The sequence below is a fragment of the Lepisma saccharinum genome, chromosome 13, assembly GCF_977018435.1.
Source record: "Lepisma saccharinum chromosome 13, izLepSacc3.1, whole genome shotgun sequence".
NCBI classification, from domain to species: domain Eukaryota; kingdom Metazoa; phylum Arthropoda; class Insecta; order Zygentoma; family Lepismatidae; genus Lepisma; species Lepisma saccharinum.
In genome coordinates, this window is record NC_139241.1 from 19,816,402 (window position 1) to 20,104,759 (window position 288,358).

The 288,358-nt window shown below is 38.6% G+C and overlaps 2 protein-coding genes across 4 annotated transcripts in view; both read right to left on the bottom strand.

Annotated features, from left to right (window-relative positions):
- Positions 1 to 13,820: 13,820 nt before the first annotated feature.
- Positions 13,821 to 131,744, bottom strand: krz (beta-arrestin protein kurtz). 3 transcript variants are annotated; one of them, XM_083133935.1, is made up of 14 exons: positions 131,577 to 131,744; positions 126,761 to 126,898; positions 122,487 to 122,517; positions 108,679 to 108,739; positions 104,795 to 104,985; positions 74,354 to 74,532; positions 72,342 to 72,477; positions 63,250 to 63,334; positions 56,389 to 56,461; positions 53,530 to 53,562; positions 53,045 to 53,188; positions 41,513 to 41,599; positions 31,572 to 31,715; positions 13,821 to 23,867 (listed from the first exon to the last, which is right to left on the bottom strand). In XM_083133935.1, exons 2-14 carry the CDS (start codon positions 126,793 to 126,795, stop codon positions 23,777 to 23,779), a joined length of 1,290 nt encoding a protein of 429 aa, XP_082990061.1. In that variant the 5' UTR covers positions 126,796 to 126,898; positions 131,577 to 131,744; the 3' UTR covers positions 13,821 to 23,776. The 3 variants fall into 3 exon arrangements, with proteins under 3 accessions (XP_082990061.1, XP_082990062.1, XP_082990064.1); XM_083133936.1 differs by lacking the exon at positions 53,530 to 53,562; XM_083133938.1 differs by lacking the exons at positions 53,045 to 53,188; positions 53,530 to 53,562 and adding an exon at positions 53,260 to 53,403.
- Positions 131,745 to 281,520: 149,776 nt separating this feature from the next.
- PIG-Z (phosphatidylinositol glycan anchor biosynthesis class Z) overlaps positions 281,521 to 288,358 on the bottom strand; it is a 16,064-nt gene continuing 9,226 nt past the window's right edge. The window contains exon 3 of the mRNA XM_083133939.1: positions 281,521 to 284,400. Within this exon, the coding sequence (XP_082990065.1) occupies positions 282,677 to 284,400 (1,724 nt within the window). The 3' untranslated portion in view covers positions 281,521 to 282,676. The remainder of the gene's footprint in view (positions 284,401 to 288,358) is intronic.

The window sequence follows — 288,358 nt, forward strand, 5'->3', positions numbered from 1 at the left end:
CCGGCCTGAATTGTTCTTTGCAAGATCCCTTCATCAATTTCATTATATCATCACTCATCCTCATTTTTGCGATAACCAAATGTGGCAGAAAAGCGAAGTAAAATAAACCAAACCAACAACAAGAATTAGAACGCGCGTTTTCTTGCCCAAATTAATACATCCGTATTTATGACTGTTTAGCTTACCCATTTTTTTATTGGAGGACAAGAGATTAGCATATTTAAATAAAACACTACTAAAACGAGAGCAAGAGAGACCGTGAGCAAATATTTGTTATTTAATCATTATATATTCCATATTTTTAAAAAATCATAAAATTTTTGTCTGCACATAAGACGTTCCAATTGCATAAATAATAAAAGTACATCCCATATTATACATACATATTGTACAATGTATAAAAACTAGTGTAAATACAGAGGACAGAAGTACTGCAGAAAAATTTCCCTTTAGTTCTTTAGAGGATTTACAAAGGAAGCGAAGGGAATTCAATCCCCTATCTGTCCTATAGAAGATAGACTGGAGGACCTGAAAGCACGGGCTTTCAACCATGGGAGCGGGGGCGAGGGGGCAAGGGAGGTAGAGGCAGAAATCTTCCCTTTCCCTTCGAAAACCCGTTTCTACCTGGAACTGTGAGGCGGAGAAAGAGCGAGCTAGGCTGCTGAACGCACCGAGGGACAAGAAGCGCGTGAAAAAAAGTGTTGCATATGAACTGTGGCTTCAACAAAACAATAAATATTGTGATTTGAAAATAATTAGAGATTTGAGATTGATTGATCTATCTCTGCTAGACTAGCTACTCCTCAGTGCACGTCACTGGTTAGTAGTTATTATCCTCATAAATTATGCAAAAAGGTGGTAGAAGTCTGTGCTAAAGCATTTGTTTGGAACAAACGATTTGAAATATTTTTTCAACACCGTCAATTTCACATTAGCTAATAATGGAAATCAAGCACCAAACTGTATTTTTGAATGGCAGAAAATGAATGAGAAATGCATTCCGAAGGTACATGTGTAACTTTCATGTACAACATATGTTTTACACACATGCAACATGGAGCGACATAAAATAAGAAAATACATATGCAACAAACTAACACTAAATTGTATACGTATTCAAAGCTTATTCAATACAAATATACAACAAATACAATTAAAATACATTACATTACAGAAAAGAAGTAGATTGCGAGCGAAGCGAGCAAGAAATTTTTCAGATCCTATTGAAAACAATATTGATTTAATAGGTCGCAAATAATTTCACTGGATGCCATGGCATTCTCTCTTTTACAACTTTTATTTTAGATCATTTGGTGTCCATGGCCAACTCCCGCCACCCCTAGCTACAGCTCTGAACTTCTCAAAAACGAGAAAAGCAGATAATGCGAGCGAAGCAAGCAAGAAAATTTTACAAAATGTATTTTTATTTACATAAAATTTGAAATCGAAGGGGGTAATTACTCCTCTGTGCCCCCCCCCCTTGCAAGTGCCCTTGGCCGTCAATGTTTGTCCCCTCTTGCCCCCTAGAACTGACTTCCTTCAAAGGTTGGGGGGGGGCAATGACCCCCTGCCCCCTGTGGTTGCGTCACTGTATAATGCAGACATATTTAAGCAAAATATGTTTACTTTAGATACTTTAGGCTCACTGCCATTGTTTGTCAACCTTATTCTGCACAGTTTGTCTGCTCGACTAACATTGTATTAATGTGAATACCATGCCCCTCCCCCTCCATCCCCTCTATAGGCATAAGAGGTGGTGTTCAATTCCAACCCTATCGCCGCGATCACCCACAGGTAGGTAGAAAAACTATACATAATAATCAGAATTCAAAATCAATAACAAGTCAATCAAATGATACGATCCCCCCCAATTTTGTGTGAATATATATAGAATTGGTATAAAATTTTGTACCCCCCAAAAATTCCCATGATGCAGGCTCGTCATGAATCCCCCCTGTGGACACCCCTGGAATGATGCCATGCCACTCAGTGATTTATTACCAACCCGGGATGCAACACACTGGCTCACAGAGGCTGAAGCCTAAGGGTTGTGGCAAAGAGTACAAATTATTCTTGTATTTCTCATGTACAACATTTACGTAAAATTTCAAAATACCTTGCTCAGACATTTTTACTCGTTTAATCTGGTCTTCAATAAAAAGCACTTTTCTCTTCTCTTTTCTCCTTACCTTGTAACCCCAATTTAAATCTGTTAACAAGAAAGCACAAACACATTTTTTCCCCAAATCTTGAGAGTAATAATACAAAGATCAGGTTGGACATATTTTTTATTTCGGGACAAAATATGAGTGCATCTGGATTGGTAAAAGAAATCATTATTGTTTGTAAAGCCGAGGCCAATTACAATTTTGCAGCCCATATGTCCAGCATTTATAATGGAGTTAAAACAATGATTACAGAAAAAGCAGAAAACCATGAAGTACGTTCACTATGGAACCCATAATTTAAGCCTAGTTTTGAATGATGGCACATGTGAAATTACTGATGTAGGACAGTTTACCAAACCATAGAAAAATTATACGTTTTTTAGTCTGAGAGTACAAATCCAATGAATCTAAGTTCTGTGTAAAACTGAAAAATATTCCACTTCCAAATAGTGGTAATATCATGTATTTCTGTTCAGTATTGCTGAAAATATGGTCTCACAAAGTATACCAATAATTTGTGCACACCCTGTACATAGGCACAGGTTCAACTTATATAATAATTTAATGTAAGTGTAGCCCAACCAGCCGTAAAAAGTAACTACTTAATTATCTAGGAAGAAACCTGTGTTGCTGGCTGTACAGGAGGGACCCAAATATGTTTCTTGCAGATAGGGCCTTCATTTTGTTATGCCACTGCCATCAATACTGGTCATGTGAAACATCAGATGCATTTGGAAATAGTGATTATATGGGATGATTAATGTTTGGGGGCAAATAGTCTTGGTTGGCAACACTCACTTAACATCGGATTTTCTTAAAGGGCACACATCAAAATCCACACACAACCACCTTGCAGCTTAGACATTCAGCCTAACACCTCCTTCCTTTCGCTGTGGTGAAGAATAGATTAAAGGTTGCAGATTCACAATAAAAGAGGAAGGCATTTCACACCATGAGGTGCAATTAGTTATAACATCTAAAGAAAAGTGGCAACACTGTTTTCAGAAGTGGTTCAGATAGTATTGTAGTTATGTGGAACACAACACAGAACACTTCTTTTAATATTCTTGTACCAAGAAACATTTGTAATGACCCTTGTACATACAATATAAACTAATCCTCAAAAATAAGCTTGGCTACTTAGCCTACTTAGTGCTAAGTGCTACTAAACCACTGAGATTACAATTTTATAATTACATTCACCAGACATTATCGATGTACAGTATGTAACATTCTTATTCGTGCACACGGATTTTCAAAGAAAATGCTTTAATATCTGAAAGGAAATACACTCTTTTGAAATTGTTTCTTTACAATTCAATAACTAATATCATTAGGAACATAAAATCTTACCCAAATTATGTATAACCAATGTCAATAATAAATTAAATGAAACTGAAAGAGAAACATGCCATTTTTTGTACAACTTTTCTATTCGTACACTTAATAATATAAATGAAAAAGTATATTCAGAGCAAATTGACTGACAGTTCTAATACTTTGATGCGTATCCTTTGGCTTTAATTACTGCTTGACACCTGTTCTTCATAGAATTAACCAGTTTCCTAAATGTTTCAGAGCTTATTTTATTCCACTTGGCTTGCACAACAGTTTTCAACTCTTGTTTGGACTTGACGCCTGCTTTATGGACTCGCCTCCTCAAAATTGCCCATAAATGCTCAATGGGATTTAAGTCTGGACTTTGAGCTGGTGTTTGTAGTAGTTTGGGCACATTCCATATTAGCCAATTCATGTTAACTCGCACCTTATGCTTACTGTCATTGTCTTGTTGGAATCCATTTTTTGGGAACTCTGCTTTACATTGTTCTTCAATATGTCCAAATAGACATATGCATCCATGATACCATCAATAAACTGGATGGTACCAACACCTTTGGATGACATACAGACACAAATCATTAATGACCCACCACCGTGTTTAACTGTTGGAACTGTGTTAATGTGATCATTGTCTTTATTTGATTTTCTCCAGAGCCTATTTATCCCATCTATATATTAATCTTGGACTCGTCTGACCATATGACACTATCCCAAAATTCCTGGTCCTTGTGGATGTGCCTTTCGCGAATGAAAGTCTATTCCTGTGATTCACCTTATTTACATACCACCTCATTCGTGGTATTCTGCCATGATATCCATGCTTCCACAGGCACGTCGGACAGTTTGATCGGACTTCATCTTGCCAGCAACATTTTCTACTAACGGCCGTAACTGAGGAACACTTAGTCGGGGGTTTTCTCACACTCTTTTTAAAATAAAGCATTCATCACGTTTATTCAACCGTCTCTCTTTTGGTTTTCTCAGCACATTCTGTGTTGAACCTTCCTCTCTAAATTTGTGTACTATGTATTGAACTGTGGAGCATGATTTATTGACTGTTTGTCCAATTTTTCTTAACGAATAACCTCTAAGGGCCAAATTTATAATAACATCCTTCAGATCGGAACTAAGTTCCTTCACCTTGTCCATTTTGAACATGCTGATAGATAGACGATAGGCCTACAACAATACCTATGCCAGCATTCCACTTGACGGGGAAAACGCCTGCATGTTCAAACTTGTTTCGAAGTTGCAAACTGTACGAAATCGCCCAAATAGCGGTGGCGCTGTATGCGAGGAAGATTGAAACTCTTGCCTGTACGAATAACAATGTTGCATGAAACAGGGTGTTTTTCTCTTTTCAAACAAATTATATGCTGTTTATACACTTTGAACATACATTTTTATTGACATTTGTTGGTGAAACCTTCATTAACATTAATTTCCAGGTACATATGAAAATGGTTATATTTACTAGTAGATATGATATTTTTTCCTCGGAAATTCTGTGTGTACTGTATGTTAAAATATACAGGAAGATGTTATCCATTATTAAGAATATTTTACAGAGAGTGATGGAAAAGAGAATATTTGTATATTTTCAGAATAATGTGTCAGTCAACTGCAAAACTAGACATATTGGGTTGGAATCCTACAAGACAGACAACTGGTTTTTTTTGTTGTTGTTGTTGTTTTTTTTACCTCTCACACATATCATCAATTCATTATGAATTTTTTACACAATGGAACTTCTCTGTAATGGATACTGATAGGGAACATAAAAATATTCAGTATTTGGAAAATTTTTTGATATGCTATGAATTTTCTATTCGTGCTATAAAATGCTTTTGTGTGTTCACATGTTTTATTAATAAAGTCTAACACATGAAATGGCTAAGTAATTTCACTTTATGAACATAAAAGCATGATTTTCTTCTACGTTTAATAAACAAAATTTATTTTGCATGTAACTTTTACATATACTCTTTGAATATACTTACAAGTTTGCAAAACATTTCTTTTGTTGAACAATTTTTGGATAGATCAGATGGTTTGAAACATTGTTTTTTTCTCTCCGTACAAGTGGGAAAAAAACATTCAATAACTAAATTGTCAATTCTTAAGCCAAGCATGTTGGCAAAAGAGATTTAACAGCATGGTTTTCATTCTCGTGCAATTTGAGGATAACATTTTTTGTTCTTTCAAATATAAATAATCCACTTTTCCAACAACAAAACCACATTGTTATGCTTGAAACGAGTGCCTCTTCTAATAGACAAAGATTAATGATTTGAAGGTTCATTTAGTAGTTTCGTTTCTCTGCTATCAAAACACAGATGCAGCAAACTTCACAAGCAGTATGCATTTGAAAGCAAAGGTTGTAACATTAGTTAAAGTGTAATAAATATGTAAAATGATCTAGCTACCACCAACTCATCACAATACTAGGTGGAAATAGATATTCTTCCCATTATTGCAACGATGTTATGTTTGAATTTCAGGAAATACCATGCTTTTTTCTCCCATGTTGCCCATTCTGCAGAAGTTTTAAACTGGCACTGGGGTATTGTTTTCAGTGTTCAGTTATTTCTTTATATCACCATGTATTTCTACAAGGGAATTAAAAACTGTTCATTAGTTCAAGTTGCCTGCTATTCAGAGATGTCTGTTGAGAGACATGTCACTGTATTAAATAACAATAATACAATTAATTTTATATATAGCATTATGATATAATTCCAATCTAGTATTCTTTGCAGATTGCTGCATCTATCATGACCTACATTGTCATTATTATCCAATTTACGAAGCAGGACAATGTTATGTAATTGAAAGTACAACATTTTTTGATTACCACAAAGGACTAAATGTAAAGAAAGGAAGATATAAAAATGTACTTCATAAAATGTACAAATAAATACTGAAGAAAATTACTTGATTTTAATTAATGGGTGTTAAATACTGTCTTTACCATATACCATATATATTCAGCAACAAAAGGAATGGAGATTACATGAAATTGATGGGGAGCTTTCTGACACAAGTGGCACTAGTCACTTGCAAAAATTTAGAAAATTTGTCATGTCTCAAGAACTCCTGTACTCCCTGAAATAAACCAGTGTGAATAAAAATTTCTATAATTCTAAACTACCTTAGGGTGAAGTTGTGTTGATAATAGTTCAATAGTTCATTCCAAAAAAAGAAAAAATGTGATTGGAGAGAGAGAGACACACACACAAACACACATATACAGGATGGTTTACATTGTATCCACCAACTTCAAATGACAAAGGAAGGACTGTGAGTGTCTGTAGTAACTTTATATAGTTATGATATAAAATTATACACATAGCAATTTTACAATATGGACAATACAGACATCAGTGCACCTCGGAAATAATGTGGGAAGACTTTCACGTTTTCCTCAATGACATGCATCATGTCGTCTCGGTTTGCACGGTGAATGCTAGCTTATAGGCTGAAGAGACAAATGTCACTTGCAGCTTCGGTGTGAAATCCCTATGCTGCTTGTTGCCTGCCGCTTGTCACTGCAGTCTGAAAGCTCCCTAAAAGTTACGCCTACCTGGCCATCATGTTTACAAACATAACAATGAATAAGTTATGAATACTTAGTCTAGTTTGTGTAAGTATATTTAGATTATTGGGGGTTATATGTAAAGGCAAAGCGTGGCGTTGCTGGAAGGGCAGGCACAGGCATGTGGAGGAAGGAAGAGGGAGGCCTTTGAATTTGTTTTAGAAGCAATTTTTTTTGTGTATTAAAATTTGCAAAATATAGAAAATAAAATATACCATATTGCATGAATCTTATCGACTGCTGTTCGAAAAATGTTGGGACAGGGATTGAAAAGAAAGACAGCATAGAGATTAACACTGTTGCCTTATAATCAAGGTTTCATTCACTGCGGAGGCATATTGACAGTGGTTCAGACTCCAAGTTAGTCTAGTCTTGATTAGCATGTCTGAGAGAATAAAGTGGACATAAAACAACCTTCTTCAACTAAATGGAGATGCTCCAATCTCGAAAGCTAGAAGCAGGCCCCCGTGGCAGAGTGGTTAGCACATTGTGCTACGATGCCAGGGGTCTCGGGTTCGAATCCTGGCCTGGGCATGGATGTTTGTGAGTGTCCATTCATCAATTTCATCATATCATCACTCATCCCCATCTTCGCAAATTAGCCAAAAGTGGCACAAACGGGGAAGTAAAATAATGCAATAAATCAATCGAAAGCCAGAAAACAGCGGCGATGGGACTCAATACGCTTACCACACAGTGCCCAATGAAAAAGGTGCTTTGGGTTCAAATCTCCACCTGGGAATATATATGTTATTGGTGAATGTCCCTTCATCAATGTCATCACATCATCGTTCATCTTCATCTTTGCAATTATCCAAAAATTACAGAAAATCCAAGTAAAATAAACTAAATCTATCATTCAATTATTTCTTTTTTAACTCTTTCATATACACTGCTCCACAAAACTTAAGGAACACCAAGGGAACAGGGTTCACCCTGTGTACCATTTTGCAATGTTGCTGGTCATTTTCCTTGCATGTTACATCTGTACCTTATTGGTGTTCATAACCCTGATCAAGAGCATCCCAAACATGCTCGATAAGATTGAGGTCCGGTGAGCATGCAGGCCACTTAATACGGGTGATGTCATCTGTTTTCAGGAATTCCGACACAATACGTGCACGGTGCGGGAGAGCATTGTCATCCATAAACAGGAACTCCGGATCAAATGCTCCATGGAAATTGCGAACATATGAATGCAAATGGTTGTTTTTCTCAATTTCGGATGGGGCTGTAGCCTCATCAATCCCTATCTGCGTACGCCAGTGTAGCATGACAAAGCTTAAATAAACTTGGGACGATGATGTGAAAAAGAGATATTTTATTGTAATGTTATTCTCAAGATTTACAATATTCTCTAATACTCTACTTGCTCTCATAATCCCTTGGTGTTCCTTAAGTTTTGTGGAGCAGTGTATGTAATTCTTCTTTAGCATGCAACTTTTTTTTTTTTAATATAATGCAATTTATAAAATGATGCAATCTTTCTCAATACATTTGCATGTGTACTTCACTTCCTTTTATAAGAAGCACATTTTCACTTTTTCAGTTATGTTTAATCATTAAAGAAATGAATCAATACCATCACGGAGTATGGCAATGGATCATATTAGTGGTGACGTCACAGCAGACGACAAACCAGGATTTGAGTCTAACAACGGGCAAACATGTTTTCTTCCTATCCAAATCAATGGGATTTTCCATTGTAAGAGGTAGCTTTAATTATTGTGACAGCAGTTATGAAACAAAATTATGATGCGTATCGACATCAATGTAAAGATGAGATTTCGGAGAATACGTCTATATATAACACATACCTTACAGAGAACAAAGGTAAATAATAACCGGAGTAAGAAAATCATGCATTTTTATACAAATATACAAAACTTGGACATTCCAGTTCCGAAGACAGACAAAGCAGGCCTGAACATGACCCGATCTCAAGTCAGTCACCCTGCCACTATGGATGATGGGAAACCAGCAGCCTCAGGTGATTGAACCGGCGGCACCATTGTTTGCGATTCCGGATCGGATTCCTTTTGCAGCATTCGCGTTACTCAATTTCCTACGCCATTTATTTTTTACATTCTCATCTATAAGGTATATGTTATATGCATATAGACGTATTCTCTGAAATCTCTTTACATTGATGTACGATGGACATCACATTTTTTGTTTCTTCAAGTCCATTAACAAACACAAAAAAGTATGCAACTAATCTAGGACTCACCCCCCCCCCACTAAGTATAACCAGAATCAAGTAACTATTCACTAATAAACTAAACCTATTTTGAGCTCGTGTAACAATAAAAACTCTATCCAAACGAAATCAATATTCCAATATGGATATGCAATTCTACTAAATTAATGTGTAACTTTACTACTGTACACTCTTTTTACATTTCACAAGAGCAATAATCATTTATGCAACTTAAGAAACAGGATGGCCACTCTAGGACTATGATAAAATTCAAGAATAATTCTCGATTTTGGACACGAATTTTTCCAAAAATTCAAGGGTACAAGCAAATGTTTTCTCTACTTCAATCTTGTGTGTTACCGCCTCTCGCACACACGTACACAAATATATTAACAGTATAATGGGTCTGTATAATTCCAATGTATCCAAAAATTCTAATTCAATGGTAATATTTAATTTAAGGGGTAGAGTTGATATTTTCCATTTCACATACTCAGACTCAAAATACATTTACAAACACAAGTTACAAATATTGCAGGATCTACAATAAAATGTTAATTGTATAAAAATTTCAAATTTTTTGTTTTATTACCCACGCAGCTTTTTCTTTTCTTGATAAAAATAAATGCTAAAGAGTGAAAAACTTGTCTCAGGGCATTGATTTAGATTAATAAAAGTTGCAATTCTTCGTACCTATGGGGGAAAATTCACTGAATTTCATGTAAGTAGCCACCCTAATAAAGCTCATCTTTAATTTTACAGTGTTTAAGTTTCAGGCTTGAAGACACTGCAAAACACACAAAATCATCGAGAATCAAAAAAGGAAGTAGACTGCAAAATTGCAAAATGTCATTTTTGGTTTCTAGTCATTACAGGAATGAAAACCTATGTGAAACATGTTTCATCTTTCATTGTCAGCTTGACAAGCTGTCTTTCCTGGCTTGAATCCTCCACACTCATTGTCAGTTTCTGTTTGAATAAGTCAACTGGGAAGTCAGGCATCAAGCTGGCAAGGATCATGTGTAGCGATCTTTGTACAGATCCAGCCACTCAGAATCAAAGCATCGCTTTTAACTCCACAAGATAAAACCTTCCCTGAACTCAAAAATTTTGATGATGTAATCATACTATTGGGTTGGCAACTAAGTTCCCGCAGTTTTTTTTAATTGGAAAAATCTCTATGACATTAAATACGTTTGGCACGAAGGTGTACATCATGCGAAAGAGAATATATTGTTCTACCTAAATTTATGTTTCTTTGTTACTAAGACACATTTTCTTGTTATTTACAGATCATTAAAATGGAATGTCAAGTTGAGAAGAATGAGCATTTTCGACACCTCCTCCTTTTTGCCTTTAATCAAGGTTCTAAGGCCGCAGAAGCTGCTCGCAACATTTGTGCTGTGTATGGAGTGGGTGCTATAGCTGAAAGAACCGCCCGTGATTGGTACGCGAATTTCAAAAAAGGAAATTTTGACCTCAAAGATGCATCTCGTTATGGCCATCCAGTTGAGTTCGATGAAGAGCGATTGAACCACCTGTTGCATGAAAATTCGCGTCAAACAACAAGGGAACTGGCAGAGACAATGGGTTGCTCCCACATTACTGTAGAGAAGCATCTTCACTCGATGGGAAAGGTTCAGAAGTGTGCAACATGAGTGCCTCACAGTTTAAGTGTCACCAACAAAAATCAACGAGCCACAATCTCCGCTGGTTTGCTTGCTCAGCACCGTGCAACCCATGGGCACAAGGAACGATTTCTTCACCGAATCGTTACTGGCGATGAAAAATGGTGCCTTTACATGAATATGAAGCGGCGTAAGGAATGGCTGAGCCCCGGGAAACAAGCGACCCCACGCACGAAACAGGAACTTCATCCGCGTAAAACAATGTTGTGCGTATGGTGGGACTGGGAAGGGATTCTCCATTTCGAATTGCTTGAAAGGAACCAAACGATCAACGCGGAACTCTATGTGCAACAAATGGAACGACTCAACATGGCTATTCAAGAGAAAAGACCAAATCGGCAGCATGGTGTTCTTTTGCTGCACGACAACGCCCACCCTCATATCGCCAATATGACCAAGGACGCCATTCAAGCTCATGGTTGGGAAGTGCTGCCACACCCACCATACTCTCCTGATTTGGCACCAACGGATTTTCACCTCTTTCGATCTCTTTCAAATGCTATGCGGGGAGTTTCGTTCAATACTGATGCTGAATTGAGAGCTTGGTTGGATGACTTTTTCGAGTCTAAACCACGTGATTTCTACCGACGAGGTATTGAAAACCTTGTTGAACTTTGGCAAAACGTTGTAAACAACACAGGAGAATACATTATTGATTAACTACTTGAATCTGTTTATTGAAAACTAACCTTTCAACACCTTCATTAAAAAACGGCGGGAACTTAATTGCCAACCCATTATTTAACCTATACCATACAGGAGTCTCTCCACATGTAAGCCTTTTAGACGGGAACTCTTACAAGTGCAAATTTTCGCATTGGCGCAAGGTACAACAGTTCTCCAAAAGTTACCTGACCGCCCTGAAAGATTTCAAAGTCCATAAATCATTAATTTCGCAACAGCTTTTGAGCACCAGAGAGTACGTCCCTCTACTAGTTGAGAAACACTGTGGTGAAAGATTTGCATTCTTGTTCATAAATCAGAAATTAATTTACCCAACATATTAATAGAGAACAAAATGGAAAACTTCAGTATGAGGAATAATTTAGAGAATATTTGCAATTCGGCATGTTAAAATTGGAAGCAGAGGTTGGAAACATGCACTCTGTAGTGGTCCACCTAGAGGAAATCGCTGTCAAGTTTGAGCACCAAGAGGCATAATTACGAATAGTTTAGGATAAATATTTTTAACAATCAATACTTGCATCAATGCATTTCAAAATATTTGCTACAAGCGATGTTGTAGAGTAGTTTGTAAAATATTCAGGTCAGAGCTCACCCCCCTCCCCTTCAAGGAATTAAGGGTCCCGGGTTCAAATCCAAAACTCCCCAAATTGTATTATTGTTGTTTTGTTTTTATAAGAATGGCATTGATACACTTTGTGTATCAAGTACAGTAAGTTGAATAATTTTGTTTCAGAATGTTTGCAATAATTAATTCAGTGTAGAATTCGACGAATGTTTTCATCTGATCAGAGTTTTTGTTTTTCTCCCAGCACTAAGATATACAATTTAAAGTTGAGATTTATTTCAAAACAATAACTTTCCATTCAATCTGAAAAATCTGTAATTATTTTGAAACTAATGTACACAACATACCCTTCATTATTATTAATGTTATTCACTCTAAGTACGCAATTCCTTTTATAATTTTCTTTAAAAAGCAATAGGAACTGTCATCAATTTGGATCGAAAGCATTCTTTGTGGTCTTTACTTCATACGTAAAAATGTTGTCAGAATCCAACATAAAGTATTTGGTCAAACAAGGAACGTGGACTAAGCTATGCTTCGTATCTGGTTTCTGCACCTATCACGTGGTACCCGATTGTCTACTGCCATTGATACAGCTATCTGGAATTTAAGGTTTACCACCCTTGAAAAGAATCGACAATGTTCTCGTGTATCTGAAAAAATATTTCGTCAAATAACTTTTGCCTTCTGAAAAAGTTTCTGTTATGGTTGGGAATTGATCTTACGACACCTGTCATATAAGTCTATCACAGATGCCACTAGTACTCAACATACAGCTTGAAAATGACAGTCCACTGCATGAAGTTGTGTTATGCTAGATCCCAGGAGTCTATAGAGCAAGCAAAGGAAAGCAAGTCCTCTGTGCAAGTAGTGAATCGAGAGGGCCCAACCAATGAGCACAAGAGAAGGAAAGGGGTTGCATGTAGGGGTAATGTGACTGCAGCTACCAGCAGTTTGCAGCAGTGCATACTGCTTCACTCCATCCACTCTGTTTCTCCAACTACTGCTATGTGCGGTATTGCTCCATAGACTCCTCGGAAAAACCGTAGATAAAATGTTGTGAATTTTCACTGGATACGTTACAAATTTAAAATCCATGATAAGTGGGACTATTCTCTAGGTACTATATACTAGGGATGGGATATAATAATTGGTATGCCATCGGTATCAGCCAATAGAGGCATATCAGTTTATTGGTAAAATTACTGATTTTACTCATCCGATATATCTATAAATATCTTAAAATTTAATGTAATATTGTGCCATTTTGTTAAAATTTTTATGGGTATGAACATATAATCCCTATCACATATGTTTCTTTTATTTAAAGTAAATGTCTAAATATGCAGTTTCTTTTCCATTGGAAACGTTTGGTTTATCTGGTGACATGCATTTGTTAATGAGGTCAGTGAACCATTTGGAATTGTATATATCGGATTGATAGAATATCGGTTATGGGTATCTGTAAATTTTATATCGGTACTTTATTGGTATTGGCCAAAATTTCATATCCAGCCGATCCCTAGTATATACCGTGAAGCACTAACAGTGGTGAGAATAGATGAGAAAACATTCATTGGTGCGATATTTTTATTGGCCACATTTAACATAACTTAAGCAGTACAATGTTTAATACATAAATGCCATTTGACTTGTACTTATGAATGAAAGGCATAGTTTTAATTGCAATTCTTATGCCTTTGTCCATAAATACAAGGCAAAGGAAACATAAATTACATAATAGGACGATACAACAAAGCATGTCATTACTGAATACTTCTCACTAAAAATGTACGCACAGAATAATTTGGCATTATATTATCATCATTTTGAATAATTTTATATAAAATAGTTAATTTAGAAAAAAAGCATGTACATTGTTTGTGCAGCTATATTCTATGTGCTGGAGCAAAATGAATACGTGCAAAATAATATGTAGCATTTCAAAAATCAAAGTTAAAAAAGTAATATAATTACGCAAATGTAACATATCTTGAAATAACATCAGAAGCACTAAAACTTAGATACACAGTTTTACTGAAATCATTACACGATTTGTCTTACTCTGTGGTACTTTTTTAACACATGCATGCAAGCTTCCATTCACATAATTTAAAGTATACACTCGCACACACTTCAAAAATATACATCAACTAGAACAACACATATTGTAGCACATACAGAAAAGGAAGCAAATATGCCAATAGTTTACAAAAATGTACAAGAACCATGTATACAAAAAAGGAACATATGTAAATTAATGTTTTGTGATTGTTTATGAAGCACAGCTAAATTCCATACTTTTGTGCAACCTGAGAATTTGTGCAAAAGAAATTAGTAAATACGTTAATTCTCTGGAACATATAAAGCATATACTGCAAACTCTATACAGCAGTTCAAGTTAAAATGTAAAATGCACAACCTTTCAATCTGGTAATTTGTACACATTAGAAAAACTGCTTACAAAAAGACATTTGGCATCAACAGTCAACAGGGTTAAGTTAAAGATGCTGCAATTTCTTCCTGCATATTTACACGCAATGATTTCGTTTGAGCAATCTCCTGCTAAACCAAAACAACCAGCCTATCACATTTCTGTGGATCCCAAATCCTATTTATTACACTCTTAATAAGTCCACACTCTTCTCTCTAACTTATATCTAAACAACTACCTTTATTTTGTTTGTTTTGGTATTTCGTTGACACCAGGCTAAAGCAGTTTTGTACATCAGAACGCATGCTCAGAAATCTACATGTTTGCTCACAAGCTATTGATACAGCACATATTCGTTTCAAATATGATATTGCTTTTCAGAAGTTACCCTATAATGTTTTTTGTACAATATCCATGCCATCTGCCAACCACAGCCTGCATCTCTTATTAGTTCAAGAGCTTACGCATGACAGCAATTACTGGCAGCTGTCTTCCATGTGTAACAAAATTAAAATTACTCAATTTGCACACAAAATGATATCTCCCATGTATTTTTAAATGGCTTACAGAAAAAAAAAATACTATTAAAAGTAAACACCCAGAACAATTAGGTCACAACAATGTTGCAGATAAATAGAATTAGAAACAGAGAGGAACTCAATTCAGAAACTTGGTCAATTCTACAACAAACTTCTGAGAACTTCTAAGTTTTGTGTACGTGAATTTTCATGTTTCATGTTGCAAATTGGATAGCTTTTTTTCCCTTATTAATTTCGAAGGCTCAGTGCCTTCATTCACTGAGGATACGGCATCTGGAACCAGGCAGGGAGTCTACGAAATTAATTGGGAAACCAATCCACAACACAGAAACACGGAAATTCATGTACACAATATTAAAACTGCATCCATCATGAATTCTAAGTTTTTATTTGTCTATAACCTTTGATGATTTAACGTGGAATCTGAAAGAACTTTAAAATACTCAGCACAGGCATATTTTCGATACTTTTAAAGTAATGCATGTGCTCTTCATGCATTTGTCCCATTCAGCTGTCTAAGTTCAAAAAAAGGCAAAATAAGTCTTTTAATATACATTTTAAAAAAAACTCCAAAAATATGGCTGACTTTTAATATAAAGCTTGCAATCTGTGACAGAAAACTAACTCACATGGCAACAAATTTTGAAATGCAACAGACTGTAATCTATATACCTCCAACCTATGTACAAGGAACTAAAAATAGGCAAAAAATAGAAATATAAAAGAAGGCAGGAATGATGATGGAGAGAGAGAGAAATAGAAGCTGAAATTATGAGATCTGAAAAAAAGAAGAAAAAAACTAGATGGAATGTTAATTTCTAAGACCACAAGTACAATTCATCATATCTTACTTTATGATGAATAGACCTTGGATTTTAGGTTTTTAACCTATTTTTTCATTTGCAGGTAAATAAGAAAAAACAAGTTACGTCAGAGTTTCATTAATAAAGGAAACAACTGATGATGTTTCATAGTGCCTAAAATAACCTATTTTGCTTGTTAGAACCTATTTTAGGTTTATGTGCCTAAATCAAACCTTTTTTTAGGTTTTTATATATATTTTAAGGTTTTACAGGATTTTTATGTCACACGGAGGTATTTGCTCGGTTTGATACAAAAAAAAAATGAATGACTAACACGTTTGAAACACATTTTCTGTCGATTTCCCTTCCTTTATATTCCACACAGCTTTCATTTCCTTTCCTTCTTCGATAAAAAAAACAAACTAAACTGTGAAAAGCGTCAGGGCTTTTATAAATATGTATAAATTCAATGAGAATTGGATTAATAAAAGTTTCAATTTTTCACGTCTATGCAGAAAAATTCACGCAGAGTTCCCGGAGCCAATAATTCACTGAATTCCCAGTGACTAGCCACCCTGGTATTGTGCAGCAAATCATAGATACTTAATTCATTCTTCAGATCAACAAGTAACTTTTGCTAACACAAATATAGGATTACAATAATTTGTGGATAGGTAATTTTGAAAATGGGAAATGAAAATTTGGTTAGAAAATTAATATTTGGTTGTTATATATAACTATTAAAATTTCTTACGGGTCTTTAGAAATTTTGTTTTTGAATATGTACCAAATCAGTATTTTTCAGGAATTTTTAAGCATTTTAAGTTTCTTTTGGAACCTACTTCAGGATTTTTCACACCTAATTTAAGTTTTTTAGAACCTATTTTAGGATTTTTACAACCTATTTTAGGATTTTCAGAACCTATTTTGGGATTTTAGAGCCTATTTTAGGAACCTAAAAGCACACTTTTTAGAACCTAAAAATCCAAGGTCTAATGATGAAACATAAAACATGTGTGTTCACTCTGACACATCTTTCAACTCCTAAATATCACACAGTTTTCCAACAGTTTAGAATGCAAACTGGCACCCTGAACAGTCTTCCTAACATGAATAAAAGTGAACAAGACAAATTTTATATTATTAATCACATTATATAGTGAATATCAAGTATTCTTCAGCACAAGGCATAAAGTAGTATCTTCTGTTCAATAAGTTTTATACTTCATGTTATCTAATCTCGGGTCCTATTAATTTTATCCAGTGTTTTACATATTGCAAAATATGTATTTTATTTGAAAAAGTTACAAAAATAAAAATGAAAAATGTTTAAAATCTTATGCAGAAATATAAAGTCCTTGCCCATACTGTGGCATGAAAAGTTTTCGTATAGTATAGGTTCACCTGGAAATCTACAAATCTCACAATTGAATTTGAAGTAATGTAAAAAGTACAACAGAGTCTGCAATGTGAATTTAAGTAACCTTTTGATACGTTGTAAACCAGTTCTTATCCAAAACTGAACTAAGAACAATTAAGAATGTAATGTAAGACATTATGTAAGATATTCTCTCTTGTAGTTGTGAAAAAATACAAAATATATTATTTAAATATGTTGTGACAACTGCAATATTTTGTCTACAAAATTATAATTACTTCATATAAACTTCTTTAGTAACTTCACCATTGTTGCTGAAGGAAATACAGCCGAAAGAACTTAAAATGCGGGAAAATGTAAAATCAAGGAAAATTTCATTTGCTACATTTCGACCATCAAGATTGAATATACAATGTGGGTTGCACTGTAATTTCACAAATAAATACAGATTAACGGATATGTTATACATATTTTGATGTTTTGTTTTTCTCACTTTTCTGCCTCTTTAGGCTAAGAATATTCATGAAAGGGGACTTACAAAGGTACACAATGACCGGAACTCTGACCTTTCAGTAGCAAAATCACTCAACACATTCACTTACTGAGGTGGCATGTTATACCTATGTAATACTACATATATGTGTGTTTGTGTAAACTTGACCGGTTGGCTACAAATTCACAGTTATAAGCATGGGAAATATCAATCTGAGAGAGCCATGATTTCTTATATAAAACTATAAATCACCAATTGTTATATATAATTACATTTTGCATGTGTGTGGTAAACACAGCCACAGCATCTAGTAGACGGAACATCATCTGTGTCCCAGTATGATTGCATGTTAGCATAGTATTCCCCTCTTAGGGTCGTTGCATGTGTGCATTCTTTGACCACACACATGTCTATCCTTAGTTATCAGATCAATGCCATAACATTTGCCGTAACGAGCCTACTCTGAATGAAGCAAAAATCAATAATTATGAGAATGCAAGGAAAATGGAAGTACACTGAACTTTTTACAACTCAGGTATGTTTGATGCCAGTAGGTTCTTTATAGAAGGTCTTGTTGTGGTAATAGATTTTTCATGCGATTTTCAATTTCAATTTAGAAAAAGCTGAAATTTATGTGATGGATCTATACTGTTGAATGTAGATGAGATACGAGGGGTGTTCAGAAAGTAACTTCTGTTGGGATGTTACAAAAAAGGGATTTACACATATGAGTGATAATCCAAACACCAAAAACCACTTTTCAATATAACCGCCACCATGGGTGCCATCAGAAATTTTTGAAATTGGATGAGTAACCATCCGGAACTCCTCCACTTACTTCTATTTTTACATTTCATAACAATGAAATAATAAAATGCATAGTTACTCTATTTTGATATTAACCTTCATACACTTTGTTCAAGACAAGTGCATGGAAGTTAAGAGGAGATTCCAACCACTGAAACTTACGTTCTGTGATCGCACATAAAATTCTCATTTTTGGAATTCTGAAAACTCATTGAACCATGTACTATTTGGATTAAGTGGTAGAACATAAAATCAAAGTTTTAACTTGGTTTCTGCATTAACACTAAAATTTTTGGAGCTACAACACATGTAAAAGCTCATGAATCAAGTCGAACATGACGGTCTGGAACATTAATCGGGTCACAATATGGTCAGAGCCAATACCACTGGCATCATTAGAATTTATTTACCCAATACTGCCAAAAAAATATCTCGTACTTTGTTCTTTTGTGGGATGTGCAAAAAGAGATTACATGGCACTTTCATGATGTCTAACTGTCCGGGAAATGGTGCAAAATTTGAAGTTTCTATTTTGCACAGTTTTCTGCACATTTTACAATTACGTAACATACATTTGAACATTTTGATGTAATTTTTTAATATTTTAAAACAAACTCTTGGCAAATTGATGCATATAATTGGAGTGGAATACTTGCATGCTAATATAAATCAAAATTTTGAACAACTTTTAATTATGACAATTTTCAAGCATCGATATAAAGGGGTATCAGTAAGAGTGTCTGCATCAGCTTGGGTATTGGTTGAGAGTGGTATCAACTCAGACCTAATATACATAATTGTCAAGAAGCAATTTACAGTGTAAGAACTCTGACCACAATAAATTTGTGACAAATACTTTTATTTTTTCTTTAACAACCTAACAGAACTTACTTTCTGCATAGTCCTCATATATTTAGACACCAAATTTTGGATGTTGCATAATGTGAAAATGAAAAGTGTTATCATGTTAATGTGTAAAATGAAAATGTATTACCTACACAAAAGTTCAGACAATACTGAACTGCACACATGATCAACACCGAGCTAAACCAAGAATACCAAGACAGACAGGACATTCAACACATGTGGAAGAAGAAAAGTTCACAGAATCCTTTTGTGGAAATGTTTTACTTAAGGATTCCTGGGAAGCACAGATGGAAGGGATATGAAATATGCACAATGAGGGTAGGGGATATGGTTAAGTTTCTGCCACCGTGGGACAATCGTTTAAATTTTCACTTAACTTATACAGCAAAGGAATCTTTATCCTGTTTACAGAAGGGATATTGGTGCCCCTGAACACAGCTTACACTAGGAAACATACAGTTTCAAACAGTGCCTACCTTTCTTTGCAAATGAAAAAGAAAAGACCAAAACGCAATATTATTATTATTATGTGCATAATTATAAAAAATGTTCATACTTTTTTTTCATTTTCATATAATCTTGTGTAAAATTTAAACTTAAATCAGCTTAGCACAGAATATTAGGATATTACTTTTGAAGATTACAAGGTTCGTAAATAAAAAAAATTCAAAATACAATGCTTCTACCATGTCTCACGACAGAAATGCTTTCAAGAGCTACCATCACTCCTTCAAGTATTGAGGCATCACCTTACATCCCCCACACCTCCCCAACACTCACAGTTTTTGACAAGGCTGGGAGAGAACTATTTTTTTCTGATCACCAGCCTCTGCTGTAATATGTTCACTTCAATTTGTTTCTATTAGAAATTATGTTTCCTAGCCTAGATCAGAGTCCCACAACTGATAGAAACTTTTCACATGTGTTTGGTCACAACACAAGGCATATTCCTACCATTAATATTCCTTAATATAGCATTATATGCAGTTTAATAAATAAGTGCCTCTAAAGCAGAAAATAAAGAACATTCGAGTGCACAGTAAACATTGAAATCAGATATATATAAAAAAGTTTATAACTTCTAAAAGATGTCTTTCATACAGCTTATGTTAGTACAATATATTATATCAGACGCTCAACTCACTTTACCTACAAAGTGTACACTGAAGCAAATAGCATACCAAAAATCTGTTTATCCTGAAACAAGATTATGTCTTTGGTATTTTTACTTAAACTATCCATCTCATTTCTTTTTCCCCGTTTCCTTATCCAGTATTTTCAACACAATTCCCATGCAACCAGCCAGAAACAGCAAATAAAATATGAGTGAAGCATTATTTCCACAAAGTGAAAGCATAAGTAATGATACTTTCGAAGCAATAAAATATAATTAAAATATACATACAACACTCTTACTACAAAATTATTACTTGGCATCTGATATTTTCCATGTATGGAGACATTCACAGACTACATCAGGAAATGTACGTTCTCCATGAACATGGCACATAAATTAGTATATACACAACGTATTTACAGTCCGCAGATAATATGTATACATACATTGTTGTTAAGTGAAGACTGAAAAGTGTAAATATTTCATTTTGTTCACTATCAAAACAAACTGATATACCTCTTTCCTACAAATGAAGTTTACGTCACAACAGACAACTGCCCTGTCACGGTGTTACATCATGCCTGCATGACAAGGAAACTGCCTGAAATAATTGTCTTTTATTCGGACTCTGCACGTCTCATCTCGAATGTTCCCAACAATAATCAAATCACATGCTCGCCTCTTCTATTTTGGTAGACTATCATTTTTACTAATATTTTTATTACAAAAGAATTACAAAACGCATAGGTGTAGTTGTAGGTACAGTCTTTGTGCATCTTTAGCAATCTCAAATACATTTAGTTACCATCAAAACAGCAACACGTAACTGATCCCATATTACACATCACAGCTTATTTACAGTACGTCCATCCAGAAACTATATTTTCTCTACCTGTTATTTTCATCAGCAGTCTTTCACATTTCACTTTCTTCTCAAATACTTAAAAATAATTTAGAATAAAATATGTTTACAAGTCTTTGTTCAAGACAAGAATTGATTTTTTCAGTTGTGCATCGGTATGCTGCTGGTAATTTTAACTAATACTAATTACATTCTGCAAAATATATACATGTATAACTTTAGAAAACTTACCTCAAAATCCTAAAATACTAAAGTGGGATTGTGATAATCATACAGTAACTTGCAATATTATGAAAACAAACTGTGAGTGATGCATTACGTTTCCTGCAGTCTACCTAATTGATCTGAAATGAATGTTGCACTTCTACAAAAAGAAACTTGCACACATACAAGATGAACAAAATATTTTAAAAAAGGGATGGACCGATATGAAATTTTGCCCGATTCTGATATAAAATCTACCGACACCGATAACTGATCGAACATAAAATTCCAAATGGTTCAATGAACTCTCTATGTTGCCAGATGAACCAAACGTTTGCAAATTTAGACATTTACTTTTTTTTAAAGTATGAAATGAAAATTATATGTTTTTACATTAATAAAATTTGTAACAAAATGGCACAATATTATTCTAAATTATAAGATATTTAAATATATATGGGATTGGTAAAACTATCAGTAATATTACCAATACACCAATATGCCTACATTAGCTGATACCGATAGAAAAGTAAAGAGCTCCCCTGTGCTTTGCACTATGCCATGAAGGCATATAGCGGGTGTGCGGTTAGGGCCCCACACTTTCTTGATCTCGGCCAAGCTGGGGGTGATGTGATCAGCACCATGCCCCTGGCCACCTTTACCCCCAGAGTTTCCTCCAGGTACCCACTTTATACGACCCTGGGTGGGCACAGGAGCCGCTTGAAAAGGTTGAAAAAATCCCAGTTCTCCCCCGGAGGGGATCAAATGGTAGTCAGTCTGACTGAGCTACCGTGGCTTCCTGATACCAATAGAGTACCGATTAATGTGTCGCATTCCTATTTTAAAATCCTTTTACAAACTTATTTTTTGGAGAATATTTGTAACCTACCAAAAACGTCTCAACTTCTTAAACATGCAAGGACTCTACGTAACATCAACATCTATGCCTGTTAAGTTAGAAGACATGAAAAGGGTCGAATTCATTTTGCAAATTCACTGGTACAGTGTACATGACGTGGGAAATATCACTGTTACACACGTAACAAAGTCTGTCTTTTGTTCTCCACTATACAGTTTCAGGTGAAATGCTGTGAAACCAGCATTTAGCCTTGTTTTCATCCTTACATGCGCATGCATATTAATGAGGTATAAGTTTTCTTATTGTAGTGTCATGTACATACGTTTACGAATATTTGGCAAAGTTAACATTACATTATTTAGTTTAGTAATTACACTGAGAACGACTGATCACTTTCACAACCACACTCTTTGACATGTTACATGGTTACATGTTAACACATACACACACTCATTATCTGCTCAACATATCACTAGATTTATAATGACCAGTGTAACCTGTACGTGATATGCTTGCTTAATAATACAGAAGACTTTTACGCCTACAAGTTTTCTTCTCTTGACAAATAGAAACGAATACATCATCGTGTATAACAAAATAATCAAATGACTATCAACATCTAGTTGATAAATAAACTAATGAAGGAAGGTGGAGTGCGTCAAAGCATAAAGAGAAACAGTACAGCAGTCAGATGCCAATGCACCATACATGTTATTCATAAATGAATATCTATAATTAATTAATGAACACTTTCATAGTATTTACCAATTATCCACATTATCATCACAAAGTCACATATGTGTGCACAGTTTTGTAGCAAAATTAATTAATTATCCTCAGGATTACTTTCAACAAATTGATAGAGAATGAAATGCATTTATCTTGGTAAATATTTATGAAAATAAAAATACATATTTATATATCAATTGTTTAAAAAATAAGCGAAGCTCAGTAAATGTACCCTCTTGGTTTTTTGCACCTACATTCATATACTGCTTAAACATATCCACTGTTACAGAAACATGATTGATTATACCTTTTATAGGTGGTGTTTAAAATCAAACTACCTGCGTCTGAAAGGTATAAAAACTGGGCTTTTGTTGATGTAGTTGTTGATATAAATGTGGGGCACAGAATATGCAGTCTAACATTTACCTGCTACGGGACTTTCAAGCATCAGTTTCACCCCCTTTGAGTCTTAAACGAGCAAAATCTTCAAAAATTATGTCATCGTCACCTTCAACAGGAGGCACTCCATCCCTGTGAAGGAGGTAAAATATATTGCATTAGTTGGAAAATAAAAATTAAACAAATTCTATTATCAAACATTAGCAATGTGGAAAACAGAATTTCTACCACACCAATAGAGCATCGATATAAGATAAACGGTAAAGTTCCCTGTGCATATAGCACCATGCCATGAAGGTACATTTAGGGGATGTGGGGGTAGGGCCTCATACATTCTCGATCTCGGTGATTTTGGAGGTGATGTGATCAGCACCATGCTCCAGCCACCTTCACTCCCCAGGATTGCATCAAGGTACCCACTGATGATGATGATCTGGGTGGGTGTACCCCAGAGCTGCTGCTGTCCCCCCCCCCCCCAGGGACAAGGCTAGAAAAAATCCAACCTTGGATCACCCAGACCAAGAATCAAACACAGGTCTCCTGCTTGGCAGTCAGACACCCTACCAACTAGACCACTGTGACTCTAGAGTATCAATATAGATCTAGAATTTACCAATACAGATAACTGGAGTCCAACATTCTGTGCACTAAAAAGTGTTATTGAAAATTCTTATGATATCCTTCACATTAATCCAACTCTCACTGCAAAACAAGGATAGTCCCATCAACTGATCAACTATGGCATTTAAGTCAGAGTTTCCTTAAGTCCACTATGTTCACGAAGAGGTTAATCAGGACTGGACTTTCAGTTAAAAGTTGGGATCCAAACAACTATGTGCCTCCACTAGTATAAAACGCAGGATCCTTTGATTATTAGGCAACGTTTACCACTGTGCCAACAGGGAGTTCAGCATTGAATTTTTAAAAAAGAAAGAAAAAAAAATTAAAAAATCAGCTCAAGTAACATCTGATGAAGTAGCCTGAAATAAAATACACCAACTATACTCTAATTTGGCATACAAGGGTTGCTATCATTTTTTGTTGAAATATTTCCAGACATGCTTTTCATCAATATTTTTCATTTGAACCTTGTGTTTTTCAATTAAATATACAATCTGTTAATTATTATGAGTGTTCACTTTCACAACTTTTTTTTTTTTTTTTTTTTTTTAGCAAATTTCATTCTACACACAAAAATATGTGAAAATTCGAAGAGTAAAATTACGATCTGCATCAAATGTATTGGGTGCTACAATCATGTGCATCTAGCTTTCAGGCTAAAGTAACAGAGGTATTATTTTACCATAACAGATCTCCACAATATAAAAACAACAGAAAAAGTTCATAAACCATACACAATTTTTCATTTTCTGACAGATTTATAATGTTGTAGAAAATGCTGCTTTTATGCTTACATTTAGCAGTACGCAGCATCTGGAGAAATTTTTGTTGTGCATAGGAATTCTGCCACCCATTCCCATACAAGTTTTCTTATCAGCTGCAACCACCCAACCAGACTCTAGACTTGGAATTCTATTTATGTCACTTGAATCGGAGGGCAAGGAATGAGCAATACATCCTTGAACCAAATTGGACTATGCTAAATAATCCTGCTTTTGTTCTTTGCATTGTGTTGGGCAAGTGATCGGAAAATGATATATTTCAAGCTGTCAGACAAGTCACTGGCACCATACTTCCCAGCCTGTCATAAACATTACAAACAAGCTGAAGAAAGGGAGGGAAACGGCCTGCAGGGGGAGGTGGTTTCTCTGTCTTATTACCATAATATTTAAAGATAATACGGTTGTTGAAGACAGAGTTTTGTGCAAAATAAAATTGCAGATAAACGAATTATTGAAAACTGTGACTTATTTTTAGTGTGAATGGTTCTGAAAGAAACCAGCGATCATACTAAATACTGTGTGCATTTTCTTTCTGCAAGCGCTATTTGAAAAAAAAAATATTTCCTTTTGTTGCTATGGGATAAATTGAAGATAAAAGGATATAACTGCTCAACCACTCCATATTTTGAAAAATTTTAAATTATAAATGAACAAAAAGCAACATTTGAAGAAACATCCAACAAGTAAAGGTCCAAGAGGGAAGTGGGGGCAAAGGCCCAAAATTTTTCCGTAATTACACAAAAGTTCTGAATGCCGTAATTTACATTTTTTCTTTTCAAAGTTGTGGCAGGAGCATTACATATCCTCATAGAGCGGTCTTTTGTCATGCTTCCCTCAAATTTTGGTCCATCCAGCATCCATAGGGCCGACGCTAGAAGCGAAATGCTTTAAATACGCAAAATTCCAATCACTTTAATTTCAGTTTTTTTCTTTTCAAAGTTGCGGCAGGAGCATTACATGTCCTCATGGAGTGGTGCTTCTGTCAAAATTTAGTTAACCCTAATTACTGGGAGGCACAATGTGTAAATTTTACCTCTGTTAAAAGTCCTGTCTTTATGAAAGAAAACAAAACCAATTTCCTTCTTTCTACAACAATTAGTTCTTGAGCTGATATTTTTGAACTTGCGGCAAGTTTAAAGAGCGCATGCTTGAAAAGGTGCCGGCTTCAACAGGAATACAGGCACGCAAGGCTCCGTCCACTAAAAGTTTTTAAGTCAACTTTATGCACAGAAGGTTAATCGGGACTGGGCCTATAGTTTAAAGTGGGATCCGAACCACTATGTGCCTCCACTGGGTATCTAACCTAGAATCCCTTGATTACAAGGGAACGTTACCACAACGCCATCGGGGAGGCAAGAAAAATGTATACGTAAGCCCCCTTGAAAATCCTGGGCATGCCACTGGCTCTAGTGTTCAAAAGGATTATTCTTGTGTTATCCGCAAGATAAGAGTTATGGTTTTGTTTATCAGAAGGCAGGACAAGAACGAAAAATTGCATCCTTTACGTTGGATGAGTCACTGCTGTCAGAAGCGATATCAGCAAGGAACTGCTTTGGAGCAGCCAGACATAACACTGGGGCCGGTAGCAGTCTCCCTCCAGACAGACTGGCACCAACGCACAGGTGGCACAATACAAGGTCCTGGGTGTTTTAATGATAAAGCACTTGTTGAAGACAAGAAAAGCTGGACTACAGCCTTCATTTTTCTTTGTTTTTAAGTCAGCAGCGTGCTTATTCCCAAACCAAATTGCAAAAAGAACGGAGGAAGGATTATTGTATTGAAAGGGACACACGAGCAATATTTCCTATGCAGATAGCTGCATTAAGAAGAAGGCTACATCATGGAATTATTGCATAGCCCTGCACAGTAGTTGCAGATTAATTATATCATGTGAGAGTAGATTAGCAAATTTTTTTCACTCGTTCCTAAACCAATATCAGATAACTGGGGTTGGCAAATTCTTCTTACTTCTTTCCCAGCAAGTAAGAAAAAAGGAAATTTTCCAAGCAAGTTCCCCCTGACCCCTCCCCTATACTAGGAAGGATTACGCATGGGCCAAGTTCTCAATTGTCCACGAACGTTTTTGTGGAGAGAGGGAGAACAAAGACACCCGAGTCACACATTTTAGAATGTGTTAAAACCCTAGAGAAAGCAGCATTTAATGACTATCGTTTTGGCAATAGTGAGCTCGTTTCCTGATTGTAAGGCAAGAGTTCAAGGTCGCATGGTGAATGAATGAGACTGATGCAAAAGCAATTAAGAGTGGAGGGAGAGGCAAATTTTGTCATTGGCAGAACTTGGAAAATGTATAAAGTGGGGAAAAAGAATTACGGTAAACATAAGATCAAGATAAACGTCCTAATGTTCAACATGGTTTCTTCCAGAGAATTTTCTGAACTGATTAAGCAGGTAAACCTTGCTTGCACTCCTTCTCGTGATTTTGTGAATTTACAATAACGATTTAGAATAGATCAGTGCAATACAGCAAACTTTGATGCATATGTAGTACACCTTTTCTTTCTTTGTGTACTTAATTTTACCATTTTAATTATCTTTCAATAATATGTTTTTCTCAGTTATACGTTTTCTTCCCTTCTGCCACCATAAAATGTATAAATCAGATTTCACTGTATTAGGAAGCACAATGTACAAATTTCATGTAAAAATGTAAAAAAAAAACTGATTTCATCTTTCTGCGACAATTAGTTCTCAAGCTGTGATTCTTTTTTGTACATCACAACAAGTTTAAAAAGTGGTCGCTTGAAAAGTTTCTGTCCAGAGAGTCCAGATATATACGAGAGTGACTCCAACCACTAAAGGTTAATGTTCTTCTCCAGCTTTCACTCTGCAACAATTAAAGTTAGGTGAAAACAAATGTCACAGTTGTTTTCCTGGTGAAATTCTAGCCCATTTTGATAAGTCGCAAGACCCCCTTCCCATTTAAATTTCTGAAGTTATTTCAAGATGGCGGACATCAAGATGGCTGCCGACCATGCAGGTGACGTCAATGTGGTTCCCCCTTGGCCAGGCAACGATTGATCATTGCCATTTTCACATCCCATGCTGCAGTGGCCTTGTACTGGGGGTGTTAAGTGACTTATTGAGCCACATGGTATATCCCAGCACCACATGGCAGCAATTTCTTGAAAAAATACACAAGATACTTCTGTCTTTTTTGTTCATTAACATGCATAAAAAGGTATCACTAGAGCATGCATATTTAGTTTTTGACAAAAACACGAAATGCGAAATACCGTATTTTGAGTAAAATGTGCAATCTTTTCCAAAATTTTTGCCCCCAAAAACTGTGGTGTGTATTATGCACGGAATAATTCGGACAGCCAACATGAAACTGTACACGGTCATTAAATGATTTTGTGACACTGGCATTGATTTTCTCATGTTTACGGAACATTATCATGTTGGAGTGTGGAGTGTGTAAATGCCATAATGGAAGATATCTTGTGTTACTAACTGCTAGTTTTAGGATCCTGAATGTGTCTCCTACAAATGTTACGTTGGTCATGGTAAAAATATATATTTTGAAGGTTTTTTTTACAAAAAGTAAAGAGGAAATGAGCAAACCATGTATAAAGTTTAAAGGCAATGTCCCACAATTTTTCACATTGTAATGTAATGTTCTGCAACACCAAGAAAAGCAGTGCCATTATGGCAGAATTCGAGAATGTGCCTCTCATTACATGGGATGCGTATCAGTGGTACTTGTTGGACGAAAAATAACAGAAAGTAACTTCGTGAGCACTGCAAAACCATAACGTAATTTTGATCTCGCTTTCTACTATTACAGAATAAATAAGGTGGTTAAAGAGTGAAAGCTTTGAGATGCTACACACAGTGGAGTGAGAGGGCAGAGGTGGTATGGGTTGGTGACATTGTTCAAACAAGAGGATATTCTCCTCTTTGTCCTTTTGGTCAACAAAGCAAAAGATGACTCATTGAATATGAATGATGTCCTTTACTGTTGATCAGCATAGCAACAGCTTCATGACCTACAACTAAGAAACCCATTTCTTGATCCTGGATTGTACTGCGCATTATATACGAGATATAATTGTTTGTCACTTTCCCTGTGAAAAACCAGGGTGCACATTATGCATGCACGTGCATTATACACACATAAATACAGTAGCATACTGTAATGTTCATTTTTCATGTTTTTAAAAGGTGTGAAGTGCATTTTCCTACCCTGTTTTGTCACACAATGATGCAAAATGTGAAATAAACTCTTCAAGAAGAAATTTAGAGTTTATTTACCGATGCAACATTTTCTGAAGTCTCAATTATCCTGTAAGTTATGCAATTGCAGGAAAATTGATTGATTCTGCTGTAAATATTTGAGAAGCTAAAACAAATTTCTTTATACAGGAATAAATTCATTACTCTGATAACTACATAAATGTTCTATTAGAAGGAAAATGTTCCTTTTGTGTAATACATGAACTTTCAAAATCAAATTTAGGGTCCTTTTCACCATTTTAACACCAATTTGCCATTTTTATACCACTTTTGATAGCGAAATGTTCCCAGTTCTTGCACCAAAATCTTGATGTTTTATTCACCATAAATATCACACTAGGTATCACATACTCAAACTACAAAAGAATATATGCATTGTTACTATTGAAACTGTGGAAATTTTTGTGTTTTCTGTATGCTTTAAGTTTAGTAAGCATGTAATATGTGAAGGTAAATGTGTTTGCAGTATTGATGCTCATGTAAATGCAAAGATTTGTGATTGATTTCAATAAAAATACGGGAAGGTAAAAAATCCTAAAAAGGCTAAATCATCACTTTATAAAGCCTAAAATGATGACTATAAAATCATAAAAGTTCGGGCCCTAGTTATGAGTAATTCAGGCAAGTAAGGTCCACAGTGATGATGGACCAGAAATCAAGGATAGTCACATGCCAACAGGTCATTAATGACGATAAAGGAGAGAGAAAACAAGGATGGCCAAGGGATTCTCCATAAAGTTTAGCAAATGAGTCTTGCTCTCAATACCTCAAGAGGAAAGTTGAGGCATAGGAAAAGAAAGTTTCTTTCTTTCTTCAACTTGGTTTGGGAATAAGCACGCTGCTGATTAAAAAAAAAATGAATGGTGTATTCCTGTTTCCCTGTCTTCAACATGTGCATTATAAATAAATCCTTTGACTTCCTCTTCCCTCCTTTCATGCCAGTCTGTCTGGAGGAAGGCTGCTACCAGCACAGTCTTATGTCTGGCTCTTCCAAAGAAGTCCCTTGCCAATATCCACTTCTGACAGCAAGGACTCACCCAATAAGGCAAAAATAGCATTGTTCTGAATCTGCAGTCCTGCAAGGCTGTTTTGCTTTCACAATTATGAAATACAAACATGACATAAAACAAGCAGTTGAAAGACAAGCCACTTTTCATTCTTGTCCTGCCTTCTGAGAAACAAAACTTTTAACTCTTTATCTTGCGGCTAACACAAGAATAATTCTCTTGAACACTCATAGCAATGCAGAAAGGAAATGCACACAATGTTCAATAATTCATTTATCTGTGATTTTGTTTGATTGAAAAAAAGTATTGCAACTTCTGTCTTCAACAACTGTATTATCTTTAAATATGGAAAATAAGACACAACTGAATGTTTCCCCACCTGCCAAGCAGATGTTGAACCCCCTCCCTTTCTTCAGCTTGTTTGTTTTGTCTACGGCAGGCTGGAAAGTGAGCTTGAAAGAGATCAGTTTCCGATCTGCTTCAGGCAGAGGCAACTTGCCCAACACAATGCAAAGGACAAAAGCAGGATTATTTAGCACAGGCCAATCTGGTTCAAGCAAGGGGCAAAAATAGAATTCCAATCAATTTCCAAGTCAAGAGTCTGGTGGCATGGTTATGGCTGATAAAAAAACCTGTAAGGGAACAGGTGGCACATATTATATTCATGGAAATTTTGACCTTAAATCCAAAAGCAGCATTCTTTTGAGCGAGCACAGTTAAAAACACATAACTGAAGTCTTTTCCTTGTTGAACATATAACTCGAAAAATCTTACATCTGAAATATAATAATAGACAACCTTAGGGGAATTGACAGGGTCCGCCAGAAAAACATGTACTAATGAGAAAAATGTACTATCGCGATAATATGTATAACTGCAATTTTACTGTAATTGCTTCTATATACTGAATGTTAAAATGAGCTTAATGTTTAAAAACCACTGTGCTTTTACTATCACAATAATAAATTATTCAATAACTGCTGCAAAATTCGTTTACCTTTACGCAGCTGATGACTAATTCCCTAGCTTGCCAAGGTATCTGAATTGACAAAAACAAGAACACAAAATAAGTTCCATTGCAAATGAAAACAACCGAAGAAGCATTCACAACCAAATGCTCCAAACTAGAGACAGCAGGAAGACTTAAGATGATAAAAATATATACGTACGTATCTAGCTGAATCAGGTTCGTGTCGACAGGAACATCTTGGTTATCCTTGTTTGAGTGTGAGGGACTAGATCGGATTGGTGGGGGAAGCTCTTCTTCTGGTTTCGGGTGCATCAAAACAAATGGCAGTTCTGCTACAAGGTCCCTGAAAGTAAGTATAGAGAATGAAAATGAAGCTCAACAATGTTACATTTTTTATAGCCAGTCTTACTACTACAATTAAATACTATCGCAACTTGTAAGGCAGTGTCAGATTCCCTTCTCAGTATATTACATAATGCAACTGATGAGTGGCCGCAGAGACTTTTATGCGGTCCAAAGGTGGTCATTATGAACAATGGTTTGTCTACAATTTCGTAGAAAGAAAATTCACCGTCTTTTCCAGACCAAGAACCACAATTTTCCACACCAAGTCATTAGGGCAATTTATGTATTTAAACATATTTGTATGAGGGGTCACTCTAAACACCACACTTAGAATCCCACTTGACCAAGTTTTTAGAATGTTCACTTCACATGTAAAAGTAATACGAGACTGAAGAGAAATTGACTGTTGGATAGGGGTATCTGACGTGAGATTTTATGCAATACTTGCCACCGATGGTTAAAAAAAATAAATGAAAAATATAACAATTATAGCATAAATAATACATGATTATAGTAACATTTAGTAATATTTGTAATAACCCTAATATCTAGGAAACAAGGTCAAAAATTGCAACAAGAAAGTGGTAAATTCCAATAGGGACTTATTGCAGTAGATTTGTATTTCAAAATACAGGGTGGTTTTTTACACATGGCACCATTTGTTTTGTGTACAGAAAGTAGAAAATGCAGTATGTAGGTTTGAAATTGGTGTTTTCAGGAAGAAGTGTGTTGGGGAAAGTGGTGAGAATTATATTTGAAAGCACCATTGCACTGTAGCGGCGACCACACTTATCATTCCACAAAACAGGATGCTGCACAAGTTCAGATGAGCCTCGGCCTTGCATCGAAATTTGAGACGAGAACAAGCATACGCGTGTGCACAGGTGAGGGGGAAGGGGGTCACGAGACCTCACACGGCAACAATAGTTCTTCATTATCTTGAGGGAGATGTTTGATCACCGTGTGTTGTCTGATCGTTATCCCCAATTGCACGGGAAGGGGTTTCAATGGCCACCAATGTCACCAGATATGAACCCCTGTGACTATTTTCTTTGGGGTTACCTTAAAGACTGAGTATTTCAGACTAGCCCTACAACAATTCAAGAACTGAAGAATGCCGTAGAAGCAGAAATATTCAATATTTCTGAGAACACATTAGCAGCAGTGGTGCGCAATTTCGTTGTCAGGTTGCGCCATGTCCGTGATAGGCAAGGGGCACACATTGAACATATTGTGGTTTGAACTCCCAAGTCTGTAGAACATTCCACTGAAGTTTGAAAGGTGTACGACACGTGGTTCGTAAATTATGGCTACTTCCAATGGTTCCATGTATAAAAATTCACCCTGTAGTTCAAAACATGACCCCTTTTCCTAGAGTATTTAATACACAATTTCTACGGTTAACTATCGGTAATACTCAGTTCAAACTAAAGCATAGTTTGTCCTCAACAAATTTAAAATTTCTTGCTTGTCCTATTTTTCCTTTTTCAGCAACTATTACAAAAAATTGATTTTTCCAAAAACACATTTCATTTCCATTAATTTCCAGAAAAATTAAATTGCCTGACTTGCCCAGGATTTCCACGTTTTCCAGACTGGTACAGTGGGATGTACAAGTATTGCTTGGCAACTTGTCCATGACTATTTTCGTTAATGTTTCCCTTGCATCCTACGTGTTTTTAAGCAATGGACTCTTACATCCTCAGGTGCAGAGGTTCTCAGCTGCTTGTTTCACGTTTTGTTCCAATTCTTAAATATTTAATTGGTTAAAACGAACAGAAAAAATATTCCCAAGATAACAAATCAAAAAATACTCCCATATGCCCAATGCATTTCACCTTGCCTCCTGGCAGTGTTGAAAAAACTGGTGCGCATAAAAGAGCTAAATTTCACCTTAAATGGAGTTAAAACTGTCTTTCAAGGAGCTAGATTTACGAAGTGCTTCCTAGAGTAATGTTAGTTGTCAAAGGGGTGGGGCGCTATTACCGTTAACTCTCTAAACTGATGACAATTTATTCTTAGTTTTCATCATCTAGATCAGGTGGCATCGCTCATCTCATAGTCATACAAAATCGAAAATAAAGGATTCCCTTATAACATTATTATGCCAATTTCACGTAAACACGGCGCTATAAAGAAAAAGTAGCCGGCGATATAAGAGGGGATGGGGCGACGCAGCAAATATAACAACATCACGTCACATGCAAAATGTATAATCATGGCAAAAGTTGGTCTATGTGGGCCGGAATCAGTGATGGTTTCAGTGAGGGTAGCTACGATTTTTTGATTATGAAATTCCCTGACTTTTCCAGGTTTTCCAGACCAGAAATACATTTTTTCCAGACATGTTTGTCGTCATGATATTTGCTTTTGAACCTCATGTTTTTCAATTAAATATGCAGGCACGTTAATTATTATGAATATGAATATACACAGTTATTAGCTGAAAATTTACCGAGTGATTAATATAATACTATTCAATGAAAAAATAAATAACTATTGTACTTCCCAATTTTCAGTCATTACAATTTAAGTGGTGTAAAAAAATCAATAAAAAAATGTGGCATTTATCAAAGCTTTACAATGTAACCTGTATACAACCTCAATTAGCCTGAGAAACAACAGAAAATTAGGTCAGGTACATTTAGAAAATATGCAATAAGTTTAATGATTATATTTTTTAATTTATTGAAAATAATAGGCTACATATATTATGGAAATTCAGAACTTGAATGGGGCCGGTGACCAACCATACACCTAAAAAAAATATATACGCAGGCCATACTTTGGAATCAAATATCTCCATTATTTGAGTTTTCCACATGCTGGTACCAATTTTATATTACGGAAAACATCGAAATCTGTCTTCTAAAAGGTAACAGTTCCGAATGTTTTATGATTATTTTTTTTCACATTTTCCTAGCAGGAAAACTAATTATCATAGAATTTTGGCAATCATTGTGACACGAAATTTGAACCTTCCTTAAAATCATGAGCACTATTTGGATTCGAAAAAGTTATTTATGTTGAAAAAAAACCTTCAAAATGACCTTAAAATAATCCAAGAGCGCAACAACCCAATATCGGGCCAAGGCTTACCTACCGACTGCAGGCCTCCCTCCCACGCGAGCCACCAAGGGGGCGTGGAGATCTGCAGCCAGACTAGGGGGACGGGTGGTCAGCCCAACCGACCCCCAGCCGTTGTAGTACTTCACGACCGGATTACGCTCACTCACTCGGAGCTCCCCAATTTCCTCACTGGCCCTATACGTAGGCCGAATAAATTCCGACCAGAGCTGGATTGGAACCTACGCCATCCCATAGCAAACGATCTCAAGACGAGAGAAAGCCTAACCCGCTCGGCTACGGAGGAGGACTCAAAATGACCTTACTCAATCATAAACGCTTCCCACGGACAAGGTATTCTCCGGTTGACAAGCTACAGTAAGTATCATAAACTAGTGGGAATGAATGTAGAAATAAATCGGAACCTTAGTAGAGTGCATTCAGGGTCTTTATTTTAATTCTAAGACAACCAAACCTGACATTCCTAACCTAACCACAAAAGCATATATTAACAAAATCTTAAGTAATCGCTAAAACTCTGCAGTATGTGTTAACAAACATACATCAAAATCGAACCATGTAAAAGTTGCATTTGTAGCATGATGAAATCGTAATAAAACAAAAGGAACTTGGGCTCATTTTCACCACTTTTCAGCATAATTTCATTCTACATGCGAACAATACGTAAAATTACTATCGGCATGAAACCAACATTCCTAACCTAACACCGACGTGTGACCAGTGTACGTATATTCGAATATTGACGTCACTGATACTGCATAAAATCACTAATTTCTCGGGTGTAACACATCTCTGCAATGTAAAAACTACGACAACGAGCAAATGAACTAGTTCATCAGGTTGCTTCTGAACGGGTCGCAAACGAAGGACTCAAATTCACAGAACGGGTTCAAGGGGGAACGAAGTAGTGAGTCCCTTTGTTTTTACTCGGCGTCCGCACCCATCCAGTGTGACGTCAACCACAGCCAGTTACGTGAAATTCTGCTCTTCAAGCTTTATTGCAGATCCAACACCAATGAACTGTCCAAACACCAACCTGCTCCGCTTCACGTATCAAAAGAGAATGGGTTCCGAACGGGTGTGTTCTTGAAGAAAGAAAATTTCCTCACTACACACAAAGCTAAAGCAACATTTTTTTCCGCAAGAAATTCTGGGGATGGCTGGTGCGTAGGTGTCGTCTTGAGTAGCTTGTTCTCTAAGGAAAAATCTCACGCCTCTCCAAATTCCGGTCTTGAACAGGTTCACAAGAACGAGTCGCAAAATGAACTGATCCAAGAACCTAGATCCGAGAGTGAATAAATATAGAATTGAAATGCGAAGAAACCATAACTCTGTACGTAACAGACTAGAAGTCATAATGATGAGAGGAACAAGTTTCTGAACTGAATCTTTTGGGGGGACTGGAATCACAAGAACCGAATTCGGAAGTGGAAATGAACCGTTCGTTCATTTTGTAACTGGTTCTCCTGCAACTCCAAAATGCACGTAAATTCCAGAAAATAAGCTAAATTCCCTGACTATTCCCTGACTTTTCCCTGACCAACCAAATTCCCTGACTTTTCCCTGTTTTCCAGGTTTTCCAGTCGCGTAGCAACCCTGGTGAGGCACGGGGTAGGCACCCCACTTCACAGGCAAACAAGTGCATGAAAGAGCCAGATCTGGTTCCAAGAGAGCTAGGTTGGCAACACTGACTCAGAGGGAAAAGCCAGGCGGAGACTGTCTTGCATGCCCTTAACAAGTGAAGTTTGAAGAAGTCCCTGATTTCCCTTTCTTACCATCATATTATTATGAAATATTTCTCTTGTAGTCTATGGTTATCACAAGCATAAAAACACAGGAAAAGTTGGTGAAGATGATCGTCTATTATTTTATAGATCTTAGTCTTCTTGGTATTTCCTCTAGAATTCATATTATTATGGGTCAGATTTTTTAAAAATTGCTATAACTCAAACTACTGTAGCTTTTTGAAAAAACTCTATATGTAAGAATGATTAAAAGGCAACATTTTAAGCAACGTCTGACAATTAAGGGTCCAGGGGGACATGGAGCCAAAGGCCCTATGTTTGAAATTTGCCCAGACCACATGGAAGAATTAATATGACATTTCTTAAAAACTATACAATGTATTTCAGTTCCAGGGTTGCTATGATTATTTGATTATGAAATTCCCCGACATTCTCAGGTTTTCCAGTCCAAAAATCCATAACAGATCTACACAATATAAAAACAACAGAAAAAGTTCATAAACCATACACAATTTTTCATTTTCTGGCGGATTTTTAATGTCGTAGAAAAGACTGCTTTCTTGCTTACATTTATAAGTACACAGCATCTGGAGAATTTTTGTTGCATATAGGAATTCTATAGGAAATGCCAACAAGACTAAGATCTGTAAAATAATAGACGATAACCTCTTCTTCCCCATCCTTTCTGATAATTATGATCATATTGTCAATGTACTTTAGTTATCAATCAGATATCTGGACTGCAAGTTTTACTTTGATATTCTTTCTAATATCTAGTATTATAAAAGTAAAAATTTATTGCAGAAATTCGAATGAACCATAATTTTGCACAAGACTGAGAATCATAAAAATGAATGAAACAAGTTTCTAAACTGAATCTTTCTTTGGAGTGGAATCACATGAACTGAATCCAGAAGTTGTTTGTTCATTTTGCACTTTTTCTCTTGCAGACTCCAAAATGGTTGTAAATTCCAGGCGATCTGCAAAATTCCCTGATATTTTCCTGTTTTCCAAGTTTTCCAGACACATAGCAATCCTGCAGTTCTGTCTCTTTTGTTCATTAGTATACCTCTAAAGGTATTAGATACTCAAATTATAAAACAATATATCCATTTTACTATCATTAACAAGAGCCATTTGACAAAGCCTTTGATTGAAGATAAAGGGATATAACTTCTAAACCACCACCTTCTTTGAACAATTTAAATTCTAAATGTTAGAATGAGTAGAAAGCAACATTTTAAGTAACATCCAACAATTAAGGTTCCAGGGGGAAAGTGGTTCAAAGGTCAAAATTTCAAAATTTTCTGTAATTACGTAACATTTCCGAACACCGTTAATTTCCATTTTTTAAAAAATTGCGACATTGGCATTACATATCCTCATAGTGTGTGGTCTCTTGTCATGCTTCCCTCCAAAATTGGTCTATCCAGTGTCCATAGGGCCAACCCTATAAGCAAAATTTCGTACATTGTTCTATAAGCTGGCAACACTGCCGCTTCATACAATGTTATAATTTTCTTGGCAAGAAGTATCAGTCTGATTTCAATTAAAGTTTGCGTGGTTGTAGGAATGTACCAGGTGATCTGTTTGGGATGTCATAAAAGTAAAGTGTTACAGGAAAACCTCGTTAATACATCCCTACCACGGATGTTTTATACTTGGTCGTAGCTCAGAAAATAAGCTTTGTATGTACTATATAATAATATTGTACGTTTTAAAGAAAGTGTAAAAAATGTTACACAAAATAAGAACACGGAGCTTACATGGACACAAAGATTCCAAGGAGACAGTAACACCATTTATCCTGCCTAGTTATACAACCGGTTATGCCCAAAATGCATGTTGTGGCAAAAAGTCTTTTAAAAAATGGTATTTTCTTTTAATTGTGCAAAGTCGTTGCTCTTCCACGAAATTTTTACAATTTTAGTTCATAAGAAACCCGTTTGCACGGAGACCTACAGAAAGGAAAACAATTTTGTTTATTGCAAGAAGTGAAACTCGGAAGAATCTTGACAGTAGTCACACTGCCGCGAGCAAGAGACAAGAGATAATCGGACAGAATGAATATTGGATTTTATGTGCGTTCACTAGAACACTGTCCGTTACAGGATTAACTGATAGAAGATTCTCTTGGGATAGAACACAACCTTTCCCTGGCAAAAAAAAAACATCGGGGCTGTAAATTTCGTTCTTGTTCGGCTGTCTAAAACACATCGTAAAAAGTCACGTTTCCTTTGCTTCAGTTAACTTCATATCCCCCCTTGCAGGGATCAGTCCAAACTCTTCCTCAACTTGCATTGTAATCCACCCTGAAAAAGGAAACACGCAACTTGCGATCAGTTTGCACCAAATGTGTATCCTAGGGGACATAAACAGTGCCACACTCGATAATCACTCTGGTTTGGATCCCACTTTAAACTGTATATTTAGTCCAGCTTAGTTCATCAGCATAAAATAAACTCAAAACAAGCTTTACGAAACTTGCATATTTTCAGATTAATTGACAATTTATTGTTGGATTCAGGATTATTCTGGAGGTCAAACACTCGCTCTGGATTAGTCATTGAGGAACGGCAAGCAACAGCTTTCAGACGCTATACTAAACACTGGCGCCAGCTGCAGCGTAAACACAATGAGACCAGCTGGAAGATAGAGCAGCAGGTGGCAGAAGGGAAATTATCATTTTAAAGATAACGCAGTTGTAGTTGTCGAAGACCAAACTTTTATCAGCAGTGTGAAGAAGAAAAATGATCCTTCCATTACGTTTTACCATGCAACAGACAATAATACGAGCAATATTTCCTATCCAGACAGCTGCATTCAAACAAGAAAGAGGTACCTGAATTCTGCAATTATCACATTACCATGCACACCAGTGGCGGATAAGGAGCTGTTGTAGAAAGAAGGGGATCACTTTTCTTTTACTTATCCTGTGGTTTTTGTTTGTTTTGAAGAAGGTATTCAGAACTGGTTGCTTTTTTTAGACGCCAAAGGAAAGGAGGGTGTGTGCACGCACAAGCAAGAAAATCGTGGTTGAAACAATTAGCAAAGGACCTTCCCCCCCCCACCCCCCAACTGTTTGCTGATAGAAAAGGGGGAGAAGTCACTCAGCCAACAGAACACTGTTTTGGCAAATTTTATGACCGGCACAGTTGGGAAACGTATGAAGCAGGAAACGGGAGTTGCAACATACGTAAGATCAAAGACAACTTTTGCGGGAAAACTAGATGACAACGCATTAAGCAGGTTGACGATCTTTAGTTGGCCTATGTGGCTTAGATTATCTGTAACTGTTTCCCTTTTCTTATGAAGTTCTACAGGGCACAAAGAACACACTTTTAATGAAAGTGGTTAATGGAAGTTGTCGGCTACCAGGCCAAAAGTTGCTCGCTCACGGAAAACTGCTGAATCTTGAACTCAGAACTAGACAGATGGATTAGACTTCCAGGCACCACGCGTCTTGTATTTTGGAACATTCCTGCGATCTTATCTCGCATTTCTCATCTGGCACTGGTGAATATTACCAAGGTGGCGTATTCAGCGAGGAAAGAGCTTGACCTGCCATGCACGTTGACAAAGAATGTCAATGTCCAGCAGGCATTTTGGTCTGCTTCCCTCAAGCTGTCAGCAGCTCTTAGGACAAGGAAACATGTCAAGGTCAAGTTAAAATAAAATCCAAGCTCTCTCTACATTTGATCTTCTCTTGTCGACTTACGCAGGTGTCTACATCGAATTGAGGAAACCAGTTTTGCCGAAAGGTCTTGTAAACAACTTCGTATTAAAAAGTATCCGTATTTCGATTTATCCGTACTGAAATACATTACAAATCCTATCATATCGGCTGGGGAATGGGAAGAACTTCGGATTAAAGGGTATTTCATATTAACCAATATCGTATTAACGAGGTTTTCCTGTATATACCAGAAACCATTTAAACTTATTGGCTGTTAATGGTACATAAATGTGTAGGAGAGTCACAGTTTTTGTATTCCAGCACATTAGCACTCAACAGGTCTGCCATTGCGGACACGGCACAGTTCATATCACACAGACATGTTGCACCACGTGGCGTGCACTATTTCTGGAGTGATCTGTTGATAAGCTGCTCTAATCTGTAATCGCAGGTCGGCTTCAGTCTGTGTTTTTTGTGCATACACCAATGACTTGACATCCCCCCCCACACACACACACATACACATACAAAAAATCTGGAGGCGTTAAGTCCGGGCTATTTGCAGGCCATGGGCCACACCAGCGATCGTTGAATATCCCATTAAGATGATCCTGCACTATGAGAGCTCAATGTGGAGGAGCACTGTCCTGTTGAAAGATAAAGGTGTCCAGTATCCCCATTTTGCATACCATACGACGCACTGAACACATTGTTGTGGGGTGACCACCAACATGTTTCTCATGCACGCACGCTAGTGCCGCCATGTGGTTGAGGTCTGCACACCTCCGCTCATTCGTTTTATTGATTTGGTCCACTTTATGTACAGTAAGGCTAATCAGAACTGGACCTACAGTTTAAAATGGGATCCGAACCACTTGTGCCTCCACCGGGTATCAAAACCGGAACCCCTTGATTACAAGGCGATGACGCTACCACTGCACCATCGGGGAGGCCTCCGCTCACTAGAAACTTATAACCTTACTGCTTAGAGTACGGCAAACTGTTCAGAGATATGTACATTAACCTTATGTGTATAACACTTTACTTTTATGACATCCCAAACGAATCAACCGGTATTACCACTACATACTACATTTTTCATTCACTTCAGTCAATTGGGGGAGGAGCACAGGGGCCAATTTTGGGGGAAAATTTCAATTCTTTTCTTCTTGTTCTTCCTTTAACACGAGTTATTGTAATAATTGTTATATATTGTTATAGCGTAATAAAAAAAAAAAAACTTTCCACATGCACTTAGTCTATGAATCCATTATTAGGTACACTCACCCTCCTAATGCTCCTAGGCAAAGTTTCACTTTAACTTTGTACTGGACAATGATGCCAAGGTTCTCTCTCTGCGATGGATCAGCAACGCTACAAAGGATAACACACAGTGTAATAAAATCACTACCATTCATTCCCACACACTATTCAATTAATTCATAACATTCATGTGCATTTTAATTAGCTTGTTTAATGTTAGCTTACAAAAGCCTAAGTAGCCTTTGTACAAAGGATTTAAGTAAAGTTATTGCCCTGTGCTCATTATAAAATTACCATCTAGGCACAAGTGTGGAGGGGGATGGACATAAGGCTCCACACATTTACGAACTTGGCCACTCTGGAGGTGACGTGATCAGCACCACAATGGGGCTGTACTACCATGTAACCACTATTAGTGGTCAGAGAACCCCAGAAACAATTTATCATGGCATTAATGAAATAAACATAATTGTAACACCAGATACAAAAAAAGGGTCAATGCAAAAATCTTCCTTTACTGAGAGATGGGACTGATGAGAAAATTTAACAGACAGTGGTACCAATACAGTGGAACCTAGATTTTTTCTTCACCAGTTTTACATTTTCCTGCATTATACATTCAATATTCATGGTCCCAATGGAGCAAAATGCTAGAAAAGTTTCCTCGATTTTAAGTTTCTTCAGCTTGGTCCCCTGAAAAACATAAAATCGAGGTTTCACTGTATTCTGCTATGAAATCAAACTAATGAAGAACATAAATACCAAAAACTACATTAGCATTTTTTAGGGATGGTACTCTATCAGTAACAGCCGATATCGGTAAAATTATCAATTATTTTACAGATCCGATGTATCTATAAAAGTCTTATAATTTAGTGCAAAACTTGGCCATTTTGTAATAATTTTTATGGATAATCTCCATGCCATACTTTTTCAAATAGTAAATGTCTACATATGCAATTTCTCTTGCACTGCAGTCACCTGGAAACAATCATTTATTAAGGATGTCAATGAAGTATTCAGGATCTTCCAAGGCCCATTTGGAATTGTTTATCGGATTGGTAGAATATTATTTATCGGTATTGATAAATGTTATATTGGTACTTTATCAGTATCAGCCAAAATTTCATATTGGACCATCCCTAATATTTTTATTTCCAATGGTAGTCGTTGCATTGTAGATTTATAATATCTATTTAAATTGTCGAACATTGAAAAACTAACTTAGGTGTGTATTTGACAGCAGAAATCCATAAAATTTCGAATGCCTATATCTCCGTTACTATTGAAGATGAAGATGTAGTCAGATTTCGGCAACAGTTTTGCCTTGCAAAATTTTTTACATGAATTAAATTGAATGGTAAGATCTGATAGAGAAAACAAAGAAAATAGAACTTAAGATTAAGTTGTGTTGAACAGCATTAAAAACTGCCCCTTTTACTTTTTGTTAAAGGTTATCAAAGATGATAATTTTACATGCCTGGGTAGTGTGGTTGCTAAAGATGGAAGAAGCCACACAGGATGTATTACAGCACTTTAAAAAAGTAAAGTGTATCCTTGCGGAGCTTTATTCAGTACGGAAAAACAATGTACAAAGAACAAATCTAGGATTTTTCAAAGTAATGTTAAATCTATGCTGTTACACGAGTCTGAAACACAAACAGTAGCAAATATGATCAGCTGTGAACTACAGACATTTATTAATCATTGCGTGAGCAGAATTTCGAACATATATTGGCCAAAGTGATTGAGAACGAAGAACTGTGGAGGAAGAAGTGAAGCATGAAATGCTGGAAACTGAAATGGATGGGGCACAAATTAAGGAAAGGAAATGAAGCTATCAAGAGACAAAGGCATTAGATTGGAACCTGCAGGGGAAAATGAAGAGAGGTGAATGCCTGATCACCCAGAGGCTAGGAAGAGAGAAAGAGCAGGAATGAAGAAGTGTAGAGCAGGAATGAAGTATAGTGCAGAAACGAAGTATGGAGCAGGAACGAAGTAAGAAGCAGGAACGAAGTATGGAGCAGGAACGAAGTATGAAGCAGGAACAAAGTATGGAGCAGGAATGAAGAAGTGTAGAGCAGGAATGAAGAAGTGTAGAGCAGAAACAAAGTATGGAGCAGGAACGAAGTATGGAGCAGGAACGAAGTATGGAGCAGGAACGAAGTATGGAGCAGGAACAAAGTAAAGAGCAGGAACAAAGTAAAGAGCAGGAACAAAGTAAAGAGCAGGAACAAAGTAAAGAGCAGGAATGAAGTGAAGAGCAGGAATGAAGTAAAGAGCAGGAATGAAGTAAAGAGCTGGAATTAAGTATAAAGCAGGAATGAAGTATAGAGCAGGAATGAATTAAAGAGCTGGAATTAAGTATAGAGCAGGAATGAAGTAAAGAGCAGGAATTAAGTATAGAACATGAATGAAGTATAGAGCAGTAATGAAGTAAAGAGCTGGAATTAAGTATAAAGCAGGAATGAAGTATAGAGCGGGAATGAATTAAAGAGCTGGAATTAAGTATAGAGCAGGAATGAAGTAAAGAGCAGGAATTAAGTATAGAGCAGGAATGAAGTAAAGAGCTGGAATTAAGTATAGAGCAGAAATGAATTAAAGAGCTGGAATTAAGTATAGAGCAGGAATGAATTAAAGAGCTGGAATTAAGTATAGAGCAGGAATGAAGTAAAGAGCAGGAATTAAGTATAGAGCAGGAATGAAGTAAAGAACAGGAAAGAAGAGGATAGCTGTTAGCAGGGTCAAATGGCAATGTTTTATGGGTCGTATGTTCCATGGGGGAAAACAATAATTAAGTCAAGGAGTAACCCATCATCTAATTCATTTGTTTTAATTCACAACAAACAAAATATGCAAATTTACAATGCCAAACGTTTCTGGGTGTGCTTATGACCACTGACATATATATATATATAAATATATATTCCAATTTAACACTATTCATAACTTGGTCCACCTTTGTACAAGGACACTTAACTGCATAGACAATAATACACAAGAAAGCATCATTTAGTAAAAGTATCCTCACTTGCTTGAGACATGCAAGTTAATTGTTACACACACATTAAAAGCAATTTCTGAAACAAGCAGAAAATCTGCATTTGCAATAATTAGAGTTGTGGGGAAAAAAAGAAAATGCAGTTATTCTTGAAACACAGATAACATGCATATTATTCATTAATTTTTTTAAAAACAAAGAATGAAACAAAAAATGTAACTAATCTTTCAATTTGTTTGTAGCATACTCAAATTCATGTGTTTTTCAGTTACTGTATCTATGAAATTAAGACTGTGCCTGAAAAGAGTGCATATTAGAAGTTTACACACTGGCAGTTGAGTGGGATTTACACATTCATATATTTAATGCACAATATGATACACCAAGAGCTGGAACTATATAAAAAATGGAAATTCTCTAAGTATGATATATTCAAGGAATAACATGCATATTACACACAGACAAACAACTATATCTTATAATAAAATATAATAAAACTAAGTTGTGCTAATTTGTTGTTTCATAAATTTAAATGTGCTACATTCAAAAATGAAACAAAACCATTTTTATAATCAAATATTAAAATGAATTAATACTGCTGTAGAAATAATCATAACAAGTAGAGGTTATGTACCATACTTAAATATTTTCTTATTTTTCACATCAAGCTCATTTGTGTGGTCCTTTTATATTCAATTATGTTTAAGGTTCTTGAACCCATACACGAATTTATTCAATACATTCACGGCACAAACTGAAACAAATCAGACACGTATTCAACCACAAATAATCTGTCGCATCAAGCCTGGTTGTGAATTACCAATTGGTTGGAAGAAGTGAAATGGATGTCCACTGAAATCTCTATTAAGCACGGACTATACTGAAGATGGAATTTATCCATTTATGAAATTATGAACTCTGTTGGTTGCAAACAACAGTATAAATCACGAACTTCCAAACTGCATCACCACTGCATTTTAGAAAAACAAAAATATGTACTTCAACCTGAGCCAACTGATTTCTTGTAAAGTATTGCCAATAAGCACACACAAAACTCCAAAACTTTAAGACAGATTCCATTTTGTTCATTTATTCTGTGATGCTACAGCACCTGATTTTGTTTTTATTTTGTGCATATAAATCTCCCCACTCCCAATCCCACAGCCCTTGTGCAACTTTGCCTACTAGGTTTGATGCAATAACCTAGATGGCACATAGTAAGGTGAAGCTCCCAAACCTGACAAGAATCGCCAAGACACTTGCAGAATAGGACGTTAAGTGGATCAAAGTTACAATTATGCAGTGCGACTTTTAGCAACTGATTAGGAGGCATGCCTGTAGTGTCCAGAGCCACACAGAGACAAAGACAATTACCAGCGAAGTGTGTGCTTTTAAGAAGGATGTGGTAGGTTTGGCAAACATGTTTCCGAAATGCGGCAAATCTCCAAATACAGAATATGATTGCAGTGGCAGTGGTAGGATATTCACGGCACTTGTACTGTCCTGGATGTGTCAAGTACGGGAACACGACATAACAGAACCATCCCTTCTGTTACTTGATTCATGTCTTGTCAAACCAACAGTAATTTACCTGCCAAAGCTTTTGGAAGCAGGAATCTTAATTTACACACAAAGATCATACCACCTACAGCCACCAAATACTACCAGCTTCTTCATTCTACTTCTTTTACCAATACAAACTGTACACGGGGCGTGAAGGAGTACATACAATATGAGGAACATGCCATCATCTACATGATACAACTCCTCATTTTTCAAGTTGCATTTTTATGTACAACCTATGATGCCTTATGCATGGAAAGCATCAGGATATATGTCTTAAGGACAAGCCATCATCATTCTCTAATGTGCTGGAAATAAATTTTACAGAGTTTGATGTTAACAACATTGTTGACTGTAATGTGAGTGCTGCCTAGGTACAAGAATAGCTATTTCTTGCAGCACTGTCTTCTCAAAACATAACTGTGAAGCAGAATGATGATAGTTTTAGTACTTTATTTAACATTTTTAATTTTCTCAAGAGACATAACAAATGACACGTAGCCTTCTCCTTGTGCACATAATTATGTTTCTACTTTGCTGCAGTTGATCACTGTATATATTTGGTTACATACACTTCACTATTAACTGTCTTTGTTTACATGTGGAGGCAGACATTACAAGCAGGTCAGCTAAATATATTGACCACAATCAAGGGATTCCAAACAGTTGCAAAATGTTTCTTCTTGTTGGGCGGTTTGGAAGCTTCCCTCGTAAATGTCGAAGCCAGTCTCGAACACCAATACATATGTGTCTGTAGCTGTGTAAATGTTGTTAGTAGTTTACTTTTGGAGATACGTATGAGATAAAAATTTGGTGTGAATGTATCTTATAGTTTTCATGTTTTTAACTATCAACGTTGCAATTGATTAATTTTTGACTCACGGTAAATTTAGAACATATTGAAAATCTTCAGAACACCATTTGCGACTTCCTCCTATGCAGTGTAGTGGACATGCTTTTGGTTGACTCAAGGAGATGCAGTGCAAATAACATTTTGTGATTTATTAAATGAAGTTAGAGGGACCTACTTGGACACATCTTTTTTTTTTTACTTCAGAGACTAATCATTAGTTATACAGTGTGTCCCAAAATAGTGTTTACACTCATTGAACATTAATAATAACTGGAACACAATAACAGGAAGAATGATCTTTCTTATTTTGTGTCACATGCCTTCAAATTATATAATGTTCAAAATGACCACACCCTTGACAGCAATAGACTGTCTGCAATGCTGAACACATCAACAAACACCAGACATGGTTTCAACGGGAAGGGAAAAACTGTTAGTCATCTTTAATAGTTTCACTGTTATTAACATTCAAAGAGTGTAAACATTATTTTGGGAGACACTGTTTACGTACTACTAGACACATTGAAGATTTCTTCCTTTGGAATTTTACATACAATAACACTTTAGGAACAAAGACAAACAACTGCTCTGTGATAATTACTATGAATACTTTTATCTGATATAGGTTATGGTACTAAGTACACACTTTACTTGTTAGGGAACACTGTACTAGTAGTCTTGGTATTATCTTCGGAGGATAAGGAAAGGTCATCACATTTTATTCAGCATGGAAATCAGATTCTTATCCCCAAATGCTAATTATGTTGCTATGTTGGTTGGATACATCCATTTCATTTGTTTATCACCCTCAAGTCGTTAACTGGTGAAAGTCTTACATTGTCCAGAGTTGCTGTTGACATTCCAAGATAAAATAGCCACTCCAGGTCCTACTTTTCAGTGTGTCTGCAAGTCTGCATTGTGTGCATTTGTGTATCCTAACTACATGAGCTATTGAAACCACCTCAACCTAAAGTTTATGTTAGATACAGTGTAAAGTTATGCTAAGCGTTCTACACGTCCTGCTGCCAACCACTACCCTGAAATGTTTCTACAGTGCTGCCATCTACATGTCAAAAGAGCAACTAATTTGATTAGAAATAACTAACTTAATTAAGCAATTATCCCTCCGGTACTAAAATATGGGAGACAGTTGGTTGAATGTCCTGAATAGATGTTGAATGTCCCGAATAGATAAACATGTTGGGAATTACAAACTGACTACAAGAGAGGAAGAGAAGAAATTGTGAAATAAGGTAAATTTGATTTTTTTATTCTTGAAAGTTGGCACAATCATCTTTCCTTTCTTAAGATCAGAATTCTTACAGCAAAGTTGTGGTGAAGATTTATGTCTTGGATGAAATCTATTTGCCGATAGATTTAGCACTCAAAGAGTAGGGATGGAATTGATATGCAATTTTATCAGTACAAATATGGTGCCAATATAAATTTTACCAACTTTTATTACTAATATTTTACTGATTCATTGTCTTATATTTTCCATAAAAGCTTCAATTTGCCTCATTTGTCTTACAAGTAGGTAACCGGGATATTTACTGTCAGAATAATCATCACAAAGCCTAGCAAAAGAATCGTTAACCACCTCTTGTAACCTTCATTTATCCTATAGCTTTGGTCACCAAGTGACATCCTAAACCCAGAGGTATATTACCATGGCAACACAACTTGCCCACCCTGTCTGAGGCAAAATCATGCCAATCATTCCCGTAGTTTCCAATTGTATCCAAGGTGGATCATCTGTGGCATTAAATTAATACCAGGTGGTTATAATTAAAGTGACTGTGTTCAGAGTGGTACAGCACGGGCTGTAATGAGAGTAGCAGTCTGAAACTTCGTACATATGCTAATGAAGCAATGCGCTCGCGAATTATGAAAAAAAAAAAATAGTTCCAATTCTCGCCACCAGGGTAAAAAATGGCGCTGTAAGCAGTCAAAACGTGAAATTTTCCGTAACTCTGACGTCGAAGTCTGTGACATTGCCTAACCATTGTGTGAGCTCCCTGGTTGTTGTTGGTGACACTTGTTGCTTTTTTCCTTTAGAGATGTGAATGTTCGCCGAACGTTAGAAGTTTGAATTTTTCCATGTAAAAAGCAATGGCTATTGCAAGGAAAGACCGTGCACTGCTAGTGAAGTTGTTTTACCAGAATGGGAGCAATAGCAACGCTGCACTGCGGAAATATCGCCAACAGAATGGACTGAGAAGAGGGCCCATGTCAATTAATGGGCTGAAGAAGATGATGAAGAAATTCGAGGAAACAGGTGAATTGGGTGTTGCACCAGGGAAGTTGTGGACGAAGTCGCTGTAGCTGACCGTGCAGCACATGCCTCAACTTCTGCAACCAGTGCTGGAGATGTGGCACGTGAATTGTCACTCCCTGGTCAACAGTTCGCAAGGTTTTGCGGTGCATTTTACACTGGCATCCCTACAAGATTCAAACTGTGCACCAATTGAAACTCCAAGATATTCCACAACACCGTGAGTTTGCCCATCGGTTTTTGGCACGCATGGAAGTGGATGACATGTGGCCGGGGAATATTCTGTGGACTGGTGAGGCGCATTTTACTCTGGATGGTGCAGTGAATACTCAGAACTGTCTCATATGGGGTTCCACTCGTCCACATGTTGTGCAGGAACAACCATTGCACTCAGTTTACGTGACTGCACTTTTCCTTTCTATTTTTTAGAAACCGACAAAAGAAAAGTTTGCATGTAAAAGGTTGCATGTGGGTTCACTAGCTCCTTCATTCTTGGTCCGTTTTTCTTTGAGGAGATGACACCTCGAGGGCCTGTTAGGTGTACAGTGACATCTGCACGTTATAGGGACCTCTTTGTGCAACACGTCATTCCAGCTTTGCAAGAACGGAACTGTGAACACACCACCATTTTCATGCAAGATGGGGCAACACCACATGTCACTCACCACGTGAAAGATTTGCTGCGAGAAACCTTGACTAATGACCGCATAGGCAGTTACCAGATGCATGGCCTTCCAGATCCCCCGACCTTAATCCATGTGACTTCTGGCTGTGAGGATATTTAAAAGATCGTGTCTATCAGGGACATGTCTGGTCTCTGCCTGATCTGAAGGCTAGCATACAACGACATGTCGCTCAGATTTCACCAGACATGCTGTGAGCAACCGTCGACCATGCCGTGTAATGAATGCAGCATGTTGCTGAATTGGGAGGCCATATTGAACAGTTCTTGTAACCATAGTTCCTAATAAACATGCCAGAACCATTGTTCTCATGTGTTTGATCTTTCCTGCCTTTTTCCTGTAACTATACCACGTTTTGACGGCTTACAGCGCCATTTTTTACCCTGGTGGCGAGAATTGAAACGAATTTTTTTGTGCATAATTCGCGAGCGCATTGCTTCATTAGCATATCTACGAAGTTTCAGACTGCTACTCTCATTACAGCCCGTGCTGTACCACTCTGAACACAGTCACTTTAATTATAACCACCTGGTATATGGTGAATCAAGATAAAATTTTTGAACATGCGGTAATGTACGTATGTGAGAGTGCTGCAAAGAACGTTTATCGCTCGAGCAGCAAATAGTTCCCATGGGCAACAATAGATGGCACACAAATTAATAGTTCTTCCGCTCGAGCGAAAAACGACTGAATGAGCAAAATACACTCGAACCCTATTAGCACACGTATTTCCATAATTTGTCTATGGTAGTGGACCCTCAAATAAGATCGTGAAGTAAAAGACAAAGTGAAATTGAAAAATAAGTTAACACAGTCATCATCTCCATGTTAAAATGCAGTTGTGTGTATCTTACAGAGATACGTGAAAATGAAATAGATGATTATGAGCTGAAACTGCTTAGGCTGACATTTTATATTTTAATTCATGTTATTTTATTGTCACATTGAAATGATGTTGATTAAATGTTATAACAAAAAAAAAAAGGTAAAGTGCTCCCCTGTGCATAGCACTACGCCATGAAGGCGTATAGGGGGTGAGGGGGTAACGCCCCACACTTCTTTGATCCGGTCGTGAGTGGGGGTGATGTGATCAGCATCACGCCCCTGGACCGCCTTTACCCCCCAGGGTTTCCCCCAGGTACCCATGTTATTCGACGCTGGGTGGGCGCCGGGGCCGCTTCCATCGTTAGAAAAGTTCCCGGATTTGAACCGGCCGGGGATCGAACCCGGGACCTTTAGCATGGTAGTCAGACGCTTTACCGACTGAGCCACCGCAGCCAGTTATAACAGCATTTTATTATTTCGCAGAATATTATTATCCTTTCCGGTAAGTGAAAAATGATGTACACGTACTTCTTGCACTGTGATATGATATTCGTAATTGCTTAGGCAGGTCTGTCAGCATGTGTTTTACGTTTCGGTCTGTAGATATTGCATACTTTCATGTGTGCTGTATTTGAGTCTTACATAATAATATACGGAATTATTATTTAGAAATGTAATTGCATAGAGTAGTTTCCTTTAGTGTATGGGTTTAATGTTGACAGTGCTGCTTATTAGACACTGAAATATGGGATGATGCCAATCATTTCACAACGAGTGCAGTATGAACGAGCGCAGCGTTCGAACGAGTTTGAGTGAGCGAAAGTGGTCCAATGCAGTACTCTAACATATGTTCAAATCAGTAATTTAACTGCAAATGTACAGCTGTCCCCACTTTGAATAACTGTGTCTTCCTCCATATAATTTTTGTTATTTAAAATCAAGTTTTCTGCCAGTTTTGGCTAATCGCGAGAATGGGGATGAGTGATGATATGATTAAATTGATGAACGGACTTCCACAAACAACACCCATGGCCAGGCTTGGATTCAAACCTGAGACGCTTGGTGTCATAGAGTACTGTGCTAACTACTCTGACACAGAGGTTAGCTCTTTATGTTTCCAAATATTATTATGTTGGCATTCAGTTCTGTGAATCAGGAAATGATAGAAACTTTGCAATACAACTTCATTGCTACAAACAAACTGAAGTTTTCTTTACATACAGTGTGTTTTAAAAGTCCTGCAGTATTCTAAGAACATATAACTTCTAAAGTAATAGGTATATTACAACAAAATTTTGTTCATTACACAGAGGAAACTTTAAAATTAATGTTTGATGTGGTTTGGTTCATCGCCAGATCTCCAGTTTGGCACCATTCACATCCAATCACTCTTGCAATCTACTTTTGAATCCGAGGATTGCATTCTGACGGTGCTCGTCCGGAATGTTCTAAATCACATCATGTACCTTGAACTTCAGGTCGTCAAGATCTGTCGGTTTCTGTGCATACAACTGGATTTTGGCATGTCCCCACAGCCAGTAATCACAAGGTGTAAGATTTCATTGGACTACGTTGCACGCTCTACTGCACACATCATCACTCGTTCTTGACCTCCTACTACGTGGTAAATCTGATATGCTTCCCACCTACTACGTGGTAAATCTGCTACGCTTCCCACCTTAAACTTTTTGTACCATCTCTGGATACTTGTCTCTGCTGAAAGCATTTTCCAAAACACAAGATTTTAACTCGGCAAGCCATAACATGCACTGAGACTTTTCTTGCATCGACACCATCTTCCATCACGTGATCTCCTTCACACATGTCATTCAGCATTTTAAATTTTCCTCTGTGTAAAAAACAATATTTCATTGTAATAAACCTACTACTTTAAAGTTATAGCTTTTTAGAATCCCACAGGATTTTTAAAACACACAGTATAAGTATATATTTTTTTTTTCTTGGAGGGAAAGAAAACTCTTATAAAGCAATACTGCAAAGCAAAGATACAATTTTAGCTGCATTATCTGGTAGTAAGCTGATTAAATATATTATTTCTGTAGACAAGCGATATGATAGATTGTCTTGACGTGTGGAAAAGAAGTGCTAGGAGAAGCATAACTCACATTCAGGCTGAATAAGTTCCCCTCGAGAGTAAGACCTTCTGCAGTATATTTCACTACGCAAGGTAAAATTCAAAAGCATAAAAAAAACAAGGTGAAACAAACAAAACAAAAACTAATGTCGTGGAAATAAAACAGGCAGGCAGTGATGCGAGTATCAAGGCAACAGGCATTTCAACATTCATTTGCTGAATGCTTTTTTTATCATGCAGAGAGGACACTCTCGTACTTACAGCGTACTGGAAGCTAAGTTAGTGTCTTCATGTTTTAACTGCCCATCGAGGGCTAGGCCCCACTTATCCTTATTGTTGGCCAGTAAAGGTGTCAAAGTAAATACTTTTGACAAAGTGAATCCAGGTCCAATGGGACAGCCCTCTCTGTAAGGAAGAAGTTTAAGGATAACTACATCTTACGGCAAGCAAACGGTGTCTGATTTTTTTTTACTTACATTGTCGACGACGCCAAATTAGTATCCTCGTGTTTCAACTGGCCATCAAGGGCTAACCCTCTCTTATCCTTATTGTTGGCTAACAATGGAGTCATGTGATATACCTTGGATAAAGTAAAGCCTGGACCAACGGGACAACCGTCTCTGGAAAAACCACAGCAACAATGTTAAAGGAAAAAAGAGAAGAGACTGTATTCTCCTCTGCAGCTTCACGGAAAGACAACATTGAAAAGGCATAGAAAATGCCAGTCATTCAACAACTAAACTCACCTTTGGTTATTTCCCCGTTGTAGTAAATTTCCACTACAAAACAAAGAATAACACAAAGTCATTCATTTTCAAAACATCAGTCAAATTACTGTCTTCTATCTATTATTGTAATGCACTATTTCTACTATGATGGATATTTTTCAAAGCAAGGTTTCAATGAAAAGACTATCTGAAATGGAAACACCACTACGGAACAACCATTTTATAAATAATGCCCGTTTACATGTGTGAAGGGGAGGAAGGTTATCCTACACTGCACTGTGTGTTCCGCACGAGACAAGAAAAACAAATCATCTCACATTGTATCTAAAGATATCAGTTTGGCAGTTACGCGGAGATAGGTAATTAACTCGGATGATTAACTTACTATTCATTTTTTGGCGTAAGTTTTTTTATTTTTCTTTTCAGCGATCGATTTTGACACTCGTCTGGTGGCTTTGTCAGCTGTGAACTGACAAAGCCACCAGACGAGTGGCAAAATCGATCGCTGAAAAAAGAAAAAAAAATTGCGTGGAAAAATGAATAGTAAGTTTATCAGAGTTAAATCATTTCACTGCAAGGTATTACAACAAAATAACAAAATCTTATTACCAATTGATAGCACAACAAGATCAAACCACTTTTTCAAACCAAATCCTTACGAATACAAGGGGCATTCAATAACGACTTTCCTGGCCCACTTACCAGGGGCTGCGGGACATACAAGTTTGCACACTTATTAGTCAGTCTCTACATAGCTGCCACACAGAATCACACACCTCTACATGTTTTGTGCAGCTGGGTTGGGACTTAAACCAGGACAGTATCTCAGAAATGAGTTTGCCATTATCTGGCAAGTGCCTGTCTTTTAAAAATAACTTCATGGAGGAAAAAGAAGTGGAAGTCAGATGATGGGAGGTCAGGACAATAAGGAGGATGGGGTAGAATTTCATAGCCACAGAAGCATTCTATCCTTTGGGCATCATTCACATTGTGCACAGGAGAATTGTCTTGCAAGAGATGACACGCCTTTGGAAAGCGCACCATGCCTTTCTTTCTTGGGTGAAATTCTGTAATTTAACCAGCATTGAGGGATAAAAGATCTTGGGTTATTGTGGTAACTTTTGCCAGAAATTTTTTCACTGCCACTTTCTCCTGGTCCTAAAGCACTGCGAGGTTCACGTTGCCAGTGGAAGGTTGAGAACATGCTTTTGAGGTGGTGGTGAGTTGCAGTGCTTCCATTGCTAAGATTGTACTTTGTGTCTGGGTCTTGGTGATAAACCCATGTCAACCTATCTAATTACTCTAGTGAAAAAAGTTTTCTTAGTTTTCTTGGCAAATGACTAATGGGTACAAACTCAAGTGTTGTAATCATGCACTCAAGTTTTCCTCAAATTCCACGGGTTTTCATATTTTCAATCCCCTTCCTTCACATAGTTTTCCAAAGATACGTGGGCTTTTGCTAGCTCTCGGGGGTGGGTCTTCCTCCATTGACGGATTGATTTGGTTAGTTTACATTGCTTTCCTTCCATTTCGGCTAATAGCAACAATGAGGGTGAGTGATGATATGATGAAATTCATAGGGACACTCACAAAAGTTAGCAGGAGAACCTGATTTTGTAGTTCTTCTGGAAAGGTATTAATAACAGGGGAACCCAACAAGCTGAAACTTTCTGCATTTGCTTTTTTTTTCTTCCACAAAACGGATGTAATCTTTACTTTTTCAGCTAGTTCCTGAATGTGGCAATCTTCTACAATTGAAGCCTCAACTTCATTGATGGGGTTTCTGCAGTTGACAGGAAATAGAATCCATTTCCACTTATGTCTGACCACATCTTATGCCAGTGCTTTATGATCTCATAGGATGAGGCATTTGGGACAAACGTTGTTGTCTTTCAGGAACAGGTACCTGATAACCACCCTATACTCCATTTTCTCCATCCTCACATCTTTACATCCATAAAACCAAAAGTTATTAGTTGATGGCTACAAATCGCAGAATGTCACATGGAAAGATGCATGTTTATCCACATGCACTTTCATCCTCATACAACCACTGGATGCTGGTTAGGGGAAATCTTTATTGAACACCCCTCTGCTATTTTCCTAGACTTTAGTTAGTAGCTTTGCATTATTTTTGACTTGCAGAATAAATATAATATTACATAGTGCAGGATAGAATGAAGTCTGCTATTTCTTTGTACAGTAAACCCCCCCCCCTGCCATCCACTTACATAAGTAATGCATTCTGTAAACTTTTACGTAACTTGAATTTTATGTAAGTTGAATTTGTAAATTACTTAAGTGTAACTTCGTAAGAAACTGCAATATTTATTATTATTATATTTATGTATATAAATATGTATATTATTTACACAGAATGAAACATCATGCAGCAGTATTTACTCGGATATAAACTATAAAAGTATGAAAAATATATAAAAGAATATAAAAACAAACTGAAATCACACTTTTCAAATAAAGAAAATGTCTCGTGACAGCTACTTACAGTTATTGTGTAACAGCAAATTTACTTAAGTCGCGTATTACGTAAGTCGGGGGTTACTGTACTCAAACAACTGCACAATAGCCCTCACAGTGATTGTTCAGTAACAAACTTTAGACTCCAAACATTTCAAAGCTAAGACAACCTGCATCAAGAGACAGGTGGGAAATCAATCCCACATTGCTTAATATTTCTTCTAATAAATAAATATATGCTTAAAAAACACTACCAATCCACTTTGCTTTTGATATTTTCATGGAGCTGATAATCAGAAACTTAAAATAAAAAAATTAAAAAACCTACTACTTTAATGTTACTTTACATTATAGAACAACAGGTATTAAAGTTATGAACTCAATATATGTGTAACTTACTCGCTCTCTACTTCAGCAACGGTACACTTGTACTGAGCTGTAGAAAATAAGCATATGTCTGCAAATTGCCGTACTGCAAAAAGAAAGAAAAATACGTTCTGTTTCAAATATGATCTAAGTTAATACATGTAAAATATTACTTAAGTAAATAAGCACTAAGTGAGAAACTCTCTCCAGTTTATTACGTGACTAACAATTCTGTTCAGAAAACATTTCACCAAAAAACACTATGTCATAGACCTGATGAGCTTTCGCCACCACCTTGGAAAAATTACAATCAATTTTAGGATTTTAGTTCACATTTCTTTAACTGCTGGAGGTATTAGGGAAAGTTTCAAACAAAAAATAAGTTGTTGTTTTTTAATGTTGTTTCATTTCCACAATTTTTAAAATAAGAGTCATTTTACATCACCAGTATTGTGAAAAGTCATTAAATCTGCTGGTATATTAAAATTACATTTGCTTTGCTGTTGCAGCATAGTTATTAATATTCAATAAATGGATTGGGTGAATGTAGACATATATATACAGTGCACATTCGTTTTGACTCTGGGCCGAGATAGCACGTGAACAACTTTGAACAATTCATATAAAACAGGTTAGTACTCATTATGCAATCCAAATATAATTGTCTACATGCTAAAGATATGTGGTAAATAAGCGAGACGTTACGGGATGAAAATGCCGGCATCTGCACCATATCTTGGCCCAGAGCCAAAACGAACACACTATATATTAGGGATGGGACCAATTAATCGGTATACTCTATCGGTATCGGCTGATATAGGCGTATTGGTGTATTGGTTTATCGTTAAAATTACCGATTATTTTACCGATCCGGTATATCAATAAATATCTGATAATTTAGTGCAAAATTCTGCAATTTTGTTATAATTTTTATGTATAATCTCCATGCCCTACTTTCTAAAAAAGTAAATGTCTAAATATGTTATTTCTTTCGCACTGCAGTCACCTTGAAACAACCACTTATTAAGGAGGTCAATGAACCTTTCAGGTTCTTCAAGGACCATTTCTAATTTTATATCGGTTATCGGTACCAGCAAATTTTATATTGGTACTTTATTGGTATTGGCCCATCCCTACTATATATATAGGTAGAGACCTACATTTTTCGCAAATGTGGTAACCGGAAAAAAAAATTGGAAGGGGGTGCTTATATGTATACAATAATACAGGGAGGTTATTTCAGTCTTTTACCGCGAGAGCGTCCAGGTCCCGGCAAATTGCATTACAGAAAGTCCGTAACAGAAACTGCTTGTTTTGTAATGTTTCCACTTTTCACAATTACTGTTACAATTACAACTGAAATAAGCACGTACCTTGTCAAAAGGATGCTGAAAAAGGTGTCCTCCCAAATACAAATATTTCCGGCTCCTGATTTCTGACATCTAATCTTTCTTAGACATCGCTACTTTATCCTCAGTTGACAGAAAGGGAAGGCAGCATCGTGGTGCATAAAGCAAACCAAAAGAGTAAAATGATATTTAAAAGAAATAACAATGATGATCACTAACCTCCTGTGTTATAAGAGATGTTGAAAATTACTTCCTTCAACAGCAACACATTTCAGGCATCTGCATATCAAATTCCTCTGAACATCCATAAGCTCCTCGTGTGTGATTCTGGCAATTTCTCTTCTGACATTTTCTTTTAAATCCTCTATTGTATGCGGGTTGTTCTGATACACTGTTTTTTAAGTTTCCCCATAAATAATAATCACAAGGAGTACGATCTGGGCAACGAGAGGCTCACAACCCAGTACTGAAAATTCTGTCCTCAAAAATCTCCGCAATAAAATTAAGTGATTCGTAAGCAGTGTGGGCAGTAGCAGAGTCCTGCTAAAAAAAAATACTGCTGGCATTCATTGTCCGTTAATTGTTCAAAAAAAATGTTGTAGTATGTCTCTTCAATACCTTTCACCATTGATAGTACCTTCATAAAAAATAGGCCCTATTATTCTGTGCGCATTCAAACCACACCACATGCCAATTTTTGCAGGATAGATCGGAACTTCATGCACAAGGTCAGGTTTTTCTGCGCTCCAATAGAGATTGTTTTGTGAAATAACTCGGCCATTCAATTCGAACCAAGCTTCTTCTGAAAATATGATTAATTCTGGATTTACGCTGTCAGCAACAATACTATCCAGCATCCAGTTACAGAACTGAACTCTAGTCGCGTGATCGTGAGGTTGCAATTCATGAACCACTGTAATTTTATAGGGTTTTAATCTAAGTAATTTAGTGCTGAGGATTTTGAAATGCCTGCTCCCTGAGCAAGCCGGCGGAGGTATTTTTTTGGGGTATGTTCAAGTCGTTCACCAATTTCGTGTAGCTTTTCTTCCGTAAGTCTGTCTGACGTAGTCTGGAAACACGTTTCTTAGGTTCAAGAGATCCTGTCTCTTGTAATCTTTTAACGAGGTTGTAAACAGTCTGTCTCCCCAGAACAGGATTGCCAGGAAATTTTCTTGCGAATCGCCTGACCACTTTTCTGCAACAGTTCGTTTTCACGTAAGTATCGTACATAAAAACTCTTTGTTCAAGACTATATTTATTTAGCGGCATAACTAATGAATGAATAACAATTAACACAAAATAAAGCACTAGCACTGAATCACAATACCACAGTATAAACAACACACATACTGATAAATGCAAACAGAAGTGAACACGAGCTTGCACTCACTACGTCTAAACAACTGGTAGTCGACAGGTGTCGCATTTATGTAGTATCAAGCGCCCTCTCGCAGCTGACAACTCCCCCGATAAGCTGATGGCACTCTCGCAACAACTGAGGATAAAGTAGTGATGTCTAAGAAAGATTAGATGTCAGAAATAAGGTGCCAGAAATATTTGTATTTTTGAGAACACCTTTTCCAGCATCCTTGCAACAAGGTACATGCTTATTTCAATTGTAATTGTGAAAAGTGGAAACATTACAAAACAAGCGGTTTCTGTTACGGACTTCCTGTAACGCAATTTGTCAGGATCTGTTGCATGACTGGGCTGTCAAGCAGCCGACGCTCTCGCGATAAAGACTGAAATAACCTCCCTGTACATTCTAATCACATTTTATGCTTATGAGCAAAATGATACATGTAATTTCTGTACTTTTTGCAGATTAGCATCTGATTTCTACTTTGTAAATATAACAAACCTTTACATCAGGAAAAAATGTCAATTGTATTATTTCTCTTCAGCGTGCATTCAATAAATCATGTTACCAATATAGAAGAGGATCCCTACAGAACCTTCAAAAAGTTTGTATGCAGTTAGAACATAACCTGCATATCAGCATGTTAGCTGCTGAGGAATTGAATATTAATATATGTAACCCCTCAACTCAAGCACATAGAACATTTGGTAGCTTTCCAAGACAAGGTTTCATCAAGTTTTTCCTTGGTAAGCACAGAGCAGAACACTGCAACACAGCTAACCCTAAGTTTACAGACAGTAAATAAAAAAGTGGCTCTTTCTAATCAGTGTTCACTTCAAAGAATTTCCAGTTCAAATTGTCACTGTTGACCCCACAACATGTTACCAAGAAAATATCCCATGCTGTTGCAACATGGCACCTCTGTGACTGCCTGTGTCATGATTTATGTTTTATTCAGTGTAGTTTGCTAAGGTGATAGGTGGTAAACCGATAAGTTCTCATAAGTATTATTTGTGTTGATAGAATGCCACAACATTAAGTACACTTATGAGAAAAGAATTTTTATGCATGAGTAGGGACATGTATATTTAGTTTTGGACGAAAACACAAAATTTGAAATAACACATTATAATGTTAATTTTTCATGTTTTCAAAAGGAGTAAGGTGTATTTTGATATCCATGTTTGGTCACGAAATGATGCAAAATGAACTGGAAAATACAAAATAAACTCTTCAACATGAAATTTACGATTTATTTACTGATGCGACACCTTCTGAGGTTTGAATTATCCTGTGTTATGCAAATCAAAGGATATTAATTAATTCTGCCGTAAATATGCGAGAAGCAAAAATAGACTCCTTTACACAGGAATAAACTTAATACTCTCAAAACTATATAAATGTGCTATTAAAAGTGAAACAATTTTGTGTAATAAGTGGTTTTTTAATAAAATTTAGGGTTTTATTCACCATTTTAACACCGAAATGTCATTTCATTTACTGCTTTTGATCTCAAAATAATCCCAGTTTTTGTACAAAAATCTTGATATTTTATTCACCATAAATATGTGGCTATGCATGAGTCTTATTAGAAAACACACTCAAGCACAAGAGTGAGGAGGCAATTTCTAAGGCAATTCCCTAGTGTGTCTACTCCACACATAAATACTGTGCATCACTTGCTAATAAATTTAGGAAAACAGGGTCTATTCTTGATAAGACGTTGCAAATAATAGTCGTGTCCTTACCAGAGGGAAACTTGACAAAACATTGTCTTGGAAAAGCATTAACCCCTTGAGTCGAGGGGTTACGTGTATCCAATTCTGCTTACATACTTCCAACCACTATGGAGTTTACACAACAAAAGTCTTTTGAAGGCATTATATAATTCTCATATTAATATAACTTTAATTTTGGATAGTAGTATGGATTTTACATAGTGAAAAGACATTATTTCAAGGCTGTGTGTCTGACAGTAAGTCAAAAGAATAAACAAAAGAAACACAAAGTAAAAAAAATGTAAAGAGAATAAGGAACATGTCTGGTAACGGTAACTATAATAAGTAACACAGTTTAAATGACAAATGAAGATGAAGTGGTGAGCAGCAAGGTCAAGCAATTTTTGCAATTTCCTTGCTTTCCATTTCAGACATCACAAGAAAGGAAAGGTAAGAAATATATGTAAAAATATACAACGTTCAACAAATATTCTGCAAAGTGCAGAAATGAAGGTATGTATGTGTGTGTGTATAAATGTGAACATAAATGGATAACATATATAACTAACTAACTAACTAACTCTCTAGCCTTCTTAAACCCGAAGGTTCATGGCTGCAGCAACACAGGCCTTCCATCTGCCCCTATCTTGAGCAAGATCTATATACGCTTTTCCATCCCTACCGATTTCCCTTAGGTCCATCTCAACGTTGTCCCTCCATCTTCATCTTGGCCTTCCTACAGGTCTCTTACCATCAGTTTTCCCAACAAGAATCCTGTGAACTCCTCTTTCCTCTCCCATTCGTGCCACATGGCCTGCCCACCTAAGTCTTCTTGATTAATTATTCTAATAATAATATATATATATATTAGGGATGGGACCGATTAATCGGTACTCTATCGGTATCGGCCGATATAGGCTTATCGGTGTATCAGTTTATCGGTAAAATTAACGATTATTTTACCGATCCGATATATCGATTATTTTCTGATAATTTAGTGCAAAATTCTGCCATTTTGTTGTAATTTTTATGGGTAATATGCATGCCCAACTTTCTAAAAAAGTAAATGTCTAAATATGCAATTTCTTTTCACTGCAGTCACCTTGAAACACACATTTATTAAAGAGGTCAGTGAACCTTTCAGGTTCTTCAAGGACTATTTCTAATTTTATATCGGATCGGTAGAATATCGGTTATCGGTATCGGTAAATTTTATATCGGTACTTTATCGGTATCGGCCAAATTTTCATATCGGCCCATCCCTAATATATATATATATAAATGGATAAAAGCAAGGAGGGCTAAGTAAAAATCAAAGAAGGTAAAAGGAAACACTCACCGAACAGTGGAAAAATTCAAAATTTTTGCTAACTTCGTAGCATCATCAGTGTGAGAAGAAAGAGACTGAACCGGAAGTTGGGGCCATGCAGAGTTGCCAGGTCCCCATTGAAGAAGAAGCTGTGCTTAGAACGAAAAAACACTGTTTCGTCACCAGGCTAACTATGAGTGGGTGGGAGGGGTTGGGAGGGAGGGTGGGCTAAGGTGGGGACGTTACTGGTTGGCCTTGTTCAGGCCAGTTGGAGTGGTTGCACTCATGGCAGATATATAGGCCCTCTCCCATCTTTTGCGAACAGAGGTGTTGGCTGGTTGGGGTAGGAGATGGATAATCGCTACCCAGAAGCAGTCGTTGAAGGGGATGTTGTGGTGGTTGCTGTGGACGGCGACAGTGAAGTCCAGGTTGTGGGTGGAGGAGTGATGGTTATTGATGCGGAGGTTGAGGGCAGTAATGTTTCCCCCATGTAAAAATCACCACAGATGTTGCAGATGAGGATGTAGATTAGGTTTGAGGCATGGCAGGTCCCCTTGGGATAGAGGGTAAATTTGCCAGTAGCCATGTGCACCTGGAGGGTGTGAGATGTAATGAGGATGGGGCAGGTCTTGCACCTGGGGCGGTTGCATTTATGGGCAGGGGGGGTGTTGGTTGTGTGGTGAAGGAGTGTTGTGGACCAGCTATTTCATCAGTGCTCACCAATGACCCTACCCCACTCAAAAACAACCAGACTGTACTCAATTTATCCAGCCATAAACTGAGCACTGATGAAATAGCTGTTTTATCCAAAGGCATTACCTTCTCCCCCACAACTCCCCCCAACCAATTGTGCCTACTTTTTGACATACACACCTTTGCTCGCAACCTTCGATGGCAACATTTCTGGGCCAAAAACCCCTCACTCCACACTACTACCAACGAAACTCACCAAAGCCTCCTTCAATTTAGCCCCCCCTCCTCCCAAGATCCCCCTTGCCCACCAACCACCCCTTGGAAAGGTACATCACTGCGATCATTTCCACCACCTCTGACAGCTCATTCTAAATGACCTCCACAACCAACCTAACTCCTTTTACCTTCTTTGATTTATATATATATATGTGGTGTGTGCGTGTGCAGAAATGCAAATCAAAATACCTGATACTTTAATTTTTTTCACTGTACGGTTGGAGTTATTTGCTATGTGGACATTGACAGCTACACTCTCTCCATGGTGATAGAGCTGTGAAAATAATAAAGACAAGTATTTCAGAATCAAGAAATCTGTTCACTTCACATTAGAAAGAAATTACTGTTTTTCTAAACAATATTTGCACAATTCCCATAACATTATATAGTGTCTCACTGTACAATACTGATGAACTTTCAGCCAGAGAGAACATCAAGAAGCACAGGTTTTCTTGGTAACATTTCAAATTGGAGGTTTGAAACTACAAGACCTTGAAAAGGAGATGTTTTTCCTATTTTATATGTATGCAGCCATACAATAAAAACTCAAGGTTGCCACTGGGATTTATTTTTGTTGGAAAATGTACTAAAAGAGGTCATATTCTGTTGAAAAAAACATCATGCCTAAAGGCTCTTGCAGGTTGAAGTTGCCTGGTTTAACACCTCCTAAAATCTTGAATACATGCACAGGATATTCCCACAATTAACAAAATCTCTTTCCCTTTCTGTGGGCATTGCTTCTCTCAATAGCAAACCCAATACCAATTTTCTCAGCTGTGAGGAGATTTTCATTTCTTGGAAGATCTATAGTTAACATCTTAGAAACAGTATCAGCTTCACATAACTTGTTAGGCCAGCAGCACTGTACCATCAAATTATTCATGAAATCAGTGTAAAGCACAGGAAATAGAGCTTTGGAACTTTCTCAAAAAAAACATTCCTGTTAGTTTCATAATTTTAAATGAAGCTAACTTAGATTTGAGAAGTGGCCTTCCCAACGATTCTGATAGAACCCAAAGCTGCTTGCTGGAAAATCACAATTCTTTAACATATTTCTTGGTGTGATCATAGATGTCCTTGTCAAACAATTAACGTTCTCCAATCATCTTACCATGCACAATTTCAAAGGGAAATCTTCACATCCACTAATCGAAGTATAATTAGCATGGTATGTTATCCTTCAAAAGGTAGTACAAGTCACACAGATTGTTTGTGTACGCTAACTTCAATCAACTGGCAGGTAATAAATGGTTTCATTAGTAGAAAAAGAGAGAGGGAGGTTATCGGCTGTCTGCAACACCAAGTGCTTGCTTGTTTGAGTTCTTTAAAGTCCACTTTATGCACAGAAAGGCTAATCAGGACTAGATCAAAGTAAGATCCAAACCAGTATGTGCCTCCACAGGATATTGAAACGGCAACACCAAGTGAAAGTGTGTTATGCAATGCCAGTCCCAGATTAAAACTGACTGCATTCTAATGTTTTAAATTTCGCTGACACCATTGATTTTCCATGGTCTTTAATCTCATCTTTGTCCTCCTCCATGGTCGTGCAGTCTAATGCGCTGTGCTTTGGACTCCGACTGCTGGACAGAATGGGTTCAAGTCTGCCTGGGTTTTCAGCCTGTGCGTAGGACCAGTGGCAATCAACCATCGTGAGGAAATTGGGGAGCTACAAGTGAATAGCATAACCTGGTCTTGGAAATCTCATATAACGGCAAAGGGTCCGGGTTCGATGTGCTGACCCACATCACCCCATTACCGGTTGAAGATCTCCACACCTCTAGGTAGGATTGTGGGAGGGACACTGGTAGTCGGCAGATAGGCCAAGGCCCTTCTAGGGCTGTAGAGCCATGGATTATTGTTATTATTTAATCTCATCTTTAGTGTTTCTCCTGACTTTCCAAATTGGGGACACTTTATTGCATGTGTTGCACATGGTGACTTTGTATTAAGGATGGATTCAATACATTTATTCAATGAATTAGTACCACAAATAGCAACAATTGCTTTTGTTTGTTGAACAATCTGTTTGTGGCACACAAAAAAAGTTTTTCCACAGAAAGTATAAATGTTAGTGACAACCATGAACCTATGCTGCACAGCTGCATACATACAAGTTGTCAAATACTCTTTTTTAAGGACTCAAAGTGTCACAATGAGGCTTTAAAAAAAGAGATATTCATTTAGATGTTCTCCATGTGCTGTGAAAGTTTATTGGTGTTGTATGGTTTGATTTGATATTTGTTAATTAGATTCATTTTTATGCTACTTTTGGCTAATCACAACAAGTGATGATGTGATAAAATTGATGAAGGATCACTCACAAAGAACACCCATGCCGAGTCTGAGATTTGAAGCAGGATCCCTGGGTGTTGTATGTACATAACCCTTTCACTGCTAAAACCATAATTATGTATTTTGTGAAATGCATGTCCAGCACATTGAAACCTTAGATTTACAAATTCCACATAGCATATCATCAATCAATACTTTCTTACTGAAAATATTAAATTAGAATATTGAAACTTTGATGTCATCCATCTGATTGATTTGTTTGCTTCATTTTACATCTTTTTTTGCCACTTTTGGCTAATTGCAAAGATGGGTATGAGTGATGATATGATGAAATTGATGAATGGACACTCACAAACAACCAGGCCGGGATTCAAACCCCTGGCATCATAGTGCAATGTGCTAAGCACTCTGCCATGGGAGCTGGCATGTAGTCATCTGTTAGGAACTGAATGTAATTTAAAATTATGCTGGTTCTTATCCTGAGTGGCTTCTAGAGGAAAAAGTCTAAATTAGTGCAAGTTGCAGTTCGGGAACCACGAGCTTACAGGAATCCCAGGGATGCAAAAAATAGCAGAAATGGAAGAAATGCTAACTTCAACAAATTGGGTGATGAACATTCTGATTTTGATGAATTATTTAATTCCGACAGTGAAAATGAAGATTATGCTGTTATGTAAATGAGACCCATTAGTAGACACTCCTTAAAAGTACATATACATAAAACTAACTAACTAACTCTCTAGCCTTCTTAAACCCGAAGGTTCATGGCTGCAGCAACACAGGCCTTCCATCTTTCCCTATCTTGAGCAAGATCTATATACTCTTTTCCATCCCTACCGATTTCCCTTAGGACCATATCAACGTTGTCCCTCCATCTTCGTCTTGGCCTTCCTACAGGTCTCTTACCATCAGGTTTCCCAACAAGAATCCTGTGAACTCCTCTTTCCTCTCCCATTCGTGCCACATGGCCTGCCCACCTAAGTCTTCTTGATTTAATTATTCTAATAATATCTGGACATGAATACAAATTATGTAGTTCTAAATTATGTAACCTTCTCCACTCACCTGTCTCCTCATCCCTTTTAGGTCCAAAGATTTTCCTAAGGATCTTATTTTCAAATACTCTCAATTTATGTTCCTCTTTCAATGTAAGGGACCAAGTTTTACATCCATATAATACTACAGGCAAAATTACTGTTTTGTATATTTTAACTTTTAGTTTCTTAGATATTAAACGAGAAGACAAAAGTTTATGAAGAGAGAAGTAACATGCATTTCCTGAATTAAGCCTACTTTTTATTTCCTCTTTAATATAATTTTCATTTGTTAATATTACTTGAATATAATATAAACTTGAATGTTATTGTTAATATTATTTGAATTTGGAAACTGGTTCAAACGAGTTGTTATCAATAATTAGATTTTGATTATTACCTAACACTTGGTTTCGGCCTGTAAGCATATATTTAGTTTTCTCTTTGTTAACTTCCAAACCTATCTCTTTAGCAGTTTTGAAAAATATTTTAGCATTATTCTTAATTGTATTCACATCATCCCCCAGTAAGTCTACATCATCTGCAACATATACATAAAACTCATTTATAAATGTTACAATTAATTTTGTGTTTTTGAGGAAAGGTGATTTTCAATAGCGTTTGATATTCACATATCATCTAAGCTAAGAATTATATTAAATTAATAAGTGCAAAATTTATTCACTACATAGCATCTTGTTACAAGAATATATCTCAGCAGAGGAGAGGGTTATATTAGGGATGGGCCGATATGAAATTTTGGCCGATACCGATAAAGTACTGATATAAAATTTACTGATAACCGATATTCTACCGATCCGATATAAAATTCAAAATGGTCCTTGAAGAACCTGAAAGGTTCATTCACCTCCTTAATAAATATGTGTTTCAAGGTGACTGTAAATTGCATATTTAGACATTTACTTTTTTAGATAGTAGGGCATGGAGATTATCCATAAAAATTATAACAATATATATAAATATAAAATGGCAGAATTTTGCACTAAATTATCAGATATTTATCGATATATTGGATCGGTAAAATAATCGGTAATTTTACCGATAAACCAATATGCCTATATCAGCCGATACAGACAGAGTACCGATTAATCGGTCCCATCCCTAGTTAAAATACACAACACTTGTAACAATGTTTAATGAACTTTTTGTGTGCATCATCAGAGAAACATTAATTCATATTAGAAAATCATATCCATCCCTTGCTTACTGGAGCCAGGTCATCTATTTTGTAATGCCGTGTGCTTGACATGAAGTTTACTTCGTAATATAGCATATTCTTTGAATAACGTTATTTGCAGGCTAATGTCATGCACAACACATGGAATAATAGTGCATTTGAAATATATGTACGTTCCATCTAGCATCTGTGCTCTTTGTACGCAGTACATTCGAAAAGTTCTGGGATTATTACTGTTGTGGATGTACACTTCTATTCAGAGAAAGTGGCACACTCGTTTGAGTTGAAGTCCAGTTTCGTGTCTGGCAGTACAGCCGAAGTAAGTATTCGGAAAGCAGCAGTGTTGCTTACTATCAATCATTTTAACCACAAGCAGGGAATTCTGTGTCTCTCAGACGCAAAGAAAAGGGCTAAAGGAAAGATTGCAGCGTAAATATTAATTACATGAACTTTACAACTTGGACCAGGCTTTTTCTTTGCCATCTGAAAATTCCTCTTAAGGTGAGAGCATTCATCGAGTGGGTCACTTGCAAATATCTATGTATAAAACGAGGAGAGTGACACGTGAATGACGGAACATCTTAAAATACATCTGCTGATGTTCCTCACAACTTACTCATTTCATTCCAGTGGTTTTCTTCTTGAGTATATTAACGGTGTATTTTATCACGCAACAATTTTCAATTTTAGCACTTGTAAACATCGAGGCTTAGCAGCAACTAAAAAATCTCAATTTCAAGTAGTCTCGAGTAACAGTCACGTTCTCTCAACGAGTAATAGTTTCAAAACAAATTTTCTTATTGGCACGCAAACAATAACAAAGTTTCAGGCTGCAATTGGTGTGACGAGAATAAAATACATTGCGTAGCACCCATTTGGTTAGAAAAAATATTTTGGAGACAAAGGGATTCGAACCTAGGATTTCAGCTTACGCAGCTGTCCTTTAACCGACATGGCCGCAAGCCACGGTGAAGAAACCAAGCTATTCGAGTAATTTATCCGTAAGATTGCATCTTTTCCTGTCCAGCCCGAAACTTTTGACGTCGCTTCTCGCTAATTACATTAATTTGAAAGCAATACGCTTCATCAAATAGGGTTAAAATGCTGTACACATTGCTGACAAGATACAAGTGAAGCTTGTGCATGAAAATTAATGAAGACGTCGGGAAGTCGTGGCCTTCTGGAAGGTTAGTGTTTCCAACCCTAAATGATTACTGTTCTCCAATTCCCATCAACATAGTGGATTCTGCTATGTGACGACGAATCTCATTAAACAACAGCACATAAATTATATTATTTTAAACTATTTATTTCAAAATGAAGAGTCATTATTCTGGAATCTACGGAAGCATTCATTCATTCGGCAAGAATTTTACGAGAGTCACAATTCTATTTTTGTGTTCCATTACGAAACCAACGTGCACGTGAAAAAAAAGTAAAGCCTGACAATTTTTGTTTTTACAAAAATTTCATTTACTGTTAAAGTTAAATGAGAGGACAACCATTGAGTTATTTTTAATAGCCTTGATGACTGATGTGGGGAAGGGGTACCTCCTCATGTGCCCCTCTGGCTGTGACATAAACTCTTCTTCCTTTCGGATTTCTATTATTTTTTCCATCGCATATTCAGTGCCAACTTTGCGATTCTGTTTGCCAAAGTGTACGGGGGAAGAGTTGTTTTTATTCTTCAAGCCTTCTCCTGGATTAGGATAACACTATTTCTGAAAGATTTTCTTTTTTTTTTACATCATTTTCAGGAATTACAACAGCACTTTTCAGTCTCGCTTATTTTCTTTTTGTTATTTAGTGTTGCTTTTCTTCCATTATCGGCTACTTGCGACAGTGAAGAGAGACTCAGGCCAAATTCAAACTCGGGGCCCTCACATTCTAATGCATTGTGATAACCATTTCGTCACGAACGTCAAAAATGAGTTGTTTTTTAAATATATTTTTCACAAATTTTTCGCATTTACATTACTTTCATTGTAGATGTGGACAGTTCATTTAATTACACTGCAATCTTTCCGTTAGCCCTTTTCTTTGAGTCTGAGGGACTCAAAATTCCCTGCTTGTGCTTAAAATGATTGATAGTAAGCAACACTGCTGCTTTCCAAACACTTACTTCGGCTGTACTGGCAGACACGAAGCTGGACTTCAACTCAAACGAGTGTACCACTTTCTCTGAACAGAAGTGTACAAGTGTCACTGTTAGAACTACTTAGTATGAACCTTCCTGCACCTTCTATGAAAACTTCATTGCATAGGACTCATTTAGTAATGAGCTGGGGCAGTTGAAAGTATGCCCATTTTTTTTTATTGTCACGATTGTCAAAATGGAACAAACATCTGCAATGAAATTTGTTTTTAACATGGAAAAAGTGCAACAGAGACATTTTGTATGATACAAATTGCATACGGACATGTCTGTTTAAGTTGTAGCAAGCATGAATGCTGTGCATGTTTCTAAAATGGTCACAAGTAAATGGAGAAAAGTGAAGAGAACAGGCCTGCACACAAGTAAGTCTGAGAAGACTGTTAACCAGAATAGCTTCGTATCAGTGTTGCTAGAATTCACACCATTGTGCATGACATGCTCAGCAAGTAAAAACAGTGACAACTTCGTTCCACTCTCATTACACTGGCTGAAAAACCAGCATGTGGATGCATCACAAAATCTTGCCGAATGAACATATCGACAACCTGAATTACAGAGCATTGACACTAACCACAAATCATGGTGTTTCCAGTGTAACTGATCTACTAAAAATAAAAGAGCCGAATAGCACAACTCAGGAGAGGGCAGACTGATAAAGCTGAGGGCCACAAAATTGAAAATAAAAACAATGCTGATCAAATTTTGCAATTTAAGGGGACTCCTCCCTGGCAAATTTGTATCCTCTGGACAGACTGTGCTACGAGAGGTACTTGTTCACCTCTTGAAAAGAATTCACAGGGTTAGGCCAAATATGTACCAATCAGAAGATTTCTCTTGCATAACAATGCTTCAGCCCATTCATTACTCACTGTCCCATACTTTCTCACTTTAAAATCGGCCACAGTAACCAACCATCCACCCTACTTGTCCAATATATATATAGCCCCAATCCCACCACTCACTGACATAAATGTTCTCCATGAAGGAAGCCCCGGAGGCGAAAAATGCCCGATTACGACCCCCCATGAAATCATCCCAAAAGGCCGAGAAAATTAAAAAATCGCTCAATCGGCCCTTCCTTAAGGGTGAAAATGCCCTTTTCTCACGTCCTTAGCAACCGTTGCCACGGGCATTTCCTTTGCACACATTGTTTCCTCCAATTCTTAATTGTCGAGATACATTATATTTCTCACAGATCTACAACACACAGATGAATCAACTCATGACTTTGAAAAGGTGCCTGAAACAAGGGTGACATCTACATAATAAGGAGTTTCAGCCCAGATACAATTACGTATATATTGTTATACTCAATGCGTAAATATCTACATCGTGCTTGTTTTAACTAAATGTTTAGGGGGTATAATGACATGCAATTCCTTAGAGCTTGCCGTGCCTGTTGTTGTCCATGGAAACGGACGTTGCTAGGGAACTTAAAGAAAGTTTATTTTCACCCCGGAAACTACTGTAAGGGGATTATGCTAGACTTTTCGAATTTCAAAATACGAGCATCAGAATTTATTACAGAGGCAATGTAGGAATTTGAGGAGAATGACGGAAAACAGTTATTATCCAATTACGTTCAAAAATGTGAAAATAACAAAATACGTAAATATTGCATTTTCAATTTAGTCGCTTTTCAATTCGTTTAAGCAAAACATCCAACTAGTTATCTTGAAACGGTTATTACTTACACAGTTTATTATTAAGAAAATAGACAATAATAGTTTGAATATTTGTACTTTATTAGAGCCCATACACACACAAAGTTACTTTCTAAACTTTTCAAATTATCGAACTTGTACACATGTTCCCCATCATCCAATACAACATGCAGACATTTTCAAAGTCATTAAGATCATTGAGGAACCCCATCTAAAACATGATTGCGATCACAACGTGGCCGAAGGTCACGCATGCGAGCGTACAAGACGTGGCCAAAGGCCACGTCGAAAGTACGCGAGTCATTTTTATATTCTCCAAGCTGTAGACAGGACTGAAAGAACAGCATTTTGATGATGTAGAGACCATTCAGAAGAATATTTGGGCCATTTTGAACTCCACCTCAATGGAGGACTGTGCACACACCTTCCAGCAGATGTACAAGGAGTCTCAAACATGTATAGGAAGGGAAGGGGTGAATGTTTAATATTAAATAATGCAATTGCAACAAACATGGCAACATTGCATAGTTTAACAGCATCAAATTTATAATTCTCTGAATCTTAGTGACAAACTACGATCCATATTGCGATTTTTGTCACAGTGTTCACATGTGGTGCAAAATATAAACTTACAAGCACAACAAACAGTAAAACTTCAATTTTAGGTTCCAAGTATTTACATTTTCTCACATTATACATTCAATTTTTCATACTCCCAATACAGCCACACACACAACTTTCTTGGACTGTACATTTTCTTGAATTTAAGTCTTCTTGTCTTGGTTTCCTGATTAACATACAATCGAAGGCCCACTGTATAGTTAAGAGCTTTGTTGTTATTCTGCAGGCTTTACAGTTACAGTTACATAAACTTATGCATCTATTGGCTACCATGTAATAATCTTAATCTGAGAATAAGAAAGAATCGCACGTACCTCCTTGTCTAACGAAGCTTCTAAATGCAATTTATTGGGACTCATCATAAATTCCTTGCTTACTTCCACTGACGGCTGCTCACCCTGCTTGCTCGGAGCATACATGATTTTCCTGATAGCTAGGCGGACGGAGTTTCTGTGGAAAAGGATACTAGATTGTCACATCCATATACTCGTCTTAAATATATATTGGGATAACATTCCACAAATTTGTTATGAAATACTTCAATTGTGTTATTTTTCCACTTCTTTTTTTGCTTTGGCTAATTGTGACAATGTGGCTGAATGATGATTACATGATTTTGATGAAGGAACAAGATATAAGACCATTTTGGAAATTGTGTGACAAAAAAATGTTCCTTCTTTCGAAATAGAGGAGGGGTGGAAATGAAATTTTAGACTTTTCCACCATTTTCTTCAAATGAATGAACCCACATCAGTACATATTGACTGGCAGCATGTGTCTAGTTTTACAGCTTGTATTTCTCACTGTACTAGTTTTAGAATTTTAAATACAAGTTACATTATGTAATTAGTTAACTAGATAAGATGAAAAGACCAGGGCTGAGCTGATGCCAATGCTTGAACAATGTATCAATCAAGTTTTGTTCACACCACATCAATGTATTAAAGATTTGCTTTCCATATGCAAACAATTACATTGGAATAATAAAATGGCATATAACACAAAGCAAACTTTTTAATCTTCACAAATGAAAATTTTGAATAATTTCCTGAATAATAACATTCAATGAAGGTGTTTTGCAGTAATTTTGCTCATACTGTGAGATGCCTGCACTCCAAAAAGTATTGTGATTAAATTCTGGGACCAACACCACTGGTACTGGCAGGTGGTCCAAAACTGATTGCTCAACCACCTTGAAAAGTGTTTTCCATACTGGAATTTTAAACGAAAGCTTTACAATGATTTCTCATAATTTTTGTTTACAAGTGATGGCACTTTCTGTCTCAGCACACGTCAATTTTTGCTATTTTCTGAGATCATGTCACTTGCAGAATGGCAGATTTGGAGACTGTGTGGGGCCCTACTTCCAGACCCTCTATGTGCCTCCATGACATATTTGAATACATAGTTTGCACATAAACGTTCTTAACATAAATGTTCTTAATTGTTTTCTGACTCATCTAATAACTTGACATTAACGTTTTTCATGCTGCATGCAATAACAGTGCCAGAAAAAAAATGAAAAGAAAATGAGCAGTAAGGCAGAAGGAAATGGGAATATTTTCTTGCGCATTTGTGTTAAACGAGGGATGACCAAAAATGCAAAAGGAATGTTGAATATATCTGAATGAGCATTTTATTCAGTTTTCTAGTTTTGTAAACAAAGTGGTGGTAAGTGGTGCAGACTGGTCACATGGGGGTTGTATCACCACTAGGTGCGAAACTTAAAACAGAACCAGACACACACATTAGGCACACAAAATTAAAAAACTAGAAGCAGAGGTCAAAATCTCTATCTCGACTGCATATATTTGCGTATTTGTTATTTACCATTGCTTTTCTGCCACTTTTGGCTAATTGTGACAAAGAGGATGAGTGATGATTACAAGAAATTGAAGAAGGGATAATCACATAAACAATCATGGGATAATCACATAAACAATCATGGGATAATCACATAAACAATCATATCCAGGCTGGAACTCGAACCTGGGAACTTCTATGGAAAGATCGAAAGATGCTAACTTACCATACTGACGCTATGTAAGATTAGTTACCTACTTGGAAAATATAGAACTGGAAACTTCTACGCTAAAATGAGGCTGCAAATGGTAAAAGGTTGGCCATAAATATGGGGAGGATCCATTTTCCAAATTTTTTATTTTTTAAAAAAGTCAAAAAGTCAGCTATTTTCCAACTCTAGTTCAGTGAGATTTCATAAGTTTCATACCATAAGATTTAAGAAATATGGTAACCCAAAAATCTTCAACAATTTTCTAAAAGTGTAAAATACTATTGAATAATAAGTCAGCTACAATGTACTTACCTTTTGTGGGGTTTGTCATCCTGAGTCTCTCCCACGAAGGCCTTAAGCTCGTAATCGACCCCACATGGCTTGCCGGTATCTCCTGGTGCAGGTTGCAATGTGACAGATGCTGGGCAGTGGGGAGGTAGTTCGAAATAAAATGGGTATGCATTTGGCCCCAGTTTTTTAATAAGTCGTTCCTGTGAAGAGAAAACATGTTAAATACTGCAATCAAAATGTAACTGCACTAGTTACAATCATTCTACTACTCTTTAAAATGTATAAGGGTTGCCCCAATTAAAGTGAGACTTTCTTTTTCCGAAATAGTTCATTGGTTGAATATGAAGTGTGAATTAATGCCAGATTAATCGGAACTCTTATCGGTATTGGCCGACATAGGCATATCGGTAAAATTACTGATTATTTTACCGATCAGACATATCTATAAATATTAGGGTTGAGCTGATACCACTTTGAACCGATCCCGATACTCTTACTAATCACCACCGATACCCGATACCGATACTGTTAATTGAAAATTGCAACAATAAAAATTTATTCAAAATATTGATCAATATTGGTGTGTAAATATTTTTCTCCAATTATATGCATCAATTAACCAAGAAATTTGCTTCATAATATTCAAGAATTACATCACAATATTAAAATAGAAGTTATGTAATCACAAAGTAGAGTTTTCGTGCAAAATTGGTGCAAAATAAAAAAAAAGTTGGAATTTTTCATAATTTCTAGGATAATTAGACTCCGCAAAAGTGTGTGGACCCCGTGAAATACCAATATGCTGGAAAAGTACAGACTGATATCAGTCGAGTTCCAACTGATACTTTCGGATACCAATACCACCTGGAAACACACATTTATTAAGGAGGTAAATGAACCATTCGGGTTCTTCATGTATTATTTGGGATTTTACATCGGATTGGTAGAATATTGGTAAATTTTATATCGGTATTTTATCGGTATCGGCCAAAATTTCATATTGGGTCATATATATGCTACGCAGAGCTCCTTTGTATGTTAAAGCTAGGGATCAAATGCCTCACTAGATTGTGGATATCCTGAGCAAAGAATGTCCATAGTTGAATAGGAAACCAGTCTTCAATGGCATCCTGCACCTCAGCCTCGTTAGCAAACCTGCATAGTTAGACATGGTAGTTGCAAGGTGACAGGTTGGGCAATGGGAGTGGTGGTCGAGGACCTGCCAGTGGAGTGCCACTGCAAATATTGCCACTAAACTATCTAAATACTGTGACAAAGACACTCATTCCCATGCACATTCATCATACGATGTTAAATTTTGGCTCCCTGAACACCTACAGTTGTCAAAAATTGAATAAATCCTCGCTGGGTCTGGACAAGTCTGCATCATGACTGAATGTGACCACAGCACACTAACACTCTCCAACCATAACAGATCTCACTTTCACATGCAAAACAATCAACCAGTGCAAAGCTTTGTGTATTTAAACAATGACAAGAGTCTCACTTTCACTTGGACAACTCTTACATTTTCTTACATGGCGTCTGTACTATACAAATGAACCTTAATGACAAAGTGATAATCAACGTACCAGCAAAGATGCCAGATGCAGTATGTATATCAAGGAGAACAGAAATGTCCTGCAGAAAAAAAACGCAAGCCAAGTGTAACCGATTACATTATGTTCAGAACATTTTTTATCTATGTCAAAATTAACTACAGAGCTATATGCCTCTCTTCGGTAGTAATGAAAATATATTCAAGTATATTGGAAGAAGATTGGGAATTTGCCTAGAACCAGACTTTTTGAAGAGGAGCAAGCGGAAGACAGACACAAGATTACATATACTCAATTCGGACCATATTGGACAGATTTTTGAGCAGAGGAAAAGAAGCAAACTTGGCATTCCTAGATTTGAAAGCTGCTTTTGACATATACCAAGGAAAGTAATATGGGAACTACTAAAAAGGAGGAAGGCTGCACCAAGACCATTCAGAGCAGTAAAGTCGATGTATGAAAAAGTAGAAGGAGACATTCGACTGGTGAAACATCCCAAGCCATTATGATGGGATAGAGGAGTAGAACATGGGGACAGTTAGAGCCCATTACTCTTTATAACAGTAACGGATGAAGTGATAAAAATAGGCAAACGAAGAACAGAAAAGACCAAGGTTGAAATGTGGAGAATGAAGCCCGTGTACTGTCAAACTTTGGTGTACACAGTTGATGTAGTGATCATTGCAAACTCAGAGGGCAAGCTGCAAAGAACGGTATTAGAATGGACAGAAACATGAAAGGAAAAAGGGATAGTGGTTAATGAAAGTAAGGTAGTGAAGATGAGAGAACAGAAGATAAAGTAGGAGACCTAAACATAAACTGTAATAGAAAACAAGTTGAGCAGCTATGAGTACATTGGAACAATTCTTCATCAAAATGGGAAAATAGAGCCAGAAGTCTCAAATCATGTCCGGAAAGCAAATAATGCATATTGTCTATTGAACCAGACAATAGTTGGAAAACGGGAAATAGGAATGAGGGCCAAACTACAAATATATAAATCAGTAATAGAACCAATACTACTGGAAGTGAAAGCTGGCCAATGAAAGGAAAGGATCTTAGTAAGATAACAACTGTAGAAATGAAATGCTACAGAAACATAATAGGAAAAACAAGACGAGACAGAGTAAGAAACGAAAGGATATGGGAAGAGCAAACGCCAATTGAAAACCATCTCATCAAAAGACAGATGAAATGGTTTGGCCATGTAACCAGAATGAAGGAGAAAGGAAACCCAAGCAGTTCTTGGAGGCAAGACCAGAAAGAAGAAGGCCCAAGGGCAGACCAAAGAAGACAAATGAGGATATGGTGGAAGAAATAAGAAGGAAAAGAGTGAAGACATTCCAAGAAATAAAAAAGATGGCCAAGAAGAGAGAGAAATAGAAACAGTGGGTTGAGGCATCCCCGACACTGTAATGGCATAAAGGGTGGAGAAAGAAGAAGTCAAAATTAACACATTATGAATGTTTTATTGTACAGTTTTATTGTACAATCACAAAAGTATGCATTTATCTCACATACGTTTTTTCTCTGCTTACATAGGAAAATAACTAAGAAGAGAAAATCTTTGAGTATTTTTACTCATATGTAGTAAAAATAGGTTTTAATATTTTAAATTCATTCCATGACATTTCAAGTCCAAGACATTTTTATTACTCTTGCAGTTTACGACTGTTACAAGCATAAAAAATAGTTTTTGTTGTGACGTTTGAGAACACATGCTCCCTTCATCAAACATTTATTTTTAGTTTGATTAAATATACAGTTATGACAATGGGAAAAATTTTAACAATAAAGAATCAGTTATGCAATGGATCATGTCAATGTTACATTGTTGTAATATAGCAACGTAAGGGTAAAACAAGCAGTATGTTTATGTTATTATTTTATTACTATTATTTTAGATGAAGATTTTTATCAAATTGTAATTACAAATATTTTGCCAATATTGATAATACCAACATAAAGTTTACTGATATTGATAACTGATTTTTACAGTGATACGATGTGAAACTGCAAATGCTCCAAGAAGAATCTGAGGGATTCTTAACTAATGAATGTGATGGAATGCATTTTTTTTTGGTTTAGCAAAAAACCTGTTTATTGGGCATTTACCTTAAAAAAAACTATGGTATATGAGGACAGATACTCTGTTCTGTCCATAAAAAAAGCAACAAAATGGTAGAGTTTTGTACTGGATTACAGGTTACAGGTGTAATTATTGGTAATTTTACTGACAAACTAACATATCAATAGGCCTATATCGGTCGATACCAATAGCAGTATTAATTAATCTGTTCCTTTACTACTTTTAAGCAACATTCAATGTAATAGTAAAATATTCATAGAAACAGTTAAGGGGGATCTAAAGCCACATTAAAGAATAGGCCCAAATTCCCAGGCACAACCGTACCACTAATATAGATTTTGTAAGGAAGGCATTTTTGGACGTAAAAGATTGTTTTATTCACTACAACCTGAAATACCTATAATTTTGTTAGGATTAAGGTTTTTTTAATTAAATAGAAGAAAATATAACATATCCGTCTGTTCAAACTGCTGCATACAGATGACGTTGAAGTGGTAGTTCTTGACAAGACTGGTGAAACGGTGTATTTTTGTCTTTTATGACTAGTAAGCGAGATTTTGTTGTGAAACAACGAATCCAGTGTGTAGCCGTAAGTACCTGAATACTATGGAAAAAGGAGAAAACATTTCATATCTTTAGAAAGTAGTGGCTATGTTTATGGTTTTGGAAGTGACATTTCGTTGTGGTGCAGATTTTAGCATCCGCTGCTGCCAAAATTTCACTACGTGTTTTCTAACGATATGATCAATGCAAGTGCTTGATTGCCTGAAACTCAAACCAAGCTACCAGATACTAACTAATGCAAGGAAACTTAATATATAAGGTAGTGCCATCTGAAGATTGCTGATCGTGCATGAGCGCATGACATCATCGTGAAGGCTCGGGACCCCCTTCGGTTATTTTATCTATGCTCGGGTGTGCTCGGGGCTTGGCCGAAGCAAACGTCCGCTAGCATTTCTATGGGAGGTTCAGAGCTGTCGACAAGTACAAAAATACAATAAAAATAAATCGAATGCCACAAAATCAACAACCTGCTTGTTCCGATTTACGCACCGTGTTAGCACTGAATGTGCCCCGCACCAAACCCAATTCCTCCCAGATGATGTAATGCATCCACGAACGACTGCGCATACGTACTGCACATAGGAACGAGCACCCACTGTAACTGATGTAGCTACAAGAAATGCTGTTGTCAAGATTACATTCTGTATGTCTTGATCAAAGACTTTCTTTGGTTTTTACAATACGTTGTGTTGAAAATGGGGAATCTGAAACACAATCATCGAAGAAGAGCACACCCAATTTACTCTGGAAGATCAAGGGCCCAAAGATTACGTCGCGAACGTGAAAAACAAGAACAGGTTAGAAGGTAAGTATTATTTATATTTAATTGCTTGCTAGTTTCTGTTACACATATAAAGTAAAGTAGAAATTCAGTGTGCATAATGGGATGTTTATTGTACAGTATACATATTTCTTTAATTTTTTATACCTTCTTGTTTCAACCAAAATCAGCAATTGTCTGCATATGATAAGATATATTACATCACAAAAAAAAGGTTTGTCCGTTTTCCTTGTGTGTTTTGACACTAACAATTCACACAGTTTCTGTTCATTACTTCGTACAAATAGAAAGTGATGTCGAAGGACAAGAGTTGGGAATTTAAGTTATCCATGTGCTTGCAAACTCTTAGAAGCCAGACAAATTACGAATTCATTTTGCCCTTGCACTTTATCATTTTATAGGTTTGTCGCGTGTTACTCACAAATCCAGAATATAAAAAAGGAAAGTTAAAAATTTGTACTTACGTATGTGAGTATAGTGCTCTTATTGTAGAACGACGTTTCAGAGATTGACTATCTCTTTCCTCAGGTTCGTATAAAAACTAAGTACTTGGCATAGTACTGCGTCAAAAATGTAATATGAGGATTGTGGTTAAGGGTTGGTTAGGGTACATTTAAAATATTAAGTTTTTGCTATTAGAAGTACGTAAAAACCAAGCCGTTCCCTAATAAAAACTTGTACAGTAGACCTATTCACAGGTAAAAAAGTTAAAAGTTAAAAATCTAAAAAACCTGCATAAATCACAATGCAACCTGCAGGTTTGGCCTTTCCTACCCAACTGTGCTTATCCATCCACATGAAGGTCAATTCACAAGGAATATTTCCCCTCCCCTTAATTTTCTCGTTTCCCCTTATTACATCACAAATCCAACGTGAATTCACGTTCCTCTCTTGCAGCTTGCATAACTTCCGGAGTGACGTGGAAACCGATATTGGGTTCAATCTTCCAGGCTTTATCCCATTTTTTGAGGAAATTGATCCACCCTTCTTCCAAATTTCCTTCGTCCCTATTAAGATTATTCTTCCCCCCCCCCCCCTACAAATACTCGCTGTTTCATACACGTTTCTTCCTAATTTCCTCCCCTCTTTTCTGATTATCTCTTTTTTTGCGATTCTATGCCCACTTTCCAAAATGTGTTCTGAGAGACCCGTTTTGGGAACTTTTTCCCTTATGTCCTTTTCATGCTCGCTCCATCTTTTACCCATATTTCGGCCCGTCTGTCCTATGTACTCCTTCCCGCATTGGCATTCTATTCGATAAACCCCCTTCTGTTTTTCCGGTATTTCCCTAGTTGTCTTTCCTTTCTTATAATCGGTGAAGTATTTTTCTACATTCTTTGGTGCTTTCATCCCGCAAACGATTCCAAAATCTCTCGTTATTTTTCCGATTTTTTCCGATACGGATTGATGGTAAGGGATGCCAACGTACTTTACCCTCCTATTTTCGATTTTTTCCCCTTCTTTTTGATCCCCTTCTTTCCTAATAATTTTCCGTGCTCTCTCCGCTATCTTATCCATTTCTCTATTTATGTATCCGTTTTTTAATCCTGTTTTTCTTATCCACCGAATTTTGTTGTCTTTTTCTTTTTCATTATTGCATAGTCTACCGGCCCTAATAAAAAAGTTAAGGAATACGTTTTTCTTTGTTATTTCGGGGTGCGCCGATTCCTTGTTAATATATAAGTTCCCCGATAGGGGTTTATGATGTACTCCTGTTCTAATCCTATTCCCTTCTTTCAAGATACTAAGATCCAGGAAATTGATTTTTCCATCCCTTAAGTTTTCCCTAGTGAAGTTTATTCTTTCATCTTGTTTTTCTAATTCTTCAAAAACCTTGTTCAGTGCTACCCCCTTTCCTATAATCAAGATATCATCAACGTATCTCCCATAATATTTAATACCCATTCCTGTTTTTCCCAAAGCTGCCTTCTCAATGAAGTGCATAAAAATGCTCGCTACTATACCCGAAATGGGGTTTCCCATCGCCAAGCCTTCTTTTTGTCGATAAATACTTTCATTGACATAGAAAAAATTATATTCCGTTACAAGGTTATACCATCGTACATATTCCCAAGCAGTTAGAATGTCTATTCCTTTTTCTAACAGCCACCTTAGTAAACAGTCTCCCGCCCGCCCCCTCGGTACACTTGGGTATAAGTTAACAACATCAAAACTACTTATTGTATCCTCGTCATCAATTTCCAGATTTTCAATACATTCTCTAACTTCTACGGCATTCCTAACGCTATATTGGGTGTTCTCATTTACCTTCCTTATTCTTTTTACCAGCATTTTTGCTAGCCCATATCCCGGATGTTCGTATGTTGGTATAATAGGCCTAAGTGGTATGCCTTGTTTGTGTGTCTTAGGTATTCCAAAAGCAATTGGTATGTTGCCAACTTTAATTTCCATAATAAGGATTTTCTTTTCGCTTGTGCCCAATGTAATGCTTGTCTCTACCCCTTTTTTGATCTCTCTTCTAATCTTATTAATAGGGTCTTTCTCTATTTTCTCAAAATCGTTACCTTTAAAGCTATCTTCTAATTTTTGGTGATATTCCTCTCTGTCCATGATAACCATCTTGAAGCAGGGTTTCGGAGCGGAGTGCGGAGCGTACTAAAGGAGCGCTCCGGAGCGACTTCGAAGCGTCATTTCTACTCCGCTCCTCGCTCCGGAGCGGAGCGTGGTACGACAGCACTCCGATCCGGAGCGGAGTGGTTCGACTTCTTGAGAGACACGCTCCGCTCCGGAGCGGAGTGGTCGACTTTTTGAATCGCACACTCCGATCCGGAGCGGAGCGTGATACAACAGCACTCCGCTCCGGAGCGGAGTGGTTCAGCTTTTTGAGAGACACGCTCCGCTCCGGAGCGGAGTGGTTCGACTTTTTGAGTCGCACGCTCCGATCCGGAGCGGAGCGTGATACAACAGTACTCCGCTCCGGAGCGGAGTGGTTCAGCTTTTTGAGACGTACGCTCCGATCCGGAGCGGAGCGTGATACAGCAGTACTCCGCTCCGGAGCGGAGTGGTTCAGATTTTTTAGACGCACGCTCCGATCCGGAGCGGAGCGTGAGGCAACAGCACTCCGCTCCGGAGCGTGGTGCTTTTGACAGCACGCTCCGATCCGTTTAGGAGTTTTTTTTACACGAATGCTGTAATGCAACTATGAATAATGGAATGGGCGCGTTAAAGTCGACTTCCGTGACGGAGTGGTTATAATGGGACCACATGGAAAAGAGCCTGCAGTCCTGTTTCCACGTACTCTAATTGTTTGTCTGTATGATCGCCCCCTCTTGGAGGGGAGGGACAGAGTGAATCATGCTTCCTTATGGCCCTAGTCGAACGGGTGAAGGAGGAGGTGCACGGGGACTTTTGACCGAAGCTTTTTTGTTTGTGGTCGCTCTGACGTCAGGGATCCGTGGGGTATTTCAAATTTTGGATTGTGACTCTTAGATATAAGAGTTTGAATGTTATGTGTTGAATGGGTTACGAATAATTTCGAGCAATCAATTTTTTCTGCTTTACGGATTTTTCCGACCCACCTCCCCCATACAACAGACAGCTTCGTTTTGTGCCGTATTCCGTGTTCCTTGCAGGTGACTCAGTGCAATCGGCTAGCTCATTGGTCTTGTGCCCGTTTCAAGAGGGGAGGAGAGTGAAACTGGTACATAGCTTGTTTGTGTGTGCTTTCGGGGTTGAGAACTTCGTTCGCTGCGCTGTACGTTGCGTTCGACTTATCCGTACATGGTAGAGACATCGCCTTTACCAGACAGATCAAGTGTTGCCAGTTGTATTAGAATTATGCTACACCAATTCTGGCTAGATTGTTCTCTTTTAAAAGTATTACTTGCGCGTGTTATTCTTCTCTTCACTGTCACAAAAAGAAGCCTTTAAAAGCTGTGTTCTCTTGTATCATTACATGCATATTATGTGTGCTTGTCAACGGTGATGTATGGACATTTAATGAAATTTTTAACGCCGCTGATACATGGACGTCTTCAGGATTTTTTCCAGGAAGGGACAAGCAAGATATTTGTCCAAGGGAGGGGGGCAGAATGAGACAGAATTTCCCCAAAATAGTATTACTCCCATTAAAAATATTCTACAGTTTCAAGTTATCATGTTCCTGCAACGCCCTTGCAATAATTAACATATATTACTGTGACTGAAATGAAATTATATGCGTGAAATATGTACTTCTTGATTACCTTTAATTTCCGGGTGGCGTGGCCCCCTCCATTTCTGGACATCCATGCGAATGGAGAAATCATTCCAACCAGTATAGTTTAATAGAATAATAAGGTGACTAGATTTGTTAAATCAATATAAAAGAACAAAAAAGAACGAAAAAAATCCGTAATTGTTAATTCTATGCATCATAAGCCAAGAGAATCATGGAAGATCTATACTGTAATAATGAATTGAAGGAAACCATGCAGAGTTTTTATTTATAGTCTACATATTCAAGTAGGAATGGAATGGTGCACAAAACGAATTAGAAATATGTATGTAAAAGAAAACCAAGTATTTCGATAAAGTTATTTCTATAATTGTAATCAACAATAACCAATTGTCCTTTCAACTAAGTATAAGTTTCAATTTGTTTTTTCCGGACTTTACCTTGCCTTTAATCGTACATTTCTCATGATCCGTAATTTTAAACAAATCCTAGATAAGTCGGTAAAAAAATAGGACCCCGAAACTATGGAAAAGAATTATACTGTGATAGAGAAACAAACACAAAGGAAACACCAATGACATTAACGTGGGTCAAACCAACACCATTTGTCGTTGAGAGCTGAACTCAAATCCACGAACTCGCTGAAATATTCCCATGGAATTCATTATTCGTCTGATATTGAATACCCAATGATGCTTTCTGTTATGTAATAGACATTTATGAAGTGAATACATTATTAGAACTTTGCCAGATTTCAGAAAAAAAACACACACAGACACACATACGTAAAAGATATGCATAAGAGGTTGTTCATTTGGAAATGAATTTCCGAGTTGTATTTTTATGATTTTGTGAATAGATTTAAAGGAAAGTGACATCTCTTATTGTTAAACAGAATTACAAATGTATATTTGCTTAAGGATTAATTTATCACAATATACATTGCAATTATACATTCAACATACGTTGAAACAATGCCTTTTGTTATGGACTTTTGGTGGATTTAAGACTCAACAATACGCTATCGAGAATAGACCTACAGTTTAAATCCTACCTAAAGTGGTATTCGAGCCACTATGTCCCTCCACCGGGTATCGATCCCAGTGCCCCTTCATTACAAGGAGACGTTGTTACCACTATGTTATCGGGGTACAGGGCACTACTTTCTTTTTCAGTACACATTTATCAATTCTCTCATTATCATCGTCGCGATTAGCTAAAATTCAAAGCTAAGTTACAAAAATCAAATCAAATGCCATCAGTGAGGAAGGCACGTATTGCTTGCAGCCCTGTTTTTTAAAATGAAACCATAAAATTCAGGACATGACCCTATCCAAGTAGATAATATTACATTTTGTGTTTATCACGGTTATTAAGGTTTATACATCTTGTTTCGACTTATCTGCTGACTACACATTGTTCATTACTAAAAACTTCCTGTCGGTTTGCTGTGTACAACGTACTTAATACAAAAAAATATTAATTTTATACGTATACGTTTTCTGGCTTTCTAGACTCAGAAAGTTAAATATAGAAACATTCCATTCGTCGTTCTTCCAAAATTTTTGCAATTTTCTTATAACCACCATGCATATTTCCAGGTTACTGCTTACAAACTTGAAATGTTAGATATGGCAACCAGACATTTTGTAATTTTTGCAGTAGTATACGTATGTAACCATTAAATACCTATTTCAACTTCCTGCCTTTAAATTTGGGAAAAATAATCGATATGACAACCCTGTATTTCATACTATTTAAATTCCCCTGTTCTGCTGTATACAAACAGCATTCCGATTTTCGACATTATACCTTCATAAAAGTAAACCAAATGTGGCAACTTACATTTTTGGTTAAGCCGGTTTTCAACTTTCTAGTGTCAGAATTTTTAAAAAGTTAGATATGAAAACTCTGTATTTCAAATTAAAACGTTTCCTTATTGGCCGACGGTAACATTAATAAGCATGATTCCGATTTTCAACTTCATACATTCAAAAATCGAAAAGTTAAAATTAGCAAACTGAATTTCCAATTACTTTAAACTTTTCCCTTTCGCTACATTCAAAGTATCATACATAACCAGGGTAAAAGAAAGTAAGATATGGCAATCATGCACCAGCGAGTGTTTTGCATGAACACCTGTCTGCCTTGATCTTCCTCCGTATAAGTTGCTTCGCCTTTCCTCTGGAATTTTAGAAGGTCGAATGGATTCTCTGCAGTAATTTCGCCAGTGTTACTCGAACCAATATTCCGGAATAACTCACTTCTCCCGCGGCGTGGACTGTAACGTCGGGCCGATATGCCGAAGTGCTTAGCCCGAACCAGAAGTTGACCCGAAATGAGTTTCAGTCGCGATCCCTGGTGGCAGGAAATGAGAGTGGTTCCATTCTCTCAACTTATAAAACCACAGGTGGCATACCTGCTATTGAAATATATTGTCCCCAGAAGTAGTAGTAGAGTAGTAAAAGTGATAATGAAAATGTAATAATAATAATAATAATATCGCTCTCTTCACAAAAACAGTCCAGTGAAGATCGAAGCTTCCCCTTGCCTCCTCCACACCCCTGGCCCTCTAGGTTTGCCACACTTCTTCTACGCTTCACAGTTGACACATTGCGCGTTGTACAGTCACGGACAGTACGTATGCGGTTGATTGTGCCTTCCTTGGTGTATTGTGTATGGATTATTCCTTGCTTATTGGCAACACTGTAGGTGAGTGACGTATTCTTTTCTGGACTGTTTCCGTGGCGTTAGCTTTAGTAATAATCAGTTTTATAACAACAATAACGGGCGATTTTCAAATGCGGTACAAATTTCACAAACAAAATTACTAATGTACTCGGAACCTTTGATCGTTAGTTTTCTGTATACACTCGTATTATCCAACCTCGGAGCGCTCCGGAGTCGCTCCGGAGCAGAGTGGGCAAGTTCTTAGAATATCGCTCCTCGCTCCGGAGCGGAGCGTCACAAGGTATCGCTCCGCTCCGGAGCGGAGTGAACCGTTTCCTAAAATTTCGCTCCTCGCTCCGGAGCGGAGCGAGAAATTTTCCAACTTCCTCTGCTCCGATCCGGAGCGGAGCGTGTCATGGTAGCGCTCCGCTCCGGAGCGGAGTGAACCGTTTTCTAAAATTTCGCTCCTCGCTCCGGAGTGGAGCGAGAAATTTTCCGATTCCCGGTGCTCCGCTCCGGAGCGGAGCGGGATAAGACATCGCTCCGCTCCGGAGCGGAGCGATCCATTTCTTAGAATCTCGCTCCTCGCTTCGGAGCGTTGGCAACAGTCGGAGCGTTGATCCGCTCCGCTCCGAAACCCTGTCTTGAAGGGGGTTTATCGAATAGAATGCCAATGCGGGAAGGAGTACATAGGACAGACGGGCCGAAATATGGGTAAAAGATGGAGCGAGCATGAAAAGGACATAAGGGAAAAAGTTCCCAAAACGGGTCTCTCAGAACACATTTTGGAAAGTGGGCATAGAATCGCAAAAAAAGAGATAATCAGAAAAGAGGGGAGGAAATTAGGAAGAAACGTGTATGAAACAGCGAGTATTTGTAGGGGGGGGGGAAGAATAATCTTAATAGGGACGAAGGAAATTTGGAAGAAGGGTGGATCAATTTCCTCAAAAAATGGGATAAAGCCTGGAAGATTGAACCCAATATCGGTTTCCACGTCACTCCGGAAGTTATGCAAGCTGCAAGAGAGGAACGTGAATTCACGTTGGATTTGTGATGTAATAAGGGGAAACGAGAAAATTAAGGGGAGGGGAAATATTCCTTGTGAATTGACCTTCATGTGGATGGATAAGCACAGTTGGGTAGGAAAGGCCAAACCTGCAGGTTGCATTGTGATTTATGCAGGTTTTTTAGATTTTTAACTTTTAACTTTTTTACCTGTGAATAGGTCTACTGTACAAGTTTTTATTAGGGAACGGCTTGGTTTTTACGTACTTCTTATAGCAAAAACTTAATATTTTAAATGTACCCTAACCAACCCTTAACCACAATCCTCATATTACATTTTTGACGCAGTACTATGCCAAGTACTTAGTTTTTATACGAACCTGAGGAAAGAGATAGTCAATCTCTGAAACGTCGTTCTACAATAAGAGCACTATACTCAAATACGTAAGTACAAATTTTTAACTTTCCTTTTTTATATCTTGCACTTTATTGAATAGACCTAAGTTTTTAATGACTATGAAAAAATCAGTCATTGTTATCTCTGCACAGTGTGATATACTTTACTTGCTTGAGCAAGTTATCATTCATGGATTAGACTAACCATGATCCACTATTACATTACGATAAATCAAATAAATTAAGATAGGTTAGGTTAGAATTAGTTAGATTATGTACCTTCTCCATAATACCTTACATGTTACACGTTTACTTTGAGCTTCTAATTAGAAAGAAAAATTATATTTATATAATATATTGCTGTATCGTATATAGACGTTCTATTATTTTATGAAAATATATTTGTTTTGTATAACAAAAATGCTTACGATACATGTAGGTCAAGGAATAAGAAGGACAATGTTTTGGAGGCTTGTAACGGCCATTTGGGATCTTTTTTTAGTTATTTTAACAGTTGGGCTGAAAAGTTTGTAGGCTAACATAGTAAAAAATATTTTTTTGACAAAATTCGATTTTATTATTCAATATAGTTGCCTTTGAGGGCGATACAACGATTATAGCAGTCATACAATTTTTCGATGCCATTTTTATAGTACGATTTCTCTTTAGCCTCAAAATAGGCCTCAGTTTCGGCGATTACCTTTTCATCAGTGCTAAATTTCTTTCCAGCGAGCATTCTTTTAAGGTCTGCAAACAGGAAAAAGTCACTGGGGGCCAGATCTGGAGAATATGGTGGATGGGGAAGCAATTCGTAGTCTAATTCATATAATTTTGCCATCGTTTTCATTGATTTGTGACACGGTGCATTGTCTTGATGAAACAGCACTTTTTTCTTCTTCAAATGGGGCCGTTTTTTCATGATTTCATCCTTTAAACGCTCCAACAACGCTATGTAATAATCTCAGCTATCTCGATCAACTTCACTTTACGATCATTTAAAATTATTTTGTGGACTTTTTTGATGTTTTCGTCGGTAACAGCCTCTTTGGGGCATCCACTGCGTGCATCGTCTTCGATGCTCATTTCGCCTCGTTTAAATTTAGCAAACCACTTCTCAACGGTTGATTTTCCTGGTGCAGAGTCCGAATAATGTTTATCAAGCCAAGCCTTGGCTTCAACAGTATTTTTTTTCGCCAAAAAGCAATGCTTTATATTAACACATGAAATTCTTTTTTATCCATTTTTTCACAATAACAAAAGCTGCTTCACTCACAATGCTATATCTCACGAACTAATTATTCGGCATCTGTGAAATTTATACACGTATCTTTTGAAGGTTAGTACAAAGTAAAAATCACATGGATTTAATTCTAGTAATGCCATCTATGAGTCAGCCTACTATGACAGATCATAAGTTCTCTAGTTGAAAATGTTGTATATGAAAATAATCACGCTGTACAAATTACAACTTTACCAGCAATGTGTAAAAAACTACAATGGCAATCACGCTGTACAAATTATAACTTTGACAGCGCTGCAAAGAAAAGTCATATTGGCAATCGCATTGTATAAAATAGAGGAATAGCAGGGTGGAGATATTCTGTGGCTTAGCTTAATGGAAGCGGTGGCTGTAAGTTTATGCGATGCATGTTAATCGGATTGTTTTCTAACAAATTTCAAGCATGTTTGCATGTAAAAATTAATAAAAATCTGAATTTACTAACACCAGACTTGTTTTTTGACATTTTTTCATGAGTTAGCGTATGTGGTTTAAGCCTGAAAGTTAAAAATCCAAGTAAGGAAGTTGCTCCCCTGCGATTCTCAAGTTGCGAGAAGTGCTACGAGAATAGGTAGGCGGTCATACTACGTACTTTTCAGCCCAACTGTTAATATAAGTGTGGATTGTTTTTACGAAGTTTATAACATGCTGAGATTTTTTAAGTTGGAATATGGCAGAGTTTTTGTAAGTGTTTTTAACATTAACCCTTAAACGAACCCTCATTCAACACTTCTTTTATGCAGCACTATGCTCGGTGCCTAGAAACATCCACGAACCTGATGAAGGAGGCAGTTTGACCTCCGAAATGTTGTCCTAATAAGACTCCATACTCACTCACGTAAGTAGTTAAATTAATTAATACTATTTATAGTATTTATTTCCGAATGTTAAATACATAAGTCAACCAACATTCATTCATCGCAAAAAATCTCTGGGCAGAATATTGGAGAAATGTACAAATAAAGCATTAAGTGAAGCAATTGCCGAAGATAAGAAGTTAGCATAAGACAGGGGTGACATCGATTCAGAAACCTTCCCTAACATTACAGCTATTATTGATGACGGCTGGTGTAAAAGAAGCTGCAGACATGGGTATAATACCTCATCAGGAGTGGTAAGTGAAGATAATAAATATAAAGGTATAAGGTAAAACTGTCTCCTGTGCATTACACCTTGCCTTGAAGGCATGTGGGTGTGTGGAGGTAGGGCCCCACACATTCTCGACCCCGGTCATAATGGAGATGTTTAATTTTCATATTTTGTCTTTCTATTAGTTATTTTTATTTTTAAATTTTCAAAAGGGCAGACTACCACAAACATCCATGTCTTATCAAGGATTCGAACACAGGACCCGGACTTCTTTGCAATAACCAATTAACCACGGAAGTCCACACTGACCAGACTTCCGGTAGTGAATATAAACTAATTGTTTCAGTAGTTATTTCATTAATCGATCTACAAGTGTATTCATTGATCTAGCTCGTTTAGTAATTTTGAGTTGTTATTCCTAACTGTACAAAGTGCAACAACATCCAATTCAGGCGGATAAACATAATGGTGAGAAGTATGTGTTTGTGTTCTTTATGGCAAAAAATTAAATAGAATGGCAACAGAAGTGAAACTCATACTTAACTGTTATTAGTCTTTACTTGGTCTCTTTGTATTTTCGATTTTCTTTCTATTTGTTGTATTTTTGTTCTTCACATCTATGTTCTAGTATTCGTGATTTACGAGGATAATGAAGTCATGAAAGTCACGAACGCAATAGTGGCGATTGGGTACCAAAACTAAGTGTGTATGTACGAGGGTGCGGGGCAAGGACAGTTTACTTTCTCTTGGTAGGCAAGGGTTAGTATTAAGATGCTATAGTGTAAGGGCAAAGGCTGGCAAAAAGTGAAGGGGAGGGGACAAATAACTCTCCCTCGCCCCTATTTGGCGCTACTGATGAAAGTGAAGAGGGACAATTATATAAAGAAAAACATCATAACTTCCTCCTGACTCGAATTCAGGTCTTCTTATTTACCAAGGACACTGCATCTTGCTTACCAAATTAATCATTGCCTTTTAGAACTTGGTCCATGTCTTAATACTGATGTAAGAAAAGCAGATGTTGTTGAAATATGAAAATGAAGATAGCTAATTATGACTTTCTGATATTCTATTTCAGGCGGTTAACATTGGTGCCGAAACACAGTCCTTGCTGTTTGTTTGCGTGAGAAATAACGTGTGTCCGATATATCGTGCTAATGATGGAAAAAAAATGAAACCAAGAGTTCACATATGTTTTAAAAACTGGCAAGGGGCATCTACTGCCATGGAAGGAAGACATCATTGCCGATGGCCTAAATTATATCGAAGAAGTGCACCGTTTGTACTGCACCAGACTAATTGGTGACGGTGATGCAAGCACGATGACCAAAGTGCATGAATGCGTATCATATGGCTCGCGTATACTAAAAATTGAATGTGCCAATCATGCTGTTAGAAGGTTTAGTCGTGCTCTGGACAAAATTTCTGCAACTAGTAAACATTTTCCAGGCCCTTCTGGTGTTAAATCGAGGAAATAGTTGAAAAAACAATTATCACGACTTGCTGTTGGAGTTCGGGCAGTGATTAAATCTAGTGCAATAAAGAACATGAATGAAATTACAGAGACTAGACTTCAGAATTTCAAAAGCCAATTGAGGAATGTCATTTGTCACATGTTTGGCCATCATCAAAAGTGTGGAGAATTTTGCAAGAGAAAGGAAGTTGATCCTGATGGTGACTGTTACCTTCAAATGAAGGAGAGTGGTGTGTTAGGAGCAGTTAGGCAGGAATTGGACAGAACGATAATATTCATAGCAAATACATTATTGTGGAATGCTACCAACAACCCGGCGGAAGGCTACATGAGTCAGTTTGCAAAAGCCGTAGGAGGTAAAAGGGTGGATATTTCTCGAGCTGGAAGCATTCAACGTAGAGCTTGTGTAGCTGCATTGGCATACCAAACTCTAGGCCAAGGGTGGCATGATGGCGCGCACAGAGAACTATCAAGTGTCAGTCCTCCTCCTTCTGTAACGTCATTTATTTGGAGACGGGAACAACGCAGTGAGAAAAGAAGATGCCGTAGAACATAATTTGGTAAAGTTTCAAAACAACGCAAGTTATGTAATGAAATTCCTGCTGGAGGCGATATTCATTATGGAACTAATCCAAGTACTCAAGATCTTTCCAAAGAAATATATGATGATCTAGCCCAGAGATATGTTAAAAGATTGAGTTTATCAACAGCAGATGAAGTTGAAGTATTAACACGTGGTCAAGCCAATAGCGAGAGATGAGGTGAAGAAAGATGTAAGAGAATACCATCTTCTTTGTTCAAAGACGTTGCGTAACGAAGACCGACAACACATACTTGTTGTTTGGTAAGAAGAATAACGAATCTCCATGAAAACAGCAGCCGTGTTCTTTCACTAGTTTATGGAAGGGATAATGAACCAGAAGCTCGTAGGCAATATGCAAGGCTCCACCCAAATTATAATGTGCAGCAATGTGGATTATTTGTGCCATAAAATGCACCCATTTTTATGTAGTAGTCCAGATGGTTTGGTGAACAGTGGCGGCTTATTGGAGATAAAATGTCCATACAATGCCCCGGAATGTATAAGACTTGTTGACGTAGCAAGAAGTAGCAAAATCGGGTTTAAAGTAATCGAAAATGACAAGTTGTACCTGAGAAAAGCACACCACTATTAACAGACAGGGACTGGTGCAACTTGTTTGTATGGTTCCCAAACGATACCCAGAAAATAAGAATTCTTCGGGATAAGCCATTCTGGGAAAATCTTTATCCCAAACTCTACAATTTCTATAACGAGTCAGTGCTACCTGAACTGGTGGATTCACGAGCAGCAAGGAGTATGCCCCTTAGAAAACCTGATCATGTGATAAAGGCCATAGAAGATAAAACAAAACTGTAAAATAGGCTTTTCAATTACTAAAAGTTTGGTAATTTTGGTAGTGCTGTGCTGTAAAAAGTTTATGTATTTAATGAGTATGTTGATTTTTATTTAGTTACACTTGTAGTGAACAAGACTTTATCATGTTATGTTCTATTATTTTAGTTCAAAGATAATCACCTTTATTTTTTTAAATGATCTCAATATATTCAGCATGTAACGCTTATGACATATGTAATAATTGTTTAGTGCATTTAATAATATTTATCATCTATTTAAAGGCTTAAAAAGCTACGATTTGATTGACCATGTATTCATTCTTCTTGTTTGCTTGACGGTACCTGTTGAGAATATGTGTGTGTGTCAGATGTTGCGATATTCCTTCATTACAGTTTATATAACAAGGATTTCTTTGTGTTTTATATCTCATATCTTGTATTTTTATTGCTAAATATTTCTTACACTCTGTAAAACACCCTGATTGATTCTTTATTTCAGGTATCTTACAAAGAGTTAAAATTAATTATTAATTTTTGAACCATAATTAAATAATAAATATTTATACACCTATTTATGATTTATGCCACTTCTCTCCTGTATTTTGATAATAACTTCTGATACTATATTCTAAACATAGTTATTCACATGTAATGCCATAGGAGTATATTTTTTAAAAGACCTTATTAGGGCAGAAAGTCATATTTCCTTGTTGAAACTATGGCTTTCATTTTGGGGGGGGGGGGGTGTAATCATACAGAGACAAAGTTGACGATATTACTGTTATGATCCCATATCTATTGTGCAGCAGATTTATCGCCTTTAAATTCCCACCAGAATTGCAATCCAAACTGGGAAAGCTGAGAAATCTTATATTATGAGTAGTTGTTTCTTTTACATGTTTTCACATAGAAGATATTTTCCCATTGTGTACATCCATTGCTGTTTTAAAGGAGACTTGCCAATGCCAGATTAGAATAAACAACACTAATGCTTCCTCTAACTTGGAAATTGTAAAAACGACGCTATTGTAAGCCAGTCAGCAATATGCCGTGGTAAGTATACATACCTATCTCGTAAGTATATCATCGTGCAAGATGAATTATAAAGGGTGTTTCATAAAGTGCGCAGTTTTTGAAAATTCAATAACTCAGCCAAAATTGCATGAAAGTTGACATTTTGTTTTTTATTATTTTACACATTCACTACGATTTAATAATTTAAAAGTGAAAAAGTGTCCGGCATATGCCCATATGCTATTTAAAAGTGAAAAATGATGTCTGGCATATGTCCACCTCCGTTTTGTAAGCAAGCAGTAACTCGATCTGTGAAGTTCACCATGACTCTTGAGCAGACGTCTCTGTCGATTGAACCAATTACCCGTTGGATTTCCCTCTTCAATTCGGGGATTGTTTGAGGATTGTTCATGTACACTTGTGACTTCACATAACCCCATAAAAAGAAATCACATGGGGTCAGGTCACTCCTGGTCACCATGAAGTAAGATCGTGCAGCCAGGAAACTTTTCTTGCAGTAAGGTTATTGTGTCGTTGGATGTGTGACAGGTAGCCCCGTCCTGCTGAAACCACATACTCACGGTATCCAGCTCATCCAGAGCAGGAAACACAAAATTTATGATCATGTTCTGATAACGAGGACTGTTTACCGTAACTGCATTTTCGTTCCCATCTAAAAAAAAAAAAAGGCCAATCACACCTCCCGACCAAAATCACAAACAATCCCCGAATTGAAGATGGAAATCCGACAGGTAATTAGTTCAATCGACAGAGACGTCTGCACAAGAGTCATGGTGAACTTCACAGATCGAGTTACTGCTTGCTTACAAAATGGAGGTGGACATATGGCAGACATAATTTTTCACTTTTAAATAGCATACGGGCATGGGCATATGCCGGACACTTATCACTTTAAAATTATTAAATCGCAGTGAATGTGTAAAATAATAAAAAACAAAATGTCAACTTTAAGGCAACTTAATGAAGCACATTATGAAACACCCTTTACATACTTTTGGTACCCACTTTAAGGTATACAACATATTTACAAGGATAGTACTGGAACATCACATTATGTTTCATGTTTTCATGCAATAATGCAGTATAAAATGGCTTCGTAAATGGATTCATGCATGGACTACACTTGAGTAACACAACACTTCAAGACGCTGTTTTTGGACACAGTTACGTTCTCATTTATATGTGCCACAAATATTGTCATCATCATTAGAGTTATTTCACTATTATTTCTTTATATAATCCACTGTATCTTGTTCCACCTTTTCCATAATTGCTTTCCCTAAATTGTATTAAGCTCGTTGGATAATTTCGTGAGAACAAATAATTGAATATGTGCTTTACATTTGCTTTCGAACAAACAGAGGTAACAGTAACGGAAAAACCTAGAATTTTTGCAAATCAAACCATCTAACAGTTGGGCTGAAAAGTTTGTAGGCTAACATAGTAAAAAATATTTTTTTGACAAAATTCGATTTTATTATTCAATATAGTTGCCTTCGAGGGCGATATAACGATTATAGCGGTCATACAATTTTTCGATGCCATTTTTATAGTACGATTTCTCTTTAGCCTCAAAATAGGCCTCAGTTTCGGTGATTACCTCTTCATCAGTGCTAAATTTCTTTCCAACGAGCATTCTTTTAAGGTCTGCAAACAGGAAAAAGTCACTGGGGGCCAGATCTGGAGAATATGGTGGATGGGGAAGCAATTCGTAGTCTAATTCATATAATTTTGCCATCGTTTTCATTGATTTGTGACACGGTGCATTGTCTTGATGAAACAGCACTTTTTTCTTCTTCAAATGGGGCCGTTTTTTCATGATTTCATCCTTTAAACGCTCCAACAACGCTATGTAATAATCTCAGCTATCTCGATCAACTTCACTTTACGATCATTTAAAATTATTTTGTGGACTTTTTTGATGTTTTCGTCGGTAACAGCCTCTTTGGGGCATCCACTGCGTGCATCGTCTTCGATGCTCATTTCGCCTCGTTTAAATTTAGCAAACCACTTCTCAACGCTTGATTTTCCTGGTGCAGAGTCCGAAAAATGTTTATCAAGCCAAGCCTTGGCTTCAACAGTATTTTTTTTCGCCAAAAAGCAAAGCTTTATTAACACACGAAATTCTTTTTTATCCATTTTTTCACAATAACAAAAGCTGCTTCACTCACAATGCTATATCTCACGAACTAATTATCCGGCAGATGTGAAATTTATACACGTATCTTTTGAAGGTTAGTACTAAGTAAAAATCACATGGATTTAATTCTAGTAACGCCATCTATGAGTCAGCCTACGAACTTTTCAGCCCAACTGTTACACTTTCACCTGCAGTGAGAAAAGAAATGGAGGCATTACTTTTGCAGCAATCCTCGTATGCTGCAAATTACTGCAACTTTATCGGCTTCAAAATTTGCTATGTTCCATATATTTAACACTTCGTCATTTTACATTGGTGAAATAAATAACTCTTCTGTTCAGGATGCATTTAAACGACTGCTGAGACATTCCGTGTCAGATCAATTACCTTCTTGAACTCACCAGTTCTGATTTTGATGAAATTTTGTATGAAGGAAACATATGACAAGGTAAGTAATTCTGCCAATTTTCAGATTTTTGTTTTGAAAATTGTCCAAGATACAGACATAATAAAAATAAAAATTTTCGTAAAAAAATGACAAACTCATATACTTACAAATGGCTGCAACTTTTACCCTAAAGTCAATTTTTTTTCCACTACAAAGTGGATGTAAACAAAAGCACGTGTTCTAGAGAAAGCCAGTACAGCCCTATTGGTGGATTCTGGCAGTAGTCCCTCCGCAGACCTTTTGCACCCTGATAGATAGTCCATTCAATGCCGTCTTGAAACTAGAGTAATACAGCATTGTATGCTGTTCAAAGCATTTACTAGCCTTATCCTTGCTTATGAATTCATAACCATTCTTTAGTAGAGCATCTACGATGACATTCACTCATTCAAATTAACGAAATTTCCGCTACTTGTCCATCACTCTGTGTTGTGCAGTGTTGCAAATTCGCAATATTAAGTAAGGTCTATAATCTTGAAACACCGGACTAGACAGAATCCGAAAACATGATTTAGACTGACAGTGACTGACATGGGAATCTCTAGATTACACACGTGTTGATGTATATACCACAAACACGCACACACTACTTTCAACTTCATGCATTTTATCTAGAATGGTAAAATCAACACACTGCAAAAGATTGTAGGGAAACCTTTGAGAAAGCCAAAGTGGTTGGTGCAGATACAACCAGTGATGCTTAAAATCGTATGGAATGTTACTTTAGCATTTATTAAATGGTCCACCTACGCTTCCTTTCCTTTACTTCCCACATAAAACATGCTCAGATTTCAGGAACCTGAATTCCCCCAGCTTGTGAAAGAGAAATGCCAGATGCATACACTGGCAACTGCTTCCAAGAAGGAATTTGTAAAGGGCGGGGACACAAGCTTTTGGTGTTACAGATGGGCAAACTGTGCCATTCAGTGTTGCTACCCGACCTTTATAGAAACATCGTTACAATTCGGTAATATTCCAAAGGTGTTATCGTATGTAATTGCTATATAGCCAATTTCGCAACTACAAAGTTTTATTAATGTTCCAACATGGGTGTACGTAATAAGACCTTCACATTTCTTGTATCTAATTCGTAAGGGAAAAAATAACATAACACTACTTCTCGTGGTCAAGAATCTTCCGGTATCCTCAAGCACACGGCTATTTATAGCTTTCCTCCCCTCGACCCTGCAAAACCTGCCCTCCTCTCCCTTGCCGTGTGGTGGTTCTCGAGATTTTGCGTAGTGTTTATAGGTTGTAAGTATCATTGAATGTTAATGTGGCTTCAACAGCAAGTGTTACAAAACATCTACATTTGAAACTTTGAACAAGTGGCGATACCAAAATTGCGGCGGATCCAGAGTATTATGTTGAATCGTTAACTTCTGAACAGGTGTAGAAACAAGCATTTATGCGGTCCGCAAGGAAATTCAGCTGAACTAAAACGCGGATGGCACATTTTAGCCAATTTTGTACTTCCTGCTGTCAGCAGGAAAGTGGATGTTTTTTTCATGGATATGAGTTTGTCTACGCTGGTTAAATTATTGCATGATTCATTTGGTTTATTTTACTTCGCATTTCTGCGAGGATGAGTGATGATATGGTGAAATTGATGAAATAACACTCGCAAAGAACATCCATGCGCAGGCCAAGATTCAAACTCGCCTGGCGTCGTAGCGCACAGTGATAACCACTCCGCTACACGGACAGCTGTGTTAATTCTTCTTACATGGTATATTACCATTGACGAGAACTGACATCGTTGGTAAGTGTTTACCTCTATTTTATTATATTTTCTTCATCTCTTGTATTTACAACAGTGTTCATTTTAAAAACTAATATTTGCACATTTTTAAAAGTCACTCTAGTTTCGAAACGTTGTAGAAAATAGTGACACTGAAGCTAACATGTGCGTTGGGAGGGAGGGGCAAATGCGGGCGAATAGAAAGTGGGCACCGCGCACATTAATACAAACTTCGGTAACTTATTGGCCACACCTACTTTGTTTTAAAGCTGGAAACAGAATAGTTGTAGTAGAGTGAAAATTCAAACACCGTTGAAAAGCTAAGGTATAGAGTTTTCCATTGATATCCTACATGACCTACTTATGACATATTACAGTTTCAAGGTCATTCACTGTGACCTTTGACCTTGAATATCTCAAAACACACCATCTCGGAAAATTATATACATTTTATTGCCACAACATTCTTCTACCCTTGTACCAAATATTAGGCTGGCCCTGCAATGGCAAGCAGTGTATGATTAACGGGAGTGTCATCCTGCATACTACTGCAGGTAAGCCACAGCATCATACCATGCATTAAATATTTCATACCTTGAGGATTTGGGTTTATTATACATGAAATGTGTATATTTTATAACAAATCAACAGATTTATCAGAAATATGCTGCTATGCGACAGCAAGTTTATTTGATAGGACACAATTTTCATCAGTAAATAGCAACAAATCTTGGAGATCAGAGATTGAAACTGCAGCCATTTTAGCCAATGGCTGGGCTTCTTATTAGAGTCAATGGCAGACCTTATTACAGCCAATGAGAAAGCTTGTTGGTACACCATTTTACATTTCCTGTTATTTCACTTCTGAGCTTGTGAGTGTGTGGTTCATTGCACAATTGAAATTAATTTTATCAGTTTCCTGCATGAACAGTTTCATTAACCAAAATAGACTTTAAAAGCCAAATTGTTTGTTGTAATCCACTGGGTAAAAGTGGACACACAAGGTGGAGAAAGAATCCGAGAAAAGTACAGTCTTGGATGGTTCAGAAATGTTCAAATATAACAATTAGAACAGAAAAACCTTCATGTAGAAAATCTCTCTCAGAAATGCCAGGTCTAACTGAAACAGATGGAGAGGCAGAACCTGAGTTATCAAGTGAAGATAATTCAGAGGTAGAGGTGCAGAGTGAGATATGGACTGACAGACACAAACTTGATGAGTCCGAATGATACATTATTTTCTCTAGACAAATCTGTGAAAAAACAAAAAATTAGGTGTTGGACGGTACAGTAAGAAGAAATTTAAGAAAATTGGTGAAGTTATAAAAGACTATTATGGTGTTCCAGAATATGAGAATCCTGAGACAGTGTCTGATGAATCGATCATGATTTCACAGTTGAAAGAAAAATTTCAAGAAAGAGACTCAAGCAGTGCAAAAGTTCAAATACTAACAATATTACCTAAATCCTGGGGCATTCGTAAAATTCAGGAAGAATTTGGTGTAACATATTACACTGCACAAAAGCCAAAGCTTCTTGTGGAAGAGCAGGGTATTTCAGCAACTCCAAATCCTAGGCCTGGGAAGACTCTCAGTGAGAGCACAATTGAAAATGTTATTGCACACTACGTATAATAGTGATGACGTGAGCCGTTGTTTACCAGGAAAAAAATATTTTGTTACAGTGATTGAATCAGGATCAAAAGTGCAAAATACAAAAATGTCTAGTTCTAGGAACTCTGAAAGAAATATTGCAAGGATTTAAAGACAAAAATCCCAATGTCAAAGTAGGGTTTTCAAAGTTCTGCGAGTTGCGTCCAAAGAATTGTGTGCTGGCAGGTGTAAGTGGAACACACTCTGTGTGTGTTGTGCTCATGAAAATGTAAAACTTATGCTAGCAGGGTGCAAATTACAATACTTAACTCGTAATGAGGAATTACCAGTTAGAACACACAGAGATTCCCTTGCAAGAATAACTTGTAACCCTCCTCTTCCAGAATGTTTCTTCTTCAGCTGTGATTCTTGCCCTGGCATAGCACACTTACTGGAACAAATAAGTAGCATCCTCAACATGAGTGGGATTGATGAAATTGTATATAAATTGTGGACTACAACTGATCATACATTTATGACAGTCTGTAACACTGAAAAATAATTCCTTGAGACCTTCGAAGCAAACGTGAAATTGCTTTTGCCACATTCTTTCATAGCTATTCAGCAGTCATGCTTTCTGTCAAATCTGAAAGAAAATCTTGATGATAATCAGTGTGTAGTGATATGTGATTTTGCCGAGAATTATTCCCTTGTACTGCAGGATGCTGTCCAACGATACCATTGGAACAATTCCCAAGTTACTATTCACTCTTTCACCGTGTACTACAAAAGTACACACACAATTCAGTTGGATCATGTTTCTTTTGTTGTCATCTCAGAATGTCTCACGCATGACACTGTCAGTGTTCACCTTTTCCAGAGCCAATTGTTGCAGTTCATATCATCACATTTTGGCAAGAAAGTAGAACACATCTATTACTTCTCAGATGGCGCAGCTTCACAATATAAGAACAGGAAGAATTTTGTCAATTTGTGCCACCATGATGTAGATTTTGGTATCACAGTTGAGTGGCATTTCTTTTCCACCTCACATGGAAAGGGGCCATGTGATGGTGTGGCAGGCACCATTAAGAGATTAGCTGCACATGCCAGCCTTCAGTGTTCATACAATGACCAAATTATGACACCACGACAACTGTATGATTGGGCATCCAGAAACATTCCTTCTTGCCATTCTAAATACAGCATGGACAAGGACTATGAGAATCACAGGGAGTTCCTTTAGAAATGTCATAGTAGTGCTCGACCAATTCCTAGTACTCAAAAACTTCACTTTGTAATACCAGTAAGCCACAGAGCTGTTAGGAAGTTGCAACCTTATCATTAACCAAGTACTTCACTTGCGTGAACTGTTACATTTCTTATCATTGTGAAAGTGGGACATTGTGGCAGTAGTATGTATAAGCTGTAGTACAATTAAAACCGCTAGTATACACTGTAACACATATTGTGAATTTATCACATCTGGAAAACAGTATTACTGTACGTATATGTCCATGCCTTACCTGCAGGACATATACTTCTGTTAATCCTGCACTGCCTTGCCATTGCAGTGGCAGCCTAATATTTGGTACATGGGTAGAAGAATGTTGTGGCAATAAAATATATTTTTTTCATAATTTTCTGAGATATTCAAGGTCAAAGGTCACACTGAATGACCTTGAAACTGTAATCCGTCATAAGTAGGTCATGTAGGGTATCAATGGAAAGTTCTATCCCTTAGCTTTTCAACGGTGTTTGAATTTTCACTACTACAATTAGGGTAAAAGTTGCAGCTATTTGTAAGTATGGGAGTTTGTCATTTTTTACGAAAATTTTGATTTTTATTATGTCTGTATCTTGGACAATTTTCAAAATAAAAATCTGAAAATTGGCAGAATTACTTTCCTTGTCATATGTGTCCTTCATACCAACTTTCATCAAAATCAGAACAGGTGAGGTCAAAAACTTCTATTTCTTTTATTTATCTGACATGGAATTATTCTGCTATCAAATATCTAGCATAATGGGTTCTTCTAACATCCCTCATTTCAGATCTCGTAACTTAAAAAGAAACAATGCAAACGTGACGTCATTTATTGACAGCAAATGTTGCTTCATTATCGTTTATTGACCAATCTGTATGTAGCTACCTTGAGTATAGCTATGCGTAGATCTGGCAACATGGCACTCGGTTACCATGACAAACAGTGATGCCATCTGTTATCGAAAAATTACCACAAAATGGGCTTTAGTTCCCCCTTAAACTGTTTTCTATTTCATTTTTCATCATGCACTTAAACACCAAATCTAATGGTTATCACTGTTCAAGTAAATGTATATAACCTGGCACAATTATTAACTTCGCAACAAAAGAAATAAATTGTAACTTAAACAAAAACTAGCATTTGCTACAGCAAAATATCTGATATTACTTTAATTTGTAGTGGGAAATGAACAAGCAATCAACACAAAACTAAAGGTGTCCCCAGTGCATTGCAACATGCCATGAAGGCAGGCGTATAGGAGTGGCCACTGAGAAGGTTACGTGACCAACACCATGCTGGAGCTGCCTTTACCCTCCCAAGGTGATGAGAGGTTGAGTGATACCCAGAGCAGCTCATGCAGTGATAGAAAACACCGATGTCATTCACCCCATGGAGAATCGAAATTAACACAAACATCATTGGTTCTCTACTATAACCCACTCGATGCTCGATCACTAATAATGCAAAACAGTCTACCACACTATTCAATTAACAACATATGGATATGGACAACTGTATTTTCCTTACATATTTCTATGCATAGAAAGGGAAGTACCCTCGACTGCTCAAATTATAGAGCAATATGCTTAGCACCAGTGGCCCAGAAACTATATTCACACATTATAGAAAAAAGATTAAGGCAACAAGTGGAACACAAATTGGAAGAAGAGCAAGCAGGCTTCAGGTCTCATCGACAAACTCAAGATCTAATCTTCTCCCTCAGGAACGCAATAGAGAAGATACTAAGCAGAGGAGGGGAACTATTTACAGTTTCTATTGACCTGAAGTCCGCTTTTGATAGAGTACCAAGAGGACAAATATGGAAGGCCCTTGATCAGTTCCAAGTAACGTCAAAACTGACTAGAATAATTCAAAGTTTATATAAGAACGTTAAAGGGACTGTTAGAATAAATGGACAATACTCTAAGGAATTTAATATAGGAAAAGGTGTAAAATAAGGTGATGAACTTAGCCCTCTTCTTTTCACATTATTTATGGATCAAATTATAGAACAGTGCAAAAGAAGAACAAGAAAATGTAACATTGGAAATTATATGTTGAAACCGTTATGGATACAGGCATTAATATATGCTGATGATATTGTTATCCTAGCAAAAGATAGTAACAGCTTACAAAATGCAATCCTAGAGCGGGGCCCAGCATTCAAAGAACGAAATATGGAAATCAAGGTAAGCAAGACTAAAGTCATGCATTTTACTAAACAAGAACCAGCAAAGATGCACTTTCATTGGAATAATAAGGCCTTAGAACAAGTAGAACAGTTCGAATATTTAGGAACCAACTAACTGCGGATGGAAAATGGACTCTGAAATTAACCACAGAATTCAGAAAGCAAATCATTTGTACAATAATATTAGTAACACCATTATAGGTAAAAAGGAGATTAGTAAAGAAACAAAAATGAAAAAAAAACAGTCTACCTCCCTACACTATTATATGTATCAGAAAGTTGGATAATGCAAAGTTACTGCTACAGAAATGAAATTCTTAATAAAAACAGTAGGAAAGACAAGGACAGTTACAGTACGAAATACAATAAGAAGAAGAGAATGCTTGAATCAGGAACCACTGATTGAAACCATCGAGAAGAGGGAATTAGGCTGGCTGGGACATCTCATTAGGATGAAGGAAGAGAGAAAACCAAAACAAATATTTGAGGCCTGACCAGAAAAAAGGAGAGGAAGGGGACAATTCAGTTTAAACTGGAACCAGTACATTTATGGACTGGCACAGAAGAGGGAAGACACCAGATGAAGTAAAAAGACTAGCACAGGATAGAACTTCTTTCAAGAAGTGGCTGAAAGGACCCGATGCCTAAATAGGCATAAAGGAGAAGTAGTATTTTCCTTACCGTATTTACTCATGTATAATGTGCACTTCCTTTAAAAATTTTTGCCCCCAAAAACTGTGGTGTGTATTATGCATGGAATAAGTTGTTTTCACCAGGTCACTGCCTATAACACGTATATATCAACAGGCACAAATACAAATTGCCAGTTTTGATTTCTTTTGTAATAATATTTTTTAAAAAAACACTACAAAAGTGAAATGGCCATTTTTCACTTTGGAACGGAACATTTTGCGACACGAGAAAAGTGTTGCCGATCTGGCAGAATTCAAGCATGCACTGCTTGAATGCTACAAATTCATAACATAATTTTGATTTCGCTTTCTTGCACTAGAGAATAAACCAGATGATTACAGAAATGAAAATTTTGAGATGCTAAACACAGTGGAGGGAGTGGAGGTAGGTGTCATGGGTTGGGGACTCATTGTAGACACAAGACGATATTCTCCTCTTAGTATCAACAGGTGACTCATTAAATAGGTATGATGCCATTCACTCTTGACTGGAATAGCAACAGCTACACGACTTACACCTAACATAAATAAGCAAATTTCTTGAACCTGAATTGTACTGTGCATTATATACGAGATACATAATTGTTTGTCGCTTTCCCCATCAAAAACCAGGGTGCGCAATATACACGAACGCTCATTATACAAGCATAAATACAGTATTTTACTTCACTGCCACTCTTAACTAACCACAAAGATGAAGACAAGTGATGATTAGGTGAAATTAATGGAGGGACAACCACATGCCAGAGCAGGAGTAGCACCTGGGAACTTTGCTGGCAAGGTCAAAAGTCGATCACTTGAAGTGTCTGGAATCAAGCTGGACTGTGCATCAGTTTTTTTAAAAAATTGCATTGGCCATGTATAAATTTGACTTGTACATAATACATGCACTAACCTGTAACCTTGTGAGTGGATGCTTAGAATTGCTCTCCTGGGGGTAGATCTGTTCAGATGCTAAATACAGATCTTTCCGAAATGTCAGTCCCAATACATCAAGGTCCTCGCGTCCATATCGAAAAGCAGCAAGAACGTGTCCATATACTTTTCTGTCCTTAACATAATCTGGATCAATGAGGACCACACCATCTGGTTGAAAGAAAGATCATGATTTACATTCACAGCACGAGCATGATTAAAATTCACTTCTTATATAAACATATGCAAAATAATATAATGCAGTCATTTTCAGTGGTTTTTATTTATCCTGCAAAGTTTCGCCCTAGTTCCCCAGAACTTTTTCAAGCTTACACTCTACGTTTAGTAGAGTCACTAGCCACGTGAGGTTGTGTGTGTGTGTTTATCTTGGTGTAAGGTTGAAAAAGTTCTGGGAAACCAGGACAAAACATCGCAGGTAAAATAAAAACCACTAAAAATAACTGCATTATATTATTTTGCATACACAAAAAGTGGTTATACGAACCTTTAAGAAGAACTTACATAAACATACATCAATACTGTGTAACTTTCAGAGAATCAAATTTATTAACCTACTGAAAACAAAAACAGACTTTTGGAAATGGGGACAGTGAGTCACTGAAAATAATGAGTGAATAAATCACGTTTCTCACGAGTTAAGCAGCATTTACAACAAAATGTTCTCTGGATCCATTTCAGTAAAAGTGTGGATGTTATTTTAATTGACAATCACACAGTCCAAGACAACGAAGGGGATCATTAGCAGATAAAATCTTAGTGCCCTTCGACAAATATAGCCAAATACATTGATTCCAATATTTGCCATGTTCAGCTACCACATACACTTCTTCAGCAATTTATCGCCAAAGATGATGCACTGGTCTTCCTCATACGATAGCATCCCATCGGACAGTAGAACCATGATTTTACAATGTGTCTAAAGATATCTGTTTGGAGGTTACGCACACGGAGAGAGGTGGTTTATTTTCATATCACACAGGTGGTGAAATCGATCAAGAACAAAAACTACATTTAAAAATGAACTGTGGCTTCAATAGAATGAACTACTTCATTGTATATTTTCTGATTTTTCTTTCTTGAAATATGCAAAATCAAGTGACCACTGCACTGCGTAGTAAATACATAACCTGTATTAATTTTTATTCTTGGCTTTAAAATGGTCCCTGCTTTAAATGGCTCAGAAAGGCCTATTTTTAAAAAAAATGCATCACACACACAATACAAAGATATTATTTTCCTGTAGTTTACGGTTGTTACAAGCATAAGAAAACAGTTTTTCTTTGTGATGTTTCAAGAGAACACACACTCCTTTCATCAGACATTTATTTTCATTTTGACAAAAGATACAGTTATAACAATGGTTAGTAATTTTTTAAACAAAAATAATCCGTTATATAATGGATGTTGTCAATGTTACATTGTTGTAATATAGCAACTTAACTGTGAAAAGAAGCCGTCTGTTTTATTTTTATTTCAGATTTTTTTAAATTTATGAATCCCAAATATCATCAGGTAATTCAAACTCATCATTGTTTTCACAAAGTCTCTTGATGTTTTCTGTTACATTAAATTTTAAAAAGGCCTCCCCGATGGCGCAGTGGTTGCGTCGTCGCCTTGTAATCAAGGGGTCCCGGGTTCGATTCCCGGTGGAGGCACATAGTGGTTCGGATCCCACTTTAAACTATAGGTCCAGTCTTGATTAGCCTTACTGTGCATAAAGTGGACTTAAAACAACAAATCAATCCAATGCAATTAAATTTTAAAGATGGTGGCTTACTCAATTTGAGAAAAAGAAAACTCCATACTGGATCTATGTTACCATTTTCATTATTTAATTTATTCCCGTGTTCTTCTGCAGTGAAAGAAGCTTCCCAGACATTCAACTCTGTGTTTCCAGTTAATCTCTTTAAAACTCTTCTCTTTTTAATCAAATGGTTCTCTTCGATGATATGAGTTGACAAACACAGATAATTATAAGATATGCGTGGATCACTTTCATCTAACCCATTTTATGGCATTAAGTAAAATGACGTAATATCAAATTTAAACAATTCCAAGGGTGGTAAAGGCAACGGAAGAATATCTCAGACATAGCGATCTGCGTGCAGAATCAAGTGTGACCATTCCAGTGTGACAGAAGAGACATTTTCAGAATATTTATTTAAATTTATTTGTGGTTTTCATTAACCATATAATTAAGAAAATTTACAAAAACAATATTCAATTCTGTGTGAAACAATTTCCATCGCTCATCTAGGTTTGACAGGCAGATAATACATGTGCAAAAGCTCCAAATGCCTCATTAAGCTTCTAGCATGCATATTGCCATGTGTTCCTTACAACTATAATGAGCATGAACAAAAAAGTGTGTAAGGTAGGAGGCAACATGAGAGGCAAAAACTAAGCAAAAAATTAGGGCTGAGCCGATACCACCATTTGCTGATACCAATACCATGACCTATTCCAACAGATCCCGATGTCTTGTTGCATTTTATGCGAACTTCTTTCTAGACCCAGAGGATGCCAAAAGATATTTTTTTTAAGTGTTGCAGTTACACCAAAAAATCGGTGGATTATTAGAAGTGTCCCTGCTTCAATTTCATGTAAACAACATTCTTGTCATTTGGGTTAACCTGGAGAGGGAGGAAAATGTCATAAAAATATATACAAATACAGATAAGTAATATTGCTTATTTGGCCAGCTCTGTTTATGCCCTGCTATTATTCTCTGCCATTTGCAAGAAAAACAAGTTGCTGCAGTCAGTATTGGCCAGCAGCCACACAAAAGACTTACACTGAAGGGTAGAAATCCACAGTCCTTCTTCCCCGCAGTGACATTGATCCCTCTCCCAAGAACTTCAGAATCAGCCAAGAATGGTAATAATGATGGTTTTGAAAACGTCCACTTTCTCATCCCACAACTTTGCGAGCAAGAACTGGCAAGGAATGGTTTGTTTTATTTCCACTTAGCGTTGACCACCAGCACTTACATGCCTTCAATGTGGGTGTAGCACTTTAGTCCTGCCTTTAATCTTGTCTGCATGGAACGTCCTGTGTTGGACCCTCAAGTCACGAGGAAGGGCAAACGAAACTTTGAAAAGGGCAAATCTTGGCAAATGAGTTCTCTTGGCCACTCTTGACCCTCTCTTCTTGTCACTCAAGATCATTGGTATTGGACAGTATTGGCGAAGAAAATTCAACCGATACTTACCGATATTGATACATCGGTATCGGCTCAGCCCTACAAAAATATTAAGTAGGAAGATATAGAAAAGGAAACAAGAAAGGAGACTCAGAGGGAAGGAAATAACAGTCCCGAAGAATATAATAAGAGAAAAAATTGAGAAAGCAAGGGAAATAGATGGGAGAAACATATAAAATGTTTGTATAGAAATGATATCAGTACAATATTTTCGTCACTCAATGAATGTTAGTTAAATGATGACTTTCATTCCTTTCTGTAGGTAGCCATGCTTCTGTATAATTTCAACGATATTCACTCTGTTTAAGCATTAGTTGGTGGCATTTTACATATCCAGTGTAATCGAACAGGTCATTAGTGTCTCAATCAATTACGCAGTATGAATTTTTGGAAAGTCAACTCACGTGCTCTTCCCAAGGTACTTAATACTATTATTTATAATCTAACTACCATTGCAGTTTCTACATTGTTGGTAACTCCAAAAGCCAGTATAACCTTCATCCTGGTATAGAACATCTTCCATCATGAAATAGCTGTTATACACCAAGAATAAATAGTGGATTATTTCATGTACCAGCCTGTACTACTTCATGAAAATTTTAATTATATAGAACTTAAAATAAATTAAGAACTTTACTTACCGATTGGATCCACGTGGGTTATGTGATCAACAAAATCACGTTTCCCTAAGTATACCGTGATCTGTAAAATAAAATTGTACATATTAAATACCAAATAAAAGACAATGGGAAGAATTTTATACTTTCCTCTCTTTCACTCTGGGAAATCAATTCATGTTTTCTACTAGATTGCAGGGAATTGAACTTCTACAAATAATTACAGTTGCATTCAGAAGGATCTATGAAAGATTGTTTAGAAATGAGTGACATTTGATCAGTTATTATCTCTGTTAATGGAAGGATTTCAGGTTGTGTGCAGAAAAGTTATCAAATATGCCAATTTTCCGCCCAACATTTCCAAAGTGAAAGTAAGTTTTCCTTGCAATATTGTGAAATAACATCATGCACAGTCACAAAAGGATACATTCCAGCATCAACTATACTAAATGTCTGATGTTACTAGGAATTATTGAGAAAAAAATAATACACAACCTGCAAATTCCAGTAGGTATTTATTAGGTGAATACAAACGGGACTCACATGAAAGGACACTTCATACACTACTTCTCAACATAGTTCCTACCTAGTTCATGCAACTGCTTCATTGTCTCCATGTTGAACCATGCAAGCTTGCCCCACCTCAAACCAAGCAACTCCCCCCCCCCCTTCCTGCTAATAATTTCCACTTCGAGCACTGTTCATGGCAAAGATTGATTGATTTGTTTTATTTTACTTCGCAGTTTGTGCCTCTTCGCTAATTTGCAAAGATGGGGATGAGTGATGAAATGATGAAATTGATGAATGGACAATTTACAAACAACCATGCCCGAGTGGGATTCAAACCCAGGACCCCTGGCGTTGCAGCGCTATGTGTTAACGACTCAGCCACAGGATCCGGCTTCATGGCAAAGAAAAGTCCTCGGGACTGCAAAGGTTCTAAGGAAAACATGGCAAAAGGCCAAGCCATGGAGAAACTTGGTTAAATGGTATAAAACAACCAAGATTATGACGGTGGCTTGGTTAGCCCACGTGAACCCACCTGAGAATGTCACCAACTAACCATCAGGAGGATAGAGGAATGAACAGTTGGCATAGAATATGATGCAAAGAGAAAACAAAGAAAATAACTTTTTAAAGTATATCACGAAAAATCCCTTTGAAATGGAATAAATCAAAGAAAACAAGTTTTGAATACCTGATAATAATAATCCGTCGCGCAACAGCCCATGAAGGGCCTAGGCATACCTACCGACTGCCGGTCTCCCTCCCACGCTTTCATGTCTGTCAACCTGTAGTAGCACCATTTTGAATTCGAAAAATTCCTATGCCATGATAAACTATGGGTTTTGTATAGTTTTGAACAACCTTTAAAAAGTTTTGAATCCGATTCAGTTTTTCGTAATAACGAATTCAAAAATGCTACTACAGGTTGACGCCTCAGTAGCACTTTCACCAAATTCAACGGAAACGATGCCATTTCGTAGTCTAGGTTATGTATCCTTTTGAACAACCTTCAGAAAGTTTTGAATCCGAAGGACAACTTCAAAAATTCAAATTCAAAAATGCTACTATAGCAGCACTTGTTTTGAATTCGAAAAATTCCTATGCCAGGATGATCTATGGGTTTTGTATAGTTTTGAACAACCTTTAATCGGTGTTTCAAAAACGCTTCTTCAAATTTGCAACTCAGGATAAGTTTCAACAAATTCTACCGTTGAATTTTCCTTTTCTTAATACACTCAGGACTGTGCACATTACACTAGAAATTGTTTCGTCTTAACACGTAATATTGATGTTGATAGTTCCTTAGAAAAGGGGCCATGCCTTATAATTTTGTCCGGATTGCAGGAGCGAAATACTGATAAAATAGTGTGGTCAGATAAAATGTTTATGAGTAGAGCCGGGAAGTTTGGCAAAATGCCTCTTTTTATCTACTGCATATATTGATAAAATTTTTCCGGATATACGTTTCTCATGTTGTTTCGAATGTTTTAGAAGCCTTTTCATTTTGCCTATTTTGCCTATTTGGGACCCCACTGCCTATTTTTAATTATAATGCCTTTTTTTTGCCTTTTTCAATTAAATTTGACCATTTTTTTTAAAAAAAATGTGTATATAAATTATTTTTCTCCCAAAAAACGTTGTTGGCATTTATTTTTCTTTCGTTTATTATGAGAATAATTTTCGCCTTATTTAAGTAATATTGAACTCATGCATGTTTCAACATTGCTGAAGGAGAAAAGTGTGAGAAAAATGTATTTCATGCTCAGTTAGGATATTGCCTTTCGGTTAACATTTCCTTGTGCTGCTGAAGTGCTGAAGTGGACAGGTTGATTTCGAACACAAAGAAGATATTTCTGAAATCTCCCTCTCGAACCCGAAAATTTAAGGAAGTTGCATTTGAGCTTAGCTTACCTCCGCAACCAGTCTTAACCAGATGGGGAACCTGGATATCAGCAGTTACATATTATGCTAACAACCTTGAAAAAATCAGTGAGGTGATAGATGCTCTTCCAGAAAATGAAGCGGCTTCAATTCGTGAAGTGAAAAAACTCCTGTGCTATTCAAGTTTATTTTTGCACATTATGGCGCATTCCCAGAGACAATTACAATTACAGAACTTAAAAAAAATACCTTGTAGCATCCATGAAAATGTACGAGGAATCTATGCAGCAGATGATGGAAGTGCCAGGAGAAAAGGGGTCAGCTGTTGCGGAAAAGTGCAAGCGGGTAGTGAGTGCAAATGAGGACTTGAAACAATTGAAAACAATTTGTGATGTTCTAAAAGGTGAAAATGCTGTTACCGAAATGCGTCCAGCTACATTAGCTTGTTTTATGTATGCTCCAATAACTTCTGTCGAAGTAGAAATATCATTTTCTATTATGAAAAACATTCTCTCTGACAGACTACTATCAATGAATGTTGAGTAATTAAAAAAACACCTTGTAGTTATGTGCAATCAAGACGGAGAAAATTGAAATGCTCTTCCCAATGTAGATTTTAACATTTTGCCAGAAATTATAGATAAAAGTAAGCGACTTCCAAATGTGCCTTTTTTCGGTTTATTTTGCCTTTTTTCATTTTTAGTGCCTTTTCCACATTATAAATGCCATTTTGCCTGCCTATTTTAACGAAAATAAATGCCTGAACTTCCGGGCTCTATTTATGAGCTTTACAAGCACGTATTCTCTGGCCCTCTTACTTTCATTCTCTCTTCTATTTTTTTGTTTTTCTTTCGCCTTTTCTCTTTGCTGCTGCATCACTTCTTATTTACCCTTTTCCACCATTGTCCTCTGCTTGTAATCCAACCACATCGCGCTAAGACGCCAGGTGTACCAGGTTCGAATCCTGGTCTGGGCATGCATGTTTGGAGTGTCCATTCATCAATTTCATCACATCATCACTCATCCCCATCTTCGCAAGTTAGCCAAAAGTGGCACAAATAGCGAAGCAAAATAAAGCAAATCAATCAATCAATCAATTGTATTACAGCCCTCTCTTCCGCTTTCGCCGTTTTTCTAATGTTCTTGTTAACTGTCTCATTTTTAGTATCTCTATCCATTCCAATCTAGAAAGAAGTAGGGAAGGGACTCGATGTTGTCACCTGTTGTTCCTATCTCTCCTGTTTCAATCTTCACATAATCTTCCTATTTCTCTCCCTCTTGAGTTTCCCTAGCTCCGGTCTCCGTGGCGGAATGAATAGCGCGTTTCTCGGTTTTGAATCCCGGCCTTGGAATAGGTGTCCCTTCAATCAATTTCATCTTAGCATCACTCATCTTCATCTTCGCGATTAGCCATAAGTGGCAGAAAACCGAAACAAAATAAAATAAATCAAATGAAAGTTTCCTAGCCTTCATTGTATCCCTGTCCATGTATTTCAGTTGCTCGCAGTGGACTTTTCTCTTTAAGTTATACTAGTATATTAGGTGAACCAAGCAAATTACATTAATTGATATGAATGATTTGTATCATTTAGATTATTATACTGGCTTTGAGTCCAGATGTCAAAGGTTTGTTAGTCCGCAAAATGCAGTCTAGAGTGTACTAAGTTAGCATTTAGGGAACAGATTAGAGTATATTGTTTAATTCATGCGACAATTATGAAAAATATGGAAAATTTTCTTTACAAGTGCAAGTGACACCCAAGTTATACTATAGCCGTCCGTAGGAGAGGAGCAAGGTTTCACACTTCATGGATGGAAGCAAACGAGCAGCAAAACTTTTTGAAATGTAATTTTTGCGTTTAGAATTTTTTTTTCTATGTATGCAACCCACCATAGGAAACGACCGTTCTGACTTAACTTCCAGGGGAGCGCGGCAGGGTTGCCACTAGCGTCACTTGGCCGTCTTACTTGAGTTAAATACAAAAGAGTAATGATATTTGCGATCTTGTAAGAATTACATATTTACAGTACTTATTAGAATCAACACTCTTGAATTTCAGTCCTCATTTATTTGAAATCCTTTGCATTGGTAAGTTTGTAAGTACTCTAAATACTACTTACAACATCACAAATAACATTATTCTTTTGAATTTAGCTCAGGTAAGACCGCCAAGTGACACTAGTGGCAACCCTGCCGCGTTCCCCTGGGAGTTATGTCAGAGCGGTTGTTTCCTGTGTTGGGTTGCATACACACAGGATAGATTTTAAGCGCTTGTAGCGCAGAAACTAAGCGCTTTCGAGGAAAAGTATATTAGGAAAAGTTACTTGTTTTTATGATATCTACCAGCACCCAAGCGTTGTTGAAGTTGTTTTGCGACACCCTGTAAATTAAATATAAAATTGATTTAACTTCTGATTTTCCTGTGTTCAGTACTGTCCTTCACTTCTCAAAGTTCTCTCGATCCATCCAAATAGTAGTAGCTACGTCTGTCCATCTTGAAGTGCTTCTGAGTTCTAATTTGAAGAAATCCTGCTTTCAAGAAGAATTACAAAACAACCCTTTTTCTAGCTCCACCTTGTAGTCTACAAGGAACGGACATGTTTCCATTTTCATACTGGTGCTAATGCAGGCCCAGACTGGCCCACCGGGACACCCGCCAAAATCCTGGTAAGCCCTCTCAATGCCTTTCCGAAAACACATTTTTGTCCCCACGTTTTTGTCAACTCCTGGCAATCGGCGCCCTGTTGAGAAAAATTGCCTCCGACCTCTTGGCAGCCCCAGTCCCGGCGCAGTGCTAATGCACGTGTTTCTGGAGAACAATTAACAACACCTTGCAGTCACGGTAGCACGTAACACATTAACAGAATAACGACTTACCTTCTTCCGTTTGGAAACTGTTTTTGGGGAAATGTTTACTGGAATGTTTTCGATTCTGTATGATTGTATTGTCTGTCTCAAAACTATAAGTAACTATCGATCTAACAATACATCGCTGTTAACAATTGGGTCGTAATTTGAGACGGAGTGGTGGACTATTGCGGTAGTGGTTTAGATTTGTCATCATTGGATATACTATATGCGTCAATAAGTTGAATTGTTCTACAACTCACACCTAGTATCAAAATATAAAAGATAAGTTTAACGCGGCAGAGTTGAAACCTTTCAACGCCTTTACATAAATGGCAATCACACTGTATTTTTGTCTCCAGGTCTGAAACTTCTATTTTAGGAATTTCTTTGTATTGCTATGTGCACCCGCTCGTGTTCGTATTTTACCGTATATCTTCCTGCACTCTATGGAAATACAAAAATATCGTCCTGTTAATATTTACTACAATTGGTCCACTTTGCATGTCAAATGTACGCCTAAAAGTATATCTGACTGTACTAAAGGAACGTGGAAAAATTCTATAGGCTGAATTGAATTAAGTAAATGTATCGAACAGAATGCAGTGGTCATTATTCAGCTGATTAGAAAGTACTTTCGTTTTTTGTTTTTCAAATTGCCTCGATACACTTATCGCCTTTAAAGAATGGTATCGAAGGTGTCGTTATTGAGATTGAACCCAAGATAAATATGTTCTTAGTCTTAGGAATGTTAGGAATGTTTCTGTTAAGTTTTCTTTAAAACGTATTGTTGAATTCAAAGAACATCCTCTGTGAGATTTTAAAAACATTATTTTAGAAATTTCAGATTCTCGCCCGCAATAGCAGAATAAAAAGTTCGGTAGGGGAGACTGTTGTACTATGGAACACATCTAATTTACATTTAAAGTGTATATTGTTTACAAACATTACCTTCTTCTTTAAAATAATTCAAACCACTGTGAACATATTCTACAATATAGTGGTAGTTAGTTCACTTTATCTGTGCTCTTGTAAACATTTTTTAAAGAGATGAAAATTGTTTAAAATGGGTGTATAATGGTGTAATATGAAGAAGTGTAGTTACAGGATATTACGTCGATTCAGTGCCGGATCTACAAGCCGCAAAACCCCGCAGTGCAAGGGGGGGGGGTGGAGACAAGCAAGCCTTTAGGGGGCCCTCAGCCATTGTCATAGTGGAGGGTTAATATATGCATAGGCTATGGAAAAAATACAAAGTTAGTTACTCAGGGGTACAGAAACGAATACAATATATACAGATAAAAGAAAAGTTGTATTCCCTGTGTATATAGCACCGTGCTATGAAGGCACATTTAGGGAATGTGGCCTCACAGATTTTTTATATCAGCCATCTTGGAGATGATGTGATCAGCACCACGTTGCGGTTGCCTTTACCCCCCGGCCAGATTCCATTTGATTTGAGGTTCGGTGGTCCCTAGAGTCGCTTTATACGGGGACAAAGCCGGAAAAATTACGACCTTAGATCACCCACCCTGGGTCTCCCGCGTGGCAGTCAGACTAGAATCAAATCAGGCTAGAATTTCACGAGAAATGCAGAGGTGAAGGTTTCTTCAACCTATCTTTAATCAGGAAAAAAATATGACTGCATGATTGTAACAAATGCATCATTTTCCAGGTGTGAGAAAACAGTGTACTATATATATATATATCACATAACCCCCTTCCCATTTAAAAAAAAATTGAGTTGGGTGGGTGTGTGTAGGTGGGTGGAGGTAGGGGTGTAACCTTTGGTAATATTTTGCGGGAGGGGGGGCAAGACTTGTAGATACCGCACTGCGTCGATTGCTTGATAAGATGTAAATTTGTTTCAGAAGACTATGCTGCACGCCTTCTTTCTATCAGATTTTTTTAAAAATAATTTTCCGAAAGTAAATACCGTACTTACACAATTCACACAAAAGATATTGTAGGAATTTTTACTACCTATGAAATTATATATATTGTAACTTTTTGTATTCCATCACTAAGAAGAATTGATATTTTCCTCATTGTATGCATATATAAATGAATTAAAAAGGTCACATACTTTTATCAGATAAATTATTTGCAGATAGGTATTTCTATTTCAATTTAATCGCCTGGTTCAGTCCCGATTAGATTGTTTTAACAAACTTCTGAGTATAGACTCAGACCAGAACAAACACAAACAAGGAGAAGGGCCTCACCATACACAAGACGAAACGAGATTGTGACAAATCTCGACTCGTCTCATCTCGATAATATTTCGAATAGGTTGTGAGTTTACTATCTGAGTAAGCTTGTAGGTGTGTGCCAGTAGTTTCCAAGACACACAGGTTTCTATTAATTGAAACCTCGCATGCACTATCTCTTTTATCTATAAATTAAGTGTGCTATTAATTCCATGTTAATTGCTTAAAATCTAGTTTTGTTATCACATGGAACACAAATTAACATAATTTATAGTTAAATTCTAAAATCAAACTATAGGAAAAATCATATAAATCTGCTGATTAGACAAATGAATGGGACTGTTCCTGCAGGTATGATGGTTAACCAGTTGCTGTGTGAAGGGCACTGAGATCCTTGGACTTGATAAAAAGAAACGGTTCTATTGATTTCTCTCATCTGATAAAGCTAGATTCATAGCATTGACCCCGCTTTCACATTCAGCTGTAGATATTGTTACAATTTCGATTGGATTCACAAAGTCTTTGAGTGTGTTGGCAGTGTGATTTAGATTTTCTTTGTAAATGCGATAATATATAACATGCTTTCGCTTACATTAAACTTCACATTTTCACATAAACGAGGTACTAACATGTCGCTATAAACACACACGTTGACGCTCATCTGAATGTTATGTATCTGCATTCAACACAAATATATCCAGAATATTATATATATTTATTTTGTTCAGTGTCTTCAGGACATATATTACATAGTTTGTTACATATTTGCTGTTATTTATGTCACAAACCAACTTTTACTGTAGTCGGCCCCCTTGGGGGAGTAGTTAGCAAATTGCACTACGACGTCTGAGGTCCAGGGGTCCCGGGTTCGAATCCTGGACTGGGCATGGATGTTTATGAATGTCCATTCATCAATTTCATCATATGATCTTTCATCTTCGCAATTAGCCAAAAACTGGCACAAAATGAAGTAAAATAAATCAAATAAAGAAATCAACTTTTACTCTAATTCCCAAATTAAAGTAAATAATTGGAGCTTTCTAATTCAATTAAGATATAAGATAACTTTATCAAACAAAAACCATAAGTTATCAAATGGTCTGCTCTTTAATTTTGGTTATCTTCAGTTTTAGTGCACAATTCACCGTTTTCGAGATATTCTTTTTTTTTTTAAATTTTCAACGTTAAATCTTGGCGCCCTTTTTCAAGATGTCGTCGAAGTTACAGATTAGAGAGTTGTAAACTCTTCAAAATCGGATTCGTCACATTTTTTTTACTATGGAGGCAGTTAGTTTCATTTCTGTTGCAATTAGTTGCCCAGACGACATTACTAGACTAAGTTCTAAGGTGTTTCACTCAATGTAGCATATACTACTGTCAGATTTGTTTTATACCTGTTCTCAAATCAACCCCTAAATGAAACGTACACCAAACAGACATTACACTTAACTGCATAACATACCTTATTCCCACCAAAATTGAAGATCCGCTTTGCTAGGTATTCGAAGTCAAAGGTCACATCATGTGAGCTTGTAAAGAAACTTAATTTTTTTTATGTAAGACTAATTTTTACGAAACTTATGCTCCCTTAGTTCCAAAGAAGCCCAAGATGAAAGTTACACCATAATTAGAAGAAAAGTCATGATATCTTTTGTTGGCCTTGTAAGAATAAATTTGACATTTTTTATGAAGTTGGCATCCCTGCTGCAGGAACACCGTGTATCATTGAGGGCTAAAATTTTACACATGTAAGATATTTCATGTCCTCTACCATTCTACCAAATTTTATGAAAATCTTAGATGCTAGGGTAGGGAGCTGTGATGATTTCACACGCAAGAACCCTATTGTCAATATCTGTCTCTTTGTCATCATCCTTGAAAATATACGGCACACACAACATTGTTTTGTATAGCAAGAAAAAAACAAGGCATTTCCTTTTGAAAAGTGCGTTAGTAGTAGTAACTAAGGGTGCAACTGTAAACTTCGAATTTTGGCATAAGTTGCTTTCAGAATATAAAACGCTAAAATTACATTTCAAAAAGTTTTGCTGCTCGTTTGCTTCCATCCATGAAGTGTGAAACCGTGCTCCTCTCCTACGGACGGCTATAGTATAACTTGGGTGTCACTTGCACTTGTAAAGAAAATTTTCCATATTTTTCATAATTGTCGCATGAATTAAACAATATACTCTAATCTGTTCCCTAAATGCTAACTTAGTACACTCTAGACTGCATTTTGCGGACTAACAAACCTTTGACATCTGGACTCAAAGCCAGTATAATAATCTAAATGATACAAATCATTCATATCAATTAATGTAATTTGCTTGGTTCACCTAATATACTAGTATAACTTAAAGAGAAAAGTCCACTGCGAGCAACTGAAATACATGGACAGGGATACAATGAAGGCTAGGAAACTTTCATTTGATTTATTTTATTTTGTTTCGGTTTTCTGCCACTTATGGCTAATCGCGAAGATGAAGATGAGTGATGCTAAGATGAAATTGATTGAAGGGACACCTATTCCAAGGCCGGGATTCAAAACCGAGAAACGCGCTATTCATTCCGCCACGGAGACCGGAGCTAGGGAAACTCAAGAGGGAGAGAAATAGGAAGATTATGTGAAGATTGAAACAGGAGAGATAGGAACAACAGGTGACAACATCGAGTCCCTTCCCTACTTCTTTCTAGATTGGAATGGATAGAGATACTAAAAATGAGACAGTTAACAAGAACATTAGAAAAACGGCGAAAGCGGAAGAGAGGGCTGTAATACAATTGATTGATTGATTGATTTGCTTTATTTTGCTTCGCTATTTGTGCCACTTTTGGCTAACTTGCGAAGATGGGGATGAGTGATGATGTGATGAAATTGATGAATGGACACTCCAAACATGCATGCCCAGACCAGGATTCGAACCTGGTACACCTGGCGTCTTAGCGCGATGTGGTTGGATTACAAGCAGAGGACAATGGTGGAAAAGGGTAAATAAGAAGTGATGCAGCAGCAAAGAGAAAAGGCGAAAGAAAAACAAAAAAATAGAAGAGAGAATGAAAGTAAGAGGGCCAGAGAATACGTGCTTGTAAAGCTCATAAATAGAGCCCGGAAGTTCAGGCATTTATTTTCGTTAAAATAGGCAGGCAAAAAGGCATTTATAATGTGGAAAAGGCACTAAAAATGAAAAAAGGCAAAATAAACCGAAAAAAGGCACATTTGGAAGTCGCTTACTTTTATCTATAATTTCTGGCAAAATGTTAAAATCTACATTGGGAAGAGCATTTCAATTTTCTCCGTCTTGATTGCACATAACTACAAGGTGTTTTTTTAATTACTCAACATTCATTGATAGTAGTCTGTCAGAGAGAATGTTTTTCATAATAGAAAATGATATTTCTACTTCGACAGAAGTTATTGGAGCATACATAAAACAAGCTAATGTAGCTGGACGCATTTCGGTAACAGCATTTTCACCTTTTAGAACATCACAAATTGTTTTCAATTGTTTCAAGTCCTCATTTGCACTTACTACCCGCTTGCACTTTTCCGCAACAGCTGACCCCTTTTCTCCTGGCACTTCCATCATCTGCTGCATAGATTCCTCGTACATTTTCATGGATGCTACAAGGTATTTTTTTTAAGTTCTGTAATTGTAATTGTCTCTGGGAATGCGCCATAATGTGCAAAAATAAACTTGAATAGCACAGGAGTTTTTTCACTTCACGAATTGAAGCCGCTTCATTTTCTGGAAGAGCATCTATCACCTCACTGATTTTTTCAAGGTTGTTAGCATAATATGTAACTGCTGATATCCAGGTTCCCCATCTGGTTAAGACTGGTTGCGGAGGTAAGCTAAGCTCAAATGCAACTTCCTTAAATTTTCGGGTTCGAGAGGGAGATTTCAGAAATATCTTCTTTGTGTTCGAAATCAACCTGTCCACTTCAGCACTTCAGCAGCACAAGGAAATGTTAACCGAAAGGCAATATCCTAACTGAGCATGAAATACATTTTTCTCACACTTTTCTCCTTCAGCAATGTTGAAACATGCATGAGTTCAATATTACTTAAATAAGGCGAAAATTATTCACATAATAAACGAAAGAAAAATAAATGCCAACAACGTTTTTTGGGAGAAAAATAATTTATATACACATTTTTTTTAAAAAAAATGGTCAAATTTAATTGAAAAAGGCAAAAAAAAGGCATTATAATTAAAAATAGGCAGTGGGGTCCCAAATAGGCAAAATAGGCAAAATGAAAAGGCTTCTAAAACATTCGAAACAACATGAGAAACGTATATCCGGAAAAATTTTATCAATATATGCAGTAGATAAAAAGAGGCATTTTGCCAAACTTCCCGGCTCTACTCATAAACATTTTATCTGACCACACTATTTTATCAGTATTTCGCTCCTGCAATCCGGACAAAATTATAAGGCATGGCCCCTTTTCTAAGGAACTATCAACATCAATATTACGTGTTAAGACGAAACAATTTCTAGTGTAATGTGCACAGTCCTGAGTGTATTAAGAAAAGGAAAATTCAACGGTAGAATTTGTTGAAACTTATCCTGAGTTGCAAATTTGAAGAAGCGTTTTTGAAACACCGATTAAAGGTTGTTCAAAACTATACAAAACCCATAGATCATCCTGGCATAGGAATTTTTCGAATTCAAAACAAGTGCTGCTATAGTAGCATTTTTGAATTTGAATTTTTGAAGTTGTCCTTCGGATTCAAAACTTTCTGAAGGTTGTTCAAAAGGATACATAACCTAGACTACGAAATGGCATCGTTTCCGTTGAATTTGGTGAAAGTGCTACTGAGGCGTCAACCTGTAGTAGCATTTTTGAATTCGTTATTACGAAAAACTGAATCGGATTCAAAACTTTTTAAAGGTTGTTCAAAACTATACAAAACCCATAGTTTATCATGGCATAGGAATTTTTCGAATTCAAAATGGTGCTACTACAGGTTGACAGACATCACGCTTTCCTTCGTCACCTCTAAGCTTCGAGATCTTCAACCAGTATTGGAATAGTCGGGGGGTCAGCCCGACGTATCCCCAGCCTTTATAGTAGGTCTCAGTGACCGGATTACGCTCACTTACTCGGGGCTCCCCAATTTCCTCACGATGGTGGGTTGCCACCGGCCCTATACGTAGGCCGAATAAATTCTGACCAGAGCCGGATTCGAACCTACGCCGTCCCGCAGCAAACGTTCTCAAGACGAGTGAACGCCTTAACCCACTCGGCTACGGAGGAGGACAAATACCTGATGGTGATTTTTATTTTAATTAATAATTTTATGTTGTTTTCCAAGGCAAAGTTAAGACTGCGGGGTGAGTCATGTTTATATCTACAAAATATATAGGCCTAAGTGAAATTTAGAAGAGGACACACAATCAATTGTTACAAAAAGAGGAATAATTAAAAAAAATAGATGTCTAATCTACAAGTACAAATACACATGTACATACAAGTACACATGCATCCATACTTTTCTGATACTCATTTGCAACTTGGAATATTACTTTACATTAATGAATTTCAGTGGTTTTCTACAATCAGGGGCATTTAATTTGTTCCAGGAGCTATTTTACACCAGTGTTCTGTCGGTGGCAACCATTAGCTACTCTGTGTCTGAAACATCATGGCTAAATATGAATCTTGTGTTGGACTGAATCAAAAAATGCACAGTACTCCCAAGTCTCCAGATATGAAGCCGTTCCAAACACTGGGTAAACAACTGTGTTGTCACAAAATGTAATAAAAAAAATAACCATATGGTCAATAGGTACTCGGTTAACTTGAAATAATAACATTTTTTACATACAAAATAACTGACAAGTTGATTCAAACATGTTAACAGATATTCTAGACAATACTATACATTGAGTTCCAGTAATCTCTGATGCATCTCATTCTTTTGTAGCTCAAGAACTGTTGAGGATAGCAACATAAGGTATTTTGCATTGCAAACATCAACTCAAAATGTTTCGGTATGCTCTGCTAGATACTCTGCATTACTCATAGTAATGCTCTGAATGTTTGTTCAAAAACATAGGTGTGTACTTTCACCTCCCCTAACACCACTGGGACGAGGGGAAGGGGTTATCAAGAGAAGAGAAGCAAAGGTTTCAAGATTACAAATGCAGTGCAGTGTTACTCCATGCATGGTATAGAGAATTTGACTACTGTAGAGTTATTTTGCAAGAAACTGAAGGAGCCTTGAAGAGATATAAGACATAATACAACTTTTTGAGTTGACAACTGTAATGCAAAAAAATCAAATTAGCAATCTTCAGTAGTTTCAAGGCTTCTGAAACACCCACTTAAAGTTAACATAAAAATAATGTCCGGAAGTAAATAATGTAAACTGCTTACCTTTCCATTAGGTGAACTCTTCTTGAACACACTGAAAAATAAAATGAGTAACTCATAATATGTACAGTTAGTTTATAGCAGTGGAATGTTCATGTTAACAGAACAAACCTAGCATCTGTTTTTAAAAAATGGCAAGAATATGTGCAACTAATGATTGACATCTAAGGATATTCATGTTTCTGTACAGGAAATCTATGTATTGTACATTGCACGAGGCATGTCGAGAAAGTAGTGCATGTTTGGATATTAAAAAAAAACAATGTTAACTGAACAAAATATTTTTACTGAAAGTATACACATTGAGCTTTCTCTGCAAGCATCTATGGCATTGAGGCACATATCGTACAAGGAGACACGTTTTTCTATACTCTCATCATACACTTCTGTCCCTAGTCCATTGAGAAATGCAGTTACAGTTTGCTGAAGCCCATCATTGTCATCAAAGTGCATTTCTAAAAAAAAAAACTACTTTAATTTTGTAAAATAGATGATAATCACTAGGAGCAAGATCAAGGCTGTAGGTTGGGTGCTCCCAAACCTTCCACTCAACCTCCTGAAGCAGCTGTTGTGTTTGCGTGAAGACATCCAGCTGGCATTGTTGTAGAGGATGATCACACCATAAAATAAGAGGCCTCTCCTGTGATTTTGAATTTCTCCCATTAATCTCTTCATAATCTCAAATATGCATTCTCATTGATGGTTTGACCATGGAACATGAACTCAATATCAAGTGGACCATGTCTGTCCCAGAACACAGTGGTCATTGTCTTGTGGACAGAGAAGGTCTACTTGCATCTCCTCAGCTTGGTGGGAGAACGTGGATGATGTCATGAAACACTTTGCCCCAACCCCCTCCCGCTCTAACTTCCATCACAATTGTCTCACTGTTGAATCATCCACCACTTCAACACCAGCACCTCCGTGATCTGAAATGAATTTGTAGTATGCGAAAACCAAATGAGAGCTCTCTCACAATTGGTAAGTTCACCTTGACTGCCCACAGAAACATATATGCAACCAATACCATGATTCAACTTGCACAAAAGCTCATACCGGACAGCCTTGAATTCCCCCTATATATCTTTGTATGATGAGGGTATACAAAAACCCACTTCCTGGCACGTAGTGTCACAATGCTATGGGTACCTATTTTAAAAAAATAGCTCGAAGTATGTACATTAAAAAGATTTGTTCAACTAACTTCTTCAGCTCTTTTTACATTACCAAATGGGTACTGCTTTAAGTTTAAAATACACAGAGCAAAAAAAAACTTTTTTCTTTCATCCACGAAAGAGGAGGCTTAGCTTTCTTTTAGTTCGTGTTTTAAGTCCACTTTATGCACAGAAAGGCTAATTGGGACTGGACCTACAGTTTAAAGTGGGATCCGGACCACTATGTGCCTCCACCGGGTATCAAACCTGGGACCCCTTGATTACAAGGTGACGACGCTACCACTGCACCATCCTGGAGGCCAAGGAGGCTTAGCTGTGTGGGAGGATCTCAACATGTCTCGTATATTGGATCAGTAGAATATTCAGTATTAGTAGATTTTGTATAGTACTTTATCAGTACCAGCAAAAATTTCATACCAACTAGTCCCTAATTAATAATATTACTTTCTGATACTAAAAGCAAAACAAATTCAAGAAAAAATACATCTTCATGGACATAGTTAACAACAAAGGTTACAAGTTTTTGAGGGAATTATTACTGTGCACTTAATTAAGGATTAAGACTACACTTTCCACAAACAGAGGTTATAATATCATTAATCTATGATGAAAAATAAACATATACCAAAAGCCTACATCCTCAAAGTACTTTGTGTAAAGTAAGTTACAGAAGTTGTAATTATTAGTACATAATAACAGGTGAGTGCCAAGGACTGCCCGTCCCATTCCCACATGCCTCAGAACCCAGTTACGGGGTGACGTGTGGTCAATACAACAAGCCCCAGTCGTTGTCGTAGGTTTTCATGGCCTTATTTGTAGCTCCTCAATTTCTTCACAATGGTGGGTGGCCACCAGTCCAGAAGACAGGCCGAAATCTCATTAAAAAAGTAGTTAAGCTTCCCACAGGAGACTTGAACTGGTTGTGTGAGAACCCCAAATTATTGAGATACAATCTTTTTGATCCTATACTGTACTCTGCATCCTGTTTCTAGTCACATAACTTTTCAGTTGTATTTTTTTAATAAAGTCTTCCTTGTCATGAAAAGACACTTTATTCAAATCTTTGCAAATTGTATGTGTTACCATAACCATAACTATTTTATATTCAAGGTTGAACTGCATCTTGAACTGAATTCTAGAAACTAAATCTACAGCATAAGATGAAATAAAGAATCGTTATCCACCCTACAATCCTGTCGAAGTGTGAACAGCCACACATTTCCCCAACTTAGTATACAATTATACAGGGTATTTCTGCTCTGGGGTCATACTGACGATATGGCAAGGATTCTTGCCAACATATCCTCTTCACTCAGACGGTTGACGACTGTGTGCTGAGCCGAGGGACACCTCCTTGCACTCCCTCCTGGCAAGAACCCTTGCTGCCTCTCATATCGTCCGAATGGCTCTGGAAAAGTTGGAGCAGATGCGACACAGCTTTTCGCGATGCTGTCGTGCCTGCATCGATGCTGGGGGCCACCATTTTGAAAAATTACTGTAAGATTTTCGTTGTAGAGTGATACGATACACTGTAGTAACATTCATATTAAATCTACAAGCTGCATCTATCAGTTGCCTTAATTTACTGTCATGGGAAGAACCAAATAGTTTTGGCTCATAACTTTTTAATGGTGCATTTCCGGACATGGGTTCCTGATCTCATATTGCTACTTGGGTCAATCTCCATCATCCCTGGAAGTCTGTAACACAGTCACAGAAACACCCTGTATATATGTGTGTGTTAGTATGTGCTGTTGTTGTAATGATATTAATGCATATCCTGCCCCCATCCCAGACATGTAGTTAATTTGTTTTGCTTTTGTTGAACTTACAATAGAGGTGTTGATGTGAGACAACAGCAATATGCTAAGAATGTCAGCTGGTTTCTACAAAAGATCTTTTAAACAAAATTATCAATGCTGAAAATATAGCCTCCAAACTACAGATTCCTGTTCTTGTCTTGAGAAGCTAAGAGAGTACTCCATTTTAGAATTATTTTAGCCTCTTAGGTTTATTGTGGAGAACATAGGATATTCCGGATTAATAAATTTTTAATTAAAATTTGTTTTTTAATTGTTTTTCTCTTCCCCTTCTTAACTGTGTTTGATGGGAAGCAGATTCTGAATTACTTCCCAAAGGAGGCTGATTGTGTTTGAGAAAAAACAAGCAACATCAAATACCTACGATTTTTTTTATGTCATTGTGTGTTTGACAAGAATGCATTGTGAACGTCCTGGTACTATGTGCATAAAAGGGTTCCTGCAGTTAAAGGTTAAAAAAAATGAGTTACTTCTTTCAAAACCATCTGCAGAGTTACCAGTTGCAAACAAATTTATTTCCAAAACTAAATCAACCCAGTACCACACATATGCTCTTGTATGTACTTAGTAATCCAGATGCACCAACAACATTAGCAAGTTTCAAATGCATTTTACATAAAACAACAATAATAAAATTAACAAGTTAAATGTGGAACAAGTATTATTCTTTTAAGGGAGTTTCAGGCCAAGACAAGCAACAAGAGACAGGTGACACTTGTAACTTAGAAAACGGACCTAAACAGGGTGGGACAGAAAGATCTGATGATTTTAAAAATGATATAACACAGTAAATAAAAGAGTTTGTCCATATTCCTGTGCTAACCACATAGCCATTAATATTGAAATAAATATATATTATATATATAATTTACACCAACATTAAGTGTGGAAAATAACATCTTGCAAATGGAGTTTCAACAACGAAAATACGGTGCATTGCGTACCACAGCTCAATGGTGACTGAAATAGCAGCTAGTGAGGAGTGGAATCCTGACCACCTCCCCTCCCACATCAATCGGAAGGTGTGGACCAAAATGGGTGCCGTTTGCAAGATGTTATCTTCCACACTTGATGTTGGTGTACATCATCAGGTTCTTCTGCCCCACCCTGCATAGGTCTGTTTTTCTAAGTTACAAGTGTCACTTGTGGCTTGTTGCTTGTCTCTCTGGTCTGAAACTTATGTTTGTGCTTCAACCAGCTGGGAAAATGGCAATGTTGTCATGATTGTTCTTATAGCATTAACAAAAATATGCCTCACCCCATACAATACATTTTAACTCACCGTGTCGCTTGTCTCTTACTGCTTCCTTCGTCCATATCGGGGCTAATGGGGGGTGGGAGGTGACTGAGGGTCGGGACTTGCGACCCTCCAGGGGCTGAAATGTCCTCTGACCCAAGCAGTGTGGATTTCAACAAATACCTGGAAAAAAAAATCACTTATCACTCTTCTAGCTGCTAAAATGCAAAACAATATTACATTACAAACACAAAGTAAGTAAGACTTGACAACTGAGTCAATATTTAACAATGGAATCTACAACCACATTCCAGATGGAGAATAGCCAATTTGCACAATATTTATGTAAAACCTGAACAGTTAACTGTTCTGAATTATCTGATTTTAAATAATGAGAATTATTCACTGTTGTAGCCGAGATGCTATGCACATTGGTGTTAACCAGGCAGCATAACTGATTTTACAAACAATTTACTTTTTTATAAACAGAAACAATATTTTACTGTGCCTTCAGCAATCACTTCAACAATGCTATATATTTATTTTAAAAACCTAATATTAAATTAAGGATTTCAATGCAGTTAATATTTTACAAATTATCTCAATTATACCTATTTTTCATCCTTTCATTATCACGTTCTTCATGTATGACTGTTCTTAACCCTTACATTATTATCAACCAGCTTATCATATATTCTTATCTTCTCCTCTACTGTGCCATTTCTATAATGTAATTTTAAATGTTCAGCACATCCATTTTGAATGTGCAGATTTTTATTCCCACAGACAGAGTTTTAACTTTCCCAACTATTTATCATCCATGTTGGAAGATGATGACATAGTTTCAAATGTAATGTGTTTAGCTTTTTAGTGTATTTGCCATTTTAAAGGGATTGTGTATGTCCTGTGAAGATTCCTTCGCAACCTGCACCTTTCTCAAGGAAGCACATTACACTCCTTTTTGGTAACGGTCCATAATGTTTAATGATTTTTCATAGGAGAAAGACAATGTATCGCAGAACTGTGGGAAAGATTGTGAAACTGAATTTGAGGCTTCCTGTAAGTAATTAGCACTGTTTTGTACTTCAAAAAAGTTGTATTTATCGGTGAAAAGAATATGTAAAAGGTAACTTCTGCAAAAAACCCTGTATCCCATTGTCAAGGCACAGACTACTGTCATATTTACTCGCTGCTGGATGTTCACTTGAGGCCCACACCAGCACCAACATGATGAGATGTTGAAAGCAATTAGAGAAATTCTTGCAATGATAAGAGCACTAAACCTGACACACCTAACAATCACTAAAGCATTATATTTATTTATTGAAATTTCCAGTACAGCAAAAGCAATTTTAAACTGGAAAGAAACAATAGCAAAACAGTAGACTAGTGTCTACTGGGCTCTTCATTTGGAGACATTATTTGAATTCTAAGAGTGCTAAATCTGACTCACCTAACTACAGAAACATTTAGGGAGGTTAATGCTAAGACATCTAAACCTGACCAGCCTAACCTAACTACAAATATTCAGAAATGCTTTATGAATGTTAAGGGGTTTAAATCTAATGCACCTAACGTAAGTGTGAAAACATTTTTTTCTATGCTAAGAGTACCTAACCTACCTGCCTAACCAAACTACAATAGCATTTAAGGACGTATCTGGCAATTGGAAACTATACAATAATTCACTGCACTAAACAAACTGATTCGGAAAATGCCATTGCACCCAGAACATGAGATGCCTAAATGGTAAAAGCAGTATGAACTAAGAATATAGTAAATGAATGGTTGGTGGCAAGAAAAGTATTATATAGCGTATACAAAAGTGAAAAACCATTCTCAAGCATACAGTCAGCAGGCCTAAACGCTAAAACTCTGCAGTATATGTTAACAGACAAAAATAGAAAGTGTATCATGTAAAAAATGGGTAACAGTTCGTTATATCGGAGACACATTTCTTCATTTTTACACAAGAAACTACTTACAGAAATTAGTTTCTCTACTGTTTGTAACGTTCGTCGACATATTTTATTTCATCGTGGAATCTATTTGACCGGGAAATCATGTATTTTGCAAGAGAAATATCTCACCGACGCACAATTGCCATTGCTTTCCTATGTGAACCGGATGTTCCATACGTTTGATGACGTAACCGCCTGTCAGTGTTTCCAACCCCCCCCCTTTTTTTAAATATGCTTGCCTTACCTAACCAAACCTAACCTTATTGGAAATGGTTTGTGGGACTATCAGTCAGCTACCCGTGGATAATGTGCAATTTGCATACGTGACAAACACGATAGTAGGTATTTTTCGGTGAATAAGGTTGGAAACACTGCATACCGACAACGGTAGTCAATGTGTGCCTGCCATATTGTGTGTTAGGGAAGCGAAAAATGAATAACAAAAACTACTTTCTATGTGAAAAATTGTGTTTGTTTTCGTGTAAAAAGCACAATGGCACCTTGAATTATGTTCTGCAATACACAATTCTTAAGTCAGTTGCAATATCCATCATGTTTCTACAGCATCTACATGCATGGATGAAGAAAATTTGGTAAGACGGCAGAATATGGGCTGATTAGGAGAAACGCGGTTCATAATTTCTTGGTAATGTTTTGTAGTTAGTACGGGAAAAGTAAGTTTGAAAGTGTGGAAATTTTTTTTTCTTTGAAAAGAACAAGAAATACGTATCCAGGTTGGGCACTCTTGGAAGGAAAAAGCAACATGCTGGCGCACATTACTTCACAAATGTAGTGAAAGCAAAAAATGCCTATGTTGTTAGGTAGCTAGGTTTAGTTCTCTTAGCCCGAATAATAATTTGTCATTGTATTTATGCTAATGAAACCTAACCTAAGAGGTCTAACCTAACCTTGTAGGCGTAAACAACATGGACGCGAGCGAATAGAGAAATGCATTGCTTTTAGTAGCAGGAAAAACATTTTTCATTTTATTTATGCTATTTGGAACCAAACCTAACAGGCCTAACCTGACCTTGAAAGCATTCCTCGTCTGAAATAATGATAGAAACTGTGCGTGTGGATGGAATCCGGAGCGACAAAACAACTCGAATTCAGCGAGACGAAGGGTCTCACTTTTCTCACAACAATTGAGCAACCTTGTGTTCTGACTGAGCAACCTTGTGTTCTGACTGAGCAACCTTGTGTTCTGACGTCACAGGGAAAAAGCATTTTTATTTTAGGCTAGCTTGGTTTAGTTCTCTTAGTCCAAAGAATAATTTTTCATTGTATTTATGCTAATACAGCTGTTCGTAAACTCCAGCCAACTCAGCCCAGATCTTAGGAGTGGATTACACAGATGTCACACGAAACGTCATATCGACGTCACTAGCGAAGCTGTCCCACGCTGCAGTTTACGAACAGCGTGGATTATGGCGTTGTGGATCGTCTGCTTGACTCTTGAGCATGTTTAAAAGCAGTTGACTTTCTTTGGAAGTAGTATTAGGTGTAAATGGCACTAAATCTCACCTCTATATAAAACTCTGCTACATTAATATAAATTAATAGAATATTTTGACAAGTTTTAGAAATTGGCACAAAAAATAACCGAAAAAAAAACTAACAAACTGTATACCTACACATCAAAAATAATCATTTTGTAGTCTTTCATTGGTTGGTGAATTTAGTTTAGTGTACCGTGTATTAACACCAACTAATAACGTTGAATTATGGTAAATTAAATGGCTTTAAAAATATTTATTTCATTACAGGTCAGATCAAAAACTACTTTTTTCATTGTTTTATACTTTTTTCTCTTCGGATACCAGTTTTTGCATATTTTCCCCATACATCTACGGAAATAATTAAAAGATAATATTAACTAAACCTTTTCCTTCAGCTGCCTTTCTGACTTACGAAGGCATCAAATAAAAATAAATGATTGCCGACCATTAAAAGCTGCTGCATCGTGCTTTCTGCTAGTTTTCGTCTGCAGTCAGCAAACTCAGTCGCATCGAGAACGGCTTACAAATCTTAGGAGCCAAGTAAGCCGGATACGTCACCGTGACGTCACGGAACCGGAAGTGGGTGGAGCTAGCCGTACTTGGATTGAGTTTACGTACAGATGTGACTTGGTTTACGAACAGCCGTAATGGAACCTAACCTAACCTCGTAGGCATTCCTCATCTGATGTCCGAATTCAAGGTAGCAAAACTCTTGTGTGGAGAGGCAGACCCCGAAACAAATGACAGCAACTGTGCGTAAACAATATGGATGCGAACGAATGGAGAAATGCATAGCTTTTAGCAGCAGGAAAAACATTTTTTATGCGCAAGAATATAATAGTAATCGGAAAAGTAACACCGAAAAATGGAAGTAGAAGGTATATACTTTCAGGGGATATAAATTTTGTTAGTCTATTTAGAGGAAAAAAGCAGCCCAAGTTCTGCAGTGAGACCCCTGCGGTTCTCCAATTACTACAAATGTAAGATAGAGTATTGGTAAGAAATTTTAGAGAAAATGTCAGCACTGGTTTTGCCCATTTGTTCCGTAACTCTTTAAAGGTGTTGCTGTAAATTTAATAAAAAATCTTATATGACGACATTTTCATAATTGTACAGTTTAGCAACGAAAAGTCGTAACTCATCTTTTATGTTGACAATAACACAGGCATGTCCTCCTCTCACGCGCCAATATTTCATACCGCGTTCATTTATAAAAGTAAATAATTTCTTCAGCAAATAAGTTCCATATCCAGTCTTTACACATTCTTCGTTATTTGGTTTAGCCAACAATTGCTTATCTGTTTATTTGCAATAAAAAATACGCACGACCAAACCCACCGACACTATTTCCGTATACAAAGTACACACCCCAACATGTATAGTCAATTTTGTTATACGTACCTATTGTGAGATAATGGTAACACTTGCAATGTATATCTTTCTAGCTACATCAGTTATCCTAATTGCTCTTTAATAAAGCAGATAAATTTTCTATTAAAACCCTGTACTCCTTAACGGGCAGAAAAAAACCACAATAACTACGCCTAAAATCCACCAGAGTTCACTACATTTACGACATTGACAATGTTGGTCACACATGCCAGATTAGAACTCTACCCGTATTCGAAATCACTAAACTCTGCTTTGCCGCCGTGGTGCCGTTAGAATGGGGGGGAGGGAAGCAGGGGTTACCTTTTATCCAGTCTGGCCCCATAAACGTCACCATACCTCATAGAAAATATATACTCGTTAAATTAATGCTTTTTTAGCATTTGTATTTTTTTTATCGCGTTTAATCTAAGAAGGCAAACTAGTGGAAAATATTGTCGTGAAAATCCGTGTTTCTGAAGGTTTCAGACCAAGGCTACAAGTGACACGTGTAGCTTCCGTGTCAAAGGACTGAAGCGACACGCTTGATAAATAACATAATCATGGGCATCCCGAAGAGGAGCAACAACAGTCCCCCTGTAAAATAGATGTTATATTACATACACATACACGATGAACCTCCGGGATTTTGAAGTGATGGGAAATTAAAACAACACACCTGCACATTTTTTTGTAATTTTATTGCAAAGAGCAACTCAAAAAGTTTCTTACAAAAAATTACCACACTTCTATGGCCGTGTCCGAAAGGTGCAAGATCGTACTTGAAGGGAGCATACTTCGAGAATGGTCTCGCAGTGCGATCTTGAAGTCGTGGACTGGAAGTGAAGATCTTTTGAACTGTACTTCGACGCCAAATACGATCAGTAGATATAACCGAGGACACGTTGGTTTTCCACGTTTAAACACTTGTTTTTCACCACAGAAATCACACAGCATTTGTAAATGCTCTAATACATATATTTCCACACATTAGAAGAACTGTAACAAACAACTTGCTGGGTTTCTACCTCCGCGATTTCAAACAAATGAAGAACATGTCCACTTGTCACGTGACCGAGCCTTCAACTTCGTGTGTTCTGCCCTATTTCGAACTGTACTAATGACGTCACTTCCGTTAAGACCATACTTCAAGTATGTACTTTGTACCTTTCGGATGCTTTCGGACAGAGCTTATGTGAACACCTACGAAGAACGTCCAGCCGATATTCCACTTCGCGCCACGTGCGCTGCAGCACGTCGTCAACAGTGGCGTGCCCAGGATTTTCGAAAGGGAGGGGTTACGTACACTTTTTCTGGTAGTCATCTCTCATTTTGCCATCTTTTGCTACCTTTGATGTTCTTTTTTTTAGGAATACTGGACCAAAAGGGGGGGGGGGTTATAACCCCCACCAACCCCCCCTTGGGCACGCCACTGGTCGTCAAGGATGGTATCAATGGCAGCAATAATTCTTTCACGCAAAGCATTCACGTTTGGCACCTTCGGGAGTAGACTGCGTCCTTAACATACCTCAGAGCAGTGGCGTATGCTCGTTCTAACGAGTGGGTAATCTCCGACCCTTGATCCTCAAACTCCAAAAGTTTCCGTGCAATTTATGTCAGGATCCATATTGGATTTAGGAATATTGTGTCGGAATGTTTGTCTTATTGCTACGACCACAATCAATTAATTCTCGTTATTGCAGTTTAATATACGTGTAGAATTTCAAATAATAAAACAAGACAGTATTATAAAGCTATAAAAAAACAACCTGTGAAATATAAAATGAAAGACGTGCACTAGTGAAATAAAAACCGCAATATTAATTTAAGTGCAAAATTCAGCTTACTCCAGGACCCGATTACTTGTGCTGTACCACATCCAAAGCACGCTGTTTGTCCAGTTGCACGTCAATACGTGTCTGTGCGAAAGATTGCAGCTTATCGAAGGAAGTTATGTTACTTTTTGATTTTTCATGTTTGGCACAAGCGTTGCAAAGATTACAGTATCCGCCACGCGTCCATACATTCTTTTCAGCCCCGAAAAGTAAGCACGGCCAACAAAAATGCAAAGCTTATTAACACTTATACTTCCTGTCAACCATGGTGTTTTGTCATAATTTGCATGCGAAAATTCCTCACATATTCCCGATTTTTGTCTTTGTGCGTAGAAATAAGTTCAAGCGATGACACTGACCTGCCTGTATTAACAATTTGCAACTTCTCCTGAAAAGATCTTGTTCCAAAAGGTTACACCAGCAAATCTTGTATCACATCCATTACCCTTTAACACAGCACTATCACGACAAACACTAACACCTAAATAAATAATAAACACGAAGCACAGCACGAAGCCAACGACTACACGCATTCAGTTTCACGCGCCAAACTTGTGTTGTGTTCCTGGCTGAGAAAAAAATTCCCTATGAATGATAAAACAAAAATCCCTTTCCGAGCTCGAAATGGCAGGTTTTAAAAGTTCGAATCATTGCAGGCCAGAGCCAGAATTTTATTTCGGGATGGGGGTCATCCCTTATTAGCAGCCGCCACATAAAGTTGAAACAGTGGGATTAGAAGAAGTCCTGAAGATGAATCTCAGATTATTACAACGTATTATGCAAGGTGTTTAATCCTGCTAATGAAGTAAAATTAATTACCACTATACACTTTTTAAATTAGATATTTGTAGGATTTCGGGAAGGGGGGTTTCAGCCCCCCGAGTTCTCCACCTGGCTACGTGCCTGATGTGTTTTTTTTCGTTTTATGTTTAATTCGTTCATCTTCATCACTTTTAATCTAAAGAGGCGGAATATAGCAACTTAAATTAACTAATATATATATAATTTATTTTTGATATCTTTCCCTTTAAAAAATATTCAGTTCCGTGAAAGAAGTATTCTCGCTGCTTTTGAAGATTAGAGAGGAGAAACAATCACTATTTTTGTAAATACAAGGATGGGGGGAGTCAGCATATAGGTGCTTTAATTGCTTAAGCTTTGAATTTTAATTTAGTTTGCTTCATCTTCAATATTTAAGCTATTTCCTTTTGATAAATTTATGTTCAAGTAACAGAAATCAGCAAGACAGAAGCAAATGTAAAGTGAAAATTAGCGTAGAGTTGGTTTTGTCCATGTTATTCAATTTTCCTGTTCTTCGCACTCTACCGGGTATGTTTTCCCTATTCAGCGGAGGGAACGGTAAAGGCTCTGAAGGTTGAGAGTGCGACCGGTGGACTCTCACAAGAAGGAGGTTACCCTGGGCACGGAATCACCGGGCCTGAGAAGCAGTGTTTCCTCCCCCTCTTTTCTCTCTCCTCCTCCTCCTCCAGTCATTCCACCGACTGGAGAAAGGTTCCCGGACATTCAGCGGCAAACGGTTGGAAGCATTCGCGCCCTGGAAGCAAAGAAATGTATGCATCGAAATTGGTTTGGAAGAATATTGCGAAGAAATGTATACATTTAAAAAAAAAAAAAAAAAAAAAATACAGCCGGGTCATCTGCGATTACCTAGATGACCCCGAGTATACGCCACTGCCTCAGAGGAGGAAGTCGAGGAGCGATATTTGGGCTACGTGGTGGCCAGGAGATAGGGTCCCCTCGCCCGATCCAACGATCTGGAAAAGTTTCATGTAACACAAGGCGAACATGTAAACTCCAATGAGGAGGGGCACCATCTTGTTGAAACACAATATTTGGATGCAGATGTGCAATTTGCGGAAAGACAAACTGTTCTAACATGTCCAGATAATTGTCAGAGTATACAGAAATGGGTCTATAATCTTGTTATGCATCAGTCCGCACCAAACGTTCAATTTCGGGCTGAATGGCATGTGGGTTCTCTGAACCCCATATGCACACGTTGTTTTCGTTAAATTTGCCTGACACGTGGAACGTTGCTTGATCTGAGAACATTACCATGTTCAGAAACTCGGAATTATCATCAATGCGAGAAAGAACATCGTTTGCAAAGTCAGTACTTTTGGGCTTGTCGTCCACTTTAATATCTTGACAAATCTGAACTTTGTACGCGTGCAGCCATTTTCGTAGCTCTTTATGAACTGTTCAAGGAGGCATTTGCAGTTCTTTAGCGGCTTGCCTGATCGACTTCCGGAGGCTGCGGACGAAAACATCACGAACTTGCTCAACTGTCTCGTCGGAGACGCGTGGTGTTCCTCCCCCTGGCTTCTTCAACACACTTCCAGTTTCCAGAAAACTTCTGTACCATGCCCTGATGCTCTTGACCGTTGGCGGCGGTTTGTTAAAGACACGCCGAAACTTACGTTGCACCATAACAATTGATTTTGACTCCACAAGCCATCAGGGGTGCCCATCCCCCCAGGTCCGTAGCTAGAGAGGGGCAGGGGGCAAGTGCCCCCCTGAGAGCCTGCTTTGCCCCCCCCTGTGAAAAATACAGAACACATTCCTATCTGGAATTCTCACTAATCTTTACAATTATATCATATGTTACTTTAGAACAGTTGTGACATTTTGAGTATGGACATTTTCACTCAATTTTTTTTACAACAATTTTAAAAACTACACCTTGGAAAAATGACCCCTGCAAGTTCTCGCGTTTCTCTGCGTCCAGTTTAAGGCAGAAACGAGACTTCCAAAGTTGCGAGGCTAGCGTTGCGCTGAAAACACGGCGCCGCCATGTTACTACGTCACTCCTTAGGGAGAGCTGGTTTGTCGTCTGCTTCGAGCGTCCAGTTCCGGATGGGTAGCCCACGGTGAGCGAACACGTGCAGCAGTTTTACAAATTTGTACCGATTTAAATAATGGAAGAAGGAGAGATAGGAGAAAGGAAAGCTATGCTTTGTAATGATCATTCTTCTATGAAATATCCGTGCTGCTCACGAGCAAGATAAATGAAAGGGTTCAGCTGCGTGTGTGTTCTCAGGCCATGCGAAAAATATTGCTTATAAAATTGGTTGCTGACCAGACACTCAAAAATATTTTCTAAACTTATATTTATCGATATTTACCGTAACCTATGTAGTGCAAAATAGGAATTTTCACATTCTTCACTTTATTTATAAAGCCTATTTAACTTTCTTTTCCATAAAGCATTTCAGTTTGTGTTCCATTTCTGTTGTGCAAATTATGATCAAATATTTTTGTGCAGATAAGAGAAAATACACTGAGAAGATTACATTAGTTGCACAGTACATATCTATACTTAGTTTATGTATAATCATTACAAGGAAATAATGTGTATAACCATGGTCGTATTTAAGGGGGATTCAACGGGTCCAAACCCCCATCTTTTTTTGGTTCACTAAAATTACCAGTTTCCTTGTTCTATCCGCTTGTTCATATAAAATTCCTTCGGACTTATTTCATTCTCTTAAATTAGAGACGTATGGGACGGGATACGGATGGGAAGGAAATTTCGTAATTCCATACACCAGATGGGACTGCAGACTGCAATTTCCTGATAGTTTCGGAATTTCTGCGATAAGAAACTGCATTGAGACTGTCAAACAGTTATTTTTTCCCCCTCGAATCATATTAAAGAAATTTGGTTCTTAAAAACGTAGTGACACAAGATGAACAGAAAAGTATCAATACTAAGTAGCGTGACTTCCTGACTACAAACACACAACTTTGTCGGGTCCAACATCCCCTCCCCCATGCTGCCCAACAAGCTTCCGGCCAGCAGTGTCCTTGATTTTCACTTACGAAATAAAGCAACCCTAATCATACCAAAAGTTGATCCATCCCTCCCCCCCGTGAACTATATATACGTCCATGTGTATAACAATATCCCATAACATCATGTCCCATACTGAAATGGTACGATATAATTATTTTGAATTTTGTACTGCGAAAAAAGCCGCCTCATCTCGTTACCCCGAACTCATTAATTGGTTGGTTCACAACTTCACCACTAAGGATCTTATCGAGACGAGACATGGCAGCCTTGGTCTCGTTCTCGTTGAGAGTTGTAAATATCTGTCTCGTGTTTATTTGTAAATGTCTCATTGACAGTCTCGTCTCAAATTATAAACATCCGTCTCGGTTTGGGAGGGCAATTCTCGTTCTCGTCTCAAGTCTAGAAAAATATAGAATTAACACGTATGCAAAGGCTTATCATTATAAATACAAAAAAAAACTTTCTTTTTATTATTTTTATTTTGACTCCTCGTTTCGACGGTACAGCCCTCGAAAACTAAATATTATCCTGCTTATATATGCAAACCAAACTGCAGATTCAGAATTACCAGGAATGAACTGGCGTTGTAATTATTATACAAAAAATTTATGACTTATCTGAGGAAGTCGCATGTTCCAGGTTTGACTCTCGACCTGGGCATGACTGTTTCCTTGTGAGTGACATTTCATTGAACTGGAAATTGTTACATGGGAGGATGTTTGCTCGAGACTTTGGGGACAGCTAGGGGGATACTTCTATTGTTAATGTTAGTGTTGCTCACGAGACGAGGCATGTTCCGTCTCGTCTCATAAAAGGAGATGGGACAAGTGAATGTTTTCGAAATGAGATGGGGCAGAAGAAAAAGTTCGTCTCTTATCATGGCAGGTTGGGTGATACTTAGATTGTGCAGTTGGTGGTAGTGTGTGTGTGGGGGGGGGGGGTTGTACTCCTGCATCCCGACTTCGAATACTGCTTGTAGTTATTCATCTTCATTGTAGCGATTAGCCAAAAGTGGGAAGAAATGTGATGTTAGAGATGATACATAATAAATTAACCATGCGTTCTCATCGTTGCGGTTAAACAAAGTGAACGGAAAAGCGACGTAAAAGTAGGCTAAATACAAAAAAAATTGCAATATATATATATATATATATATATATATTATTAACTGAAGAAAACTGTCATTTACTGCTGGAAATTTAAAAACTCACCGTACCTTTTTATACCGTATCACCTCTTATATTGTAGAAATTGGCGTGTAAACCATTGTGTTCTAAAAGTATTATCTTAAAATTTGTGAAGAAAATATTATGACGAAAATAATTGTAATTCCAGAAAAGGCATTCCTATAACATTAAGTTCTTGCCAGTCAGAACTAACCTATGTATTCGCAATGAACAAGGCTGTTCACGTGTTCAGCCATTGACTGTTACAAGGTTTGTTTTGTCACCCTAATGGGAAAACTCTCTACCGAGTGGCTGAATTATGGTAAATACTACTATACTGCTAGGGCATAATTCATCTCCAAGAAATGGAGCACAGATTTTTGCACTGGAAGTTGTAAGATACTTGTTTTACACAGTAACAAGTGAATTTGCTGTCGATTCCGCGACTCATGCTAAGTTGACGGGACGAGCAGAAGCCCCGCCTACACGCATTTCTAAGTGATGACGTCAGAGGACCTCCTGTCTGTGGAGAGGACGTTTTCAAATCCGTGACGTAGTAGGTGAATTTCAGCGGTGTTTGAAGGCGTGTTTCTCGAGAACCGAAACAAATATCGCCGAGATATTTTGCACGTCTCATGTTTGTGTCATTATCTGTAAAATGAATGGATTTAATGGATTTAGTGGCCGCGGTGGCTCAGTCAGTCTCGTTCGGGACGCGGTAGCGAGCAGACGTGTGCGTGACTACTCCCGCTGCGAGTTCCGTGAGTCAGCTTCCTTACGCGACTAGCGTTCGTCTTGGTGAAAATTCAGTGAGTAAAATGGTTCTGAAACGCGTAAATACGTTGAAATTGAACTTTCAAACAGTAACACGGAAACCCACTACATTGGATCTTCACCGATGGATCAGCGAGACCTTAAAAGTTACTCCAGAGCAGGTACTAAGTATTGAAATCGACATGTATCATAAGTGTGTATATTTAAAACTGTTATCGAAAGTACTGTGTGAGCAATTGTTATTCAAGTCTGGTGGTATCTACAAATATTCTGATGTGGACGGTGATTACGAAATAGAAGTGACTTGGGCAGATCGCGATTATGTGACGGTGAGAATACATGTTGTGCCAATCGAATTAAGTGACGACCAAATACGAACAGTGTTAGCACAATTCGGGACGATAATCTCACCACTGGTAGACGAGAAGTATTCCGATCAGCATATATATCAAGTCCGGACAGGTAGAAAAATTGCGAAGATGACCTTGACAAAGGCCATCCCGTCATACATTACGATAAGTGGATCACGCTATTGGGTTACCTATAATGGACAGGAAAAAACGTGCGCCATTTGCGATTCCCCATCACACTACGCCAATAGCTGTAACGAGCGTCGCCCTAGGGACACCAGAGCAACCACGACGGTATCCAGTTTCGCGACAGCCCAAAGGACGAATCTGGTTAGGACTACCGTCAGCCAAGTACCAGTTAGTGACCGAGGACCGAAGTATCAACCCTCTGTCCTCTTACTCCCCAGTGCCGAGAATAGCGACACCAACGAAACCCCCCCGACAAAGTCTCTCCAGACTGCCAATGAGTCAAATGAAAAAGATGACCTTGTGCAACCAGGTATGCAGTGTTCTACAGGGACAAAGGAAGGAATAGAAAATGAAGATGCGCCATCCACATCCCCAACCCCTATTGAACAACCTTTGGAGGTTTCCCCCAATTTGACAGGCAAAATGTTCGCTGACAGTGAATTTCCATCAGTCAATACACGACGATCCCGGTCCAGATCAACAACGAGAGGAGGCAACCCCCCATCCGACCATATGACACTGAGGCCAAAAAAGAAGAAAAAGGGTGAAATGGTAAGTAGATCAACAGTTATAAGCAATGATTCCTCAAGTGCCAATAATATTGGAAATACTCCTACCTCTGACTTAGATGCCCAAAACCCAGCAATATTAGGGGCAGTAATGGAAGAACAAAGTGACATGGAGGTGACCCCCGACCCATCTCGTGACTGAGAAAGTGATGTTCTCCCGTAGGGTAGCAAGTGGAAAAGTGTGGAATATGAAACGATTTTCAGTGTGAACATACAACATGTTAACGAGAGTAGTCTATCTGTTTTTCCCCCTCATGATAAACATAGTTATGAATACAACTGTTAGAGTAGCGACTGTGAACATAAATAAGTTAAGTTCCACGACGAAACAACGCGCTTTAGGGGATTTTCTAGTACAATCCTCAGTGGATGTTGCTCTTCTGCAGGAAGTGTGTGTGACTCAGCTTGAATTACCAGCCCAGTATATGTCATATCTAAACCCCACGTGTCAATCACAAGGAACGGCTTTAGTAGTCAAACAAGGCTTGCCGATTTCACACGTTATTCAGCATCCATCTGGCCGTATTATAGGTACAAAATTAGCAAACATTTGGTTATTCAACATATATGCTCCGTCTGGAAATACAAATCGTCAATTGAGAAATGAGTTTTTTGGTACTGATGTAGCAGCAGAATTGCAAGGGGGAAAAGAGCATATAATATGTGCAGGTGACTTTAATTGTGTTTTATATCCACAGGATCAACGGCCTGGTTTCTCCACGTCTAATACTTTACAAAAAATAGTTCACGGTTTTAATTTTGTGGATGTTTGGATTGCTAAGCATAATCGAAAATTAGGGTATACATATTTCCGAGACAACTGTGCATCACGTTTAGATCGTTTCTATGTCACTCCCCAATTAAGTCAAAATGTGACATCAATACAACTCACTCCCACGTGTTTTTCCGACCATTTAGCTTTAATTATGGGGATAAATTTGGATATCCCTCAGGTTCCGAAAGGGTACGGATATTGGAAATTGAATACTTCTATTCTCCTAGAGCCAAATTTTAAAAATGCGTTTCATGAACAGTGGAAAAAATGGGAAATTGATCTAGAGAAAAAGACAGATATTATAGGTTGGTGGGAAAAAGTTTTAAAACCTGGCATTAAAAAATTTAGTCGGTAACGCGTCTGACTACCATGCTAAAGGTCCCGGGTTCGATCCCCGGCCGGTTCAAATCGGGAACTTTTCTAACGTTGCTCCGGCGTCCACCCAGCGTCGAATAACATGGGTACCAGGGGGAAACCTTGGGGGGTGAAGGCGGTCAGGGGCGTGGTGCTGATCACATCACCTCCACTCACGACCGGATCCAGAAAGTGTGGTACGTCACCCCCGCACCCCCTATACGCCTTCATGGCGTGGTGCTAAGCACAGCGGAACACTTTACTTTTTTTTTTGAATGGATTTAAGTAGTGTAAAATACAATATAACCAGTGCCAGAAAGTATGAACCCCCCTCATGCAGATTTGGCTACACTTAAAACAAGCTCAACATGCCCATATGAGCTTTTTGCTCAAGTGTGGAACCCCGTCTAATCCAAGATTTTTGTAAAAATGCCCTCGGGAATTTCCTGAGAAAGTATGACCCCCCTCAGATTGATTTGCCTACACTTATAAAAGGCACTTCTGTGAGATTGTTGTCCATAAACCTGTCAAAAATATGCCCCTTTTCATATTTTTTTTGACCACACCTAAAACTACGCCAAACGTATTAACACACACACACACACACACACACACACACCCACACACACCCACACACACCCCCCACACACCCACCCACCCACCCACACACACACACACCCACCCAGCCACACACACCCACATACACCCACACACACCCACCCACACCCACCCACATACACCCACCTACATACACACCCACACCCACCCACACCCACCCACATACACCCACACCCACCCACACACACACCCACACCCACACCCACACACACCCACACCCACACCCACACACACACACACACACACACATATATTTACTTCCGGTCCACTTGTGGCCTATTTCTGAGCACAGCTCTGTTAGAGATATGGATATTATATAAATTTAAAAATTATTTCATTCATTCTTATCTAACAATTCCATAACAGTTCCATGCTCAGCTCTGTGTCTGTGTGAAGCAAGCACAGCTCTGTTAGAGATAGGGATATTGAGTATTGAAATATCTAGAAATTATTTCATTCTTCTCAAGCTCAGCTCTGTGTGTGTGTGGGGATTTGTACCTAATAACATCAAAACAACACAGCTCTGTTAGAGACAGAATATTCAATTCCATATCTATAACATCTCTGTGTAATTCCATAACAGTTCCATGCTCAGCTCTATGTCTATGTAGAGCAAAACAGCACAGCTCTGTTAGAGATAGGTATATTTTATAAATTTAAAAATTATTTCATTCTTCACAAACAAATCTTATCTAACAATTCCATAACAGTTCCATGCTCAGCTCTGTGTCTGTGTGAGGCAAGCACAGCTCTGTTAGAGATAGGGATATTAAGTATAAATTTAAAAATTATTTCATTCTTCACAAAAAAATCTCATCTAACAATTAAATAACAGTTCCATGCTCAGCTCTGTGTCTGTGTGAGGCAAGCACAGCTCTGTAGGAATATTAAGTATAGATTTAAAAATTATTTCATTCTTCACAACTAACAATTCTATAACAGTTCCATGCTCAGCTCTGTGTCTGTGTGGGATTTGTACAGCAACATAGCTTTGTTAGAGACAGAGTAGATGGGTATAAATATTATTTCATTCAATTCTTCACATTTATATCCATAACATCTCTGTGTCTGTGTGTCAGTAGAGCACAGCTCTGTTAGATATTGAGTAAAGATCTATTGGAAATTATTTCATTCTTCACAAACAAATCTCATCTAACAATTCCATGCTCAGCTCTGTGTCTGTGTGGGGATATGTACCTAATAACATCAGTACAGCACAGCTCTGTCAGAGCTATAACATCTCTGTGTAATTCCATAACAGTTCCATGCTCAGCTCTGTGTCTGTGTGGGATTTGTACAGCAACATAGCTTTGTTAGAGACAGAGTAGATGGGTATAAATATTATTTCATTCAATTCTTCACCTCTATATCCATAACAGCTCTGTTAGAGATAGGGATATTAAGTATAAATTTAAAAATTCCCAAACAAATCTCATCTAACAATTCCATAACAGTTCCATGCTCAGCTCTGTGTCTGTGTGAGGCAAGCACAGCTCTGTAGGAATATTAAGTATAGATTTTAAAATTATTTCATTCTTCACAAACAAATCTCATCTAACAATTCCATAACAGTTCCATGCTCAGCTCTGTGTCTCTGTGGGGATTTAGCTTCGTTAGAGACAGAGTAGATTTGTATAAATATTATTTCATTCAATTCTTCATATTTTATAACAGCTCTATTCTTCACATCTAACAATTCCCATAACAGTTTCATGCTCAACAAGGCTCTGTTAAGTATCTTAATATTTCATTCCTTCATAACAGTTCCTGTGTCTGTGTGAGGATTTGTACCTAATAACATCAAAACAACACAGCTCTGTTAGAGACAGAATATTCAATTCCATATCTATAACATCTCTGTGTAATTCCATAACAGTTCCATGCTCAGCTCTGTGTCTATGTAGAGCAAAAAAACACAGCTCTGTTAGAGATAGGGATATTAAGTATAAATTTAAAAATTATTTCATTCTTCACAAACAAATCTCATCTAACAATTCCATAACAGTTCCATGCTCAGCTCTGTGTCTGTGTGAGGCAAGCACAGCTCTGTTAGAGATAGGGATATTAAGTATAAATTTAAAAATTATTTCATTCTTCACAAACAAATCTCATCTAACAATTCCATAACAGTTCCATGCTCAGCTCTGTGTCTGTGTGGGATTTGTACAGCAACATAGCTTTGTTAGAGATTCATTCAATTCTTCACCTCCATATCCATAACAGCTCTGTGTTTATAATAGATAGGAATATTGAGTGCATCTAACAATTCCTGCCCATAACAGTTCCATGTTGTAAAAATATCAGCAAAGCTTTGTGTCTGTGAGATTTGAAACCTTGTTCCCAATCAGTTCCAAGCTGTACAGCTCTGTGTCTGTGAGATTTGAAACCTGTTCCTGTACAGTTCTGTGAGAATTTTCATAGTGCCTAATAATATCAGCACAGCTCAGTTAGGATCGCATCTAACAAATATCAAGGATTTGTACCTAATTACAGTAGCACAGGGATAGGGATAAAAAGTATAGACTATTGATATAGAAATTATTTTATTCTTCAATCTTATTCATAACAGTTCTATGCTCCTATGTGTCTGAGCAACATCAGTACAGCACAGCTCTGTTAATTAATATCTATTGAAACATGTGTCTGTGCGGGGATTTGTACCTAAGTATAGCTATTATTGAGTATAGAATTATTATATCTAGATCCATTTTCTGTGTCTGTGCAGGGATTTGTACTTAATAACATCAGTACAGCATTGCTCTGTTAGAGTATAGATTTATATTATTATTGAAACATCTCTTCACAAACAATCTCATCTAACAATTTTATAACAGTTCCGCTCAGCTCTGTGTCTGTGCGGGGATAAACATCAGTACAGCACAACTCTGTTGCTCATCTTTTCAGCTCTGTGTCTGTGCAGGGATTTGTACCTAATAACATCAGTACAGCACAGCTCTGTTAGAGTATAGATTTAATTATATTATTATTGAAACATCTAGAAATTATTCTTCAAACAAATATCATCTAACAATTCCATAACAATTCCATGCTCAGCTCTGTTGATCATCTTTTCAGCTCTGTGTCTGTGCAGGGATTTGTACCTAATAACATCAGTACAGCACAGCTCTGTTAGAGTATAGATTTAATTATATTATTATTGAAACATCTAGAAATTATTCTTCCTAACAATTCCATAACAATTCCATGCTCAGCTCTGTGTCTGTGCGGGGATTTGTACCTAATAACATCAGTACAGCACAGCTCTGTTAGAGACATTTAATTCTTCACATTTATATCCATAACATCTCTGTGTCTGTGTGTCAGTACAGCACAGCTCTGTTAGAGATAGGGATATTGAGTATAGATTTAATTATATTATTATTGAAACATCTAGAAATTATTTCATTCTTCACAAACAAATCTCATCTAACAATTCCATGCTCAGCTCTGTGTCTGTGCGAGGATTTGTACCTAATAACATCAGTACAGCATAGCTCTGTTAGAGACATTTAATTCTTCACATTTATATCCATAACGGCTCTGTGTCTGTGTGAGGCAAGCACAGCTCTGTTAGAGATAGGGATATTGAGTATTGAAACATCTAGAAATTATTTCATTCTTCACAAACAAATCTCATCTAACAATTCCATGCTCAGCTCTGTGTCTGTGTGGGGATTTGTACCTAATAACATCAAAACAACGCAGCTCTGTTAGAGACAGAATATTCAATTCTTCAAAATTCCATAACAGTTCCATGCTCAGCTCTGTGTCTATGTAGAGCAAAAAAACACAGCTCTGTTAGAGATAGGGATATTAAGTATAAATTTAAAAATTATTTCATTCTTCACAAACAAATCTCATCTAACAATTCCATAACAGTTCCATGCTCAGCTCTGTGTCTGTGTGAGGCAAGCACAGCTATGTTAAAGATCTTCACAAACAAATATCATCTAACAATTCCATAACAATTCCATGCTCAGCTCTGTTGATCATCTTTTCAGCTCTGTGTCTGTGCAGGGATTTGTACCTAATAACATCAGTACAGCACAGCTCTGTTAGAGTATAGATTTAATTATATTATTATTGAAACATCTAGAAATTATTCTTCCTAACAATTCCATAACAATTCCATGCTCAGCTCTGTGTCTGTGCGGGGATTTGTACCTAATAACATCAGTACAGCACAGCTCTGTTAGAGACATTTAATTCTTCACATTTATATCCATAACATCTCTGTGTCTGTGTGTCAGTACAGCACAGCTCTGTTAGAGATAGGGATATTGAGTATAGATTTAATTATATTATTATTGAAACATCTAGAAATTATTTCATTCTTCACAAACAAATCTCATCTAACAATTCCATGCTCAGCTCTGTGTCTGTGCGAGGATTTGTACCTAATAACATCAGTACAGCATAGCTCTGTTAGAGACATTTAATTCTTCACATTTATATCCATAACGGCTCTGTGTCTGTGTGAGGCAAGCACAGCTCTGTTAGAGATAGGGATATTGAGTATTGAAACATCTAGAAATTATTTCATTCTTCACAAACAAATCTCATCTAACAATTCCATGCTCAGCTCTGTGTCTGTGTGGGGATTTGTACCTAATAACATCAAAACAACGCAGCTCTGTTAGAGACAGAATATTCAATTCTTCACAATTCCATAACAGTTCCATGCTCAGCTCTGTGTCTATGTAGAGCAAAAAAACACAGCTCTGTTAGAGATAGGGATATTAAGTATAAATTTAAAAATTATTTCATTCTTCACAAACAAATCTCATCTAACAATTCCATAACAGTTCCATGCTCAGCTCTGTGTCTGTGTGAGGCAAGCACAGCTCTGTTAAAGATCTTCACAAACAAATATCATCTAACAATTCCATAACAATTCCATGCTCAGCTCTGTTGATCATCTTTTCAGCTCTGTGTCTGTGCAGGGATTTGTACCTAATAACATCAGTACAGCACAGCTCTGTTAGAGTATAGATTTAATTATATTATTATTGAAACATCTAGAAATTATTCTTCCTAACAATTCCATAACAATTCCATGCTCAGCTCTGTGTCTGTGCGGGGATTTGTACCTAATAACATCAGTACAGCACAGCTCTGTTAGAGACATTTAATTCTTCACATTTATATCCATAACATCTCTGTGTCTGTGTGTCAGTACAGCAGAGCTCTGTTAGAGATAGGGATATTGAGTATAGATTTAATTATATTATTATTGAAACATCTAGAAATTATTTCATTCTTCACAAACAAATCTCATCTAACAATTCCATGCTCAGCTCTGTGTCTGTGCGAGGATTTGTACCTAATAACATCAGTACAGCATAGCTCTGTTAGAGACATTTAATTCTTCACATTTATATCCATAACAGCTCTGTGTCTGTGTGAGGCAAGCACAGCTCTGTTAGAGATAGGGATATTGAGTATTGAAACATCTAGAAATTATTTCATTCTTCACAAACAAATCTCATCTAACAATTCCATGCTCAGCTCTGTGTCTGTGTGGGGATTTGTACCTAATAACATCAAAACAACGCAGCTCTGTTAGAGACAGAATATTCAATTCTTCAAAATTCCATAACAGTTCCATGCTCAACTCTGTGTCTATGTAGAGCAAAAAAAACACAGCTCTGTTAGAGATAGGGATATTAAGTATAAATTTAAAAATTATTTCATTCTTCACAAACAAATCTCATCTAACAATTCCATAACAGTTCCATGCTCAGCTCTGTGTCTGTGTGAGGCAAGCACAGCTCTGTTAAAGATCTTCACAAACAAATCTCATCTAACAATTCCATAACAGTTCCATGCTCAGCTCTGTGTCTGTGTGGGGATTTGTACCTAACAACATCAAAACAACACAGCTCTGTTAGAGACAGAATATTCAATTCTTCACATCCATATCCATAACATCTCTGTGTAATTCCATAACAGTTCCATGCTCAGCTCTGTGTCTGTGTGAGGCAAGCACAGCTCTGTTAAAGATCTTCACAAACAAATCTCATCTATCAATTCCATAACAGTTCCATGCTCAGCTCTGTGTCTGTGTGGGGATTTGTACCTAATAACATCAAAACAACACAGCTCTGTTAGAGACAGAATATTCAATTCTTCACATCCATATCCATAACATCTCTGTGTAATTCCATAACAGTTCCATGCTTAGCTCTGTGTCTATGTAGAGCAAAACTGTTAGAGATAGGGATATTAAGTATAAATTTAAAAATTATTTCATTCTTCACAAACAAATCTCATCTAACAGTTCCATAACAGTTCCATGCTCAGCTCTGTGTCTGTGTGAGGCAAGCACAGCTCTGTTACATGATAGGAATATTAAGTATAGATTTAAATTTCATTCTTCACAAACAAATCTCATCTAACAATTCCATAACAGTTCCATGCTCAGCTCTGTGTCTGTGTGGGATTTGTACAGCATCATAGCTTTGTTAGAGACAGAGTAGATGGGTATAAATATTATTTCTTTCAATTCTTCACCTCCATATCCATAACAGCTCTGTGAAATTTATTCTTCACATCTAACAATTCCATAACAGTTCCATGCTCAGCTGTGTGTCTGTGTGGGATTTGTACAGCAACATAGCTTTGTTAGAGACAGAGTAGATCGGTATAAATATTATTTCATTCAATTCTTCACCTCCATATCCATAACAGCTCTGTGAAATTTATTCTTCACATCTAACAATTCCCATAACAGTTTCATGCTCAGCAAGGCTCTGTGTCTGTGTAGATAGGGATATTAATATTTCATTCCTTCATAACAGTTCCTGTGTCTGTGTGGGATTTGTACAGAGCACAGCTCTGAGATAGGGACTAACAGTTAGGGTATAATTAATTCTTCACATCTATTGAGTGTCTAGATGTTATTTCATCCCTATGCCATGACAGTTTCAACTCTGTATTTGTATGGAATTTAAAACTTGTCTGAAAAGTGGCAATCAATGCCCATTGTTTCTATATAAACGTTTCAACGTACGTTTAACGTCTGTACAAATCCCACACAGACACAGGAACTGTTATGAAGAAATAAAACAGTGTGTGTGTGTGTGTGTGTGTGTGTGTGTGTGTGTGTGTGTGTGTGTGTGTGTGTGTGTGTGTGTGTTAATACGTTTGGCGTAGTTTTAGGTGTGGTCAAAAAAAATATGAAAAGGGGCATATTTTTGACAGGTTTATGGACAACAATCTCACAGAAGTGCCTTTTATAAGTGTAGGCAAATCAATCTGAGGGGGGTCATACTTTCTCAGGAAATTCCCGAGGGCATTTTTACAAAAATCTTGGATTAGACGGGGTTCCACACTTGAGCAAAAAGCTCATATGGGCATGTTGAGCTTGTTTTAAGTGTAGCCAAATCTGCATGAGGGGGGTTCATACTTTCTGGCACTGGTTATATTGTATTTTACACTACTGATTTAAAACGTTTTTCATGTCAAAGTGGAAATGTCCATTCTTGCATTAAAGGTGTCTAATGTGTTCGGATGTATTTTCCTTGGATGTGTTGCTATAAACTTGGATTTGCTTAAATTTTTGATTCCCAAGTCTACCCTTTGGTAATAATAATTCATGTGGCAGAGAGAGGGAGTGGATATTTGATTTGTGTTACTTAGCGTTGTTTTTCTGCCCCTTCTAGCAGTGGCGTGCAGTGACATTTAAACTAGGGTACGCAACATGGGCCATCCGAAATGGATTATGGGGACCAGAACCCCCCCCCCCTGGCCATCATGTTATTCAGAAAATAACTTCTTTCTACAATTTTATAATGGAAAATTTCTCGTCCTTGTATCAATATCCAAATGTAACGAGGTAAAATATATGTATGATATTTTATATTCGCAAATATATTCCGATAGTAGCTACGTAGAGTCCAACAATTCAACTTCGATTATTTCCTGCATGCAGTGCGATGAACATTGAACGGAAAGAAATGGCACAATCATTTTCCGTCCTTTCAAATTTCATGTAATAAATTTGATAAATCTCAGTATCCTCTACTATTTCACACCTTTCGCAGAGGAAACCAACGAATAAGGCCAACAATAAAGTTTCACTGTTTTTCTACTGTCAATCACTCTGTAGAGATATTTTTTTCTTCTTCTCAAAAATCAAAATGCCTAATATACTACTTACCATCCTTCACAACTCCTGCCCAGTGACGTGCGGTGACGTCGACACTTGGGGTAGCAGTCAGTGGCGTGCTCAAGGGGGGGGGGGTTGGTGTGGGTCACACCTTTCATCCCTTTAGGGCCAGTATTCCTACGAAAAAGAAGAATGTCAATAACAGGAAAAGATTGCAAAATTATGAATGAGTACCAGAAAAAAGTACACGTAACCCCCACCCACATTCGAAAGTAAAAAAAACTATTTGATTTGACTCTAAGCCAGAGATCCTCGGTTCGAATCTCGGATTGGCCATTTGTGTTCTTTGTGTGTGTTCCTTCATCTAGTTTGTTGTACCAAAGGTGGCGGAAAAGCGAAGTAAAATGAACCAAATTGAGCAATCAATCAATGATTTGATTTCATTTTTGTTACTTAGCGTCGCTTTTTTGTCACATTTGGTTAATTGCGAAGATACGATGAAATTGATGAAGGGACGAGCACAGGGAACGCCCATGCCTGGGTCGGGGTTCGAACCCGGAAATCCTGGTGTCGTAGCGCGCTATGATAACCAGTCCCCCACGCTTGGTTGATTTGGTGACAGGTAACAAAACACAACACACTTTTTTGTAGTTTCTTCAATGATATTCATTTGACTTTTTGAATTTCTGAGATACATTTTTTATTCCAAATTATTTCATTATTCACTGCAACACATAGGACAAGAATGCGCACTCATCACGGGTTCGAATCCTGGCCTGGATTGTTCATATGAGGTCCCTTAACCAATTTCATCATATTATCACTCAATCCTCATTTTCGCGATAACCAAGTGTGGCAGAAGAGCGAAGTAAAATAAACGAAACCAACAACAATATGAACACGCGTTCTCTTGCCCAAATAAATACATCCGTATTTATGACTGTTATAGACCATGAGTAGTATATTTAAATAAAACACTACTAAAACGAGAGTCAGATAGAGCCTGAGCATACTATATTTGTAATTTAATTATTATATATTCCATATTTGTAAAAGGAAAAAAGAAAGAAAGCATAACATCATTGTCTGCACATAACACGTTCCCATTTCATAAATAATAAAACTACATCCCATATTATACATACGCACATATTGTACAACGTGTAAAAGGTTGTGTAAATACAGAGAACATAAGTACTGCAGAAAATTTTACCCTGAGTTCTTTACAGGATTTACAAAAAATCTATGAGAAACCAATCCCCTATCTGTCCTATAGGAGATAGACTGGGGGACCTGAAAGCCTGGGCTTTCAACCATTGCAGCGGGGGGCGAGGGGACAAGAGAGGTAGAGGTAGAAATCTTCCTTTTCCTTGGGCCGGCCGTTTCTACCTGAAAACTGGTCTGGCGGAAGAAGAGCGAGCTAGGGTATCCAGCCAGCTTTGTCCGCGGAGAACACCGATGGACGAGAAGCGCGTGTAAAAGAAAGTGTTGTGAAAGTGCACGTCACTGCTCCTGCCTGAAACAATTCTTCCAACTCAGGAACAGACCTTCCATTTCGGATTGTTTACACTTTTTTCGTAAATTCCGAAAATCCCTTCTCCAGAACGTCATCAATAACTCCCGGTCCCCCTATTTTATCACTTCACAGCACCGACAAACGATAGAGATCCTGTAATGTAAATAATATGAACGAAACACTCGCTGCAAATTTCAGACGACAGAAGAAAGCAAAAGTCAACCTCCCACGGTATGTTGTGTCCGGTCCCGCTATGCCCGAAAACCACGCGTTCTTGTGGACGAATGAATCTGAGTTGCCAGTCGACAAAGTATTTTGTAGAAGGGAGATAATTAAGGACAAGTAGAAAATACGTCAGCATAGATCCCAGAACCAGGCACGTATCCAGGAATTCCTTTCGGGGGGGGGGGGGCTCAACACCATTTTTAAGGGGTATATTAAGAATCTCACAATTGTATGTTTAATACCAGTGGTGGAAATTGGGTTCCAAAAAAGGGGGGGGGAGGGGACGGAGGGCGGTGCAAGGAAAGTTTACTTTCTCTTGGTAGACAAGGCTTAACATTAAGAGGCCATAATGTTGAGGCAAGAAAATGGGGAGCAACTATCCCTTAAATCGTCGCCACTGTAAGGCTGTCATTTAACGTGAAATGGGAACATTTTTTACCACTCGACTCCTCTGTTTCCATGCGTTAACATTGTGTGCCGGAACCATGTGTGTTTGTCCATTTCTTCTCATCAGGCATAAAAACATCTATGGTGTCTTTGAGTGTTTTTACGAAGCTGTTACACATGCACGGGAGGACAATTCACTCGACAACGCGAGATTCAAATTGTGGGCTGCGAACTGGACGCAAACAGCTCTCGGATATTTCTCTCTGATTCGAGCCTGAACACCACTAACGTGTCTTGTCCTCCCATGTTTGCAGCTCTTATAAAAGCCGAAACCCACCAAATTGTTCAGATTCAGGCCTTAGCACTCACAAGTGTTCAAAAATGCCTGTCACAGCTTCCGCTGTCTTGTCATATATCGGCACGAAACAAAGAAGTCTTCTCGAATACAGCTGGATCACGAAACAATTAATGCACAGTGAAAACCCTTCCGTTCCCAACACATCTAAAGTTTCGTCTCCCATTATGATCAAATGCTTATTCATTTATCTCCAGTGACGTGCCCAAGGGAGGGTTGGTGAGTCATAACCCCACTCCAGTGTTCCCTTTTTTTTAAAAAAAAAAAGAATAAAAAAGAACGTCAAAGACAGGAAAAAAATGGCAAAATTCAGGACTGACCTAAAAAAATAGTATGCTAACCCCTCTCCTCCGAAAATCCTGGGCACGCCACTCTTTATCTCGGACACATTTTTTTAAAATCAACTCACCAGAAGTTTTTATCATTCCGTATTGGAGATTGAAGTAAGATGCGTTCTTCCTACCGGTTTGGATATGATCCTTTAGAGTGCTGCCGTCTGCCTGCCTTCACACCTAACCTTAACAAGGCCCTAATTTTCCATCCTTGTGACTTGGATTTTCAAGACTTAGGAAGGTTTCATACCGAAGAGACAGGCGATACATGTCGATTGGAATGGGCCAATCAACAGCAACGTTTCACACTGTAGCGACACAAAAGGCCGCACAAACCTAATTTCGAATTGTGAAATCCTCAGGCAACACGATGTGAAATCTCCCTTATTAGGCCACTGTCATTGTTACCTCGATGTAGTAGCTTTTGCTGACCACAGAAGAAAAAAATTCTCCTCAACCGGTGGGAATGCTCCTCAGTTTTCTTCTCTCTCCTATATTTTCTGTGCTTGTTCACTATACAGGCAACACCTTACGATTTGATATACACAGGACATCTACTATGTAGACATTTTAACGAAAAATCGGTTGAAGTCAAGGATGGCTAGGTGGCTCAGTTGGTAGAGCTCTGATTCGGGTCCTGGTAGAGCCTGCAATTTCCGCCTAAAATGTCTACATATGCAAAATTATTTTTTATACTATGAAACTCTCGGACTGCATATACGAACTTTAGTTCTGGCAAAACTAAATCATCACTCGAAACTTTGATTTTCAGTTGACCTATGCAGCTTATTTCTGTTTTAATAAACCACTCCAATATCCGGTACTGCTGAAATATTCAGTTTAGAGAGAGAGAGAGAGGGGGGGGGGGCCTTGATCTCTTCGGCCCTCGCCCCGAGCTAGCACTACATTGAGGCCCCGGAAGTTCTGCTGTCGTCAATGTCTTCATTTTCGAATCACTATATTTTATAAAGCAACCAGAGGACGCTGACTGATCACTAATCGACTGTATGAATTGTCACACTTACTTCTGAAATCTCATTAACCGATTCTTTGTAAGATCAACCGAAAAATTGAATCCGCGTATTTATATCCTGATTATATTCTAGAACGTTCCGCAGATAAAAGGATTCGTTAATATTACCAGTAGTTGACACCTTCTCTCATTCAAGAACGTACCCTCTCCCGCCTTCCTATCTCCTTAAATCACCGTCACATTATTCAGAAAGCCAAAAACCTAATTTTATCTAGTGAAAAATAAAAAATTTCCTGGGGGGCCTCGAGTCACCTCAACCCCACCTTGGATACGTGCTATTAACAATAACAGGGTTACAGTCTCCGTCTTTTCTCGATAATTATTTCTCTGATTTATAAATGTATTATCTTCACATTATTCAAGACGCCAAAAATCTAATTTTATCTAGTGTAAATTGAAAAATTTCCTAAAGGTGGGGGGGGGGCTCGAGCCACCTCATCCCCACCTTGGATACGTGCTATTAACAATAACAGGGGTATAAAACATTCTCCGTCTTGCCTCGATAATTATTTCGGGGTGCACGGCTTTGCGCCAATCACTCTGGAAAATGGTTTGGTTTTGCGCCAATAATTACCGGATCCTTATCTTTCCGTACATGGTTTTGCGCCACTACAGAAAATCGTAATTCAATGACTTAGGTTGGCAAGCATGATTTTCCGTCCCACTTAAACAGGCTGCGGACTGTCACCGAGATGGCGTGGTTAAAAATTATGCACCACCAACCATAAGTATACAAAATTGCACTTGTCAAACTGCAGTCTCTTACAATGGAACCTTTGTGGCATGTGAGATCAATTTCACGTAATGCATGCGTGAAATTGCTTTGCGATTATATTGATCAATGTAAGATTCAATTTTCAGGTATTTTTCTCTTAAAACGCTCCTCTTACGAGCAAGTTTTTCGAGGCCATTTATTTTAAGGTAAGTGTCGGTCTGGAGGTTAATCAATGCATGTACAAATTTGAAAATATCAGGATGGTTGGTGTAAAGCATAGCATTCAGTTTACTGTGAAAGGCTTCACATGCATTTGTTGTGCGATAGGCCGAGGCAGAAAAATCTGCCCATATGTGTGGAGGGTACGTAGAATCTTCTGCAATATTGTTTTCTACCAAATAATCACAGAACTTTGTAATTTTGTCATCTGATGGCTTATCTTCGAACATGTCAATTGCGAAGCAATCAGAGACATCATGGGGAGGTAACTAAGGCAAACCAAAAATATAATTGAGCCATTTACCTTCGGGACCTCTTTCCTTGTAGATTTTCGAAAGACCTCGCAAAAGTTTCTTATCTGTGAAATGTAGCTGATTGATACTTGTAAGCCTTTCTTCGTTCAGCGCCGCGTACACAATGCTTGAGGGTTGTTCATGTAATGCACTTGACGCCTTCCGTTTACATGAACCACGAATTTGTTGAAGTATTAAACTGCGTTCATTGCTATCGTGATTATGAATTATCTTCTCACTTTCAACTATCATGTCACTGTACACGACTTGTTTGTGCAACGCCACCGAACACGTCCATCTGAATATGGCTTTCCTGAATTTATAATTGTCCTTACTTATTAGATCCTTACCTCTATTCGATGCCTCTGCGAGCAGTTCCATGGTCGACCGGACCCCGGTGTAATGAAACGTGTAACGTTGAGGTAGACGAAAGCCACGATCAGTCGTTGCCCTTGAGAGACAGGATTGCTAACCTATACAATTCTTAGCTCGGCTAGACATTCAAGAGTGGCGGAAAACATTCTTGGCGCAAAAGATACTGTGGCACTAATATTTACAATTTATTCATTGGCGCAAAACACGCGATTTTGGCGCAAATGCATTGCACCCATTATTTCTCTCCTTAAATTATTTTCACATTATTCAAGAAGCCAAAAACCTAATTTTATCTAACGTAAACTGAAAAATTTCCTGGGGAGAGGGTCGAGCCCCCTGTGCCCCATCTTGGATACGTGCTCTTATTAATAACAGGGTTACGAAACATTCTCCGTCTTGCCTCGATAATTATTTGTCTCCTTAAATTATTGTCACATTATTTTATTTCACGCCACAAGAAACCAAAAACCTCATTTTATCTAGTGTAAACATAAAACTTTCGGGGGGGGCTCGAGCCCCCTAAGCCCCCTTCTGGATACGTGCCTGCCCAGAACACTTCAAAAGCTAAACTACCGTACATCACTTTGCAATGTCTGGCGGGAGGAGGGGGGATCATTCAAATCCCATTGTAAGTGTTGTGTTTTATTATGTTTTTCTTTTATCATTCATTCATATCGTCGGGTCACCAATCAACACCCATGCTATGGAACTCAAAGGAAATGTTGATCCCGAAAGGAGATAAACAGATACTTTCATACACTGAGAATTGTGCGAAACTTGAAAATTGTTCACATATTTTCCCCTCGACACAGTGACAGTCCAGTCTGGTCCTCACCTCCCTATACGAAAAAAAAACCTTGCTAGTGTAACTTTACCCTCACATAAATATTTTATATGTGATAGTTTACGCGTATATTAAATATGATCTTCCACCACTACATATTCTTGCCCTCCTCTCTGATTCCTGTATCACTTTTTATAATGTGTTTTTATTGCAACCCAACACAGTGATCTATCTACGCGTGGCTGCTAAATGCTAGTAAGCTAAGCATTCCAGAAAAAAAAATATACGTTGACTACTGTCAACACTGCATACGCTGTCAAAATCTTGGGTACCCTTGCCGCTTAGAACCGGGAAAAAAGTGGGAGAGAGAATAAGCGCGGGCAGACCCAAACACGTGGTCGGGGCTGATATGAGCCAATGGGGCTACCTTCCGAATTTCTAGGGTACCAAGCAGAAGAAACAGCGTCTTTCTGCGGAAATCGGCAACGCGGATCGGGTGGGTGCCGAAGTCACAATCGGGATCATTCGGGACTGCCTTCAGGAAGGCAGCAGCGTGTTCGTGCGGAAATCGGAATTTCTTGCAGTGGAACTGCTTTCGGAGCGATTCGCGATTAAAATTAACCGATATGCCATCTGCCGGGATTTTCAGGAAGTACTCTAAGTAGGATACGTTGTGTTGAAGTCGTTTAAAGCATGGTGAATATGCGAGAAAGTAAGGTCTACTGTTCAGGTTTTTTTGTTGTTTTTTTTTTTGCTCTAAATAGTTTTATGGGTCAGAACAAATTAAAAGTTTTCATGTGTTTCCACCCCGTGGAATCAACAAAACGAAATTTGTTAATAAATCAGGGAAAACGTAATTGACAGAAGATTGGTATGGGGGATATAACACTGTAATTCGGCAAGGAAATTACGAAGAATGCACGAGTCTGCTTACTTTATTTATCGAGAGATAAATATATATTTCCATGAAAGTAAAGTTTTAAATTGTACTTTATAAATAAAGCTTTTTTTTCCGAAAAATAATGAAGCGTCTTAACCAATGCGTCCATGTATTACCGGTGTTACGTATGTGTGAAATTTGGAACAGGTGCAAGTCGATTAAGAGGGAAGATGAAAATAGTTTGAGAATGAATTAATGTCAAATGTAACCAGAAAAAAAGTTGATATGCTAATGTTACTGTTTCATTCAGTACGATGTCCTTTTTCAGTGAGTATAGCCTGGTCATGAAATCGTGAATATTATTATTAAACCAGCCTTTCTCTTTCGAGAAAGAACTGCAACGATATGTTCGCAATTTTCTCCTGTCCCAGCTTTTCAAGTACAGGTCAATTTCAATTCCTTTATTTTCAAATAATTTCCGAGAACCCCAGTTACATGACGTGCAGATGATACAGCACTGCTTTGGACAACCAGTGCGTATACATAGTTTCGTCTGCATTTTCCGTGTTATTTTTGCCTATCATAATTAAATGCTTCGTTCTCAGTACAGCTTCACGTTTGTTAGAGTACCTGAAATTCACATCGCATTCGCAATATTTAAAAATAATGCGTAATTTAAACGTTTTCTACCATACCAGTCATGACAACACGCTGCTCTTTTGTACTACCGCTGAATGTAAACAAAGATCTATCCTACTTAGAGCGGCCATATTGGAAGCGACACTAGCGCTCAGGTGGTAATTTTAATCGCGAATTACTGTTGAATTTTCATGTTAGGGGAAGACGAAAAAATGTTCATTTTTTCTTATTTCGTTGTGGGTACGCAGAGCGTACCTTGCGTATCCCGAATGCACGCCGCTGCCTTCTAGCTAATCACAACAATGAGTGATGACGTGAAATTATGAAGAGACACTCACAAACAGTGCTCCAACCACAGGGGAGGCAGGAGCCATTGTCCCCCCCTCCCTGGCTTGGACGGAAGTCCAATCTAGGAGGGGCAAACATTGAAGTAAAAGAAAAACAAGACTAGGAGAATCTAAGAATAGCAGGACAATTGGAACTAGTTTTTACGTGTCCCTTGCATTTTCCTTCCAGATGGCCAAGGGCACTTGCAAGGGGCTCAGAGAAGCAATTACCCCCTCCACGATATCAAATTTTATACAAATAAAAATACATTTCGTAAAAATTTCTTTGTCGCTTCGCTCGCAATGCCTGCTATTTTTATAGTCCAAGTTCAGAGCCATAGCTATGGGGCGGCGGGATGGGAGCCAGACGATCTATATGGGAAAAAATGTTATAAAGAGAATGCCATGGCGCCCCGTAAGATTATTTGCGCCCTATTAAAACAATTTCTTTCTATGAAACTTAATATTAAATATTAACTAACTAACTAACTAACTCCCTAGCCTTCTTAAACCCGAAGGTTCATGGCTGCAGCAACACAGGCCTTCCATCTTTCCCTATCTTGAGCAAGTTCTATATACTCTTTTCCATCCCTACCGATTTCCCTTAGGTCCATCTCAACGTTGTCCCTCCATCTTCGTCTTGGCCTTCCTACAGGTCTCTTACCATCAGGTTTCCCAACAAGAATCCTGTAAACTCCTCTTTCCTCTCCCATTCGTGCCACATGGCCTGCCCACCTAAGTCTTCTTGATTTAATCATTCTAATAATATCTGGACATGAATACAAATTATGTAGTTCTAAATTATGTAACCTTCTCCACTCACCTGTCTCCTCATACCTTTTAGGTCCAAAGATTTTCCTAAGGATCTTATTTTCAAATACTCTCAATTTATGTTCCTCTTTCAATGTAAGGGACCAAGTTTCACATCCATATAATACTACAGGCAAAATTACGGTTTTGTATATTTTAACTTTTAGTTTCTTAGATATTAAACGAGAAGACAAAAGTTTATGAAGAGAGAAGTAACATGCATTCCCTGAATTAAGCCTACTTTTTATTTCCTCTTTAATATAATTTTCATTTGTTAATATTACTCCTAAGTATTTGAATTTGGAAACTGGTTCAAACGAGTTGTTATCAATAATTAGATTTTGATTATTACCTAACACTTGTTTTCGGCCTGTAAGCATATATTTAGTTTTCTCTTTGTTAACTTCCAAACCTATCTCTTTAGCAGTTTTGAAAAATAATTTAGCATTATTCTTAATTGTATTCACATCATCCCCCAGTAAGTCTACATCATCTGCATATGCTAACAACTGAGTCACACCATTTAATTTTAGTCCTTCTTTAGTTTCTTTTACCTTCCTTACAGCATATTCTAAGGCAAAATTAAAGAGCAATGGAGATAAAGCATCTCCTTGTTTTAACCCATCATGAATTGTAAATTTGTCAGACATATTAATACCCACACGAATTTTACTTTCTGTTTCACTGGTGCATATTTTTATCATACTAACAAGCTTCTTAGGTATTCCAAACTCTACTAATATGTTATATAATTTATCTCTTTTGACCGAATCATATGCTTTTTTGAAATCAATGAATAGCTGATGGACATTTTGATTATATTCCCACTTTTTTTTCAAGTGTCTGTCTGATGTGAAAATTTTGATCTGTAGTTGATCTGTTACGTTTAAATCCACATTGATAATAACCTATAATTTCATTAGCATATGGGGTTAGTCTTGTTAAAAGAATGTTAGATAATATTTTATATGTTGTTGAGAGTAGAGAAATTCCACGGTAATTATTGCAGTTCATTTTATCACCTTTTTTAAACACAGGAACATTATGGATTCTTTCCACTGTTGAGGGATTTCTTCTTTATTCCATATTAAACAAATTAATTTATGAATTTGACATATTAACGAATTTCCACCATATTTAATTAACTCAGCTGGTATTAAATCAATGCCAGGTGCTTTGTTATTTTTAGCCTTTTAATAGCATCTTTAACTTCAGTCAAGTTAGGTTCTGGAACTAAAGGTTCTGCTGTGTGTACTTCATTTACTTCTGATTTATCTCCTACATGGACATTTAAAAGGTCATTAAAGTAGTAATGTATGTTTATTAAAATAATTTTACACCACCTACCCTGTAAAACTGCATATGATATCCTATCATTAATAAATTCTACTGTTTTAAGAGCAGAGATAATTCTATTATTTATGAAAAAGCCTGTTCCAAAATTATGATTTTCAATACCACCATATAAAAAAGTATAATTTTTAGTTTTACAATTCCCTTCTCCTGGTCACCTAACTTCCTGGACAGCTACTACATCTAATTTATACTTAACTATCTCATTAACTGTACACTGAAATGCCCCAGGCCGGTAAAGGCTCAGAACATTCCAGGCGTTTTTTTTTTCCTCCGGAATATTTTACCTTGGGAACATCCAAGGCCTTATATTGCTGTTTCTTGACATTTTTTTTTTACAGTGCAGAGTTGTCAGCTCTACGCCTAACCCCCAATATGAATGGAGGAACTACTACACAAGACAAACACAAACACATTAGACAGCATAATTACTACACAAGACGAACACAAACACATTAGTCAGCACAACTACTGCACTACATATTAATTATGACACTGTAATCCAAGAAGTAAAAAAAGTAAAAAAAAGTAAAGTGTTCCCCTGTGCATAGCACAACGCCATGAAGGCGTATAGGGGGTGTGGGGGTAACGCCCCACACTTTCTTGATCCGGTCGTGAGTGGGGGTGATGTGATCAGCATCACGCCCCTGACCGCCTTTACCCCGCAGGGTTTCCCCCAGGTACCCATGTTATTCGACGCTGGGTAGGCGCCGGGGCCGCTTCCACCGTTAGAAAAGTTCCCGGATTTGAACCGGCCGGGGATCGAACCCGGGACCTTTAGCATGGTAGTCAGACGCGTTACCGACTGAGCCACCGCAATCAAGGGATTCCTATTTGTTTGTCAGATGTCAAAACATGTATCGGGTGGTTATAATTAAAGTGACGGTGTTCAGAGTGGTACAGCACGGGCTGTAATGAGAGTAGCAGTCTGAAACTTCGTAGATATGCTAATGAAGCAATGCGCTCGCGAATTATGCAAAAAAAAGAAAAAAAATAGTTCCAATTCTCGCCACCAGGGTAAAAAATGGCGCTGTAAGCAGTCAAAACTTGATATAGTTACAGGAAAAACACTATAAATCGCAGAAAACAATACTCTTTGTAATAAAATATCGCTACAATTTCACTATTCGAATTACATGAACATTACTAAAGGAAAAAGCAACAAGCGTCACCAACCACAACCAGGGAGCTCACACAATGGTTAGGCAATGTCACAGACTTTGACATCAGAGTTACGGAAAATTCCACGTTTTGACTGCTTACAGCGCCATTTTTTACCCTGGTGGCGAGAATTGGAACTATTTCTTTTTTTTCATAATTCGCGAGCGCATTGTTTCATTAGCATATCTTTGAAGTTTCAGACTGCTACTCTCATTACAGCCCGTGCTATACCACTCTGAACACCGTCACTTTAATTATAACCACCTGGTATTTCAACTATAATAAATAATACAATTCACACAATATTTTGCAAAATGGTTAACGTAACCAGTAGGCAAACATTGTCTGTAGTGATGCAAGAGTCTCCCCTTTTAAAGAAATAGAGTCCGTGGTAGACTTAGGGGCCCATGTTTTAATGTTTTAGCATTAAATATATTACAAATTACAGATCCAAGAAGTCATTGATCAATCAAGGGATTCCTATTTGTTTGTCAAATGTCAAAACATGTATTTCAACTATAATAAATAATACAATTCACACAATATTTTGCAAAATGGTTAACGTAACCAGTAGGCAAACATTGTCTGTAGTGATGCAAGAGTCTCCCCCTTTAAAGAAATAGAGTCCGTGGTAGACTTAGGGGCCCATGTTTTAATGTTTTAGCATTAAATATATTACAAATTTTTACACAATTCATCAAAGTGTAGATAATATGTAACCCTTATTATTTAATTAATTCGATTTTTCTTGAATAACACAACACAATGGTGTTGAATTCTCTTAATGAGTTCTGCAGAGAGGCCAAAAGCTGTTGGTACATATTAATCGTCTATTAACATTATCGACCTGAAAATATCAAGTAGATACAATCCCTATTAGCCTATTTATGATAAACATCATATTATTTGGCAATCTGGAAATGTCATTATCGAGATATTGCTATTTGATGTTGCTCGAAGTTTTTTTGGTTCGTTGCAGTTTCAAGATATCATCCCTTTTATGTTACTTATCTCTTTTGGAGGGGAGGCAAGTGCCTCTGTGTACCCTGCTATATCTGCCAATGCGACACAATTAAAAATTTGTCTCCTCTAGGATTGACTTCGCCCCCCCCCCTACAAAGAATGCCTGGCTACGGACCTGCATCCCCCCCAAGGCCCAGCACGCATCCCCCAAAATATTTCATCAAACGACAAATATAGTTTGGATAAACATGCAGTAATTGATTTTTGTTTGAATGTCGATAATTTGATTTCACTTTTTAAAATTAAATTTTCGAAATACGCAAGTTTTAGACAACGAAAGCTGACAGTATGCTATCCAGTAAGTCGTAGCAACTGAAATCCGCATGTCTGAAGTTCCGAGCCGACTCGGAACAATTGTGTGTGTGTGTGTGTGGTGTGTGTGGGGGAGGGGGGGGGTTGTGATGAACAATTCTTTTGGGGGGATTTTGATGAACGATTTTGGGGGGAACACCAGACAGTTTACCACTGGCCGAGATGCCAACAATTAAAAGGCGCATGAAATTCGAATCCTTTCATTAAGAGACTAAAAAAGAAAAAAAACACGTCATGTTTGCTAACATAAAACGTGCAAAACCGCTCAGACTCACTGACATTGTTAGTGTACTGAATCAACCTTATTCTTAATAGTTTGTCTGCTTGACTAACCTTATACATATTAATGCGAACAGCACGCCTCCCCTTTTCAAACCGATTCTAGAGGCATAAGAGGTGGTGGTTTCATTCCAAACCAATAACCGCGAGATCACCCCCAAGTAGGAAGAAAAACTAATAACTATAACTAGAAACCAATAACAAGACAATCAAATGAAACGATCCTGAAGATATATAGAATTGGTACAAACTATAACATAATGTCCCCCCAAAAAATTCCCATGACGCAGCCGCGTCATGAATACCACCTGTGGGCAGTGGGCACCCCTGCAAGCCATACCACAGCGTGTGCTTTCTCTTGAGGGGACGCCATTTTCACAAAAGCGACGACAGTGCTGCCAAGCATGACGCACGCGAACTAAAACAAACTTGAGCGTATATGACACCAAATATCAAAAGACTGGATTGTCGTAGCTTTATTTTCTGATTTTTAACATTGCCTCGAACCCCGGGGGTTGACAGTGTACACCCTGCTATGAGTGATAGAGTAAGTACCTTTTGCAATTTTTTGTTCCTGTGTAGTGACGGCGATTAGGGGGGCGAGGGGTAGTTGCCCCCCATTTTCGCCACATTTGCCGCGCAAAACCTTATCTAAACCTTATCTACAAAGAGAAATATACTGTCCTTGCCACACCCCAGTTTTGGCACCTTGCCCCCCCCCCACCCCGGTTTTGGAACCCAATCGCCGCCACTGTTCCTGTGATATCATTGCCCTAAAAGCTAAAATGAAGATTTTGTCCAAAACTCTTCAGCGTTAGGAACAAAGTGGAACAAAAGTATTGCACTTAATGGATGTCACCATTTCCTAGGTAAAGGTAAAAAAAAAGGTAAAGTGTTCCCCTGTGCTTAGCACCACGCCATGAAGGCGTATAGGGGGTGTGGGGGTAACGCCCCACACTTTCTTGATCCGGTCGTGAGTGGGGGTGATGTGAGCAAAGTATAAGTAGTAATGCACCCCTTTTGAAGTCGATAAATCAATTGATTGGAAAAGATCGATCAAAGATCAATTGATGATGTAGTTGTGTGGGCAAGCAAGGGTTATTGTTGTTCGCGATGACGTCATAAAATGGGTGGGGTGAATTTGTGTGGATGATTCTGATTGGTGGGTTGTTTTAAAATGGGCGGGGCCTAATTTTGTGAGGAGCGTTTTGATTGGTTGTTGGGTAGGAGGAAAAGTATTCGGGTTTTTCCCGCGGCGTCTGAAAACAGATGGCGTTGGATGATTCTGAAATTCTGGGAATGTGGGTTGGGGAGATTCTTGGAATTTCCGATGTCTGAAAACAGATGGCGTTGATGAGGCTTTTAAGTGGTGCGGTGAATGTTAAGTGCCTTTTCTTGGAAAATGGGGTTTGTCGAGTGTTGTTTCGAGGAAATGTTGTGAGAATTAATGGATGTGGTTTGGGTAATGGGTTTGGAATGGTAATTGCTTTTGCATTCCTGAAATTCTGAGAATTTGGTTATGTGTTTTTGTTGTCTGAAGACAGATGGCGTTGATGATTCTGAAATTCTGGGAAATTGGGTACGTGTTTTTGTTGTTTGAAGAGAGATGGCGTTGATGAGTCATTCCGGGGAAGGTGGTGTTTTTCTCGGGCGGCCGTTGATGAGTTTGAAATTCCTGGAATTGGGTGTGGTCTGAAAAACATGTCCTGGCATGTTTTAGGTTTAACCTTCCAGGGTGACTGTTTGAAGTATGTTTAACTGAAATCATGACGTAGAAAAAAGAAGGTATAAATAGAAGGGATACAGGATAATAGTATCATGTGAGGATGGATGTGTGCGGTACAAGACTGTCTGATAATGGTGTGAATTTCTACGAGGTTAGCTACGAGGAGTTCTGGGAACTTGTTCGATCTTGCGGCGACCTGGACAACGATCCAACGGCCCTGCATCGGGTGTTGAGTTATTTCCCGTTTATGTATGTAGCGATACCTGAATCTCCCTGGTGTGGATGTTACCTGTTCGACGGATTAGGAAAAGGAGTCCATCATCACTGCGAGACGTTGAAGGAGATAGAAGAGAGGAAAAGAAGAGCGGACGAGAGAACAGGATTTCCAGGTCACAGGTGTATGTGCGAACTACGTCGCAGGAAGGAAGAGGACAAGATCGGTGAAGCTTTGAAGCAGAGAGTGAAAGAGTGGCTTTCATTGCTGGCAGACAGAAATTCCTTGTGGTGTTCTGGCTGTGATCGTCCTTTGTTACGTAAATTAGAAGGACATTCCTGTTTCCCTGTGGTTCCTGCAGAAGGTTTCGGCGTCCGCAGACGTCTGTTCCCCGACGATCTTCAGGTTGTTCCTTTATCACCGATACCTGGGACACCGTCACCTACAGTATCCGATTACTTTACCTTTTATGACGTATGAGAGTGTTTACTCACCACGTCTGCTGGACTCACGCCGAGCCGTATGTTATCAATTACGTATCAGTGAATTCGAGATACAGAACATACAGAAAGTGGCCTATAGGATTACGTCAGACTCCGGAAGAATTAGTGACTGCAGGATTTTACTATTCAGGCTTTAGCGACAGAGTATTATGTTTTCATTGTTCGTACTGACTTTGCGATTGGACATCCAAAGATTGCCCGATTCTAGGACATTACATGTTGGTACCCCAGTGTCCTTTTATACAGAGTGTTGCGGCGTTACATCGTAACTCCAAGAGCTGCAAGTATTGCGACAGTATAGAGACTCCTGAGAAAACGTGCGATAAACCTAGTGTGGATTCTGTGTGCAAAATATGTTTTCAGAATCCTAGCAGTGTTGTAATTCTCCCGTGTCGACATTTTGTTTCCTGCGGATCCTGTGCTTCCCAATTGGACAAGTGCACCGTATGCCGGGGTAGCATTGAAGATACGTTGACAGTTTTCACCTGATGCCTAAAATGGATGTCTGTTTTTTGGACGTTCAAGGTCTTCGAGGAGCAGGAGGAGAATTTGTGTGGAAAGAAGTCGGAATTTTAAAATTTCCTTTTGACAATGCATTTGACTGTTTAGTGACATCTCCATACGGTTTACGCTTTTTGAGTGAAAAGTATCGCCGAGTGAATTACTGGCTCCGTACCAACAAACACGGCCTCAACTGGGGAGATGGATGGCTACCGTATGAGAAATTAGGAGATTTGTTATATATTGTGCTTGTGAATCAAACAGTGTACGTCAAAGGTACGGAGAAAGTGAAATGGTTTGAAAGTAGCCCAATTAAGCCGGTTCACCAACCTCATTTGGGGCTCAGGGGGCTCATGCCTTAATGGATTTGTCTCGTAAGGCAAGAGCCCCCTGGTCTGGCAGTGTTGCCAGCTGCTTACTCGAAAAAATCACCAAGGTTTTTTTTTGGGTCTAACCTAACCTAAAGCAAGGAGCTGGCAACCTTTTTCTCGCAGTGTTGCCAGCTCCTCACTCGAAAAAATCACCAAGGTTTTTGGTTTAACCTAACCTAAAGCAAGGAGCTGGCAACCTTTTTCTCGCAGTGTTGCGAACACTACACCCGAAAGTAAAGCTCGGTGGGGCTCGCCTTGATGGTTTGCTCTTGTAAGGCATAACCCCCCCCTATTTTCGGACACAGTATTACCAACATCTTACTCGAAAAAAATCACCAAGGTTTTTGGTCTAACGTAACCTAAAGCAAGGAGCTGGCAACCTTGCTTCAGGCTTGCCTTACAGTGCATAAAGCAAGGTTGCCAACCTACTGGTATTTTTGCCATAGCCTTTTACAAAAAAAAAGAGAGAAGAGAAAAAGGAAAAAGTTAAACAACCGACAGCTGCCAACACCCACCTACAGCTTTTTTTTCTTGGTCTAACCTAGCCTAAAGCAAGGAGCTGGCAACCTTGCTTGAGGCTTGCCTTACAGTGCATAAAGCAAAGTTGCCAACCTACTGGTACTTTTGCCATAGCCTTTTACAAAAAAGAGAGAGGAGAGAGAGAGAGGAGAGAGAGAGAGAGAGGAGAGAGAGAGAGGAGAGAGAGAGAGAGGAGAGAGAGAGAGGGAAGAGTTAAACAACCGACAGCTGCCAACACCCACCCTAACCTAACCTAACCTAACCTAACCTAACCCACCCTAACCTAACCTAACCTAACCTAACCAGGTCTAACCTAGCCTAAAGCAAGGAGCTGGCAAGTTTACTTAAGACTTGCCTTACAGTGCATAAAGCAAGGTTGCCAACCTACTGGTATTTTTGCCATAGCCTTTTACAAAAAAGAGAGAGAAGAGAGAGAGGGAAGAGTTAAACAGCCGACAGCCTACCTACAGCTTTTTTTGTCTAACCTAACCTAAAGCAAGGGGCTGGCAATTTTGCTTGAGGTTTGCTTTACAGTGCATAAAGCAATTTTTGCCAACCTACATATACTAAACAAAGAGAGCCGGCACTGCCGTAAAAGAGAGAGATGGATGGATGGGAACACTACACGGGTTCAACGTCATCAAATAAAAATCGCCTTAATGGTTTTTTCTTGTAAGGCATGATCTCTATTTTCTCGCAGTGTTACCAACTCCTACCTACACCTTTTTTTTAGTTGGCAAGGGCTAGAGAGAGAGAAAAACTTATAGCTGGGAACAGTAATGAGCGAATGCGCCATATCGTAATTTTCCAACTCCGTATATCGCGACCTTTGTAAACCTCTCTCGGGGGAACGACGTGCCACACACACACACACACACACACACACACACACGCACACACACGCGCGCACGCGTGCGCAGCCAAAATTTTTGAATTTACGGCTGGAAAAATGTTTTTCTATGACATGTTTTCGTTCGAGGCAAATTCGTAGGTAGATATTGTTAAATAAATATTAATATTGTAAATATATATATTGTAAATATATATATTGTATTTAGTTTTTCGGTATCGAAAAGCGACTGTCATATTGTATTTGAAAAAATATTATGCTTTTGCCTGTGGATATCTAGAAAAACGACAATTTCGTTCCCTCTCCCTCTCTGTATTTTACACGGAAAGCATTTCCCGTCAACTAGAAAGAGTTGCCAACACACGCACACTATTGTAAGAGAGATGGATGACTGGGCGGGGCGGCATTTCTGGCTATTCACAGTGGCGGATGTACTTTCTGTTTTTTTTAAAAGCTAATAATAATAATGTTGACGCCACCAGGCATAGTTGCGAAGTGCATGTGGCTGAAATCTTGGATTTCTATTGGTCCACGTTGCGTTGGCTAACATATCATTTTTGACGTTATTAGAAAACCGTATAAAACTTAAAGCGCTGGTGTAGAAAGTTGTGTTTTATTTTCAGCGTCAGTGAAAAGCATTTCTGCAGAATTTCTAAAAGTAAGTAACTTTGTTTCTTAGCTTGCATGAGTTGGTTTTGATTTATAAGTATTGCACTGCTTTTGTGAAAGAAAATATACTCACAAAACATACAAAAAGAAAGAGAATATAGAAGGTGTTTCATGTCTATCTCTGCTTTTATATATTTGAAGCATGCATCTTGGTAGCTGGAATAACTTTTTTCTTCCGTGTGCCGTTGTTGGTAGGTAGGAAATATGTGTGCGGGGCATATTTCAAAAAAAATAAATGTGTTAAATTGTTAGAGGAAGACAGGAAAAATAGATGAGAGTTGCGTGTTTTTGATATCTAATGGAAGTACTGATTGATTGATTGAGTTGGCGTTTTTTTAAGTCTATTTTATGCACAGTAAAACTAATCTGGACTGGACCTACAGTTTCAAGAACCACTTGTGTGGGTATCGAACCCTTGATTACAAGGCTATCGCTGTGCTAACGCAAAGGCTAGTGGAAGTACTGATTGATTTGATGTTTTAAGTCTATTTTATGCACAGTAAAACTAATCTGGACTGGACCTACAGTTTCAAGAACCACTTGTGTGGGTATCGAACCCTTGATTACAAGGCTATCGCTGTGCTAACGCAAAGGCTAGTGGAAGTACTGATTGATTTGATGTTTTAAGTCTATTTTATGCACAGTAAAACTAATCTGGACTGGACCTACAGTTTCAAGAACCACTTGTGTGGGTATCGAACTCTTGAATACAAGCCTATCGCTGTGCTAACGCAGAGGCTAGTGGAAGTACATAGTTATTCGAATCTTATTTATTTAAAATATTTAGTTTTTTTTATGCACGCTTATTGATTTTAAACCTAAAATTAAATAAAATCCGGCAATTATATCCAATTATACTTATGGCTACAACGAGCATTTTGCAAAAAAAAAAAAAAAAATAGCTTGAGATTTTTTTTTACCACGTAAACAAAATAGCTGACATGCCAAATATGAACAGGCTATATAGATTTGAGAGAGAGATGGATAAAAAAAGTTAATTAAAATTTAATTTCATGATTGCAACACGGAACTTAATGATTGATTTAGTTTATTTTATTTTACGTTTTGTACCTCTTGGCTAATTTGCGAAGATTGAGGATGAGTGATGAAATGGACATTCACAAACAACCAAGCCCGACCAGGATTCGAACCCGGGACCCTTGGCGTCGCAGCGCAATGTGCTAACCACTCGGCCACAGGGTCGGGCAAGTGTTGGTATATACATAGATCAAAGTTACACGGTTCTAGGCCCCATAGGAGCCGAGAAAATCAATGTCTTGGAAAACGTCTTAAGACAAATATCTTAATCTTTAAGAAAGTCGACTTCCGGTATCTCAAGATGTTACTTCCGGTCTGTCAAGAAAATTTTCTTAAGACAAAAATCTTAAGACGTTTTCCAAGACATTGATTTTCTCGGCTCCTGATTGAGCTAGGATGATGATTTTAGGTTTGTTGGATAGGATTCGACGAGAACTATTCGACTAGCAAATAAAATCGATTCCACCCCCTCAAGTTTCGGAAATACAGACAATTTTTTATTTTTTTGAGAAACTTGATTTGTAGGCTTAGTTTTTGCCCTAATTCGAAAATTTTAATAGCATTCGATACACAATTAGAAGTACTCTACAACTTATTGGAGGGATGATGACTACTGCCTGCTGTTTTCGAGTTATTTTGGATTAAAATTTCAAGATGTAATTTCTAAGATGTTTTGTAATTCATCAACTATGGGTTGTAGGAAAACGATTCTTGCTCTATCTGCTATCGCTCGACGAATACTATAAACATAAATAATGCTTATGGTTTGATTTTTTAAATGGCGAGCGGAAAATAACTATGTTTTCTGAAATTATGATTTATACTTCATATGCCAAGAGGGTTGAGGGTTAGAAAAAAAAGATTGTTTGGTAGAATTATGCACACATAATATTTTTGTGTTTTCTATACACAAGCTTAATTATTTTTTTCAATTATTTACAGGTTTCATTAAGAAGCAAGAAGTAGCATAAATAGCACACTCCCACCAAACCCAACACCATTGTGAATTATTGCACAGTATTTATTTTGTGGCACTCCACTATATATATATAATAACATACCCACAAATATTTTCAACAAGATGCGCTCCATGAAAAGTTGTCCTGTGTGCAAGAGAACCATATCAAGCAAACGTTTTGCAAGACATCGTCGCACCTGCGTGCCAGGCAAGCATTTGGCTGCCACCGAACCATGTCCCAGGTGCGGTATACATATTACCATTAATAATTTGAAGAGGCATATAACATCATGCAAAGTTGTCGTCGGAGCACCTGTTCCCCAACCGTCGACCAGCTCGACCAAGAGGAAAGCGGAAGCCGACTCGCCACCATCCGCCAAACGCGTCAAGCCTGTGGCGAAAGCTAACCAGTCTGCTTTCCAGCGGTTGTTAGAAGATTTTGTCATCACTTCGGAGGGCTCATGCGACGTGCGTAGCTTTTTGGAGAACATGCAAGCCGAAATTATTTCCATCCTCGGTGATGCGCTTGCAATGCACTCCACCAAATTCTACGCATCGCTACGTTGCCAGTACAAGAAGCCGTCTGACGAAATTTACAGCTTCTGCCACAACACCAAGGCGAAGACGCTGCATCTGGCGGATGTTGACAACCTCGAGGCCATCTACAACCAGTTTGCCGATGAGCTGGTGGCAAAACAGGAGGAACATCAAGCTAAAGGCTCGGGGGGTTCGCTGTGTGGCGAGCCTCACGAACTGTGCGTCAAATTTTGTAAGTTCATACCTCTCTCCGCCTCCAGCTACGTCCTCTTACCACCTATTATTGCGGCAAAGAAGGCTGTCCTGAACATTCAGAACAATGACGTCAAGTGCTTTCTCTGGTCGGTGCTTGCAGCATTACACCCTGTCCACTGGAAAAACCAACCACACCGAGTTAACCACTACCTACCCTACGAGCCAGAGCTGGAAGTTGCGATGGCTGGGATCGACTACCCGGTGGCGCTTTTGGACATTCGAAAGTTTGAGGTTCGTGCGCGGTTGGCCATCAACGTTTACGGTCTCACTGACGAAAATGCGGTGTACCCCATCAGGGTGAGCGACGTAAACGTTGATGGTGCGCAGGAAATTCACCTTCTGCTCATCAAGGACGAGACCCATCACCACTACACCCTTATCCGTTCCCTCTCCCGGTTGGTGTCGAGTCAAACAAGCAAACACGAACACCACATAGAAGTTTGTCGCAGGTGCTTGTCAACTTTTGACAATCAAAAACAGCAGGATTATCAGCACATCAAAGGTTCCAACATCGCTGTCGAGAAGCTCGCTCGCCACAAGTTCTACTGTAGTAACAACGAGCCTGGTGTGGCAGTCTTGCCCAAACCTGGCACCGTGGAGCGTTTCCACATGCACGGTGCCATGGTGGAGCATCCCGCTATCATCATCGCGGATTTCGAGGCCTTCCTCAAACCCCTGTCCACTTGCGATCCAGATCCCGAAGTTTCCTCCACCACCCCTTACCAACTCCACGAGGCTTCGAGTTATGCATACGTTGTGGTGCGACGTGACCAGCACATCGCCCCCGAGCCCTACGTGTATCGCGGTCCCGACGCAGCCAAACACTTCCTCGAGAGGATGGTTGTGGAAGCCAGCGAGATAGGGAAGGTACTGTTGGCCCCCAAGTCTATGCTCCCACTGTCCCCCGATGATCAACGTAGACACGACGAGGCCATCGCTTGCCCTGTCTGCGTCAAGAAGTACACCACCAACAACCGTAAAGTCCAACACCATGATCACTTTAACGGTAGGTATGTTGGTCCATGGTGCAACGGATGCAACCTCATGGCTCGGGACCCGCGCTTCATCCCTGTGTTTTTTCATAATGGCTCGGGATACGACTTCCACCATCTGGTGCCTCACTTTGGCTACGACGACATGCGAATCAACGTCCTGGCGCAGAACGAGGAGCGTTACATTAGCTTGAGCAAGTGGGTGCGAATCTCAGGATCACACTCTACCGTCGAGCTTCGCTTCCTCGACTCCCTGAGGTTCCTCCCGGCCAGCCTCGATGCTCTCGCAGGGAAGCTTAGCGACGAGCAAATGCTCATCACCTCCGGAAACTTTCCGAACTTGGACGCAGGTCTCTTCAGGCGTAAGGGTGTCTATCCCTACGAATACATCACAGACACTTCCAAGTTCGCAGAGACGTCGCTACCTCCTCGAGCAAACTTCTACAGCAAGCTGCGAGGCTCGAACATCACCGACGAGGAATATCACCATGCCCAGTCCATGTGGCGCGAGCTGGGCTGTCGAACTCTCGGGGACTACCACGACGCCTACCTCAGACTTGATGTAACGCTCCTCGCCGACGTGTTCCAGACGTTCCGTGCGACCGCCATGAAGATCTACTAGCTGGACCCTGCCTACTTCTACAGTCTCCCCGGACTAGCGTGGTCAGCCATGTTTCTGGTGACGAAGATCGAGCTGGAGCTTCTTTCGGACGTGGACATGGTGCTGTTTGTGGAACGTGCCGTGCGGGGTGGAATGGTCCAGGTGTCGCAGCGACACTCGCGCGCCAACAATCACCACATGGCCACCGGCTACGACCCCTCACAACCGTCCAGCTACATCATGTACACGGACGTCAATAACCTCTACGGACAATCCATGATGCAGCCACTCCCTTCTAGAGGCTTCGAGTGGGCTGACCCTTCCAACTTCGACGTCGAAAGCTTTGACGATTCGGAACATGGGTTCTTCGCCGAGGTGGACCTTGAGTTCTCCGAGAAGCTGCAGGATTTGTTCAGCGATCTTCCCCCTGCACCCGAGTTCAAGTGTCCACCCGATTCCAACCAGAAGAAGCTCGTCATGGATTTCGAGTCCAAAGAGCGTTATGTCCTGCACTACCAGAATCTCCGGTGGTTGATGCAGCGAGGGGTCGCGGTCCACGCAGTTCACCACATCCTCAAGTTCGAGCATTCTCCATGGTTGAAGCCATACATCGAGCTCAACACCGAACATCGCACAGTCGCCACTTCTGATTTTGATCGCGATTTCTTCAAGTTAATGAATAATGCGGTGTTTGGCAAAACTATGGAGAATGTACGGAATCGCATGGACATAAAATTGGTAACGAGGAAAGCACAATGTCGCAGGCTCGTAGCAAACCCATTATTTAAATCGAGGACCATTTATAATGAGCAGCTTGCTCTGGTGCATATGAGGAAGAGTGAGGTGAGGCTCGACAAGCCAATTTATGTTGGTGCCTCAGTATTAGACCTGAGCAAGCTGCACATGTTCGAGACGTACTACGACATATTACATCCACATTATAGCCACAACATCTCGCTTCTCTACACGGACACGGACAGCTTGGTGTACCACGTCCACTCAGCCGATGCATACAGGGATATAGTCACGGTACCATCTTTGGTTAACCTCTTCGACACCTCGGGCTATCCCCAGCCGAACCAGTACGGCATCCTGCCCCGAAACAAAAAAGTGCCTGGCAAACTTAAAGACGAGAAGGACGGTGATGTAATTCTCGAGTTTGCAGGTCTTCGCGCCAAGGCCTATGCCATCAAAGCCGAGGGCAGCGTTACCAAGAAGGCCAAGGGTGTCGGCAGACAGGTGGTTCGGGAGCATCTCGCATTCGAGGACTTTGTCGATTGCCTCAAGACCAGGTCGTCGGTTCTAAGAGAAGAACAGCGCATCCAGAGCGTCGACCATGTGTTGACCACAAACAAAGTTAGAAAAATTGCGCTGGATCCCAACGACGATAAGAGGTGCGTTCTCGAGTGTGGTATTCACACATTGCCGTGGGGGCACTATCGCTTAGCAGAAAGCAAAACCTGCAACATATGTCCATCTTCAACAGAAGATTCATAAAAACAAAACAAAACAAAAAAAAAACACTTTGACTGTCATTACAAGAAACTTTGACTGTATTCTTAAATAACCAGCATGCCTATGAATTTGTTCGGTTTCAAAAAACAGATCATTATGGAAACCATACCAGATCATGAAGTCTTACCTTCCGTGTTACCTAAACTCAACGGTCTGTTGATCATTCACCTCAACAGCATTTGGACGAAACTGAATGACGATGTGGGCAAGATGTTTTATGTTTTTAATAACAATTTACATTTCTACGAAATTCCGATCGACGGGAAACTTCAAATCACCGTGAATCCGGAAAACGCAGGCGAAATCAAAATTTCTACCGGCAAGAACATTTTTCGAATCAAGCACGACAAGATGCTTTCTAACATTACGTACGATGTTTCTGCAGGTGATTATCTTTACGTGGAACTCCTCGGAGATTACGACAAACTTATTCCTCTCTTCGTAGAATTACGAATCGTCTATCCTATTATAAATAACCGTTAACCAAAAATGCCTAACGACATTTTCGGCAACACCAAGCGTGTAGACCACGCAGAAGAGATTCTCATGTTGGACATTCGAGTTAAGAAGTTGAGGACCGATTTGATCGCTTTGCAGGAAACCTTAAACAAAAGTTTAGAGTCGGAAATCGCTACGCTCCAAACGCAATGTCTCGACCCCATTCTGAAAATCGATTCCGAACTGAAAACGCTGATAAAAAATTATGTCGACGTACCTTCTTACGACAGCGTTCAAAATATACAGTTGAGCGTGGATTCGCTTCAAAATGATTTGGCCAAATTACAGCAATTTCAATCGAAAAATGAAGATTTGGAAAAATTGAAACTCGAAATCGAAGAACGAACTTCCGCAATAGAAAATAATTTCTCTGAACTTCAAACCGTCGTGAGCGATATAGACGCAGAACGCTTGCATGTCGTCGTTTCCAAATTACAAGAAGAATTCACCAGCACGTTGGAAGAAATTAAATCCAAGTTGCAGACTTTGGAAGATACAATGACGAACCTACCATCGTCGGACGAACTGCAGGTCATCGGTAAAAGAGTCGCGAACATAAAAATTCAATTGGAGGCCTATCAAGATTTCGAACACATTCAAACCACCATCGCTACGCTTCAGGCGTCCTTGGAATTGATCAACGAAGAAATTAAAAATATTCACGCTGAAGCGAGAGCGTTGACGAGCATTCAAGACACGTTGAGCACGGTTCAGCAGAAGATCGAATATTTAGAAAATTTGAACGTCGAAACGAATCTTGCTCATTTTCATCACGTACTCGACAACATACAGGGTGACTTGGAATCGTTACGGACGAGCGTGCCTTCGAGCGAAGATTTGGAAAAATTGAAAACGGCGGTGACGGCACTATCCGAATCGAGCGACATCAAAAGTTCATTGAGCGATCTCGAGAGTAAAGTGGCCAATCTCCCCACCTCCAAAGAATTGCACGCTTTGAAAAGAAACATATCTCGAATGCTGAAACGACTGGAAACGGAAACGGCGAACGTGGAAGAGATTCGGGACGAAATTAGTTCGCTGGTGTCGACGCTGCCCACTTCGCAGAGCGTCGCCGATCTTCACACGCAGTTTACAGAGATGCGAAGCATCGTGAACGATCTTACCGAGAAGAGCTCGAAATTGAATCAAGTCGAGAACCTTCAGAACATCGTCGTCAACATCAGAGATCAAGTTGGAGTGCTGGAATCCACGCAGGAATCGACGCTGACCTCTTTCGGTGCCAAGTTGCAAGAACTCAACGAAAACTACAAGCAGTTGAACGTGGAAGTGAAAATCAAACCGTCGTTTTCTGCCGTAGCGGATACCATAATCGAGCATTTGCTGCCCATCGAAAATAAACTCGGACAAGTTCACAGTAATCTGCTCGGCGTCGACACTAAATTCGCTAAACTGCATTCTCTGCAAGCCATCGAAATCAACAGCGTACCCAATCAACAGAGAATCTCCACGTTCGTCGAAGGTAACAAACTGTACATGTTGCATCCTTATCATCCGTACTACAAGTTTCTCCTCGATGGCACGATTCAGATAAACGAATTTTCGTACTGGTCTCACGGTAGAAAAGCTAGCGTTCCCACCATGACTTTGATATCGAATCGTGGTGTCCAGAAAGCAGGAAACATTCCTCTGGCACGTTGGAACGAAACGCGCAACATATATGAAATACACGAAGACGAAGATCTTACCGTTTTCGACGTGAGTGCCGGCGATAAGCTGATCATTCAAAACACGAGCGAAGTGCCACCCTCTTTGAATCCCATCACGCTTGTGCTTCTCTTGAAACGTAATCTCTAAAAAAAAATGTCTAGGCAAGCCATCGTCGAAGAATTGCATAAACCTGCACGCCGTAACTACGAACGTTTGGCTGTGGTAACCAAGGGCATCGACGACCTCTGGCAAAGTGACCTCGTGGAGATGAGCAGCGGCAATTTGAAAAACGTGCATAAATTGAACAAGGGCAACAAGTACCTTCTCACCGTCATAGACACGTTTTCGAAATTCGCATGGGCTCTACCTTTGAAGGCGAAAACGGGAACGTGCGTCACGGAAGCATTCAAATTAATTTTTCGCGAAAGCGGTGGCAGACGACCACGGTTTCTGCAAACGGACAACGGTAAAGAATTTTACAACGCCGTATTCCAAAAGTTTATTCAAAAACACAAGATTCGACATTATTCGACCTTCAGTCACATCAAAGCCAGCATCGTGGAAAGATTCAATCGAACCTTGAAAACACACATGTGGAAACGATTCACGCTTCGGGGAAATTACAAATGGGTCGACATCCTGTCGGAACTCGTCGACACCTATAATGACACGGTACACAGAACAATAGGCATGAAGCCAGCCGACGTTACCAAGTCCGACGAGCGGCGTTTAATTTCTACAGTTTACTGTCCAAAGTACACACCCACGACAAAAAAAGCTAAATACAAAATTGGAGACCAGGTGAGGATCAGCAAATTCAAACGCACCTTCGAGAAGGGATTCACAAAAAATTGGAGCACGGAACTCTTTACGGTGGTTCGAGTTCTACCCGGAAACCGACACACGTATATAATAAAAGATAGTAGCGGCGAGATTTTGAAAGGAAGATTTTACGAAGAGGAACTCTCTAAAACGAAACACCCCGACACGTACCTCATCGAGAAAGTATTGCGTAGGAAAGGTGACAAACTGTTTGTCAAATGGCTGGGACTTCCGGAAAAGAGTTGGATCGACGCGAACGAAGTGATCTTGTGAGTACGTGGAACGTGGTGAAACGTCTACCGGATCCGGAAAGTCAAACGAAGAAAAAGAACGGTAAGTTGCTTCCCGACAGCATCCGCTGTCTGATCGTAGGTCCTTCGGGGTGTGGGAAAACGACACTGCTCGTGGACAATTTTCTCCTCGCACCGAATTGGTTAGATTGGAAGAACAGGCACCTGTACGTGTTCTCGAAAAGTTTGGAGCAATCCAAATACCAGCAACTGATGAAACTGTACGATGGTCTGGACATTGCAACGTTCGCTTCGGAAATAAAACCACTCGACGATTGTCGTGAAAATTCAGTCGTTGTGTTCGACGACGCCATCCTGGAAAATCAAAATGAAATTCGCAACTTTTTCACGCAAGGTCGTCACAAAGGAATGGATTGTTTCTACCTAGCTCAAACGTTTTCCAAAATTCCAAAACAGTTAGTACGCGACAACGCTAATTTCATATGTTTGTTTCGTCAAGATCACACCAACCTCAAGCACGCGTACGATGACTACGTAGGCGGAGACATGAACTACAATCAATTTTCGGAACGCTGCTGCTCTACTTGCTGGAACGGTGACGATTTCGGATTCGCGACGATCGACATGACGAGGAAACCCAACGAGGGAAAATACAGAAACAAAATCAACGACTTTCTAAACGTTGCAACGTCGTGAGAAACGACGTGTATAAATAACGTCATGACGAAACGAAAAATCGAAGACGAAAATCTCAAGCTTCGCGATTACCTCGCGAAACGCTTCAAAGGTTGGAAATCCGAGAATCGCGGATTCTACGAAGAGAAGAAGCGTCAGGATCAACCCGTGATCGATGCCATCAGCAGTCTAGGTAAAGAAATTAAAAGTGTCACGGAACAAAATAAAAATTTGATCAATGAACTCGTACCGCTCGCAGCTAAAAGTTACGCCGTACCCACGCCTATTTCGAGCATTCCTTCGACGCCGTTCGAACTGAAGGATGCACCGGCACGACGTCGAGCCATAGGCAGCACGTCGTCTTCGGATAAGATCGAGTTGGGACCTTTGGCACGAGACTACCTGAGCACGGGGAAATTCGACAAGGATGAAGTGTTCGGATTGTATCCTAGCATGGAAACCAGCGAAGGCGGCGGTGTGGTGTGGAAGATTGGGAAATCGAAGGTGACCTTCGAAGGCAACGACATTAAAGTCAATTTAGGCGACAAGGATAGTTGGAACAGGTATCCGGGTACGGTGGGACTGTGGGAACTCGTCGCCAAAAAGCAGCCGAAAGATTACACCGACGAAGATTACCAAAGTTACAAGGAAATTCTGATCATGACGGATGCCTTGTACCAGAACAACGACGCCTCGCAGAATAGGGTGAAATCGAGCAGCGGCGAGAAGTACAGGAATCTCATCAAACCGATTTGGAACCAGGTCAAAACGGGCAGCGGCGTCAAACGCTACAACACGTTACCCAAAGAATTCGTTTGGGTGGACGACGTTAGGAAACTCGTGGACCGATTGTTGGTGATAGCCGGCGAAGAAAATGCAGGCAATCGTAATTTCTACAGCGAGAAGGTTGGCATCGTGGACATGATCAGCACGAAACTTTCCAACTTCATCGTGAACGACGACAAGGGCATAGGTTACCTGATCAAAATCATCAACACGCTGCCTCCGAAATTTTGGAACGTGGCCGAAGGAAAGGGACTCGTGAACGACATCATCAACAAGTTACCTTTCGAGATGCATTTACCTGGCTACCAGTACTGCGGACCTGGTACCAAACTCGAGAAAATATTGGAGAGAGGAGACAAGGGTGTGAATCCGTTGGACGCAGCATGCAAAGATCACGACATCGCCTACAACACCACGCAGACGGATCTGGACGCACGTCACGAAGCAGACAAAAAATTGGAACATGCAGCTTTCGAAAGGTTCGTGAGCAGAGACGCATCGCTGGGTGAACGGGTCGCCGCACTGGGTACCACCATCGCCATGAACACGAAACAAAAATTGGGGTGGGGTATATAAATAACATACCGTAAAAAAAACAACATGGCTTGCATAACTGATTTGCCACCCGAGCTACTATCTAAAATATTCAAAAAAGTAGTTAACGGAGATGTTAATAAACTTGTGATCATAGCAAGAACGACGCCGGCATTTCGAATTCCGTGTGAAATAGTTCTCAAGGACCGTCTTCGGGAGATCAGCGGCCTGAGGTGCGGTGATCTCAACATTCTGCTTTCGGCTGCAGGGGAGAAATTAAACGATAGGTTCGATGAATTGCACGAGGCAAGGCAGGGAAGAAGATGGTATACTGATGATTGGTACAAGTCTATGCAGGAGACGGAAGATATCATTACGCACATCATCGCGTTTTCCGAAGCACGGACTTTCTTCCTCTGTTAAAAAATAATAATATATATACGTGTCAAAAAAAAACTTGATATATAAATAAATAATCTTCGGTATATATAAATAACACACATCGTGAAAAAACAATTAAATTTCTCTCTAACACTTTGAAATTTTTTTTGATATGACGACTGAAAAAATAAGTGATCTCCAAGCATTAAAACAAATGCTAAATTTGTCAGTCGAGTATGTAAAAATTCAGGAATTGGAAGTCGACAAACCTTACACGATAACTTCTGGTTCAATCGTTTCTACCCAGTATGGTCCCAAGGTACGCCTGTTGCTCAACGCACAATACAGTCTATTTTTACCAGATCGATACGCTAACATGTTATCTGACGAGAAGCTATCTATTTTAATCGAGAACAAAACTCGAATCGTGTACAAGGGGACAAAGGAACTTCTTGGCAAGAAAACGAAGCACGTAATAGAATTTGTGTAACGACTGCGAGGCCTTGAAAATATATAAATAACATACCGTAAAAAACTACACAAGAAAAAATCTCAGAATATATATATAAATAACATACCGTGAAAATAACACATAGAGCATCAACATGAAGCCCAAGGGTGTCGTGTACCAGATACCATACTCCAATCTAAAAAATCTAGGTGCCCTCGATGGGTTACTCACCAAGAAACAACGCGAGAAGAAACGTTCTTGCTTGTCGAAAGGACACGGAATGAAATTGCTGCTCAGCACACCTCAATTGAAAAGATTGCAGCGTTCGCGGAAACAGCAAAAGATCGGAGGTTTCATATTCAGCATCCCGGCCATCCTGGCAGCATTGGGGGCCGTTGAAAGTTTGGCCGGCGGAAGTGCCGCCATCGCGAAAACCGTCATCGACTCGAAGAAGAACAAGGCGGAATTGGAAGAACAGAAACGTCACAACCTGGCCATGGAGAAGAAGGGGAAGGGCGTGATGAAAAAGTTTAAAAAAAAGAAACAGAAGGACTCACCAACCGAGACATTGAATCTCTGATCGAACCGTTACAAATCAAACACTTCAGAGGAGTTTTCATGTCCGACTCGTTACCTTCAAGCGTTAAAAGAAGAGAATGCGGAGTAGTCAACTTGGACGGTCAAGAAAATCCAGGCACGCATTGGATATGTTACCACAAAAACGACAATGATAAAGCATTCGTTTTCGATTCTTTCGGAGGTGTTCCACCTACAAATTTAGTGCATTATCTGAAAACGAACAAAACCTCCATATACTACAACGACGAACGCATTCAAGATTTCGGAGACGTGAACTGCGGTCATCTCTGCCTCTCCGTGCTCGCGTTTCTCTCTAAAATAAATAACCCTACGGTCGAAGATTTCCAGAAAGCATTGTGGAACCTCAAACAGCATCACTAGGATGGGCGTGTTCCATCTCACGAGCGAATCTTCAATCTTGAAACTCACGCTGCACGACGACATCGTCTATCCTAAATCCGTGGCTCTGCGTGCATTCTACAGCATGTACCTCATACCTAATGTTACGCATCACAACAACAAAATTAGCGTCGGAAGCGAACACATCGTCGTCACGCCAGGACAATACAATCTTTCCACTTTGCAAGCTCAGTTACCCAAAGGCACATACCTTTCTCAAAATTCGGTCACGCACAGAGTGGAAATCCTATCCGCGACGGAGACCGTGGACCTGGGCACCATGGGAGAACTTTTAGGTTTCGAGAACGACACCAAACTCGAAGCTGGCATCAAGCACGTAGCAACCAACATTCCTAAATTCTTGGCCATAGAGACTCTGAACGTACACTGCAACGTGGCGGAAGGCATGATCACGAAATCTTCGGACGGATTGTTAGGAAGTCACAAGCAGACGGGAATCATAGCCACTTTCAAACCAAGTTCCGAGTTCATGGAACCGATCATCTACACGCCCTCGTCGCCGATCTATTTTCCAGTATGTCGCAACCGCATAGACGACATAGAGTTGGTGGTGACGAACGAGAAAGGAGACGTGGTGGATTTCGCAGGTGTCACTACAACGGCCATCGTGGAGATCAACATATAATAAATAACCATACATGTAAAATGGAGCAAATCGAAAGTTACGAATTGAAATCTTTCCCTCCCAACCGTCGCACGTTCGCCAATCTGAACGAAGCGAACAGGGAGATCGAATACGACGTGGACGTAGGCGACGGGTTCGTTCATCCTCACAGAGCGGACCTCTACCTTCAATTCGATGTGGTGAAGAAGGAAAGCGGAGACGCGTTTCCTGCAGCAGCAAACTTGATACTCGTGGACAACTTCGTGCCTCACCTGTTCTCCCAGGTGGAGGTGAGGAAACACAACACCGTCATCGACAGAATAGATTATCCAGGCATCACGTCGACGGCGGTGGGAACGTTGAAATTATCCAAAACAGACGCAGCGTACTATCAAGCGGGAGGATTCGAAGCCGGAACCAAAATATCGACGAGAAGTCACACGGTGCTCTTTCCCATGCGTCTGCTGCCTGGTTTCTTCTCGGACTACAAGGAGATCATGTGGAAGGGAGGACTGCGCGTTACGTTTCGAAGAGCGGCCAACGACAACGACGTACTGATGCGATACTCTACTTTGGGTCCGGACGGCACCACGCCGATAGCCAACACTTTACCCGAAGCAGCCAAGTGCGTCATCCGGAGCATGGAATTGAGAATGCCGGTGGTGGAATACGAAACGAACTACGCCCTCAAGTACAAAGCGGAGATCTTGAAGAGTCCGCAGGTGCCGATTCACTTTCACGGTTACCAGTGCGTGCAGAAGATGGCGTCGGGAAGTCACATGGAATTCGACGTGACGACGCAGTTAAACAACATACAGTTCGACATGCCAGATTTCGTCGTAGTGCTTTTTCAGACCGGGAGGGACAAGAATCAGGAAAAAGATTCCAGCAAGTTCGACGACTGCAAGATCAAGAACGTTTATCTGAAGAATGGACGCAACGAAGTGTTCCCGCGCGAGAATTACAACCTCGACGTGACCAAAGACGATTACCTCAAACTTTACGAAGCGTTCTCGGCTTACAAACGCGTGACCGAGGGAAGCGTGGACATGTACTACACGCCCAGCGAGTTCAAAGCACGGAGACCCATGACCGTCATCAACACATCTAAGAGAAAGAAGGTTGTGGTCAACGATCGAACCAACATCAAGGTCGTCTGCGAGTTCCACGATGCCTTGCCCGAGGATACCCTATGCAGTGTCATCCTGATTGCAGAGAAGTCCTTCGCCTACGACGTGAAGAACGAGAGGGTCACAGAGCAGTTTTAACAAGTTTTTTAACATCTTTTCTTGCACAATAAGTAATTTTCTGCACTAGCACAATCAGTTACAATGGCACAATACGAATTTCACTAGTTCAGATCAGTTACAAATATCAATTTCATTAGTTATCAGTTACAATATCTTTTTTGTACTATAGCACGAGACAATCAGAAAATTTGCACAAAAAAATTTGTTGTTGTTTTTACACGTGAAAATTAACAATAAAATTTCTTTTTTTTATCGTTTCAGATGCTGTCGAAACATCAAAAACACATACACACACACTAGAAAAAAGCATGCAACTTTATTTGTAACACGCACATATTCTCCATCTTCATCAAGAAAATATTATAATAAACATAATTATTTTTATCTATATCTCACAATAAAACTCTATATCCAAAAATATCACAACATCAAATAACACTAGAGTCGTTAGTACACGTTGCATGCATTACGGAGGTCCTCTGTAGGGTTTCATGGAAGTTTGGGGGAAAAAAAAAAACACGTGAAACTCTACAGAGGTGCGGTAATCTATAACCGCAGCCATTAGAAAACTTTTACATTTTTGGTTGGGCACCACGCACCCTGGCGAGGTTATAGGGGCCAGGCATCCTAAAAACAACAATTATTATTTTGTTTGTTTGTTTGTGTTACAATACATATGCGCGCGTGTGTGTGCGTGTGTGTGTGTGTGTGTGTGTGTGTGTGTGTGGCACGTCGTTCCCCCGAGAGAGGTTTACAAAGGTCGCGATATACGGAGTTGGAAAATTACGATATGGCGCATTCGCTCATTACTGTTCCCAGCTATAAGTTTTTCTCTCTCTCTAGCCCTTGCCAACTAAAAAAAAGGTGTAGGTAGGAGTTGGTAACACTGCGAGAAAATAGAGATCATGCCTTACAAGAAAAAACCATTAAGGCGATTTTTATTTGATGACGTTGAACCCGTGTAGTGTTCCCATCCATCCATCTCTCTCTTCTACGGCAGTGCCGGCTCTCTTTGTTTAGTATATGTAGGTTGGCAAAAATTGCTTTATGCACTGTAAAGCAAACCTCAAGCAAAATTGCCAGCCCCTTGCTTTAGGTTAGGTTAGACAAAAAAAGCTGTAGGTAGGCTGTCGGCTGTTTAACTCTTCCCTCTCTCTCTTCTCTCTCTTTTTTGTAAAAGGCTATGGCAAAAATACCAGTAGGTTGGCAACCTTGCTTTATGCACTGTAAGGCAAGTCTTAAGTAAACTTGCCAGCTCCTTGCTTTAGGCTAGGTTAGACCTGGTTAGGTTAGGTTAGGTTAGGTTAGGGTGGGTTAGGTTAGGTTAGGTTAGGTTAGGTTAGGGTGGGTGTTGGCAGCTGTCGGTTGTTTAACTCTTCCCTCTCTCTCTCTCCTCTCTCTCTCTCTCCTCTCTCTCTCTCCTCTCTCTCTCTCTCCTCTCTCTCTCTCCTCTCTCTTTTTTGTAAAAGGCTATGGCAAAAGTACCAGTAGGTTGGCAACTTTGCTTTATGCACTGTAAGGCAAGCCTCAAGCAAGGTTGCCAGCTCCTTGCTTTAGGCTAGGTTAGACCAAGAAAAAAAAGCTGTAGGTGGGTGTTGGCAGCTGTCGGTTGTTTAACTTTTTCCTTTTTCTCTTCTCTCTTTTTTTTTGTAAAAGGCTATGGCAAAAATACCAGTAGGTTGGCAACCTTGCTTTATGCACTGTAAGGCAAGCCTCAAGCAAGGTTGCCAGCTCCTTGCTTTAGGTTACGTTAGACCAAAAACCTTGGTGATTTTTTTCGAGTAAGATGTTGGTAATACTGTGTCCGAAAATAGGGGGGGTTATGCCTTACAAGAGCAAACCATCAAGGCGAGCCCCACCGAGCTTTACTTTCGGGTGTAGTGTTCGCAACACTGCGAGAAAAAGGTTGCCAGCTCCTTGCTTTAGGTTAGGTTAAACCAAAAACCTTGGTGATTTTTTCGAGTGAGGAGCTGGCAACACTGCGAGAAAAAGGTTGCCAGCTCCTTGCTTTAGGTTAGGTTAGACCCAAAAAAAAAACCTTGGTGATTTTTTCGAGTAAGCAGCTGGTAACACTGCCAGACCAGGGGGCTCTTGCCTTACGAGACAAATCCATTAAGGCATGAGCCCCCTGAGCCCCAAATGAGGTTGGTGAACCGGCTTAATTGGGCTACTTTTGAAAAAATACTTGGAGAAAAAGGTATGGGTAAAATATCCGTACGTAACATCGAAGAACTTGAATGTCCAAAATTGAATAGTGTGAAAAACACTTCAGAAAGATGCAAAGAACATAGCAAATGTAAAAATGTAAAAAAAACCTGTGCAGTTGAAAATGTCTGGAAGATGTACAGTTTCTATTGTAATAAGTACAAGAAATAAAAGAGTTTTTAAAATATACAAAGGTTTTATTTACAATCGATAATATGGATATAGGTTTACAATACATAGAATAACACAAATGTTGTATTTACAATTGAATATGAAAGGTTTACAATACCTGAAGGGTTATATTACAATACATAAATAACAATACACAGAAAGAACAATGGTTCATTTACAACATCAGATACATGAAAGTAACAGAACTTATTTACAATGTCAATGTCTGTCCATGATTGTTCTCAAGATATATTTCAATCATCAGTTCGTTGTACCAAAGAATATAAAAATAGTTCACTAAATTGGGCACTTCTTTTTTTTCTGAAACCATATTGTTCTATATACAATATACAAAAGCCTCCATTTCGGGTTGCAATTTATGATAACGTTCGTTCTTTAATTTCTGCAGAGGCCAAAAAAGGTTACACAAAAATAAGTGTAGTTCAGAGGCTGTGAAAATAAAAGCATCGGATGAATGATGCTGATACATCGAGATACAACGTTTCCCGAAAAAATTTACACCACTGACGGTGATATTTCACGTAACCAAGTAATTGAATCGACGACCTGTTTCGACGTAATTCAGTAAGTCAGATTTCAAAGCCCACAGTTCTCTAATCTGCTTAGAATCGATGCGTACGGGTGATCTCCCCTGTTGCGAAAACTCCCACACCAAATTGAAAGGGGATCGCTTTTCGAATCCTATTGCTACGAACTTGTTTTTTTCCTTGTTCAGAAAATATGTGTTAGCAAGATAGAGATCTAAACATGCCTCTACGTTGTGTAGTCCAGGACATTCGATTGTATCTGGAGAAAAGCCGATCTCCCTACGCCGTTTTATGAAATCACAGTCTGTAGTCACATCTATTCCCTCGTCCATCGGTTCGTTCTTGATAGGGACAGTTTCGATCTTGAGGGGTTGCACACGTTTGCGAGTTTTACGTTTGGAGGCATCATCCTGACGGGTCATGCGTTTCACTAGTTTGTCGTGTTTTTCCATTGTCGAATCCCTACCAGCCTCCATGATGTTTTCACTGGAGCTGTCTCGACGGCACTGAGAGAAAGATGCAGCAGCACACATTTATATAGCTTTTTGCATAACACGACACCGGATCGCGTGGATAGAGCAACACGATTGATCCCCTCTCGGGCACTTGCAATGGGGTAAACATTTGAAGATCTGACGAAAACGGTGTAGGATATATCCATCTTTACTGACACCGGGCGGAAATGCTTGAATGAAATCCTTGGTCGTAACATGGCGTGCTTTGTAATAAGCATACACGCAACAGTAATGTCCGCACGTCGTGGCCAACACCCCCTGTAAGGGAATGTTGTTGTAAGTCCAGACCGAGGAATGACGGTTCAGGAAAGTTACGAATTCTGGATAGAATGGATGAAATCCGTATGAATCGAAATATTCAGCCATATTGTTTTTGCCAAAATAGAAGGCCACCCAGTGTGTACCCTGGAAGTTGGAAGTGTCGGTGTTGGCGATTATCAAGGCAGGGGTAGGAAACGTCCGAGGTAAAAGATCTCTCGAGTAAACACCGTAGAAAATGTTCTTGGTGGAACAGTTTCGAGATAGAATCTCCTTGATCTGCGACGTGTTCATGCTGCCTATGTTTTCGAAAACGGAAAATGAGAGTACAGCGTTCTGTTATCTCTATACTCTCAAGATGATATTCTTCTAATATTTGGGGGGACGGTTGCGTGTCAACAGGTTTGGCAGACAGTACTTCCAAAGAATCACTATTATAAATATCATCACAGGTTATCAGTTCGATGAGTTTTCCCATCTCACGTTACATATGTTTTCATATGTTTATAATAATATTTCTGTCTTTGGTCATTTCTATGCTCCCAGGGCTGCTGTCAAGTAGTTCGGGAAACGATTGTATGTTCACAGGTTTTGAAGTTGTCACTTTCGAAGAAACACTACTATGCTTAATAGTACGGGTTATCACTTTGGTAGGTTTTTCCATCACAGGTAGTATAATGTCTACATCAGAACTGTCTCGATAACACTGCGAGCGAGAAACACGAGCACACATATTTATATACAAGTCGGTCTCACTGATGGAGGATAACACTTCTGTCTTTTGTTATATCTACTGCACATTCGAATTCAGCATACAGAAGGCATGTTATATTTTCCGACAGCTGGGGAGAAAATTGCATCTCGGCTCCGATGATACCTTGTTCCTGGAGACTGGTGTGCGTGTCGTTTCCTGAAGAGTCAGGCGTTATGTCGAAAATCAGGAAAAAGGATCCGTTCTCGAACATTTTCCTTGTGATCTGGTGTCCGTAATTGGCGTGGTGAATGCCTGTACCGGAAAATAGAGTTTGATAGGCACGTGTTATCAATCCGCCGTTCCCTCCTGTGGTGACCCGCAAGGGTTCGTAAGGTACGAGTTCTCCATTTTTCACAAGATGGAAAGAAGATAGATTGAAACTTCTAAAGTCGAACGGATTTTTCTTAGAGTCTCCGAGAAAGCTGGCGGTGGATACCATAGCAAAAAGAACAACATTCGGAAAAGCACCTTGAAAAGCATTATCGATCGAAATCTGCTGCGTTCCGGCAACGTAAGAATAAGCTTTGATGACGCTTCTGGTGAACGGATAATGGGCTGAAGCGTAAGAGAGTGCTCTGTCTATGGCCAAACTGGTGGTAGGAGTAGGAATGATGTGATTTATTTCGAGAACAGCCTTCAAAATTTTTATTCTGGTGGTTGGTGAAGTCTGATCTCCCCAGATGTAAAAAGCATCACGTGACCTGGCTAGATCGATACGTACTTCAACGCCGTTGACCAGGTATTTAGGCTGGTGGAAAAAATCTATGTGCAGTTTTCCCATAAGTTCGACTACGGCAGACACTTCCGTAGGATTTCCGGTTGTCGGAACGTGCTGGAAAAAGTTTTTTCTGGCGGTAAAACCTTTGTTGTCGGTGGTGATTTGATCTTGATGTCCAGGTGTGTCCAAGTACCACAAGGCATTTGTGAGATGCGTGTTCGCAGCATCGCTGCCGTAATTGATTTCTGCTTCGAAGATTGATTTATATGCGTAATTGTTATCGGCAACTGTTACAGCGATACCTTTGAGAGCCACTGTAACTTGTGAAAAAAGTGAATGGAGAGGATAATTTACGACCCCGCAGTTTTTTGTGAGGGCGTTGGAAGGTTCGGAAGCACTCATGGGAGACCCATCTTGATTGACCATCTGCGTTAGCAGACGAAGATAGGCAGATGAAAGATCTAGAAAATCTGTTCCTGCCGGCGGAACGGCAAACTGAAGTATGTTCTGATTATCGATGGAAGCGATAGGCTTGTAGGCGACCGTGTAAGTTTTTTCGACATTTTGCTGAATAGGTTTTTTACTGAAAAGATCGAACTGCGAGATCATGCAAGTGTTATTCTCCATCATTATCCAAAAATATCTTTTCCTGCCGCCTTCTGTTTAATTTTCCTTTTGCGTGTTGTCCTAGATTTTGTGGATGTTTTTCTCCGCTTTTTGGATGCGCTTTTTTTACGGATCGTAGATGTTCTAATACGGGTGGCTGAACGTTTTAACATCGACTGAGCAATTTTTGTTGCAGGTTTTGTTCTTATACCGGAACCTACCAGAGAGTCGATTTTCCGTTGTGCTTTACTTTGAAGATTTTGACCCGCTTCACGTACACGTTGACGAACGATAGTTCTCGGAGTTTGCTGGCTTGTTGCAATGTCGGTGATAATGTTAGCGCCTGTTTTCAAAGCTTCTTTTCCGATCGCTTTTGCACCACTCCAGAGTAGAGGTTTCACCATTCTAAAGAGTCCTGCAAAGAGAGACCCCAATCCTCTCCCTTCTTTAATTCTAGTTGAACGATAGATGGGTCCAATTCCCCCACGGATCTGATTACTGTAATATTCGGTCTGCGAATTCTTGGTGATTCATCAGCTTTTCGACATAGACTGAGCAAAATGATTCCTTACTGTTTTTTAAAAGGACTTTGCTTTCCGACGAAAATGTAAAACAGCTATTGTAGGTACGGAGCCGTTTCTCAAAGGCAGGAAATATCCTTGTCTATCATACATCGCAATTTCTATTGTTTCGAAAGAACCTTTATCCAGAGAAACGTAATGAATCGGATTAAATGTATGATGGGCTACGGGTACTGTGCAAGATGATTCTGTTTCCGAATACTGTTTTCGGGCAAGACGTAAAAGACGTAGCATTTCTCCTCCGACCAATTGCTGTTTCACGAGATCGGAATAAATGAATATGTAGGGGTTTTTATCCATGACGTTATTGGACACTGCGTGCGTAGAATAAATAGATTTCAATACGTCATATCGAAATTTAGCGTAGTCATCAGTTTCGTCTATGGATGTAACAGTATTTGTTGGAACACCTTCCGATTCAGGATCGGGAACCCCTATCACGGACAGATGTTTGTTCACAGCCTGTTTAAAGAAAAATCTGAGATGAGTAGGAACAACGGCATTAGCAGGGTTTGTTTTCAGGAACTGAATGAACTCCTCTATTGTATATGTTGCTGCAGGAAAATAAAATGGCTGCTTGTTAATATAGAGTGTATTATCCGTAGAAACAGAAGATCCCGACGCGTCCCATTGCGCTTCCAACAGAAAATGCCAGAATTGCTTAAGAACGTCTCTCCGTATTTCCAGGTCGTTGGGGAGGGATTCTTCGATGGTAGAGATCAGATCCTCAGCACTTGCATACGTCCGAACAGGAAAGGTTACCGTTCCGTAATCTGTTTCCAAAACATTGTCGTATAGAGTTGAATAATGCAGTTCTGCTAATCCGACTTCCCACAATTCTGGACACAGATCGATCCGTTTTGCAAGTTTTACGTTGAAATGGGTCAGCGTGTTGTTCGGAAAATACTTCTCCGATGCAGATGACGGTAGGTAAACATAGAAATTATCGTCCATTCTCGCCGAACACAAAGAACTCACTGGATCGTGGTGACGATATATTTTGATATAAATATGTTTTGGAAATTATTTTTCTGATAACTGTTTTACGGAAGATGCCTTGATCCACGAATCGAAACTAGGTGGATATCCGAGCCAGCGAACCAGGTATTCCAAATTTTTACCTTTTCCCCGGCTGTTCAAAATCTTATCAATTTTACACTCTTCGTCAGGATCCGAATAAACTTTTTGCAGTTTATGTTTGTAAAATGTGCCTTTTACAGGTTCTTCGTTTAAATCGTCTAATATGTATACAGGTACAGGTGATCGCTGAACAAGGGAGTGGATTTTGAAAAGTTCTCGTGACCACGATTGTTCTTATCCCTTCTCAAAATGTCCTTTGACGACAGAGATTCGTACGAAATCAGCAACATTCAGATCTGAAGACGGTTGTGAAATATGTCTGTCAGGTTTGTTGAGACGTTTCCACACGATGTAAACGTTAGACTCGTTCACATCTCGAGGTGCCATCCCTATGGAACTGTGGATAGTTGTATTGTAACCTTCGAGAAGTTGCGGTAAAATGTCTACGTAACGTCTTGTTTGTTTCGATGTGAAATATTTCCACATTCGTTCTTTCAATGTTCTGTTGAAACGTTCCACTACACTTGCTTTCACAGGATAATTTGAAGCGATCGAGAAATTTACATTCTCATTTTTTAAAAACTTCTGGAATGTAGAATTTGTGAACTCCGTTCCTTGGTCGGTCTGTAGTGTGACAGGTTTTCGTCTGCTTTGTCCGAAAATAATTTTGAAAGCTTCGGTTACCGAATTGCTTGTTTTATTTCTTAGTGGTAATGCAAAGGCATATTTTGAGAAAACATCGATCACTGTCAGAAGATATCTGTATCCATCGTTATGTTTTTGTATCGATGTCATGTCGTTGAGATCAGCTTCCCAAAGCATGTCTATGTTCCACACATTGTAATGATTTCGGGGGAACCTTTTCCTTGCAGGTTTGTGGAGAGTGTACGTTTCCTGGTGCATCAACCATTTTTTCACCGTATTGCGGGATATATTTTTATCCCGTACCGCGTTCCATAAACGATCTACAGATGAGAATGAAGCACGGTGTCGGGGATCGTAATATATTTTGGTGAGGATTTTATTGTGTTTTAACTTAGGGACTCCCATGACGGATCTCTCTGTCTACGGCTTTTTCTCAGAGGAACCAGCTTGTATGCGTCAGGTGTTCTCAGAAACGGTGTAGTTTTTCTGGAAACACGGACAGCCGCTTTCTTCTTCTTTTTCTGTTTCTGTCGATGAGACGGTCCAGGGCTTTCCGTTGACGACGCTGAGAAGTTCAACGTCTTCGGATCAGGAAGTGTTTTTTTCTGACGTTCGTCTATCAAATGTTGAGTCGTAGATTGGTACTCGTCGATGATATTTTGTAACTGATGACGTGTATTACGGGGTAACGTCTCAGCCAGGTTCGGAGGAAAGAACGTCGATCCTGGCGAAATAGTAGAAGAACCGTCGTTATCTTGAACAATAGGAATTTGTAATGATTCTTTGGATTTTCGACTCAGCCATAAATACTCGTCCAGTTCCTTTCTGTAAAGACGTCATTTCTGATCGTCTGATATATTTTTCATTTTTAGAATATCATTCATTTTCTTATCCAGAACGGATAATTTCTGAGTTACAGACGAGTCGGAACCGCGAATACGTGCTAACTGTTCCGGTGAAAGGACGATCATCTTTTTGTAGGAAGATGTCATTTCTCAATGAGGAATTAGAGTACCGAGAAGCCCCGATAACAAAGAACCTAGAAGTAAGGGTAGAAATCCACCTTTTTGCACAAGTAGTTTTCTTCGTTTTTCGATGTTCACTTTCGGTTTCACGAGATTGCGTAAAACCGACTTGTAAGGTGTCAGACGACGTTTTGTTGACGGTTTAATTTTCACGTTTCCTTTTAAAACGTTCAGGCAGCATTCGCTGATGAAAGGAATTGTTTTTTTCGGAGCACTTTTCAATAATGATTTACGGATTTTGGTCGGTGAATTTTTCAACACGTGCAAGAAAGGTGAATGTTTCTTGAAAGAAGACGAATGTCTATTCCTGTTAGAACGTGATTTGGTACGTGTCTTCCTCGTTCTCCTCATCTCGATGTTTTAAACATTCCTGAGGAAGATATGCAGTTGAGTAATTCTGGTTAAAAATGTCTGTCTGATAACGTAAAGGATCCGGTGTTGACTGTGAAAGATCAATATACAAATAACTGAAAGGTTGAGTGGTAGCATCTATATATACTTTTTCGAGTTCCTTCATGCGGTGAGGATGAAGTTGTCGTGCAAACACAGTGAATTGGTTCATATCTCGCGGATTTTTAAAAATAACGAAATGCTTCACGTTCAGCGAAATGTCTCTGCAATTTTTCCCTTGATGAAAAAGATTCTGTGTTATGAACACAACCGAAATGTTTTTGTGATGACTGCCTTTTGTGAAAAGATCGGCGACTTTTTCTCCTTGAGCAACCATCATAAGATCATCAAGGATTATGAGAGTAGGGGTTTTTCCGTTCCACGACTGCCAATCGACGATCCCTTTATGATATTGCACATCTCGAAGATTTTGCGGAATACTGTTTTCCTGATCGTAACACCATACGATTTTCTTGACGGGTCCTTCGACAAGATGAACGATGGAGTCGACCATATTTGTCACAAAAGTAGTTTTTCCACTTCCTGATGCTCCGCAGACCATCATGGTGAAAGGATGGGAAAGTTTAGGAAACATGTTTTATACTGGAGATTTGAAGAAAATTGAAGATCTGGCACATTGTAAACACATTTTATACACTGACTGTCCGAAGAAGGGTTCAAACTCTTGACCGCTACAGACATATTTTAGTCAGCACAGTATCCGAAGGGATACGATAAATGTTCATCGTCGAAACGTCGTTTCAACAGTACCGGCTGAAACAGCATTTTTTCATATGTACTGATTACTCGGAACTGTTTTGTTCTTCTGATCCTGAAAATATTTTCGACCATAACTTCAGGTTGCTCACTGTTTATCATGTCGCACATGGTATCAAAATTGACCAATTCCGATGTGGAGGTATTCAATGTGATTCCTTTCACTTTACAGATATACTGCGGTTCGGAGAACGGTTTTGTTATTTTCATGCTGTAACTTTTCGGTCCCGTTGAAACAAACTGTTCACAAACTGCACCGGGTCCGAAATCTGCCAATTCATCGGTGAGTTCTCCTAGTGCGTCACCTGTTTGGGGATGATATTCCATTTCAGGACTATCTACGTAAATTACAGAATCTGTATCACAATAACATATCCTGTCCCCCAATTTTTCGAGAAGTTCGTACAGTTTCAGACGAGCATGGCATGTTGTGAAGGCTCCGATAGGAACATTTACTTTCCTGTTCAGACTGACAGCCTCTTCAACATATTTCCAGTTCACTAAAACGGTGTCCTGATTGATGAATACGACTCCTCCAATCATTATATTTGGATCAGTCATTTTATCGAGAAAATCTTTTGATTCCTTGATGATGGACGTCTAAGAAAGGTTGTCCCGTTGACAGAACTTGCCCCATAAAGAATTAAGGCAAAGTTTAGCCAGAGTACGTTTACCAGGATTGACTTCGATACTGTTTTCTTCCAATAGAATACCCTCCTTATCGAAATATTTCTGTATGTACTTCTTCTTATCCTCGTCGTTCTGACACCATGAAGGCCAACCGCTCGCTTCCTGTTTTATTTTCAAGAAGGTGTTGACATAACCAGCAAAAAGTCCTCCAGTTTTTGTGACAGGGTCGTACATCGATGTTTCATACTTCCACACTTCCGATACCGAGAACACTTTGTAGCCTAAACTACAAGCTTTACGCACTTCGGCGATGACCCAAGTCCCCGAAAGTGCGCGTTGTTCATCGGAATGACTGCATGTACCTTCACATTTTAATCTGATAGCACATTCGTTACACAAGACAAACATCAGTTTTCCATGCATTTTTGTAGGTAAAACAGGATGTAAAAGGGCTTTTGGTGGCAGAACAGTACATTTTATGAGCCCCTCCATGTTCAAAACCTCATTTACCGAAGGAATAGAAGTTCCTAGAAATATGGTAGGATGTCCGACAGGATAGGCACAGTATTTGTTCACATAAGGGTACAAACTTGTAAAATCATAGTACTGTAATTTTTCATTTTCCTTGATTTTGTAATACGTCCTGACTGTTTCAACTCTTCCTCCATATAAGGCGTCTCGTGGATTTAAAGGAATGCAGCAAACGATAGGATGTGTCGATAGATGTCTATCGAGTTCAGGATCTGCTTGCAATATTTTTTTGAAATCGCATTCCCACATTGTGACGACACGGTATCCTTCAGAACGCAATGCCTCAAGTTTACGGCATGTTGTCTCGTATCTAAAGGCTGCTGTGTTCAACATGTCGTTATATCTCTGACTGTTACTATCCTGATCTGTTTTTTCTTCTTCTTCGTCGTCTTTCGGATACATATCTCTGTTAATTGATATGCAGCGTTGACAACCATGCCAGTAGCATCCAAGCGCCTCGTTTACTGTCTGCGTCTCCTCGTGATAGCCGTCCACTTTGTAACGTCCTCCTATGACATATTTTTCACGAGTACGTCCACCGTGAAGAAGTATTACATGATTCTGTTCTTCAACGTAGGTTAACCATTTCAATGCGAACTTGGACATCTAATCTGCATGATGGTAACCTCCTTTAGGGATTATTCCAATAGTGTTAGACGGCATAAATTTCTGTCTGTAAATTAATGAACAGGCAGATACTATTGTGATGCAGTCCCTGAAAATGTCTATTTTGCACATGTCTAGAAAATTCTGTCTCAACTTTAGACATCCTTGTCTCAACAGGGTCACATCCTTGATGCAATATTGGAGAAGTTCGTTTTTGTTGTTAAAAGGTATATTTCTTTCACATTCATTGTTGTACCAGAACATGAAACGGTGTTGATCTTCAACCGTTTTCATATATTCATATCCGTATGCAGAAGGAGGAGGTGGCGGTCCTATGTAATTTCTATTCTTGTAAGTGTTCCACAAATGCGGATAATATCCTTTCTGCACAGGTAAACCAAACAGTTTTGAAAATCCTGCAAGATTTGACTGAACATAGTTGAGACTGTCCACAAAATGGAGATTTTGGTATGTCATGCAGACAATTTTGGTTCCATCTAAGATAACACGAGGTTTCATTTTTCTTTCCAGCATTCTCCGTAATAGAAATGTACAATCGTAACCTCGTGCATTGTGTGCACAGATGGTTATATTGGTAAACTTATGTTGCAATTCGAGATACGACAGAAATGTATCTACAGGGTCATCCCAGAATATAAACTGCCTTGTTCCACAAACAGAACACGAAGCTGTTAAATCCTCTCTTTTGTGACATGCGTGACAGGCTGTCTGCACCACGATAAGATTCGGAACATGAAGAAAAGTTTTTTCTTTGTCAGAATAAGGAATATCAGTGTAGCATTCGAAATCGTAAAACACAAATAGAAATTTTGAGTTCTGTTTAGGTTTCGGTATAGGCATGTAGCAGAAATGATTTACAGGTTTCACACAATTACACACAGTACAATATTTCATGTTGCATCTATGTACTTTCTCATATCTATTGTTTGTGAGAATAATTCTGAAACATCGGGAACACTGTTGGATTTCGCTACAGACAGTACCGTTCCGGAATGGTGTAGAAACACTGTTCATTTCTGAAATTTCTGTGACATGTCTGACATGCTCTACGGACACCCGGTTCAGGTACACACGGTGGAGTTGCACGGCACATACAACATAATTGCTTACACATGTGACTATGAGGTTTACCAAATATGAGCTGGTTACACCCATGACATTCTTGTTTTGCTGCAAATGCTCGAACACGGTTCACTATCACATCATAATGTTGTCTGGTATTATCATACAGAAGGTATATAAATTTTGAAACATGTTCAACCTGTCCTTCAAACAGAACATCTTTAGCATCACGAAGATTGTTGTATACAATAATTTTATGATCTGTGAGAACTTGCTGAAATTTTCTCAGTTCAGGAATTCCACTTCCGGCACACGCATTGTCTGTCAGATCTACATCTGCTTTCCGCATAAGTTCGAAAACAGGTTTAAGAAGATTTCTATTTCTTCGATACTGTGAATAGGACGGATCATTATCAGCATGGGCTTTTCCTATTACCAAAGCTTCAGCTAAACAGAGTGGTTTTTTCCTATTCGGCACACCGACGATACTCCTTTTTTGCGTGCTTAACATGTAATTAGGTAAACAATATGTTCGCTTACCCCCACCTCCGACAGGTATGTTGACATGATCAGCACGCAAAATTAAGCGATCTGTAGCAGTGAAGGTTTTCGCACTTTGCAATATTTTGTACATGATGTTCCACACCATATCACTTTGTAACTGGTCACACCTATGACACCCGATGTAAATATCTTTCACGGTGGGGTCAGATATGTTAGATAGAGTTAAACCTATCTTGTCTTCATCCTTGGTGTCTTTCTTAACGTAGGTGAGAAGATTTTCGACACCTTCACGGATCCATGTGTGAGGATCGACATTTTCTGGAGAGTGCGAGAAACTGAATTCCACACGACGTCCTTAGGAACGGAATTTGGGATATTCGCGTTCTTGAATGTTATGTAATATTATGTTCCCTATTTGTTCACGAGGCACTGTATCACGTTTTCTTTTCTTACCTCTTCTATCTGATACAGAAGCACTTTGGGATGACAGTTCTGCTGAGGGTAAGGGATCCGGTCTCCATGACGGTCCTGGTAAAGGTTCCGGGTTTGATCCGAATGCGGTGTTTCTGGAAGTTCCTGGTGATGTGACGGCTATCTGCTTCTCCTCGGCAACTCTGGATACAGGATCGGGTGTCGGTGACGGGCCTGGCGACTCTTCGGAAATATCTCTCCATCCTTCTCCGGTAAGGTTGGGTACGAATGATGTCACGGTCTGTAGTAGATGGTCATATTCCTCTACTAGGGAGATACTTTCTCCCGCGATGATTTTTTGCGCGATGATAGTCAACACTTCCCGCAACTGTCTATGTGTTGTGAAATATCCATCACGATAACGTGCTAACAGATCGTCAGCGGATAACTGTACATCCATGATCGTACAATGACTGTTTCACGAACACTGTGTTGTGGAGAGAACGCTTTTCTTTATATACGCAAGCATGACAAAGCAGTTATTACCGTTCCTAACGGTTCGGCTGTCTGATCTGTAAACTCTCCGGAAATCTGTAACAGTCCTCTGGTAACCGTCTACGCCTTTTCTGGCTGATATGAATGCTCATGTTAAATTCTCGGAAAAAGCTAACTGTCTTCACCTGATGTTTTCCTGGCTGATATCAAACTCATGTAAAATTCTCGGAAATAGCTAACTGTCCTCACCAGATGTTTTCCTGACTGCTATGAAACCATCTAAAATTCTCGGAACTACTTAACACTCCTTTTCTGGCTGATATGAATGCTCATGTTAAATTCTCGGAAAAAGCTAACTGTCTTCACCTGATGTTTTCCTGGCTGATATCAAACTCATGTAAAATTCTCGGAAATAGCTAACTGTCCTCACCAGATGTTTTCCTGACTGCTATGAAACCATCTAAAATTCTCGGAACTACTTAACACTCTTTTCCAACCGAGCCTAATTGGACTAGAGTGAAGGCAATTGTAGATTCGGAATCTGTACGTCAACACCTTTAAATAGAGTATATGGACGGAGGTCTACGGTCAAAATAACAAAAACCAAGATGGCGGCCCCCATTGTCATGACGAGCTGAGATGACAATTAATTGTATAATATTACGTAGTAACCGTCGGCGATGTTTACCGGCACCTATCTGTTGTAGGTAAATTGAAAAACTCGAAAAACATGCCCGGAAAGTTTCGAAGGACCGTCCAGCCGTCCCTAATTGGACTAGAGTGAAGGCAATTGTAGATTCGGAATCTGTACGTCAACACCTTTAAATAGAATATATGGACGGAGGTCTACGGTCAAAATAACAAAAACCAAGATGGCGGCCCCCATTGTCATGACGAGGTGAGATGACAATTAATTGTATAATATTACGTAGTAACCGTCGGTGATGTTTACTGGCACCTACCTGTTGTAGGTAAATTGAAAAACTCGAAAAACATGTCCGGAAAATTTCGAAGGGCCGTCCAGCCGACCCTAATTGGACTAGAGTGAAGGCATTTGTAGATTCGGAATCTGTACGTCTACACCTTTAAATAGAGTATATGGACGGAGGTCTACGGTCAAAATAACAAAAACCAAGATGGCGGCCCTATTGTCCGGCCCTGTGTGATCTAACATAAAATTGATTTGCCATATCTGTGCATTTTCAAGGGGCGACTCCGACTTTGTTTGGCCCCGGGAAGAAATAATAGAAATAACTTTGCATTTTCAAAGGGTTCGACTCCCCCTGTGTGTCCTAAAAACAGAAAAAACAAAAAAAAACTGATTGCTTAAATTTTGTATTTTGCAACGAGTCCACTCAAACCCTGTAAAAACGGATTTGCCATATGTGTAGGTCGACTCTGATTCTGTTTATTTAAGAAACAGACGCAATTACAATAACGCTACATTTTCAACATCATCTATTTCACAATGTTCTTTCTCAGACGTTCTGTGAGGACTTAACAAGGAAGTTGGTTTTGCAATTATATCTCCATACGTTTATTATCTATCTGGACGGAACAAGGAAGTACTATGTACATAACGTTATCAGAGTCGACCAGATGCAACAAGGAACTACTGTGAAACTCATCGCAGAACTGCAGGCCTCAGTCCCGCAATTTCCTCCTTGTAAATCTGTCATGATGTAATAAAGAACTCCAGTCACCGCACTTTAATCTCTTCTACAGATTTCCGTGTAACACGCTTGCTAATGACTTAAGCGTGTAAGGAAGTCTGCAGACCTTCTGAAACAGATTTTCCTCCACTCATTCTGTTCCTTCGTGTTGGATCAAGCAGAACGTGCGATGGCTGATGGAAATTTGGTAAGTACCTATTTCATATTCATATTAGAAATAACATATTTTCTGTATACACCATATATTTTTATTACAAGAAACTATTATACATATTTTATTACACCCATTAAATGCAATACCTCTCAATGTAGACGTTATATGTACAATCTCGGGTTCGATTCCCGATGGAAACCTATGGTTCACTGCATAAAGTAAATTTAAAATCAGCTAGAGTGTTTAATTATCCCACAACTGAACGAAACGTGTTAGTTTATTAGTAATATTAGTAACGTTTATTCGTTCAGTTTTCTTTTTTAGTAGTCCAGTTTAGACAGTTGACAAACCTCATTTGGGGCTCGGTGGGGCCCCCTGGTCTGGCAGTGTTGCCAGCTGCTTACTCGAAAAAATCACCAAGGTTTTTTCTTTTGGGTCTAACCTAACCTAAAGCAAGGAGCTGGCAATCTTGCTTGAGGCTTCTTAATGGTTTGCTCTTGTAAGGCATAAGCCTTATTTTCTCGCAGTGTTGCCAACACCTTACTCGAAAAAAATCACCAAGGTTTTTTTCTTGACCTAACCTAACCTAAAGCAAGAAGCTGGCAACCTTGCTTGAGGCTTGTTTTACAGTGCATAAAGCAAGGTTGCCAACCTACTGGTACTTTTGCCATGGCTTTTTACAAAAAAAAGAGAGAGGAGAGAGAGAGAGAGAGAGAGGGTAGAGTTAAACAGCCGACAGCCTACCTACAGCTTTTTTTGTCTAACCTAGCCTAAAGCAAGAAGCTGGCAACTTTGCTTGAGGTTTGCTTTACAGTGCATAAAGCAATTTTTGCCAACCTACATATACTAAACAAGGAAAGCGGGCACTGCGAGAAAATAGAGAGATGGATGGATGGGAACACTACACGGGTTCAACGTCATCAAATAAAAATCGCCTTAATGGTTTTTTCTTGTAAGGCATGATCTCTATTTTCTCGCAGTGCTGCCAACTCCTACCTACACTTTTTTTAGTTGGCAAGGGCTAGAGAGAGAGAAAAACTTATAGCTGGGAACAGTAATGAGCGAATGCGCCATATCGTAATTTTCCAACTCCGTATATCGTAACCTTTGTAAACCTCTCTCTCTCGGGGGAACGATGTGCCGCGCACACACACACACACACACACGCACACACACACACGCACGCGCGCATATGTATTGTAACACAAACAAACAAACAAAATAATAATTGTTGTTTTTAGGATGCCTGGCCCCTATAACCTCGCCAGGGTGCGTGGTGCCCAACCAAAAATGTAAAAGTTTTCTAATGGCTGCGGTTATAGATTACCGCACCTCTGTAGAGTTTCACGTGTTTTATTTTTTTTCTTAAACTTCCATGAAACCCTACAGAGGACCTCCGTAATGCATGCAACGTGTACTAACGACTCTAGTGTTATTTGATGTTGTGATATTTTTGGATATAGAGTTTTATTGTGAGATAGATAAAAATAATTATGTTTATTATAATATTTTCTTGATGAAGATGGAGAATATGTGCGTGTTACAAATAAAGTTGCATGCTTTTTTCTAGTGTGTGTGTATGTGTTTTTGATGTTTCGACAGCATCTGAAACGATAAAAAAAAGAAATTTTATTGTTAATTTTCACGTGTAAAAACAACAACAAATTTTTTTGTGCAAATTTTCTGATTGTCTCGTGCTATAGTACAAAAAAGATATTGTAACTGATAACTAATGAAATTGATATTTGTAACTGATCTGAACTAGTGAAATTCGTATTGTGCCATTGTAACTGATTGTGCTAGTGCAGAAAATTTCTTATTGTGCAAGAAAAGATGTTAAAAAACTTGTTAAAACTGCTCTGTGACCCTCTCGTTCTTCACGTCGTAAACGAAGGACTTCTCTGCAATCAGGATGACACTGCATAGGGTATCCTCGGGCAAGGCATCGTGGAACTCGCAGACGACCTTGATGTTGGTTCGATCGTTGACCACAACCTTCTTTCTCTTAGATGTGTTGATGACGGTCATGGGTCTCCGTGCTTTGAACTCGCTGGGCGTGTAGTACATGTCCACGCTTCCCTCGGTCACGCGTTTGTAAGCCGAGAACGCTTCGTAAAGTTTGAGGTAATCGTCTTTGGTCACGTCGAGGTTGTAATTCTCGCGCGGGAACACTTCCTTGCGTCCATTCTTCAGATAAACGTTCTTGATCTTGCAGTCGTCGAACTTGCTGGAATCTTTTTCCTGATTCTTGTCCCTCCCGGTCTGAAAGAGCACTACGACGAAATCTGGCATGTCGAACTGTATGTTGTTGAACTGCGTCGTCACGTCGAATTCCATGTGACTTCCCGACGCCATCTTCTGCACGCACTGGTAACCGTGAAAGTGAATTGGCACCTGCGGACTTTTCAAGATCTCCGCTTTGTACTTGAGGGCGTAGTTCGTTTCGTATTCCACCACCGGCATTCTCAATTCCATGCTCCGGATGACGCATTTCGCTGCTTCGGGTAAAGTGTTGGCTATCGGCGTGGTGCCGTCCGGACCCAAAGTAGAGTATCGCATCAGTACGTCGTTGTCGTTGGCCGCTCTTCGAAACGTAACGCGCAGTCCTCCCTTCCACATGATCTCCTTGTAGTCCGAGAAGAAACCAGGCAGCAGACGCATGGGAAAGAGCACCGTGTGACTTCTCGTCGATATTTTGGTTCCGGCTTCGAATCCTCCCGCTTGATAGTACGCTGCGTCCGTTTTGGATAATTTCAACGTTCCCACCGCCGTCGACGTGATGCCTGGATAATCTATTCTGTCGATGACGGTGTTGTGTTTCCTCACCTCCACCTGGGAGAACAGGTGAGGCACGAAGTTGTCCACGAGTATCAAGTTTGCTGCTGCAGGAAACGCGTCTCCGCTTTCCTTCTTCACCACATCGAATTGAAGGTAGAGGTCCGCTCTGTGAGGATGAACGAACCCGTCGCCTACGTCCACGTCGTATTCGATCTCCCTGTTCGCTTCGTTCAGATTGGCGAACGTGCGACGGTTGGGAGGGAAAGATTGCAATTCGTAACTTTCGATTTGCTCCATTTTACATGTATGGTTATTTATTATACGTTGATCTCCACGATGGCCGTCGTAGTGGCACCTGCGAAATCTACCACGTCTCCTTTCTCGTTCGTCACCACCAACTCTATGTCGTCTATGCGGTTGCGACATACTGGAAAATAGATCGGCGAAGAGGGCGTGTAGATGATCGGTTCCATGAACTCGGAACTTGGTTTGAAAGTGGCTATGATTCCCGTCTGCTTGTGACTTCCTAACAATCCGTCCGAAGATTTCGTGATCATGCCTTCCGCCACGTTACAGTGTACGTTCAGAGTCTCTATGGCCAAGAATTTAGGAATGTTGGTTGCCACGTGCTTGATGCCAGCTTCGAGTTTGGTGTCGTTCTCGAAACCTAAAAGTTCTCCCATGGTGCCCAGGTCCACGGTCTCCGTCGCGGATAGGATTTGCACTCTGTGCGTGACCGAATTTTGAGAAAGGTATGTACCTTTGGGTAATTGAGCTTGCAAAGTGAAAAGATTGTATTGGCCTGGCGTGACGACGATGTGTTCGCTTCCGACGCTAATTTTGTTGTTGTGATGCGTAACATTGGGTATGAGGTACATGCTGTAGAATGCACGCAGAGCCACGGATTTAGGATAGACGATGTCGTCGTGCAGCGTGAGTTTCAAGATTGAAGATTCGCTCGTGAGATGGAACACGCCCATCCTAGTGATGCTGTTTGAGGTTCCACAATGCTTTCTGGAAATCCTCGATCGTAGGGTTATTTATTTTAGAGAGAAACGCGAGCACGGAGAGGCAGAGATGACCGCAGTTCACGTCTCCGAAATCTTGAATGCGTTCGTCGTTGTAGTATATGGAGGTTTTGTTCGTTTTCAGATAATGAACTAAATTTGTAGGTGGAACACCTCCGAAAGAATCGAAAACGAATGCTTTATCATTGTCGTTTTTGTGGTAACATATCCAATGCGTGCCTGGATTTTCTTGACCGTCCAAGTTGACTACTCCGCATTCTCTTCTTTTAACGCTTGAAGGTAACGAGTCGGACATGAAAACTCCTCTGAAGTGTTTGATTTGTAACGGTCCGATCAGAGATTCAATGTCTCGGTTGGTGAGTGCTTCTGTTTCTTTTTTTTAAATTTTTTCATCACGCCCTTCCCCTTCTTCTCCATGGCCAGGTTGTGACGTTTCTGTTCTTCCAACTCGGCCTTGTTCTTCTTCGAGTCGATGACGGTTTTCGCGATGGCGGCACTTCCGCCGGCCAAACTTCCAACGGCCCCCAATGCTGCCAGGATGGCCGGGATGCTGAATATGAAACCTCCGATCTTTTGCTGTTTCCGCGAACGCTGCAATCTTTTCAATTGAGGTGTGCTGAGCAGCAATTTCATTCCGTGTCCTTTCGACAAGCAAGAACGTTTCTTCTCGCGTTGTTTCTTGGTGAGTAACCCATCGAGGGTACCTAGATTTTTTAGATTCGAATATGGTATCTGGTACACGACACCCTTGGGCTTCATGTTGATGCTCTATGTGTTATTTTCACGGTATGTTATTTATATATATATTCTGAGATTTTTTCTTGTGTAGTTTTTTACGGTGTGTTATTTATATATTTTCAAGGCCTCGCAGTCGTTACACAAATTCTATTACGTGCATCGTTTTCTTGCCAAGAAGTTCCTTTGTCCCCTTGTACACGATTCGAGTTTTGTTCTCGATTAAAATAGATAGCTTCTCGTCAGATAACATGTTAGCGTATCGATCTGGTAAAAATAGACTGTATTGTGCGTTGAGCAACAGGCGTACCTTGGGACCATACTGGGTAGAAACGATTGAACCAGAAGTTATCGTGTAAGGTTTGTCGACTTCCAATTCCTGAATTTTTACATACTCGACTGACAAATTTAGCATTTGTTTTAATGCTTGGAGATCACTCATTTTTTCAGTCGTCATATCAAAAAAAATTTCAAAGTGTTAGAGAGAAATTTAATTGTTTTTTCACGATGCGTGTTATTTATATATACCGAAGATTATTTATTTATATATCAAGTTTTTTTTTGACACGTATATATATTATTATTTTTTTAACAGAGGAAGAAAGTCCGTGCTTCGGAAAACGCGATGATGTGCGTAATGATATCTTCCGTCTCCTGCATAGACTTGTACCAATCATCAGTATACCGTCTTCTCCCCTGCCTTGCCTCGTGCAATTCATCGAACCTATCGTTTAATTTCTCCCCTGCAGCCAAAAGCAGAATGTTGAGATCACCGCACCTCAGGCCACTGATCTCCCGAAGACGGTCCTTGAGAACTATTTCACACGGAATTCGAAATGCCGGCGTCGTTCTTGCTATGATCACAAGTTTATTAACATCTCCGTTAACTACCTTTTTGAATATTTTAGATAGTAGTTCGTGCGGCAAATCAGTTATGCAAGCCATGTTGTTTTTTTACTGGATGTTATTTATATACCCCACCCCAATTTTTGTTTCGTGTTCATGGCGATGGTGGTACCCAGTGCGGCGACCCGTTCACCCAGCGATGCGTCTCTGCTCACGAACCTTTCGAAAGCTGCATGTTCCAATTTTTTGTCTGCTTCGTGACGTGCATCCAGATCCGTCTGCGTGGTGTTGTAGGCGATGTCGTGATCTTTGCATGCGGCGTCCAACGGATTCACACCCTTGTCTCCTCTCTCCAATCTTTTCTCGAGTTTGGTACCCGGTCCGCAGTACTGGTAGCCAGGTAGATGCATCTCGAAAGGTAACTTGTTGATGATGTCGTTCACGAGTCCCTTTCCTTCGGCCACGTTCCAAAATTTCGGAGGCAGCGTGTTGATGATTTTGATCAGGTAGCCTATGCCCTTGTCGTCGTTCACGATGAAGTTGGAAAGTTTCGTGCTGATCATGTCCACGATGCCAACCTTCTCGTTGTAGAAATTACGATTGCCTGCATTCTCTTCGCCGGCTATCACCAACAATCGGTCCACGAGTTTCCTAACGTCGTCCACCCAAACGAATTCTTTGGGTAACGTGTTGTAGCGTTTGACGCCGCTGCCTGTTTTGACCTGGTTCCAAATCGGTTTGATGAGATTCCTGTACTTCTCGCCGCTGCTCGATTTCACCCTATTCTGCGAGGCGTCGTTGTTCTGGTACAAGGCATCCGTCATGATCAGAATTTCCTTGTAACTCTGGTAATCTTCGTCGGTGTAATCTTTCGGCTGCTTTTTGGCGACGAGTTCCCACAGTCCCACCGTACCCGGATACCTGGTCCAACTATCCTTGTCGCCTAAATTGACTTTAATGTCGTTGCCTTCGAAGGTCACCTTCGATTTCCCAATCTTCCACACCACACCGCCGCCTTCGCTGGTTTCCATGCTGGGATACAATCCGAACACTTCATCTTTGTCGAATTTCCCCGTACTCAGGTAGTCTCGTGCCAAAGGTCCCAACTCGATTTTATCCGAAGACGACGTGCTGCCTATGGCTCGACGTCGTGCCGGTGCATCCTTCAGTTCGAACGGCGTCGAAGGAATGCTCGAAATGGGCGTGGGTACGGCGTAACTTTTAGCTGCGAGCGGTACGAGTTCATTGATCAAATTTTTATTTTGTTCCGTGACACTTTTAATTTCTTTACCTAGACTGCTGATGGCATCGATCACGGGTTGATCCTGACGTTTCTTCTCTTCGTAGAATCCGCGATTCTCGGATTTCCAACCTTTGAAGCGTTTCGCGAGGTAATCGCGAAGCTTGAGATTTTCGTCCTCGATTTTTTGTTTCGTCATGACGTTATTTATACACGTCGTTTCTCACGACGTTGCAACGTTTAGAAAGTCGTTGATTTTGTTTCGGTATTTTCCCTCGTTGGGTTTCCTCGTCATGTCGATCGTAGCGAATCCGAAATCGTCACCGTTCCAGCAAGTAGAGCAGCAGCGTTCCGAAAATTGATTGTAGTTCATGTCTCCGCCTACGTAGTCATCGTACGCATGCTTGAGGTTGGTGTGATCTTGACGAAACAAACATATGAAATTAGCGTTGTCGCGTACTAACTGTTTTGGAATTTTGGAAAACGTTTGAGCTAGGTAAAAGCAATCCATTCCTTTGTGACGACCTTGCGTGAAAAAGTTGCGAATTTCATTTTGATTTTCCAGGATGGCGTCGTCGAACACAACGACTGAATTTTCACGACAATCGTCGAGTGGTTTTATTTCCGAGGCAAACGTTGCAATGTCCAGACCATCGTACAGTTTCATCAGTTGCTGGTATTTGGATTGCTCCAAACTTTTCGAAAACACGTACAGGTGCCTGTTCTTCCAATCTAACCAATTCGGTGCGAGGAGAAAATTGTCCACGAGCAGTGTTGTTTTCCCACACCCCGAAGGACCTACGATCAGACAGCGGATGCTGTCGGGAAGCAACTCGCCGTTCTTTTTTTTTTTCTTGTTTGACTTTCCGGATCCGGTAGACGCTTCACCACGTTCCACGTACTCACAAGATCACTTCGTCCGCGTCGATCCAACTCTTTTCCGGAAGTCCCAGCCATTTGACAAACAGTTTGTCACCTTTCCTACGCAATACTTTCTCGATGAGGTACGTGTCGGGGTGTTTCGTTTTAGAGAGTTCCTCTTCGTAAAATCTTCCTTTCAAAATCTCGCCGCTACTATCTTTTATTATATACGTGTGTCGGTTTCCGGGTAGAACTCGAACCACCGTAAAAAGTTCCGTGCTCCAATTTTTTGTGAATCCCTTCTCGAAGGTGCGTTTGAATTTGCTGATCCTCACCCGGTCTCCAATTTTGTATTTAGCTTTTTTTGTCGTGGGAGTGTACTTTGGACAGTAAACTGTAGAAATTAAACGCTGCTCGTCGGACTTGGTAACGTCGGCTGGCTTCATGCCTATCGTTCTGTGTACCGTATCATTATAGGTGTCGACGAGTTCCGGCAGGATGTCGACCCATTTGTAGTTTCCCCGAAGCGTGAATCGTTTCCACATGTGTGTTTTCAAGGTTCGATTGAATCTTTCCACGATGCTGGCTTTGATGTGACTGAAGCTCGAATAATGTCGAATCTTGTGTTTTTGAATAAACTTTTGGAATACGGCGTTGTAAAATTCTTTACCGTTGTCCGTTTGCAGAAACCGTGGTCGTCTGCCACCGCTTTCGCGAAAAATTGTCTTGAATGCTTCCGTGACGCACGTTCCCGTTTTCGCCTTCAAAGGTAGAGCCCATGCGAATTTCGAAAACGTGTCTATGACGGTGAGAAGGTACTTGTTGCCCTTGTTCAATTTATGCACGCTTTTCAAATTGCCGCTACTCATCTCCACGAGGTCACTTTGCCAGAGGTCGTCGATGCCCTTGGTTACCACAGCCAAACGTTCGTAGTTACGGCGTGCAGGTTTATGCAATTCTTCGACGATGGCTTGCCTAGACATTTTTTAGAGATTACGTTTCAAGAGAAGCACAAGCGTGATGGGATTCAAAGAGGGTGGCACTTCGCTCGTGTTTTGAATGATCAGCTTATCGCCGGCACTCACGTCGAAAACGGTAAGATCTTCGTCTTCGTGTATTTCATATATGTTGCGCGTTTCGTTCCAACGTGCCAGAGGAATGTTTCCTGCTTTCTGGACACCACGATTCGATATTAAAGTCATGGTGGGAACGCTAGCTTTTCTACCGTGAGACCAGTACGAAAATTCGTTTATCTGAATCGTGCCATCGAGGAGAAACTTGTAGTACGGATGATAAGGATGCAACATGTATAGTTTGTTACCTTCGACGAACGTGGAGATTCTCTGTTGATTGGGTACGCTGTTGATTTCGATGGCTTGCAGAAAATGCAGTTTAGCGAATTTAGTGTCGACGCCGAGCAGATTACTGAACTTGTCCGAGTTTATTTTCGATGGGCAGCAAATGCTCGACTATGGTATCCGTTACGGCAGAAAACGACGGTTTGATTTTCACTTCCACGTTCAACTGCTTGTAGTTTTCGTTGAGTTCTTGCAACTTGGCACCGAAAGAAGCCAGCGTCGATTCCTGCGTGGATTCCAACACTCCAACTTGATCTCTGATGTTGACGACAATGTTCTGAAGGTTCTCGACTTGATTCAATTTCGAGCTCTTCTCGGTAAGATCGTTCACGATGCTTCGCATCTCTGTAAACTGCGTGTGAAGATCGGCGACGCTCTGCGAAGTGGGCAGCGTCGACACCAGCGAACTAATTTCGTCTCGAATCTGTTCCACGTTCGCCGTTTCCGTTTCTAGTCGTTTCAGCATTCGAGATATGTTTCTTTTCAAAGCGTGCAATTCTTTGGAGGTGGGGAGATTGGCCACTTTACTCTCGAGATCGCTCAATGAGCTTTTGATGTCGTTCGAATCGGATAGTGCCGTCACCGCCGTTTTCAATTTTTCCAAATCTTCGCTCGAAGGCACGCTCGTCCGTAACGATTCCAAGTCACCCTGTATGTTGTCCAGTACGTGATGAAAATGAGCGAGATTGGATTCGACGTTCAAATTTTCTAAATATTCGATCTTCTGCTGAACCGTGCTTAACGTGTCTTGAATGCTCGTCAACGCTCTCGCTTCAGCGTGAATATTTTTAATTTCTTCGTTGATCAATTCCAAGGACGCCTGAAGCGTAGCGATGGTGGTTTAAATGTGTTCGAAATCTTGATAGGCCTCCAATTGAATTTTTATGTTCGCGACGCTTTTACCGATGACCTGCAGTTCGTCCGACGATGGTAGGTTCGTCATTGTATCTTCCAAAGTCTGCAACTTGGATTTAATTTCTTCCAACGTGCTGGTGAATTCTTCTTGTAATTTGGAAACGACGACATGTAAGCGTTCTGCGTCTATATCGCTCACGACGGTTTGAAGTTCAGAGAAATTCTTTTCTATTGCGGAAGTTCGTTCTTCAATTTCGAGTTTCAATTTTTCCAAATCTTCATTTTTCGATTGAAATTGCTGTAATTTGGCCAAATCATTTTGAAGCGAATCCACGCTCAACTGTATATTTTGAACGTTGTCGTAAGAAGGTACGTCGACATAATTTTTTATCAGCGTTTTCAGTTCGGAATCGATTTTCAGAATGGGGTCGAGACATTGCGTTTGGAGCGTAGCGATTTCCGACTCTAAACTTTTGTTTAAGGTTTCCTGCAAAGCGATCAAATCGGTCCTCAACTTCTTAACTCGAATGTCCAACATGAGAATCTCTTCTGCGTGGTCTACACGCTTGGTGTTGCCGAAAATGTCGTTAGGCATTTTTGGTTAACGGTTATTTATAATAGGATAGACGATTCGTAATTCTACGAAGAGAGGAATAAGTTTGTCGTAATCTCCGAGGAGTTCTATGTAAAAATAATCTCCTGCAGACACATCGTACGTAATGTTAGAAAGCATCTTGTCGTGCTTGATTCGAAAAATGTTCTTGCCGGTAGAAATTTTGATTTCGCCTGCGTTTTCCGGATTCACGGTGATTTGAAGTTTCCCGTCGATCGGAATTTCGTAGAAATGTAAATTGTTATTAAAAACATAAAACATCTTGCCCACATCGTCATTCAGTTTCGTCCAAATGCTGTTGAGGTGAATGACCAACAGACCGTTGAGTTTAGGTAACACGGAAGGTAAGACTTCTTGATCTGGTATGGTTTCCATAATGATCTGTTTTTTGAAACCGAACAAATTCATAGGCATGCTGGTTATTTAAGAATACGGTCAAAGTTTTTTGTAATGACAGTCAAAGTGTTTTTTTTTTGTTTTGTTTTGTTTTTATGAATCTTCTGTTGAAGATGGACATATGTTGCAGGTTTTGCTTTCTGCTAAGCGATAGTGCCCCCACGGCAATGTGTGAATACCACACTCGAGGACGCACCTCTTATCGTCGTTGGGATCCAGCGCAATTTTTCTAACTTTGTTTGTGGTCAACACATGGTCGACGCTCTGGATGCGCTGTTCTGCTCTTAGAACCGACGACCTGGTCTTGAGGCAATCGACGAAGTCCTCGAATGTGAGATGCTCCCGAACCACCTGTCTGCCGACACCCTTGGCCTTCTTGGTAACGCTGCCCTCGGCTTTGATGGCATAGGCCTTGGCGCGAAGACCCGCAAACTCGAGAATTACATCACCGTCCTTCTCGTCTTTGAGTTTGCCAGGTACTTTTTTGTTTCGGGGCAGGATGCCGTACTGGTTCGGCTGGGGATAGCCCGAGGTGTCGAAGAGGTTAACCAAAGCTGGTGCCGTGACTATATCCCTGTATGCATCGGCTGAGTGGACGTGGTACACCAAGCTGTCCGTGTCCGTGTAGAGAAGCGAGATGTTGTGGCTATAATGTGGATGTAATATGTCGTAGTACGTCTCGAACATGTGCAGCTTGCTCAGGTCTAATACTGAGGCACCAACATAAATTGGCTTGTCGAGCCTCACCTCACTCTTCCTCATATGCACCAGAGCAAGCTGCTCATTATAAATGGTCCTCGATTTAAATAATGGGTTTGCTACGAGCCTGCGACATTGTGCTTTCCTCGTTACCAATTTTATGTCCATGCGATTCCGTACATTCTCCATAGTTTTGCCAAACACCGCATTATTCATTAACTTGAAGAAATCGCGATCGAAATCAGAAGTGGCTGCGGTGCGGTGTTTGGTGTTGAGCTCGATGTATGGCTTCAACCATGGAGAATGCTCGAACTTGAGGATGTGGTGAACAGCGTGGACGGTAACCCCTTGCTTCATCAACCACCGGAGGTTTTGGTAGTGCAGGACGTAATTCTTCTTGGACTCGAAATCCATGACGAGCTTCTTCTGGTTGGAATTGGGTGGACACTTGAACTCGGGTGCAGGGGGAAGATCGCTGAACAAATCCTGCAGCTTCTCGGAGAACTCAAGGTCCACCTCGGCGAAGAACCCATGTTCCGAATCGTCGAAGCTTTCGATGTCGAAGTTGGAAGGGTCAGCCCACTCGAAGCCTCTAAAGGGGAGTGGCTGCATCATGGAGTGTCCGTAGAGGTTATTGACGTCCGTGTACATGATGTAGCTGGACGGTTGTGAGGGGTCGCAGCCGGTGGCCATGTGGTGATTGTTGGCGCGCGAGTGTCGCTGCGACACCTGGACCATTCCACACCGCACGGCACGTTCCACAAACAGCATCATGTTCACGTCCGAAAGAAGCTCCAGCTCGATCTTCGTCACCAGAAACATGGCCGACCACGCCAGTCCGGGGAGACTGTAGAAGTAGGCGGGGTCCAGCTGGTAGATGGTCTTCGCAGTCGCACGGAACGTCTGGAACACGTCGGCGAGGAGCGTCACATCAAGTCTGAGGTAGGCGTCGTGGTAGTCCCCGAGAGTTCGACAGCCCAGCTCGCGCCACATGGACTGGGCGTGGTGATATTCCTCGTCGGTGATGTTCGAGCCTCGCAGCTGACTGTAGAAGTTTGCTCGAGGAGGTAGCGACGTCTCTGCGAACTTGGAAGGGTCTGTGATGTATTCGTAGGGGTAGACACCCTTACGCCTGAAGAGACCTGCGTCCAAGTTCGGAAAGTTCGCGGAGGTGATGAGCATTTGCTCGTCGCTAAGCTTCCCTGCGAGAGCATCGAGGCTGGCCGGGAGGAACCTCAGGGAGTCGAGGAAGCGAAGCTCGACGGTAGAGTGTGTTTCTGAGATTCGCACCCACTTGCTCAAGCTAATGTAACGCTCCTCGTTCTGCGCCAGGACGTTGATTCGCATGTCGTCGTACCCAAGATGCTTGACGAGGTGGTGGAAGTCGTATCCCGAGCCATTGTGAAAAAACACAGGGATAAATCGCGGGTCCCGGGCCATGAGGTTGCATCCGTTGCACCAAGGACCAACGTACCTACCGTTAAAGTGATCGTGGTGTTGGACTTTACGGTTGTTGGCGGTGTACTCCTTGACGCAGACAGGGCAAGCGATGGCCTCGTCGTGTCTACGTTGATCGTCGGGGGGCAGTGGGAGCATAGACTTGGGGGCCAACAGTACCTTCCCTATCTCGCTGGCTTCCACAACCATCCTCTCGAGGAAGTGTTTGGCTGCGTCGGGACCACGGTACACGTAGGGCTCGGGGGCAATGTGCTGGTCACGTCGCACCACAACGTATGCATAACTCGAAGCCTCGTGGAGTTGGTAAGGGGTGGTGGAGGAAACTTCGGGATCTGGATCGCAAGTGGATAGGGGTTTGAGGAAGGCCTCGAAATCCGCGATGATGATAGCGGGATGCTCCACCATGGCACCGTGCATGTGGAAACGCTCCACGGTGCCAGGTTTGGGCAAGACTGCCACACCAGGCTCGTTGTTACTACAGTAGAACTTGTGGCGAGCGAGCTTCTCGACAGCGATGTTGGGACCTTTGATGTGCTGATAATCCTGCTGTTTTTGATTGTCAAAAGTTGACAAGCACCTGCGACAAACTTCTATGCTACCATCATGCTTGCTTTTTTGGCTCGACACCAACCGGGAGAGGGAACGGATAAGGGTGTAGTGGTGATGGGTCTCGTTCTTGATAAGTAGGAGATGGATTCCTCGAGCATTATTGTTGTCTACGTCGCTCACGCGAATAGGGTACACTGCATTTTTGTCAGTGAGACCGCAAACGTTGATAGCCAACCGCGCACGAGCCTCGAATTTTTGAATGTCCGGGACCTCTACGGGATAGTCGATCCCAGCCATCGCATCTTCCAGCTCTGACTCGTAGGGTAGGTAGTGGTTAACTCGGCGTGGTTGGTTTTTCCAGTGGACAGGGTGCAACGCTGCAAGCACCGACCAGAGAAAGCACTTGGCGTCACTGTTCTGAATGTTCAGGACAGCCTTCTTTGCCACAATGGTAGGTGGTAAGGGGACGTAGCTGGAGGCGGAGAGAGGTATGAACTTACAAAATTTGACGCACAGTTCGTGAGGCTCGCCACACAGCGAACCCCCCGAGCCTTTAGCTTGATGTTCCTCCTGTTTTGCCACCAGCTCATCGGCAAACTGGTTGTAGATGGCCTCGAGGTTGTCGACATCCGCCAGATGCAGCGTTTTCGCCTTGGTGTTGTGGCAGAAGCTGTAAATTTCGTCAGACGGCTTCTTGTACTGGCAACGTAGCGATGCGTAGAATTTGGTGGAGTGCATTGCAAGCGCATCACCGAGGATGGAAATAATTTCGGCTTGCATGTTCTCCAAAAAGCTACGCACGTCGCATGAGCCCTCCGAAGTGATGACAAAATCTTCTAACAACCGCTGGAAAGCAGACTGGTTAGCTTTCGCCACAGGCTTGACGCGTTTGGCGGATGGTGGCGAGTCGGCTTCCGCTTTCCTCTTGGTCGAGCTGGTCGACGGTTGTGGAACAGGTGTTCCGACGACAACTTTGCATGATGTTATATGCCTCTTCAAATTATTAATGGTAATATGTATACCGCACCTGGGACATGGTTCGGTGGCAGCCAAATGCTTGCCTGGCACGCAGGTGCGACAATGTCTTGCAAAACGTTTGCTTGATATGGTTCTCTTGCACACAGGACAACTTTTCATGGAGCGCATCTTGTTGAAAATATTTGTGGGTATGTTATTATATATATATAGTGGAGTGCCACAAAATAAATACTGTGCAATAATTCACAATAGTGTTGGGTTTGATGGGAGTGTGTTATTTATGCTACTTCTTGCTTCTTAATGAATCCTGTAAATAATTGAAAAAAAATAATTAAGCTTGTGTATAGAAAACACGAAAATATTATGTGTGCATAATTCTACCAAACAATCTTTTTTTTCTAACCCTCAGCCCTCTTGGCGTATGAAGTATAAATCATAATTTCAGAAAACATAGTTATTTTCCGCTCGCCATTTTAAAAATCAAACCATAAGCATTATTTATGTTTATAGTATTCGTCGAGCGATAGCAGATAGAGCAAGAATCGTTTTCCTACAACCCATAGTTGATGAATTACAAAACATCTTAGAAATTGCATCTTGAAATTTTAATCCAAAATAACTCAAAAACAGCAGGCAGTAGTCATCATCCCTCCAATAAGTTGTAGAGTACTTCTAATTTTGTATCGAATGCTATTAAAATTTTCGAATTAGGGCAAAAACTAAGCCGGCAAATCAAGTTTCTCAAAAAAATAAAAAATTGTCTGTATTTCCGAAACTTGAGGGGGTAGAAACGATTTTATTTGCTAGTCGAATAGTTCTCGTCGAATCCTATCCAACAAACCTAAAATCATCATCCTAGCTCAATTAGGAGCCGAGAAAATCAATGTCTTGGAAAACGTCTTAAGATTTTTGTCTTAAGAAAATTTTCTTGACAGACCGGAAGTAACATCTTGAGATACCGGAAGTCGACTTTCTTAAAGATTGAGATATTTGTCTTAAGACGTTTTCCAAGACATTGATTTTCTCGGCTCCTATGGGGTCTAGAACCATGTAACTTTGGTCTATGTATATACCAACACTTGCCCGACCCTGTGACCGAGTGGTTAGCACATCGCGCTGCGACGCCAAGGGTCCCGGGTTCGAATCCTGGTCGGGCTTGGTTGTTTGTGAATGTCCATTTCATCACTCATCCCCAATCTTCGCAAATTAGCCAAGAGGTACAAAACGTAAAATAAAATAAACTAAATCAATCATTAAGTTCCGTGTTGCAATCATGAAATTAAATTTTAATTAACTTCTTTTATCCATCTCTCTCAAATCTATATAGCCTGTTCATATTTGGCATGTCAGCCATTTTGTTTACGTAGCAAAAAAAAATCTCAATGCTCGTTGTAGCCATAAGTATAATTGGATATAATTGCCGGATTTTATTTAATTTTAGGTTTAAAATCAATAAGCGTGCATAAAAAAAAAACTAAATGTTTTAAATAAATAAGATTCGAATAACTATGTACTTCCACTAGCCTTTGCGACGGCACAGCGATAGGCTTGTATTCAAGGGTTCGATACCCACACAAGTGGTTCTTGAAACTGTAGGTCCAGTCCCGATTAGTTTTACTGTGCATAAAATAGACTTAAAACATCAAATCAATCAGTACTTCCACTAGCCTTTGCGTTAGCACAGCGATAGGCTTGTATTCAAGGGTTCGATACCCGTATAAGTGGTTCTTGAAACTGTAGGTCCAGTCCTGATTAGTTTTACTGTGCATAAAATAGACTTAAAACATCAAATCAATCAGTACTTCCACTAGCCTTTGTGTTAGTACAGCGATAGCCTTGTAATCAAGAGTTCGATACCCGTACAAGTGGTTCTTGAAACTGTAGGTCCAGTCCCGATTAGTTTTACTGTGCATAAAATAGACTTAAAACATCAAATCAATCAGTACTTCCACTAGCCTCTGCGTTAGCACAGCGATAGCCTTGTAATCAAGAGTTCGATACCCGTGCAAGTGGTTCTTGAAACTGTAGGTCCAGTCCCGATTAGTTTTACTGTGCATAAAGTGGACTTAAAACATCAAATCAATCAGTACTTCCACTAACCTCTGCGATGACGTAGCGATAACGTCGTTGTCTTGTAATCAAGAATTCGATACCCGTACAAGTGGTTCTTGAAACTGTAGGTCCAGTCCCGATTAGCCTTACTGTGCATAAAATAGGCTTCAAAAAAAACGCCAACTCGGTTAATTAATCAGTACTTCCAGTAGATATCAAAAACACGCAACTCTTTTCTATTTTTTCTGTCTTTTTCTAACAATTTAACACATTTATTTTTTTGAAATATGCCCCGCTCACATATTTCCTACCTACCAACAACGGCACACGGAAGAAAAAAGATATTCTAGCTACCAAGATGCATGCTTCAAATATATAAAAGCAGAGAGAGACATGAAATACTTATAAATCAAAGCCAACTTATGCAAGCTAAGAAACAAAGTTACTTACTTTTAGAAATTCTGCAGAAATGCTTTTTACTAACGCTGAAAATAAAACACAACTTTCTACACCAACGCTTTAAGTTTTATACGGTTTTCTAATAACGTCAAAAATGATATGTTAGCCAACGCCACGTGGACCAATAGACATCCAAGAACCAAATTCTCTAGAACATTCTCCCCCCTACATTTCAGCCACATTATTTCGCAACTATGCTTGGTGGCAGAGAAAAAATACAGTTCCGGTTATTTATTTCATAGCTCTTGACCTCGCCTCTGCACCCACGAGAGCGGACGCTACTTCCTGTTTTCATTTCGCCAGCTGAATACTGTTTTGAATCTATCTTCAATAGATGCTCATTGAAATTGGATTTAAACCGGAACTGTATTTTTTCTCTACCACCAAGCATAGTTGCGAAATGGATGTGGTGATTTCTGGTTATTTGTATAGAAACGGAGCAACGTATTTTCTGTCACCGGAAAACCCATTTCCGTCCTAGTCAGATAACAAAATTGTCAGGAAAAAAGAGATGTGCAGTTGACTACATATTTGTTGAATTTGTGTTATTGTGCCAATATTGATAGCATATACAGAGAAAGGGAACGAAATTGTCGTTTTTCTAGATATCCACAGGCAAAAGCATAATATTTTTTCAAATACAATATGACAGTCGCTTTTTGATACCGAAAAACTAAATACAATAAGTATATATATATATTTACAATATTAATATTTATTTAACAATATCTACCTACGAATTTGCCTCGAACGAAAACATGTCATAGAAAAACATTTTTCCAACCGTAAATCCAAAAATTTTGGCCCGCGCGTGCGTGCGTGTGCGTGTGCGTGTGTGTGCGTGTGTGTGTGGCACGTCTTTCCCCCGAGAGAGAGAGGTTTACAAAGGTCACGATATACAAACATTGGCCCCCGGGAGTTGGAAAATTACGATATGGCACATTCGCTCATTACTGTTCCCAGCTATAGGTTTTTCTCTCTCTCTAGCCCTTGCTAAGTAAAAAAAAAAGTGTAGGTAGGAGTTGGCAGCACTGCGAGAAAATAGAGATCATGCCTTACAAGAAAAAACCATTAAGGCGATTTTTATTTGATGACGTTGAACCCGTGTAGTGTTCCCACCCATCCATCTCTCTCTTTTACGGCAGTGCCCGCTTTCCTTGTTTAGTATATGTAGGTTGGCAAAAATTGCTTTATGCACTGTAAAGCAAACCTCAAGCAAAGTTGCCAGCTTCTTGCTTTAGGCTAGGTTAGAAAAAAAAAGCTGTAGGTAGGCTGTCGGCTGTTTAACTCTACCCTCTCTCTCTCTCTCTCTCTCCTCTCTCTTTTTTTTTGTAAAAAGCCATGGCAAAAGTACCAGTAGGTTGGCAACCTTGCTTTATGCACTGTAAAACAAGACTCAAGCAAGGTTGCCAGCTTCTTGCTTTAGGTTAGGTTAGGTCAAGAAAAAAACCTTGGTGATTTTTTTCGAGTAAGGTGTTGGCAACACTGCGAGAAAATAAGGCTTATGCCTTACAAGAGCAAACCATTAAGAAGCCTCAAGCAAGATTGCCAGCTCCTTGCTTTAGGTTAGGTTAGACCCAAAAAAAAAAAACCTTGGTGATTTTTTCGAGTAAGCAGCTGGCAACACTGCCAGACCAGGGGGCCCCACCGAGCCCCAAATGAGGTTTGTCAACTGTCTAAACTGGACTACTTTTTTTTTTAACATCTCCACCATCCGTTCCTCTAGCTCTTTCCCCGTCCCCCTGTTTTTTTATTTTCTGCTGTTTCCTTCCTCACACTTTTAAATAGTTCCATTAACTCGAAACATATTCTTAACGATAAATGCGAGGGTACATATTGGGCTCTCTGTATGTTTTCTACAAAATCACCAAACACTGCCGCGTTTCTTTTTTTTTCAATAATGAAGCTGAATATTTTCACCAATGTGTCCACCTTCACTTCAAAATCTTTACACGTTTCTTCTAGTCGGCGCAATAAATCTTCGGCCAACCCGTTTTCTTCGCAGAAATTGACGTAGCTGCCTACAAGCTTTTCTATTTGCCGTGCGTGAACTTTGCTCCACAAATTTCTTCTCTCTTCTGTTGTAGTCCCCGTCTCCTCTTTTACGTCTCCATACAGCAGACTGAACCCTAGCGGAAGTGTAGTCATCTGAAAATAGACAGAAAATATATTAGTTATATATATATATATATTTCGGCCTCCCCGATGGCGCAGTGGTAGCGTCGTCGCCTTGTAATCAAGGAGTCCCGGGTTCGATACCCGGTGGAGGCACAAGTGGTTCGGATCCCACTTTAAACTGTAGGTCCAGTCCCAATTAGCCTTACTGTGCATAAAGTGGACTTAAAACAACTAATCAATCAATCAATATATATATATATTTTTACACAAACTGTAATCACTGTTATATATTAATTCACACATATTTTCAGGAACGTAACATGCAGCAGGGGGAGGCTCTGCGAAATGCTTTTCACGAATACCAGATAGGGGCAGAAGAAGAAGAGCACTTCGCAGAGCTCACCAGGGATGTTAGGAGGTGTCTGGAGGAGCAGGTTGAAATCAATCGGCAATACGGAGACGTTGGCCGTATTCGCTGTTAGGCGTCGCCTCAATCGGCTGAGAATGGAAGACACTTTCCGTTATTATCGCCAAAGGTAATTATTTTAATTTACTTCTTATAACATTGTATATTTTGAGTCCGACAACCTATCGACTATCCTTGTAGCTCAATTAGGGACAGATATATCGATTTGAAATCGAACATTAAAATCGGAAAAATAAAATCGAAGAAAGAAATTCGAAAATATAAAATCGAAAAAATGAAATGAAAAAACGAAAAAAGTTTAAAATGTTTTAAACACGTTTAAAACGTTTTTGAACAAAATTGAAATAAAAGAAAGAACGCCCTGTTGCGGCCCTGTTAGGTCTCAGTAAAACTTACTGCAAATAAGCCCCGGTTAGTTAAACCGGTTTCACATGCATGTTCACCATTTTTCCGATTATATATGTCACATACCACTTTTTCTTTTATAGCCAATATCTACATGGAACCGAATATATTTTTTAATTATTATATATTGTTTTTCAGAATGGCTAGACGGAATGTTCGTAGGGCCGACAACCTGCTCCTACTGCTACCTCCTGCGGTCCTCAGAGGCTATGTTCGTCCTCCTTCTCCTGCTCTGGAAGGGGAGGAAGATCCGCCGCTCATTAATTTGGTGCAGCGGGAGGAGGAGGAGGAGGAGGAGGGACATCTTACGCCTCCATTACCTCCACCAGAGGACCGGGAACAGCCAACCCCCCCACCATAGGCTGTACATTTCCAAAATAAACCTCTGCTGCCACAGGTAATGTATTTTATTTTCTCACCTTTCAAGTTGTATCGCTTCTGCTTCCGACGTGTCGGTCTCCTCTATGATATCCGGGAATTCACGCTGCTCCAGGTGAAAGGCGACTCTGCTGATTCTACAATGGAGATGGTGATTCTGGTAACAACACAATCCGATAGCCCCTTATATACCTTCCTTCCGATCTATGTTATCGATACATTCCGTGCGTATTCGTTCGCGCAGAGCGTCCAACGCCCACGTGCCTCTCCTATCTTCTTTCTGCCCTGGTACACTGTACACACTCAACTCTTCCGAGAATCGTACTTTTTTTACTCTGTATAATTTATCTACATCCGTCTTCTCCGGCACTTTTTCTCCTTATGCTCTTTCTGCATCACGTGCTATCCCACATGCTTTGCAGAGAATCCTCCTTCCAGCACAGCATTCAACCATTCCGCACATCATTCATCCTGTCCATGCATATCACTCTCAACCGTCCACACAAACATCCCTCACCAATTCCTGGAACCACTTAACGATAATCTTTCTCGCAACACCAAACCAATTAACACCAGACATCAAACATTACTCATTCCCCGAAACCCTACTCTCATCCCACACAATTCCTAGAACTCGAACACTCAACACTTCAACGTCATCTGCTCGAACATTCACCAGACCCTGAAATAATCTCCCGACAAAATTCCTTGTAAAACAGACCTTAAAACACTTGACTCAAACACGCAAAAGCAATTACCATTCCAGACCCATTACCCAAACCACATCCATTAATTCTCACAACATTTCCGCGAAACAACACTCGACAAACCCCATTTTCCAAGAAAAGGCACTTAACATTCACCGCACGCCTTAAAAGCCTCATCAACGCCATCTGTTTTCAGACGCCGGAAATTCCGAGAAAATCAACCGTCACCGGAAAATCGTCGATACTTTTCCTCCCCTCCCCAACCCACATTCCCAGAATTTCAGAATCATCCAACGCCATCTGTTTTCAGACGCCGCGGGAAAAACCCGAATACTTTTCCTCCTACCCAACAACCAATCAAAACGCTCCTCACAAAATTAGGCCCCGCCCATTTTAAAACAACCCACCAATCAGAATCATCCACACTAATTCACCCCACCCATTTTATGACGTCATCGCGAACAACAATAACCCTTGCTTGCCCACACAACTACATCATCAATTGATCTTTGATCGATCTTTTCCAATCAATTGATTTATCGACTTCAAAAGGGGTGCATTACTACTGTATAAATTGGCATTTCCCAACAGAGACGCAGCAAAGAGTGGGCGATCGCTCGGGGTCTCGCACTTGAAGGGGGCCCGAGTCCCATGGGACTTATTTTTTTTTAAAAAAATGTAGTAAATAGGAGTGGGAAAAATATATGAAAAGGGCTAATAAAACTAAAACATTCTCATGTTACAAAATACATATTTTGTATTTTGAATTAGCCGGATGATAGCTGTATACATTGAAATGAAGTTCACAATTATTATTATATACAGATTTAAATTCAAAATAACTGATACAATACAAGTAATAAGCATGAAAGTCAAAATGGCTAAATTTATAAAGGTAAAATTAGTAAGTTAATGTTGAGTTTAAATCTTTTCTTTCTTTAAGTTCGAAACTTCTTCTTTTACATTCTAGATCATTTTGTACTTAAACGTGACCTAAGACTTTTATATTTGGAGCACAACAATCTTTAACATTTAACACCAATTGTTCATTGTTGAAGCTCATTGCAGTAGCTATGAAACTACATTAAAAAACTGCCGGCCCGACAAGTATAAGGATTATATTCTACTGCCCTGCCAGTACGTAACTTTTTATAATTGTATTATTTTCGTTGCTTTTCTGCAATTAATAGCGACCATGCAGATGAACGATGATGTGATTGGACCTCAATCAATGAATCAAACCTAATACAAAAGTAGTATGTGGGAAATTCCTTTCTTTAACTTAAAGGGATAAGACAATATATCCACTATACTATAAGCGAAGTACAGAGTGAACAGTTGAAAGCATTGACAGAGAGATACAATGAAAGGAAGGGGGACTTAAATGAGAGAGAAATAGGCAGATACATCAAGACTGACACAGGAAGGACAGAAGAAATGATAGAGGGAGAAAATCCTGATCAGCAACAGATCTTTGAAGGGTCAAGGCCTGCCAACTGTTTTTTTCAATATAGTCTCCTCGCCACCTTTTTTTCTAGAATGAAGTGGATAGAGAGAATACCGATGACAAATGTGATTCGAAGAATTGGCATGTGAGTGTGGGTGAGAGACACGAAGAAGGACACAAACAGAGGAACAGAGGAAACGGGTATGTAAAGGATAATAAGAAAACGTACAGCAGCAAAAAGAAATGGGCAAAGAAATACAAACGAAATCAGGAGAGAGGTGAGAGAAAGGGAGAGAGAATCCATGACTTGACTGTGAAACTTTATATACACGTTTTATATATATATATACAGGGTGTCGCAAAACTCTTTCAACAACGCTTGGGTGCTGGTAGATATCATAAAAATAAATAACTTTTCCCTATAAAGTATACCTCGAAAGCGCTTGGTTTCTGCGCTATAAGCGCTTAAAATCTATCCTGTACGTATGCAACCCAACGTAACAAACGCTTGCTGTGACATAACTACAGGGGCGCGTGGCAGAGTTGCCACTAGCGTTCCTCGTTAAGAGAGACCACTTGAAAACAACAACTTGGGAGTCTTGCCTGAGCAAAATCCAAAACGTTAATGATACTTGCGATGTTGTATGAAGCATTGACAGTATTTATAAACTGACCAAGACAAATAATGGGCAGACTGAAATTCAAGATTACTCATTCTAAAATATCTCCATGATTGATTGATTGGTTTGGTTTATTTTAATTTGCCTTTCTGCCACCTTTGGCTAATCGCGAAGATGAAGATGATATGATGAAATAACAAATTACACCAATGTCTAGAGACCAGGATTTAAACCCGACACACCTGGCGCCGAAGCGAGCTGTGCTAACCACGTCACCACGGAGTGTTTCGTGTATCATGCAATATTAACAATTGCAAGATTACTAATTCTAAAATATCTCCATGATTGATTGATTGGTTTGGTTTATTTTAATTCGCTTTTCTGTCACCTCTTCATTTGCTATTTTCATTGTTGCCAATAGCTTATAGTGTACAAAAGATAGCACACAGGATTTGCCTGATGCCTTGTTTCCATATTAAATACACTGAAGTTGCTGACCAAGACAGTTTTATTACACTTTACACGTTTCAACCCTATATAATGGATTCTTCTTATTCACATGGCAAGTAAAACTGTAGGACCGCTCCCGATAAGGTTATTCTCTGCCTGTTTGGTAGGAGATGTGGAAGTTCCACCAAGGGGACAACGATTGAGCCTGCTTCTTCGTTTGCTCTCTATACTAGTATGTGATAGTACACGACATTTCCCGAGCCCGTAGGAGTTCGTCAGCTCTGGAACTGCCTTGTCTGGAAGGTTCCACGTTTGCTCGACATCCGCTGTTTTAAACTTTGCAAGCTTGCCACAGTACAATTACAGTAATCTCCGAGATTTTCCCATGTCACTTCAGGCAAATGTATGTAGTCATGGGCGTATATATAGCTCACGTAAGGGGGTGGGGTTCAACTTGACACGCACCTTCTGCCTTTAGGGCTTTATGTTAGTCTGGTTATAACCCTTTTATCGGACTTCTCAAAGGCTTCTAAGGGTTAGTAGGACCAAGCCCTTGCGAGGTCTGTGGTGTAGGATTTATTTCTAATTATCACCTATGTAGGTTTGAAATGAAAGATCCTTAAGATCTTTTACTCGAAGATTTATTTAAACTTTCGATGTTATACAAACACTTTTCCAAACAGACAGTTCACCCGGTATAACTTGTAGGCCTAAACCTATTAGTTATACCGAAGTTTATAACCCTGGTCTTTTGATGATGCAGGAGAACACCTTATTCAGAGTTGGGTTTGTAGAATATCTGCCAAAATGGAGTACAAGTACACCAGCCAATCCGAAGATTGAAGCAAGATATTCCCCAACGTCCCCTGAACCATCAACCTTTCGGCAACCAGGAGAATGTCCCGTAGGCTTACAAAAGTCTAGCTCTTTTATATCATATTGTTGTTTACAATTTACCATGGTTATTACATAGTTGTTTAATATTTCTATAGTTTCAACATTTTTTCCTCATTTAAGTTAAACAATTCATTACCCATTGTAACATTAACAATAACACATTTTTAAAGAAAAGATTCCAACATAGATTAATATAATACAGATTGAATAGTTCTGTTCTTGAAAAAGTATGTGTTGACAGGGGCGACACAAACTTTTGGTTGAATTAGGCTTCCTATATTTCATAAGTGAAAATCCGGGACACAACTGACCGGTAGCTTGTTAGGGAGCGGAGGGCGGGGGGGTTGAACCCCATAAAGTTGTATGTAGGTACAACATAATTGTCCTTTATATCACACATTGTGTGGGAACTTTATTTGAAAACTGCGGATTGAATAGATACGCACCCCAGCACTGACTCTTTATAGTAAACAGATGGAAGATAATCGTAACTGAAATTCAGCACTGCTATCAGAGGGTGGCGCCATCGTGAAGTCAAAGATGTTTGCAGTACCGTCTGTGTCTCATTAACTCTTGTATTATGGAGAGGGAGTGGTTCAATGTAGAGTTAGACTGTTTTGTAAAATGAGCATTTTAAAATTACGTCCACGCATTTAAATATAAAAAAGTTCACGAAAGTATAGTCTCAATCATTTCATATTTCGCACCCGATTCCAGGACATTTGTCCACCCCGAAGAAACTATTCGGAACACAGGGACAAATGATACCATTCCGGGATTGTTCTTGAAAATCCGAGACGTAGAACGTCCCTAGATATATGGCTATCGAAATCCACTCTGCCATCACATAAAAGGTCACACATTTATTAAATTAAGTCTATCTACGAACTTCTAACTTTTCTACATAAAATGAGCAGAAAATACTTTTGAAAAAGCTAATCCCAGCTTCTCTTTAAAAAAGAATTACAATGTTAGATTTAGTGTTTTCCTCCATGCTACAAAATTGAAAATAACATCATCGGTGTTCTTTTAATATTCGTATGGATGTACACTTAACAGTGCAGGGTCCATTAGTCGAGGGTCTTACGTTGAATTGCGAGAACATTATTTCAACCTCCTTAAATCCCCTCGGGTGTTGAAGATGAAACTGGCAGTGTAGCCAAGATCACCAACAATTTGTGCATATTTGAGTACAAGAGCTTGTCACAATTTTCTACTGCCTGCAATACAGACCCTAGACATGTCTTTTCAATTACTGTTTGCCACATTTTTCATTCAGATTTGAAAATGTAAAAAAATATCAACCAGGCCATCCAACATTTTGACACACTGTTCCAATGAATGAGGAATAGGCATTTCCTATTGGAATAAGTTTTTTCAATGTGTTGACTGTGTTCAGAGAAACTTGGGTTCATTTCAACTACAAAATGGTACTAAAATGGACAGCAGTAAAGTTTCTACTATTAGTGTATACGATTTCACAAGCCACCCTACTGAGTATTGATACTTTTTCTGTTCATCTTGTGTCTAACAACTCGAGAACTTGCACACTATTTTACAACCAAATTAAGCGTACTTTTAGAAGATTGATTGATTTATTTGCATTATTTTACTTCGCTTTATGTGCCACTTTTGGCTAATTTCCGAAGATCGGGATGAGTGATGACATGATGAAACTGATGAATGGACACCCACAAACGCTCATGCCCATTCCAGGTTCCGAACCCGGGACCCACGATGTGCTAACCACGGGGGGGGGGGGGCTGCTCCTTTGAGAAGACTCGAGCGGAAAAAATTATAACTGATTTGACAGTCTCAATATCGCAGAAATTCCGCAGAAATGGGCAATTGCCAGGGTTAAAATATGTGCTGAAGAATGTACAAAAAATACTTTTGGACACTTCTCTGAAATTATCTATCTATTTCACTCCCTTAATTCTACCACCCATTAGCCGGCCCCTGTGGCGGAGTGGTTAGCACATCGCGCTACGATGCTAGGGGTCCCGGGTTCGGATCCTGGCCTGGGCATGGATGTTTCTGAGTGTCCATTCATCAATTTCATCATATCATCCCTCATTCCCATCTTAGCAAATTAGCCAAAAGTGGCACAAAAAGCGAAATAAAGCAAATCAAACCAAAATCAAATCTACCACACACTACATCAGCACCATCATATTCTTCACCAACTACTTTCTTTTCTAAATCCACACCCACTCAACCCAGAGAGAGTAGAAGTACTAATAGCTGAAGCTAACCCAGTTGCAGTTATAATCATCTCCAATAGGTATAAGTTTCCCATTCCGATCTACAGTTTGGAAAATGGTTTATCGACTTTCGGGATTATTAAACAGTTGGGAAATTTCAAATTATCGAAAAATTAGGAATACTTAAAATCTTGAATGGTAACAAATCATTTCGGGAACTTCTAATAAAATTATAATGTTCGTGCTATAAGTTCACAAGCAGCTGCCTCGGGCAGAAATTACATTTGGCATTATAGAATTTGTGAAATGTCAGGACTTTTCTGAGTATTTTCCAGAGAAATTCCGAAACTATCAGGAAATTGCAGACATTTGCTTTGCAGTCCCATCTGGTGTGTGGAATTAATTTCTTTCCCATCCGTATCCCGTTCTATACGCTTGTAATTCATGAGAACAAAATAAGTCTGAAGAAAATTTTACGAACAAATCTCTGCGCATACGTATAGAACAGGTAATCTGGTAATTTTACTGAACCAAAGGGGGGGGGGGTTGGACCCGTTTAAACCCCCCTCCCTTAAGTACGCTCATGTAATGAAGTAAGTCTTGGTAGCCACTATGTAGGTATGCAGATAGTAGGTACCTTAAGCTTGGAGGTTAGGTTGAGTGATAGGTATTGCAAGTGCTTTATGCAATTTTTATTACCTTAGATTTACATAGATCAGTATTTGCAGACCCAAAAGAAAGAAAGATGTTATGTTGTATTACAAAATATCGCTGCGGACATGAAAGCGAGATCTTGTTATACACAGATGCAATCGACATGTCGTGTGGGTTGCAGTTGGTTCTCCGACGCAAGACTGTACGGTGCAAATGGCCTTGCGTCCCTCTTCCAACTGAAAAAAAGAGGCCCTCACAGATGGTAGAGACGTTGACGGCGTTGTGAGGCTTTCAACTGACATCTCTGTACCAATGCTAGTTGGCCACATCTGTTCAAGACCTTAAGAGACCTAGATTTCCCGGGAACCATCGATAGAATTATGGAGAGCTATTGCGCCGACAGGAAGGCATATCAGATGTCCTAACTTCACGGCCTCAAAATCAACAACCCAAGGAGGTTCACAGAGATCCATTCTGGGTCCCGAATTGCGGAATAAACGTGGAGCCATCTCTCGGAACATTAGGAAATATTTAGGAGATCAAAAGCACAATAGGCCATGCACATGGTGCATGGGCGTATATATAGTTCACGTAGGGGGGGGGGGGGCAACTTTTGTTATGATTAGGGTTGCTATAATTCATAAGTGAAAATCCGGGACACTACTGAACGGAAGGTTGTTGGGAAGCGGGGGGAGGGGGTACTGCATCCGACAAAGTTGTGTGTATCTGTATATACATATCTATTATCATATTCTTTACACTTATTTAAAAATAAATCACTTAATGAACTAAGCTCCTATCTCACAATGTCGAAACTTTATTTGGGAACTGGGGACTGAACAGTGCGGGCACCAAGCACTGACTGTTTACAGTAAACAGCTTACTATGCAATGGGAGAGATTTGAAACTGAAATTCAGTGCTGCTAGCAGACGGCGGCGTAATAGTCAAGTCAAATATATTTGCTGCATCTTCTTGTAACTCGATAACTCTTGCATTATCGAGAGGGGGCGGTTTAATGTACAGTTAGATTGTTTAGTAAAATGAGCATTTTAATATTACGCATTTAAATATAAATAAGGCCCAGGAAAGTATAGTCTTAATCATTTCTTCTTTCCCACCCGATTTCAGGACATTTGTGCATCCCGAAGAAACTATTCGGGACAACAGGACAAATGCTATCATTCCGGGATTGTCACGGAAAATTTGGGACTTATAGCAGGCCTAGGTATGATCAGGCTATCAAAATCCAATCTATCAACCAGGCCATCCAACATTTTGACAAACTGTTCTAATAAATGAAGTTTTAGCAATTTCACATTTTTGAAATAAGTTGTTGCAATTTTCCATTGTGTTGACTGTGTTAAGAGAAACGTAAATTTTCTACAATTAGTGAATACAATTCCACAAGTCACGCTACTTATTGATACTTTTCTGTCCATCTTGTGTCAAAAAACTTGAGAATGTTACAGTGTTTCCATGGTTTTCTTGCACTGCGTTTTTAAAAAGCAAATTCCTTTAAGAAGACTAGAGGGGGAAAAAATAACTGAATTGACAGTACCAATACAGTTTCTTATCGCAAAAATTCCGAAACTATCAGGAAATTGCACATTTGGTGTGCAGTTCCCATCTTGTGTGTGGAATTACGTAATTTCCTTCCCGTCCGTATCCTGTCCTATACGTCTCTAATTTAGGAGAATAAAATAAGTCCGAAGAATTTTTTATGAACAGGCGGATAGAACAAGTAATCTCGTAATTTTTCTGAACCAAAAGGGGGGGAGGGTTGGAACCGTTGAACCCCCCTTAAATACGCCCATGACATGATGTCATAATTGCAATAGAAGGTAATTCAAGAACAGTTTTGGAAAAATAGTCCAGTATTGCGATAAACTCTCTGGAGGACTTGGATTAACCATTGTCACCCAGAAGATCCACTTTACAATCCTCGAGAGTAAGCTGAATGGTAATAGACACAAACAAATACTACTCAGAGGAAATAATCTTACTATAGTAAGGGAAGCTAAATATCTAAGTGTACAATTACAAGAAAATATGCAACAATCACAACGATTACATAACTTCAAAAGTGAGTACCTAGCTAATAAATAAATTGGCAACAATAAGTTCAAACACTTAGAGACTCCCAATGTTAGGGTGACCAGATATTTGTTGACCAAAAGGAGTATAGTCTATAGGTTGAAGGTGCGCATGCACAAAACATAAAAAGAAAACGAAAATAAGGGTGGCTATTTGTTATTGCTTCTATTATAGCCCCTTTAAAATACGCATACACTCTACAGATTAAAATTACTTATGGGTCTAATGTAATTAGCTAATTACAAATACTTACTCACCAATGGCATCATCGTTCATACTTCTGGGATGATTTTGCTTTCTTGAGTATGTTTAAATCGTACTTTATTGCGGTGTAGCGTCAAATCATCGCCGACAAAACATCGCCAACAAAACATCGACGGTACAAAACATCGACAGCACAAAACATCGACAGTACAAAACATCGACAGTACAAAACATCGACGGCAAAAACATCGACATCAAAAACATCGACGGCAAAAACATCGACGGTAAAAACATCGACGGCAAAAACATCGACGGCAAAAACATCGACGGCAAAAACATCGACGGTAAAAACATCGACGGCAAAAACATCGACGGTAAAAACATCGACATCAAAAACATCGACGGTAAAAACATCGACGCCAAAAACATCGACGGTAAAAACATCGACGGTAAAAACATCGACGGTAAAAACATCGACGGTAAAAACATCGACGGCAAAAACATCGACATCAAAAACATCGACGGTAAAAACATCGACGGCCAAAACATCGACATCAAAAACATCGACGGCAAAAACATCGACGGCAAAACATCGATATCAAAAACATCGACGGTAAAAACATCGACGGCAAAAACATCGACATCAAAAACATCGACGGTAAAAACATCGACGGCAAAAACATAGACATCAAAAACATCGACGGTAAAAACATCGACATCAAAAACATCGACGGTAAAAACACCGACGGCAAAAACATCGACGGCAAAAACATCGACGGGAAAATCATTTTTTGACAAAGTTTTCCACACTAATAAATTCATATCTAATCCCGAATATTTTGAGATGGGCTACCCTAAATTATAAAGTGTTTCAGTGAAACGAACAATGTGTAATGAGCCAACTCAAGTTGCCAACTTATAGTGCTACCGTGCTACCAATGTATAATGGTCATTGTTTTAAGAACGGTCAGCGAGGCCGAAACACGCCCTCTCAATAAAGACGTTATTATTATTATTATTATTATTATTGATTAAATTACAAACAATGAGATTGCGCAGTGAACGTGATTGTTTAGTTTCTGGTAACCATTTATCACTTCTCGCCGGCAGCGTTTGTGGTCGGGGGAAAGGGAAAGGAAGGCTCCTCCGTGTGAAACATGAAAAGACCACCGACTATTGTTATTTCTTGTTTATTAGACGCAGGAGACCGAAAGGACCAATATACAACTTGACTTTTCTGTAGTGACTTTCTTTCGGTTCATGCACTGGTACACACCGTGTGCAAGTAATATAACTGCCCCCTTGCAATATTGTCTTGCCCCCTTCCTCTCCAGACATTTTCCCCGGGTGTCGCACGACGAAGCGCCTTCACTGTGTATCAGTACCGCTGTTGTATTTGAATCAAGGTGTCCGAGGTTCGATCCCCGGTGGAGGAAAGTGGCACAGTGGTATGGATTCTTTAAACTATAGGTTCAGTTCCGATTAACCCTTCGTGGGTCACACGAGAAAAAATTTCTTGTTGATCGCCCACGGTGCCAGAGACCGGGCTCTTGATATAAGTTAAATTAAAGGTCTAACACACCAAATCCTCAATTATTACGATTAAATATATATATTGTTTTTTGTTATAAATATATTTGCAAACAATTGATATTGTATGAAACTACGAATTGCATATTTCAGTTTCGAAAAATAAATATACAGGACAAAATAAATAACATTCCAAATACCGAAAATTTCAATGTTACATGTGCACCCATAAAATAATATTAATAATAATAGTTTTAAGTCCTCTTTATGCACAGAGAAGTTAATCGGGACTGGACCCAAAGTTTAAAATAGGATCTGAACCACCATGTGCTTTCACTGGGTATCGAACCCGTGACCCATTGATTACAGGGTAACACTGCGTTTCTTGCAGAGACAATTGGAAAAATTAGTTTCTTTTGCAAATAAAGTAATTGGTGATTGAAAGTATTTTTAAATTTTTCACTGCACTCTTACAAATGTTACAGTGATGGGTATCAATGACCATCTGAATCAAACTGTCAATCTAGTGAGTCACTTTCCCTCAGAATATTCGCTCTTATTCCCTTATGTCCACCTCATCAGGGACGGCGTTCCAGGCGGGCTAGGGGACAAAACATCTCTGGCTCCCTTCTCCCCAAGATTTATATAGTAGGTTAGACGCATTTCGACTAAAAATAGGAAAAACTAGAAGTTTTCTCACTCAATATTTTCCATTAACAAACTTCCATTTGGCCAATCATAACTCACCAAACTTGCTACAAAAATTGAATCACCATTATTAGGAATAGGTGTAACAGGTGCGAAAATATTTTTTTATAAGTAGGAGAACGTTCAACACCTAACGAACCTTTAAGCTTCATTTTCATAGGCGTGCGCACGGGAGGCAAAGGTGGCCGACTGTCTCCCCTAATCCTTTACTTAGAAATGCAATGTAATCTTATTGCAGTTATAATATTAAACTCTAAAAGAATGTTACCTATTTTTAAGTCGATACATGTCCAAGCAACTACGGGAGAATGGGTTGCTTGTATTACTTTTTATATAATTGAACTATTCCACTCCGTTTTCTAGGAAATTTCTTGTAATTACACTCACACATACTTTATACGTTAGCTGTAAGTTGTGAGCTGTGTAGCTTAATATGGCTGGCGAATAAATGGCTCATACTTGGAAATTAATAAATTATGTGTAGTTGTTTTGAATCTGAACCTGAGAGATTAATTTAGTCACATATAATTTAAACAGTGTGATCTTTTTTTAATAATGCAATACATATATAGCTTAATTGCAAGTAGTCCAACAAGGCATGGTATCTTCGAAAGCATCTTAAGAGATGCAGGATAGAAACTTATTCCTTTAAAGATCCTATCTGTAACAAGATGGGCTTGCTGTGCGAATGCTACGACAGTCATAAATTCTTTCCGTAAATATTTGACATCAGGAAATAGTCTCAAATACAAAAGTAACTGAAGTGAAGGCAATAGAAGAGGACTGCTTTCGCAAATGAGAATGGCGGAAGCAAGGGGGGCATTGGCCGTCTAAAATTGTCAGGTTTATTAAAATGTACAAGTCAATGGTACTTTTATTGACCTCTTCGGGCCAGAGGAGCAATTTTTATGATTTCACAAATGTGACAGTTGTTTCACAAAATAGAAATAATCTTGGACGCTATTTTTATGGCCTAGAAAACTTTTTCATCCTCCCCAAAAAAGTTAAGCGGCAAGTTCGATTGTGACCCCCTAAAGTTAGATTCCAAGTTACACCCATGAACGTGGATAGAGAAATTCCTCGTCAAACAAAAACATAGATAATGCGTGGCAAAATTATGTCTAAATGTGGCGGCGATTGGTTTCCAAAACTGGGGGAGGGGGAGGGAGAGGACAAGGACAGTTTACTTTCCCTTGGTACATAAGGTTTAGCATAGTGCAAGAGAAAATGTGGCAAAATGTATGAGATGGTGCAACTGTCCCTCCACGTCCCCATAATCTCCGCCTCTAGTTAAATGTGAAAGAACATTTTTCTACTTTGCAGCAAATCATGGGTTACCTTCGTAATGGGATTGGTAACTGGAGGTTGAGTGCTGTATTTATTCCCTCAAATGTAACAGTTATTTAACAAAATAGTCCTGGATATTACTTTTATGGGATGGAACAACTTTTCGATTCTCGATTAGTGCAGTGGCGGCGATTCGGTTGGCATGGGGGTGCAGATGCCCCCCCCCCCACTTTTTGCCGCTTTTGCCCCCGCATTATGCTAAACCGTATGTACGAAGAGAAAGTAAATTGTTTGTCCCCCCCCCAAAGTTTTGTAACCCAATCGCCTCCACTGCATTTAACTGTTGATGAATAACACAAAGCTTATAAAGTTCGTTAAAGGCAATTTTGAACGTTTCAACCATTGCAAGCAGTTGCTGAAGGGTTCTTATTGCTAATTCCCTTCCATATCACAACAGTAGTGAGCGGCGTAGGATTGTAGCTTTCCGTAGTTCATAAATTCGGAACTTTCTGAACTGAAACGGCCAAATCCAATTAACACATCACTTAGTGTCCTTAATAAAGCTTTCCTTTAATTTAGAAATTAATAAATCATAATTTTAATATTCTCTTCACATGTAGCTCTTCTGCTTTCACATGCTGGAATCGAAATTGCCTACTATGACAGTGCACAAATTATTTTCTGACCTCAGAAATGAGGTTAATATAAATCCAACCAACTAAATACTGCAATACGGTGCAAAAATCAGCACGCTTGGGGAATGTAGGCATACTCCTAAGACTCCGAAGAGCATTAACTTGCCCAAGCGTGCTGACTCTTGCACAAATTGCAGTATTTTATAGTGGAATTCGAGCCACTTAATGAAATGTACCCCCACCAGGGATTGAACACGGGTACACTTGGTTACAAGGCAACAGTCTTATTGCCAGACTACCTAGGTGTGGAACTCAATTTTAATATTTCTAATTCATAGTTTGTTAACTCCTTGATTTCATAACGTCGTATTTCTCTCTCTCGGAATTTTTAGTGATAAGGATATACGTATACACTGCCTTTCACGGCCGAGGTGGCCGTTGGGCGGCGGCTAGCGCGTCGGAAAGTAAGAGCACATCTGCCGGCATTTAAACCCACAACTGTATGCTGACCTTGACATTGGACACGTCCGTGGTTCAGTATCCAAACAGCTGTTGTCCAGGTTGCACGTGTTTGTGAAGTGTTAAATTGTTAACAAGTGTTTTAGATTGTTTTGTTTTAGTTTATGTATTACCAGTTCTTTCTGCAATCTAATAATGCCACGCTATCCGTACAATTTTAAACAAGGAATTTTTATATATGACTCTTACGTCATTACGAATTCTTGTAGTGAAGTTAGAATGCGTATTGCAGCAGAATTACCAGATGTTTCTGTTTCACACAGAGACAGTGATCTGTTACTTGTGAACAAATTTAGGAAAATGGGGTCTGCTCTTGTTAAGGTAAAACGGCACGTGCTTACTGAGGATAAAATAGACAACGTTGGAACATGATTGAAACATACTCCTCAGAAATCTCTCAGACGCCTTGCACAAGAAAGACATATTTCTAACGTCATCGTGGCGAGTTTTATACCGGAAGCCATATATCAGAAGAATTGAAAGAAAATATGAAGAAATAAATTGAAGCAATTTCGAAAGAGGAACTGATACGTGTTAGTGAAAATTTCCTATAAATATGTGGATGCAGGAGGACATCATTTCAGAAACAAGTTATAGATCCGCCTATGTGTATGGCGACAACCTGTATATTTATGTCTAACACAAACTACTAGCAAAAAATTACAGCTAAATTATTCTCCTTATTTTCTTAAGTTCATATAAGGCTGTGTATTTTAAAAAATAAAACACGTTGTTTGTTAAAAACCCTTCATGCACAATCTACATTTGTGACAAAAATTCTAGAAACCCTTCTGGTGTGACTGGTAGAATTGATATCAGTTACAGATAAACCCTGATGTTTGTGAGAGACGATGTTTTGAAGGCTTCTGTCCAGTCGCTGTCACAAGGGGTCTGCTGTGTGAAGGTGGGCGGGGGAGGTAAAGCAAAGGGGCCCTCAGTCGGTTCGTACCATAGTCATAAAGGAACATTTCTTCCACATCCACAATATAACGAGCATACAACTATCCCGTCTATGAAGTTAAAAGCAGCAGAAGGAAACATGACACTTCGCATTGTTTACGATTCCATTGTTTGAGCTTTGGGGCAAGAATCAGTTGCTAATAATAATATTGTTTTGATGTCAGAAGGTGCGCGTGCAGCCCGAAATTATCGAATCAATGAAAATACCGCTCTTGCACAACAACCATGGCTGATAAGAAATCTAAAAACAAGATCGACCAATGTAGGCATGTTTGGTCGAAACAAAGAAGAGCTGTAGCTTCATGATGCTATTATCATAACACTAAATCCTATTCATGAAGCGAATCAAGATATAAATTTCACCTGGGCGAGTTGAAGTTTTAGCACCGATCTACTTTCCACCCTATTACTCACCCCCATCTTTCTACTCTGCTCCTCCTACTTTCCGCCTTCCTCCAATAATAATAAAACATGACTGCATTATAAATTAACAGTTTTAATGACAAAAAATAGCGGTTTTTGGTGTCGATGTTTTTGCCGTCGATGTTTTTGCTGTCGATGTTTTTGGTGTCTATGTTTTTGCCGTCGATTCTTTTGGTGTCGATGTTTTTGCTGTCGATGTTTTTGGTGTCGATGTTTTTGCCGTCGATGTTTTTGGTGTCTATGTTTTTGCTGTCGATGTTTTTGGCGTCGATGTTTTTCCCGTCGATGTTTTTGGTGTCGATGTTTTTGCCGTGATGTTTTTGGCGTCGATGTTTTTGCCGTCGATGTTTTTACCGTCGATGTTTTTGCTGTCGATGTTTTTGGTGTCGATGTTTTTGCCGTCGATGTTTTTGGTGTCGATGTTTTTGCCGTCGATGTTTTTACCGTCGATGTTTTTGCTGTCGATGTTTTTGGTGTCGATGTTTTTGCCGTCGATGTTTTTGGTGTCGATGTTTTTGCCGTCGATGTTTTTGCCGTCGATGTTTTTGCCGTCGATGTTTTTGCCGTCGATGTTTTTGGTGTCGATGTTTTGTACTGTCGATGTTTTTGCCGTCGATGTTTTTGAAGTCGATGTTTTTGTCGTCGATGTTTTGGCCGTCGATGTTTTTACCGTCGATGTTTTTGTTGTCGATGTTTTGTACTGTCGATGTTTTGTGCTGTCGATGTTTTGTACTGTCGATGAAATGTAGGCGATGTTTTTGTTGTCGATGTTTTTACGTCGATGTTTTGACGTATAACCCTTTATTGCCAGTCCAAACTCTTCACAGGTCATGTCCACATTGAATTTCACTTTCATTACTTGTTCGAGTGTTGACACCAGGAGTGTACTTTTTTCCTCTCGCCAATCGGTTTCATAACACTGAAGAGTCTTTCACAATCAACATTTGTACCAGGCAGAGTAAACAATAATTTTATAAGAGGCACAATCACTTTTAAATTTGGCCCAGCCTGCTCTAAATCTTTGTACACTGACCTCCACTTACCCACCATTGATTCTTTTCTTTCCCCCCCAATCTTCAAGATGTTTTTCAACGGCTTTTGAAATTGCACAGTAAGTTTCAAAAATATCATTATTAGGGCTGAGCCGATACCGATGCCGATGTATCGGTATCGGAAAGTATCGGTTGGAATTCAGCTACCGATACCAGCCGATACTTTCCGGCATTTTGGTCTTTCACGGGGTCCGCAAAAATCAAGCGCGACTTGTTGACAGTCTAATTATCCTGGAAATTATGCAAAATTAAAACTTCCTTTTTATTTTACACTAATTTTGAACGAAAAACTATATTTTGTGACTACATAATACTGTATATATTTTAATATTCTGATGCAATTCTTGAATATTCTAAAGCAAATTTCTTGCTATGTTGATGCATATAATTGGAGGAGAATATTTACACACCAATATTGATCAATATTTTGAACAAATTTTAATTATTGCAATTTTCAATTATCGGTATCGGTGGGAATCGGTAAGATCATCGGTATCGGTTCAAAGTGGTATCGGCTCATACCCAATCATTATCATTAAATTCTAATGAATTTGAAATATGTTTTGCTTGTTGATGGAATATGAAAATGACTCTTCAATTTGTTCATAGAAAATTCTTGAGTCAAGGAGTAAGTAAATAATTCAGTTTGTTGACATCTTGACGTTTTCCGTTCTGTGGATTTTAAGGCATTTTTACGCGTAAAATAATGAATGAAATTAAATAGCAAGGAAAATAGTATATTTGGGGATTTTTGCAAATTGAAAAGAGTATAGAGTATATGAACCTCTAAAAGAGTATAATACTCTTAAAAAGAGTATGACTGGTCACCCTACCCAAAGTCATTTATAAAAATCTACAATCTACAACGTGATTCTTTCTTATGGCGCACTAATCTGGGCAGACTTCCAAAAATGCGCAACCTATGAAACAAAAATAAGATCAGCACAAATAAATAATATTATTATCGTGACAGGTGTATTTAGAACAACGTAAATAATTACAGGCCTATGGCCTATCCGCAAACAATAAAACAGAACCGCCAAATACTGGATCAAGGAAGGCGAAGAAGATAGAGTTTTCAAATTGGCAGTGGCAGATCTACCTTTTTCCATGAGTGGAAAAAGAATGGACTAACAGTCCCCAGGCATGAATCTGCAGCAGTGGCGTACGCAAGGGGGGTTACCGGGTTTAAACCCCCCCCCCCGAGCATTTGAAATATAAAAAATTGTGTGGAAAAAATGAAAATGGCCAATTTATCACAGTCAAAGATCTGCAACAATACTACTACTACTACTAGTAGTAGTAGTACTACTACTACTACTAATAATAATAATAATTTGAATTACTATTCCCATGCAGCACAGAGAAAACCACAGCATTCCAAACACACGCGTCTTTAAGAGTGAATGCCTTGACTTGAAAATAAACACGAATTGTTGAAAATAAAATATGACGGCAACTATGATTTAAAAGAGAAAAAAAAGTTGTTTTGTACCTCAGCTGCAACAATGTTCAATGAACATGTATTTTATTCTGTGAACAATGAGAATTAACTAAAGAAAATGCTTGGTTCATTGTAAGCGGCTATTGCAGACAAAAGCTAGGCCGACAATAATACACAGTCACCAGTCCACCCATGGAATTTCTGAATTCGAACGACAATAAGCTGATCTATTGTAAAATGTTTTGTTGGTAAGAACAGCAAGAAAATCCAGATGTGAATTATCGTGCATGTGCATGGTAGATTTTGAGGGCGGTATTGGCCAAGGCACATAGAGATTCTTTGCAGTGTCGTTTGGGATCCGTCGATACGTCGAAACAATTTAAGCGACAGCAAAGTTCAATTTTGCAAAATGTTTTGCAAAAAATCCCGCTGTGACTCTCTCGAGAATTGTGAAAATTCCTTGCTTCGTCCCTGTGTGTCGACGTTATTGTGATATTATACTGATTTCGCATCTCCTTGTGAACTCTCAAGTGATGCTGCATCTACATCCACACTACTATATAAATAATGTTGAAAATGTGCTTTGGGAATCACCTAGAAGTGATAAATGTGCTGGAATCTCTCTAAACTTACTTTTGAACTCAAGAACAGACTCAGTGGAATTTAGCAACATGTATTCTACATCGCACCTCATCATCATCCTGGGTCAGTTCCATAGGTAAAGGTAATGTAAATTTACTCCTGCATATTCCGCACATTCTCGATCTCGATCTTTTGGAGGTAAGGTGATCAGCACCACACTCCGGCAGCCTTTAACCCCCAGGGTTGCTCACAGGTACCCATTGATATGAGGCTGGGTGAGCCCTGGAGCCCACAGGAAAAATTCCAACCAATTCCGGAAATCGAAGCCGGATCTCCCTCCTTGTTGTCAGACGCCCTATCGACTAGATCACCGCGGCTCCTTGGATGAGTTCCATACTTTGATTATTTGATAGTAGTGTAATTTACGATATTACTGGATCGATAAATGAAGAGGTTTTCGACTGAATAGAAATACTTAAAACTAAGGCAAAATGTCTATAAAATTTTATTGTTACTGTGTAAAACCTACGATTTTTGTAAAAAAAAGCTTCCGAGAAAAGATGACCCCCCTCAAATTGATGTGGCTAAACCTAAATTTGCTAAAATTGCTGTTTATAAATTTGTTAAAAATATGGTTTTTCTCACTATTGTTTTAACTACACTTAAAACTAATCCAAGATGCTCCTAAGAACTACACCTATACATATACCTATACATATTTATTTTTGATCTATTTCTGGTTTATTTCTGGTTAAAAATATGCCTGATATTGCCCTATTTTGTTAGGTATAAGTTGTATTTATACTTTTACTTATTACCGAGTGGATATTAGAAAAAACAGCAAACAGAATTTGCTTGTATTAGATATATTCAACAGAGCCATCTATGTGCAAATGTCTCAACTCGATGAATAGACCCGAGTCGACAAGTCAACTTTTTTCAATACGTCAATATTTTGAACTCTCTCTGCCAGCAATAGGGAATGGTAGTAAGCGTTAGACAAAGTACTTTGGAGCCGAATATACCTTTCTTAAGACGTCGTATATTGCTAAAATATCTTTAATTCACATATTTCTCATACCGCCGTATCTTGTTCTATTAGACCTCTTCAAAAAAATCGCCAATTAGTAAAAAAAACTAATTGAGCAAAAGAGGTGCTAATATGGGCAAACATACAGTGATATGGGGATATGTGAATTGTCGGTTTCTTCGATTCAGATAAATGGATCGAATTGAAACTGGGATATTTTGCATTTTTTTTAATACGATAGCTAATTGAACCGAGGGATAGAACATAGCTCTGCCCGGATTCGCCAAAATATTGATCCACAGATAAACAGTGGCTTATAGAAGCGATATATAATACACGCTATCAGGTCATTGCCACATCACGATGTGCATGTCTGCACACGCAATTGGGGTAGGTTAGTGAATCTGTAGGCCACTGCTTTTCTGTCGATCAATACTTATTCTACCTGCTTAGTACTGAAGGGTCGATTTTAAGTATCATCATTGAAGTTTCCGGGTTCGAATTTTTGCATGGGAGATTTTTATAAGTGTTTTTTATCCAATTTCATTTTTATTCTCATTGTTGCTATGTAAAATAATAAAATTATAAACAAGAAGATATAATAATAAGAAGAGATGCAATGCGTAACTCAACGAGCCTCGCAACATCCTCACCTGTATACTCAAAAATCTTGTACAGCAGTTCAAGTGGCAAATCAGTTATATAAGTTGTCATTTTTACAAAATATTATTTAAATATAAATTTTATATATAAATTTTCTCGGGGAAAAATACAAAACGCACAATCGTCAAAATTTAATAAGATTCTATTTACTAGAAAAAACAACACTTTTAAACGTATGATAATTAATAAAATATAACTTAAAAAACAATAATTATAATTATAATATTTTTTTCAGCTCTGGTATTTATATATAAATTTTCTCGGGGAAAAATTCAAAATTCAAGTGTGTACATGACCCCAAGAATACAATTTAAAATCACTAATATAATCACATTTTCAGAACTTTTTTTTCCCCTTTCCCTATACTTATCAACATCTAAAACCAACACATAGGCCTACATCTGATGGCAAATTTCCTATAACTATTCTATAATAAAAACTATGCTGTATTAGGAGCCCCACAGATAATTACTCTCCAACTAATCCGAGTTCTGGGTTCAGGCGCGTGGAAGTGTGTTAGACCCTTTCTTGAGAGTAATCCTCGAAAACTACATGTTACGCATTGCATCTCTTCTTATTATTATATCTTCTTGTTTGTAATTTTGTTATTTTACGTAGCAACAATGAGAATAAAAATAAAATTGAATAAAAAACACTTATAAAAATCTCCCATGCAGGGATTCGAACCCGGAAACTTCAATGGTGATACTTAAAATCGACCCTTCAGTACTAAGCAGGTAGAATAAGTATTGATCGACAGAAAAGCAGTGGCCTACAGATTCACTAACCTACCCCAATTGCGTGTGCAGACATGCACATCGTGATGTGGCAATGACCTGATAGCGTGTGTTATGTATCGCTTCTGTAGGCTACTGTTTTTCTGTGGATTAATATTTTGGCGAATCCGAGCAGAGCTATGTTCTATCCCTCGGTTCAATTAGCTATCATATTTAAAAAAATGCAAAATATCCCAGTTTCAATTCGATCCATTTATCTGAATCGAAGAAACTAACAATTCACATATCCCCATATCACTGTATGCTTTCCCTATTAGCACCTCTTTTGCTGTTGTGCTCAATTAGTTTTTACTAATTGGCGATTTTTTTGAAGAAGTCTAATAGGGCAAGATACGGCGGTATGAGAAATATGTGAATTAAAGATATTTTAGCAATATACGACGTCTTAAGAAAGGTATATTCGGCTCCAAAGTACTTTGTCTAACGCTTACTACCATTCCCTATTGCTGGCAGAGAGAGTTCAAAATATTGACGTATTGAAAAAAGTTGACTTGTCGACTCGGGTCTATTCACCGAGTTGAGACATTTGCACATAGATGGCTCTGTTGAATATTTCTAAAACAAGCAAATTCTGTTTGCTGTTTTTTCTAATATCCACTCGGTAATAAGTAAAAGTATAAATACAACTTATACCTAAAAAAATAGGGCAATATCAGGCATATTTTTAACCAGAAATAAACCAGAAATAGATCAAAAATAAATATGTATAGGTATATGTATAGGTGTAGTTCTTAAGAGCATCTTGGATTAGTTTTAAGTGTAGTTAAAACAATAGTGAGAAAAACCATATTTTTAACAAATTTATAAACAGCAGTTTTAGCAAATTTAGGTTTAGCCACATCAATTTGAGGGGGGTCATCTTTTCTCGGAAGCTTTTTTTTACAAAAATCGTAGGTTTTACACAGTAACAATAAAATTTTATAGACATTTTGCCTTAGTTTTAAGTATTTCTATTCAGTCAAAACACCTCTTCATTTATCGATTCAGTAATATCGTAAATTACACTACTTTTTACAAATATATTATCTTGTTTTTATGGTTTTTCTTCACTTAAAATGTCTCACCTCGTTGACTAGACAATTATTTCCTAGCAAAGAAACAAAAAAATGCTCCTAGAATTTGTTAAAAATCGAATGACTAGAAAGAATTTCGTCTATTACTTTTATAAATATATTTATGTAGATCTCTACTACTTAATAGGGATGCTATTATTAGTAGTAATTAAATTAATTAATTAATTATAAATAGTATGAATTAATTATGAGTGTTATTAACCAATTAAAGTGTAATAAAACAATGGTAAATGAATTTGGAGAAAGTTTTAGAAATAACCCCCCCCCCCTCCTTGATGAAATCCTGCGTACGCTACTGATCTGCAGTGTGCGAATTAACGGTGGAGGAGAGTATCGGGGATCCCCCCCCCGCAAAACATTTTATCCCCGGCAAAAGACAATTATTTTTATCCCTGCAAGGGATGTTTTTATTCCTCTGAAAGAAAATGGAATTGAAAGCACATAGTATACCATTTCTTAAGTATGTAACAAACACAACTGGTCCAGCACATCGCGCTACTACGACGCCAGTGGTCCAAATGGCAGAAAAGCGAAGTAAAATTAACCACATCAATCAAACATTCGCGTCCATTAATGGTCCAGTTATGCTTATCAAAGACTTCCCTGTCGAAAAGTATGCAACCTTGTGGATTAAAAGAGACAACTGACCATCCTCACCGAATATGTATTAAAGCAGGGGTCTTCAACCCATGGCCCGCAGAGTCCTTTGCCGTGGCCCGTGCCCGTTTGAAACTTTAAGTACTTAACATAAAAACCGGATTAAGTAAATGGTAGATGCAGCAGGGTTGTTAAAGGTCCAGGAATTTTAAATAAATTCAATTCCGGTCCAGGAGAGAAGATCAGCAAGCGTAAATAGGTTCTGGACCGTAAAGAACCTTTTTATCTGTAAAGTATTTCAATTCGTTCCAGGAACTTTTTCCGGCTCAATTTAAATACGGTCCAGGAACCTTTTTTTTGTGGATCAATTTAAATTCGGTCCAGGAACATTTTTAATTACACAATACGCAACTTGGACCGAATATAAATTGTACGAGAAAAAAGGTTACGGTCCTGCAGCGAAACCCATTAGAATTTGTGGATTCCTGGACCTTCAACAAGCCTGTCTTACAGTTCTCAATACCTCAGCATTACTTCGTGGCCCGCGAGCGTCATTGGAATTGTTAATGTAGCCCACACTGTGTGACTAGTTGAAGACCCCTGTATTAAAGTGTTCACAAGAAACTTGTGTAGGTAGGTGAAATGGCCATTAAGTTTGAACATGGTAATGGAAATTTGGATAAGTTTTGGTGTAGTTCGATAGATCTTTTTGTGTACGAATTTGGTTCTCAGAATGTAAATACACTGTTTCTAAATTACGTCATAAAAATGTATTAAGTAAAATTTAATGACTTAGGTTAGAACTACAGCGCCGCTGTAGTTAGAACCAATGTTGTAAGATATTTAGAACCACATGGCAGTAGTTTAGTTTATGGTAACACAAATTTGCACACTCAAAAAACCTACTTCCCAAAATGAAATCACAAATACACCACTGAGTAGGCCAAGTGCACCCGCAGGGGAGGTGGGCACTTGCCCCCAATCTAAGATAACGTATCTAGAAAATGTTCATGGTGAAATTGTAGTAATATTTTATTATAAAAAAATCTGCAATTTACAGGCTGTCAGTTACAACAATTAATTGCCATGTCCAAGAAAATGAAAGAACGTTTTCACAAGAGCCGCCATTAGAATCATGTTGACTGCTGTAACTAGGGATGTGCAGGGGTGGTCGGGATCGGACTGGGAATGAAATATTAGAGGAGAAGGTCTAAATATGGGATTTGGAGTTATCAGCACTCCCGGGTGCTGCAGCTTGGCCGAGGCTATGGGAACTGGTTATCTGTAAAGGACAAAGGTTGCGGCGCCAATTCGCAAGAGAAAGTGGTGGTTAGATTCGGCCTTGGACGCTGTTATACAATTGCGACCTCCGAAAACTTTTTGCAGGTAGCCTATGTTTTAACTTAGCGTTTTCCGAATTCTCATCTGCTTTGTATAGGTTATGATATTAGCGGTACATAAAAAAATGTGGGCTTTTCTAAAGCCATGATTTGTTTCTGAAATATGTACCACAGAGAGCGAAAATAAATTGAAGAAAAAAATAGCGTGATGGTCTAAATATGGGCTATGACATGAGGTCTAATGCTGAGATGACATTTTCAACAAATATTTGGATCTTTTCTTAATTTTAATTTTTCCTATTCTGCGTGATTTTCAAAACAACAGAAATATGAATTTTGTAATGTTTTAGCGATAAATGACTGTTTTCTTTAAATTTGAATTGCTGTTTGTGATATTGTCACTAGTAGCCCATATTTAGACCACAATTTTGAAATACATTATTGTATTCATTTTACCATTTTTTGGAAATTGCTTTTTTTTAAAAAAAAAATGGAGACCTTCTATACTTTAGCATGCTATTACATTTAAGTATATATTTCCTAGATATGCATTTTAAAGGCAGGTGCTTGATATATTAATTTTTTTCTCCGAAAATGACAAAATAAAAAGGGGGCCCATATTTAGACCTTTTCCTCTAATAATTCTGACGTTTGGGACAAAGAAATCTCCATTTCCCGACAAGTTCAAAAATTTTAGATGAATGCGGTGAATCATATATCTCCTCTTCAAGTGATTGTTTTTGTCCCTATGGAATGAGAACTGTTAATTTTTTAAACATACAGATACTTATAGACTAGTGCAGAAAACATTATAAAATTAACCTAGTTTAAATAAGATCCTTTGGAATTTGTCGACCATTCGGGATTACAAAAAGTAAAAAAGTAAATTGATTGATTTTGTTTATTTCACTTCGCTTTTCTGCCACTTTTGTCTAATCGCGAAGATGGGGATAAGTGATGATATGATAAAAGTAATGAGAGGACACTCGCAAGAAACACCCACGCCAGGCCGGGATTTGAACCGGGAACTCCTGGCGTCGTAGCTCGATGTGCTAACCACTCCGCCATGGAGGCCGGTCTGTGAAAAAGTAAAAAAGGCATAGACTGTTCATCAACAAAGTGACAGATGTTTATGAAAAGGAAGGAAGAAGGCAAATCCAGTTTCTATCTAAATATTTGACTCTGATCTGAACTTGAATACAATGCGAATGTATTTTCAATTTAATTTGAATTTTATGTTTTGCAAAGTAATAATAATAATAATAGGATATTTTTATAATAGCAATACTAGTAACAATAAAAACAACAAGTTGAAGGGGTGCCCATCCTCCCCAAGGCCGAAGACGCTTCCCCCCAAAAATCGATCATCAAAATCCCCCCCAAAAATGTTCATCAATACCTCCCCCCACAAACACACACACACAAATATAGTTTGGATAAAGATGTAGTAATTGATTTTTGTTTGAATGTCAATAAAATTAAAATTACATTTTCGAAATATGTAAGTTTTAGACAACGAAAGCTGACAGTATGTTACAATTATCCAGTCAGTCGTAGGACAGAAACACAAAGAAAAGAAACAAATCGTGCCTGAAATCAGCCATCACTAAAACTGAAATCCGCATGTCGGAAGTTTCGAGCAGACTTGGAACAACCGCAAGGAAACACCAGACAGTTTAAAATTGACCGAGATGCCAACAATTGAAAAACGCTTCACATTCGAATCCTTTCATTGCAGTTGAAATTAAAAGATTAAAAAAAAATGCACAGCTCACTTTCATGTTTGCTAACATCAAACGCAAAACTGCTCAGGCTCACTGCCATTGTGTACTGAATCAACCTTATTCTTAATAGTTAGTCTGCTTGACTAATCTTGTATTAACGCGAATAGCAGCCATTCCCCTTTCAAACCGATTCTAAAGGCATAAGAAGTGGTGTTTCATTTCAACCCAATTGCCGCGATCACCCACAGGTAGGAAGAAAAATCAGTCACGTGCGGTGATGTCGACACTTGGGGTAGCAATCAATGGCTTGCCCAAGGGAGGTTGGTGTGGGTCATAATCCCCCTCCCCCCTTTAGGGCCCCAGACGTCAAAGAAAGGAAAGGATTGCAAAATGAGGAAGGACTACTGAAAAGAAGCACGTTTTAATCCCGCCCACTTTCGAAAATCAAAAACATGTTGATTTGACTATTAAACCAGAGATCCCGGGTTCGAACCCCGACCTGGGCATGGGTGTTATTTGTGTTTGTCCCTTCATCAATTTTATCGTACCATCTTGACGATTAGCCGAAAGTGTAGGAAAAGCAAAGTTAAACAAACCAAATTAAACAATCAATCAATGATTTGATTTATGCTACATAGCGTCGTTGTCACATTTGGTTAATCGCGAAGATGGTACAATACAATTAATGAAGAGACAAACACAAAAAACACCCATGCCGAGGTCGAGGTTCGAACCCGGAACTCCTGGTGTCGAAGCGTGCAGTGATAACCACTACCACGCGGTTGGTTGATTTGGTGTTTAAGTCCACTTTATGTACATAAAAGCTAATCGGGACTGGACCCACAGTTTAAAGTGAGATCCAAACCACTATGTTCCTCCACCTGGTACCGATCCGGGACACTTGCACTCCACGGAGGTCGGCCGACAACAAGGATGAGTGGAAAGCTCTAACTATTCGGATACTTGGGTATCGATAAAGCAAACTGCGTATTTACTCAGTGGTACGTAAATTTCAATTGGATTTTTGAAACACCATATTTGTATATGATTAACGTTTTTCCAAAAAATTTACATTCCTTGATTTGCCTAATTTCTTCATCTCACGATCTCGTTACTGAAGGATCCGGGCTCGAGCCCTGGCCTGTGCACGAGTGTTCCTTTGTAAGCACTTTTCATCCGTTCAATTTAATCAACGTTCATCGTCATGGCAGAAGTTAGGTAAAGTGATGAAAAAGCAACGATAAAGAAAGGAAAAAGAAAGTACAAATATTTTCCTCCCAGTGCATCTGCATTATATCATCACCCATCCTCATTTTCGCGATAACCAAATGTGGCAGAAAGGTGAAGTAAAATAAACCAAACCAACAACAACAATTAGAATGCGCGTTTTCTTGCCCAAATGAATACATCCGTATTCATGACTGTTTAACTTACCCATTTTTTTTTATTGGAGGCCAAAATATTAGAATATTTAAATAAAACACTATTAAAACGAGAGCGAGAGAGAGCTTGAGCAAATATTTGTTATTTAATCATTATATATTCCATATTTGAAAAAAAGAAAAGAAACCATAACAATGTTGTCTGCACATAATACAAGTACGTTTCCATTCATATACAAATAAAACTACATCCCATATTATACATAATATTGTACAACGTTTAAAAGGTTGTGTAAATACAGAGAACATAAGTCCTGCAGAACATTTTCCCCTGAGTTCTTTAGAGGATTTACAAAGGAATCGAAGGGAAACCAATCCCCTATCTGTCCTATAGGAGATAGACTGGAGGACCTGAAACCACGGGTTTTCAACCATGGAAGCGGGGGGGGGGGGGAGGAGCAAGGGAGGTACAGGCAGAAATCTTCCCTTTTTCTTCAGGCGGTTGTCTATTCCTGGAACTGGTAAGGCGGAAGAAGCGTATTCAGCCTTGTCAGCTGATCACATCGAGGGACGAGAAGCGCGTGGAAAGAAATGTTGCATATGAACTGAGGAGGCTTCAAGATAATAAATATTGTGATTTGAAAATAATTAGAGACGTGAGATTGATTGAGCTATCTCTGCTAGACTAGATACTCCTCAGTGCACGTTACTGAGAAAAATTAATAACCATTACTAAAAATCAATAACAAGTCACTCAAACGAAACGATGCCCCCCCTTTTTGTGTGAAGATATATAGAATTGGTAGCTAAACTATAAAATTTTGTTCACCCCAAAAATTCCCATGGCGTAAGCGTGTCATGAATCCCCCCGTGGGCACCCCTGACAAGTTGTTATGACTGAAGGACAAGATATGTGTTAACTGTGAAATATCGTTATACTTTTGTTTATGTTTTGGTTGAAATATGGAGGTGTTCATTAAGGAAGGTGTTTGACAATAAATCTATTATTACATGTTAATTAGTGTTCTGTTCATGTTTAAAGTTTAAGTATGTATAAAACGCGTGCATATTAGTCTGTGTGCATACACGACAGCTTCCAATGTGGCGGCGAGGATGGGATGGGACAATATGAAATCTTACTATCGCCAGTTTGAGCACTGGCGTCAAGTTGAGTTTACGTGCTGCTGTGTTCGTCGGAAAATACTTGTAGATAATTGGAAAAAACTTCTGAAAACCTGCCACACAGACGATACGAACATCGTAAGTATCTCAGGACATAGTGTAGTGATAAACAGGCGAAAATTAGGTATAACTTAAGGAAAAATCATAAAAATGCCAGGCTGTTGTAATTGCCACAAAGCAAAGCTGGAAATAGAAATACTGCAACGTGAACTATCAACAAGAAATGAGATCATCAAAATTCTCGAAGCAGACAAATTAGAACTGTTAAACCGGAAAAGAGAAGAGAAGATGGAACATGGTACATGGTCAGATGTGGTCAAACGAAACATAAACAAGAAGTCCGCGATAAACTTGTCCAACAACAAATATGCAGCCAATCACAGTGTATCAAATACAGTTTTGCATCCAAACCCGTTTGAAGTGCTAAACAATGCAGAAGTTAACTCCATAACAACTGCATCGGCTCACACATCAAGTGCAAATGCTTTCCCATTGAAACACGTCAACAAAATGAGAAATCGACACAAAACAAGTAAACGTCCTGACACAAAAAAATACGACCAAAACGCTCTAGTCAATAAAAGTTACAAAGGTAATGTCTTAATTTTGGGTGATAGCCATAGTCGTGGTATTGCTTCTAAGTTGGGCGAGAAGTGTAGTGAATACAATGTATCTGGATTTACTAAACCTGGCGCCCCATTGACAGAAGTTGTTAAATCATTACCTGACATGTGCAAGGACTATGGAAAAAACGACCATGTGATCATAATGGGTGGTTCCAGTGATATATCAAGAAATGAAGGAAAATTGGTAATCTCAGTACTTAAAAACTGCCTTGAAACAACAAAACATACCAACGTCGTCATTACTGCCATTCCACACAGATACGACCTAATACCAACTTCCTGTGTAAATTTAGAAATTAACAGTGTGAACTCTAAAATTTACAAAGTGTGTAAATCCTCTCCCACAGCAAAAATGCTAAGCGTTAGTGAAATTGGAAGAGATGGCCACACAAACCATGGCCAACATCTGAACGGAAAAGGGAAAACACTTCTGTGTGATAATCTCTATGCACTATTTACTAATACACCACCCTCGCAGAAATCAGTGTACCCTCTTAAGGAAAAACCAGAAAGTGAAGTGTGTGAAGTGCAGTGTGATACTAACCTCGTAACTCCAAACAAAAATGATGATACGGTAAAAGTTGAAGAAAAAATTAGTGTCAGTGTCACGGACAGGCCTCTGAAAAGGAATATAAAAAAACCAATCAAACTAAGGGACTCTTTTTTATGGTAAGTGAGAGTCGGGTGGTGGACAATCCAATTCATAATCATGATGCGAGATTAATCCACGAAAATATTCAAACACGATTATTACGGCAAGCCAAGTTAGGGATACCACCTTGTAATGGAAATGATATCTTACTACTGCATCTGAACATTAGATCCATTAGAAATAAATTAGATGAACTAGAAATATTAATGGGGGGAATAAATAACTGTATTTTAAGCATAAACGAACACTGGCTACGGGATGAAGAATTGCAAATATATGTACCTCCAGGTTTCAGGTTAATTACTGGCTATTGCAGATCAAATATGAATCATGGTGGTGTATCACTATATATCAGCGACAACCTAGATACCAGCTTTAAAATCTTAGATGTTAGTCAGTTTTGCATAGAATGGTGTTTTGAAGTGGCTGCTATGTCACTGCCAAATTTAAGAACAATTGTTATCTCAGTGTACAGAGCACCTGAGAGTAATGTAGAATTTTTTATCGAGTGTGTGCAAAATATTATTTCGTACCTAGACAAAAACTTTAACAAACATAAAATAATTATTCTTGGAGACATCAATTTTGACATTCGAAACAGTACCCCTAAGCAAATACATCTTCTAAATATTTTAAAATCTTTCAACTATTACTGCGCAAACAATAGGCCAACAAGACTAGACTCTTGTCTAGATAACATTTTAACAAACCTAGATAAATACTGCTATGAGATAGGGATATTCAATACATTTTATTTAACGGACCACAAAGGCTTATGGTTAAAATTGAACAATAATATACCTCTGAATACTATACATAAACAAATTAAATCTGTTAGACTAATTAATGATAACAGGCTGAATATACTAAGAAACAAATTAAAAGACGTTGATTGGATTCATTTAATTTTCTCAAGTGCAAATGTCGATGCATTATTTGAGAAATTTATGAGTACCATCTCTGATATATGTAACGACTGCTGTCCTAGAGTCCAAAAAAAGGAGAAACCAATTAAAGCTAAACGCGAACAAAGACACTTAGGTCAATGGTATAATCCACACTTGAGTAAATTAAAAATCTTGCTTATGATGTATTATAATGGATTTAAAAATGGTAACACAGATAAGAACAGATATATCAAATTAAGAAATATTTACAGATCAGAAATTAGAAAAGCTAAATGCACAGCAAATGATAAATTTATTAATAACTCCAATAATAAATGCAAAGCAGCTTGGAATGTCATTAAGGCAGAATTAGGCAGAGGGAAACCCAGAAGAAAAGAAAATGTTCCGATTACTCCAAGCGAATTTAATGATTTCTTTGTCAGGGTAGGTAACAAATTGGATACAAACCACAATTCTATGAACCAATTTGATTATGAATATAATAATCTCATGTCACAAGACATCTGTAACATTTTGACTGACTTCCGGTGGCATGAGACCCAACCTGCTGATATTTTAAAAGCAGCACAAAAACTAAATAATTCAAAATCGGAAGACTTTTATGGAATGTCGAACTTTATTTTAAAAAGAATCATTGATATTCTACAGTACCCACTTTGCATTCTCATAAACTGGATGATGTATTGTGGGCACTTTCCTTCCTGCCTCAAGCTCTCGGTCGTCATACCCGTGTATAAAAAGGGTGATAAATCGAGCCCCGACAATTACCGTCCTATATCACTTGTTCCCATTGTCTCAAAAATTATAGAACACTGTTTATATAATCAACTCGATAGCTATTTCACAAATAATAATTTATATACAAGTGCACAATATGGTTTCAGAGCCCATTTATCCACTGTGAAAGCGAATGAAACCATTGTTTCCACAGTGTTAGATGCATTTGAATCCAAACTTTCTGTAAGTGCAACACTTATCGACCTGAGTAAAGCCTTTGACTCTGTTTCCCATCAAATATTAATAAAAAAATTACACTTCTATGGCATCAAAGAAACTGAACTTGCTCTAATAAAATCCTACTTATCAAATAGACAACAAATGGTCACTGTAGACAACATAAAATCAGAATTCTTAAATATAAAAAATGGAGTTCCACAAGGTTCTGTCCTCGGCCCATTGTTGTTCAATATTTATATAAATGACTTACCTAATATTATTCCTCATAAGACTGTTTTATATGCAGATGATACCACATTCCTTACAGTGGGGAGTGACAAATTTACAGTTGAGAAGCTTGATAAGGAAATAGAGGAAAGGTCCACTTTTTGGTTTGAAACAAATCAACTTACAATTAATGAAAATAAAACAGAGAAAATATTTTTTACATTAGGAAATGGCCATGAATGGACTTCTGTAAAACTTCTTGGTTTACACTTAGACTCCAAACTATCTTGGGAGTCACAAACAAATCACCTATGTTCCAAACTTGCCAGGGTGGTATTTCTACTTAAAAAGCTTAGAACATGCATTAGCAAGGACTTGTTGCTGCAATCATATTATGCATATTTTCATAGCCTTCTGACTTATGGAATTCTCTTGTGGGGAAACTCATCTGGTGCTGGGGATGTATTTATCTGGCAGAAAAAAGCTTTACGAAGCATGGCAGGAGTCTTTGATCAGTCTGTTTCCTGTAAAAATCTCTTTAAAGAACTAAAGATAATGACTGTGCCAAGCTCATATATATTTACCTGTCTAGTGTATACAAAAGAAAATGTACATAATTATAACGCAAGACACACTGTGCACAGACACAATACAAGATTCTGTTACAAGCTCGACACACCATCAATCAGATTAAGTAAAACACAAAATAGTTACAAGTATTTAGGAATTAAGTTATACAACATGTTACCAGAAGCTGCTCACAGTGTCTCTCTTAAAAAATTTAAAAGTGTACTTCAACCCTGGTTAAAAGAAAAGGTCTTCTACAATCTAGAAGAATTTGAAATCCATCCCAAAAATGATTTAATATTCTAGAATGTATTGTATTGTTTATTTCCTGTTTTATGAATTATTGTTGTGTATATTGCCACTGCCATATTTATATTATTTCATCGTCACTAATATTATAATTGTCTAATGTCTATGTACTCTTACTTTATATATGCATATACTCTCATATTAGTATCTATAACATATTGGAGTTCCATGTAATCCCTCTCTCTATATATAATTATATATTTACATATATACAATAACAAATATGTAACCAATAACTGACGACATCTATTGCATTGTACAATGTCTAACGATGAATAAATATATTGTATTGTATTTTAGAAGCATGTCCTCCTGAGAAAATTTTGTTCACCCCAAAAATTCCCATGGCGTAAGCGTGTCATGAATCCCCCCGTGGGCACCCCTGACAAGTTGTTATGACTGAAGGACAAGATATGTGTTAACTGTGAAATATCGTTATACTTTTGTTTATGTTTTGGTTGAAATATGGAGGTGTTCATTAAGGAAGGTGTTTGACAATAAATCTATTATTACATGTTAATTAGTGTTCTGTTCATGTTTAAAGTTTAAGTATGTATAAAACGCGTGCATATTAGTCTGTGTGCATACACGACAGCTTCCAATGTGGCGGCGAGGATGGGATGGGACAATATGAAATCTTACTATCCCCCTCCTCCTGAGAAAAAATCCTGCGGGCGGCCATGCAGTGGGCACCCCCCCCCCCCCCAAAGCAAAAAGTTTAATTCGCACAGTGGGAATCTGTACCACTTCTTCCCATGTAGAAGAGAGGCTGATGACGACTGAGTGCCGGTGGCGTTGACCTCTCCAACGACGAATGGACACTTCACTTGTGGTAAGTCGCCTACCACATTCACTGTTTCCAAATTCCTCAGCGCACAAAATAACTTTATGTTTAAATGCTGCATCATATGTGATGCTCCTGTCTCTCCATTTTTAAAGTCCTTTTGAGTCCCAAGGCCATTTTCACATGTAACTCCCTTGGTCCCGAGCCGATTTTGAGCAAAATGCAGAGTTTCAATTAAATGATTGTAGATCGGAGACTAATTGCCCTAGAGAGATGAGTGATATACCGTTGTACGCGGAATGAACCAGAGATTCAGACTATATGAAATTTATGCAAATTCGGCGTATATGTGGCGGGGGGAGGGGCTAACTCTCAAAATTCCAAAATTTCGGGGAAAAAATGGGGTTCCCCCATCTTCCCCCAAGAAAAAAGTACATGACAGTGTCGACATGCACATGGAAATGATCGCTGACATGTAACGAACACAAAAAATTTGCATTATTATCATATGACGAATGTAACTTGAGTTGTACCCCCAAAAAAAATGGTCGGCATGCTACTGATTCAAGCTTCAAAATGCAGCGGTACCATGAAATGACTTTAGCTCACAGACTATTTGCCCTGGAGATATGAACGCAGAATGAATCACAGACTCAGACGATATATAATTTATGCACATTCGACGTACATATGGAGGGGGAAAGGGGGGATATCCCCTGAAAAAGACTTTTTTTTAAAAAAACATGGGGTTTCTCCTCCCGCCCCCGAAAAAAAGGATATGAAAAGTTCAAAATACACATAGAAATTATCGCTGGCATGTAAGAAACAGAAAAATATTTGTATCATTGTCATATGACCAATGTAACGCGAGTTGTGCCCCTGAAACGAAAGGCTTGTACGCCACTGTACGCACAAAACGACACACACCTAGGCACAACTTTCACGGACGAAAAGCTAGAACTCAGTGAAAAATGAGCGCCGATTCTTGCAGCTGCTTGAAATTCTATTTTTAGACAATGCAGGGTAACCTGTGTTGAAACTTGGGGAACATTTGTGCTCAAATACAAAGGTTTCCTTCAGCGCGCCTCGAAATTCCATTCTCACAACGCAGATTCAACAACCAATCTCCCCCCTCCCCCCACTCCCAACCCCTGCTTGCGCCCGCACGGAAAACTTTCATTATGACATCGGATACTTTTAAACAAACTTCCTTCTAATGCAGTTACCAGGCGGGAGTGAAAAGCATTGCTTTAGAACAACAAAGCCGGTCTTCCTTTGTCGGCAAAAATTTTCCCTTGAAAAGAGACGCAAAAGAGAAGTCCCTTTTCCTGCCTTTTCCCCTTCACTTTCATAAAGAAAAAAAGTGCAAGAAACATTTCTGTTAAATACATGTGTTAGGAACAATATATGTATAACAAAAAAATCGAAATTCTAGTCAAAAATAGAAAAGTTAAAACGTAAAAACTACGACCTTGATACAGCGTCTTGATCAAGATGCTTAGGACCGCGAGGGTTACATTTGGGTATCTCGATCGAGACACTTGGGACCCAACACTTTACAAAAACTGGCACACTGACCAGAGGCGAATTATTGTCTGGGGTGCAAGTACCAGGATAAACGTACCAATAATAATGATAATAAATAATAATAATGACATCGTTATTATTATTATTATTATTAGTAGTAGTAGTAGTAGTGTCAAAAGACGTCATTATCCTCATAAATGACGCAAGAAAGGGTTAAAAGTCGGTGCTAAAGCATTTGTATTGGAACAGATGATTTGAAATATCTTTTTCTAAACGTTCAATTTCACATTGACTAATAATGGTAAACTCACACAAACTGTATTTTTAAACGGCAGAAAACGCATGATAAATGCATTCCGTAATTATTTTTGTACATATAACATGTATAACTTTCATGTACGTACAACATGTTTTACACATATGCAGCATGGAGCGAAAAAAAAAGAAAATACATATGCAAAATGCTAATTCTAAATTGTGTACATATTCAAAGTTTCTTTAATACACACATATACAATAGGCTATATATTACTTAAATACATTACCTAATATAATCAATTCATCCACCTCACAATCAACCAACAGCAAAAATTGTATAAATTGTCTCTTAAATGCGCACACCCCTTCTCGTCCAAACAATTGTTCATGCATTTAAGAAAAATCAAAGCATTCCAGAAAACAATGAAATTGTGAGCGAGGAGAGCAAGAAAATTTTTAGATCAATTTTTTTGCAAACTGAAAACAATATTGATTTAATAGGCCACAAATAATTCCACAGGGCATCGTGGCATTTTCTCTTTTACAACTTTTTTCATTTAGATCGTTCGGCATCCAGGGCCGACTCCCGCCGCCCCCTAACTACGGCTCTGAACTTGAGAATACCAAGAAAAGCAGAAATTGCGACCGAAGCGAGCAAGAACATTTTAAGAAATGTGTCTTTATTTGCATAAAATTTGAAATCGAGGGAGTGTATTGCCCTCCTGTGCCCCCTGCAGATGACCTTGCCGTTAATGTTTGCACCCCGTTGCCCCCCTTAGAATTGATGTCCATCCAAGGTTGGGGGGGGGGGCAATGTCCTCCTGCCTTCCTGTGGTTGCGCCACTGTCACTGACCACCTATTTACTGGAAACAGGATAAGAACAAACCCTCTTTCTTTGTTTCATGCTTCACTGTTGGTAAAACATCGAGGAGAAAACAAACTTGATTGTTGAAGTGTGCAAATACTTTCAGTGACATGTCCAAGGGGGAGGGTTATAACCCTCCCCTTTAGCCCAGTATTCCTAAAAAAAAAGAACGTCAAAGGTAGGAAAAGATGGCAAAATCAGAGCTGACTACCAGAAAAAGTGTACGTAACCCCCTCCCTTTCGAAAATCCTGGGCACGCCACTGAATACTTTATTCTATATTACACTAATAGCATTGTATATTTATGCATATATACTCGGATCGATACGCCATCAAATCCAAGATGCACCTAAATTTTCAAGATCAAAGACCCGAGAAAAAGTGCACCTGGAATTCGAAGATACACGGCATACCCTTGCTGACGTATAGTCCCGCACCGTGGCCGGCTATGGGACGGGCGCATGTTCGAGTCTCCTGAGGGAAGCATAACAAGTTTTCTGCTGATATTTCGGCCTGTGTATGGTACCGGCCACCCATCATCGTGATGAAATTGGGATTCACTGTGAGATTTCAAATTCAAAGAACAGATTGGGGCCTCGCATTCTCATCTCGCTCAGGGCCCCGCGACTTGTTGCTACGCCAAGGTGAAACAATGTTTTCGTTTTTAAAACATTTGAAAACTCTTGCTCGCAGCAGAATGGTGGATGCCTGTCCTTGCTATTGAGGAGGAAGAATGTCAGATCTTGGAGGTACCGCAGGTGGTCGATGCGATCGCCAAAGCACATGGGAATAGGAAAAAATTACACCTCGCTATTGCACTTATTTTGTCTCCAACATTCAAGAAAATAAATTTCTTCCAATGTCATATTTATTTTGAAAGGAAATTAATCTTCTCGAAAAATTTTATCTTAGTTGTTTATATTATTATTATTATTTTATAATTTGAATATTTATATTTAATCACCAGCTTCACCTCAAGAAAGACGAGTTTGAGTTGATTTTGTTTTCAGTCTACTTTATCCACAGAAAAGCTAATCGAAGCTGGACCTACATATTAAAGTGAGATCCCAGCCACTATTGCCTCCACTGGGCATCGAACTCAGGGAACCAACTTCATCCTAAGTAAGACGATGCATTATGAAATTATAAATGGAAAAACTTTTGCAGTGCAGTTTTCACGAATGAAGAGAACAAATACCTTTATTAAAACAAATTGTATGAAGATCAACTTGTAATCAATAATAAAATTTAAGCAATAAACGCCCACCTAGTACAAAGATGAACAAATACACAAAACACCATAGACGAGTAAATATTATATCTTGCGTTTTCGGGCGTTGCATCATTGTAAGCCTGCATCGATACCTGTAATTAATACACTTTGTAGGCAGGACCGGTTGAATTTTCATCCTGGCGAAGCAGGTTTTTGGCGACTACTTTCCAACCTGCTCCCTTACATTCCACGCTACCACCCTACTTTCCACGTGTCCGCAATAAAAACCTTGAACATGTTATACTGTATATTTACGGTTTTAATTATGAAATATAGTAACTTTATTTTTTTTTTTAAAAAAAATACGTTTATTGTATGTATGTATTTAATACCTACACAATAATATCTAAATAACAGTAATTTACATTGCCAGACGATTTTGCAATATACTTCTTACACACTGCATGAGTAACTTAAATTAATCTTTGTCTACACAAATCCAAATCTGTAAACACACACACGCTTTTATAATCAGAAATACGAATTTGGGCTATTCATTTGGTGCCCCGAGCTCAGCTCCCGGTCCTTTAGCCACCCCTGTTTGTAGGCTGCGTTAGCTCGATGACAGATCATACATACAGTGGCGTGCCCAAGGGGAATTGGTGGGGGTCATAACCCCACTCCTTGGCTCAGTATTCCTAAGAAAGAGAACATTAGTGACAGGAAAAGGTGGCAAAATGAGGATTCACTAATAAAAAGAATTTACATAACCCCTCCCTTTCGAAAATTCTGGGCACCCCACTGCATACATACACGTGTATGCAATGTAACCAGCGGCGCCGACTTGTCAAAATTATTGAGGGTGGGGGGCTCTGACCACTGAAATAAATGAATGAATGACTCGACCCCGATGCCACTCTCTCAGTTTTTAAAAAATAAAAATTACGTCTTCAGATAGCAGTTTTTAAGCAGCTATTATATTCCTCATGCAAATGAAATGTAACATGAAAAACGTTTAGAAAATGTTTCAAAGTCTCTTTATGTCCTTCGTGTCTGCTCATTTGTTTTTTAGATAACAATTAACATTATTATTGAAAAGTATGTATTTACCTACATTAAGAGGCCAACCTAACAGTTTTATGCCAGCCTCGGTAGCCAAGCATGTTGGGTGATAGACTCAACTCACTTTGATCGGTAATCTCAGGTTCGAGTCCTGGTGAGGACAGGGGTGTGTTTTAATGTCCGCAACAGACCTGTGAAGAAAGGACATGTGACAGGTGCAAATAACCTTAGTTTTGACATACCCATAAAAACAACGAATATTTACAATATTTAACAGTTTTATTGAATTTTTTACATAAATGCTAACACAAATAGCAGAAAAATAGTTTTACTTTTTTGTTCTTGCCACAATATTTTACTTTTTAAATTTAATTTTGCAATAATAAAAAAACACATAGCATGTACACTAAGATATAAAGTGACATACACAACAAAAACATATGAACATGATTTCAAAATAAAGCAAAAGTTGTTCTACGCACTGGGTTATTCTTTATGAACTCATTAACGAGTGGTCTCAAGTCCAAATTATCAATCACAGTTTGATGAATGTGGAGTACCACTAAGCTGCTTAGTCGTTTCTGCCCCATTGTAGATCTGAAATATGTTTTCAGTCGGCGAAGAGCACTGAATGAGCACAACTGATCTCCACTTCTGTAAACATTGTGTGAAAACATCTGTAAAAGTGTACCAAGCGACAGTGTTGGTGCCAATTCGGAAATTGTCACCCACACCATGTTCAACAATGAACCGTGGAGCTTCCAGCAGGACTCAGCACCAGCCCACAAGGCAAAGACCACACAGGAGTGGCTTCAGAGGAATGTGCCTGATTTCATTGCTCCGGCTGATTGGCCCTCCAGCAGCCCCGACCTCAGCCCATTGGACTACAGGTTGTGGTCCGTTTTGGAGGGCATGGTCTGTAGGAAGAGGCATCCAAACCTTGCGAGTCTCAAGTGTTCTCTTGTGAAGGCAGTGGCGGACTTTTCCCTAGAGACCGTGCGTGCTGCGATCGATGACTGGCCTCAGAGACTTTGGGCCTGTGTGAAGGCCAGAGGTGGCCATTTTGAACAGTGATTGGTCCTCTGTGTTGGCAAGACCTGTACTTTGTAACATCCAAATATTGCTCACTGTGCCTGTAGTTCATTACTAACTTTGTAACATAATTTATGATATAACTAGATATATAAAAAAAATGATTCTATTAAATGGTTTATTTATTTAAATATTTAATTTAAGGTGCGGAGTTTAATTTGCCATTTCACATAGTCGGACTCAAATACATCTACAAACACAAGTCACAAATGTTATGGAATATACTAATCAACAAAAATTTGTAAATTGTATAAGAATTTTACAAATTTACTTAATCAACTTCAAGATATCTTCTCTTGCAATAATCTTCTGTCTGTCAGATAGATTGTTTTACAGAGGACACTAACAAACTAACAAGATTGACAGAATTCGGTTCTATTTCCAAGCAGCTTCCTTTTCCTTCTTTGATAAAAATAAAAGCTAAACAGTGAAAAACTTGCCTCAGGGCATTTATAAATAAGCATAAATTCAATGGTATTTGGATTAATAAAAGCTGCAATTTTTCATGTCTACGGAGAAAAAATCATGCAGAATTCCTGGCGAGTAGCCACCCTTTTCAAGTAACATTTGGAATGTATATCCGATTGGAAGGGTGATTATAAGAAAGGGTAAAAATTTCATATTGGTCCCATCCCTAAACAATATTGAGAACGAAGTTTCCTAAATAAAAACATTGCTGGTGGATTATGTAAATATCAAGTTGGAAATGAACCTGCACAGGGTAACAATTTCAGTAAAGGAAGGGGTGGGGTTGTCAAGACCAAATTTATCATAAACAGAACTTACTATTAGTAGTAATATTCTGAAGTTATTTCGGGAAGATCTTGAATTGCCTCTTGACTTTGATCTTACATATTTGTTTTTAAATTTTTACTTGGGCTGAGCCAATACCGATGTATCAGTATCTGCTGATACCAGTGGTATCGGTATCGGTAACTATGGGTTGAAATTTTCCAACATGCCTTCTCATACCATTGTTTTTGAGTCGCTAGACCATAAGCCAAGAGCAAACCTTGTTCTTTTCAAAAGTTCGTTCACCCTTCCTTGTAACAGGTTGGAAGGTCAGCATCTGTGAAATACTGGACAAACCCATACCCTCCTGGGAAGAAGATGATTGACAAGATCAAAGGCAGGGGAAAAGTAAAAGCTGCAACCAAACTTCTAGAAGGCGCATAACTACGAGGGCGTTCCACATTGATTTACACTTTATTTTTTTTTTGCACTCACACAGAATAGTTACACCCTGGTATATAAGTCCACCTTCTCAATGTAGTCTTCCTTCAGCTCTATACACTTGCTCCAGTGATGTGGCAACTTCTCCAGGCTCTCCTGGAACCACTTTGTTGGAGTGTCTCGCACCCGCATCTGGACAGCTGCTTGAGGGACCTCTACGTCTGTGATATATAACAAGCCTACTTTTGGATACAGGCTCCCTTTATGCTTCCACTGCATTGATTGGGTTTTGGTCTCCGGTTCATGGTATTGGAGCCAAGCCGTCGTCGGCCACAAGTTTCGACATAAAGGCTTCTGGATCCTCGTTGTGGCATTGCAGGAGATCGTAACTCATATTCTTTCGCTGTTGTCTCTGTGCTGCATTCAGAGCTTTGGGAACCCACCTGGCAGACACGTTCCCCAGTTTAAGGTGTTCGTGCACGATGCGATGCAGGTTGACTTACGAGTTCTCTGGCTGCTTCCATTTCCGAGAACATTATGCACCTGTTCTCATGAATAAGCCGTTCCACTCGCAAGATGGTGACTGGCACCATCACTGTCACTCTTTTTCAGAACTGGGGTCCTGTTGTGTGCCCTGTTTCCAGCCATCCACCCAGTTGTACACGGTTTTTCACGAGGGTACATGCTCTCCACACACTGCTACCAATCGCCTGTGAACCTCTGCTGTGGTTACACCCTCCTTCCACAGAAACCACTTCGCTGTCCCTGCTGATCACTCTCCATGCTGTCTGACATGACATACTGACAGCTGTTGACGAAATGTGCTGTGGTTCACAGGTATTACACCCCTTTGCCCTGTGCTGACACCTGATGGCAGACCTACATATTACCTATCAGCGACCATTATAACAAGCCAAATGGGGGACTGTGGATAGTGGGAATTTCGAAAGTGTAAATCGACATGGAATGCTCCTCGTACCTGGCTGTGTGGAAATAAAATAAATCATTCATTTCCAATTCCTGCTCACAAACTCGTGGGAAAAGGAAAATCGACATTTTTAAAGCCAACACTGCTCTCCTGCTGAGCTGTTTCCGGGCCAGATAAGCAGAGTTCTTGGAAAAGACGGGAAGGTCGCTGTGGATTTAGTGTTTACATGAAACTGAAGAAGACACACAATCAATTTTTTTTTGTGTAAGTGCAACACTTTACGAAGTCTTGCAACATATCAAAAGTCTCTTTCTTTGCATCCTCTGGGTCTATTAGAGAAGTTCACATAAAAATAAAATAAATACGAAATGTCACAAGACATTTTAAAGTGGTATAATGCTACATGAGAATAATTTGGGATTTATTTCATGCCATTAAAGAAATGTGATGTGATGAGTTAGTATGACCCAGTAACTAGCCTTTGTTATTTTTAAATTGAATTTTACAAGTATCGGTATTGGTGGGTATTGGTGAGAGTATTGGCATCAGTATCGGTTTTGGTTCAAAGTGGTATCGGCTCAGCCGTAATTATTACCTAACAGATATTGATAACTGGATCATGCCTTAATTTTCCTTCAGGCTTCTCTGTTGAATACTGGAATCAGTCAGTCATGGAACAAACATTAGAGATTTACACTTTGTCCAGGGAATCTCTAGAGCGAGCAAACAAAAACAAGTCTCTGCGCAAGAAGTGACAAGACAGCTCGAAAAATGAACTTGTGAGAGGGGAAGTGAGCAGATACCAGCCATTTGCAGCAGCAGGTGAGGAATACATAATCAATTTGATACAATATATATATATCAACTTGTATGAAACTTTCATTACTCTGTTCTGCATCCCATATTATGTAATCTAGTGGACGTAATATATATTTGTAACTCAATTATGCTGATCTACATCCCAAATATGTTATCACTGCCCAGCCAGCGTTGAATAACATGGATACCTGGGGGAAACCCTGGGGGGTAAAGGCAGTCAGGGGCGTGATGCTGATCACATCACCCCAACTCATGAGCGGATCAAGAAAGTATGGGGTGTTACCCCCACACCCCCTATACGCCTTCATGGCGCAGTGCTATGCACAGGGGAGCACTTTACTTTCTTTTTTACTTTTTTTATGTAATATACTATATTTGTAACTATAACTGCCGTATCCCATGTATGTAATCAAACCGATGTAATAATATATACATGCAACATTAATTATGCTGCATCCCATATATGTAATCAAGTAAATGTATTTGTGCTGTAATCATACTAATGTTATATGTAACAAAATGATGTGTTCTATACTGCTTCATATAGAAATATCAACAATGTAGTCAACAGAACGAGAATAAATTACAATTTGCTCCACCAACTGGCTTTCTCCCCTTCTTTTCCATTATGCACAGCCATGTCCCACAGATTCCAAAGTATACCGACAAAATCCTCTGAATTACTAGATTATGCAAATACAATATTATTTCTAGGCATGCTGCAAAATTTCAATGAAGGTTATAAAATAAATAACAGTCTTACAAGTCATTTGAATAACACAACTTTTATTATTGAATGAAGACATGTTTCAAGTATAATTTTCAAAGCATGAAAATTGTTTCAAATTATACCATCAATTGAATTACATATTCATAAGAGTTTTCTGGAGGTACTAATTACAGATACACACACAAAAAACTCAATCAAGAAACACTTTAAGATTAAAAGAAATTACATGTCTCTCGTAAGTTCAACATACATGTTACCTAGGAAAAAAAAGGTTTCAAAAGGAACAAATAGATTAAACTTCTAACAGAATAATCTTAGAAAAATGTAAGCATAGCTTGGATAAAATAATTAAAAAAACAATACAGTATTTATGGATACACGAAAAATTCAGTAAAATTATGATATTCTATATGATATTTTTGTTATTTTTCAAAAAACAGAATTATTCTAGAAAATGCACTATAACGTGGGTTTGTAAACCACGTAGAATGCAATTTGTAATTTGCATTTTCATTACTTTTTGTTTTCTTTCACTAATATCATTGTTTTATTCATAACACTGGCCTGCATGGGTAAAATTGTTTTTCAAACTTTGGGTGTTTTATATGTATTTAAACTCGCTGATTCTGAAAATGACAGTGGTTTTCCCCTATCACGTAAGATTTTCTAACAATTCAATATTTATGAACTTAGGTACTCTAAGCTACGTTTTTCAGAAGTTCAGACGTTGGTTGCTAGATGTCTAGGCTTACATTGATAGCAATTTTTACATGACCCTGAAGATAGTTTAAAAAAATCTTTCACAAATGAATCTGCTAAAAGCAGTATTATATCACTCGTTTAAGTCTTTCAAATTTCCTGTTACTTGATGCTAAAAGTTAATTTAAAACTTTCATTCCCCGTTTTCGTTCATAAAAGCCCATAATGAAGTAGTGCCATATGACGACCAACATGGCATTTCGTGGGTGTCGTAACAGTCCAGATGTGTTTTGCTACATTTGTGGTGAATTTGTTCCTAAGAGACAAAGACAAAACATTACAGATTTTGTAAAGAAAGCTTATTACGCATACTTTCATATCAAACGTGGCGATCAAGAAAAAACATGGGCTCGTCATAAAGTATGCCGCTCCTGTGTGGAATCTCTACGAAACTGGACCAAGAAGAAATTGGAAGCTATGCCTTTTGGAGATCGCATGGTATGGAGAGACCCTAAAAATCATAGTGATAATAGCTACTTCTGTTCATGTGAAGTTATAGGACATAGTGCTAAAAGTAAGAAGCAAATATTTTATCCAAATATTCCGTCAGCCACCTGTGGTGCATGGTCCTGACATACCTGTTCCGACAGCACCATCCTTTCTTCAGTGTGTTGCTAGTGATTCTAGTTCAGAAAGTAACAACATAGATGTAAGTGCAACGGAAAATGACATTTATGAACCCCTGAGTGGTTCTTGTGACCAGAAACGTTTCACACAAGGTGAACTAAATGATTTAGTTCGAGATTTGAGGCTAAATAAGGAGTCTGCCGAATTACTTGGTTCTAGGCTGCAGGAAAAGAACCTTCTGGTCTCTGGCACAACCTTTGCCTGGTACAGACATTGAGAAAAACAGTTTGTGTCCTACTTTTTGGAAGAAAAATCCCTTGTGTATTGTTGTAATGTATCTGGTATAATGAACGAGTTACATTTTCCTTACGTATCAACTGCTTGGAGACTATTCATCGACTCGTCGAAAACAAGTTTAAAATGTGTTTTGTTGCACAATGGAAATAAGATTCTGTCTGTTCCTATTGCACATTCTGTTTCACTAAAAGAAATGTACAAAAATTTGAAAATGATTCTGGTTAAAATTAAATATTTGGAACACGGATGAGTAGTTTCTGGTGATCTGAAGGTTTTAGGCATCATACTTGGACAACAATCTGGATATACAAAAATGCCATGTTTTATGTGTGAGTGGGACAGTAGAGCAAGAAATGAACATTGGATAAGACGACAGTGGCCACTATGCCAATCGTGGAATCCAGGATCACAAAATATTGCACACAAAAGTTTAATAAATCACAAAAAGGTTATACTCTCCCCTCTTCACATTAAATTAGGGTTAATGAAACAGTTTGTAAAGGCACTTGACAAGGAGGAACAACGTTTCAAATTTATTTGCAGTAAATTCCAGTCGTTAACATATGGGAAAATAAAGGAAGGTCTTTTTTTGTTTCTTTTTTAATTTGAATTAAAATTTTTGGGTCCGTCAGCACTGAGGCTATTTTGCACCCGTCACACCATACGGGGTCCAGCACCTTATTATAACAAAAATAAAAGCGTGTCTGAAAACTAAAATTTCCTTACCTTGGTTAAAAGCTGAGGCTAAAAAAGGGTGCTCAGCACAAATAAGGACAAAACACAGGACGAAACAGAATTATACTGGCCATGGGGATAGTCCCCAGAGCCTCGTTAGTCTGCAGTCCAGGGTGTACTACGTGGAAGTGAGGTTGACTATTGAGTGCACTATGTGGAAGGAGCACCCCTTACACCCCGGAAGGTGTTTTTGTAGGACCCCAAATCAGAAAGCTAATAAAAGATGGAGCCTTCGAAGCAACAATGACTCAAGCTGAGAAAGAAGCTTGGATAGCATTTAGGAGTGTGGTATAAAATTTTCTGGGAAACAAAAAGAGAATAGACTATGAAGAAATAGTTGAAAATATGTTGGAAAAATGTCATAACCTCGGTTGTAACATGAACCTGAAATTGCACTTTTTACATTCGCACCTTGATTACTTTCCGGAAAACCTAGGACATGTGAGTGAGGCACAAGGAGAAAGGTTCCAGCAAGATATGAAAGAGATGGAACAAAGATACCAGGGACGCTGGAGTGTAAATATGATAGCAGATTACTGTTTGACATTAAACAGAGAAACATTAGATGAAGAGCACAAGATTCTTACCGAAGCTTACAGAATAAAGTGCATGAAAAAGAACTAGAAACATGAAACAAATAATAAATTTTTATTTTCTTGAATTTGACTACACACTTCTAGTGTTTTTAAAGGTTTATTTTGTGTTTGCATATGAAAATAAATATTAATATTTAGTTTAGTAAGCTCTTGACTTTTTTTTAAAAAATCCGATAATTACATAATATGAGTGCACCATTGTAAATTTTCCCCATCAATTTGTAAAAAATTCTTACGTGATAGGAGAAAACTGTTATTATTTTTGAAATCAGCATGTCTTAAATAGTAAAAATCACGTATCAAACCAAAAACAATTCAAAGTTGATGTTAATATGCAATTAATAACATGTTGTTCTATATTTCTCTTCTTGAATTTTTAAACAGAGGAAGAGAAAATATTTGGGGTCATTATAAACACAGTACGTCGAAGATTGAATTTTATTGTAATAAAAAAAGAAAAACTCTTAGGAAGAAACAACCAGATATGACACCTGCGGAGGTACAGCAAGATGGAACAAAACACTTTTAAGGACATTCCTTAGAAGTAGAGTGACTAGTCATGTAAGGTTGTGTGTTTATCTTGGCTTGAGAAAGTTCTCGGAAACTGAGATGAAACGTCGCAAGAAAAGTAAAATAAAAACCACTTAAAATAACTGTACATTATTTTGTAAAAAGTGGTGATGCGAACTATTAAGAAAAACCTAGATACAAAAGAAAACTCTTGGTTATGAAAAAAAATAACAATTATGCTTGTTGGAGTTCCTTAAAATCCACTTTTATGCTAATTGAGACTGGACCTACAGGTTAAAGTGGGATCTGAACCACTATGTGCCTCCCACTAGGTGTTGAACTTGGGACCCCATGATTGCAAGGCAAAGATATTTCTGAACATAATTATGTTAACAGTGACTATAACATTGCCAGATGCTCTTGATATTGTAACAAATAAACTTAATGATAATTATAAAATTAAAATCATAAATGGAAATATTATTCTCTCACCACATAAAGTTTCATGAAAAATGGATCCCACATATCTAAAAGTATATTACAGAATAGACTGATATCAATCGGAGCAAAAACAGACATTAACTCGACATCTTATTATTGTTGTTCTATTTTACATTTGTTAAACACAATTTTTGATGCAACATTTCAGAAGACACACACTCCCTTCTGAGATATTTCACTGTAGTTTGTACAATGCTAGAAATGTAACAACTGTACACAAAACGAAAAATTCTACAATACAAGCAATATGTACAAAAGAAGAAGGATATTATTGTCTTACACCTTGTGAAAATGCCTTTCAAATTGTAAATTAATAAAAACAATAACGTCAAGACAAAGCTAATGATGGAAGGAGATCAAAAATCATCACAGGTTCCAACCAGGACAAAGACAGACTTCCGGCTCTTGTACAGACAATTCTGATTGTCACATGCGATTTAATTAAAAAATAGCAACTTTCCTTAGTCCCTCTTACTTTCCATTTCATAATTCCTGACCCCTGACTTCAAACTTTGATCTTCTTGTAACAGTGCAGGTCAAACATACTTTGTGGTAATCATTAAAATGTCTCAATTTCTTTTGTATACTTTTTCATTCAACAGTTTCCTCCCGGAAAAAAAATATTATGTGGGGTACCACAAGGGTCTCCACTTGGCTCAATCTTATTGCTTTTTTTATTGATGATGTTATTTTGTGTTATAAATCAAGTGACCACCTTTAGCCCCCAGAATTTTCTCAAGGTACCCACTTTATATGATGCTGGATGAGCGCCGAAGCCACTTGAACAGGTGGAAAAAATCCCAGTTCTCCCCCACCAGGGATCGAACCAGTTTTTCTTGCATTGTAGTCAGACACTCTAAATAACTAAGCTGCTGCAGCTTCTCTGTACATAGTATCTAACTATTATATTAATAATAAGAAAATGCAAGTATGCTTCAACTATAAGGATTTGAGAATATTAACAGACTCCTCTCTTCTATTTCAAGAACACATCTCTGAAGTTTTCAAGAGAGCAAACAAAATGCTAGGTTTTATATTTTTCTCATGGAAAGATATTCAAAAAGATAATACCTTAATATACCTGCAAAAAACAATAGTCCGTCCAATTCTGGAATATGGGAATGATTATGTTTTTTGGCAGCAAAAACATCATTTTCAAAAAGTAGAATCTGTTCAGAAACATTTTATTAATTACTTAGTACAAAGTTTAGAAATAATTACTGTGAACAGCATTATCTCAAATGGCTAACACAGTTAAATATGTCTACCTTAGAAGAACAAAGAAAATTTAAAAGGAATAGTTTCGTACAGAAGATATTGTGTTTTCAAATAGATAGTGAATACTTTTTCGAATAATATATCTTATAAAATTGATAAGTGGAATACAAGGAATATCTCAATTCTAGCATCTCACAATAAGGCCAGAGGTTTAATAACTGAACTTGTGGAAAGCTACAATATGAACTTTTGATGATGTTTAATTTTGTTTATATATTCAATTATGTAATTTTGTATCTTCTTTGAGTCATTCCATGCCAAATGAACACAGATATGTGCAATTTCCAAACTGACCATCTAAGATTTTCATGAAATTTGGGGAGGAGTTGAAATTATGCACGGAACTTAGTAACTATGAAAATTTTGAGCCTCGTGCATCTTGCAATTGTTAAATTATTCAATGTCAAAGTTAGCATAAATTGCTCTTTTTGAGCCCGCTTAGCTATACTAAATGTGCTGTAACTCTGCTTCTATTTCGCCTAGGAAGCTCAAATAAGCACTTCATTTCTCGTGAAATTCTAGCCTGATTTGATATATCACATCACCCCCATTTCTTTTGAAATTTTTGCGTTGAATTGAATATGGCGGTCAACAATATGCCGGACCTGCTCTTGATACACACAGTTAGGGATCTCCTTGTGCCTAACCTATTTCTTTCATGACCAATTATACCCAGGATAACTCCTTTACATTTTGTAGGGGGTGTTAAGGGACTTTTTACTCGTCATAGTTCATGTAATGAGGCTTTTATCAGTCACATAGTTACACATATTATTTTGTATCTTCTGATCACATTGCAGTCCCAGAATGATTTTTTGATACGTTTTAGAGTATGGCATGAGAGACCAAATATATTTTTCACGATTTTTGGTGATGACATGTTTTGAGATATTCAAGGTCAAGGTCACGTGACAAAATTTTATTTTTATCCAAAGGTAGGCTTGTTATATATCACTGGAAAGCTTGTTCAATTCCCTGTACAATAAGCTTTATTTGAGCTTCCTAGGCGAAATAGGAGCGGAGTTACAGCACATTTAGTATAGCTAAGCGGGCTCAAAAAGAGCAATTTATGCGAACTTTGACACTGAATAATTTAACAATTACAAGATGCATGAGGTTCAAACTTTTCATAGTGACTAAGTTGCATGTATATTTTCAACTCTCCAAATTTCATGAAAATCGGAGTTGGTCAGGTTGTGGGATGTGTGTTGATTTCATATGGAATTATTTTGACATGGTGATGTACTTGGTTGTCATACCGTGCTCATTACTTAAATAAATATAAATATAATATTCTAGTATGTGCCCAGAAATTAACAAAATGTATGCCAAAATCTATTTTTAGTCCATTTTTGAAAAAGATAACATTCACATAACTCTAACTTAAAAATGGTAACATTTGAAATGAACCCCTGTGTACAACTTCATGAATCTCTCTACAATCAGTAAAGTTTTCATTATTCTGCTCCAAATAGTTTTTGCATGATAAGTACGGTATATATACATAACAATGGCAAGTGTAATGGAACATTCAAAAATTTCAGTTGAAAATTTTTCCCCTAAATAAAAAATGAAAATAACCCACTGATCTTATCATAAGGTATGTCAATTAACAGCAACATTAAATTAATAATAATGAGTATTGATGAAACAACATTTATCTGCACAAATAAGAAGATAAATTAATTAAGCTTTGAAGTAAACCATGTTGATGCAAAAATATCACAGCATAGAAAGTTAAACTAACAATTGAAAGGCAAACAGAAAATGTGATCAAATTATACACTATTATATTGATACACATTACACAAAATTGTCTTGTAGTTTGGTTTGATTTGAGTTTTAAGTCCACTTTATGAACAGGAAGACTAATCGGGACTGGATTTACAGCTTAAAGTGGGTTCCGAACCACTGTGTAATGTGCCTCTACCAGTTATCGAACCTGAGACCCATTGATTACAAGGTGACGAAGCTACCCCTGCACCATCGGGGAGGCCCAAATTGTCTTGTATTTTCTATGTTGTGCAGAAATTAAAGGCCAGAATGTGTTCCTGAAAGCCACAACACAAGGAATGTTATGTCAACACTTTATGACCATTTCCTGTCGTACAGGATTTTGTGTATCGTGCATGTGCGAGAGGTTACCTGTTTCGTTTGTACCAGTGTCAAGTGAAGGAAATAGTTCGGTATGAAGCCAGCTACGTGCAAGGTTGCTTCGAGGTGTTGCTTGTGCGTTTGCAGAAATGTAAGTGTATGCTGTATGAAAGCGAGCTATTACATATATCTTACTTCAACTGTATTTTTTTTATTTGTATAACCCGAAATGTTTTTGATAGCTTCAGGCAAGGTGGTTATACAAAGTTTGGCACCCGAACAGGGACTCGAACCCTGGACCGTTAGGAGTGTATGTTAACTTAATACCTAGGTTAGTCAAAGTATTTACATAACTTACTGCGCAGGCATTCAATTGTTGGATTGAAACATGACCTGTGTCTAGTGACACAATGCAATTTCTTCCTAATTTAATGTTACAACAAGAAAATAGCTTTGGATATCAAATGTACGGATTTTTTCAACTTATTATTAAACTTTGCAATTGTCTGCTTGATGATATTAACCCTTAGGCCAGCCGCACACCGGATCTGACATGACGCAACGTGATGAGTCTTTTTTGTTGCGAATTGACTCTGGGAAGGTTTAACATGAGGCTCTTATGGGCAACCACACACCAGACTAAACATTTGACTTGAGTCACGTTGTGACAGTTTGCAACAAAATAGCGAATGTCTGCGGAATTTGGTACTTTAAGGAGCAGCTTGCAACAAAACAATATGCGTGAATCCATTCAATTTAGCCACAGACATCTAATTACAGACCGGAAATGGGGGCAACTTCATGATAAAATTTCCAAACTGGGGGAGAGCATCACGGTGGCGATATTTTTATTTAATTGAAAATTAAAAGTGATTATATCCTGGCACAGGAGATTGCCAAAACAGAAAATATGGATGACCAGATTTATGTCGGTGCAGAAAATGTGTGTGTTCAACCTGCACAAAGTACAATGTTTAAAAATTTGTGAATCTGGAGGATTGCTCATGCTGATTACATGGATTTCTAACATCTAACTACTAATAATTATTTTATTTAACATGAAAATAATGGTTATTGTGATTTGTATGTTCGTAGGTCTAATTTTGTGCATACATTGTCAGAAATTGTGCAGTTCAGTATTCTGAAAATTTGACCTGGTTTACCGCAACAATTCTTATTTATTGTTTGCATTTATTACATAGAAATAAAACAATAACGGAAGTCAGATAACTTAAAATTTTTCAGTGATATATTAGAAAAGTTTATTTACTAGAGGTAAACCAGATATCATAGCAGAGGTGGGCAAGGGTTATATAAATTTATAAGGAGTGGTTATTTAAATATTAAATTAATTCATTATAATTATTATATTATTTTCATTTTTAATATTAATTTTGTTAATAATTTATATAAATACATGTTTATATAGCTTATTTTATACAGCATGACATTGAAGCTGCTAGGAAAAGTACTTATACTTAAATACGCCACTGTTGCAGTTCAAAGTGTAAAGGTCATGTTAGTGACATAAGCAATGCATTTAAGGTAATACACATTTTACCCTTAGATGCCGAGGCTGATTTACCAGGTATTTGCACTAACGCCGAGCATGTTTTCAGTGGGAAATTTGAAATTCCGCATGCTTCTAAATGACATTTTATATTTCCGGGACTAAGAACGTTAGAAGTATAAATTATACCTCGTTTTGTTCAGTATACTTTGGGCTATAATCCTGATGGGGAAAAAATACATTTTCCGCAATCAGTTAGAAGAACAAAAAAGAGGAAAGTAACTATTTTTTACACAAAATTTGAAATTCATCGGACCACCAGGATGTGAATCTCCAAAAGGTACCCGCATATTGCCTAGTATGTTTGCCATTGAAGTAGAAAAATTTACGCACTTATTATGTTTATATTTATTTATTTATTGTTATTATGTTTCGCAACATGCTAGTCGTAGTATCTTTGGGATTTCACAACCAGTAGACGGAAAAGTGCATCTGTGAACAGTAGTCGGAAGAAGCCAAGGGGAGATGAATTTGCATCCATGGGGGCAGTCACACTGTGGTTACCTGTAAATGGTAGGGGAGTAAACTGTTGGTGCCGTCCAGTTGGGTTTTGCCAGGTTGAGTCATTAGGAGCAGAGTCGCTTTCGTTGTCCGAAGATCCACCCTGAGTCTTCACTGGAGTCACTCCCCAAAGTCATCAGGTTGGCGATGTCTTTGTCTCCCCCTTCCTAATCCATACCTAATAATTCATTATCAATTTCACTCGGTGACAAACCAGGTCTTCTTGCCATCTTATACGCCCTTTATTCTTGTTGGAGGAGAAAAGAGCCTCAATGCCACAGCTCACCTCTGATCACATGGCACAAGCTGGGAGTACACACACTGAAAGAAAGTTCAAACTCGAATAATTTCAATTTGTCCAACTTGCTCTGTTAGTCTGTCATACCCTCCGTGGCAACTTACCTAAGTAAACACGTGGTGCAAGGGGCTAAAAATATCATGACCGACAGAAACAAGGCAAATCATACAACAATACTTCCTTTGTAATCCTACGGCGCAGTTTTGTGAAACAGCAAACAGCAGTTGGCTGTTTTCCAACCCTTTGTTGGCGGCTGGAGGCTTTTGACTTTCTTTCCAGGGAATGGTTTCAATCCAGCACAAAGGGTTTTCTAAGAGGTATACTTGCATAATCTGTTAAGTTGTGGACAGTGTTTCGAAGTTACAACCAACTAAAGTTCAGGTTTCTCAGAAATAATATGCGAAACCGTACTTTTTCAAAAATTTTGTTATTTTCTACACACAAAATATAATCAAAAAATATATATTTATTCATACACGGAAAGAGGATGCTTCTACAATAACAACATAATATAATATGTGGCCATGTTAATAGCAAAGTGTGAAGTAAGGATTCAATACTTATGAAATGGATACGTTGTAGAAATAAATCTTCTCAAGTCTACACATGGACACATTTGAAACATCTCAGTGTATACTTCAAGTTTATATATGCTTCAGTTATTGCTTTTATATGTAAACTACAAAGGCAACTCAAGTATACATCAGACTGCACACTCCAACAATTATTTCTTTACACATATTACTTGAGCACTTCTGCTGTTTTGCATTTTATACAATTCAAATTTTCCTATCACAATAAAACACTTGCACTAAACTAACCCCATAAAAAAAAACACTAAATGTATGACAGCCATCAATTGACAAGTAACTTAACTTACATTTAATACCAACAAATGGTCTACAGCCAATAACTTTGTATATGTGGGGATGATAGGGGATGTATTGTAGCATAGTTAATGTTAACAACACTTGACCATGTTGACTTTTCCCTGTGTATTGTATTACAGAATACCTGATTTAATTGCGGCCAGTGATCTAAGCATGGAAATTTCAATTTTAAACTGAAATAGCTTGCAAATGTATTGGAACATTTTATGCAGAAGTAATGCTTCACATGGTGCCTTATGACTGCAATTGTTTGTGCAAGTTACTACTGGTATGTCTCTTTTCACAGAATCATGTGCTTTTTGGTCAATCAATCACTAACGCCCATAATGATTATATCCCCAAAGTATCTCCTTAATATGAAATATTTGATCAACAGTTGATATTAATTTAAATTTACATTCACAATGAACAATAATTTCATCAGAATGTGGAATTAGTCCTGTTAAAAGAATGTTTACATAAAATTTTATATCATGTTAAAAGGAGAGATATTCCTAGGTATTTATTAGTTAGTTTATCATCATTTTTAAAAGATAAGAACAAAAACAGATTCTTTACACAGTTGAGGAATTTACTCTTTTTACTCCATATTAAAGAAATTATGGATTTCAAATATGAATATATTTCAACTACAGTGCTGAGTATCACTGTATGATATAAATAAAAGTAAAAAAAAGTAAAGTGTTCCCCTGTGCATAGCACCACGCCATGAAGGCGTATAGGGGGTGTGGGGGTAATGCCCCACACTTTCTTGATCTGGTCATGAGTGGGGGTGATGTGATCAGCATCATGCCCCTGACCGCCTTTACCCCCCAGGGTTTCCCCCAGGTACCCATGTTATTCGACGCTGGGTAGGCACCGGGGCCGCTTCCACCGTTAGAAAAGTTCCCGGATTTGAACCGGCCGGGGATCGAACCCGGGACCTTGAGCATGGTAGTCAGACGCGTTACCGACTGAGCCACCGCGGCCGAACTGTATGATATAATAAGTATCATTATTGAGAACGTTGTTTTTTTAGTGGCTAAAATTTTTTTCAATTTTTTTCCTTGAAGTCCGGGAATTATGTGTAACTTTATGGAACCAGGAATTATTCATGAATTTTCTTTACAGATGTGAAAAATGACCATCATTAATTCAAAATTCACTCTTCGGGTCCTTTTGATTTTTTAGCTGTTGCTCTCTAGCTTCAGGATGTGATCTACGGGAAGTTCACTTTATTTTAGAAGACAAAATGAATGATTTATTATAACTTTCATGTCCCGAGAATAATAAAAAGTTTTAGATTGCCTTTTTAAACTTTAAAACTGGTGATCCACATTAACACATTTTGGACAACTCAGGTGAGGTGATTGCTTAATTTTAGAAGTAAGAAAGAGATAATCTTTCTAGACATCCAAGAAGGTAAGGACAAGATACCCCATGCTCACAATTTGTTCCTATAATAATTGTTATATTTTTCCATATCTTGCAGGGGTGGGTTAAAAAATTAATCAAATATTTGTAAATGTTCAGTGTAAAATGTTTACATAAATTAATATTATTGTAACAATTTTTATTACTTTTGCCTTGAATTTTTGGAAAATTCACATTAAAAACTTGGAATTATGCTTCAATTTTATGTGAGTCATAGAGAAGCCACTTTCATTTTATAAAAAAAGGTGTGTGCGACTTACTCATGTTGTTACAATACAATATAACTACTTAAAAAAATACTATAAAAATGATTACTTATATAGAAAACACAATGTTTCTTCGAGACGCAACTGGTCTCGTCCTCAGGTGCACTTCTTGGCAACATGCCTACGTCAATTTACACAAGAGAACAAGGAATAAGGTGATAGTAAAAGATCATGGTTAAAAAAGGATATTTGTGCACATAAAAACTCACTTTCTCACATTGCCAAGTATGAACCTCAAACCTAAAAACAACCATAAAAACATATCTCTCATTAAAAAGGTAAAGGTAAAATAAGGTAAAGTGTTCCCCTGTGCATAGCACCACGCCCTAAAGGCGTATAGGGGGTGTGGGGGTAATGCCCCACACTTTCTTGATCTGGTCGCGAGTGGGGTGATGTGATCAGCATCACGCCCCTGACCGCCTTTACCCCCCAGGGTTTCCCCCAGGTACCCATGTTATTCGACGCTGGGTGGATGCCGGGGCCGCTTCCATCGTTAGAAAAGTTCCCGGATTTGAACCGGCCGGGGATCGAACCCGGGACCTTTAGCATGGTAGTCACACGCGTTACCGACTGAGCCACCGCGGCCACCAGTATATCTCTCAGTATATGTTAAATTCCCACCTCAAGCAACGTTGTCTACATGCTAACTGATTTAGCTTCTCGCCAAATGCCGGAAGTTGCCCGACTTTCACCCCCAACCTGTTCCCCCTTTTTTCCCCTCCCCTGCAGTTATGTCATTCTAAACTGGAAATCTTGGATCTCACTGGTCGCGTTGATTAGAGCCGGAGTGACCTGAGAACCAATCCCCCCCCCCCCTTCCTGCTCTTATCCCATCGCTTAAACATCTGGATCCATGATTCGTCTACATTTTCATCCTCCTTGTTCAATTTATTACTTATATCTTTACAAATATATGGTGCTTCATACACATTTCTACCAATTGGTTTATTTTCAATTTTGACTGCCTCTCTTTTCCTCTGATTCTATGTGCTTCTTCAATTACATGTTCAGATAACCCCATTCTTGGAGCTCCCTCTCTAATATCTTTACCATGCTCTCCCCATCTAATCTTCATACTCCTTCCAGTTTGCCCTACATATTCCTTATTACATTCACATTTTATTTTATACACCCCTTTTTCATTTTCCCCCTCTTTCTACCCATTCTTTCCATCCTTTTTATATTCAGTACAATGTTTTTCGATTCCATATTCCTTGGCCACCTCTTCTATTTTCTCCGAAACTCCTTTGAAATACAGGATCCCTATGTATTTATACTTTATCTTTTCCCCATTCTCTCAACACTTTCCTCTCCTATCATATTGTTACTATTTTCTTTTTCACCTCTTTCACAAATCCTACGAGCATCCCTTTGTAGTTTCCTCAAATCAACGTAACTGTAGGAGAGGGGGAAAAAGGGGGAGCAGGCATATGGCAACTTCCGGCATTCAGCGAGAAGCTAAATCAGTTACCATGTAGACAACGTTGCTTGAGGTGGGGTTTCACAGAGGGCAGTTTTAACAAATATACTCTTTTACTATCACCTTATTCGTTGTTCTTTTGTGTAAATTGACGTAGGCATGAAGTAATTCCAATTCCCAAAAAGTGCACCTGAGGAAGAGACCAGTTGCGTCTCGAAGAAACGTTGTGTTTTCTATAAAATATATACTCACAAACAGTAAGTAATAATTTTTATAGTATTTTTTAAGTACTTATAGCCCAACCCTGTGGCCGAGTGGTTAGCACATCGCGCTGCGACGCCAAGGGTCCCGGGTTCGAATCCCAGTCGGGCTTGGTTGTTTGTGAATGTCCATTCATCAATTTCATCATTTCATCACTCATCCCCATCTTCGCAAATTAGCCAAGAGGCACAAAACGCGAAGTAAAATAAACTAAATCAATCAATCAATCAATTAAGTACTTACATTGTATAGTAGCCACTTTTGAAAAAAACTGTTACCAAATGAAATATTTTATTTGACTTACTTCAACAGGTCAAGATCAATTTCATTTTCGGCTAAAAAAGGGAAAGCTAAAAAGTGAAGACACTGAACTCATCTGTGTTTCATGTAAATATGAAATGTGGTATGCAGAAACCAACAGGTAACAATATGTACATGCACAAACAGTGGGGAAATGATTAAGGAACAGGTTTAGATAAATTGCAAATAATATCACAAATTATACTCCGGAGATTACTGGTTGAATTATTTTTTTTCCAGAAATCTACATTTATCCATTCCAGAAATTTCACCAGTACAAAAATCATTATGCAGCGTGATGGACAGAAACATGGGCACCACTTCCAAATGTCATGGAATGAAAATAAAATATTAATTTTTAACTATATATTCATAGTTGAAATTGCGAAAGAATACATTTTAAGCAAGATGGTTGAGTGACCATTTAATTCAAACTTAGACTTTGTGTGGAATTGACCCATATTTCATTTTACCTAAATCATAACCACAAAATTACTGCAGGTAACACAAGGGATTAACCTTCCTGTATAGTTGATGAAAACAAAACTACAAATTACAATTTTTTAAAATCAAGTAAAACTGTTTGTTGTTAACGACCTACATTGCATTTAGCATTTCATAGCAAGAAGGAGTGAGGTGCTTTGGTGCATCAACAATGCAGATTGTTAGCTTTCCTTACTTAACTATGGATACAATGAATAGTCGTCTAACAGTCCAAATCATTATTAAGTATGCATCTTATCTCACTGCTTTAACAATTTCCGATTTCTTATCTTGAAAAGCAAAAGTTAATATGAAGGAAAGTCATTAAATAACTACTTCCTGCCAGTAAATTCTTCATCTTATTCAAAAGTGCATGGAAGAGTATACACAATAGAAAATCTTACTTTCAGGATACAAAATGATTGCTTAGCAACAACCTTATACAAGAGTTCTAGCAATATGTACTAGGAATGGCCAAATACAGATTTTTTAAAATCTGGAATCTGGATAGTAAAACCAGAAAATCCAGATTCCGAAAAAAATTCTGGATATAGGAGGGAATCTGGATTTTGGAAAAATGCAGATATCAGGAGGAATAACCGTAGACTACAAGAGAAATAATGTCCATATTGTTCAATGTTTATTTTAGATATATTATCAGCGATAGCTGTTACACAAAAGCAGAATTTTCATTGATTCGACAATTTTGCCCTCAATGCACACACGTCTTCTGACACCAAACCATTTTATCACTTTCACCTGCTTCTTGTCCCGGAACTCAAACAAAAGAATCGCATACAACACAAAGTGCCGTATTTCCTTCTGCTTTCAAGCAAACTGTTACTGCTCTCATATTTCATACATACAAGCATTCAGATTACATGCGATTGTTGCAAAACTGATACCAACATTTTCTTAAGCTCTAGGTAGGATTGTGGGAGGGAGACTGGCAGTCGAGAGAGAGATAGGCCAAGGCTCTTGCTGTCGAGCTACAGATTATCTATTATTATGTATTATTATTAGTATTATTATTATTAAAAAAAGAAAAATGTAGGAGTACTAATAAACGTAATGCAATCAATTCATTGAAGAAAGAAAATCCACTTTATTGCTAAGCACAGCCAGCTTCTATATAATTTCGTTAATAAAATATTAAAACAGTAAAGTAGGATGGAACAGTTTTACAAAGCTCCACTCCAAGAAATGCCATAAAATATCTTAAAGTGAAAACTTGTAGAGGTTGAAAGAAAAAAAAATGATTTCATCGGGAAAGTGATTTACCTGGAGGTATGATTCGTGATAATTTTGAACGATTATAGTAAGACTGTTTCTTGTCTTATTTCATAATTTTATGTATCTATTCTCCTCCGAAACGTGCATTTAATTCTTACGTATATATCTTAGTTCAAAGTCTGCTTTATTGCGTGACTGCGCCTACTGTTAAAAACACGGAAACCATATTCTTTCCACAGAGAATCAAACTTACGACTCCATAATTATAAAGGTGGTAGCGTTAACCTCTACAGCAACAGGGAAGAATGACTTGCTTACAGTGGCAGCAATTAGGGGGCGGCTGGCAGTTGCCCCCCACTTTTTACCACTTTTGTCCCTTCATTATGCTAAACCTTATCTACCAAGGGAAAGTAAACTCTCCGTGCCAACCTCGTTTTGGCACCTTGTCCTCCTTAGCTTTGGAACCCAATCACCACCACTGCTTCCTTACATGCGGTTCAACCAATTTCCATTTCACTGGAACATGTGTTAGTAGCAGTTTTGGTGTTCCACTCTCCCCCTCCACCCATTTGGACTCTCACCAAATTTAATCTGGAATAACGTAACGTAAGCTGTGATAACACCAGAGGGTTTGGACACGCTGCTCTAAGCAAGTACTTGCCCCAAAGAGACAAGAAAAAAATAATAATGAAATGAACTTATGAGATTTAACTAAATCCCAGTAAAAAAAAAAAATCTCTACTTCTCCGCACTCGGCTTTTACTATTTTTACTAGTGTTGTCACTACATATATCAAGAGAAGCAAACTCTCAAATTTTTTTCAAAAATAATTCATGAAATAAATTAAATCCCTTTCTGCAACATTTCTTCAGGCAAAATGCCGTAAATCAGCTGCCGAAATAAAAGTAAATTTACTATTTCATATTAACCTTTTTCATCTACCCTTGTTCAAGGTCTTCATGTTTAAATGACATATTCTGTGAACCTTAACTTAACCTTTATCCGCCGGACATCTCACGTGCCTGTATTCCCGTTCATGCCGGTGCATTTTCAAGCGCATGCTATTCAAACTTGTTGCGAAGTACAAAAAAAATTGTAACTCAAAAACTGTTTGTCGTAGACAGATGAAATTTGTTTTGTTTTGTCTTTTAAAGACAGGGTTTTAAGCAGAGGTAAAATTTATATATTGTGACTCCCAATAATTAGTGTTAAACGAAGAAGAAAGAGAAAAAAGTTGAATAGTACGTCCCTGTGCCTCCCGAATAAACCAAAGTGAATGCAAAAATTTAGTATGTAGCGGTGGTACATTCCTACAAACTGTGGAAAGTTTCTTTATATCAGACTGATACTTCTTGAGTGAAAGAATAATAACCTTATATAAAGCGGCAGTGATGCCAGCTTCGGGTCAATGTTCGGAATTTCACTTTTAGAAGCACGACAAAAGACTACTCTATGATAATATGTAATGCATGTGCCGCAACTTTAAAAGAAAGAAAAAAAATGAAATTATGGTGTTCGGAAACTGCGTAATTACGGAAAATTTCGAACTTTGGTCCTTTACCCCTAACTTTGCCCCCGGACCCATAATTTTCGGATGTTACTTAAAATGTTTCTTTTTACTCATTCTTACATTTAGAATTGAAATTGTTCAAATAGATGCAGTAGTTCAGCACTTATTGCCTTTTATCTTCAATTTATCCCATAGTAACAAAAGGGAAACAAAGGGCTCTTTCAAGTGGAGCTTGTTAATAATAGCAACAATGGATGTATTGTTTAGCAATTACAGTATATAATACCTTTATGCGTAAACTAATGAACAAAAAGACATAACTGAAATACAGTGTAAAGTTTTCAAGAAATGATACATTAATTGCTGCCGTGTACTAACATGTGGTTGGGACAAATTTCTGCAATTGGGCCTTTGCCCCTCTGAATCCTTAATTGTCGGACGTTGCTTAAAATGTTGCTTTTTACTCATTCTTGCTTGTAGAATTATTAATTTTTTTTTAAAAAAAATTATGCAGTAGTTTACAAGTTATAGCCACTTTTAGGCATCTATCCCAAAATAATATGGCAGTAACAAAAGGTAACAAAGGACTTTTTCAAACTTCACTTGTTAATAGTAGTAACAATGGATGAATTGTTTTGTAATTCGAGAATGTCATATCTTCGTATATATACTAAATATACAAAAAGACAGAACTGAAATTGGTGTGTAGTTTTTGAGAAATTGCACACTAATTGCTGCTGCACACTGCTGGTTGAAATATCTACCATCCAGCATTAAGGGGTACATGTGGCGTTCAAAATTTCGACCATCAGGCGGCTGAAGGTTAATGACTCCCAGTCAGGGGGCGGCTCAAGACAACATTTTCACTCGAGCGATGTAGATTTTTTTGGTGGCCCCCAAAATTTCCATCTCGCACTGCATCGAGAGTCAAAACCACCCCTCCATGATCACACAAGAACTTGCATAATTGCCAGACAAAGGACGATGTTGTTCCGAACTCTTCAAAATATTGCTCATAAGCACAGGAGCGTATTCACAACTCTCTCGACTCAAATTGCCCTAACAAAGTGGCAGCTTACAAAGATAATGGTTAGAATTTGTGCAGAAAACAAGAAATCTAAATTCTGGATTTCCTCTGAAATCCAGATTTTATCTGAAATATGGATTCCTCCAAAATCTAGAGTTGGTTTGAGTTGGTGTTTTAAGTCCACTTTATGCACAGTAAGGCTAATTGGGACTGGACCTACAGTTTAAAGTGGGATCCGAACCACTTGTGCCTCCACCGGGTATCAAACCCGGGACCCCTTGATTACAAGGCAATGACGCTACCACTGCACCATGGGGGAGGCCCTCCAAAATCTAGATTCTAATCAAAATCCGGATAGTAAAATTTCCTGGAATCTAGATATTTTTGGCCATCCCTAGTATGTAACTGTGCAGTAACTCATAAAACACTGCCAACTTGACTTCTCTCAAAAGATGTACTGTTGCTTCATTCTGCCTGCCTTCACATGAGTGATACATTTCATGCTCTGAAATTTGAGGTGCTAAAACATCCACCATACATTCTGGACTTGGGGTCATTGAACTCTCACTTGTTTGGACCTTTGAAAGATCATTTGAAGGGTTAGACATTTGCAGACGACAATAAGGTAATGGAAGCAGTGCAAAGTTTATTAAAGACTCGAGGGTATCCACAACTTTGTTGACAGGTAGACCAAGTGTGTTACGAAGCAGTGCGACTATGTTACAAAATAATCACAATTCTGTAAGTACCGCTGTAAAAAAAAAAGTTATTAATAAAATTCCTGTTATTTAATTACTTTCCCTACTATTTTGTAAATTCAACATCATAAATAACAGGCAATGACTAGAAATATAACTAAGAAGATGGCAGGAACTGAACTCTTTTCCAACTTTGTTGGCACATGGAATTACATGCTGTGTTTTTTGTCTACTATAAGCTCATATCTCTACTTACATGCACAGGTAGTTTGGTCATCATTATCATCAACATTACACTGTCTTCACTGTTGAAACACCATGCAACAACAGCATAAAATCAATTTGTTTTTTTAAAGAACAAACTTTCATGTAAATTATAAAAATACATATATACGAATAAAAAAGGAAACTCATGTTTACCTTCCCTGACAATAGAATAATACTATCAATAACTTGTCTAAAAACATCACTGGATGCTTTAAAAATGTGACTAGATTTTTATCTTTGGATTACTACTTCTTCACAACAAACAACAAAGAAGTGCAAACAAAACTTACATCACACATACAAATTTTTCATTTAAAAAAATTCAAAATATCACCAACAAATTAAACTGCTGCTGATGTTAATAATTAAATTAAATATGTCACAGCCATTGTATCTTCAGTACTCTACTCGACCCAACGCATGTTTCTCCCTCGACTTTTCTATCTTTTAATCTGAAGAAGCACTAACCCTAACTCTGTTATTTTCCTCCACCAATATACTTGAAAAGTATCACAGAAAACTTCCTGGAACTTATTGACTCTGCAGTCATCATCTATTATGGGCAATGCTTCTGTGCTTACGTGAGGATAGAATGTATGCTTCACTGTGTAATTAAAATCACGAGCCACCGTTTCAAATTTAGGGAACAGGGTGCCTGGTAGTGCAAGGTACAAAATATAATTCAGACGTTTCTCTCTTTTCTTCTCTTCACACGATTTCAGCAAGGACAGCAACTTGGCATGGACTTCCTCAAGCCCCTTACTTCCCATTTCGTATAACTCAAATTCTCTTGCAGCCTGATATCGCTTGCCTGCAAGTGACAGTCGAGGTTTCTTCGTGTTCTTCAGCTGAAGAGCAAACCATGGTAGTGAGTACGTATGACTGGTGACAAGATGCATGTTCGTAAGTCTGGCTTTGGATTGAATTTCCGAATGAAGCTCTTGCGTGAGGGGGTACACCCCACCTTGGTGGAAGAAGCCGAAGAACAGGCACAGAAGTATGTTTGTGCAGTACCACACTGCAAGAAGATATTTGTTGAACTTCTCGCTCGATCTGATTTTCTGGCCGTGAAGGAACACGAGTGGCACAGTGACTGGGATGAGGAACCTAGGCTCCTGGTGCTGGAAGAAGGACAATGCCACAAGAGGAACGATGAACGAGGCCATCATCAACCCAAAGATACTCTGAATGCGAGGCAAGTTCGACCATTTCCTGAATAAACCGGTGTAGACCATCTTGCAAAATGAGAACACCCCAACTATCCCCAGTACATTATAAAGAAGGGGTATGTTAACCAGTAGGTGGAGGTAGCGAGGATGTAGGCCATGCTTAGCTAGATTTGACGTCTTTATATTGTACACTATGAAGTTGACAGGCGTGGCTACCAAAGAACCAAGATCAACTTTCAAATTCTCAATGTCATCCAGCTTGAGGGAACCGTAATACAAAGAGTCAATCGTGATGATCATGGAACACAGCATGATGAACCAGAAAAGGAACAATGCCATACGCATATGGAAATGTTTCAAGCCTACAAATTTTGAGCCGAGGCCTCGCTGAAGCCAGAAAAATATTGGAGGGAAGGAGAAAGCTAAAAAGGTGGGACGATTGAATATCCCAATGACGGTAATCAGTGCGATTTGAAAGCAGTACCTTACGGTGTGACTAGGTAGCGTGGCTCTCAATTTGTATATCTTAACTCTATCCACTATAGAGCTTGACGATTCATACTTGTCAACTAGTGCTTCGTCCTGATAGATAATCTGGTCCGAACAGCACATTGACTCGGACACATAGTATAACAGTAACGAGAACAAAACCATTTCAAGAGTGTTAGATAATGTTCTGGTACCGTAAACAAGAATCACGTATGAACTAGCTAACATAATCAGTCTCGCTTTGTAGTTTTGCCCGTAAGTGTAGCTTATTTTATACAGACTGATGTCACAAATAAAGGACAAAAGGCACACAATTAATCGTGGAATCATAAGTAATGTATAGGGTGTAATGATGTTCAGACCAAACCATTCCTTCACTAACGGTGCACTGTACTTCATTGCAATGTAAGGCATCCCAACAGTCACGCTTGGCAATAAGATGCTCCTGACAGGAAAGGAGGCATTAAATTCCCATGGCCGATCCACATCATAGTTAAATATATCACCTGAAAGAAACAGAATGCTATCAGTATCATTTGCTGAAAGTCCATCTTGTTCAACACTAGAACGTGTAACGTAATGACAAGCACATTTAAAATATCACTATTTTCGTCATCACGCTACATGCAATTCAATTATCCCTCTTGTGAAAATTCCCTCAGAGGTTATTTTGTTCTTAACTCAGAATTGTTCCGATAGATGGCTCTGCATTCGCTGCCTGAGCAATGATTGTGTAGAAATTTGCGCAGTATAATACAACACTTCTCTCTCTCGAACACAATGCATTTTATCGTTGACTACAATGCATCTATTTTGCTAATCGTGAGCATTCATTCTCTTTATTAGCAGTGAACCTTGTGATTTTTAAGCAAGATGGAAGTTGTAACTGCCATTAATACGTACTCCATATGGTGATAGTTATTCCTTGTGTGCAGTGTAGGGATGGCCAGATCTGGATCCTCGCGGATCTGAAAACCGGATCCGGCTGGTTCCGGATCCATCCGTTTTGCTATCCCACATGAGCGCTTCTTTGGAAAGTAAGAATATGTTTAAAACATATTGTTACCTGCTAATATACATTGTGTGTGTGTGTGTGTGTGTGTGTGTATGTATGTATATATATAGTGTTTGTTTGTGTTTGTGTGTGTGTGTGTGTGTGTGTGTGTGTGGGTGCGCGATTTGTAATTAATACACTTACAAGGGAGGTCTAAGTCTCCCCCTCCGATTTCCATAAAACTTGGCAGGTGTATAGAGGGGCCCAAAAGAAGAAATAAGTTTTTTTTTCCTTGTTTCAGCTAAAAAAACTGTTTTAGGGGGCAACCCTCCCCTCAAATGTTAAGATGAGGACAAATTGAAGTGGGAATTGACCCCTCTGTCCCCCTCCGATTTCCATGAAACTTGGCAGGTGTATAGAGGGGCCCAAAGAACAAAATACGTGTTTTTTTTATCCAGCTAAAAAAACTGTTTTAGGGGGCAACCCCCCTCAAATGTTAAGATGAGGACAAATTGAAGTGGGAATTGACCCTCAGATTTCCATGAAACTTGGCAGGTGTATAGAGGGACCCAAAGGAAGAAATACGTGTTTTTGTGTTTCAGCTAAAAAACCGGTTTTAGGGGGCAAAACCCCCCTCAAATGTCAAGATGAAGACAAACTGACGTGGGGATCTGACCCCGTGTGCCACTCCGATTTCCATGAAATTTGGCAGGTGTATAAAGGGACCCAAAGGAAGAAGTAAACCACCCTTCCTTTGAGCCCCTCTATACACCTGAGAAGTTTCATGAAAATCGGAGGGGGACACAGGGTTCAAATGCCCACTTAAATTTGTCCTCATTTTGACATTTGAGGGGGTTTGCCCCCTAAAACAGTTTTTTAGCCAAAACAAAAAAAACACGATTTCTTCCTTTGGGTCCATTTATACACCTGCCAAGTTTCATGGAAATCGGAGGGGGACACAGGGGTCAGATCCTTACTTCAATTTGTCCTCATCTTGACATTTGAGAGGGGTTTTACCCCCTGAAACAGTTTTTTAGCTGGAAAAAAAAACACTATACACCTGCCAAGTATCATGGAAATCGGAGGGGGACACTTACATAATCTCCCTTGTTAGTCTTACACACTTTGTAATTATATAACATTGCATATATTATAATGTTTTATTTTAATTTGTAAAACTGTAACTGTAGAACAATTGTATATTTTTTGTATAACATTTCTATCTTGTTAAATGTGTTAAAGGTTTCATCCTGGAATGGAATGTCTCACATTTATGTGTGTTTCCATTTCCAATACATTCGAATTAATACATATTCGTTTCTATGGCATTTACAAAATCACCTCTGACATTTTATGTTAACCAAGTAAGATTATTTTTGTGCACGAGTGTGTTAGCAGATGCGTAACAAAGTATTTTAGGAACAACACTTGAAAAAAAAAATCTTGAAGGACTAACTAATGAAAAATTTCTTTGTAATCGAAGATCATAACACCTTTTAAGGTGTGGTAATATTATAATGGGATTGAGATACCAAACTCTCAGATCTGGATCTTTCGGATCCGGATCCGTTTGGCCATCCCTAGTGCAGTGTACTTTAATGGTTTGGATTTCTGGCAATACTAAGTATTGATGTACGTTTAACTGGAATATTGGAAGTAAGTAAATGTGCCGATGGTTACTGGTACAGCTGATAGAAGTGGATATTTTCTTGGCATTGCGAAAAGGTTGAAAGTATGTTATATCCATGTTAGATTACGTCACCTCAACCAGGAAGTTGAACAACGAAATACAGCAAACACCACGAGGTTCTTTTGGCTTCCCAGTTTTAACACGATTTTTTGAAGCAATGTGTCAACCACCAATTTTACACGATGTATTTTATGAAGATATGTAAAACGTATGCTATTTATGTGAACTAATAATGTCTATTCTGCAACCAGTGAATTGATAATTGTGTTGTGAAAACTTGTGCCATGTTGAGTTATTCATTACTATGATATTTAAAAAAGATAATACCTTGAACATGAATTGCCTAACTTTTTGTGCTGCAATATTATTGTTCTAAACTTATCTGAAATTAATTATTTTTATTGAAACAACGATGTTTGTAACTTCTACCACAATCATTAATGTACATGAAGGCTAGTGACGTAATATATTTTGAAGAGAAGTAACATGATTACGCGATGCAAGTTTTGCGAGGTTAATATCCCACATTTCCAAAACTAAACCAAGTTTACCTACATAAAAAATGATCAATTTTTCATTGTTATACAAATCCTTTGAGCATCTAAATAACTGTACTCATGGCAGATATTAGTTTTATCATTACATGCATGTTTTATGAAATTTTAGTGCAATAGTTTTTTAATCAATTTTAGAAAGCAGTTCTTGATTGGATTTGTTAACACATAATTTGCAGTGCATATTTTTGAAATTATTTGCTTTAAAATATTAAAAAATTAGATCAGAGTATTGAAATACCTGTTTCGTAATCACAAAATACAGTAATTGTAATTTAAACAACTAAATAGAGAAGCAAAGGAAGAAAAAAAATGACAGTTGCTTGAAAAGAAAATTTCCATATTTCTGCAAATTTATGGTTTTCATGAACTATAACAAGCATGTGCATCACCAGAAATTTTTGTAGGGGGTGTCAGGCCCAGTGATAAAATTTGAATGGTACAAATAATAATAATAATAATTACCATGTTTATAATAGTCACTGTACAATAATAATTATTAGAAACTGAAACCAAAATATAGCACCACAGTATATTTAATCTCTGACAACTTTAAGAACAGTTAAATTGTAAGTTCTCTTAAATGAAATGGTACAAGGTGTGGCACGAAAAACTAGCCCCACTCCGATCAGTATATAATATGTCCAGTACATTTGAAATAATAATGAAACATGTACAGAGCATTCCCTGACATTCGCTACGAGACTCGGCGGCAAGCAGCCCGGCATTATCGCTTGTCTTTCCTGGTGAACGGGGTCCACGACAGTCGCTAGAGTCGGCTATTAAAATTACAGTTTTCATATTGTGTACTAACCTTGACTACATAAGGTGTTGAAAATGATGTCCCTCTGCTGCAACACATTTGTGGCATCTCCAAAGGAAATTGGCATTTATACGTGTAAGTTCATCTACTGTAATTCTTTCAATTTCTCGTACAATACTCTCTTTTAACTCACGAATGGTGTGCGGATTGTCTTTGTATACTTTATTTTTTAGATTTCCTCATAAATAAAAATCGCAGGCTGACAAATCAGGGGACCTAGAGGGCCATAATCCTCTACTAATAATGTTTCGTCTGCTCTATGGGCAGTTGCTGAAGCCTGCTGGAAATAAGCACTCTTGACACTCAATATGGGTTAACTGTTAAAAAAATGGGGTGAGTATTTGTTTTCTGTATCTGTCACCATTGATTGTATCGTAAAAAAATATAGGGCCTACAATCCTAT

Bases quoted from the DNA above. Each gene is read 5' to 3' on its own strand.
- krz (XM_083133935.1), bottom strand. From the start codon at position 126,795: ATGGACGAAGGAAGCAGTAAGAGACAAGCGACACG. The intron at 104,986-108,678 runs GTAAGTAAAGTT...TCTTTCAACCAG, and splicing joins AACCCACGTGGATCCAATCG to ATGGTGTGGTCCTCATTGAT. The intron at 74,533-104,794 runs GTTAGTGCATGT...TTCTCTTCACAG, and splicing joins ATCCACTCACAAGGTTACAG to GAACGACTTATTAAAAAACT.